The following is a 279,228-nucleotide window of genomic DNA, read 5'->3' on the forward strand; positions in this document are numbered from 1 at the left end:
AAATCAGATGATCAATTAACTGTGTGTTTGATGGTAAGCTGTATTATATGTGAAAGTTGAATTCAGGGTTATCTTATAGTATCCTTAGCTCAATACTATGTTGGCTATCAGAATGAAGATATCTCTGATGAGAACCAATCCCTGAGCATCATAATGAAACACCTTAGAGAGGCAGGAAAGCTTAAATCTACACCCATGTGTCTAAAACCAGACAGTCCAGCAGTGAGTTTGACCCTTTAATCTGATGATATAAAGGGAAAATAACTGTGAACTATTATTTTTTCATTTGCCTCATAAAATTTATTCAGTTGTGCTTCTTTTTTCAGCCTTCAAAGAATTCTAGCTTTGAGGAGAAACATAGTTCTGACGCAGCAGTTAATCCTTCAACACTTGATTTTTCCAGCCTACCAGCAAAAGTGAAATGGGTTCTTGGTGGCCCTGTAGGAAATATGTGGAATCCTTTTGTGGGTGAATCTGTGGTCCCAGAATCTGTGAAGCAAGAATGGTTTGAGACATTTGTAGACTCTATACAGTTACAGGGTAATCAACTCTTACAATCTGCTGCAAATTCTGAAATTCTTTATTTAACACTTGAAAATAAAGGGTTTTCTAAAATGTGTAGAAAATATATATTTCATATGTTAAAACTTTATTCCAACTTTCTTGTATGTTTTAATAATGAATGTTGTTATTTTCTTAGTAGTACTGGCTATAACCGAATTTCCTGATTCATCTGTCTGGTTTACTGGTATTGCAGCTACTGATAATGGAGGCGCCTGAATTTAAGGCTGCCCTTTTTGGAGGTTCAGGTGAGGCCGGATTCCAAGTTAACATTAGTTGTGAAGCAGCCTGTAAAATTGTTGATAAAGTCTTCAACCTGGCAAAGTTACAAATTGGAGGTGTAGGTGCAACCTTTTGATGCTTTCCATATCAATGTTTAGACATGGAATTATATATGAAACTTGATGAAGGCGTTTCATGTTGCACCATTTTGATTTGTGAACCTGGTTTAAGACTATCGAAAGGTTTCAACTCTGCAGGATAATTTAATGCGAACCTCACGTGCTATAATTTGTTCTCTCCAAAGTTACATGTCAATAATATCAGGCCTTTCATGAGCTGAGCTCAAAGTAGCAAATCCTATCTGGAGCTTGAGATAGAGCCTGCAACTCAAGACTCGTTCAGTTTCTCAATCTTCAGCCCGACATCTATCCTTTTGAGCCAACTTTGAGCTTAACAATACTTGATTCAATTCGACTTGTCCATTAGGGCTCGAGAAACTTAGATATCCTCTCTTATAAATTTCATAAAAAAGATAGCTCCACGAAATGCCAGGTTCCCCTATAATTAAAAGATAAGTAACACCGGAGAACATGACCTTTCAAAACCCTCTCTTCTAAGTTTCAGAAAGCAGGTCCTTCGAAAGCAACCATATCGTTTCCTTCCTTCAACATCTTCTGAGAACTTCATTTCCAGTCATAGCTTAACCAAATCTGCAATGGCTAAAATTCTTTTTTGTGATACTTACTATCACATATGAAAGAAAAAATATGATTGAAAAAAATATGCTAAAACTATTTATGCTCAGTTCTCCATAAAATCTTATTTGATATGAAAGAAAAAAAAGAGAGAGAGAGAGAAAATTATCATCTTTCAGGTTAAATAGGGAGAAATGACCATTATTAAGCAAAATTGCAGTGATTGACATCTCAGGCAATTGAGGTTACTGAAAAATGATAGTTCTCCTCCACTTCTTGTCGCAACCATTACCTTGTAAATCTAAGTGCATTACACCAACTGTCAAAATGATGTACCTAAATGTACAGAAACTGACTCCATATTTGTAATTTTCACTGAGAAATCTTGTTTCAGAAGCCTGGTGGCAATTTTCTAGACAAATAGAGAGAGAGCTCATCTCTCAAATGTACACCTTTTATGTCAAGGGTTCCACAAATTTGTTGGTGATAACCTGAATCATGGTCATGAGGCAAAAGCATTTCCTCCCCCAGCTCATCTTCCAAATCTAAAACAATATTATGCAGCAAGCAGCAAACAAGAATAATCCTTGGTAACTTATGTTTGTCAGGTCTCCACATCACTCCTTGTATGATCTTCCATGTATCTTTTAATCTTGCCAGTGCCCTTTGTGCCACCATTTGCGTCACAGAATGCCGCCTATTGAACTCGGCTTTGAACTGAGGGAGCTCTTTTCCTTCATAAGGAGTAATAAGATAGGGCAGTAAAGGAAAACCTGAATCCCCGATTATATATTCTCCCATTTCTGATCCTTCACAGAGCTCTAATCTTTTCCCATTCAACCTCTCCCCTTTATCACATAGTTTGTAGAAATTTGAACTCCGAAAGACCAACCAGTCTTCCATTTTCCCAGGCCATCCAGTGACTATGTCTCGGAACCTCATTTCAGGGTCCACAATTGCCTGCAAGATCATGCTGTGATTCTTCTCCTGATCAAGCCACACATTACTTGTGGGGTCTGAGGAAGGCAAACACATCATTACATGTGTGGTATCAACCACACCACAGCAATTAGGGAGGCCTTGTCTCTTCTGAAACTTGGATTTTATTTTCGCAATTTCTGTTTCAGATGAAGGCCACTGCAGGTGCTGAATCCCCCTTTCTTCCAAAGCCTCAACAAAGCGCCATGTCACTTGAGAGACTGTTGAGTGGTGCAGCCCACATGAATCACCAATTGTCATTAGTGAATCACCAGAGCTCAGCCTTCTTAAAGCAATAGCTACTTGATCATGTAATGACAAATTCTTGCCACTTGTGAATGAAAAACCCCCCGTCTTAACCATCATACTTTCCTCCACAAGTGAGCAGATATAATTGAAGGTTCTTCTAGAGATCTTGAAAACAGATTGGAATCTGTCTAAACCCCTTGATGGGGATTGAGAACCTGCACAGTGGAGAAGTTAAAAGACAAGAAATTTAGATCATATCACACAAGTAGTTGTATAAACATCGGGTAAATCATTGATTTTAATAAATGAAGACTGATGTAGAACTTATTTTAGGGGTATATGACAAGGTTACAGTCTCAGGAAATCATTCTCAATTGATCCAAATTTTAGTGTGTTAAGATTCTTGAAGCATACATCAACGTAAATTTAGAATGGCCAAACTAATGGAGAATTAGAAAGCCATTATAAGTTTATCCTACATGCTTCAATTGAAATAAGTAATAAATAAAGAACTCTTGAAGTCAGACATAGCATTTATATTGTATTCTCATTAGCAAACTAACATGATCTAGTCCTTGGAGCTTTGATGAATCATCAAATTGATATTTGATACCATATAGCCAGTAAATTCATCACATACAACAACAGTAAAGCATTTGATGATAGGTCTATACAAAACTATATTAATTATCTGAGTTACATTTACTTGAAAATTTATGTTCCCTGATGTATCTCATAATTTTATAGATCAAATTATATCATGTAAGTAAAGAAACTAAAATAAACCAATGACAGGAATTATGACATCAACAACTCCATCCAACTAAAAGCACGACCATTTTCAACTGAAAATCAAACATGTAAGAAAAAACAGTTAACAGGAACCTACGGACAGGCACAAACCTACTTGAGGTATAATCCCTGCAATGCATCGTCATTAGTCCTATTGGAGATTTCAAAAATATCAGCAACCTAATTGTTTCAACAGAGTAGATTACCAGAACAAATTTTGATTTGCTCTAGCACCAAAAACCCTGCTGGCCCACACCATAAAATTTTAATGTGTCAAATGTAAGTGTCTGGTATTCATTCAAGAAGGTTGGTTTCTTTCCAATGTGTCAACTGTGTGTGTAAATTTGCCACAATCATCCACCAGGAAAACACTTCATACAATAAAGGGTCATTGACAAATCATTGAACATTCCAAGGTTGTAAAACAAAATGTCTATCATCAATAAGTGCAGAAGATATTGTACTATCAATCATCTTTTAAGCAATGGTATAAATTCTAGGAATTCCAAATCCTCAAAACCAAGATAATAATAGGGCAGGAGGGAACTTGAGTATTAAACAAACACACTGGCAATTAGAAGCAGCAATTTACAAGTGTTAATCACACAAATTTCACACACATCATATATGCATAACTGCTTTTTCAGGCCCAATGAGCTATAAGCATGCATACTTCATTCTATCATTTAATTCAGTGAAGATAAGGTATAGAGAGCCCAACTTGAAAGACATTGCCAATTACTACTTATCCAGTTTAATGATTTCTTTTTATTGAGTGTTTTCAGATATGGGCCTACATTGATACAATTTAACAAAAAAAGATAACAATTCTTCTATGGATTAAACCACAAATGATGGCCTGATTGGGCACATGCAACCTTAACATTGAAAAATCTTTCAAACATTTATATCACAAATAAAACTAACTAAATGAATTATATAAGAAACCATTCAGAAACCTAAAAACTGAATCCTCTCTGAATCACCAGCCAAATTGGTTTCTATGGCATCCTAAATTCATAACTGAAGAAGAAAGAGGAGTTGTCATCTTTCATACCCTCTTTTTGCATTATCCAGAAACTTCCCTCACTGAGTTAGATGTTCCATATAAATGACCTTACACAAAATAGAGATCTGTCATGCTTTTGAAGCTCATATATAATCCATCCTTTTTTGTTGTATGACTATATCTCAACAGATGTGATTGTGGAGCTCCATATCAAGACTAGATTACATAAAGAAAAACATTACAGGATTTTAATGGCACAGAAATCTCACAAATGGGGAGTCAAATCATGTATTTTATTGACTGGTTATACCAGTCAATTTCTTTCCAGACTAAAATCGTGGAAATCTCCCAGACTAAAAACTTTACTTTATGATCACTCTCCCCAATCTTTTAATTCTACACAGCCCACTTTTAAGGTGACAACGTACTCAACAAATTAATTACAAATACAATTATCTAATTTTTTTAACCATTATTAAGAACACAATGAAGAGCTGTACAAGCAAGAGAAGGAAGAACAAAGTATTCAATCTTATAGTGATATCTCTCAACCAAATGTAAAATTTCCTCTAAGAGAGAGGGCATAAATTTTGTACTTTATGTATCAAGGGTTAATTAAAATTTGGTGGCTAAGAAATGCCAAATTTAGGTGACAGAACTTGCTTATGTTTCAAGTTTTCACACATTTTCAACTCCATTCAGCATAAATATAGCCTTCAATACAATTAGTTTCAACTATCATCTCTCAGAAGCAGGAATTCTACAAATTTTTCTAATAATCAGTCAGAAGTAAGATCACTTTTTTTTTAATTTTGGAGATAATTCATCTGATAATCCAACATTAGATATACTAAGTTAATCATGAGATTTTGCTTAACCAGTTTCCTTTCTGGAGAAAAAAAACTTTGCCCTTACTTTATAAATTAACAACCATATTTCCCTGAGTTAGAGGTTGGCCAAAAGTAACCATCGTTACTAATCAGAATCTTGGTTTCAAATATGACTTACCCAACCTTAGAACTACACTTGTTTAAGACCAAAAGATTATAAATAAAATTACATGAATAATATAAAAAGTGGAAAGAATTCATTTTGATTTGTCCCCATGAGTTACCTATTTTAAATATAAATCATAATATAATTTTAATAGTAACATGAAAAATCATTCCTAGGATTGCATTTTCTGCAAACACAGAATATATACAAAAGAAGGGATTGTTGAATGAAGAAGATACCATTTTTCTGTTAAATTTCAACAACTTGACCATCATTAGCAATATATATAAGATAAAAAGGAAACGTTTGATTAGATAAAAAACGAAGAATGGTTGGTTAGCAGAAGCACTGAAATGGCAGATTAGGGATCCTGTGTAGATATTCCCAAATGCATTTTTGTTTCTCGACAGATAATTTTGAACAAGATATAAAGCATAAACCCAATCATCCAATAAGCCAAAACTAAATTAAAACTATTAACGAAAATGTCCTGCAAATAAAATCAAGACATGTCCTTGTTACCATGAATGGTCAACAGGAGCAACAACACCATATCAGAAAGATGAAGAGCAAAAACACAACTAATATACGCAACATGAAAGCAAGACAGTAAAAGCATTAAAAATTAGAAGGAAAAGAATACCATTAATCCTCTCGGAATACTCTTGCCACCAATCAACAGAAGCTTCCTTCTCTGAAGACCCAGAAGCAGAAGCAGAAGCATTCCCTTCTGTTTTTTTGTCAAGTTTTCTTTTTTTCTTTAATCCTCCTCTTAAAGGAGCCATGAGCTGAATAAAACAAAACCCAATTAACTCAAAGCTGAAAAACAAGAATCCACTACCTCCAAACAACAAGAAGTCATAAGCAGTCGATGAGAATTAACATGAAAACCAATACCCATTAATCACAACACAAACATATAGCTATTACGAGGCAATGATGAAAAGAATAGTGGGTTGTGGCATGCAAGAAAGTCTTTTTTTTTTAATTTATTAACTCATTTATTATATAAACAAATAAATAAAAGAAGATTAACGAATAATACTCACAAGCGTCTCTGTAGTTAATGTGTGTGAGAGTTATATGTATAGATGAGATTCTCAAAGCATGCAAGAAAAGAAAAGATGAAAAAAGTGAAGGTAACCGATGAGAAATCAAAGCAACACTTGTGGGCTGGTCTTTGTTTAAGACACAATGTGGCAAGAAAGAAAGACAGGTGAGAGAGACATGGACTCATCACACCTCAGCTCTTTTTTATTTTCGTTTTCGGCTGAGAAAATCGCTTTCTTTCTTATCATTTTTTTTCTTCTTTTTACCATAACAAGAGATCTGTACAAGTAGCTTAAAAGTTCATTATGAGTTTCCTGGAATTTGAGGAAAACAATGGTCGGCCTGGTCGTGCCCACAGATGCATACATTAATGGCCAATTCGTCACCATTGGCTCACTCTCTGATTCCTTATATGATAAAGGTTACTCCACTAATTTTATTAATAATTGAAATATAAAAATATGAATCATCAATAATCAAATTATATATATTTAATTTAAGTATATAAATATAAATATATGTATATATTTTATTGTATAATTAAATAATTTTAAATAAAAATAAAATAATATTTAATTATATAATAATATATATAAATATATATATTTATGTATTTAAAATATATATACATAATATTACTCAAGTTACAAATTGAAAAACAAAATAAAACTTTGTTGTATTTATTAGAATATAGAAGAGTTGGCAAGCATGAGGGTACGAAAAAAATCAATGTTGATATTCCACTATATAATTAATAAATAAAATAAAGTAGGAAAATCCAAGGAGTTGTAATTCATTCATGTAACGTTTGCCGATCTTGCAAGCAAAATATTGGTACAACAAAATATGGCATTTAAATTCAGAAAGTACCATTTGTGTGCACAGTCTTTTTCCTGATTTGACCCATTTGGGCCAAATGGGCTGTCGTTTGGGTTTTATTAGAGTCCGCCTTCACAATATGGGCCAGTTACACCATTCGGGTGCAACCTAACTAACCATGCCCTGATGAGGATAATTTTAGGAATTTAATTGGAATAAATGGGTGATTGAAAATGAAGCTTTTGACCCTTTTTGGTAGGCCAAAACACATTTTCCCACCAGTGGACGAATTAAATTTTAAAAATTTAAATATTCATTCATTTATTGAAATTTATTATTATTATTATTATTATTATTATTTTTTTAACTTAATTTAAAAAAAAAAATTTTTCATCATCATTTACAGTCAAAAATTGCCCACTTAAAAATAAAAAAAAATTATATCTACAATTTTAAAATTGCCTTCTCTATTTTTTGTAATAATTCTTTTTGGAGATTCACTTTAATATATTCGTTAACTTTATAATCCGTACTTTTTTTCGGTTTTCGATGGCTTTTGGATAAGAAAATCACCTAAAACATGAATAAAATAATCAAATTTATCACACAAATTAATGCAATTTTGTCGATTTTATAAATGATTACGTTCGCTTCCTGCCTGTTTTAACTGTATTAAATTCTTAATTATAGATTTTCCTGTAAAGGAAGACTAGCAATTATCTGATTTTGCAATAGCCCATAATTATTGGGCTTATATTAACTACAAACTTTAGTAATGAGGCTGCAAGCCCGATATCACTAATGCTGTGCCGTTTAATCATTACACCAGGTTTTGTTGCAGTCCTTTTAAACCTTTAAATCATACTATTATTTCCCATCCAAGTTATGTGAAGATCTAATAAAAAATTAATAAATTTTCTATTAAATAAATTACATTATATAAAAATATATTTTATTTTTAATTTACATTATATAAAAATCTATAATTGATTGTGTGTTGGGGATGGTGGTATTTCCTCAACAAATTGATTTTGTGTCAGAGGTGGATGGCTGGTTTGTGGCTTGGGTTAGTAGTAGTAATTGATGATGACAAGCAAACTGTGTTGAAATAAATAAAAAAACAATATATATATATATATATATATATATATATATATATATATATATATATATATATAATATAATTAAAATTAAAATTTCAAATTAAATAGGTAAAATTATTTGAATGTCCTTTTAGAATATAAACTATCTAAAAAAAATTAGAAAATTTATTTTTCTTGAAAATGAAGAGTTCTTGCTATTATAAAACAATCACTTCACATTCAACACCTAGTTTTTGATAACTGATATATATTGTATTTATAATATGGTTGGATTTGAAGTGAATCAAGTTTAAATATAGTGAAATTTATTTTCAACTCATTTTTGAGAGGGCTTGATTCAAGCTCATTGAGTTTGAAGAATAACTTATTAGTGTTTGGTTCAGATTCGTGTAAACAAACTGAACTTGATTTAGTTTTGCCGAGCTTATTCACCCGAATTTGGTTTTTTTGTAATTTGTGCAACATCGTTTAAATTTGGTTTTCTAAAATATATGTGAGCTCATATTCATATATATCAAATATGGATTTAGACTTATAATCGATTTTTAAATATATATTTTAAAACGGGTTTAGATTCAAATTTGTATATATCATACTTGAATTCAAATTTATTTAGCAAAACTCATATTGACTTTGAACCTTGCTTTAAATCGACTGCCAAATTACAGCACCTTCATTCTTCGGGAGGAGCTTATTTTGTCGGTCAGTCTTCAATTGTTTTTATATTTCACAGTTCCGTATATTATAATAGAGTGGATTCTCCAGGATTCAAATTTAAATTCGTATGAATATTAAATCCAGGCTGATCGTACCCTTTTTCTTATCTATTTAATAGATTTTAATTTTATTGTATTATTCATCTTCACGTGGCAGATCCAATTCATGTTGAGTGTCTTATTGTTGGTACTCAAGACTGGCTCCATATCAATAATACAAGAAAAATCGCTGTAATTGTTTAAGATCAAACATATTAACACAAACCACCATTGAATTTGAACTAGAACAAATATGTAAGCAGTTTCTCGTACTATTTACCCGAAACCCTACTCATTGCAATACACAGAAGAAATTCCATTAAATATTTTTGCTAAATACCAAAGTCAGAATCTAAATTACACCTACAGTAAGCATACATCAATTGCTTTCAAAGTTTCAACATATCTCGGAGATTGAGAGAGCCTCGACCTCTTCAATCTCTATAACCTATTGAGTCAAAATAGCTAATTTCCTTGTCGATGAACTAGAGTAGATGGTAATACCAAGGACAAAATTCCATTTCCCGTGATTCAAAAGTCTTCATTCAGTCAAAAGGTTAAGGGGTTGGCATCACAACACCAAAACTATATCAAATTCAACCCCCACTAACACCAAAACCATATCAAATTCAACCCCCACTAACACCGAACCACAAACTATGCTGACTCCAAGCTAAAATAGACAAAATCCATAACTTCACAAACACAGCTTTATAGGATTTCTCCAAATCTTTACTTTTCTTCCTTCTCATTGTGCGAGCCCACCGTGCCGTTTCTTGCAACTTACGAGCTTATATTTCGCCTATGTTTCTCGAAATCCTTTTTTTTTTTTTTTTCATTTACACTTCACGTAACTTGGTTAATTAACATGGGTTAATTATTAGACTTGGAGTCTTTTGTTCCCATGCTGAGTTGTTGAGTATCACTACAGCTTGCTCCATTACCTTCAATGGTAATTTCTCTTTTCGTTAGCAGTCCCTTTGGCTTTCTCGGTATGCATTTTGCACGTACTCCCTCAATCTCTTTCTCTGCCAATTGCAACTGCGAGCTTCTGCTGATTAATGCATTTAACATCTCAAATTAGTCAAATTATCAAAGCCATTGAAAATGTAACAACCACCCAATCAATGATACAAGAGAAGTCAACCCAAGCAATAAAAGTTTTTTTTTTTAAATTTAACTCATCAGGTAACATAAAGCTTAACAAATTCAGGCTAGCCAGCATTTGCTGTTAATATACTGGCATGGTCCCCCACTTGGTGCAGAATTCTAGTACAACTCTCATTCTTTAGATTTACAGAATTAAATTCTAGACGGCATTTCTCTGTACCACCACACGGCATGCAGCTAAGACGACTCGAGAACGTTTTAGATATGCATCATTTAAAATTGGACGGCTAGCAATTAATATGATACGATACGATCTGATTAGGACCAATTTACCACCATTTCCCTCCCTGTGAAATTTTAGTAAATGAAGACCCATAAATGAGGCCAAATGGGCTAGTAAAGAATCATAAAATTCTCTGACTCAGAATCCTTGGAAAGGTAGTGCTACTGTACAAACAAGGAACATATTCTATGACATCACTTTCATTCAAAAAGTGAAACTTCAATCCAACTTTTTTCTCCAAAACTTTTCAATCCCAACTATTGTTTGGTTGTATATCGTTTTGGGATTTTGATGATCTACCTAACATTTCTAATCTTAAATTAGCCGAGTTATCACAAGTGTAGTGGGTAAACTGTACCTTCATCAATAAAATCAAATCACCAAATGGGCCCTAAACAACATATCATCACTTGCCATTGCCAAAATGTAACTCTAAAAATAATTAAAAGTGTCACTCACCGATCGGCATTATAAGAATTAGATCTTTTCAAGGCTGGAGGGATGTCCTCTTTCTTGTTAGTCTCGATCAAGCTCCCACTGAAGTACTCCTTATCTTCCAATCGTACCCTCGGAAAATTACAAATTTCCTTCTCTGTCCCCGTCTCCTTCCTATCTCCTGTTCCACGTGGGAGCCTTCCCTTGTAATGTCCAATCACCGAGAACCCATCATCTTTCACATGGCTGGGTCCACAGTCCTTAAAAGAGATCGCTCCGCAGGATATCAACTGCATCAGAACCGTTGATGCCTTCATTCTTCCACTTGGATAACTCTCCCCCGTACGATTCAAGTTGTCGTCATTGCCGTTAGTGGAACACAATATCAGCCGCCCGTCAGCTTTCATCAAAGATTCTAAGGTTTCGGGGCTTGAGTCCGATGGCGGAGGTGAAATTTCTCCCCTGCCGAGCTCCGTGCTTTGGTTCTCATACGATTCTTGACTTTTGTCCTCAACTTCGACTTTGACTGGCCGTCTACGCCTTCTTTTATCATCCGTCTGAGTCGACGCGTCAGCAGCCAGTCTCCGGAACGATTCGGAGTTCGGTTCAGTCTTATAAACTTTATACTCATTTAAATCAATAGAACTCCAGGATTGGTTTCTCCTACGAGTAATGGCTGGAAAATCTGATGACTCTTCGGCTAACTTCGGCGCTCGAAACGACGACGAGGAAGCCGTTTCGGCAGGGTTGGAGTTGATTGAAGAACGATCGAGAAGCTCTGATCCTTTGAGAATGTATTCCTGACCGTGAGCTGGGTAAATAAAATCGTCCTCTGATAAGTCGTGCCAAACGAAGCCATTTTTGTAGCTCCTGAATCAGACGGTGGAATGTGAGTTTGCCAAATGTTAGAAGTAATCAGATCAGACGTGAAAGAAATAACGAGTAAGCAACTAAGCATTTACCGTTTGGAGGACCAGGAGTACAAGCTGGCCATGCCTTTGCCTCGGAGGACGTTCAAGCGGTTGATTACATCTGAGAAGAATAGAAAAAGATTCCGTGAAACTCACATAATGTTGTGTTTGGTTTCCGAGAAGAGGTTAAAGAAAGTAAAAGTAATTCAGATTTTTGCAGTGAAATTATATCCTTTCCTTGATTTTATTGCAGCTAGCATCCATAAATATAAGTAATATATCACGAGACTTTAAAGTTCACTTTTCTTTTACTTTCCTTGATTTTCTCAGCGACCAAGCAGAGGATAAAAGCTTAGCAAAATGCTAAAGCAGCTAGCGGAAAGAAAAGTTATTAAATTTGAATTTGAAACTTTTCATTGTTTACTTTAATCGCAAAACAGCAAAAGCTCTTTTCAGCAGAGTTTAAGCTTAATCAATCAGTTGGCATTTTTGTGAATAAACAAAAAAAAAAAAAAAAACGATGTACGTAAATCAAGATTCTTATTTCTCGTCATATCTTGAGCTTTCTCAGCAACCAAACAGAAACACGAAGACTAATAAAAGGAAGAAATGGAAAAGTAGCAATAAGTAATTAGTTACCTCTGAGATAGAGACCTTCCGGAGAAGAGAGAGGAACGTCCATGAAATGAGGTTGCTCAAGCTGGCCATTTCTAGACAGATAGTAAATAACAGCGACTTTTCTCTCGCTACTGCTACCACCGGATTTGTTCTTGTTAGGTTCAATCCAGACTTTGGTTCTCTCAGGACTGGTCTGCTGATCTCTCCCTTTCCATTTTCTTGAAACATGAAACTCTGTCGTTTTTGATCCTCTTGAGCTAACCTCCATTCCAGAAGTCGCCATTGGGCGTGGCAGCGAAAACTAACACACGCACACACACACACACACACACACACACACACAGAGATAGGAGAAAGAGAGGAAGAAGGAAGAAAGGAGTTTGAATATATAAGAAACCAATGTGAAGGGAAGTATGCGGAGGGAACGGAGAGAATGGATTCAAAATAGGGAAGCACAGACAACAACTACCCAACAAAAAGAGACTTGCTTTCACTTTAGTCTCCCAGTACTTGCCAGTCCTATGAATATAATTTTAAATTTATTATTTTATACCACAATATTTACTTCTGTCTCAATTTTTTTTTTTCCTTTAATTACTTTATTCAATGACACGTCTCTTCCTATATTAAGCCACCACCCATTAGCAGTAGTAATATATGAATTAAGTCACGTCTCTCGGTAAGTAAAATTGTATATTTATATGAGATACTGAAAACTGAAAATGACTTACCATCCTAAATCTAATCTCTTTTGCCGTTCCTTCACTTCTCTCGATCAAATTCAAATAATTTCCAATAAATTTTCAAAATGCAGAAATTGAGTTGACTTGTCATTTTTTTCTCTCACTCTCCACGCCTAACTTTGACTATGTTGCCATGATAGAAATAGAATTGCTTTTTTATTTACTTGAAAATAGAGAGTGGGACCATCAACCACGTGGCACCTACTCAAATGTTTTTCCAAGTTGACCACATTAATAATCTATCAGAAGGCGAAATGATATATACCTATGAAAGATTGGACAACCTATGTTGATTAGAAAATCGTTGGATCAAATTTGATCAAAGCCATGTCAACGGTGGAGATCAAATGGGGACATTTTAGTACGGGCAAACGTGATCTGGACGTAGATGAAACAAAATCTTTTAGGTGGGCATCTGATCAGATGGTCGTCCTTTTCCCTGATAGATGAAATCAAGTGCAGACTGTCCTGTAGAATTCCAACAGGTAACAGAGAAATTTGAGTAAATATATTATTCAGTACACGAAATTGGTCGGTAGTCTAAGTTATCGGCTTAATATTCCAAGGCATGTTAGATTTTCATGGAGGAATGCTCAAAATTCCATGTGCAAGTGTAAATGCATTGACTAACAAGGCCACGAGATGGGGCAGTTAGCCCAACCCAAGGAACGTTACATGTTTTGTGGGTGATGAGTTGAGACAAATATTGATGCTTTTTTGATTTCGAGTTAAAATAAGGAAAGGGTGAAAATATTAGCCCTGAAATCCTGGAAAATAATTCAAAAGAGAGAGATTTGATTGGTATAATTTAAAAGTTCAAATAGAATTTGAAATAGAGATATGGAGGAGCTGGGAGACGGGAATTGTTCAATTATAATATAAACCTGCAGGTTGACTCAGTCACAAGGGTGAAACGCACAGTCGTAGCATCTTTCACACCTTGCTCTTGTTCACACTGTAGTAATAGTTTATTTCTTTGTTGTGGACCAGTGTTGGGTCTCCAGCTAATTATTTGTTTTTTTGGCAAGAAGAAACTTTATTTAAATTGATTCACTGTCCGTTTTTACTGTTTAAATCAAGAGTTTCATATTAAAATATGGCCAAATGACTATTTCCCACCCAAGGTTTGATGTTTTCTCAAGTTTCCACCTTTTAACTATGGAAACACCAAACACCCACTCATGACCGGTTAGATTTAATAAAACCCTAACGGTGGTAAATTTAATCTCATTTTCCCCCTAAAAGTTTAAAAACTAACATTTTTTCTCTAAGCTAAGTTTGAAAAAATCGCATTCCCCCCCCTAGGGTTTATTTCCAAACCCTTTCACTTTCTCCGGCGCCATCACCGGTCGTCTTCCCCTCCCGACGGTTTCTCTTCCACCTCCGGCCCCCCTCAACTCTTGCACTATGCATCCGACGACTAGAGAAGACGAGATCAATCAACGCATCCGACGACTGGGAGAAAATTTCTTTGTCTGGGAGAAGACGATCGATCGACGTATCCGACGACTGGGAGAAGACGATCGATCGACGCATACGAAGAACTCTTGCACTACGCACTACGTATCCGACGACTGGGAAGACAAAGAACTTCGTCTTCCACGGCTTCTCTGACTCCGATCGGGAGTCCAAATGGGAGGAAAGAGATCGTCGGAAGGAGAGGATGCTTCGGGAGGGAGAGGCCGTCGGCAATGGAGCTGGAGATGTCGCCGGAGATTTCAAAACGAAACCCTAGGGTGAAACTGCGATTTTTTAAAACGTAGGCTGAGAGAAAATTGTAGTTTTTAAAGTTTAGGGGGACAAAATAGATTTTATTTTAGTTTATTTTTAATATTATAGAGAAAGTGACGATTTTACCCTTATCACTGTTAGGATTTTATTAAATCTAACCGATCATGGGTGGGTGTTTGGTGTTTCTATAGTTAAAAGGTGAAAACTTGAGAAAACATCAAACCTTGGGTGGAAAATAGTCGTTTGGCCTTAAAATATTATTGAAAGGATTCAAATTTAGAATTCTCTTTTTTACGAGATATTAAATTTTTTACCTTAAAATAAGCTCACGTATATATTTAAATCAAATTTTTCATAGTTTAAACATTGTTACCCTCTCGTTTATTACCTTTGGTTACTGTTTCCCTTTGACCCAATTGGGTGTCCTTGAGAGTTCAACTTACAAGAAGGGTACGAGAAATTTTGGGTAGGTGCAAGAAGTGACAGACGAATGGGCTTTAAAGTTGTGCGTTAAATGAAAGCCACATAAATGTACCATCGTCCAATTCTTGGTGTCAGGCCCAAACCTATCCCAAAAACGGAAAGCATGAAAACTTCATATTTAGCTTACACAGCAACTTGTCAAATCCTCAAACCTAGGTCTTACCAGCGGATCAAATATTTTTTTCCTTTTCGAGTCCTAATAATAACATTATTAGTATGACAATTATTCTTTTTATAATTGAAAATTTGGTTTAGATTGATCGAACAAATAAATTTTAAATATAATAATTAAATTTATAATTAATAAAATTTAATATTTTATTAATTTTATTAGTCATATATGATGATCTAAATAAAATAATCTAATAATATTATATTTTTCTAGTGTTACGAACATGTACCCTCTGATTAATCAGTCTGATTATGCACTCGGGGCCCTCCATATGTTCAGTTCAATTTTTTATCGTCAAATTGCTTATGCCATAAAGTAACTAAGAGCAAACTGGAGGAAGATTATAGGATGATAAAGTTGGGGTGTCGTTCACTACACTATAAATTAAGTTGGATTTGCACTTGCTGAGGTCTTTGCTTACGCTACTCTTGTCTACCTCTCTTTCCCTATTCATATTTTTTAATTCACATTCAAGCCTTATTAATTAAAATATTTTCCATCAATTTTTTATTAATTTTATTTATGGATGTATAGAAGTGAATTGCAATTCTTCCCTTTAAATTTGCATCATACTAGTGGAATTATATATTATATCATGTATCAAAAATTTAATTTTTTATATTATATATTAAGTATGGTAAGATATGGATTTTAAATAATAAAATAATAAAAAATCTAATTAATAAGTTAATATTTTGAAAATTTAAAATTTTTTATATACACATCTATTATATCATTTTTTTAAATATATCTATATGTATTTATAATATGCATTATATTGTATGATACATTTATTATATTATATTAATTTGATATATCTTATAATATGTATTGTGTATCATAAGATATTAATAACTATAATATACTTATAAACATTTATTTTAATTTAAAAAAAAAAAACCCTATCATATCAAAATTACAAATCACAAAGAAGTAAAGAACCCCAGAATTTTTTCTGTTCTCACATGAGTGTCTTTCCTCATCATTCCAAGAAAGCCTCAGTGAAAATGAAGTTTTTATTTATTGGAATATAAAGGTGTCGCTTGAATAATCAACATAAGCTTAAAAGAAGGTGCGGTTCAATGGACAATGGAATGGTTCCACGTCGTCCACTGTAGCAAAGGATGTCATCTCCTCTCTCAATTCATTGTCTCTCATCCTCATCTTAATCTTGTAATTAGTGGAGCTGCAAATAGTGAGTGATATATGAAGATGATGACGGCGATGGTGGCACTGGGGCCTTACCCATTAAGATAGCAGTCAACAGCGATGCTAAGGAGATAGATTTCAGTTTTCATATTGCATATATGCGTAAGGCTTATCTCAATCTCAAATGTGTTGTTGGCCATTAATGGCAGAAAATGGTAATCCCACTTGCACAAACTGATGAAGACTTCAATTTATGAGACACAACAGTCAACTGATTCCAGCCGTTGCTTATGGAAAAAAAACTAGCACAGCACACTTTTTTCCTTCTTTAAATAATCAAATGCAAATTGCAGTGGAAAAGTGATCCAACCTGAGCCCTGTACTTTGTCAATCATTCTAAATTGATGATCACTATAGGCTGCTTGTGTTTGACTGATCTGCAGTATCTCCTACCAGAAAAGAAAGAGAGATGGAAGAAAGGATATCTCCTTAGATCCTAATTAAACATCCCAACCCAGATGAAAAGTTAATTAAATTAAACCACTAGTAATGTCATATTTTGATTTTGATAAGGCAATGTAATTATGACCATAAACCTTAGCAAAATCAATCATAATCAAAGAAGACTAATTTTCTCCCACCATCCCACAGATTGGGATTTTGTTCTTCCATTGAGGGTGAGACAGGCCTCGAGCTCCCCTCCCCACCACAAGCTTTTAGTGCAAACTTCAACATCAAAAGACCACAAATCTTTCTTTTAATGTTTGCCATAGAATACAAAAGCAAATGAGATCATACGACCTATAAACATAAATAATGTTATCACATCACCAAATCTATCTTATCATATCACCCCACTTATTTATCTTTCTCTAGAACAACTGATAAAATCTTATTAATGAATCATCTATTGACTCGTGGCACCATTTTTTGCCAAGCAGCATTAGTGAAAATCAATGACCACCAACACACAGTAGCATCAGAGAATGGATAGTTGAGAAGAAGAAGACTAATTTTGAACATGCAGGCCATATAAGCAAGAAAAGAAAATACACCCTCTTTCATCTTCTACTGCTACAGAAGTCTAAACTTAATTTTCAATTCATGGGACCACGAGTTTCACATATTCAATCAAATGAATGAACAGAAAGAGAGTGAGAGAGAGAGAGGTGTGGGGATAATTAAAACTAAGTGGGGGTGGCCATAAAAAATGGTGGTCTCCACGTCATACTGGTTCATCTTTTTGGCTACTCTTTTTATCTTCACTCACTCCACTAGCTACCAGGGCCCTTAAAGCGAGGACTCTGGAGCCTCCATTCCATTTCTAGTGTTATAATTTTTTAATTGGTTCTATTTTAGCTGAAGCCACTATTAACAATCTCCAAGAGTCCAAATTGTTTAATCAAATGACGATAAATTGAGAGTAGTCCAAATTTTGTAGCAGAGGAAAAAACAGAGAAAAGAGCAGGTGAGAGTTATTCTGAGTGAATATGAACTCCATGGATGTGCAAGTTTAACACTAAAATAAGCAAAGAAAATACTATTCCAATCCAAAAACTTCTGTAGCACTAACTACACTGACAAGTTTGTAATCCAAAGTGATAATCTTTCATGCATGAATAAATAAATCTCAATTTGCATCAATTGTTCTGGTCTTCTGAAGTAGGGAAGCTAACCCTCTTATCATTTAGCAATAACTTACTTGGATATATAATATCTCATTCCACCTTGGAGAAACAGTTAGTTACATATATATGACACCTAAACATTTTTTATATATTCCCCTGCTTTTAGCGATTTGTCTTATTGTCCTTTTTCCTTTTCCTTTTACCACTTTGTATTCATCTATGGCCTCTTCCAAAGTCAAGGACACTTGGACACTGTTACCATTTCATCAATGGAAAGGAAATAGGGAGATCTGGCAACTTCCATCAAACTTGCTATTCCCATTTACCCAATCAACTACTTTGTTGATCTTTCAGTGTTACTTTTATGTTCTACTTTTTCTCCAAATATAGGTGAACAAATCTTTTCTTTCATGTTAGTTTTACTGATTTGTCTTTGATATGGATCAATTTAATAGTAACAAAACAACCGCCATTAACATGATAAAAAGTTAACCCATTTGATAAAGGAAGCAATGAATTCATTTTGTGAAAGCTACGTCAACATATCAAATCTTTGTTTATTTGTGGTGATAAGCAAAGATAACTTAATCAACAGAGAGATTATTTTGATTATAATGGGTTGGGTGACATCGGGATGCAAAACAAAGTGGCCGTCACAGCAAGGGCATGCGCACACAAGTACACATGTACGGTGAAGATCCAAAATGATGATATTATTATTATAATTGCAAAAGGTTTTACCTCTTCTTTGCTTTAGATTCCCAGTAGTATAAATGAGAGCTGTGTATCAGTACATTTTCCTTGTATAAGAAAAGTGTAATAGGAAAGAGTTTCTTTACCTGGAAAAACAAGGACAGAGGAAATCAAAATGGTGCAAGAGGAAATCAGAAAGGGCCCATGGACAGAACAGGAAGACATTCTCCTGATGAACTTTGTGGGCTTATTTGGAGACCGACGATGGGATTTTATAGCAAAAGTTTCAGGTTTGAAGGTGGTGGGCGACACATAATAGGTATGGTTTTGTGAAGATGGGCAATTTTTGGAAGGAGCAACCCTTTAACCTCTGATTTTGTTGTAGGTCTCAACAGAACTGGAAAAAGTTGCAGGTTACGGTGGGTTAACTACCTCCACCCTGGTCTCAAACGTGGCAAAATGACTCCCCAAGAGGAGCGCCTTGTGCTTGAACTTCATGCCAAATGGGGAAATAGGTTTGAGAATACAACACATATATATTATTATTCTTCATCATTTCAGCTTTTCTTTGTTTATGGTTTCAGAATTTCTTTAGTTTTTCTTCACTTTACTATATATGATAATGTCCGCGTGCAGATGGTCAAGAATTGCCCGTAAGTTACCAGGGCGAACTGATAATGAAATCAAGAACTACTGGAGGACCCATATGCGGAAGAGGGCTCAAGAGAGGAAGCGGGCTGTGTGTTCGCCGCCTTCATCATCATCTTCAATTTCTTCCCCTTCTTCAACTGTTACCACGGTAAATTCTATTTCTATGCAGCCTAATACTGGAAAAGCAAGTTTTTATGACACTGGAGGGCATGATGGTGATCAAGTGATGGGTATGGCCGCAGTTCATGAAGAAAAAGAAACTGTTGGATACTCCTTGGATGACATATGGAAAGATATTGAGCTTTCAGAAGAAAACAACTCTTTGATGATCAAACCAGTTTTTGAAGAGAGTACTTGTAACTTTTCTTGTGCTTCAACTTTGGCCTCTCCATCGTGGGATTATTATCCTTGGGAAGACTTGCTATGGAGGATGGATAATTTTGAAGAAGAGAGTAAAATGATTAATAATCTCCGTAATGATCTATTCATTGCATCCTCTAAAGAATATGGAAAAGCATGTTTAACTGGCTAAACAAAATTCAATTTATTTGTATTTGTTCATATATGTAATAACCATCTCCATCCCCATCCCCATCCCCATCCCCATGACCCTCTTAGTGTATCTGCTTTTGTTTTGTGTGTCTTTTGCATTTCAGAGAAGAAGAGAGCACCTTATAGAATCTCCTTTGATGTTTGGAGATTTGGTATCTTCATGAATGTAATGTAAAATATCCTTTATTTACTATCCAAGCTGCTTCTGTACAGAGAATTATAATTTTTCTCTTCTCTTCTCTTTTCTTTTGCAATATATACATATAAATACACACACACACACACACACACACACACACACACACACACACACACACATACATACACTTAGCTAGATATATTTTGCTTTGTGATGCAGACGAGAATATAATCAAACCACCATTAATTTTCTGTCTGAGCTTTATTCCTCCATAAATAGCACTTGCAGAGATAATATTGGAAAGTGAACGTTAGAATCTTCCAGCAGGGAAAGAACAAAAGATTGTAGTGATGAGTGAATATAAGAATCTAAAGGAAAAAAGAAAGGATTCTTTCATTAATCTCCAGTCTAAGGCACCCTTCAGTTTTGGACCCTTGTTTTCAACTGTTCATTTCTGCAAACAGTACAATTCTTAAAGCAGCCACAAAATTTTTAAAGTAAAATAGACAGTAGTGATTGTCAGCAAGTAAGAATTGACTTCTATGATAGCAAGTTATAGGCTACTCTGCAAATTAATGATCTGTGAGAAGTGGGCATATTAGGCTATAATTGGCCAAATGTTGCTGAAAATAGATACCTGCATTAGTGGTTACCCACTCAAATCCATTACTTTAATTTGATTAATCCAACAATGGGTATTTGTTGATTATTTTATGTGATCAACAAACTGAAAGCAACACCAAAAAACAGTTAAAAATGATGCAGAAAAAACCAAATACAATAATAAAAAAAGCAAGAAAGAAAAAATGAATGGACATTATCATTTCAACTATAAATGATATTGACATGCAATTCTCTCTAAGCGGTTCAGTCATATTGCTGCTGGGTCCGACCCACTTATCTAAACCCGGCTCCCTTAAAACCATCAAATCCTGGAATCAATTTTCTAATTTGGCTTCATCTTTTTCTATAAACAATTCTTGGTTTGAAAGAATCCTATGTTAATGTGTTTAGTAATCGGGATTTATTCGCTTCTTTTTTTTTTTTTCTACTTTAACATGATATATTCTGAAAGAGGCATAATTGTGAATAAGTCAACCACAAGAGGCAAAATGCTTGCCAATGTTGCCATGACAGAAAATTTTGATAAATGTATCGTCAATAATAATTGAAAGGCCAAAAGACATATTCCCACCCAAGGTTTCTTGTAAAAGTCTAAACTGATACCCGTTAAATAATAAAAACTCAAATTTTTACTCATAGATAATTAAAATTAATAAAATAAGTTAATTTCATCGGTTAAATTATTATTTAACTATTAATATATTAACAATAATAAAACAAGTAACAATTTCTTTAGAATTAAACTTTAAAAAAAACTTATTTTCCCCTTGCTAAGTTTCCATTTTTTAGCAAGTTTTGTCTGGGCTTCTCTCACTCAGGTGACTTTCTCTCCCTTTCTTTCTTCTCTAAAGACCAAGATGAATTACTTCATCTTTGACAAAGATGATTCATTTTCGTCAAATACAAATATTTCAAAAAAGGAAAAAAGGGAAAGAACGTCATTAGAGGAAAAAAGAATCAGAGAAAACTCGTCTAAAAATAAAAATTTAACAAAAAAAATGGGATTTTTCAAAGTTTAATTATAATAAAATATTATTAGTTTTCTAAATTTAAATAAGAAATAGATATTGTTTTATTATTTTAATATATTATTTATTAAATAATAATTTTACTTCTAAAACTAACTTTTTTTTGATTAATTTTAATCATTCATAGTTGAAATTTTAAATTTGTAATATTTACTGGGTACTAATAGCTTGCAACAAACCTTGGGTGGGAATAAGATTTGTGGCTAATATTATTAATAATAATAATAAAGTCTTTTCTCTTTTCAACTTATTATGATTTCTGCCCCTCTTGATTCTGACTGACGTGATGATGGGCTATTTTTGTTAAATTTATCATAATGTCTGTTTATACCAATAAAGCTTCTACGTTTTTTTCATCATTTTATTTTGTCCATTTTCTTATAATTAACATTAATGTAATTAATTAACTCTTGTTAAACAAAATTTGTCTTTTAATGACCAAAATAAAAATAGTAATTCATTTAAATAATCCTATAAATGCTATATGTGATGAAAAAAAATTGAATCACAGTATCTTAATAGAAAATAAACTATCCTTAGATCATCCAGCATTTTGCACTTCCCAATTAAATGGGAAACGACCATCCAATTACCATACATCTCAGTCCACCACTTTTCTTTTTTCTTTTTCCCTCAGTTCTGGGATTTTATTAATTTTGCTAACTCTAGCTTACATCTCTCATAATTGTCTTGATCCAACTTGGTGGATAAAGCGCACTGATTTTGTCAAAACTGTAGCCACAGCGAGTCAACTCTAGCTTATGTCCACTCGGCTTATCCAAGGACAGGTCGTTGTTACTAGATTCTCTTGTAGTGGTTAAGTCTAATGGCATAGTATGGCTTCTTATTCTATGATTGGAACCCAACATGAGCTTCAACTTTTAGGGTTAAGACTATTTAACATGATGTTTGAACAAAGGGTAATACTATGCATATCTATTTTGAATATATAAATAAGTACACACTTATATGTATCATCACATGATTGAATATTATTTTATCTTTAATTTAAAATTACTCAATCGTATTATAACACTTATCAAGTGTATATCTATTTGTATACTTAAATTTGATGTATAGAATTTTATTGTTAAACAAATCACTTTCTCCTTAAATGGGCAAATTTAATACATAAAATTAAACTAACAATAAAAATATACATATAAAATAAAATATTATTATATAATTATATATATATTTTAATTTAAAATTATTTAATTATATTATAATATGTCATTATTTATGTATGAGATATTACTCATAAACTAATACCCGTATAGCTTGCAGCTCAATTTTCCTGAACTAGTTGTTGTGTTTCATTTAGGGCCGGCAATTCCTGGGCCAGCTTCAAATAACATTCCCAGGCCTCTGTACCAGGGCGGCCCATCTTTGAAATTAAAATATAATTTAATTATTATTAAAGTATTAAAATATTTATTATATGTATAGGTCTTGTTTTATATAATTTAATTATATTTATTATGCCATCGTTAGTCTTAATCACGGGGCAGGATAACAAAAATTTCTTATACATTTAATATTAAAAGTTCCGCCTATTAATGTGGTCCCTTTAAACACAGGATATTGAATATTAATGTGGTAGCTACCGACGCCAATTATTTAACCAAAGTAAACCATGATGTCACCTAAAACCTTGCAAAAGTTAAGGAAGAGCAAAAACAAGACTAGTTCACAGGATTAACTCAACAATTAACAAACCCGACATACAAACAAACAGAAAACCACCCACAAATCGAAACCAAATAGGTCCACCGCAACTTTCAACCTGTTTGCATCACTCTGAATTTAGAGGAACAGACTTTCGTATCTTAATAGTCTGTGGTTGGGAGAGGTTCATGTGTGTTTGGGGAAATGAAGAGGATGGAGTAAACAATAGCAGCAATGGCAGAACCGATGAATGGGCCGAGCCAGTACACCCAGTGGTTGTCCCATGTCCAGCTAACAACTGCCGGGCCGAAGGAGACAGCAGGGTTCATTGATGCGCCATCAAAAGCACCACCGGCCAAGATGTTTGCGCCAACAATGAAACCAATTGCTAGGGGTGCAATGATTCCAATGTTTCCCTTCTTTGGGTCGACGGCTGTGGCGTAAACGGTGTACACCAAACCGAAGGTCATCACGATCTCAAAAACGAGTGCGTTCCATACACCAACACCGGATGAAAGAGAGAAAGCAGATGTTGTCTGCAGGATATGTCAAGTTTTAAACATTTTTAGTTCCTGCGTACAATATAAACTTTTCAGTTTTTTAAAAAAAAAATACTCATTGTTAAATGAAATACTAACTAGTCCACCAGTTGCGAACTTGAGAAGCAAGCAAGCAACGACGGAACCGAGCAACTGGGCAATCCAGTACACAAAACTCCTCACAAGGGTAATGTGGCCACCAACGAAGGCACCGAATGTAACAGCAGGGTTCACATGTCCTCCGGAAATGTTAGCACCAACTGAAACTGCAACGAACAGTCCAAAGCCATGAGCAAGTGCTGCTGCTACTAGACCGGCAGGTGTTGTTGAGGCATCGTCAGTGAGCTTGTCTGTCAAAATATTTCTCATTTAATTACTTCACAAATCAATTGTACATATAACATAACTAAAATCTTAAATAAACAAAGTGAAAGTAAAGTAGGCGGCTTACTGAAAGCCATGCCGGAACCTTCACCGGCAAAGACGAAAATGAGCATTGAGATGAACTCAGCGAGACCCGCCTTGAGTGCATCGGGTTGGCCAAATTCGGCAGGGGTTCCAATTGCGAGTCCAGGCATTTTTGGCAAGGAAAAATTTGGTTAAAGCTCTTAAAAAGCCAAATTGTGATTGCTGTGTTTTTGGCTTTGATCTCAGTCTAGTAGTAATTATATATAGGGGATTCTAACCGGTTACTATCCGGTAACAGAGCGTACAAATTTTTTTCAACGAGAAAAGAACAAGGGCCGTAGCAGTCACGGGCGTCTGTCTTTGTCTAAAGGAAAAATAATAGGCGGGCCTCCCTTTCGTTCCCATCGTGCCACGTTTATGGCTGATGTGACTATGACCGGCCAATTGAGAGTGGAAAAGCTTTGATCACCGACCAATGAACATGTGCCTGGGTCCTACAATGATTGCTGACCGACCATGTGATTATTTATACAGTGGTGACGTGGACCATCAGTGGTTTAGTTATGCTGGTTCATTATGATGCACTAATGGAGTTATTAAATTAGATCTAATTGGAATTAGCGGGTATCACAAATTGGATGAAGATGTAGCAAAATTAGCCGTCTGATACAAAGGATGGGCCCATGAAGTGGATAAACAGTCACTGCATTGGACGGCCTGATGCTCCACGTCATGTTAGAGCAAGCTATTAAAGACTCTTGATTAAAGTGTAGATCGTAAGAAAATTATATACCCAAAGAGTTAATGTTAAAGTATAATAAGAAGAGGGGATTACATTATAATAAACAAGATCTCATTATAAATTATGTCTTAAAAGCGCAAGCACTAACACTTTCAATCTGAAACGCAATCGTGTCACAGAATGTGATAATTTTTTTTAACCTATTTCATCATCATCAGCATTGAAAATTCAAAGATAAGTAAATATTATTAGTCAAAATTGTCTTAAGTTAATAAATATAGATGTGTATACGTATGCATGCATATATACAAAAAGAAAATAATTAAATTTTTTTTTTTTTCAATTGTACCGTCTTAATCCCAGAATAATTGATTTTATTATGTTTGGGATAATATATATATATATATATATAGGTTAAAGATGTTCTCATCTCTAACCTTAAATAAATATTTGGTCGAATTAAGTTATGAGTGATTAATCTTACTTTATTATTTTATTAATTTTTATTGTTTTATAATTAATTTTATATTTTTAAAATATTTTATTTATGTCAAATCTATATTTATATGAAAGATTGATTTAATTCAACTTATAATTTCTGAAAAAACTTATCGAAACTAAATGAAGTGTCTTTTGGATAGAATAAGTGTGATGAGCCAAAATTCAATTTTTCTAAAATTTTGGGAGGTTGTTCGTGCCAAATGTTCATGTTTTTCTATTGAAAAGTGTTGGATTCGAAGTAAGTTTATTCTAGTTTAAAATGAACTTTGTTTGAACGAGCTTAAGTCAAGTTTATCCTAAACGAGCCTAAGTACGAATGTGAGCTTGGATTTTAAATGAAAAACGAGTACAAGCCCGAATTTGAACATGACCTAAGCAAGCCGTTCTCTCAAATGAAAAAAAAAAAAACTTAAAATAAACAACACCGTTTGTTCCTTACTACATTTTCTTCCACTTATATGAGCTTGAAATATGAGCCTGAAGCCGAGCTGTCAAGGCTAAAATGCGAGCCGATCAAAGTGAACCCGAGCTAAGTGCAAACCAATCTCGAACACTAAAATTATGAAACGAGTTGAATACGAACACTTGTTCAGTGAGTCCAAGCCCAAACTTAAGCTCCCTAAAAATGAGTCGGGCCTTGTTCAAGCTCGGTTTGATTCGGCTCTTATCTAGTCGTACGAACAAACCCCCCAAAATTTTTCAAAAAAAAATTATATTCCAGCCCACTACGCCTACTCTTCCCGGAGGACCCTTTATTAAGACACATAAGCTTGTTGCCTACTCTTCCCAGAGGACCCTATATTAAGACACATGAGCTTGTTTCAAATATGATCATAACTACTTTGTGGCCTATTCAATCTAAATTAAGTATTTTCTATTTCTAATTTCACCTTAAAAAGTGTAATTAAATTATAAGCAAATTTTAACCAACCAAACCAGACTGAGGTCAATGTAATAAACATATATGGATGACATAAGGCAATTTTTAATTGGTGTAGCTGCATTTTATAGGACAAAACTGACAATAACATGTTCTCACTAATTATATAATTTTAGTCTAATTAAGCAACGACATTAAATGGATTAGATCAGGAAAAAAAAGAAAAGAAAGAAATCTCAAATGAGCTGTCAAGGGTGATTGAAAATTAAGTAGGTAATGTGGGGAGATGGTGGGCTTGGCATTTCTGATTGAAAACATAAGCACAAGTGACTATCGAACCGACCTTGATGTAATTTTAATATTATTAATAATACAAATCTATGGTTTTTAATAATCTTAATCATCATCCCTTTTTATCTTGTCCTGGAATATGCTTAAGCAAGTGTCTTTTTTTTTTTTCTATCAAAACAATGTTTGCCATCTCTCCTCAGAGCCATGCTTAATCTTATCTAGTTTCCAATAATTCATGTGAACATTCAATGGCCGTCGACCAAGTTTATTCTGATTTGTTGTTTATATTTTGGAAGAAGAATCTGGGTAGATATAGGCCATTAATTCCAACTTAGTCATTCAAAACTGGCAATATTTACTTTATAATAATTTAATTATAAGTTTGTCAGACAGATAACAACTAGTATTAAGGTATTAATAATAGTAAGAATTTGGGAAAGATGAAGCTTTCGTTGTGCTGTGTGAAATTCCTCTGCTTGGTCAATCTTATGTAGAAAAATCGGTGGTGTCATTCCGTGCTAGTAATTGATGGTGATCCAAAATAGTGGTATCCTTTCATACATGCAATAGAGAGAGCGGAAATGTCTTTAAAGTGATTTACCCTATTGTTAAAAAGTTTACGTTCATAGTTAAATTTTGGTTAAGTGTTTGTAAATATTATTAAATAGCCTATTATATGTTTATATAATCATTTATTTATAAAATAAAAAAGCTAATTAAGTAAGTTATAATCAAAATATGTCTAGATTTTAGTATATTATATCTAATAAACTAAAATAGAAGTTATCTGTCATTATATTAAAATAGGATAAAATGGTGTCATAATTATTATAGAAATAAAAATAAAAATAAATATATCGATGGATCATAAAACTATCAAGATTTATTATTACTGATGTTTGTAGTATCACTTTCGTAAATTTAATTAAAAAGAGTTCTCATCTAATTCTTATAATATAAAAATTTAAAAACTTCTTATCTTTTTTATATGAATGAACAACAAATATATGATCGAGATTTTTTCTTATTGTAATATGTTCGTGAGAGTAATATTTTTTTATGCGCACCTCGTATGCATGTTGTGATAGTGCAAATTGCCATGATTCTTTATTAGGCATGATTGGTATATCCTGTTGGATCAACGCAAGCAAGCCTTGGCGGTCTAACTTTTATTGCAACTGCTGGGAAGGTTCTGCCTGGAATCAGTGCGTTGGAGGATGGTTTCTTTCCTCCCTACTTTCTTACTAATTGAAACTTTCTCCTCCCCCTTGTTATTCTCGTTTAACATTTGCCTATAAAAGTGCCTCTGAACCCATTCTTCAACTTTTTCCCTAAAACTTTCAAGCCTTTAAATTCTTGACATCCTCAACAAATTCTATGAAACCCTAAGACTTTCATAAACCCTTTTCTTCGGAATCCTCCATTCCTCCAAGAATTAGCGTTGACTTCCCAAAAGTTTCAGCCTTCAATTGAACTGACACCCTTATGGATTGCTTTCAAGCAAACATACAACCTGAATATTTTCTTTGTCTTCAACCTTGAGCAACATAAGTCTTCCCGATCTTTTATGTTAGCACTGGTTCATAGGTTTGTCATTCCCTTATTTTTTGGATGAAGGAACTTTATCTGCAATTTCAATTGATCAGTGTGCAGGTGATGTGATTAGCCCTTACGCACAAATAATGTAGCTAGTTGTCTCTTTAACGCCACTTCTGTGATTTTGTTTAACGAAGAGTTTGACTACACATCACTTAACAAATTTGGCAGCTTTTGGACCTCAAATAAGTGCATTGAATTTTGACGTATTTTACTTTTTTATGGCTCACCAGGTCCTTAGAATCAAGAATAGTGATTCCTTCGTGTTGGTAAATTTACGCATGCCACTATGTAAATTTTGATTTTCTATAAAAACAGAAAAGCGTACCAGGATTTTGCATTCAGTTTATGTTACCGATTCGAATGCGCTCCAAGGATACGACGTGAGTCTTTTCCACAACACAATTTGCCTACTGTCATTACAATATTGCGTTTTGGGAGACATGATTCTCTGTGTATTTGTTCTGGGAAGGAGACGAAGAAGCAGACCGAGTTGAGTTCAAGTTTAACTCGATTCGAATCTAATCTTGCTTCCCGCTGTTCCCCAACTCCCCTTTGATAGTTTCTCTTGCATCTGGATAGAATTGACCTATTATAAGTAGGTCAGTATCTTTAAATTTCTCTTCTCTAATTACAATTTTTTCCTCGTGCACGCACTTAAGTTTCAAGTTTTAAAGGCCTTGTATTATAACATGAATATTTTTAATTAATGTTTTAGTCAATATTGGTTTTTTTCTTCTTTTTTTTTGCGTGCAGAAACGCGATGTTCAGATGCTTTTTTTTTTTCGACTTTTTTGTGTTGGAAATTATGGCCGTTGATTAGTCTATTTGCTAAGCCAACAACTTTTGGGAGTCTTGTTCATTCAACAAAGTTGGGTTTGTACATTATGGGCGTTTCTGGCAGGAAAGCCCAGGCCCGGGTTTATCATAGGAGTTTTGAAAAATTACAGAGCACCCACATGAAACGCCCTAAAAAGTTTCAGAAGGCCCCATAAGCTGTTTAGATATCCTTTATGACGAAAAATGACCAAAAACCCTTTAATAAATTAGTACATCCAGACAAACCCAACTTGTAAAAAAAATCTTGAAAAACTTGTATTCATGTAAATCAAACCCGGACTTTTTCCTGGTTCTGGATTGGATTTAAAAAAATAAGAAACTATTTGAGCCTAGAATTTGACATCCTTCAAGAACTACTAATAAAATGATTGGTGTTTTAATGAGATTTACCTCTCGGGCATTGAGAGAAATTAAATCTTGTTACCATATGCGGCTATGAACGGATCAGCCCTTGATTCTATGAATAATCTCTTCGTATAATTAACGTTTTATGTTATATAGTAAATTTCTATTCGTGAAATGATCAGTTAACGTTTTATGTTAAAATGATCAATTATAAAAGTAATAATTTATGCTTTGACTTACAGATAAATTTCTATTGTTTAAAAAATGTAACCTACAAGTTATATTTTTTCCATGTCATCTACCAACACGAAAAGCAATAATCTCCTACATTATCAATTTGTGATCGTTATCATATTTTTTTAATATAATAAAATAAGAAATTATTATTTAAATTTAAATGTAACTCATAAGATTATAATCTTTTCCCTAAATCTTATAAAAAAAAAAAAATTATTTCTGGCAAAGGAGAAAGAGAAGAAAAGTAAAGAAGCATATAATAGAGATTATTACTGACAAATTAAAAGAATTTTTTATTGGTCTGTCATGTTAAAAGTCATTTAAAAATTTTGAATAAATAGATTATTAATTATAAATTAAACACAAATTTATTTAATTATTAATCATGATTAAAATGTTATGGATTAATTATATATAAAGTAAATCACATCCAACACTGTGATTTAGAGTCCCTTTAAAGAGTACATATGGATCCATTATGGATGCTATATCATGATAGGAGGTTGTTAGCCAATGGTAGTCATTTTTATGTCCTTGAGATATGTCACCAATCCATTAACACCAATGATTTGTTTGAAAGGCATAAGTTAGATTTCTGCATAAAAGAGAAAATCCTCCCTCATTTGTTTTTCCCTTTCCGGTGAGTCTCATTTACAAAGCATGCAAGCGAAAATATCTTTTTCCATTGATTTTGATTTTCAATTTCATTTGATTTTACAGGCTACTTTTATGTAGAGACACCATAACTCTTTCACATATAAGTCAAACTTGAAAAGCAGGAGACAACACGAAGCTTCATTATTTGTTTATATTCTTTGCCGCACTTAAACACCTACTTAACGCCAAACCATTATTGCAGATTAGCCTTAACTGCTTTTTTGTTCTATGCTTTTCCAACAAAAAGAAACTCATTATGAAACTCCATCAAACTTTAGACTAACTTTAATTCTACATTTGCCAAGAGCTTGAAATTTTATTGCTGCTCGGTCAAACCGAATACCAACCATTAATATGCTAAGTCAAATCTGTATTGAAAATGGAAGCTCGATGGACTGTTTGATATTATGGGAATATCAAGTAGAGAATCCAAAGAGGATCTAATTTAACTTTGCAATGATGGTATTTCGTTTTACTTTTCATTTTTACTTGAACAATTGCATTTAGTAGGTGAATGTGAATGCATGGCCCTTGCTGAAATCAATTTCGACTATCCCTTTCAGTTGAGTATTGGGTGTATTGTTATTGTCAAGAGATTCTAGTTGCCAATTGCTAGCCAAATTATGAAGGAGTTTACACGTATGCTTCTTTTCAACAGCTGAGTCGTTTCTTTCTGCTTTAATTTTCATATTTAGAACAAAATTATCTTGGCAAGATACAGAAGAAAAAAGGGTTCGATAGCTATGGGTGGTAGATATTTTAAGAAGTATCTTGGGACCATTACGACTAAACAGCGGTTGCTGCTAGAAAATGAAACGATCAAACGTATGGACTGTCGATGTTGCAGCATGTCTGTACAACTACTAAAAGCCACTGAGGCTGGTTTTTTTTTTTTTTTTTGTTCCAATGAATCTTGAACCCAAAACCTGTAAGCCATGGCATGGGGTCACAGGTCGAATAATAAGTTTGACAGTTCTACTTCATGTTCTGTTTAGTAGCTGGACACTACGTGAATGGCTGCATCACTTTCAACTCATCACAGAGCTCGTATTACACACAATCTAAAAGCCAGCTGAACAAATCAATATGAAGAAGAATTCTGTCAAACATTGTATATAAATACGAATAGATTCATAGAACATGGATAAAAGTATTGCCAAAATCAAATGAACCATAACGTGACTGGAGCATAAAATCCAATCCAAGTGCCAAATTCTGTCTTATCAGCTTCAACTCTTTGTCACAACAGTTCGCTACATAACAATGCCGTCTGTAGACTTCTTTCCTTTACTGTGTTAACTCTCGTTGCTCCTCAATGAAGTTATTGTCAGCATTGTGAGGCACGTGCAACCTACCATAGCTAACAGGATAGATAGCAGTTCTCAGCATAAGAAATCGCATGTGCCACGCCGCACGGTCCTCCTACCAGGTGTCGCTCACCTAGAGGCCATGCAAGGCACGTGTGTGACTTTGATCACTTGGTTTTTTCCATACATGGATTACCCACACATGACTTCCACCTAATCGCCATGTGCATCTCCACATCACGACGATACCATTGGACTACTACAGTAGTTAGAAGCCCCACCGTCGAGATGAAGACATTTTAAAAAATTTATTTTTAATTACGATTTTTTTTTTTTTAAAGTGCTTAGAGTAAGATAGATTCTGAACCTGGGGGATGACACGTGGCACCGTCTAATTATGAGAGGAGATGCGATTTTTATTTAATTAAAAATGAATAAAATTTCACGATTTTACATTATTAGGTCGACAGGTAAAGTCGTTACCGTTAGGAAGCAAAGGAGGTAAAAGTGGTAGTGGTCTCCCCTTTCCTGAACTATTTCTTCCTTCTTAATTCATTTTAATTACTTGAATGCCCCTATTTGTTTGCTCATAGAGTTACAGTTATAGAGGCTATTGCTTGAATTCTTTTTATTATCCCAAAACAAACCCTGAATTATGAGAAAAATATATTCAACATTTCAACTAATTAATTAAAAATGTCCAGAGGTATTATTGGGATAACTCGGGATAAATGTTATCACAAGGGTGGGTTAGACTTATATTTTAACTTATTCCAATGACTATGTCCCCCCTGAACTTTGATTAAACAACATTTTTAACATTTTAAGTTTAGAAAATCCATTTTCCCGTAATTTGTTAAATTTATTAGTAAAATCTATGAATTTTTATGAATTTGGTTAAAAAAAAAAAGGAAAGGACAAAAATGTTCTCTTTGCTAAAGCCGTATGAATGTTTACTCCATAAAAAATATAAAAGTTTTGTCCACCTTTAACCAATAATTTTTATCCACGCTTGATCCACCCCTAAAAAGTCATGATCTCAATGTCCCTACTTATTGCTAACTTAATTTGGATTTATTAGATGTGTCACTTCTTGTATGGATCTACCACCATCCACTTTGTCACTTTACCACATGCATTTTTGCACCTCCTCTTCCAATACTCTAACTACACCGTCATTTGTCACTCTAATTACACCTCCATGAGCCATTACTCTTGGATCTCTACCACCGCTAACCACTCTAACAGCTACTTCAATTGTCACCTCATCACCTCCACCATACTCCTCTACTCCCACACCTTAATCCTCTACTCAATTTTGGCTGGCAAATATACTATTTAACAGTCAAAACTTAATTTTGGCTTTAATGAATGAGCAAGAAAGTTAAAATTTCAAACTTAAAGGATGAGAAATAGTATTTTAACCAAAGTTTGGGTGTAAATTGTCATTCTGCCTTCTAAAAATTAATTACATTCTTCACATGTAATAAAATTATTACTTCTGAGTTAGGTTCAATCTTTGTATATAAAATAGATGTTCATCCAAAGTTACTTTGATTAAGTTTTGGTTATCCCAAGTAAAAGTTAGACAAGGGTAACAAGATAATACAACGAACATTAAAAAAATAAAAAAAAGCATTAGTCTAATAACACAAAAAATTAAATAATAATAATAATACATCCGTAGATACATTGTATTAAGAGCCCTGCCTAATTAACTTATTTTAATCATACACTTTGTCCTAAAGCAGGCCCTTATAAAATTTAGCGGCTTTGTCTGTTTTCTAGTTAAGTGTGGAACCCAATAATTAAAATATCAAGTCACCGTAATATAATATATATAAAAAATATATTATACAAATCTAATTTGTATAATATAGAACAAAGCTGTTCCCATACTTGAAGTCGTAGTACAATCGGTGCATGCTACTTCAATGATGACAGTTGGATTAAGATAATGACATAATCCAGGATCATAATTAATTGATCTAACGATCAGCATTGAAAGTAGTATAATTATGTTCATGAAACAAGATTTATGTAAGATTAGTTTGATGGATTAAAATATAAGATGGGATTAAGAAATTGTGAAAGAGTGCCGAAACCGCTTGTTGGAAAGATAAGGGGTTGGTGGGGCATGGCATAATTCCCCATCCATGTTCATTGTCTCTGTCAGAACGAGGTTTCTGGATTTATAATATAAATTGCTTTGCAGCTGGAGACGTACATGAAGAGATGAAAGGTATATGAGGGTATGCGCTCAAATATATTATGATAATATTTTAAAATTAAAATTTTAATTTATTTAATATAATAATTATAAGGTTATTTAATATATTAAAATAAAATTTTAATATGACCTGATTAAAATAAAATTTCTCATCTATATATAATTTATGTACATGTACTGTGTAAGTGAGAGATGAGGTATAGGATACTGTTGAAAGCTATTGAGCATATGAATATTTGTTGTGAGACAAAGGGCTTGACTATTGAGCCATGTGAAAATGAAAAATAACTAATTTGTTTTTTGGCTTTTTTTGAATGAAAATGAAATTTAGACGAATATTTGGAATCCTGTATTTGGAATAGAATACTTTCAAATTTAAATTTTCTTAATGTTTCAAATAAATTTTTATTTTAAAACTATATAATAAAAATAAACGATAAAACTTGGCAATCACTGGAATATATTTTGGGTAACATCTTAGTAGAAGTTTTATTTTGGAAGGAAAGGAAAGGAAAGGAAAATATACGAGAATTAGGATGAAAAATGATATTTCACCTTGATTTGAGCAGAGTCAATTGGCATTATCCAATGCTTAATTCTCTCACCCACCATAAATTCGGTGATAGTTTAGAAATCTTAACAAGTAATTTATCGGTTTAGCAAATATTATTCAAGTAATTTATCTTTAATTTAAAATAATTTAATTATATATAATATATTATTATTGATATTTAAATTAATATTAATTATAAATATATATAATTTTATTGTAAAAGTTATGACTCTTTTGTATATATAATAGTTATAGTTGAATTCAAATTGAATTTATTTAAATTTAAGCTCAAACTCAGTTTGAATGAATTTGACTCAAATAAGTTCAAGCTTGAGTCTGAAAGTTTAATATTTTTGAACTTAAATTTTAAAGATGTTCTGCTCATGAAGCTTGTAGGCTTTAAAAATTCAATATGAATCGGTTAAAATGATATTTTTTGATCAATACAAATTGAAATAATGTCATTTTAATATTGATCCAAGTTCAAAGCTAGATTGAAATTTATTTTTTTTCAAACGAGTTGAGTTTGAATACATTTGAAGGGAGTTTGACTTTATTAAAATAAGCTCAGATGAATTTGAATTTAACGTAATTCGAATCTAATCATAATAATAGTAGCCGTGAAATACAAATATGGTATATACATAATGGCTAAACAGGCTATACGGCCATGAATATTTATTATAAAGTATATAAAAAAGAATAAGAATATGTAACATGATAAGTCAACTATTATATAGTTGAGTTCGGTTTCATCGGGCAGTTCATTGTAAGGCAATCTAGGACATCCCTAGGAAGATAATATAAGAAAATGGGTCCATCTTTCATATAAAAGAATAATCCCAGACCTAAAATTTATCATCTTTAGAGTTTCTTTGTCTCTTCTTTCATCTTTAGTTTATGAAATGTTCTTTCTTCTTGAGGAGACAACTCACATGGACTTGGGAACACGTTTGTGAGGTGAGGCTGAAATATAAAAGTCCATATATATACATAATCAATGCAACTTAATTATAGGGTTTTTACATAGGTAATAAAATAAAAAATAAATTTACCATTTGTAAAATATTTGATTGTGTCAGGTTTTTAAGTTTCCGAATTGATGTTAAATTTTGGAGAATAAAACTATTAAATTTTTATAAAAATACCCTAAATTAAATAAAAATTTGTTTCTTGATATCTTTTTTACTATTTAACCAAACTGATGGTAAAAAGTGAAAAAATAAAATTTTCAAACTTGAAAAATAAAAAAATATTACCGTTTCATCGGGTTCGAATGGGAATTGTCATTTGACCATTATAATAATGTGGGAAATGTTTAAATGGAAATGTTGTGTTTGGGGGCAGTGGAGGGAATATTCTCTTGGAACCAAGGGTATTTATGGATAGATAATTGGCTTATGTAAAGCCAAAACCGCGTAAAGCTGTGATTATGGAAAACAGCAGTTTTAGGAGGGAATGGAATATATAAGGAAAATCTAACTGGATTTAATGATTGACCATCCAGAAAACAAATATATATTATTTGAAAATTAATTTGAAATAGAGACAGGAGTCCTGAAATAAAGGGTGACGATTTAATATTACAACAGAGAGATAAGTAAAAAATATGGAATCTTTAAGCTCTTGTAATTGGAAGGTTTTTTGGTTTTAATTTTCTTTCCATGATAAAGGCTCTTTTTCTATACAATACAAGAGCCTCTCTCTCTCTCTCTCTCTCTCTCTCTCTCTCTCCTTCTCTTTGTCTTATTTGTTTCTCATTGCTCTATAAAATCACTCTTAAGTCATCTTTCTCTGCCCTCCCCCCACTACTTTTGGTTTTCTTCTCTTTCCTTCTCCTTCCCTGTTTTTCTCTGTTTCTTAACCATGGATGAGTTAGGTTCTTTATGGAGTTATCAAGCGGTGGGTTGTTTCTTCATTCCTCTTTTTTGTCTCACTCGTAGCCCTTTCAATTCATTTCTTCTTCTGGGCTTGGTTTTGTTTTGTTTTTCACTAAAATTGTGCAGTTTTTTTCTGCTTATTAAATGTTTCCAGTTTATTCTTGTTATATATGACCTTTGGCTGTCATGCGAAGCTGAGATGATCCATTGTTCCCCGGTTCAATGTATTCATTCTTTTTCATAATTTGAAACTGTGTTCTCTTCAAATGAGCAAATTTTTTCCGGAGAAATGAAGCAAAATTTTGTCTGTTTTGCATACTTCCCAAGCACAGTATTCTATGATAGAGATGGCAATTGACTCCAAAGTTTTTTTTTTGAAAATTACGCAGTATAATAGCATGAAATGTATATTTTTTTCTTTCGTTCTTTTCTACAATCCAAGTCGTTCATTTTTCTTTGTATGGCTTTTGGCATGAAGCTGTAACATCTAAAGGCAATGTTTTCTCTTGTGATTAATATATTAATAAGAAAATATTTACAGGACATTTACTGTAATTCTGTCTGGTATGAAAGCGCATTTGTTTTGAACAGAACATGTAATATTTGAATCTGGGATTCATAACATTTGGGTATGTCCTTACTAGTGTATAATGCTGTGTTCATGTGAATTCCATCTTCTTTCATTATTGCTATAATTATATGTAATTTGAAAACAATTCTTTGACTTGTAGATGTTGGTAAGTAACTGGGCCTAAGTTTTGATTACATAATTTCTCCCAACTTTTGAAAAAAATTCTCCGTTTATTTAGAATCTATCTTCCTACCATTTATGATCTATGATTTTTAAGAACCCGGGTTTGTATGTTTTTGTTTTCATGGAGTTTAATCTGTTTTGGTAATGTATTCTTTCTTTTAATTTGCACTTTATGAAACTAACCAGCCTGATTTGTGTTGACAGAAATTAGATGAACTGAATCACAAGCTTCTGTACACCACAACTGAACTGGAGACTGTGAAAATGGAAGCGAGGAAGTACAAAGAGGAGGTCAAGCATTTGCTCAATCTTCTTAAGGTTGCATATCAGGAAAGAGATGAAGCTAAAGATCAAATGCAAAAACTACTGAATAAATTCATGTCTTCAAGCCCAACTGAATTTCACCCCAATATACTTAGCCATCTCCCACATGAAAGTCCTCTTGTAGTTGTGCCAACAAAAGCAAATTCAAGCATTACTGAATCTAATAGTCACTCTGATACATATAATCCACAGTCACATGGGTCATCTCCTGTTAATTCCATTTTTGACACTGTTTCCTCCCCTGATTTCTCCAACATTAACATGGCTGATTCAAGAAACCTGAATTTTGTTAACCAGCCTTTTGTTGATGACTACAATGGCCCTATCCCAACAGGAGTAGTCTCTTCAGTAGTGACCAAAATTGATCCGGCTAGTGTGCTTCTTGACAGTCTGGTTAAGGGAAAAACTCTGCCTCAGAAAGGGAAACTATTGCAATCTGTGATGGAAGCAGGCCCCCTTCTGCAGACCCTGCTGGTTGCTGGCCCATTGCCGAGATGGAGAAATCCTCCTCCTTTGCAACCTTTCAAAATCCCACCTTTTTCCATAAGAGCTTCTGAAACTATGAGTATTAATCAGAAACCAGGTGCTAAATTAGGCTGTGTTGCTGAAAGGTCGCTGAATTCATCATCATCCTACCTTCAAATGCCTTGCGCCTCTCCTCAAATGTGTTCTACATCCATTTTAAACTTTTCAACATGTCCTGCTGCTGCTGCTGTCCAGAGTAATGAGGTACTCTTAACTGCAGGTGCTATCATAAACAACCAAATCCCACCTAGCAAGCGGCAAAGGTTTCAATATTGAGACTGAAGATTTTGTTTCAGTCTTGTAAAAATTAGTTGTTGATGGTGTAAATGTGATATATTTCTGGGTTTGAAATAACATAGAGTTTTAACTTAATTTTTTCATGGTTTCTTGGACATTTAGATGTTACACCAGTCACCAGTGGTGTTTGTATTATAAAAGTGATGGAATTTTTTCTTACTTGGTGCAAAAGATACCGCATCTTTACAACAATGGATTTGAATAAGTACTATGAAAATTGAATAATCACCAACAGTACTGAGACTGACTGCAATCAAGCTTTCATTATTTAAACACTTTCAAACCGCCTGTTCGTTGATGTACCATATTATTTGGCATTTTGCTCTAAAGCATCCTAGATCAGGGGCCTACTGAGAAAGTAGCTCAACTGATTTCCTAACAAGCCAAACCTAGTGAAAACATCAACTTCTGCAAGGCAATCGGGGGCTTTTAACCATATCTAACTGAAGATTTTGATCATAGGCTCAGGAAAACAATAGGAAAATGAAGTTTGTTTAATTAGGCCTAGCTGGACCTGGGGTGGAGCTAAGATATAAGCTGTTACTTTCATTCCAAGACTAGTTAGGTGATATTGCACAAGAATAGCTGATTTCCCAGCTTCATTAATCTATCCCAGATTCTAATAAGTTTTGATTTGGTTCCAAGATTATGATTTAGATGTTTTATTTGTTTGTATGCTAGTTTTTTATTGTGGGAACAAAACGTACAAGTTTGCAACTCTGCAGCGAGCAGCCCAACAATTGAATTATTTTCTCAAGGAATAGTGCAGTTTTATTTGTGTTACAGTATTTGGTCTGATGAACAAACAGGTTTATTGATTGAGATATGCCCACATGACTCTAAACAAAAATTCAACTTCGCTGGGCGTTATTTTGACAGCTCCAATATCACATCTCATGGGAGAATTCGCATGGAATGCAAACAAAATCTTTTAGTCAGCTCATTAGAATTTTATGGCGAACTCAGGAAAATTGTGGATTTTACTGCTAAAATATTGAATTGGTATTACACAGGATAGAGGCAGTGTCAAAATTGCAGAGACAACAATTGACACTTGCATAACAACTACTTTGGTATTATCTCCATTGTTCAGCTGATTAACTAAGGTTTCTTTAATTTTATCACCAAATTAAATTAAATTAAATATTTCTTTGACATCTCAATATTTCTGACATTCCTAGAAGCTGTTAGCAGAAATGAGAATTTGGGATAATATATGCAAAAAATCAAACTCCATGGAAATGCTTTCTGAAAACTTGAGCCTAATATGCCTTCAAGCCCATCGAATGGTGATTTCCCTGGTTGCTCTTACTTGTTCCATCTTCCTCTTGTTTAGTTATTACAATATCTTAAAGAAACTTCTCTGCTGCTGTGCATTTAATAGGGGAAACCCGGATCAAAGACAGATACTAAACGAGGCCAGCTTTGATGATCTTTCTCTGCAATTTCAGAGTCATGGGCTGAAATCATCCGTCATACACTCTTCTCATCACCCAGTTTAAGAAGAACAATAAAGAAGATTTATTGCAAGCTAGCAACTCTGAATGTGGAGTTTGTTTGGGTGAATTTGAAGAAGGGGAATGGCTAAAACATCTGCCAAAGTGTAGTCATGCATTTCATATTTCTTGCATTGACACTTGGTTTCAATCTCACCCAAATTGCCCGCTCTGCAGTTCACAAGTATTTCATCTCAATATCCCACTAGAACGTTCAGTTTCCATGTATACATTACTAGAGAGTTTAAGGAGAGAAGATTTTTTTCGTTAAAGAGCAAGACATTATCAAATTCTGCGGACTGCAGTGCTACACAACCTGATGACTTAGATATGAATCAAAAAGTAACAGCTGATTTCTTTTCATCAAATTCTAATGCACTTGGAAAATTCTTCCCCCTGAAAATTATATGCAATTTTGCCAGAGTGTTTCGAATTCGAAGATATAAGGAAAAATAAATTTAAAAAAATGGCCACAAGTTGGTAAGCCCCGTTCAGTTGGTTGACGAATAACCATGTGAATAACTGTGTTATCGGCCAAGTACCCATGAAAGAAATTCAACGGCTCCACACGTGTCTCAGCCGCTCATTTTCGTGAGAGAACTTCTTTCATAGATTCCTCGTTTTCGAGACTGCATCTCTGCAGGAAAAGGCCGGGGACTTTCCTGGGCTTATTAAATAACCTCGAATCAAAGCCCACTCACATCCACTTGTGCAGCCGTTATTTACCCTCTGTTCACCTTATTTATATGTTTAGATTTCCTTACAATCTAACGATGTGGGACTACGGTCAACCTGACAACCTTGGCTTTAAAATTAATCATAAAGGCGGTGGGTGGTCAGGGAAATAAAAAAGTAACCGTCGGATTAACGTTTGAAAAGAAATAATCAATAAGCTTAAACATAACTCATAAGACATATCTTCTCATTCTGTTTGCTATTATTATATCATACAGATTAAATTAAAAAAACACACCTAGAGATGAGAATTTGACTGTTATTTATTATAATGTGTAGACTTTCGACCGACAACACTACATGCAGTCGACAGAGAGCTTTCAAAATCCTCTCTATTTTATATCTGAAATGATATAAAGCTCACCAACCACGACGAAACTCTTTGGATATACCAACTTCTCCAATTTGACAATGTGCTTAAATTATAATTAACATGGTTAAGTTCTAAAAACCACAAAATTATATACTCAGCAGAGCAATGTTAAACCCCCATAAACAGGTTAGCAATCAAGTGATTTCATCAACATGTTTGAATAAAGTTCAGGCTGTTCATCACAATCAACAAATTCCAAAAATAAGTAAATTAAAATTGGAACTCATGTCCCAAAATCTGTTAAAAACGCTATCTGAAAAGATATAAATTCACAATAATTTGTACCATCAGGCCTGCATCACAATAATTGAATTCACAAGGATTGGTCATGAAATATAGAAAAAAATATAAGCAACTATATCCCACTAGAATTTAATATAAAAAGTATATGGCAATGTAATAAAATTCATGACAAAACACCATATGACAAACATCTGATTTAGCTGTTTATTTGCTCTGTATTATATCCGGGTCAAGCTTGGACAAGAATAAGCACATGATCAAAGTGCTAAATAAATCGAGGCTCAAACTTGGCTCGATTTGTAAATTTGAAGCTCAAAAGCAAATTGATTTTGGGCTCGATCCAAGTGAGATAGAACCTGACTCGCTTATGAAAACGAACTCAATCCTTGGCTCAAGCTTAATTCTACTTGAGCTCTAATTTGAGTTGTTTGATTTGAGCTGCAATGCGAGCTCCAATACCTGGGATTGAATCCAGCCCTAATACCTATGTAAAAGCCCAACCACCAAAAAATTGTATATAAATAAAAAAACTATCAAGATTTCTTTTCATTCTCTGATAAAAATGATCTCCAAACATCAATAATATATAAGATAACCATGTCCAAAAAAGTGAGCTCAAAATTGTGCAGGATAACAAGGAAAGAGGTTACCAAAAAAACTCAATGCAAAAAAAAAAAAAAAAAAATGAAGAATCATGAAAATAAGACTTCACAGACAAGTATAACACATGGTCACTTTTCTAGCAAGAAGGCTACTCCCAACTACTCAATCTGGCAACTTAGAGTTAGTTTATCACCACAGAAAACTCCTCAGAATGTCTAACCACCAAAAATCTTCATGACTTAGAGTGAACAAGGATTGGACCAAGCGGGACTGACGGACAATTGGTCAGGCACATCTATGTCAAACATCTTGGTAAGAGCAATCTGACAGTGACTGAAACATGTCAGCTTTATTCTTGAGACATGAACAACCTAAGTAATACTAGAAGAAAATTTTTATTCAAGTTCCCTATCTGCTTAGACTACATGCTTATTACTTGACATATATCAATCCTGCCTCTAGGATACCTTCCAAAGCAAAAAAGAATATTATAGTCATTCATAAATAATTAATAAACAGAAACATAACCAGTGGTTGGATGGTAACATGCTTTTTATAGTGAATAACCTACAGTGGTCAGGAAGTAAAAAGGGTTTACAGGAGGAATACAATGATGAAACAAATGTAAGTGGCTCACCTGATCAAGGTATTCACTTTCTTTGCCTGAATATCATACATCTTTTTGACTGCATCCTTTATCTGCTTTTTGTCAGCACGAATGTCAACAATGAAAAGCAAAGTATTGTCATCTTCAATCTTCTTCATGGCAGACTCAGTAGTGAGGGGATACTTGAGAATTTGATAATGATCAAGCTTATTCCTTGGTGGAGCACTGATGCGACGGTACTTGGGGTTCCTGTCCTTCTTCAATGTCTTCGGCGGTGAAATGTAACAGATGTTCAGATCTTCTTGGCCTTCTTCTTAAAGGTTGGTCCAGACTTCACAGCCTTCGCAGCCTTCAAGGCCTGTGCCTTTGGATCAGCCTTTTTGTATCACCTACACAGGATGCAGACCAATCTAATGTTTAATATATGCACACCTCAATTTTATCCTCATTTTAAACTGACAGAATTTGAAGAAATACCCAATGCTTTAATTCTTGACGAAATAAACTATCTTGAAATCATTGATAACAATATAATGACTAGTCATGTAACAAGTCAAGCTAATACTTCAGCACTTCTCATTACAACATAACAGCAGAAAAAAGTTTTAACCACTCTCCAAAGATTGGAAGAACTAAGTACTTCTAATACATTATTTATTGCTATGGTCAACTGATTATTCTTCTAAGAACCATCAATATGTAATAAGAGAGTTACTAGCAGTAGGATATGTTCTAACTTGCTTTAATTAATTAACATTTTCCCATCCTGATTATTCCTTCCCACACCATGCCCTTCAAATGTGAATCCCTGGTCTGCCCCTAAGCAAACAATTTTAGGAATAAACCTACCTCAAAACTTAATACATCTACAACTGACGCATTTGCCACACAACAAGTTTGACTAAAGCCTAGACTACACAATGAACATTAGACCAGTGAGCTACCATATGAGCATTGTTTCACTATGACCAGTGAGCTACCAGTGAGATACATGGATTAAAATACATTACATATTCCAAAAACTAAGTTGTTAATCTACGATTATAATACTTTATTTTTTCATAGGCTACATCGGATTTTGCTTCTTTGTACATTGATATCAAATTTGGCTTCTCTAATTATAGCTAGTTTACATTATGATCCACTGGAATGCCACCTTCATCCTCTATCTCCGAGAAAACAACTTTACCATTCTGCCTCCCATTGAAAAATGTTGCGATAATCATTCACACATGTTCAGAGTAATTTCATTTTTTTCAGCAACGAACTATAGAAGGTAAGAAAAGAATCAGAAACAGAATGCACAGACAAATACAAAATATTACAAAGATTAAAAATGTGTGCAAAGTTGATCAGAGCTTAAAAGCAGTAAGATAACACGAATGGAGAACAGTATACCCTTAGGAGGAGCCATTGGTCGCTGAAGAAGAAGCTGCCTCGCCTAAACCCTAAAACAAACACGTGAACAATAGAGCATTCAGTGAATACTCTCCCACAGTGGATGCTGTTAATTAGATAAGCAGAGAAATAGACTCAGAGAGACACCCGTGGATGAGAAGTAGAAGTAGAACAGCCGGCCTAATTGGGGCTGGGGAAATGGAGAGCCAACATGGTGTATAAAGAGAGAGGCTACTAAATTTTAAGGTCAATTTATAAGTGGAGGTATGTGTTTGGTCCACATTGGGCCAAACTCTTCGTCTAGATAGGACCAAATTGGTGGGTTGTTCCTAAATATCCATTTATAAAACGAATTATTTTTACTATTTTATGTTTACACTGTCAAATTTTTATTGTTATTATTAACAGTATTAATTTTAAGGTAAAAAAAAAGTTATTTCTACTTATAAAAATTGTGAAGTGCTTTTAGACTAAAACATGGGGAGTAAAAATAAAAGTTACTTTTTTAAAAAAAAAAATCTTGGTCAGTAATAAATATCCCACTAAAATTCTTAAATATTACTAAATTGTCCTTTACTCATCTATTTCAATCAGAGCCGAATGTTCTACGTCTACTAGTTGTGTCTTAGTACTGAAAAGTTGTTTGGAGAGTAGTGGATGTAGTTTATGCACAAGTTTTGATGACAGTACTTCAATAATTGAATTAGATGAGTAAAGGGCAATTTAGTAATATTTAGTAATCTTAACGGGTTATTTATCCATTTTTACAAAATTGAGTAATTTTATATATATAATTTTTATGTATAATTTTATATATAAATAATAATATATTATTATATAATTAATTATAAATTAAAAATAAAATAATATTAAATTATATGATCAGATACCATTGTTTATATATATAATATTATTGTTTTGAGTTAAATTTCCAATCTTATAACATCACCTATTACAATAAGCTGAAAATAAAAGCACATTTCCTCACGGGTGTTGGTTATTTCAAAATTAAAATATAACTAAAAAAAATCACAAGGCCGAGGTTTTTTTATTACTCTGTTACCTATTTTGCTTTTTATTATACCATGTGTTCCAACCACAGAATGAATTGTTTGTGCAATTACTTACAAGTTACAACAAATACAATCAAGTTGAAATAATCATCAAAATCAATAGAATGAACTTTAAAAGACCATAAATTATTCCTTCTTTAGTTCATCCTCTGGTGAATCTTTGTTGTTTATGGTTGATATGAAGAACCCGGACAGTGGTCCACTTATATCGGAGCCATAAATATGACCCATCTTGGTACGTTTTGTTTCCAGGTACCTTTGATTTTCCTCTGTAATGGGCGTCAAGACAGGAACTCTGCTGATCACTGCCAGGCCGTAGCCCTTTAAACCGATGAACTTGGCTGGATTGTTTGTCATTAGCCTCATTGTTCGAACCCCTAAATCTCTTAGGATCTGCCACCATCGAAATTCATTATGTTTATGAATCAAAGAGATTTTTCCCCAAAAAAAGATAAAGAGATTGAATTGTCTTGCTGACCTGGGCACCAATGCCATATTCCCGAGCATCAACGGCTAAACCAAGTTCTATATTCGCTTGAACGGTGTCGTGGCCTTGATCCTGCAAATTATAGGCTCGAAGTTTGTGGCCTAGGCCGATTCCACGTCCTTCGTGACCTCGAAGGTAAACAACAACTCCTTTACCAGCTTGTTCTATTAACTGCATTGCCAAATCCAACTGATTGCCACAGTCACACCTAGCTGACCCAAATATATCTCCAGTTAGACATTCTGAATGAACTCTTACAAGAACATCTTGCCCGTTTCCAATGTCTCCCTAATAATTGCCATGTAAAAATTGCAAGTCAAAGACAAATCTGAGTTAATCAACGTTCTTGTATAAGGAGCAGATTTGAATTACCTTCACAATAGCTACATGTTCAGTTCCATCTAGTTTCGAGCGGTAGCAGTAAGCTTGAAATAAACCCCATTTAGTTGGCAAACGTGAAATGGCTGTTCTTTCTACCAGTTTTTCTCTCTTTCGCTGGTATCTACAGGCATGATATACATCATCGATCAGATTCATCCCCTTTCCCTAATTAATATGTTTTAGGCAGCATAGAGTCGTTTCTTTTCTACAACTTACCTGATCAAATCAGTTATTGAGACAACTGGAATGCTGTGCTCCAATGCCAACTTCCTTAAACTAACCAATGAGGAAATGGAACCATCATTTGGATCAACAATGGTGGAAAGAACAGAAACCGGCCGCAGACCAGCCAACAGAAGCAGATCAACAGAAGCTTCAGTGTGACCAGCCCTTCTTAAAATCCCACCATTACGATATTTCAGTGGAAACACATGTCCTGGCCTTCTAAAGTCTTCTGGCTTAGACTCTGGTGATGAAAGAGCAACAACAGTTGTTGCCCTATCCGAAGCCGAAACACCAGTAGATGTCCCAGATTTTGCATCCTGAAATAGCACATATAGTTATTACATATAATCTGAACAGTTTATTCAGAAATTCCTGCAACAACATAAGTTTATAAAGCGGGTGTAAGTTTTAGTTTTACCACTGTGATTGTGAAAGTTGGCGCAGAAGAGTCCTCTCCTTTAGTTTCTTGTGACATCAAAGGAAGTTTCAGTCTCTCAAGATCCTCTTCTTTCATGCCTACAGAAACAATTCCTGAGCCATGCTTAATCATAAATGCCACATCCTGAGGAATTACTAGAGATGCTGCCTTGATGAGGTTTCCTTCAACATCTCTGTTTTCATCATCAATCACAATCACAAACTACAAAATTTTCCACTGATACATGCTTAGTCTTCCTCTACAGGTTTGGCAGTTCAGTCAGTGCTAAAATATAAGTATAATTGGTACCAACCTTTCCTTGGCGTAGTGTGTTGAGTGCTTGCTCAATGGAGGAGAAGCCGTCAGTTGGGCAATCAGGATCACCCTCTGCATCGCTAACGAAAAAATCAATAGTTTCAGGTGTAATTTCAGCATCTAGAGTCCCAAATGGAGCTGAACCAGACTCATCAAATGCACCTAACAAAGAACCATTTTCATTTTCATTCAAAAAACTATCATCAGACAGATTTCCAGCTCCAAATCCTGATAATCCAACAGACCAGCAGGTGGAACTTAACCACCTCTGTCTGTATAGCCCAAATTCTACACTCTGAGAAGGGGTGGCAAATCCATGAATCCTGAAACAGAACCATCAATTCAATATTAACCGACAAGAAACATGGACAAAATTAATCAAAGAAACAAATACCTGATGTGATGAAACAAGGGCCGCGGTAGCAGAATGCTGTCCATGGAAACTGAGAAAAACTGCAAAGATTAGTTTCTTTGACCATTCAATTTGTTGTTATGTCACTTACGTGCCATATAAAGCTTAAAGCCCCACCTCTAGTTCTGGATTTGGGGGTCGTTATCCAAAAAATTTAAATGTATGAATATTTTCAGCCACATCCCTATTAATCACCATTACACATGGCCCGAACAAGTACTGTGAACTATTGTTCGAACTAAATTCTGAAAAAATTTTCGCAAGATTCTGAAAGAAGCTCAATCCCTAATGCTTGCATTTGTTAAGACGATTTCAGAAAAGTTTCTTGTAAAAGTGTAGGCAAAAGTTTTTGAAAGCTTATTTTCGAAAAGCTCTATCGTGCCAAAAGCCGTTTTATCCGTTTCAAAAATTTAATTATAAAGTAATAATTTTATTTAACGTGATATTTATTTAAAAATTATAATATCATTTAAAACGTTCTAAATCTAATGTCCATTTTTACCAAGATTATTACTTTCCATTATGAATATGCTTTGACGCTATAAAACACAAACCAAATCATTCCAACTCATCATACGAGATTTTGACTGTTGACCAAAGCCAATGCATCAGCGTCATCAAACCCAGCGCTAGTCAACACAACTTTTGTAAACCTAAACTTTAACGGTCCAGATCCGTGATGTGATTCTCCCGCGTATCACTTGATCACTAAACTGATCAATCCACCACATGCGGCTGGCTGATGTGGCTGAACTTTATAAACTCTACGGACAAAAAGAGAACGAGAAAAAGTCACCGGCATAAATCGCACTCAGTCGATCACCACGAAGCCCTGTAACGCGTAACATTACAGGGTTGTTGCCCCTCTGCACCGCCGCCACGTGTCCTCCTTCAGCAGCCTTCCTTTTCCTGCCACAATCACCGGTGCACTTCGGGTCTTCCTCTAATCCTTCGTCAACTTTGCCGTTTTGTTTCATTTCATGTCCTTTTGTTACTTTTTTTTGGTTTGTTTATTTTTGTTTTGTGATGTGAAGTAGTTGATGGGCCATGGCCGAACCATTGGCACCGGAAACTGGATTGAGAGGGAAGAAGATTTGGAGAATGATCTTTGCTGTTTCTGGAATAATGACTACGCTTGTCATCTATGGCCTATTACAGGCATGTTGGTTTGTCAAAATCTTTCTCGGTTGATATGATTTTAGTTAATGTTATGACTTGTGCTGTATTGCACAATTGAGAGTTAAATTTGATGTATCTTTTTCTGTTCCATTCATGTAGATTTTGCATGGATAAAATATTGAAATTTAGCAAAATGTGTGAGTTTTTAACAACTCATAATGTTTATTACGGTATTATTAAGAGTTCTTAGGTGGAAATGTAAATTGATTGTATTAATTACTTGAAAACCAATAAGCATTCATAATGCTGGATTGAATAATAAGGGTTTTCAGAAATGTTGCTTATTTCAGCATTTTACATTTGGGGAAAATGATTTTTATCCAAGGGATTTATTAAAATGGGCTTCTAATTTGCAGGAGAAGATTATGAGAGTTCCATATGGGGTAAACAAGGAGTATTTTAGGTACTCACTATTTCTTGTTTTCTGCAACCGCCTTACAACATCGGCTGTCTCTGCTGGGTTTTTGTTGGTAAATTATTGTTTGTTAATAGATCTTTCAGCAATTTTATATTTTGAGATAAGCCTTATGGAGTGCATGTAGGAATCATTAGATTGGAGTGGAAGTTATGCTTTTGCATTTTAGCTGGATATAAACTGAGACGTGCATCATGGAAAGGTGTGGGATGGTTTACATTTGAATTTTTTTTTCTTGATAATATTGACTTGTTTTTGTTTCTCTTCTAGGCAAGTCAAAAGGCGTTGAATCCTGTTGCTCCAGTTTATAAGTATTGCCTCGTATCTGTCTCAAACATTCTAACCACAACATGTCAGTATGAGGTAAGCCATGTCTTATTCAGCGTTCATTTCAACACCTATTCTAATCAGCATATATTTTTTAATATAAAATTATGACTTATTAAATAAATTCTATGAACTTTTGTTGACCATATAAACTTGCTCCAGGCCCTCAAGTATGTGAGCTTCCCAGTTCAGACGCTTGCAAAGTGCGCTAAGATGATACCTGTTATGGTAAGTTCAATTATGTGCACGTAGGCTGGATTGTAAGTATGGGAAATTTTTGTGTGTTTCACCTGTTTCTAGCAGCCTTATGTTTCTTATTTTTAGTTTCTCCTTGGCATATTTTTGTCTATGGGCTTATTCTATTATTCCAGTTTTATAATTTGTTTGAGTTTAGCAGTGTAGATAACCTGTATTGCAGGGGAATAGCTGGTCATAAAATAGTTTTTCCCTTAAAGAAGCATTTTGATAGAGGCTGTTTGGTATCACTCTTGTGGCCTTTAGAAGGAAGCTGATTCTCATATTCCAGTTTTATTATTTGTTTGAGTTTTGGCAGTGTAGATAACCTGTATTGTTGGGAAATAGCTGGTCATAAAATTTCCCTCAAAGAAGTACTTTGACAGAGGTTGTTTTGTATCACTCTTGTGGCCTTTAGAATGAAGTTGATTCCAGGTGTTCCCTATACATAATGTTTAACTTATAATTGAAAATTTATTGTAAGAAATGCGATTTCTTCTCAATTTAAAGATGATTTTTTTACAGCCATCCCTTTTAAGAATAAGCAATGTTTAACTTTTTGTTCTCTGTTTGACACGCTTCTGATTACCAATCTTTAACTGGTAAACTTTCTAGATTTATTCCTCTTTCACACTTTTACAGATTTGGGGCACCATCATCATGCAAAAGAGATACAAGGGATCTGACTATTTGTTTGCTTTGCTAGTGACACTGGGTTGTTCAATATTTATATTATTTCCGGTAATTCATTGCCCTCTCTAATTCTCAGTCTGACCACCTTCATGTTTAAAAAAAGTTAGGCGTCTTCTCTATATTATTAATTTATTAGACAAATGTTTATTATTCTTTTCCACGACTATGCTTACTTCAAGAGTGCTCAAAGTCACTCACCTTGTATGAATTGAACTTTCGTTTATTTTTGGATCTGTTTTTTGTGTGCATCTGTTTCTTCATTGGGTTAAATAAAGCTCAGGTTACATAAGCAATCAGGTGAATGATGATTTTTGCAGCCTGCATTTAAATCTTTATTTCTTTTAACCAACATTTCAGACATTGACAATTGAGAGTAGTCAAATGGGTACACCTTTGTCACTTACCTTCAATTTGCATGGTTGCATGAGCAGTTGTTATGTATGTGAGCAAGCAGTTTTGACCAATATGTTTTGTTGGATGACTGGAGAAAAACTTGAAAGATGTTCTTTTCCCAATGAATGATGTTTTGGAATGCCTGTCTATTACAAAAAAGGCTTTTTAATCTACCTTTTTGAGTATATGCTGTCATACTTGATGCATAAATCTGTTGATGGGTTTACTTGTTGTAATGTGCTATGGTTGGAGTTGTAATAAATTATTGGGTAAGCTCAATCAATTTAAGTTCCCTTCTTCCATTCAAACTGTAGGCTGGTACAGACATTAGTCCTTACAACAGAGGGAGGGAAAACACTGCATGGGGTGTTTCCTTGATGGTTGGCTATCTTGGGTATCAACTTGGAATTCATTTCTCTCATCATTAAAATTTTAAACTTCTTGTTAATCAGTTCAAATTGCTAATAATGTACCTCCTGATGTTCATTTGGTGTGTCTTGATAGGTTTGATGGCTTTACTAGCACATTTCAAGATAAGCTTTTCAAAGGCTATGATATGGAAATACACAATCAAATATTCTACACAACACTGTGTTCTTGTGTTCTCAGCTTAACAGGTGAGTTCCCTGCGTATCCTAAATCTAGTAAAACCATTGTGGATAAAAATTTTGCATTTGGTGTTCTTGGGACTTAGCTGGTTCTTGGTTAATTGCTTCTGATACTGTTGGTTTTGGGAGGATATGTTGGTATTCAGTTTTATGAAATGTTTTGTTGCTTTATCTTATGTTGCAATTGTTATTATGGGATGTATATTATTCCAATGCGATGTATTTAGAATTGTTTTAATGAGATTTCATTTTTGGAGCATTATATCTACACTTTTTTAAACTAGATATGTACCTGGATTTTCCAATAGGATTTACAGAAATTTAAAGAATGTAACTCCATATCTATGTATGCATTTTTGTCTTTTTGGATGAGAATATCATTCCAATCCTTTTTTGTGTTATGAAAGTTATGATATAGTATGGCTTATGTTAACATTCCCATATTCTTTTTTTTTTCCCCCTCTAAAGTCAATCGCAGGGGGCAAATATAAACCATGATGTTATATTTTAAATTTCAAGTTTTATAACATTTTGGACAGTTTAGAAAAATGGATGGAATATCGCCCAACTTGAAGATTTTTAAAACTTGACCTTGCTGTGCTGCCTTTGCAGTGAGTGAAATTGTTTTTTGAAATCATTGCCTGAATGTTTGACTCATGCCTAAAATTTTGGCACTGATTGAACTTTCCTATGTAATCTGTACTTTTATGAATTGATTTTCCATGACAGAAACTAAGATGTATGATTTCTTTAAACTGCTTTAAGGCTGACACATTTTGCCAAGGAAGCAGACCATCTCATGTGTATTTGTGTCAGCTTACTACCCTACTTAGGAAGCCTTGACATAGCAAAATTTTCTTCATTTTCTGTTTTTAAATTATTGTAAGCTCAAAGTAAGCAAAAATGGTTGTCCCCCTTCCCAAATTAGCCTCTACTTTAAAGTTTTAAACTATCAGATGTCATAATAATAATTCTGTTGCCTTCATAAACCTAAAAATTCAAGTCTGTAACATCTAGAAAACCCTCAGGCTATATTTAGTGAACCCCTATGTTTGAAGGCAATAGAATTATTACTGTGACATCTGCTAGTCTAAAACTTTTCAAGTAAATTGGACCTAGTTAAACATCTTTTTATATTAGAATTTAGTTGCAGGATTTCAAAGTATACTATTACTATTTTCTGTATTATCTTTTATACAAGAGCATCATTTGTTATGTTAGTGTTTTGTATTAGAATTTAGCTGCTGATTGTGTTTAACTTCTTTCTGGTTTAGGTCTACTACTAGAAGGACATCTACTTCTAGCAATAGATTTTGTTTATCGCCATAATGATTGTTTCTTGGACATTGTGTTACTTTCTACTGTAAGATTTTCTTCTTGGTCTAACAGTTATATTTTCACATCTATTACTAAATTTTGAGTGGTGGAGAAAGTCATGCGATAATACTGAATAAATAAGGTTATTTATTGCAGGTAGCTACCACCAGTCAGTTCTTCATTTCTTACACAATTCGAACATTTGGTGCCCTCACATTTGCCACCATAATGACCACAAGACAGGTAAAATAGATGTTTTCCACAACTAAATCTAATGTCCTACTATATGCCCCATAAAGTATGCTTTCTAATTATTGTCATTTTGTCTTCTGTTTGTTGTTCAAGCTGTTGAGCATCATGCTGTCATGTGTGTGGTTTGCCCATCCACTTAGCTGGGAACAGTGGATTGGAGCAGTAAGCCTTCAATCTCAATTCTTGTTGAAACTTTCATTTAAAACTAAATAATCCTAATGTATGTCTTTGATCAGGTTATTGTTTTTGGTTCTCTATATGCGAAAAGCTTCTTGAGAAATGTACCAAAGCCTCCACCTCCTGAATTTCCTATGGAAAACATACGAAATGGTGCATCTAATCCTGTGAAGGGGAACCCTTGATAAATTTCCTCCCTTGATAAAATTACTCAATAATAATCTTCTAGCTTAACAATGTTTTGCAGAAGTTGCAATCAGTAGTTGCAACCTCTAATTGTCAGGTGAAGGAGGAAGTTGAAGTTATTGGTGTAAAGCAGCATTTTGTAGATTGTGAACTTGGGATGAACAACATGGCAGCAAATACAGGTAACAGAATTGAAGAGATATTTGATGAACCCCCAATTTTTCTGTAGGGACAATAACTATAGATAGACTACAGAAAGAAAAGAAGTTTTTTTTCCGGTTTTGATTTCGTGTTTTGTTGCTTGCATACAAATGATGTAGAAGATGTATTATCAGCTACACATTGTTTTTTCCTCTGACAAAAAACGAGATCAAAATGAAAGCAAAATGATTTAAAGCTTTTTTTGAGTCAACTCAAAAGTGTCTGTAAAACATCTATTCATGTTATGTTATTTGAGTAATGATGCGCAAAAATGAAGGTTTGCTTTTGAGTGGCAATATGTGCAACAGAGGTTGGATGATGGATAGAAGTTAGAATTTTATTGGAGGGAAAATATCGATAGAGGTTTTATTATCTTGAGTAAATTATATTTTTACCCTAGGTTTGGTCCAAAAACACTCTCACTCTTCGATGATATAAATCACACTTTTCTACACAAAATGGATACTATATCACTTTTCAAAATTGTTATATCAGTCTAAATTAGCAATAATTTAAACAAAAAAAATGTAAATATCAAATTTACATTAAATATTTTTTCTTTTATTATTCTTTTACTCTCACTGTCTTCTTTTTTAGAGTCAAAATTAATAAACAGTGAAATTATTTTTTTCATCTTACACAATTTTTTTTAAAGAAATTTGATTTTGAATAAAAAAATATAATTATTTGTATAGGTAGAATATATAATCCCGAACTGATAACCTCTCATCGGTAGATAAAGTTAATTAGGTATTATTATCACGAATATGTTACTAAATTATTAATATTATGACAAATGATAACATAAAATATAATCATCATAAAAATAACTGTCACAATATCACAAATAAATAATTTAATTTAATTAAGAGTGATGTTTTTATGAACCATGAACCCATCAATCCCCATGTTAAATTTGTAATAAATAAGTTAAATTTGCTTATTTGAAGCTAAAATTAAATTTTAAAAAATACCAGGACTAATGAACAAAATTTATTATTCTTATATACACCCTGAAAGACATGTAAACAAGCATATTACTAAAGTTTATTTAAAAAAAAAAAAAATTGTCCGTTTATCATTTCAGTGAAATATGAAACAATTTTTGAAAAAGATGGATTATCATTTTACACTTCTTCTTATTATTATTATTTATTCTTAAAAAATAGTCAAAAACTCTTTTATCAAGGAAAATATAATTATGGGGGATTTATCTGAAACAAAAAAATCTTAGCCAGTTAATGGTTACAGTCTACATGATCAAAGAAAAACAATTTAAATGTCAGTATACTCAACACCATTAGGTGGCTGTAGTTTAGTGGTTAGAATTCTACGTTGTGGCCGTAGAGACCTGGGCTCGAATCCCAGCAGCCACAGTTATTTTTTAGTCATAATTGAACTGATTGATTCAATAAAGGAATTCCTGACAAAACACTAATTATCAATTAACAAATAAAAATAATACATCTCAATCCATCAAATGTGATGATTCTTATTCTAAGCAAGTCTTTTCGAATTTGGTTGCTATGATTAACTTCATTCCACTAGCCAATTGATTCTTAGCAAGTCAATTGATTTTGATTCGTAAAAGAATAAATCATGAACTTGCAAGAAAATGAGAGAAACCAAACCCACCAAGGCTCTTTTATTGGAATTGGGAATAGATATCGAATTTCTACGATTATGTTATGTACATTCATAATGTTTATCTATTTAGATTTTGATGTTTTCAAATCAAAATATTAAAATAATCTAGAAACTCCATCTGTATGGAGATCCATAATTACTCCTATTTTTTGGTATATAATTTAAATCAGTTACGATTATGGATAATACACATATTTTGCTAAGTATCTTTTGCTGTGTTGCAGTACTTATCGGTTACAGTACAGTCTCTCTGAGTTGCATATAAACCCCGTTCGTCTCTGTTTTTCACCGATCAAGGCATAACAATATCTTTGTGGGTTTTTTAATCTGATTTTGATATTGTTGGGTTAGTAATTTTTAGAGAAAAATGGATCTTGATTTGACACCCAAGTTGCCCAAGAAAATTTATGGAGGAGATGGAGGATCGTACTATGCATGGAGCCCATCAGAGTTGCCAATGCTGCGTGAAGGGAACATTGGTGCTTCTAAACTTGGTCTTGAAAAGAATGGCCTTGCTCTTCCTTCTTACTCTGATTCCAACAAGGTCGCTTATGTTCTTCAAGGTAAATGAATTTTTCATCAGATCAGATATTTTTTATTATTCCTTAATATGTGAGTGAACTGAGATCATTAAAATAAGGCTTGTTTAAATTTGGATTGGATGGTTTTGTTGATTGTATTTGTCTATGTGGATTTCTGTATAAAATTTGATCCCTAACGAGTTGTGAGAGTTTTGCCTTTTTGGTCAGGCTCTAGTTAAAATATTCCTGGTGAGTCAAACCTTTTGTCAATGTTTTTTGAAAACAAATTAATTTCTCATTCATTTAACTTGTAAATAGATCTGTTGCAAGTCGATCGTCTATGTACAGGATGGTAAAAGTTTTATTCTGGATAAATCTAGTATCCTTTTTGTGGCTTTCGGGTGGCTCAATATATCTGGATTTTCTCAAATCTCCAGGGTTTTTTTAGTATTCCAATATAAATTCAATTACTAGATATTTTATTTGGAGATAATTTTGATTATGGTGATGCCATTGCTTTGATTGGTATTTCAATCGTAGTGAACCAGTGTGAATAATTAAACGTGCATATGATATTGTTGTGATTTACCTTTGCTTTAGGCAATGGAGTCGCTGGAATTATCCTTCCTGAAAAGGAAGAGAAGTGTATTGCAATCAAGAAGGGTGATGCTATTGCTCTTCCTTTTGGAGTTGTAACGTGGTGGTATAACAAGGAGGACACTGAATTGGTAGTTCTCTTCTTGGGTGATACCTCGAAGGCCCACAAAGCCGGTGAATTCACTGAATTCTTTCTTGCTGGTCCCAAGGGCATGTACACTGGTTTCACTACTGAATTTGTGAGCCGAGCATGGGACTTGGATGAAAATACTGTTAAATCCCTTGTTGGAAAGCAGTCAGGTCATGGAATTGTCAAGCTTGGGGCAGGTGTTAAGATGCCTGAGCCAAAGAAGGAACATCGCGAAGGTATGGCTCTGAATTGTGAGGAAGCTCCTCTAGATGTTGACGTTAAGAATGGTGGACGGGTTGTCTTGTTGAATACTAAGAACCTTCCTTTAGTCGGGGAGATTGGTCTTGGTGCTGATCTGGTTAGGTTGGATGGAAAAGCCATGTGCTCTCCGGGTTTTTCTTGTGATTCTGCTTTGCAGGTGACTTATGTTGTTAGGGGCAGTGGCCGAGTCCAAGTTGTTGGTGCTGATGGCAAAAGGGTGTTGGAAACAACCATCAAGGCTGGTAATCTGTTCATTGTTCCAAGGTTCTTTGTTGTTTCAAAGATCGCTGACCCTGATGGCATGGCGTGGTTCTCAATCATCACCACTCCTAAGTAGGTTTTGTTCTTTCATAATCACCATGAATGTGTGTTTGTATTGTAATGTTGTTGATTGATTTTGTCCATTGCAGTCCTATATTCACAAATTTGGCCGGAAAGACATCAATATTGAAGGCTGTATCACCTGCAGTGTTAGAGGCATCTTTCAATGTAGGACCAGATTTGGAGAAAGCTCTTCGCTCCAAGAGGATGTCTGATGCAGTCTTCTTTCCTCCACCGAACTAAGCAACTTGGCTCCTTGGTTTTCAGATTAGTGTGCTCCTAATAAATCAATAAAAGATTATATGAGTTGTAGACTTAGAGGAGATTACTAGATGTGGTTTCTGTTTGAATATAAGACTCCTTCATCCCTCTCTATTGTTCTATGTTTCCTCTTCAAAATGAAATTGCTCTGTTTGGGGGGCAATTATGGTTATGTTTTTCCTTCCATTAGATCATTCTCATCCATAGTATGTGTTTTCATATGATAAATAATTGACATGCCTTTCCGTCCTACATAAAAATGAAGTGCTTAAATGTGTGACATGAAGAGCAAAAAGATTTATTTAATGAATGCAAAAGGGGATGTATCAGAAGCAATGTAAAATCGATAAAATTTTGCACAAAGTCTCTTAACAAAATTAAGCACAAATCTTCTAACACAATTTTGCACAAAAAGATACATAGATTATGTTTGTATTTTAAAATTGGGAAATAAAGAGCATCGAAAAATGCGTCTACTTTGGAGCCAGGAGATGTAGGCCTAATTTATTCCACGAGGGCTCAAACTTCAAATTCACAAAACCCAGGGCGAGGGTGACTGTGAATATGGCACCGCTGAAATCACTGGAAACAGAGTATCCAATAATAGACGCCAATTTCCAAAACTTTTGCGCTTCTCATGCCATTTTCTCAGGTCATCTTCTCCACAATTTCATTCATTTTATTCAATACCTTAGTTCACGGCTGCGCGGTAATTCAAGCTAATAAATATAATTCTATTCGGAATCTGGCATTCTGTTTTTATACAGATATGTATAATGTCAGTTATAACGCGTTTAGTTGGAATTGGATTTTTAACCTGAATCCGGTGCTGCCTTTGCTCAATTAAGTTTTGTCTTTAGTTGATTCCGTATGAAGAACTTGTAATTAATCTTTTTCCCTTTTTTTTTTTTTTTTCGGTTTACTTTTAGGGTTTTAAAATGAAAATGAAAGTTAATAAACGTGCCTGATGGTTCCCGTGCTTTCTATTTTATTGAAGCTACGCTATAATTCTGGCTACTGTGACAATCTATTTTAAAATTTTGAAAGAGGAGGTCAATATAGATTTTTGATGGTTTTCCTGCTTTCTGTTTAATTTAGATGTAATGTTATCAACATTGTGTTTGTTGTGCTGTTTAGTTGCTGGCAGTGGAAATTATTTCTGTTGAATCATTTTTCTTTTTCAAACGCTATTTAAACCAACTTTCATGGGGATTGAATGCAGTGGAAGATTTCGTCCTACATGACCTCTATCAGTTGGCTGCATTTGCTGAGCAGCAGCCTACTTCAGAGAGATTGAAGGAGGTTGGCTTTTAGATGAAACCATTCATTATAAACTGAGCATACTTGTTTGATGGTCTTAATATATTCTGGAACAACATATGTTCTTTTAACATGTTGTAAGTTTTAGGGAATTACTCAAGTCTTCAATATAATAGATAATCTGCATCAACCATGGTTGAATGGTATGGAGTTGTTGGAAGATTATCTGCAGAATAAACATGTTTTGTCAAGTGGGTTTGAAGGGTATGATGTACTAAAAACTGTTTTGTTACAGTTAATACGATGCTGTAAAGCCATTGATTTTATGATATATGCTTTCTTATTGGAATTAGGGTTGATTTGCTTCTTCAAGGTGGACTGCGTGAGGGACAATTAACAGAGCTAGTTGGCCCATCATCATCTGGCAAAACACAAGTAAGAGTGCGTTTCAGTTGTGAGGCTTTGAGACTTGTGAGTTACTGCCTCAAAGTTGCTTAAAGTTAGACCTTGGTGGGATCATCTGTCTCCAGAACCCTGCTTTGCTAGGACCAAAACTGTGTAGTGGGGCTTTCTTAATTGATGTTTGTAATTAAAAATGATTGTGTGTCATGTTTGCAAAAAGTTGTTTTGGTTTTGTTGTTTTTATCTCATTACAGAGTGCATAAGCCTAAGATATGATATCCAAATCCTGATGGAATCATAGAACATTTCATATTATGATAAAGCTTTAGATTCTATCATCGGAACATTCTTTTTTTAATCCTCGCTATTGTTTAGAATTGATTTTGAAATTTTACTGCTCTTCAGTTTTGTCTTCAAACTGCAGCAAATGTTGCAGTCAAGAATATGGGCTATGTAGTATACTTAGATACTGGCAACTCATTTTCAGCTCAACGCATTGCACACTTTGTGGGTCAGATCACTGACTCTGCTTTTATCCAGGTTATATGTTTTACCTTTTATTACTGTTCAATTGTTGGTAAGTTCATAATACTCCTCAAATTTTTTTATTTACTGTTCTTATAGGCTAAACAAAAGATTATTCAAAAAGCAATGAGTAGCATTGTACGTCCCACAGTGTTTGACATCTTCTCTATGTTTGATGTGCTATGTCAGCTTGAGTTTGATTTGAGATCTCAGGTTTCTATTATAATTAAGCACTCTGGTCTAGTATGTTTTTGATATAATTCATTATAACTATGTATGCAATTAAATCTTAAATCTAGATGGGCAGAGGAGAGTATCGGGTGCGATTGCTTATTGTTGATTCAATCTCATCACTGATTACCCCAGTCCTTGGAGGCAGTGGTTCACAGGGTATAGATCCTTGCATGTACATCGATGTTTCTTGATATCTTGTATAATGGTTAAGTTAAATTCTTCATCTAAATTGAAGGTTAAAAAAATCAGTTCTTTTGGAAAGAAGATGCTTAATAATTTGAATATAGCAATGTGCAAGTTTTTCAAATTGTACTTACCCCCCAAAAAAAAAAAATTTACAAATTGATGTTTCAGGTTTCTTTATAATTTATTATCGGTTCATTAAGTAATATCAGATTTTGTTATTTAACCTAAGTTGGGATGGTTGAATGATAAGACCCTTGGTTTCAAATCATGATGGATCTATAATTTTTGCTTTTAGAGGGGCCCAGTCCTATAATCCTTAGGACTCTTAAATCAGATGTTAGAAGATTTTTTGTTATTAAATTATGATAGCTTTTAATAACTTAAAAAAATTTGTTACAGAAAGTGAAATTATGCAATTGAATACCAATTTAATTTTAAATTTGGTTGCATGGATGCTAATTGTGCCCATCTTAAATTATTTGGAAAATTATGCAATATTCAAAGTCATCAAGTAAATTATTCTATCTAGGATTTGGTTAGAACAATTGAGTGGATATCCAGGTCTTTGCATTGCGATGATTCTCTGGTTGGTAGGACTTCTCAGTTAACGGACAATTTTAATGGGAGAATGACAACTTAGCCTTTATATAGATTAATTTCTCTCTCTCTCTCTCTCTCTCTCTCTCTCTCTCTCTTTTTTTACTTCATTTTTTGGAGGCATTTTGATTTTTCTCTTCTGCGATTCCTTCTCATTCCTCTCCATCTCTTCTTCTTTGTCATCTTATGTATTTTAAATTACCAAGGATATTGATTCCTTCATATGAATGGATATATCATCTGCAACTAATATGCATAAAAAATTATGGGTACAGGACGGGCTTTGATGATATCTGCTGGATTTCTGCTAAAGAAGTTAGCCCATGAGCATAATCTTGCAGTATTGGTAAGATTTGCACTTGAAATAACCCAATTGTTTTCATGATTCTTTAAATGTTTTGTATCCAGTTTTGCAAATTATTTGGGTGTACAGGCATGAATAAAAGTTGTCTTTGAAGTTTTAGTCGCACAAGTTGCAAACTCTTTTCAGTAAATTCACCAAGCCAGTCAAGTCCCTTTAAAATTTTCAGAAAATAATCTCAGTCTGTAATGCAATGCTGTTTTTCTAAATTTAAACTCGATCTGTATAAAGTAAATTGTTAAGAAACATTATGGAAGAGAAGCTGCATTTCCACTTTTTTATTAAGTACTTAATTTTACATTTTAAAAAAACTATATGTTGAATGTAATTGTTTATACCGTTCACCAACAATGATTTAGCATCATGTCAATTTTTGTTGAAGGTGACCAATCACACAGTCGGAGGTGATGGAGGTGTTCCTAAACCAGCGCTTGGAGAGAGTTGGAAGAGTGTCCCACATGTCAGGCTATGTCTCTCTCGGAACTGTGGAAGCAACATTTGCAATATGTCCATTCTAAAACACCCATCTATGGTATGATTAATTATCCTTTTATTTATTTATTTATTTTTGAGTGAATTATATTTTCCCACCTAAGGTTTGGCCTCAAAACATTTTTGCCTACCTAAGGTATGTGTCTAGCTATTCACGGGTTTATATGTATATATCTCTCATTGCTATTTCACTTTATCATTCTGCTCTTTATTTATCTAATAAATTTTTTTTTTTTTCTGAACTTTTAGGCGCTGTTTTTTAGTGTATGATAATTTTGGATTTCTCTTTCAGGCTTCTGGCAAGGCAGCAGACTTTATGATTGAGTTATGACTGATTACATGGTTTACAACCTGGTCATAAAGGTATAATAGCGGTAACAATAGACATCAGTGTTGTAAAAATGAGCTCTTTTGGTTTTTATAAAATCAGATTTAGTTGACACTTAGCAATTATCTTTGTTCAAGTTTTCCTTCAACAATTCAACTGTGAAATTAAACTTAATTGTAGATCATCACCAAACTATTATTTGATTTTAGTTTGTAACTGGCACTAAATTCAGTGGTTAGTTTGGGTTTTTAGACACTTGGTAAAAGTGTTTATCATAATGAATTCAATATTGGTGTTGAAGTCGGTATCTATACTCTGACAGCCATTTGTTGCCCGGAATTTAAATTTGCATGTTAATTTAACAATAATGGTTGTAGAAGAAAGGGCTGATTTTTTTTTTCTTTTTCAAATATGATTTCACTCCAAACCATTTGTACTCATTCAAGTCATAGAAAATAAGATCATTTTTTTCACCTCATTATGAGGGTTTCTTAAAGGCCACTGGTACATCAAGCATAACTAACAGAGTGGAGTACTGATGTCAGTTACAGCTAGTTTTGCCTTGTGTAATACAGTTTTCTTCAGATCAATATGATTTGAAGCTCAAGATCGCCTCCTTCTTGTAGTTGTATCAATATCATACAAACTACAGGAGGATTTTGTGACAAAAAACTGACTCCCATTTGAAGCAAATCGTAATGTCTAGAGTTGAACAGGAGAAATTTGGAGTTTTAAAGCTATAAAGAGATGGAGCTCAAGATGCCAATCAAAGAGAAACTGGGGAACTAAAAAATATATATATTCTGCATTTGAGTTCCAGCCAATACCTGTAACCAAACATTAGTTAATTGTTTCTGTATTAGAAGTAAAAAAACCGGAGAAATCCTGCTCTTGAAGTTGCTACGATTGAGAAAGTTTGCCAAGGCCTTGCAATAGCCATGATCCATTCAAGATTGAAAGCTCTCAACAACCAAGCGCAAGCTCTCCTTGTCCGCCGATGCAACAAGCACACTCATTCTCAACAAACCTACACCCCTGTTCGAAACAAACCCAAAACCAAAACAAAACGAAGAATTCAACAGCCACGAAAACCCATTCCATTTGTATCCGATTTGAAACAAATACATGATCCAGAGGAGGCATTGTCCTTCTTCCACGAGTACCAACAAATGGGCTATAAACATGATTACCCTTCATATGCTTCTCTTATTTACAAACTAGCGCGTGCTCGCCATTATGAAGCCGTTGAGACAATTCTTGGTTACATTCAAAATTACAGTATTCGATGCAAAGAAATCCTTTTCATTGCTTTGATTCAACATTATGGAAAGGCCCGTTTGGTTGATAAGGCCGTTCAACTTTTTCACAAAATAACTTCTTTTGATTGTGTACGTACATTACAGTCTTGGAATACATTACTTTATGTACTTATTGATAATGATAGGTTTCATGATGCCAAGGACATGTTTGACAGTTTTGATAAAATGGGTCTTCGTCCAAATTCGATTTCGTTCAATATAATGATCAACGGATGGTTACAGAAGGGTGACTGGGAAGAAGCTTGTAGAGTGTTTGATGAAATGCTTGAGAGAAAAGTTCAACCGAGTGTTGTGACTTATAATAGTCTTATTGGCTTTTTGTGTAGAAAGGGTGACGTGGAGAAAGCCAAGGGTGTGTTTAAGGACATGGTTAACAAAGGGAAATACCCTAATGCGGTTACATATGCATTGTTGATGGAAGGTTTGTGTTCTATAGATGAGTTTAAAGAAGCTAAAAAGTTGATGTTTGATATGGCATATAGAGGGTGTAAACCAAAACTTATAAATTTTGGTGTGTTGATGACTGATCTTGGTAAGAGAGGGAAGATTGATGAGGCGAAATCTTTACTTGCTGAGATGAACAAAAGGCGTTTTAAGCCAGACGTTGTGATATACAATATATTGATAAATTACCTTTGTAAGGAGGGCAGAGCAGCTGAGGGTTATAAAGTTTTTATTGAGATGCAAGTTGGAGGTTGTGAGCCAAATGCTGCTACGTATAGGATGATGGCCGATGGATTCTGTAAGATTGGGGATTTTGAGGGTGGTTTGAAGGTTTTAAATTCAATGTTAATTAGTCGGCATTGTCCTCGGTTGGAAACATTTTGTTGTTTGATTGAGGGACTGTTGAAGAGTGGAAAGATCGATGATGCTTGCTTTATTTTGGAGGAAATGGAGAAGAGAAAGTTGAGACTTGATTTAAATGTATGGGAAGGTCTAGTTAGGGATGCTTGTGTTGGTGATGAAGGTGCTGGTGGGCTTGTGGGTGAACTTATATATGCCCATTAAGGATCATATAGGAGAAAAAATGATACTGGTATTTTTGCGGCCTTTTGGAGGCTATACTACTTGTGTATTTTAAGTTATGATCTTGATTGTGTTGCAATTGTAGGACTTCTTTGTCTGGCAGCAGATCAGAGACATGGGGTTTTATTTAGCAGTATCAAAAACAGAGAGTTTCTCTGGCCCAACAAGAACAGGAGAATATTGAGGTGATTGATTTTATTACTATTTGTATCTAATATATGCAAAGCAGTTGTCTTATTAATTAAAATCTCAAGTTCTAGCCAACTCACTAGGGAAACGCATCCACCTACTCCATTTCATCAACTCCATCTCACCACTCCCACTCCAATTCTAGGCTTTCTACTTGTATTGCACTATATATTTATATGCAAACCAACCGTCTAAATTCATCATCACCACAGCATAGAATATCTCGAATTCATTGGATTTTTCACAGCATCTCGTAGTCTCATGGAAAACCGCTACTCCATCTCTGTTTTGTTTAAGCCTTTAATCTGCCTGCTGCTCTTTGCTCTCACAATCAGCTGTGCTGCCTCAGCTCGAATCCTTGATGAGGAGGAAATTCCTGTTCCCACCACTGCACCGGGTTTGCCAGCCAGTTCAGGTGGCACACCTGCTACCAACAATGCAGCCACTGGTGCTGTAGTGTCCAATTCAGACCCCCACCATCCACTTGTTTTCTTCATGCATGACATACTTGGTGGATCAAACCCCTCGGCTACAGCTGTGACAGGTGTGGTTGCCAACCCTGCAGTGAGTGGTCAAGTCCCCTTTGCTAAGCCTAATGGTGCAAACATCCCGGTAAGCAATGGGATTCCTCTCGACAACAACAACAATGGCATTGTTAACAATAACAATGTTCCCTTCCTTACTGGCCTCAGCGGAAACACTGCTAGTGTGGTGGTCCAAAACAATGGCAATAACAACAACTTTATCAATGGAGGATTTGGAGTTCCAGTCCTGAATGGAGGTCAGCTCTCTGCAGGAAGTACCCTTCAAAAGCTCATGTTTGGAACATTGACAGTGATCGATGATGAACTAACTGAAGGATATGAGCTTGGATCGGGCTTAGTTGGGAAAGCACAAGGGTTTTACGTTGCAAGTTCTGTAGATGGGAGCAGCCAGACCATGGCTTTCACAGCCATGTTTGAAAGCAGTGGCTATGCCGACAGCCTCAGCTTCTTGGGAGTCCATAGAACTGCTGTCTCAGAATCTCAGCTTGCAATTATGGGTGGAACTGGAAAGTATGTGAATGCCAAGGGATATGCAACTGTTAAGACGTTTCCAGCAAGCAACCAGCATAATACAGATGGAGTTGAGACTCTCCTAGAGATTTCTGTGTATCTTGCATATTAGTTACCAGTGTGTTATGAATTGAAAGTTACTGTTCCTTGTGTGCCAGAAAAGTCTCTGTATAAGAGATTTCAATTTCAGATATTTTTGTTTGTGAAATTGTTATAATTTTAATACAGAAGTTTCTCATTATAAGATTTTTGCTTTTTTCAATTGAAATCCGTATTTATTACACGGGTAAACCAACCCATTATAAGAATTTTACACAACTTCATACTTGACTGCTCCAAAGTCTTTATCCTTTCACATCTGATTTTCCAATTTCACACGTTAGCATGTACGACTACGGTGCGATACAATATGTAGTTCCCGTCAATCTTCTCCCTTGCTCGCTTTGGAACTTGGACTTTGAGGCTGCGTGTTCTAACTGCAATATTTTTCTAATCAATTTAATCTGAAGGGTTCTTTATTTTCATCACAGAATATGGGGATTTATTACCATCTGGGTCTAACGATAGGGACATATTTTAATCTTAAAAAAAATTAAAAAAACAAGGGATGTAAGTATGACTTTTCAACTAAATTTGGTTATTTAGTTTCAAATAATTATACTCTTAATAAGAATTTAAACCATTTTCTTTTATGTTTGAAATGTAGCTTATATAAACAATGTTGTGTGTCTATATTTTTAATATACTATATATAGGTATATTGATTATGTATCATAATTTAATTAGGAGTTATTTTATTTTTAATTTAAAATAATCAAATAAGATAATAACACATTATCTTTATATTTAAATTATATACTAAAAATATATATACATAATTTTATTGAATCCATATCAATGAGGATTGATGAGACAACTTTGGTGTTTTTGTATATGGTCATACACAGTGAATTATTCCAAGCAATTATTGTTTGATGTCTCTAAAAGGAGGTAAACCAAACAAATTGTAATTTGTATGCCTATCATAACATAGCATATATAATTTTGAATATTGGCTCCTCGATCCTCTCAACATGTTGCCTATCGTTTTCTCCTTTTATCCATCTTGTTTGGTTGCATTACGCAGAGTCTTACCACGATTCAATTGCAGTGTCACATTTTGTGGTGGACTGCTGGTCACTTTCTTCACCTCGTTTTTTTGGTTAACAACATTTTTAGACATTTATGTCTGTCAGAAGTAAAAGGGAATTATATAAAACGAGATCATGTATCCGAATTTTGATAAGAGCAGAATTCAAAGGATATTCATTTATCACAAGTTTGAAGCAAACCAAGAAAATGTAACAAAAGTGAGGGATGGATAACTTCATATGAATGAATGTCCATTGCCTTTTTGTGGTTCTTCTATTTTTAAGGACAATGGTGGCTCAAGTTGGTTAGAGTTTTGAAGATGAAGATTCAAAAAGCAGAAACATGAGAAGCATGGAAGGACATGGGCGTAGCCCCACAATTTGTAAAATTTGAAATAGACTTGCGACCAAAGCGAAAGTGTCCCTCGGTGTCATCATTTGGTTTATTGTGGGGAAGGAATGCCATCAAGACCTGGAAACTTCAATTTCCTTTTAATAAACATGCCTGCCTAACGCAAAGTTTTTGCTTGTGATTTTATCGACTTAGGTTAAATAAGTATATATTTATTACCTAAATAAACCCCCACAAATTGAAAATTGGCAGTATAAATCCAGACATTTCCTAAACAAGAAAGAGAAAAGCGTTGAGTGTCCACCATTGACAAAGCATGTCTTCTCTTTCCACTGTCTATCACCATCACAACTTCTTCTCAAAAGATAGTTTGAGTGATAAATGATTGAAATTTTAAATATGAGAGTAAGAGTTTAAATCACCTTAGAAGACATTTCCAGATTAAATATCTAATGTAATGGTTATGTAGCGAATCACTGAATCCAAAATTTTACTTGTTTAGTATAATTGGTTTGATCTCAAATAAAGTTTTCTTGTCTGGAAAAAAGAACTTTGTGGGTTTTATATAGTTCTTTTGATTGTTAAACAACAAATTAATATTGAGATTCCAATCCCTTACATAAAACATTTTACACATTTACATTACATATCGGACGTTATTAATATTAATAAGTTGTTTAAGCATCGATCTAACACAACCTGTAAATACACAGACAGAAAGACACACACCCTTCTATGTAGTTTTATTTATTGTAACTCATGTTGACCACAGGAGAGTTTGAAGATGGTGATGATGATGTTCTTGTTGAAGTTGGCCAAAGCTGCGCGCTCTTCACCTTTGAAACACTTGCAAGCACGCCTAAAGGAGTCACGTTTCCGATGATTGTCACCTTTTTTGTCGGCAAATCTATGCTGAATGATGTCACTCCTGCACACAGTTTGTAGCAACAGTATAAAAAAATGTTCAAGCGTAGTAACTGATAATTAAAGACTTTGATCAGTATATGGTAATTGAGTTTTCACCTTCCATTTTTGAGATATGTTTTCTCACTTTTCCTTCACAGCCCTTGCAATGAATTGACACCCTCAAAACCACAACCTGCCGTTTGAAACATCCATAATCTACCGTGAACATACAGCTGATGAAAAGATAAAAGATTAAAGCAACAAAGTTGAGCGGAAGAAAGAGAGATGAAAGTATCAAACCTGGTCCGGGGACTTGGTAGTTGAAGAGGACTTAATTGAAGCAGGAGACTCATTTGAGCTTACATGCGTGGACTTTGCAGATTGATCAGCAGGAACCAATGCTGAGACAGGATCAGACTCCGATAGCCAGTCAATAAAGGGTTTATCACTAAGAAGATATCGAGACGAACCATGATTGATGTTCAGATCTTTTATGTCGGCTGCACTTTTTCGACGTAAATCACTTTGCTTAGCCGAATTACTCTTTCTGCTCTTGTCGTGATAAGGCCGAGGAATTATGGGCAATTGTGATGAACAAGGAGCATAAGGTAGTTTAGAGCTATGGGTAGGGCGGATGGAACGGTGGCTCACCATGCTAGAGCAGACGGCTGTGGAAGCAGGCGTTGAACAGAAGATATCCATTCCTTTCATGGTTGGAGAAAATAAGTGTTTGCTTTAATTGAAGAAATAAATGAGAGCAATAGAAACAATGAGGCCAAGTTATCTCGTTTTAAAGGCGTTGGAAGAGAAAAAAGCACAAAAGAAAGAAAGGACCCACCAGAAAGTTGAAAATGCTAATCTGGATTGTGGACCTTCAAATCAAAGTTGTGTCTCACTTTTATTAATCAAATTTGATGTTATCATTATTATTAACTCATAATACCTACACCTAATTTACTGAAAATCATTTCCCAATCATCATAATTTGAACTAATGTTCCATTAATTGTTTGTTATCACTTCACCTATTTCTTCAATCAATCATTAGATACGGCAATTTGGCGTCTAAATCTGGTGTTTGGCCCATTCTTTGTTGACAGTGAGAAAATTATCCAATAAAAATAAAGATAAAAAAATAATATAGATAAAGATAAATATATTTTTTGATCTATATTTTATTGGAAAATTAATTAAAATAAGTAAAATTTTAAGTGTTTATATGTTTTTAGGTCACCCTATAAAAGTTTTACCAAAATAAGCAAACCGTATTTTTTTTACCCTTTTTACCCTTATATTGAAAAACCAAGTAAAAATATTTTTTCTGAGAATATGCGTCGGTTTATAGTGGTTACGATGGTGACTAGAGATTTTACAGTGAAACCATAAATATGTCGAATTATGTATATGGATATTTTTGAATGTTTCGAACGCTTAAAAATGATGTAGTTTCGATGTTAATTGATGTCTGAAAGTGTAGCCGTTGAGAGACAAAAGCGTGCAAATTTACAGTGTCACGCAAACTGCGCAAATGTATAGTGCCGCGTAAACACTGTTCATATTGCCCAAATACTGTTCACACCGCGCAAAAGTAGATATCATAGTCTGTGAACAGGATTTTTGCGCAATTTTGCAAGCGGTTTGCGCAGTTGAACAGTGTTTGCGCAAATGTGAACAGTGTTTGTGCGATTTGCGTAGTTTACGCAACACTGTACATTTGCGCAGTTTGTGCGACACTGTAAATTTGCACGATTTTGTCTCTCAACGGCTACACTTCCAGACATGCATTAACATCGAAACTACATCATTTTAAGCGTTTGAAACATTCAAAAATATCTATATACATAATTCGACATATTTAGGGTTTCACTATAAAATCCCTAACCACCATCGTAACCACAATAAATCGGCGCACATTCTCAGAAAAAATATTTTTATTTGGTTTTTCAACATAAAGGTAAAAAGGGTAAAAAAATATAATTTGTTTATTTTGGTAAAACTTTTCTAGAGTGATCTAAAAACGTATAAACGCTTAAAATTTTACTTATTTTAATTAATTACCCTTTTTTATTTAACTCATTTTCTCTTTAATTTATTTAATTTATATATTTTTTAAATTTTTACATATTAAATTACTATTAAAAATTTTAAATGTTTACAAATATACCTTAAAATTTAATAAAAGTAAAGAAGAGAATAACGGAAGTAAAGTTTAATTTAGTATTATTTATGCTTTGTTAGACGTAAAAGTATCATCATTACATGGAGAATGCTAAGGTAAGGATAATTTAAAATTAAAATTAATTAATAATTATTTCCGTTTCAAATGGATGTAATGATTAAACGCAGAAACTGGTTGCGTTGTGCTCCATCAAAATGGGCCCACTGATTAATGCCACTAATTGATCAATCATGTGGTGATTAGATTTGAGATATTCTGGCGGGACAGGAAGGACAGTGTCTTACTGATTCATTAACTGAAATTAAAATTAAATAATAATCACGCGTTTAAAGAAGTGGGCCTCTGATTAATCCTTTACTTTCTCCTTTTTCTTTTGTTTTGGTACAAAAGAATTTAGTTGTCTACCTTTCATTCAATGCTTTTAATTACTAATTCTCTGAAATTAAGTTCAGTAATGTCAAAGATTATTCATTGATGGAAAGGTATGCCCAAATACACTTGCAATGCATGTGCTTTGCAATTACTTTCCTTCTGCCTGCCCACTCTGAGTCTCTGCGCCTTGCCCAGTCTATAATGAATATACAGTGTCTGCTTTTATTTCTCCTAATTAGAATTAAATTTAAATTGAACGAAATCCAAACAAATTAAAACTCACCTTCAGATAATTTTCAAGTGAACTTGGCTTGTTTTTTACTTGGGTTTGCCAAATATAAAGAAACATCAGTTTGTGCTCAACTCGTTTCATAATTTAAGAATTCGTGTTCAGTTTAGGTTTATGTGAACAAACCGAACTCAACTCAAGTTCACATAATATATTTAGCTCGACTATTCTTAATGATATCATTCCTTTTAATTTTTTTTAATAATAAGAGTTGGGTTGGATTTGTAAGTCGAGCATGACCTCTGTTTGGGTTTAAATTTGGATTCATTTTTTCTGCTAGTTAGTTCGTATTTAGGTTTGTGTTTGTTTACCTCATGTTTGTATTTGAACTCGTTCAAACTCAAACAAACTCGTTTCGAATTTAACCCTCTTCAAAATTAATGCTTCGATTTTAAATATTATTTGCAAAGAGAATTTCTTAATTATAACACCTTTTTGAAACTAAAACTAACTTATAATTGCATTGATAGGTGGAGCTCACAATCCATTAACAGCCCACTAAACCTTTAGGTTAACGCAACGACTCTAGACTAGGACTTGGGCCAACTTTATGAGGTTCGTGTTTAACCCAAATGACCCATAGTTTAGAAATAGCCCCATATTTTATTGCACAAAAAATTTCTATTCGGCGTTTCAGGGGAGGCCCGTGATAAAAAAGGGCCATTAAACTATTGGATCACCAAAAGTAGACGGAGTGGGCATCTTTATTCTCCACTCGTGAACCAAACTTGTGTGCCCCGAAGTAGGGTTTTACTGCAAACCGATATTGAAACAGCATAAAGGAGCTAGGCTTTACGTCCCTCTCAAACATGTAATCTGGAGTCAAGGAGCCAGCAGACATGGGTAAGAGCAATTAATCGAATTAATCTCAAAATCACTCCGCATTTCAAGCTGTAACTCATTTGTTTCTTGTTTAATTGTAAATGTAATAGCAAGAATCAAGGTTCATGAGCTAAGGAACCAAACGAAGGGTCAGTTATCAAGTCAAACGCGCTAATCCACTGCGCTAGGCCGTAGTGTGACGCCGACTAAAATATAATTCATCAAAGTATTCCTGCAGCGATTCTCGGGAAATTATGCCCATCCCCTTGAGAGGTATTAAAATGAGTACCCATAATTTCTGATATTGTAATTGTAAATGCCCGCCTGAATTATCATTTATCCCTTGAAAAAGCATAAAAACCCCCGAAAGATGTAAATAAAATTTAAAGAGGTACAAAATTCTTTCCAAAAATCGTGAGTACATTTAATAGTTGACGATCATTAAAGTTGATATGTTAGCCTCCAGGAAAGTACGCCAGTAAACAAGAAAGCTTGTAAGACCGGGTTGGGTTCACATTATATTTGAAAAAACACGTGAACATCTCTTTCACTTTTTGTTTTTTTTTTTTTATGTTGGGGTCCTCAAGATGACAGATTTCATCCTGGTAGAGCCTATTCCTATTCAATTCAAACTCTATTCACATTTTGAAGATTCAGAGAAAGTTCCATAAAATTAGAAGCAACAAGTAAATTTTATCAAAACAAACGATCATACTTTCGAAAGGGAAATTTAATTCTGACCAAAAAAGGTAAAGTGCAGCATTAGTCATGGGTAACGAGTGCTCAAAAAATGAAACCTCTAGCTTGAGTTTTATCGCCTATGCCTTTAGGCACACCAAACTCTGCATTCTTTTCACACAAAGATGTCTTATTTTGCATGGGAAGCCAGCCTTAGCTCGTGAAAGGGTGGGGAATGAGTGGGTGGGAACCTTGATTTACAGGAAAGTTTAATAATATATTATATGTACAGTTTTGAATATATATAAAATCATATAATTAGATATTTTATTTTTTAATTAAAATCATTCAATTATATAATGATATATTATTTATATACTTAAATGTTTATTCAAAATTGTATACACATCGAGTCTCAATATTAAATCCCACATAGAGTAAATCCTGCATGCATTGCTGGTGGAATTGATATATATGGTGACTGCATACCCAAAAATGATTCATATTTCTAGGAAAAAATAAACAATTGGGTAAAGTTAGGGCAAAGGACTATTTTCCACCAAAAATTTGCCCTAATATTAAAATCACACACATGATAATTCAAACACTTAAATACTTATTTATGGACTAACTTTTGTTAAAATTTTGTATTATAAATAAGGGTAATAAACTTAAAAATTTACATATATGCCTCTAAAACTCTAGCCGTCATTGAATCTAGCTACCACTTCTATAGCTGATCAAGTCACGATGTGAAGGCGGCTAGGAATGATAAGGACAGGTGACTAAGAGGTGTGACACAAATTGGAGAGAAATAGCAATGGTAACACCATCAATTTTTTATTTAAATATTCAAAAGTTTTGTTGATGAAAAACACAGGTATCGTTATAAGAATAAACCAAAAATAGAGATATCAACGTTGAGAATAGGTTTGGAATTCAAATTAGCACTGAATATAGTTGTTGGAAGCGAGGCTGAAGGTGAAAGAAAAAGAGAAAAAAGAAAGTTATAATGTAAATTTGATATTTATAGAGAGTTTTTTCTTTTTTAATGTGTTCATTTGGGATTTTATAGTAATTTTGAGTGAAAACATATTATGTCATAATTGATAAAAAAATGTTTTTACTCAAAAATAAAAATATGTTCACCAATTAGAATTAATAAAAGTATATATATTTATTTAAATTAAAATAAAATATTATTTAATATTGTATAACTAATTGTATATTAGAAAATATAACATTGGTTAACTGAAATTCATGTAACGGGGTTTTTTAATTCGGCTAACAGCCAATTACACAAGATGTCTTAGATGAAGTGTAATTTTCTGTGTTGTTTTAAACAACGCGTGGACGAATAGATGTAGTCAAATCCAATTCAAATCAGTGAATCACTTTCCTTACTTGGGGATGGGGAGCTTCTTGGACTCTCTCTCGTCTCTCTCTCTCTCCGTCTCTATATATGTCCAGTTACTCTTCTCGATGAGACCCAGAAAACGAAAATCTCTCTCTTTTACCACCAACCATTTCTTCAAAAACAGCCATGTCACCTCAACGTCTCACTTTCATAGAATCTCTTATGGACGAGAACATCCAAACGGCTGAATCACTGATTTCTAAATGGGATTCAGAAACCACTGCCTATGCTTGCAGCACCAGCTTGCTCTTCTCTGGAAACCGCCAACAAGCCAAAGAATACCTAAAAGCCATCAAACACTTACGGTCCGCCATGCAATATTTCGTCGCCTACAATCCATCTTCACACAAACTCGTTCGTTCGCAAACTCTCATGCAAACCGCCATGAAAAGACTCGAGAAAGAGTTTTACCGATTGTTAAAGACTAATAAAGAATACTTAGACTCCGAATCTGTTTCCACTCACTCGTACTCATCAAGACCTTCAAGAGGCAGTCTTTCAGATATGGAGGATGATTTGGAGGATGAGTTCAAATTCTCTGACGACAAGGTTTCTGAAGTTGAACGTTCATCTATTGCTGCCTTGGCTGACTTGAAATTAATAGCCGATTGCATGATAGCCTCCGGTTATGGCAAAGAGTGCGTCAAGATTTACAAGAAAATCAGAAAATCTATTGTTGATGAAGCGCTTTATCATTTAGGAGTTGAGAAACTAAGCTTTTCTGCGGTTAAGAAAATGGATTGGGATCTTCTGGAGATTAAAATGAAGAAGTGGTTACACGCCGTTAAAACCGCTGTTAAAACATTGTTCTACGGCGAGAGGATTCTAAGTGATCTTGTGTTTTCGGCTTCCGACTCTATCAGAGAGTCGTGTTTTACCGAAATTTGTAAAGATGGAGCTTTGACTCTGTTTGCATTCCCAGAAAATATAGCAAACTGCAAGAAAACTCCTGAGAAAATTTTTCGTACCTTGGACCTCTACAAAGCAATTGCCGACCTCTGGGCTGAGACTGAGTCTATTTTCAGTTTTGAATCAACTTCAGTCGTCAGATCACAGGCCGTGAATTCTCTGAACAAACTAGGCGAGGCTGTCCATTCGATGCTGGTGGACTTCGAAGCGGAGATTCAGAAGGATAACTCAAAATCCGGGGTTCCCGGAGGTGGAATACACCCCCTTACTCGCTATGTAATGAACTACATTGCTTTCCTCGCCGATTATTCCGGTTCACTTTCCGATATAATCGCAGACTGGCCGTTAACGGTCTGTACCCCGTTACCAGAAGCTTACTTTGGAAGCCCCGACTCCGAGGACAACATTTCCTCGCCAATAGCTGTACGGCTCGCTTGGCTTATCCTCGTTCTGTTTTGCAAACTAGACGGCAAAGCCGAGTTGTACAAGGACGGGTCACTCTCGTACTTGTTCTTAGCCAACAATCTCCAATACGTCGTCGTAAAAGCCCGGACATCGAACCTTCACTTTATCCTCGGCGAGGAATGGGTGGTGAAGCAGGAGGCAAAGGTGACACAATACGCTGCCAAGTATGAGCGCTTGGCATGGAGCAAGGTGTTTGCTTCATTGCCTGATAATCCAACTGCTCAAATTCCGCCCGAAAAAGTTCGAAACTCGTTTCGGCAATTCAACTCGTCTCTTGAAGACGCCTGTAACAAACAGAGCTCGTGGATCGTACCGGACGAGAAATTAAGAGACGAGATTAAAACTTCGTTATGGAGGAGGATCGTGCCGGTGTACCGTGCTTTTTATGACAAGTATGAAGTTAGTGCCAGTAGAGAGCCAGGTATGGGAAATGAGTGTTTTGCCAGATTTGCCCCTGATGATTTGGCAAATTACTTGTCGAATTTGTTCGTGACGAAGATTGAAATAGCAGAAACACAAGCGTAGAAAGGCAAAAATGTAAACTGAAGCCTCTTCCTTCCCACACCAATAAAAATTGCCTCAAGGTGTAAACAAAACAAAATTTCCCACAAGCTTAGTAAGCCACACAATATGGGGCATTAATTTGGTGTCAAATTACATTACAAAATGTACCTGAAAATTCGGACACTTACAATTTGGACTATAAATTTATCTTAGGCTAATAAAGTTTAGTCATTTTCATTGACAACTTTTATCAAACACATATTACGATTTCACTTTGATATACAATAAACAAATAATGTTAACAAAATGAAAATATCATGGCGTAGAAACTTATAAACAATAACATGTTTTGTGTTATGAATCTCGATATATTTATTTCTTTTAAAGAGGCTAACTTTTTTTACAAAATATTTTATAGACAAAATAAACCCAAAGAGCTACAACATAAGTTCACCGAAACAAATCGATAACAAATAAAAATTATGAGAGCAAAAGTATACCACGGATATACATTGACTAAGTACAAAAGAATACATCTACTAAATACTCCAGTGACTATCTAAGGTTTTACATAGATGGGACTCATGAGACAAGTGCAAGAGATGCCAAAAATATATAAAATCTATGCCACCTATATCCACCAACAAAATCCTTCTAACGGCACAATGCTCATCTGTCTCCCGCCCCAATTCAATTTCATCACAAATGGGATCACCGAGAGAGAGACAAGGAGAAGAATTAATGTTCCAGCAAGTTGTGAAGAAATTGACAATCCTCATGTCCATGGAATCGTCCCAACTGAGAAGACAAAATATCTTGATCAGGTACTTCTTCAAAATCATCCGTCCGAGAGGCATTTGCTCGGACATCTTGGCTGTAGAGGCTCTCGTAATTCCAGGTTCTCTTTTCCTCCTTACGGGAGTTTTAGCAAAAAAATACCCCTGGAAGGAGATTCTTTCGCCCAAGCTGAAATACCACCACACTCTACTCTTGTCAGCCCTTGAACAAAGACGGAAATCTCCACCAGGAATACTCCTCAGAAGCATAACAGTAGAAACACAAGCCATAAACATATGAAGGCTGCGACTTGAAGATGCAATTCGGTAACCCCCAAGCTAAAGCAGTTTCTTCATTCTCCTTGGACAACTTGACATTTTTGAGACAAGCAGCCCTCTCACAAACAATTTCTTTAGTTGTGGCCACAATTCTTTCCTTAGTAGTACTCCCTTTACCAAAGCAAACATTATTCCTTTCTTTCCAAATCATATAAACCGTTGCTCCAAAGATGAGCTTACACATGGTATTTTCCAAATTATCCCCTCGCCATCTTCTAGAGCAGTCTTCAACATAAGATTTCCAAGGCTGTGGGCAGTAGGTTTGGTGCAAATTTGTGTAAGAACAAGTGATCCATGCTTTCCGATGCTTGGTTGCATAGACTACACCTATCATGTGAGGATAAGACAAATTTGACCATCCTATCTTTAGTCATCAGCCTTCTAATGAGGCTACTTGATCTGCAAATTATAATAGAAAGCATTTTTTTTTTTTGGGAGCTTAAGAGTATATGATTTAAATAATATTATATTATTAAAATTAAAAGATTATTTTGAAAATATATTAAGAGTACTAGGTATAAAATTTAGTAGGTATAAATAATTATTATATTTAATTAGATGTAGTAAAAAATATTATTTATTATTTTATTTAAATAATTTTGGTTATAATTATTCTAAATTTTTTTTATATTATTTATTATATTAATTGAAAATAAGATATTTTTGTTCTAAAAAATTAATAAATAAAAATATAATAAAAAATTATTATATTATTTTATTATCGATAAATTAAACAAGCTAATATTTGCTTACAAAATACCTAAGGACTGCTAATTAACATTTTAAACTTTAGCCAAGTTTGAATTGTTAGATAGGCTGGGCTTTATCCTGCTCAACCCAATAAAATTGGATTGGGTACCATTCAACCCCATCATATTGATTTCCAGAGGGCACAAAAGATATCAGCCCTGTTTCTGATAACTCCATTTTTAACGTTAAAGAAACAAGCCATCTCTTCACATAAGGATTTGTGGTAAATCATTTGTGTGGAACGTGAGCATCAAGGTAGGCTTTAATTTCTTAAATAGTGGAAACGTCATTGATGTTTTAATGGCAATTATTGGCCTTGATCAAGTAGGACATCACCATCAAAAACATTAATAAACAGCTGTTTTCTCTTTTTACATCACGGGATTTTCTCCATTAAAGTTCTCAGTAGTTAAGGTAAACTAATCCATCAATTGAAACAGAGACACCTACAGGTACAGATGGAAGATATCACATGTATGCACATGAATAACCCATTATGTAATTTTCAATATCTACATGTATTATGTATTAATTCTTGCCCACAAAGCATACTATACTTTTTTATTTAATGATAGGTTGTAATGTTAATTTATCTCAAATCTTACATTAAAATTGGAATGCAAATCTTAAGAAATACAGAAATAATATTTCTTAACTAAGAATGAGTGTTTCAAATTAGAAAAAAAAGGCATGACTAAAATCAAAATGGGTATTTTTTATATGAAACGGGCATTTCATACATGTGACTAAGGATTAAAACCTTGGAATTGGTGTTTCAATTTTAGAATATGTTATTTCAAATCAAATCAAGTTAAAATTTTATAACACAATTTAGAAGAATGTGTTAGTTTTTAAGGGTTTTTTTTTTCATATAGAATAAGAATTCTATGAATTCTCCACAAATGTAGAACGGGCATACTTTTCACAGAACAAGCTTTTCATAAAATCTTTATAATTTTTTTAATATTCAAGAAAACATATTAACTATCATGATTTAAGCATTTTGTCGTATTTTATTACATAATCAATTATATTTCAAAGATTAAATTGTTGTTTTGATAGTTTAATTAAATTTAAAATCATTTTAAAACGTTAAAAGGCTTTGTCCATTATAAGCCAAGGTTACGTCCATGTTTAAGTTAAAGGTTGTGTTCATTCATTAGTACATAGTTGTGATTATTCATAAACCAATGTATATATGTATCTATTCTTAACCAATGCAATCGTCCTTATGTCTAATCACAAATCAAAATTAGTCTTTTTATTTCCTATATAAGTTATGGTCAAGTGAAGAATCGTCTGTTTATCAAGTTTCAATATATGTTACACACTTGACATATTCAATCACTTTAGAGTTTTGTTGTATCTTGTAAATGAATTTGCATTATCTCAAAGCTGTTAATGGGAAGCATATTTTGTTAGATTTATTTCATAGAACAGAATAAAATAAATCATTTAATTATAATTTCAAGATTTGAGCATAGATTATAAAATACTAAATTAAATTTTAGGGTTTTAGAAATACATAGATCTTTATGCAATTAAAAACTGAAAAAACCTATTGAAATCACCTAAAATTATCTGTCGAGATCACCTCTCAATGTGACTCGGTCTTCTACTCTAGAAACCTCTCAAAATAACAGCTTTGAATGAGTAAACTATATTACATTAGGTTTTGGAGCAGAGACCTAACCTATTTATATTAGGTTAATTAGCCCCCCATCAAGGTCTAATAAACCTTAAGGCTCACATTTGTGTTATCTATCCAAATTATAACTTTTACATGTATTGGGTTTATACTTATTGATCACTTAAGTCCATCTCTAAACTGACATTGGACTATTTAATTACCTAATTTTATTAAACAAAACTATAATTAATATTAGCCCACATCAGGAAAATTTTAACATATTTCACTTTAAAAAATTGTTTACACTTTTCAAAGCCTATTCACTTTCTTCTTGTTTCTCCGGCCATGCATTATATTTCCCAACACTATATATAAATACACACACAAAAAAACGCATACACTACATAAATTCTCTTTCGGACGAGTTTCATTATTCATCACCGCCAAGGTAATTGCCCACTCACCAAACTCAAAGGATATATACATTTTTGTAAAGTCACTTGTTCTTATTCTTAGCTTTATATATAAATTTAATGTTAAGATTAACTTGTTTTTTGAGATAATAAGAAATACAAAAAGACACTTGAGAACTACTTGTTGATGTGTTTTTTGTCATCAATTAAAAGATTGAAATTTAGAATCTTACGTAAGATAGATATTGATTTAAGTTAATCATAGAAGAGTCGTAATATAATCTATCAAACTTAAAAGCAAATTATAATTTTCAATCCATGACAATTCAAAACAAATAAAAGACAAGAAAATATATATAAATTTAAAGAAGAAGGTAAACACATGCTCATAATTTATTGTAATTCAGAGTTTTTCATTTTAAACTTTTTACATCCACTTTTTCAAGCAAATTTACTTAAAATTGCACTCAATATAATCATCATACAGAATTTCACCAACAAAAAGATTGAATAAGAAATTTACTATTTGAAGGTTTGAATGAGAATGAGATTACATTGATTATCAATTCAATTTGTAACTTTCTTCCAACTCATAATCCTTGTTTATATAGACTTCTTAGGTTGGAATATACGTTGGACACAAGATTATAGTCATCGTCATTTGAAAGGGATATTTTTCTCATTGGTATGCATTGTTGAAACAGTAGGATGAACAACTTTTGATTTATCCTGCTCGATTAGTGAAAATAGTTTATGAACAATTGTGTATGAACATTAATGAGCATTCATGACTTGTTAACTTTTATCCTGTATTTACTCATTTTTAAATAAACGAGACATTAATGAATAATTTTCCTTATTTGTTAACTACTTAATATAAAGGTATGAACAATCATGTCTAAATCATGAATAGTTGTTTCTCATGTTACTTCAAATTGTCCAATTTTCTCATGTCTTTAATAGTCAAGGCTCACGGGTTACACATGCCTATGAAAATTTTGCTATATGTCTATTAATAGGTGTGTGTGAATGATGAATAACCATTCATATGCATGTTTCCTACATTTTCCTAATTTTTGTCCATTTTGATCATGACATAAGCCATGTCATTGGACAAATTAATACATTTTGCTTGTATTGTTAATATCAAAATACTTTGGAGGACAACAATTTTGTTATCCATTATATTAATTACAAGCAACAATAAACATATAAGACATGAAAAAGTTTTTTAATATAGTTCGTCCAATTGTTTAAAAACTTACATTCACAATTATATTATTTATTTTTGAAAAAATATTTAAATAAAATTTATGTAATGATTATAAAAGAGTTCTTGAAAAAGAATGTGATTATTTAAATATCTTTAGGGATTTTATGTCTTTTTAAAATGATTTCTCGTTGACCTAACTCATCTCTCTCTCCTGTCTATATATAATCTTTTATATTTATGGGATAAAAAAAAAAAATTGTTACAATGCTATCTATTACTTTCAAATTTAAATTTAAAATTAATTTCATATTCCCTTTCATTATAAATAGGATAATTAATTTATTTTAATTTATAAAAAAAAATGTTATTTTCCTATGTAGATATATGATAAAGATGGATTTACCTGAAGAAATTGATAGTTGGACTCCTTAATATTCCATTACAAACATTTGACTTCGAACCATTCAGATACATATGTACATTAACACAGATGTCTCAGCACTGATCTATAGTCAAAACCCAGTAGTTGCACAATTAATCCAAGCCGCCATATTAGATCCTTGAACTCAAACTAAATTATAACAACCATCTGAACACATGCATGCTACACACACTACAACTATGGACCCATGTAGAAAGTTTTAAACTTTCAAGAAACAAATTTGAACCAACTGGGAACACCATTTGAATTAAAAACAGATTGGTTGTTGTAATTAAGTGAAGATGCTGAGAGATGGTTGCTCTCAGAACTTATTTATTATACAGCTTCTTGTCATAGTTGCTATGCGGTGGCAGGGATTGTGATGTGACATCGTTTTGTTGGGACCGAAAGGTGGATTGATGACACCTAGATTTAAGATGAAATTCTCAGTAATCTTCATGGCTTATGGGATGAGGGGCATTATTCTGCATGTTGTTCTCATTGAATCGCCATTAAAAGTTGAATATATGTATACCTGCCAAGTGTAAGTAATTTCCATCTTTGTCTCCTATCCACGAATTAATTTCTTTCTGGTGACAACTTACAGAGGATTTGCTGAGAAAGCAACAGCGACGTTGTTAGTGGATTGCGATGAGTTGATTAGTTTATATTTGCTCAACTTAATTATGAAAATGAAAAGGGAAACTTACGTTATAAGTTGATAAAATCTTATAAAAAGTCAAATCGAAATTCTATTCTATCCATCTTGTCATTATCTTTTCAACTAAGTTATCTATAAATCTCATTGGTCTTCACCATTTAATGAAAAACTAGTAAGAAAGCATGAGAAGCGTAGGCTTCACTTCTCCTTGTTCCATTATCTTGTTTTAAAGTCATGAAAATGACTAGCGTAGACTTAAAATTAGTACAAGCATATGTCAATAGTTGAGAAGTGTTGGAAATCTAACATGTCAATGGTTCAAATGATAGGAAATTGCATACTCGGATTTGATTTTGTATTTGTGATGGATCCGAATCATTCCAACTACAAGATTTTCACAACATGATTTGCTCTTATATATTTTATATCTAGATTATGGAGGAAACCTTTTGGTGTACTTGTAATCTAGTTCTCTATTTTTTTTTCTTCTTGGATAGAGGGGAGAAAAAACGCTCGTGAAAGAAAAGAATGATTTTTATGTCACTTTTTTATTTTGATAGTTTTAGGACATTTTCATATATGTCCAAATGCTTTTTAACAACCTCTCTAATTGTCCAACAATAGTTAATTTGAAATAGGTCAAATTAATTTGTCATGGTTGAATCTAAATCCAATAAGAAAGTTAATAACAATGAACCCTCACCTACATGGTGAAATTTTATGAAACAAAAGCTAGCTAGACTATTAAGTAAGTGTTTGAACATTCACTCTCTCCTCACCTTTTCAAAAACGACAGTCGTCTCCCTTAGCTTAGTACAGTCGATCAGCGGTAATCAAACTGGGATGTATAATTTAAGTTATTCGTGAACCTGCATCAAATAATAGAGCTGCACACTCATGCGCAAGGAAAGACATTTGCGTTTGCACATCGAATAATTTTACATTTTACTGACTGTCGTACCAATGGATGGGACACCGTGGGGTAGGTGGTTTTTAAACCCCTTCAGTAATTATCTTACATAGTTCTGACTTTCAAGCACAATGGGCCATATATTTTAGTTAACATTTTCTACCGAAGTACTGGTCAAACACTAGTTGTTGACCTTGGTAGATTTTTCAGCGGTCAATCGGGGTGACCTTGTACAAATTTTGCACAGCTTTTAGTTAGACAAATTTTACTTATCTTCATTCGAGGGCCATACTTGACTTAAAGGCGAAGAAATCAAAATTCTAGAAGGCATTTTCTTTTTTAAAAAGGGAAGAATAAAATATGACTGGTAATAATATTACTAGGGAGACAGGCAGAACAAAAATGTATTAGAAAAAAATTAGAAACGGGGGTTCCTGAAAGTGGCCGAGTTATTGTGCACTTTCAAGTGACGATCAGAAAAGTCTCCCTCTCAAGTAAATCAGAACCCAACCAAATTCTTATAATGAAAGTAAATCACTTTCTTAATTTAACAAACAAGTTGTTGATTCCCACATAATTAGAATACTGATTGAAAAGCATTGCATTATTAGTTCTCAATCTCTTCTTCTAATAAACTTGGAAAGTTTCAGGGCACAGCGTAAGTCATTTAATCGCCGCTGTATATGAAAGCGCAGTTTCTACTTAAAATAATTTATAGAAGCTCTACACACACATGCAGATGTATATATTCTATCTAACTCCTCCGCTTTCTTTAATGTGATGACTCATTGGGTAAGCTACTAACTGTGCAGTATAATGGCGTTCAATTTAAGTAGCACAGAATTCTTAAAGTAGAAGTCGTGAAGAGGAAGAATTGATGACCAAGAAAAAAGATTAACAAACCCTCAAATAATGAAAATTTTAATTCAGGAATTAATAATTTGATAAAGTGATCGATGTTGACCGGGGAAGTTGCATTGCTTTCCATAAATTTCTCTCAAGGGAAACTAGAAAGTTTGATTATTAATAAAGATATATACAGTCATACAAATCAGTGGGTGGAAGTTGAGCGATTGAAAGGGGTCTTAAGCACATTCACATGTCCAACTCCAACCCTCATTCCTCTTCTTATAAGGCCCTCATTTGATGATTTCCCATCTAACAGAAGTTTTTTCAATTTAGTACAAAACCAGTCTTTCTTTCACTCTTTCGCTCTCTTCATATCTATCTCCTTTCTCTCGATGGTTCTTTTTTATTTCTATATTCTTCCTATTTTGTATCTTATGTTCAAGTTATGGAAGTGGGTTGATGGAAAAAATGACAAAGAATGTTACATAATTGATTATCAGTGCTATAAGCCAACTGATGACAGGATGGTTGACACTGAATTTAGCGGAGAAGTGATAAAGAGGAACAAGCAACTCGGTCTCAATGAGTACAAGTTCCTCTTAAAAGCCATTGTAAGTTCAGGAATTGGCGAACAAACTTACGCCCCAAGAATCATGTTCTCCGGCCGAGAATTTAATCCTACCTTGCAAGATGGGCTCTCGGAGATGGACGAATTTTTCCATGACAGCATTGAAAAACTTTTGGTCAGGTCAGGCATTTCTCCTCAAGAAATTGATGTTCTTGTTGTTAACATTTCCATGCTAGCAGCAGTTCCTTCTTTATCCTCCAAAATAATAAATCTCTACAAGCTGAGGGAGGATGTTAAGGTTTTTAATCTTACTGGTATGGGATGTAGTGCAAGTTTAATAGCAGTTGATATTGTGCGTAACATTTTCAAAACTCACAAAAATTTTTATGCACTAGTCGTCGCCTCGGAATCCTTGGGTCCAAATTGGTATTCGGGCAATAACAAGTCAATGATTCTTGCAAATATTTTGTTCAGAAGTGGGGGTTGTGCTATGCTTTTGTCTAACAAAAGGGCCTTGAAGCATCGTGCCTTGTTCAAGCTCAGTTGTCTAGTGAGGACCCATCATGGTTCGAGAGATGAATCTTATGAATGCTGCATACAAAGGGAAGACGAAGATGGAAAAATAGGGTTTCATCTAGGCAAGAACCTCCCAAAGGCTGCTACTCGTTGCTTTGTTGACAATCTTAGGGTAATTTCCCCCAAGATCTTGCCACTGAGAGAACTACTTCGATTTGCTATTGTTTCATTTGTTCGAAAAATAAGAAACAAATCTCCAAAAGGAGATCAACCCAAAAAATCATTGATAAATTTCAGGACGGGTGTTGATCATTTTTGCATTCACACTGGTGGTAAAGCAGTGATCGACGGGATTGGATTCAGCCTTGATCTAAGTGAGTTTGACCTAGAGCCAGCAAGAATGACTCTTCACAGATTTGGGAACACATCTGCAAGTAGTCTCTGGTACGTTTTGGCTTACATGGAAGCCAAAAAGAGGCTGAAGAAAGGCGACAGGGTTTTGATGATAAGTTTTGGTGCCGGCTTTAAATGCAACAGCTGTTTGTGGGAGGTGCTGAGAGATTTGGAAGGAAATTCTGGTAATGTTTGGAGAGACTGCATTGATAGCTATCCACCACACTCTCTGGTTAACCCTTACATGGAGAAATATGGCTGGATTCGGAATGAAGATATTAGCACTTTTAAGATTCCTGATGAGGAGTAAGCAGATTTACACACCCAAAAACTCTCTTCCATGCTTATACTTTTCAATTCACAAAACATCTCTTTCTTGCATTTCATTGTTTTATCTGTACACTATAAACTTCCTTATTGTTGTTAAATCCCCCGGCGGATTATTTTCTTTTTCTTGTTCAATTTCATTACAGGTATTGGCATTTAATGCATGTACGTTACAGCTTTGTTTAATTACTTCTAAGTGTACTTCTAATAAATTTAGATATATATAAGTTTATTTGTTTAGAAATTTCATTTTCATGGTGGCAGGTTTTCATATACTTGATAAGAAAAAAAAAAACCACTGCTTTATTTTATTTCATTGAAACATATACAAGAATATATTTATAATTTTTAAGCAATTAAGCAAGTTTTTTTCTATTTTCAGCAAATGAAAAAATATATTAATAAAGAACAACAAGCCTATAAAAAGATTCGAAAACACCTTAAACTCATCCCGTTAAAAAGACAGGAAAACTGGAACATCAACTCCTCTGGAAAATTTATCAAATTTTCTACAAACACGAATAAATGGATTTTTACAGCAGCCAGCTAATTTACATGCCACCAGATCTAATTAATTTATGATAGCAATAAATAAGTTGTCTCTCCGTAGCAGAATGACACCTTTTGACAATAAATACCAGAATGTCAATTAACATCATTGATCATTTGGGTGGACGGTTCTGATACAGTGATGCTGTTGGCTCCAAATTACTGGAGAAAATCGACCTGGACGAGGCCACATGCATTATATGTTTGAGTGAGCTACCCTTCTGTAAAGCCAATAAATATTATTAGCTCATCTGTTTTCACATGTCTATTAAGAAAATGTTACTGAAGGGGAAAAGGTTATTGATAAAGCACTGACCTTCCCAAATTTCCAAAACTAACCCGTGTTAATTGTTAGTCTTCTATACACTATATGTATCTTACAATATAATATGATATCAAAAAAAAAATGCATAAGATACAGAGGATATATCATAAAATATGATATAATATATTTTACTGATATGAATTGATATACTTTTTTTAAGAAAATAGTGATATAATTAAAATGTACATGAAAAATTTTAAATTTTTACATATGTTTATAATATATTCTAAAATAATTATATATTAATTATAATTTTTTATTATTTTATTTTTAAAAATTATATCATACAATATAATATAATATTTGATAAAATAATATAAAAAATTAATTTTTTATATTATAATACAATACTATATATAACATAATATACTATTAGAATGGCATATTTGTATGCGGCACCATAATTGTCCTTTAAATCGTAGACAAATTATTAATTGTCCATACAGCATAATCATTAATTTGCAAAGCCCAGGTTTCTGTATATTGAGAAACAATAAAACTATGTGTATCTATTTTGAGTAAACAAATATGTATATATTTATATATGTCATCATATAATTGGATGATTTTGAATTAAGAATAAAATAATAACCAATCATATGATAACACATATGAATGTGTATATATTTGTGTATCTAAAATAGATACACATAGTATTGTTCATTGGGAAAAATCTTCTGGACACCATAAGATCCTCGAACAAATATTACGTGGCGTAAATCATCTGATTTTATACTTAAGGCTCTTTTTTCTTATATTTTTAGTTATTTTTTCTTATCAAAGAAATAGAAGTATTACTGTTTCGAAAGCGTGACATCAAATATTAAACTTGTATTTAATTAATAGTTGACTGTGAACATAATATCACTTCACCTAACAATATGGACCATTAGAGAAAGAGATTGACGCAGTGCTGCAAATGGACAAATATGAACTAATGGTGCAATCAATTCTTCATTAAACAGACATAATTTCCATATTAAGCAAAATGAAACATTCCTTAATTACGCAATTAATCTGCAATTTTCTTTCTGAATGAAAATCTTCATTAAATATGTTGAATGCTTTTGGATATTGTGTTGGCAGAGCAGTAAATACTTGACTGAGAATATTATTATATTTTTTAATGTAATTCTGCATAATATTATATATATTTTTTAATGTAATTCTTCATTGTCATCACAGCATGTCTCTTTATCTGCACCGGCATGGCAATCAGAACTACCACATAATATTTCTTTTCTCATGCATGACTTAATTAATGAGTCATCCATACCATCCTAATCTATACATTAAAACTTTAGGGTCCGCATCTAGGGCTGGATTCGAGCCAAGTCAAGCTCGGCTCGCAGCCAACTCGAGCTCGGCTTGGTTCATATATGAGTGGCTTGAGTTCAGCTTAAGCTCGACTTGAGCTCAGCTCGGCTCAGTTAGTTTCAGGCTCGAGTTCGGCTCAACTCGGTTCGGCTAGTTTTTTCTTATCAAAATGACATCGTTTTTAATATATATTAATCAAAACGATACCGTTTTATATAAAAAATTAAAAAAAAAATCTACCGAGCCAACTCGAGCCAGTTCGAGCTCATTTTAGGCTCGAACTGAGCCGAGCCAAACTCGATTCGAATCTAACCCTATCTGCATCAAAGTAATAGTCTTTTGTTGTTGAAATTTTTCTAAATGATAAATTTTAATCGATAAAATTATATTATATAGATTTTTCCGTTTCATAGAAGAGATATAATTAATATATTGTAAGTTATTAACCTTTCCCATCAAAGGTTAAAGCCTACACAAATACTATTCAATCAAATCATATTAAATATATTAGGTTTACCTTTATTGTTCATTTAAAGTCTTCTATAATTAAATTATTGGACCCTCCCTTATGTTCATCTGTCATAATACAGTATATGTAAATGTGATTTCCAGGAACTGTTAGTTCATCCCCAAGAAATTTTGAGAAAATGTGTGAAAGAAATTTTGCAAAACTTTGGACCATCCTTGGCGCCCTCCCATTGTCCCGGGTTGCGATTTAAGGCACTGTTTAAATAGAAAATGGACTAATCATCTCCTTTGTCGTTTTGATATAAAATGTGATACTGATGTGCACTCTGCACAGTACAAGAAAAAGTTTTAGAGATTTGGACTTTCGGCCGAGCTTCCTCAACCAACCAAAGCTGCATTAATTGGGATGCATGTGCTCCGCTGGTACCACAACAAAATCAATAAATTTGGCGCAGGTACACATGTATCACATCAAACTCAGATGGATATTTATTTTTCTTCTTGCGTGTTATATGTGAAAAATGTTTGATGGTGCCAGCTATCGCCGCGTTTGGTACGGGGCTTCTTAATAGCCATTTATAGATAATAAAATTATATTTCTTTTATATAAATAAATATATTTATTATATATTATTATATAATTAAATAATTTTAAATTAAAAATAAAATAATATTTAATTATATAATAATATATTAAATATATATTTACTTATATATTTAAAAACATCTTTACATAATAATATGATATAATTTAATATGATTAATTAATGAAGAAATTAAGTTAAATAACCTTATTTATTGGGCTTTAAATGACTTTAGCCACACTCAAGTTCATACAGCTAAACACTTCAGGTAACTATAAAAGCGTCTTCATCCTTAACCATTCACCGCAAATAGTTTTTTTTTTTTTTTTGCATATTTATGATGTATTTACCTTAGTGATTTTTATATATTTAATTTAATTTTTATTATAGTATAATTCAACAAAATATTACATGTTATCTTGGTTCCCACTAGGCCTTAATGTCTAGTAAAATATCAATTCAAAGGTGTAAGAGTCGAGGACAACAAAAGAGTTGAGTCATTTGTGAGCTATTTGTAACTTGATTAATGTCAAGTGGAGGTTGAATTCAAGTGGTTTGAATTTATATTTGAGTCGAGCTTATATTCGTTATTGTTTGTTTCAATAAACTTACAAGCTTGTGACTTAAAAATAATATTAATAAATTTTTAAAAATTTAAAATCTTATATTTACACTCTTAAAATCTTATTTTTAACTTTAAATATATAAGTATTTAATATATTTGTAAATTATATAATTAATGGTAATTTTTCGAATTAAATTGGAGTTAATAGCTCTTATATCAAGCTTAAACTTGCAACTCTTAAGTTCATCGAGTTTGAGCTTTATATAAATCTAGTTGAGTTGAGCTTAATCTTAATAATTCTAAGCTTGACTCAATTGTTGCCTTATTAGCACCTAGTTTAATATTAAAAAAAAAAACTATAAAATATTAATTAATCTCCATTAGGTGGTAGCACTTGGTCTGTCATTTAACTCCTTTACTTTGACAATTGAAAATATCATTTATGCGTAGGCTAATTTTGCTTAGTTAAATTTTAATTTATTTTTTTATAATTGGGAAAATCGTATCCAATTAATTTGACAAGTAAGCTTTGAAAGAGAGTGATTGAATCTAATCTATTTATTTGGGATTTCATGTCTTATTCATTCAAATTAACCTTTGAAGTCTCAGTTAAATTTCATTTTAACTCTTAAAATGATAAGATTTTGACAATTTTCATATCAAATGTTGAATTTTCTATTTAAAAAAAAACAACTTAACCCTTCCTAATTACTTTTCTGCCAATAATGAATCGATTTTTACTGAAGAACACAACATTCATCAGTAAAAATTTAGAAACTCATAACCAAAGCGGAAAATGTAAACCCAAAACCATAAACATGACAACAATCACAAGAACTTTCCAACATTTTATGCTAACTTTAGAACAAGATTTAATTTGAGAAGTGATGATTTTTCTATCATAACTTTTTGGCCTTCCTCAATTCTCAGTTTGAATATGGGCAAACTGTTGATTAACATTTAGAGTGTTAATTAACTTCTCTGAATTAACGTGATTGGATTTGATATAGGAAATTCACCCTGTTCTGTAAAGTAAAGTCGCATACGAATTTATGAGTTTGGCCCTATCACGATGTCACCCAGCTACTGCTGTTCATCATTCGTTCGTCGGTTGGAAAGATTAATGGAGTACAAAGGCTAATTGATTCCACACATCTATACGGATCACTGACAAGATTATTTGTAAATGTATATGCTCATCAGTAGCAAGTTTAAGATATGTGAGGGCTTCTTTTTGTCAAATTATAAACAGGGTTAGAGAGGTAAAATTATTCTTAATTAATTAATTAATTTATTAGATTGTAAAAAGCTTGATAATTGAACAAAAAAAAGGAAGAAATCGTGTTCGTGTTTGTTGATGGATTGGACCAGTGAAGCCGTCCAGTAATTGAAGGCAGCTAAGCTAGTGAATTGTCTCTTCTTTGTGTACAGTAGTTCACTTTCACATAAAATTAATATAAGGTCAGAGTTGGAGATGAACAATCAGAAAGTTGTTGGAACTAAATTTTACTAGTAAATTGATGATGAGATCATTAATGGACCTCAGAGTGTCCTGATAATGTATAAGAAAGAAACACATGACTGCGGTCCTTGTGAGTTCCAATGAAAATATCCAATAGCTTCATCCTATTGTTAACTCATGACTCAGCTTAGAACTTTTCTTCACTCGTAATTTTCATTGCGACTGACCAACGAGGTCAATTTTGCCAGCCCAGCAACATTTACAAGTTTGCCAATTGCGTAACGAAAATGCTGATCTTCGTACTTTACCATTCTAATTAGATCCCACTGATTTTTAGTTAATTGGGCACTAACAGGTAAAGAATTTATTCATTACTTGTTTTTGTTTCAATGATGTTAAGAATTAGAAATTTCTGTGTAAGAATTGAGGGTCGATTTTTTTTCACTTTTAACTGCGTACTTTAATCGAACATGTGGTGTGCATAGCGGTTTTGTGCTGGACTGCTATGGAGAAGACTGCTGAATCCCCATACAAGCTTCTTGTGTCGTGCGCATATGGTCTCTCACCATCACAGGTTCTCTTTTAATTAATAATTTTCATATCACTGTAATTGCTTGTATAACGTGTAATCACATATTGGACAAACACAACATATGTGCATTGATCCGAGCATTTTTAAGTTTGTTTGATTCATTTGTTTTTGTGGGTGAAGTTGTCTGTGATTTTTGATGAATCGTATGATAGGATTCCCCACCCAGATCTTGACCTGGAGAAGTCCATTTCTGAGGTAAAGCTTTACCCTCATTTCTTTTGTTTGATTTGTGTTCTCTATTAAATTACTCCGTTGAGTTGTATAGCAATTTTAGATTAGCACATTTGGATTTTGATGATATAGTAGTGATTTTATATATAATTATTTGTTATTTCTTGAGAAACAACATTTTGAATAGATATGGGTGCAATAAATCGACTTGAATTGTTTCAATAATCTTGTTGAAAATTTGATACCGCATGCTGTGTTAACAACTAGACTTTTTCCTTGTAATACTTGAACGCATCCTAGTTTAATGACTGAACAATTTGATTGCATTTATGTTTAGATTTGGGATTCGAGGGTTCAGCAGAATGGATCACTGTTCAATGGAAAAAAGTTCAGGGTATGTTAAACTACATGAATGTGTCCCTTTTTCAGTTTCTCTTGTATATGCATTTGTCGATTAGTTGCCATGAAGTAATGTAATTGTATGATACATTGATGAATAGGTGACTAAGATACATCATTCCGTATCAAAATTATCTACTTGTATAAATCAATGAAGGAATTAGGGAATTCTTGCATTGACAGTTGCACATATTCTTGAGATTGGAATCTCTTGGGATCTCAGTATATGTAACTGTTGGGTTCAAATTTATGCATTTTAATTTAATAGTTTTTCTAGTGAAGTAATCTCACTAATAATTTATTTACCTAACATTTTAACAGTACGGCGGGCATGTAATGCATGGTGAAGGTGGATCCAACCAACAATCTCATGTCTGCCTCCACCTTGGGTTGACCGACTATAGGTCTCTCTCTATACAAACACCTGTTTAATTTTTTGATAAAAATGATTAATTGCTAATTGTTCTAATTCTATGGTACACATTATCACTATGAGTGGTATGTTTAAGTGTGAGTTGAGTTTTAACTTATAATACATAGATTTATCTCAAAATGGATGCCTTAGGTGGACATATAGGTGATCTTGAGTGGCTGGAGAGGTCTTATTCTTGAATTTCAGCATTAAGTATGAGTTGGTATAGCAATGTTGTTGGGGATCACTCCTCTGATTCATGGAAATGAGTTTGGAGTGGCACAAATGCACAATATTCTGCTGTTGTAGGTTTTCATAAACATAAGGGGCCTGCACACAAATGCATTTTTATACAGATAATTTATAGGAATGAAGATATGCTGGCCAAAGATGTAACATCACTGTCATCCAAAAATATCATTGTGATCCCATTTCTGCTATAATCGCATTGGGGTAGGAAAAATATGTTTAATGACTTTCTACTGCTTCTGCCGCTAACCGTATTTTGCTACCATTATCCTTACTCAAATGAAAGATTTGTGGTTTGCTCCCGATAGATCTGGGGATCCTCAAGGCCATCTACTTGGAAAAAAAAAATGAATTTCCTATGTCCCATTATTGTATAGTTCACCGGGGGCTTAGTTGCATTGTGGAATTCACTAAGTATTGGATTTATAGGTTTTATCCAAAGATGAAAATTGTTCGTTTTCTTAGTTTCATTGTCATATTACCTGAACTACAGAGTTCAGATGTGAGACTGGCCAAACTTAAAATACTTCTAGGGGTAGCCATGTATTTACGTTGTCTGTGTCCTACCCTACAGATAATCATTTCCTGGGAAAATGATGAAATAACATCTCTTATTGTTAAAAAAGATTTCTTTTTCCAACTTTAAAATGTTTATGTTTAGGAAGTTGTGGGGAACAAGAATTTTTGGTTGTATACATGGTATTTATTAATCATTTCGAAAGTATGATGCCTACTAATTGATTTTTGTTCATTGTAAACTCTTAATGCCATCTGACTGTTTTTTTTGGATGGTTGATGAGAGTAGCACACCTGATTGCTGTATCTTCTTAGTTCAAATTTTGGTTTTGTCATTAAGAATTTAGTGCCTTCTGCTTATTTGACTTTTAGTTTTGCTCATAGATGAAATATCTGCCCTTTGCTTTTAGTTAATTTCTTGCCATAAAGCATGATTTCTGTAGTAATATATTATGTTGTATCTCACTGACGCTTACTCCTAAATTAACAATTCTACTTGTTACCCAGGACTTTTGTCGGTACAAATTTAAATCCTTTGTGGGACAAGTTCCTTGTTCCATCTGAAGGTACAATTGCATTAATGTTGAACAATCAATACTTGTTTCTCATGCCTCCCTTGATGATACTATTAAATTAGTATTGCATGCAAAGACAAATATTTACAGCCCCTGTTCACCTTGCACTTTCTCATCTATGCAGAATTCTAATCCACCTATTAGATGCTTGATGGAACTAGAAAATATAAAGCATAAATCCATTAGTTGATCTTTTAAGTGCTTAGATAAGATAATTTTGTAAGAATTGATTTCCTTAAGTAGAAATGATGGTATGTTTCCCTGGGTGCTAACTACCTTCTTTGTTTTTCAAAATCATAATAGTGGATGATTTTTGACTGCTTAAAAAATTTATTTTGATAACTTATTAGGAATTCTGTAACATTTTTTTCATCTATTGAAGAAATTCATATCTCTACAGCATTAATAGATTTGTCTCTCTGTAGTTGATGCTATACAGTGTCAGCACACTGCAAGTCCACTGGGTAATGGTGCAGTAGTAGAGACATCTGACAAGAAAATACTTGTGTTGCAAAGAAGTTATAATGTTGGGGAATTTCCTGGACACTTTGTTTTCCCAGGAGGACATCCAGAGGTATTAAATCTGGAACTAAGAATATATTTCCTCCTGTTTTTGGTATCCATGGAATATATTTCCTTCCTAACCCTGCAACACTAGTTTATGTTGGTACCTGTCTCTTGGATGCAATTTTCCAAGGTACATTGTCTTATATCGTTCATTCACAGTAAAGATCACATTTAATGATTGACAGCCCCAAGATGTCGGAATAGAATCTCATCAGTGCGGAAACGACTCAAAAGATTCAGAGCTTATTAACAAGAAAGTTTCTCAAGAGATGTTTGACAGTATTATTCGGGAAGTAGTTGAAGAAATTGGAGTACCAGCAGTATCTCTTGTGAGTACTTTCTTAATTGGATATTGAGTCATTATCCTCACTTCATAGTTGTATATCTGCAGGTTTCTAAGTCTCTTTCACATTCTCCCAGTGCGATCCACTTTTCATTGGTGTTTCCCGCAGGCTGTTGAATGTTAGACCAGCTGCTTTTTTTTTCATAAAATGCAGTCTTGAGTCAAAAGAAATTCAACAATTGTACTCTAATGCCCAAGATGGTTTTGAGTCTACCCAATTGTATACGGTTTCAATGGTGAGTTCACTTTTTTTTTTTTGGCATTTCAATCCTAATTGCAATATGTGTTTAATTTTGTGAGAAAAATTGCTTATTTTACTTTTAGCCATTAATCAAGGAAACAATAATTGTGGCAAGTGTGTGTGGGAGAAGGTATCTATAATGTAGATAATATAGAAGGAATCACTATTCATTAGAGGGGCTTAATCAACAAGAAACTTCTCATAAGAACTTTTGATATGTTGGACATGGTTGAAAGTGAAGTATTCATAATGGAGAATGTAAAATCTAACTACTTTAGAAAGTAGTTTGTTTATAAGATATAAATATCAATCAAATTATTTCTCATTTTAAGTGGATTTGATTTTCCTAATTTTGTTTTTCTAATTAAGTAAAGTATAAGTTTGTGTATTTTTCTTATTTTATTTTATATTAGCTGCTATATAGGATGTTTTATGTTGTCACCATGATTATTGATTTCTAAAATATATGGTTCTCCCTCGCTTTACCTTTTTCTCCCTCTTTCTCTATACTACCTATCCTACATCAATTGGTATAGTTGATACTGTAAGACAAGGTGTATTGTTGAGAGGGCTGCCTAGTGTTCCTATCTCGCCACAAGATACGCTCCATTAGCCCATTCTTGTTCAGTTTTTTTCCAATAATCAACAAATTGGACGAGGTATATGTTAGGAACCTAGCTCTTATTCTACAAAAACACAAAATTAAAACATAAAAAATATAATAAACTAAAATTATTTCATTAATCAAAGTATTACAAAGATAAACCGAACATTTCGAGGAGTTCGGGGCCTCCTATTTTCTGGCTATTCGAGGTGTCGGAGACCTCTCTAAATCAGCCAAGGATGGCTGTACTTAAACAAAACTCTAATATTTTTTCTTCTCTCCTTCTTTTAAAACTCAAAACATATATTTATAATAGAAATTGACCATTAAATTAAAGACAAATGTCCTAATCCTAACATTTTCCTCCCCTTCAAAACCATTTTGTCCTCAAGATGAATATTTATATAATAATTTTTTTTAATTAATTTTTTTCTTATTTTTTTAATTTTTTTGTTTTTTAATTTTTTTTATTATTATTTTTTTTAATCTCCCTACCCCCTCTCTCTATTGTTGCTTCTTCACCCTTTTTTTTTTTTTTTTCCAACGGCCCACATCTTTTCTTTTTCTCTCCCTAAGAAACCCACCTACTGCCTTCCCTTCTATTTTCCCAGCAAACCACAGCTCTCCTCCTTTTCCCAACAAACCAACCACAACTCTCCCCCTTTTCCCAACAAACCAACCGCCACTGCCCTCTACCTTTTTATTTTTTTATTTTTTTCTCTCTTTCCTTTCTCTTTTCTTCTCCTCGTCTTTTTCTCCCTTCTGTCTTCTGTTTTTTTTTTGCTTTCGTCAACATTTCATTTTCTTCTCCTTCTTCTTCTTCTTTTGTTTTCGTTTTCCTCTTCTTTTCTTTTTGCACTTTCGGACTCATTTCTTCCTGTGATGATTCTTCTTCAAGTCAGCTTCCCAACAAACCAACCACAACTCTCCCCCTTTTCCCAACAAACCAACCGCCACTGCCCTCTACCTTTTTATTTTTTTATTTTTTTCTCTCTCCTTTCTCTTTTCTTCTCGTCTTTTTCTACCTTCTGTCTTCTGTTTTTTTTTTTGCTTTTGCCAGCGTTTCATTTTCTTCTCCTTCTTCTTCTTCTTCTGTTTTTGTTTTCCTTTTCTTCTCTTTTTGCACTTTCGGACTCATTTCTTCCTGTGATGATTCTTCTTCAAGTCAGCTTCCTCTGCGAACATTTTTTTGTGACTCTTCACTTTTTCGACCATCGTCTGTCTTCCCCACTAGATCGAATGCTCTGATACCATTTTGTTAGGAACTCAGTTCTTCTTCTACTAAAACATAAAATTAAAACACAAAAAACATAATAAACTAAAACTATTTCATTAATCAAAATATTACAAAGACAAACTGAACATTTCGAGGAGTTCGGAGGCTACCATTTTCCGGTTGTTCGAGGTGCCGGAGACCTCTCTAAATCAGCCAAGGATGGCTGGTCAAATTAAGCCGTAGGCTCCACTTCTAGTCGTGCCCTTCTGTCAATTCCTTTAAGTTTCAGCTTTGCGACCATACTCCCCCTGGAACCCAAAGACTTTGATTTCTTATAAAATGCTCTGATACCATTTTGTTAGGAACTCAGCTCTTATTTTACTAAAACACAAAAAACATAATAAATTAAAACTATTTCATTAATCAAAATATTACAAAGATAAACCGAACATTTCGAGGAGTTCGGGGTCTCTCATTTTTCGGCCGTTCGAGGCGTCGGAGACCTCCCTAAACCAGCCAAGGATGGTTGTCCTCAAACAAAACACTAATATTTTTTCTTCTCTCTCTCTTTTAAAACTCAAAACATATATTTATAATAAAAATTGACCATTGGATTGAGGTCAAGGATGGCTGTCCTCAAACAAAACCCTAATATTTTTTCTTCTCTCTCTCTTTTAAAACCCAAAACATATATTTATAATAAAAATTGACCATTGGATTGAGGACAAGTGTCCCAATCCTAACAGTATATCACAAGGTTCTTAAACATTCATGAAGAATCTGAAGAGCTCTACAAGGTTTTGAAAGGAAAAAGAAGACATTAAAAGGGTCCAAAAATATTCTGGAAGCTTGTGGAAGATGTTGGAAGGGTGTGGAAGGTTCGAGAACCTCACTGTCTTTACAAGAATATATTAAGTTATTTCAAGATATTTCAAAACCAACAAATTTGGGCCACAATTTGTATTTGGTGGCCAAGTATTCATTCGTGGTTATAAGTTAAGGAAGTGATATTAGTTTATAAATAAGAGTGAGATCTTTTGCACATGACATCACATAAGAAAGAAACTCTAGAGGTAAGTGTAAAGCTCTTGTTATCTTCCTTCTTTATAGTAATATGAATTTTCTTCAATCAATCTCCTTTTGTTGTTCTCATTTGGGGTTTGAGAACACAAAAGACCTACTTAGATGTTTCAAAAGTAAAGATAAACATGTAAAGTTGTACGATTATAAGAAGTTCAAATTAGGTTGAGTTGAGTTAGTATCAAAGCCGAGTTGGTCTTAGAACCAAGGTTTCATGAAAAAGCCAAAAAGGATGTCAGAGTAGACGAATGTAACTAAAGAGATAAGGGGTTGGGAGACAACCCCTAACCTTGGGAAGAAGTCTTATAGATAGGAGCAATCCTGCAGTATGATGAGCATTTTTTAAGGCAAAGATAATCAAGTTTAAGTTAATTGTGGCCGACATGAAGGACTGGTTAAACTATCTCAAGCAAGGGATGAAGACTTTCGAGGGCAATGTCAATAGCCTCGAAGGAGAACATAAGATTTTTTTAAGAGACTTAAATGACTTAAATGAATAGGTTAATACCCTTATCTCCACTGTAGACTCACATCATCAAGAGAGTTTAGAATTCTAGTCAAAGGTGTTGGACACCATATCTTTCTTCCAAGCTAAAATGGACACATTTATCTAGAACGGAAGAAACATAGGTAGATTTGGATATGTACAAAAGAATGACATTACAAGAGACCATTTTCTTAATAGGAGTGCTTCTTTCCATGAAAGTAGAAGTCCCAGGACCTAAGGAGGAATCGAGACCAACTCCATGGCTTGATTTGAACTTCTCGCAATTGTATGACCTTAGATACTTATCTTCATCCTTGAAGCACCTAATTAAATATTTTGTGTTCTCAAAATCTAAATGAGAAAAAATGAATAAGAAGAGTGAATGAAGAGAAATTATATTACTACAAAGAAGGAAAAGACAAGAGCTTTACACTTGCATTGAGAGCTTGTGTTTCTTGTATGATCTATTTGATTTTCAATCTTGCATTATAAGGCACATTCTTGGGATAAAACTAGCATTTTAACTCCATTTTCAAGTCTTCCCACATGATTTTTGACGCCAACATATCATAGCTTGATTAGAGAAATATCCAATTGTGGTGAATACTTTGTTCATGTCATCCCACAATTCTATCGTGTCAAACTACTCTCGTGGAATCAAACACTTTTATTAAGACAACTATCTCTTGCGGTGTCATTCCCTTTTACATATCTAAATTTTTCTACGTTTCTTCCAGTCTAGTCATAAATGTTTACATTTTGGTTTGGAGAACAGATACAACGTTTAACACTTTTGATTGAAATTTTAAACTTCTTTAATGATTCAAGTCTATGGTAGAGGTAAGGTACTAGCCTTTTTACTAAAGTTGTTGAAGTTTCTTGCAAGATTGTTGTGTACCCTTCCAAAGCTTTTGACGTTGCCCTCGAAGGTCTACATGCCTAATTTGATATGATTCAACTGGTTCTTCATGTCGGTCATGACTAACTCTAACTTGACCACCTTTACCTCCAAAGTGCTTACCATACCACAAGACTTATCTTGGTTCTTGGCACCATGACTTCTTTCCAGTGTTGGGGGTTGTCTCATGACCCCTCATCTCTACAGTCGTATTTGTCCTCTCCGATATCCTCCTTCTCTTGTTTGTGGAACCTTGGAACACTACAAAACCTTGACTTTGATACCAACTTGGCTTGACTTGATTTCAATTGCTTGCAACCGTGCAACTTTAAATGCTTATCTTCACCTTTAAAGCACCTAAATAACTTTTTTTATTCTCAAACCCAAATGAGAAGAGTGATTTAAGAAAATCTGTATTACTACCAAAAAAAATGGAGCTTTACACTTGCCCTTTCAACATGCTTATCATGCGATGCTATGTACAAGCAATCCTATTGATAGTTGTAGAATAATGTCACTTCCTTAACTTGTGGCTACAAATGAATGTTTAGCCATCAAGTACAAAATGTTGTCTAAATTTGTTAACCTGAAAATATTTCAGTACATCTTAAAGAATATTCTCTCTCTAGAAAATATTTACCCTATTTACATGTTTCTAGAGAGTTAAATAGGGTAAATACTTTCTACCCTATTTGTTGACCTGGAAATACTTAACTTCAAAGTATTCGAGGCTGGTGTGAAACTTTGTAGAACAATAAGCTTCTAGAATCTTTCACAACCTTCTAATCTTCCACAAGCTTCTTCAATATTTCAAGTCTTTCTAGTATCTTCTTCACTTTTTAATCTTCTAGAGCTCTCCAGATTCATTGTAAATGTTTTAGAAATTTTTGAAACACCCTGTACAGTCTATTAATTACTTGAAACTACTTGGCAAGAATGGTGAATGGGGTGTACTTGAGGCAAGAGAGGACACAGGGCAAACAAAGCAAAATATATATTTAGTAATGAATTGCAGAATAATCCTGAAGTTAAAAAATGTCCAAAATATCATTAGTTAATATATACTTGCAGATTTACCTCTAAACTGAAGAAAGTTTCCAGTGGATCCCATTTTTTGTTTATATAATTCTGTTTGGTTTGTTTACAGTATCTTTGATTCACTACTTGGAACTATATACTTAATTGCGGATCTAATTTCCTAAGTGCCCCCCCTCTGTGTCATTGCTGGCCATACAGCATGAATAATTATTTGTTTATTTTTTAATATAAGTTAATATATAAATAATTAGTTTTTTATCTTCCAGGTAGAACTAGAAAACATGGCATCTAAAATGCCTGGCTGCCATCAAGGTGGTTTTGCTCTCTACAGGCTCATGGTGGATGGTTTGAAGAATACATGATAGATATTCGTGACATCAGTTCAACACAAGAATCAGCCCACCAGCCTTCTTACAACTACCTTGCCTTTAATTTAAAATTTTGTTTTGTGTTTGATACAAATTAGAAATAATTACATTTGCTAGATTCTCCCTCTTACTGCACAGAGCAGAGATATGATTATGGAAGATTATTGTAAACCTTTACATTCCTGTGACACTGCTAATATATAATATGAACATATTTGAAATGATTTTGAGATTGTTAGTTAGTCATTGGGTTGGAATAGTAGGTTGATGCTAATGCAAAAAATGGAAGAGTGGTTGACCACATATATAGTCAATCAGTTTGGTATGACTATATCTGCAAAGTAGTCAACAGCCCCGGATATGATATTGCATTCACCATCAAACCAGATATGGATAATCATGTGCAGTGTCATTTATGCAGAGACAAGTGAATTGACAAAGGGAGATGGGGTTTGTTTATTTAGAGTGGACTGCATGTCAAATTTAATGGTATGAACTATAGCTATATTGTTGCATCCTTTCTGAGCTTTCTTATTTTCTAACCCAAATTTATTGCATTCTGTCATTTGCAGTGATTATGGTACAGTTGAACCATAATTTTATACTAGTCTGAAAATCTAGTTGTTCGATATCGTAAGTTAAGATTTTACAAATATAACAAAGATTTAAATTTAAAATATTTTTTTAAAAAAATTACTACTTTACAAACTATGTTACCGTTCTTATAATAACATGATTATTAGCAGTAGTCATGCATTCCAAATTCAAACCATTTAATTTTACAATCACATAAACAAATTCAAACATTCTATTCACACATAAAAAATCAGCTGAACCATTTTGAAAGAAATGCATCTAAATAAACCCATAATTAATATATGAAAATTGAATTTAATGAAATATTATATATTCAATTATGAGCGAAAATTGAGGAAATCTCGTGAGTGCTGGTCCTTTGTTTTGTATGGGTTAATTGGATAAAACTCATATGCACTTATGAGTTGATGTCGGGGATCACTTCATTGAGAAGGGCAAATGAATTAATATTAAATCAAGGTCAGTGTCAGCAACACCAAGTAGAATGCAACGTGGGCCTTCTCTTTTCCCTCCAAACGCGTACTCGGGTTCTACACGCGTGGACTCCCACCACCACTCTGCCTCCTTTTTCTTATCACTTTTAAGCCGAATGTACGCCCATTGTTAGATTATTACTACGGCTGGAAGCTGAGCTAACCTCTATTAGGATAAATTTTATTTTTGACTTGTTTTTAAAAGGTTTTATTTGGGTTTATCAAATTTGAAAAATAATTTATTTGTGTTTAGTATGTATAAAATTTGGGTTTATATAAATGAATTGAATTTGACTCAGGTTCATTAAATTTGTTTGTTCAAATTTAGTCTCCTTGTAATTTCTATGGTGTCATTTAAAATATTTTTTTGATATATTTTAATTTAAATTCATGTTTATAATTGATTTTCAAATAATTTTTCACTTTAAATATAAACTCATAATTAATTTTAAATATATTTTAATTTAAATTGGAATTAGAGTTTGTACATATCATGTCATACTTAGATTAGATGGGTTTGAACAAAACCCATAACAAACGCAAGCAAATCTCTCTTAGAATCCATCCCTAATTATTACTATTATTTACATTGAATCTGTCACTTTCTCAGTCCACATCATTGGCTTATACTATAACCCTTTTCACACTGTGATGGAGATAATTTACTTTATTAAATATGAAAGTGAATACTTGTGGGAAATTGATGGAACCCATTAACGGAAAGTGGTTGCATTTGTACGTATTAAGTCAATGGGTTTTGAAGATTGGGTGATGCATAATTACAGTGATGTGTTCACCTGAGAGAAATCTGAGTTCCTGAGTTCCACTATTTATGGAGGGCTCCGGCGCCTTTTCCCATTATCTATTTTCTTTTTTTATTTCAACATTATCTACCATGGTGCTTCCTTTCCAGAGTGCTATGTCCACTCACCTGTGTCACACCCACAACATTAACAAAAATTTAAGATATGTTATTTTTAATGATTTTTAAAAAAATTTAAGGTGTTCTTGTTGCTGATTTATCTTTAAATATGTACTTAGAACACAACTGATTTTCTAATTATAAAAGAGGAATGGAATTTATACAAAAATGGCAAATAAAAGATGCAGTGAACTGTCGGGTCAAGCTTACGCAATACGCGCGTGGTTCTGTTATTTCAGTTGGTTTCATGAGCCATTATACCTCTGCTTCTGCTTATCTGTTGCCATTTAATTTTCATTTAGGAGTTGTAAGGTTGTCATCATCAGAGTCTTGACCAAAGTCTCTTCTTTTATAGGTTTAAGCTTGGCTTTTTGTATAAAGTTCCTAGCTTTGGTCTTAGATTCTTAGAAGTTTGTTGTTGCGTGTATGTCTTTTTGAACTTCTAGTTTTAATTATATTCTTACGCTACATGTTTCTTTCTTTCTTTCTTCTTCTTCAACACTCAAAAAATGGACCACAATAAACTCTTCTAGATTTTGTTTCAGAGTCCATTAAGGCTGTTTTTGTTTTGAGAACCTTCTTCTGCTGGTTCCTCCATTATATGGATTCATTTCTATTCCGGGGAGGAGAATAAAAGTTGCTGCTTTCAAACCCAGGTAATATATATTTATTGCCATGTTTGATGTTTATCTTATGCATTTTGTTTTGCTTTATTCGTTCTGCTTATCAATGAGAATAAGTAAATAAAAAAAAAAAAAAGAGTTTTTCCAATGATCGCAATGGAGAAAATACATTAAATTCGTTTACCATGCTTTTGTGTTGTTTGTTCTAGTGTTTTTTATTATCATTTTCATTAATCATGAGTTATTTCATTGTTTTGGGTTGTTTATTTTCATGTTCTTGATGAGCAACTACAGTTGCTTTCATTGATAATAATGGAGAAAAAAGTGGATTAATCATGGAAATTGATGGTTGGGAATGTTAGAAAGAGATTTAAAATTGACCAGGTTTAGTTCTATTTGTGAACAGGTTTACAGTTTGGAATGCAACAGACTAGAGAACAAGACATGGGAGGCAGGAGATAGCAAATTTTTGTCCTCAGCGAGATAAACAACAGTTTACATGTCATTTTTCGGAGTTGATTTTGGTAAAATGATGATATAATTGGGTTGCATAAACGATTTTGAAGTGGGTATATATTTATTGATTTGAAATAGCCGAGGGGAAAAGCCTTTTTAGAAGCTACAACAATGGAGGCACCACAAGTTAGGAAAAAGATGACTAAACAATTAACAGGAAAACGTGATGATACAAATTTGCATTCTGCAGCAAGAGCAGGAAATCTAGCTGCAATCAAAGAAATTTTAACTAATACTGGGGAGGTTGAATTGAAGGAATTGTTGGCAAAAGAAAACAGCTCTGGTGAAACAGTTCTCTATGTCGCTGCAGATTATGGTGATCTTGATGTGGTTCGCGAGTTAATCAAGTATTTCGATCTTGCTGATGCTGGAATCAGAGCTAGAAATGGATTTGACGCATTCCACATTGCTGCCAAACAAGGAGATTTGGGTATTTTCTCAATACAAATATTCTTTTCTTTGTCATTGTGGTAATTGTTTTTTCTGTGATTAATATGAGTTTGTGCTTGACTTGTTGTAGAGATATTGAAGGTCCTTCTGGAGGCTCACCCTGAATTGGCCATGACTGTTGATTTATCAAACACAACAGCTTTACACACGGCCGCAATTCAAGGGCATATAGAGGTTGTGAACTTTTTGTTGGATGTAGGAAGTAGCCTTGCAACAATAGCTAGAAGTAATGGAAAAACCGCCCTGCATTCAGCAGCAAGGAAAGGACATTTGGATGTTTTGAAGGCACTTTTAGCGGCAGATCCTGGGATTGCAACACGGACTGATAAAAAGGGGCAAACTGCACTTCACATGGCAGTGAAAGGACAGAATATTGAGGTGGTGGAGGAGTTGATTAAGGCAGAGCCTTCATCTGTAAACATGGTCGATACTAAAGGCAATTCGCCATTGCATATAGCAACTCGAAAGGGTAGAGCTCAGGTAAATTACCCTTTTTATTCCTTGTTATCATTCAACAGCATATAAAATTTAATGCTTCTTTTATGGACCATCACCATTTCACTCAGAATATCTGCATTGATTGAGTTGAAAGCTTCATAAAAATTACTGTTGAATTATACTTTCAGCTATCATGCAGGGGAGTATTAAGACAATAGCAAAAATGCACGTTTATAGTTTCTTCGAATCAGGGCCAAATGATGTGGGTAGCAATATTCTAATCCTGATGTCAGTCTGCGAATTTTCAAATTCCTTGTATACTTTTGTATGAATCAGTTGTGGAGAACACCCTCTATCTGGAATAGTTGCTTATCAAGTTTCCTGAAGGAAGTGATTAACATTAAACCCATTTTTCATTTTTTCTTAACAATATCCATTTTATGTCAACCAAGGCAGTGATTCTGTCATGATGAGAAATGTGAAGATTTCAGATTATGGTAGTCGATTTGGCAAATGTTTAGTGTAGAAGAACCATCCCTTCAATTATTGCTCAATTGTATGTTTAATAGCAAACAGAAATCACCATATAAATTCTGATTACACAAACATATATTTATCTAATTTTCTTGTGGATTATATTAAAAGATTGATGGCCAATGTATAAATCAGCATCTAAAATGTTGTTGTTAGCTTTGCAGATACAGCAACTTTCAGGGATGCACTTCTACATATTGCTGACTTCAGCTCTCAATTTATTAATTCTTCTGGGAAATAATGATTCATTGCTTTATTATTATTATTATTTTTTGTCAAAACTGAAGAAAACTATAGTACTTTTACCATAGAAAATGTCAAATGAGAGGCAAAACTAACAATATATATCTTGTTTGTGCAGATTGTGAAGTTGATGCTGACAAAAAGTGAAACTGATACAAAAGTAGTTAACAGGAGCAACGAAACTGCACTAGACACTGCTGAGAAAACTGCCCGAACAGACATTGCACTCATCTTGAGGGAGCATGGAGTTGAAAGTGTCAGAAACATGAAAACGCAGCCCAAAAATCCGGCTCGTGAGTTGAAACAAACTGTGAGTGACATAAAGCATGAAGTCCACTACCAGCTAGAGCACACACGCCAGACAAGAAAACGAGTGCAAGGCATTGCAAAACATGTCAGAAAAATGCATATTGAAGGTCTAAATAATGCAATCAACTCGACAACAGTTGTTGCAGTTCTTATTGCCACAGTTGCGTTTGCAGCCATTTTCCAAATCCCAGGACAGTACATTGATGAGAGTGACAAACTATCTCCTGGGACCTCACTTGGGGAAGCAAATGTTGCACCACAACCAGCATTTTTAATCTTCCTCATTTTTGACTCCGTTGCCCTCTTCATATCATTGGCAGTTGTGGTGATACAAACCTCAGTTGTAGTGATAGAGAGCAAAGCAAAGAAGAAGTTGATGGCAATTATGAACAAAGTGATGTGGTTGGCTTGTGTGCTTGTCTCAGTGGCATACTTAGCAATGTCATTTATCGTGGTGGGAGAGCAAAATAAATGGCTGGCAATTGGAGTAACGATAGTAGGAGCTGTTATAATGGCTGCTACATTAGGTACTATGTGTTATTGGGTAATTAGGCATAGGATTGAAGCCTCAAACATGAGGAGTATTCGAAAATCCTCCTTGAACAGCAGATCAAGGTCCTGCTCAATGTCAGTCATGTCAGATACTGAGATTCTAAACAATGATTATAAGAAAATGTATGCAATTTAAAATTTTTCCTCCACCATGTTCCTTTTTTACACATAACTGAAACTTAACGCTCTGAATAGATAGTTTGTAATAATAGAGGGGTTTTATGCATAAGAAAACATAAATTGAGTTATTCGACTGTTATTAGACATGGAAATGCTTACAGAAGTACACGAAATGACCAATTACTTTTCCTTGAACGAAAACCAGTAATAAAATGCTCTTTCAACTTTACCTAGAAGGGCCTAGCTTTCTTGAACAAGGCAAATATTGATGAAGCATGTGGCCGCCTTTCTGTGGTCTTCAAATGTATTACATTACTAAATCAAATTAACTGTGTATAAAGTGAGGACTAATGAATTGATGGTAGGGGGCTGGGGTTATACCGCTCAAGGCTCATCCAGCCATTCAAAAATAGAAGGCTCGTCATTTCTGCTTGCTCGTTCAGTAAACATGACGATACATGATGAAATCATTCTTGATAACAGAAACAAGTCGTTGTATTGCATCACCGCAGCAAACTAAATTTTAACAACAGTCACATGCATTCTTATCACTTCACCAAAAAAATCGCTAATAAATTTAGCAGGTCATGAAAAATAGCCCGCTCTAAACTAAAAATGCGGCAAATGTCAGCGACTCGGCTTTCAGTTAAGTAAATTTATACTGCTTTCCAGAACCGAACAGAATAATATTGAGAAAGAGATATTTACAGGAGTGATGTATTCTTCGCCAGAGACAGTGTGGAGAAGGTCGAAATCAATGATGTGAACTCGACGACGTTTTGCTCCCATAATCGGATGCTTGATTTCGCTTGTTTAGTTAACTCGATTTGTCTCTGCAGCTTCAGTGAGTACCATTATTATGGTTTTAAAATCAAATCCAACCGACCAACCAGACTGAACGAATTGATATAAAACTAGGTAACTCAATTAACATAAAAATTTAATTCTTTTCAAAAAATTCTTTACAAGAAAAACTTAAACACAAAATCTTATTTATCATTATATATATAAAATCAAACTAAACATATTTTAATGTGATCCATATCAAAATATATAATTAATAATAAATTATATAAAAAATTTTAAAATATTATTTTTAAATAATTAACCAGTTGAACTAAACCACCTACTATTATTAGCAACTTGTTTTTCACTCTTTTTCCCTGTAACGCAACCCACGAGGTTCAAATACAAGTCGTATTTGAAGTCTTAAGATGTCATAACTAGTAACTAGTGAGTTGGTTCCAGTTTCTAATTTTCTGACCCTAGATTTATAGGGGAAATTCCTTGATACACTCCCAGAATAGCTGCAACGAAAATTTGGAAATTAAAATATAATGTCATCTCAGAATCCAAAAGCCTTACAGATATGCTCTTCTGGCAGATGCTAAGTCATGGCCTTGTATATACTGATGAAAATAGCTAAAAAGCGACCACGTACTGCAACATGATCGACGCAACAATTGCTAACTCTCGCTAAATTAAAATGAACATTAATGATGCAAACTGACTGACGTTCTAATCAATGTCTTCCATGATAGAAACTTTACATTGTAAAATCAAAAGAAGTGAAAAAAATGTTAATGCTGCGGTAAAGTTGGTCTCTTATCCACCATTTCGTAATACAAAACAAAATTATCCTGCAGATAAATAAAACGACTGTCAGTATGGTAAAATTGGTCAATTACTGGCAAACAATCAGAACACAACATAAATGAATGAAGATAGAGGCCACTCAAACCTTGCGGATTGTTTCAAAAGTGCTTGGATCAAAACAGTGATAAGACCCCCGCTCATATGTGCTGGTCTTAACTAGTGGCTCCACATTAGGGACTCTGATGAACCAATACCGATGATCCTTGTGATACAACCAACCCCTATTATAACTGCCATAAGTGGTCAAAGTTATCTCAACTACCCAATTTTTCAGAATAAGTTACAAATTGAAAAATATTGAAGATCCCAAATGGATTGTGGAAACCAGAATTGAATATTTAACAGTTAAGGGTATATCAACATCAGAACCAAAAAAAATATAAGAGAGAGAGCATACAGTTCATTTGCAGCATATAATTGGGCCTCATCTTTTGGCATGCTGCAAAAGTGTGAAACCATGGTTGGTAAGTTGCAAATATATACATATAGAAAAAAGTTGAAGCATGTGACATTGATGCAACAAAAATGAAACAAAAGATGATGCACCTGTAAAATATATAGAACAATGTTTCCACTGAAAACTTTGTGAAGTAACCTTTCTGTAGACAACAGACAATAGCAGAATAAGCAAGAGAAAATCTGTAAGTACTATGAACCACCATAGAATAAAAGTGAAGAGCAGCTCACATGTAGCACAGGTGGTTGTTTAGCATAATAACATTGTGGCACAGTGAACTCTGGATCGCCCTTGGCTGGTTCATCAGACCATGGTGAACCAAAAGTCTTATGAAGATTTTCTGCTGAATTCAAGTTCAACCCAAGTGTTGTCAGGTCAATTCCAAGTGCAAGCGAAGTCAGATCAGGATCACTCATCTTTATCACACTTAACAAGCCAAGTAAGCCAAACGGATCAGGAGTAGAATGTGCAGATTGCATGGATTTTATATCCTGATTCCTAAATGACTGATTGACAGACATCTGTTGCAGGCGAAATTGAGATTGGTTCTGATGTTGATACTGCTGAATAAGCTGGTCATACGAGCCAATACCAGAAACTGGATTGGCAGAATTCAAAGGTCTTAGTCCTATGCTGGGTGGTCCACTGGTCTGAACAGAAGATGAAACGGGTTGATCATCAGAATAAGAAAACAAAATAAAAAAATTATGCAAAGAATGTCTACAAAGGATTAGTATATTATGAGTGAAACTAATCCCTCATAATAAATCTCTCAGTTCTTTCCAGTATGCCGAAAGCCACATTTCAAATATTTCTACCACTTCCACATTTTAATCAAACACATAAATTAATAGTTTCTGATAAAAAGGTAAAAGTAACCCAAATTAGGAAGTTCAAATAAACTTAGGAAACAGTATTTTTATTCTTTAAAAATAGATCCATAATTCAGTTTAACCCTTCTTAGAAGGCATTTAAGCTTTGAAGTTCTATTTGAGAAAGATGAAAGAAATTAAATAACAATGTCCTCTTTGGGCCCCTATCAGCCACAGTACAAAATACATTGAGAAGTTAACAGCAAATGACAAGACAAAACACAATAAACAAATCTGAGTAACAAACTGCCACACCTGTGAGTGGTAGTTTGAATTTGAAGATGGGAACATATCAGAACCATGTAAATGGAGAAGATCCTGGTTGTTAACCGATGAAAAGGAGACACCACTACTACTAACAGATGGAGCATGTTGCTGTTGCTGCTGTGGACGATGAGAAGAGTAGGTACCACCTAAATTAAATCCAGCAGATCGGCCCATCTGCAAAATGCATAATTCCAATACAAATGGAAATTCGCAACAACAAAACATACATATGAAAACAAAAATGAATAAAAGGAAAGAGTTAGATAATCTTTGAAGAGTAGAACTTACAGAGAAGTGCTGAGATTGCATCATTGACATGGTGTTTTCATGAAGTTGTTCTTTCTGATGTAAATCCATAGAATAGTCAGCATTACCTCCTGTATAAAACCGAACAAAATAGTCAACAACTTCCAGATCTAGGGCACCTGATCAACATTTTTTGTTTACCGCAGCCAACCAACTTTCATTAAAAAGTGTCTTTTCTAAACTTTATTGCTTTTTACATATTGAGCATGAGAAAATTTTTTCTCTCTCAAATAATTAGTTAGTAAATGCCTAAAAGTCAACCTATGTAAAAGAACAACTGTCATTGGTGTACCGATGCACAATGTTAGATCTCTTTTGCCTTTCAGTATCATTAATTATGGGACACAAAAATAGATTTATGAAAGTCTTAGAAATGGAAGCACAGCATCCCCAAATACTCAGCATCAGTGAACCATTGGGTTTGAAGAACTGAAACTCTCCTCATGAGAGATCCCAAGTTCCCGTATAAAAATGGTAGATAAACCTTAATTTGAAACACCATAATGTAAAATGCACATATCATGAGCCAGGCCAAAAAAATTATCCACACACCTTTAAATCCAGGTAAAGCAGGAAAATCTTCATTTTGGATGCTGAACTCTTGGTTTTGCTGAACAATGGGACTAACTCCAATACCTTGTTTCCTTAGTGAACCTGAAATATTCAGTTTAAATTATATTTCCAGCTGCAAGAAAAAGAACAAGGTATCCAAAAGCCAAATTCCACAAACTCTCTATAATTACCCAATTGACCTTGAGGGCCTCCTGCTGAACTAGGACGACTTGTCAACAGCGGGAAATCAGTATTTATATCAAACGGAGAATTGTCATTAGAGTTAACATCATTCAACATTCCCATAGAACTTAGGTTGTTCACTTGAATGTGACTTTGGGAAAGCGGACCACCAGTAGCAGAATAGGAATTTCCTAACATAGAAATAACCTGTGGAGATGCTGAATATAAAATATGTCAGGTTACACCATCAAACAAAGCTAGATTAAGCAGCATTGAATCAGTTATCATCAATCAAAAATTTAGAAGAGAAACCTAAGGAATAAATGAATAAAAAGGTATTCACACCCAAGTGCCAGGAATCCTCCATGAACATTCATGTGGAAATAAGTCCATAAAGAATGTGAAAAGTATCTGAGTGTGTAGTAATAGACAAGACATTATCATAAGAGAATAGGTAGACTTTAAAGCTAATATCCAGCCTTGATCCAGCAGTTTCAAATAGATTCAGGAGAACCGGTAACAACAAATCTTCACATAAGATGAAGAAGAGTCAGCAATAAACAAAAATCTTTTTATCCCTAGTCCCAAAAAATATTCTGTCATTTCAAGGTAAGATACCTTGTGGAAGCACACCACTCATCAACCTATTTTGTCCTTGCACACTCAGATTTCCAGATCCACTATTTGCAGATAGATTTAAGCGAGATGCAAGACCAGGTACAGCTAATCCTCCACCAGAGCTTATGTTCCTTCCAATGTTACCCCCTGCAACCATGTTTCCCATTGAACTTGTTAAGCGAGGACCTGTATTACCCAAAATTGGGGATACTCCCAATCCTGGAACAGCATTTCGGTTAGCAATTGCTGCAGAGGTTGGAAGAATCCCAGGAATAGAACCACCAACTCCATTTGTGTTACTATTAAATCCAGGGTTCCCAACAACACTTATACCCCCTCTGTTTGTGACTCCTGAATGTCCATGAGAGCTTCCATGAGATAACTGCAAATTAATTGAAAAGTAAGGGCATGACACATAGAGAAGGAGAACATACACAGAAAATTCCATTCATGGGCACATTACAAGTACCTGGGATAGAGCAACAGGCAGATTATTTGACGCAAATCTTCCACTAGAAAGGCTTCCAGTAGGTTGTTGAACCCCACCAGATGGAACATTATTCATTGTTGAGTTTCTTGAAGTAAGTGTGCCTGGCATATTGGGAACATTAAAGCTCCCATGAATATTATGAAGTCCCTGAATAGTTCCTGCAAACAAAAAAGATGCCATTATATAAAAATTATAATTTAACAAAAATTAGCAGAGCTGCAGTAAAAAGCACCCACCAGTGTGATGGAAAACAGGGGAAGCCGCACCAGACTGTGCCGAGAAAGATGTGGCAAATGATCGCCCAGCACCGTCTGGAATATTTGAAGCCGATCCATTGAGAGAAGACTGCAGCCAAAAGTGTCTCAATGTTTTTACAAAAGAAAACCGATAAAACATGGCCAATCCATAAAAAAATGCATATGACCAGAAAATCAGATAATACAAGTTAAACTTCAAAATAAAAAGCATAACAAAGGATAGCCCAAAGCTCATAGCAATAATGATACATCCAACACAAGCAAGCAACAATAATTTTCATATTCATAGCAGTGGATATTTGATAACTCATCCATACATACAATTAAGCAAACAATGCTACCACAAGCAAGCAACAGGGTCACAAGTACTAAATTTGTTATATCCAAAGGTGGCAACTAAATTTGATGCCAAATTTCTCAAAGGATAACCAAATTCAAAATAGTGTAAACTCCAATAACTACATTAAAATTGAAATCACTCCTCTCTTGCTAATGCCCACTAATCACATAAACATGAAATATCAGTAATTCATAAGAATAAATTCAGAAAAAGAAAATAAAATACTAAAAAAATTGTGCACATATTGCTTCTTATAGACTAGAGAAGAGCATCAATAATTATTGAATCAATAAATTTGTCTCTAAGCAGATTCCAATTCTATAAGTGTAACCACTTCACAACAAACAAAATGCACAAATCCCATTAAGCAAAATAACAACATGAAAGCTCCACAACTCTATGGATAGTCTTTGCCCTAGAGTTTGCAAGTTAAGTGACAATACATTAAGTAACCCCGACATTGCACAAGTGTCAAAAGATCATGCAAAAAAACATTCCTTGCTGGGAAGAAGCCCTCCTGTTTCTTGATTTCAAGAGATAGATTGCTGATTCCAAAAGCTTTTCTCAGTGAATATTCAATTTATAGCCTGAAAGGACAACACTATGGTAAGAAAGTTAAAAGGCAACCAAAATTGAGAGAGGAATATAGAGACTAGAATGAACGGAGCCCAAATGTCACAAGCAACAAACACAGAGCCAAACATCAAGAAAGAGTCCCAACACGAAGTTGCAGGTCATTCACTCCTTTAGCTAAAATCAACTTTGTATAACACCTATTTTGAAATGGCAGAATCTTGGCAGTATTCAAGGCCTTATGTCAGGGTTTATATCTTTGCAAAATTAATATAATGTTTGATGAAAAGATAAGAGAGCCTTACAAAAACACTAGTTAAAGGAGTCCTATTAGGCTTCAATTATTTATTCCAACACATCAAATTTCGTTAAGAGAAAGCGGGACAATTTTCAATATAGAATATGGTTTGTCAAAAACGCTAGCAGAGTCAATATAGAAAAAAGGACCCACAAATGTACACAAAATAATAACAGACAAATTAATGAAAAAGAGTCCGTACTAGATCCATTTTCTAGAGAACTGCAAGCTATAAACATTAACATTAACGTAATGTTGAAATCAACTAAATAGAAAATGAATGCGAATGTAGTATCCACGATAAGCTAAAAAGCACATCCAAATTCTAAAAACCAAGAAAATAATCTGTCACTGTTTTACTTAGAATATGAAAGCACCAGAAGCAACTAAAATCTGGAGCTTAAACATCTCATTATCAGCACACAAAAATAAAAGCAAAAACAATCTCTAGTTTCGCTTGCTTCCGTAAAGCTTTCAACAATAATTACGTAATCCAAATATAAATATTTAAATCAACCTTCCATAAATTTTTCCGCAGCTTCTGAGCAACCAAGCAAAGCCTTCAGTGCTTAGATAAACTGACACTAACAAATTAAAGTCTCAACTCAAAAAAAAAAAAAAAACTAATTAAATTATCGTGATTGGTGAAGAACCAACGTATATGCATATTTTGAAAAAGGAAAAGGTTATACAGCGGGAGGATCGTAAAAAGTTAAGTGAACTCGGATCAAACTAGTCATCGATTGGGAAAGAAAGAGAGAGTGACAGTACCTGAGAGGCAGATCAAGAACCTTTTGGGTTAGTTTACTGAGTCAAATAGCGAGTTTTGTTATTGGTTTTGTTTTGATTTTTGTGTGCCCTAAATCGAAAGAAAGGGAGAAAAGAAGGACGCAGCAAGTCACAGAGCAAATAAAGGTTTTTCTGGTGATGATAAGTACTATAAATGTGTGGGTAATGTTTATGTGTGGCAACGTGTGATTTGCGTGTCGTTGTGCGGCGTTTTCTGGCCAATGGATGACATGACTTTCATGTGACCCACAGCGATTATTTTTCAAGAAGTTTAAATAAGAAAAAACTATATAAAATATATATATATGAGAAATTGAAATTTTTAACCACTTTTTTTATCATGTATACAAATATATTACTCATCTTAAAACTTAAACAAAAATACTATAATAGTATTTTATTTCTCTAAAATACTCTTATTAATATAATTTATATAAAAAGAGATAATACTATTTTTCCCTTTTCCTCAATTTTTTAGTGAAAGAGAGATAAAATTGCTAAATTTATTTAGAAAATTAACATTTATTATAAAAACTTCACAGTAAAATCATCCACATTCAGTATGTTATGTATTTTCTTTATGAATAATTAAAAATTAAATAATGTATGATAGATTTATATTCATAACTTTATGTAAAATCTAATTTTATTGTGATTTCATGTTATTAGATTATTTAATACTGTTATTTCATATTTTGTTTATTATTTAAAATTGTTATAATATTGTATTAATGGTTATAAAATACAAAATTTTAAATCTGAGAAATTTTAAGACAAAGAACGAGTTGACGTTGCCAACCCTTGGTGTTAACGACAACCCTTAGCAGCAACACCAATCCCCTTTTTAGATTTTTTTTTTTTTAAGTTCCCTTTCATACAGTGGGCCCATATAAGTTAAAATATTGCAAATGACTGATTTTAAATCTAAATTTTTTTTGCAAATGGCTTATTTTAAATCTTTCTTCAATGCAGTGGGTTCACATAAGTTAAAATATTGCAAATAACTTTATTTTAGTGCATGGAAGAAAACTGGAAAAACAATAAATCCAATAGGGGGTTGGCGATGCTAACCCGTTCTTCATTTAAAAATTTTTTATATTTAATTTTTTGTATTTTATACTTATTAATATAATATTAAATAATATTATAATAATTTTAAATAATAAAAACAACATGAAATAACAATATTAAACAATCTAACAATATAAAATTAAAACAAAATTAAATTTAACATGAACTCATGAACATAAATCTATTATATATTATTTGATTTTTAATTGTTCATAAAGAAAACATATAACATACAAGTTTTGTTGTTTAATCACATGTCTTCTTTGTTAAAGATTTTTTTTCTATACTGTAGAGATTTTTTTCTCACTAGAAAACTGAGAAAAAAAAAAGATGATATTCTCTCTTTCTATATGAGTTACATTAATTATGATATTTTAGAAAAATGTAATATTATTACAGTATTTTTGTTTAAGTTTTTAAAATGAGTGGTATATATGTACACACGGTAAAAAAAATGATAAAATTTTAAATTTTCCTATATATATATTACATATATTATTAAATAATATAATAACTTTAAATTAAAAATAAAATAATATTTAATTATATAATAATATTATATATTTATTTAAAAATAAATATATATAATATTATTACAAATAAATAATAAAATAATGATTATATTTTATAATCTAACTATAAAATATAAAATATATGTATATTCATAAGTACTTTAATTATAAATCATAAATAAAAGAATTAAATTATTATATTATAAATTAATATAATTTGTTTGTAATATTCAATAGATAGATTGTAACAAGTATCTCGGGCAACACGATAAATGCATAACGTAAGAAAGAACATAGCAGCCAATGCTCCACATTTTGCGCATCCTAAAGTGTTCAAAATTTGATTATCCAGATGGGTTTGTCAAATTTTTAAACTAAGTTAAATTTTCAGTTTAAAAAAATTATAAATAAAAATCAAATTAATTTAAAGGTTAATTGATTTATTGAAAATATTAATTAATTGAATTACATTTTTTATTAATTGATTTTAAACCGAATTTCAAATAATTATATGATTTCTTTTTCAATTTTTTTTAAAAATATATTCAATATTAGATTAATTTCTTCTTCAACTTTTTTAAAGCCGATTTGATGTGATTAATCGGTTTTGAAAATTAAAAAACTAGTAACTAAATAGAAAAACTAGTTTTTTATATTCTTGAACCAATATTTAAACTAATTTTTCAAATAAATTATTTTTCAATTTGATTTTTTATTCAAAAATCAATTCGATCAATTATTGAATAATTTTAAATACTCTTGATTATAATTATCAGTATTCTATAATATACAATATATATCTAATTATACGATCTAATACAAATAAAAAATAGTATGTATCATAAGATATATTATATTTAATACGATATAGTGAACAATTGTACAATATGATACATATTATTGATACGAATCAATACACCTTTTAGAAAAAATGATGATGTAATAGAAATATATATGAGAAATTTTAAATTTTTTTAAGTGTTTGTAATATTTTTTAAAATGATAATGTATTTATTTTTATTATTTATTTTAAAAAAATTGTATAATGTAATATAATATAATATTTGATATATAATATATAAAATTAAAATTTTAATATATAATATAAGACATAATTTGGAAAAGAGAACGATAGGCCTTCCTTGCTCCCAAGAGCTCTGATGCATGCAACTTTTACAATCATACCATATGATTTCGGGCCCTTTAACGGGGCCTCCCTAATCAACTTGGCCCGAAGCACCACAATATATAACCCAACCATATAACCCAGGCTTTTAGAATTATCCAAAAATAAAATTATGTATATTTAAAATTAGTATTAAATAAGGTATTAGTGAGATATTTTATCATGTAATTAAATGATTTTGAACTAAAAATAAAATAATACTCAATTATATAATAACACATTATGATTGGTATCCGATTTGATAATATTTTTAAATATATATAATATCGTCTATTACCAAAGGAGGATAACTGAATTTTTTAAAAGTTATCTCATCTTTCTTAGGATAATACTTATTTGATCTCAACTATCGTATGCTAACAATATAGAGTTGAATATCTGTTTTTTCTATATTTGTGTTATATAGGTCTTTTTTTATTTTCTTTCTCCTCGGCTCCTCCCATCTCCTTCGAGCGATTCAAATTTCCTATTGCATTATATAATAAATAAGATAATGATCATGACACATTATGGTAGAAAGTTATTATTTTTTTACCATAAACGCGATATGCACGCTTGCAATTAATTACTTTATACAAGAGACATCTATTTACATGTTTAGTCATCGGTTGCTATTACTTTAATTAATCACATATTTAAATGTCATTTTGTCGATTTAGTCAAGAAGAAGTTTTGTTGTAGAGCAACAGTTAATTTCCATTTTAATCATTCATGATATTTTACAATATAGAGATATTTGATATTTGATGAATTTAAGGTTATATCTGAATTAAGTTGAATTTGAGTTTGTCAAGGTCTCCCTAAAGTTATTAAGTTCAGTTCGTTTGATGCAAACAAACTTGAATTCAGCTACAGTGTTGAGCCAAGTCAAGCATTGAGTTTGGTTTGATATTATAATCGAGTAAAAATTAATTAAAATAATGTTTTATTAATATATATTAATCAAAATGATATTATTTTAATAGAATTAATTAGAGTTTTATGTACTTTTAAGTCTAGCAAGTCAAACGCTTTTCAAATTCGAATTAAAAAATATTAACTCTTATGTTTGACCTTAAACTTGTTTCAAAATTGTTTAAATAAAATATTTTCAAACTCAAACAAACTCCTCAAGAATCTAACCCTGGAATTGTGATTTCCCCTCATAACTGGTTCAGCGTTTTTGGTTGGTAGCGTTCGCTCTTAGTCCTCGACACGGCTATAATATTGTATTGTAGTGACGGTTTTGTTAAATGAAATTAGAGTAAGTTTCCAATTGCCAACTTGGGAAATGGCTTAATTTTGATTTAATCACATCACTCAGACACCAGCTGGCCCAACTTCCACTCAACACGTTTCTCTTCCATTTTCGTCATCGTTACTTTCTTTTTTTCTCCATTGAAAGAGATAGATTTTTGCCTATTATTTAAAAGCCAAAGCGATACAAACACGATTGCCCGGAAAGTTTATCGAAGTTGGTTTATGGTGTCACCATTAGTCTTGCTTTTGCTGCCACTTGTGAAGATTGGTTATAATCAATTCCCAATTACGTATTACTTTCTTGGATCTTTCTTCATGTTCATGTGAAAGTGTCAAAATTGCACAGCTTGCGTTAATATGGTATATTATAATATAATTAGATTATTAAAAATTAAAAATAAAATTATATTTAATTATATAATAATATATCATTATTTATAAATAAAATTATATATATAATATTACTAATTTTCAATATTTAAATGAATTCCTGCAAACCCATTTGATCTTATTGGGGCAGCAATGTTACCCATCCAAAGTTTCATGAATTTACCGTTTTCACCCTTGAGCTTTTAAAATGACATTTTAGCACCTGTCATCTAATTTTCTCAGTATTACAAATTACAAAAGGGCATTATGATCAATAAGTGATACACCTTCTCCCCTTCCTCTTCAACAAGTTGGGCTGGATATGATCTGAGTTAGTTTGGTCTCAAAAGTTGGCTTGACATGATTTAACTTAGCTTAGATTTGTTTGATTAAAATTTAAACAAAAAGATTTGGTTCGTTTTTTAAATTGAATCAAACTCAAACTAAAAGATGTTCAATTTAATTTGACTTGAATTAGTAGTTGAAATTTGTAGCTCAATTCAATTTGAATTTATAATTCAAGTTGGCGGTTCCAATTTGTGGCTTAGTTTGATTCGAATAAAAAACTGTAAATATTATTTGAGTAAAATGACATTATTTTGTCAATGAACTATGAACTCGAATCACAAATCCAAATAATCAATTCAAACCATTAATTTAAGTCGAACCGAACTACAAATTTGAATCATTAATTTGAGTTATAAAATTGAGTCAAATTTGAATCGAACCGAATTAAACAATTTTTCATTCAAGCTAAACTTGAACCAATGAGTGTTCGAACTCGGTTCAATCTATATCCACCCGTATCAACAATACATTTCACCTTTATCACCACCACCATCTCCACTTGTAGTCGATCCAAGTGCATTATCACCATAAACATCCAATCTACCATCAAGTTCATGGCCTCTACCACAGCCAATATCTAATTCATCAAGAAGTTCTTTTCCACCACTAGCAACATCTACTCCAACAAAATCCCCTCCACCATCACCACCAATGACTAATCCACCAAGAAGTCATTTTCCCCCTACCACATTCACCTCTAGAAATGACTTGAAAACCTTTCAGTAGTGTTAATGTAATCCACAAAAGGCTTCTCAACAATCAAAAAGGTTGGATTTGGTCAATACCATTGCTAGTAGGTTAGAAAATACTAAATTCATTCTTTCAACCTCATTAGAGGTTGAATTTGACCTTACAGATTGGTGATTTGTTGGAGTTGCCACAACAACAACCAACTTTTTATCCTTTTACATTCATCTCATTGGCTTCCTCTCTTTTTCACCACCACTGTTAAGGTCATTGCCCTTAAGGGATTATCTCCACTTCCTTTTTCACATTCTTCATTGCTAGTAGGCTAGAAAATACTAAATTCATTCTCTCAACCTCATTAGAGGTTGAATTTGACCTTACATATTGGTGATTTGTTGTAGCTACCACAACAACAACCAACTTTTTATCCCTTTATATTCATCTCATTTGCTTCCTCTCTTTTTCACCACCACTGTTCAGGTCATTGCCCTTAAGGGATTATCCCCAGTTTCTTTTTCACATTCTTCATTAATTTTGAAGTGCCTTTTTTGGCTCAATAATGGATAACATCATACAAAAATTTTCATTCAACCAAATGGTTGGATGTAGATTTATAACATTTATTTTTGACTTATATAAATAATAAAATTATATGTATCTAATTTAAATATATAAATAAATATATATTTAATGTATATTATTATGTAGTTTGACAATTTTAAATTAAATATTAAATAATATCTAATTACACAAAAATATATATCTCTGTGTATTTATTTATATATTTAAAATAGGTATATATAATATTACTTGATACAAAATGTTGTTTGAAAACAAATTTTTTGGAGTGACAATGGTGGATTTTGCGGTGAAGAAGACAAAAACGTTGGTTTTTTTGTGTGTAGGCAAGGGGGTTTGCTGAATTGATTTTTGATCACTCCATTGTAGGCGACAAGAGTGTTGGGTTTTGTTAACTTTATGGGGGTGGCGAAGGTGGGTTTTGTGCCAGAGAAGACGAAAACTAAAGTTTTGCGATGTATAACTGACACTTAACTTCACATTAAATTCATATTTGGTTTTTTAATTAAATAATTTTAAATTAAAAATAAAATAATATTTAATTATATAATAATAAACATAAATATATATTTATTTTAAATATACATAATTTTACTCTTAATATTTCAGGATGGGAGGCGTTGAAATTCAATGAATTCCTTCAATTAAAGGCCCTTGTGTTAAGCCTTGATTTATGCCCCGTTAAATGTGGAACAACAACAAAATTCTCATTCACACGGAGACAGACACCCAAAAAGATTTACTTGTAAAATCAAATAAATATGACTGATATGGTCAAAAGCAGTTTTTGTTTTTAGTATTTTATGATGCTTTAGGCATTGAAATTTGACATCCCTAACGTTTTTTTGCACTTACATGAGACCACTTTTATACGTAAATTAATTATCACGTTTTATTTCACAAAAAACCCTTATTTCAAAATCATTCTTCCCCCACCAATAATTTTCTTTCTGCCTTTCTTTGACTCCATGCAATTAAATTCTCCATTAAAACACCTAAACAAATAAAGCAACATTTTCATTTAGGCCAAAAGACTTATTCCCACCCAAGGTAATTTTATTCTCTAACTTTCAAAAACTTAGATATATACCTATGAACTAATTTTTGTTAAAATTTTTAATTAGAATTAAGAGTAAAACCGTTATTTAATAATAATATTTAAAAAAATAAAAATTTATATTATTTTACCCTCTTAATTTAAAAAACTAACAATTTCTCCTCTAAATTAATTTTAAAAAGTGACATTTTTTCCCTACATAGGGTTTTAAATTTCATCGGTGATTTTTCGATAAACGACAATTGATATCTCTCATTCCCGATGATGTCTCTCTTTTGACCAATGATGTTTAGATTAGATAAAATCTAGAAAAAAAAGCTTCATATGGACAATAACTTTTTTTCTGGATTTCGTTAAATCTAGACATTATCAGATGGAGGGAGAGACATCATAGGAAAGGAGAGATATCGACTGTCATTTGTCAAAAAAATCATCAACAAAATTTAAAACCTTAGATAAAGAGTAAAATATTACTCTTTAAAACTTAATTTTAAAAAATTATTATAAAATTTTTAAATATATAGAGAAAAATATAATATTTTTTTAATAAATAATAATTTTACTCTCAACTTAAGTGAAAATTTTTAACAATAATTAATTTATAAATAAAGTATTTAAATTTAAAAAATTAAATATAAAACTTTGAAATTTCATTCCAGCTCGGTATTTTGGCCTTTCATTCATTCACTTGTCTTTTTACTTTCATTCCAACACATGTTCATCAAAAATTTGGTTTTCCAACACAAGTTCGGCCTTTTAGCTGGTTTTCTTATTTTCAAGCTTGTACCACTTGCTTTGGACTCTGTTCTTTGTTCATCTCCTTGATTATTTTTAGCATTAGTATAAAATAAAAATCTTGGTATCTGTCCATATCTGGGGTTGTCACGAAGGTCAAACCAGCTTGCACTTGGCTAGATTTGTTTCCCATATTTCCTGTTATTTAATTTATGTTCTCAGATACTCGAAAAGGATTCTCAGAGTTTGCTGTTTACTTATGAATTGGCAAATCTTAGCCCACTTTCTCTCTGTTGAAGCTTAATGGTTTTCAAGGTGACTTCTTTTCTCTTCTTTATTCGTATCTCTTACATGGATCTTGATTCCAGTTGTGTTTCAAATTGCTAGCAATAAGTTCTTCTGTTTATTTTTTTTTTATTGAATCCTAGGTTTCATTTCACTGAAGCTCAAAGAGGACCAAGCTGGGTTTTGCTTAATCAATTTCAAGACTTTGTTACGATGGGTTGGAGAGGGTTTCATTTGTTATTCTGGGTTGTGTCAATCTTGTCTTTAGCATGCTTTTGTTCTTGTCAATCTCAAGGAGACAATTACCTTATAGATTGTGGATCACTCACCAATACTACAGTGGATGGTCGTGTCTTTATGGCTGATAAATTGGCTTCAAACTTACTTTCTTCACCACAAGATGTTGCTGTCAATACTTCAAGACCTGTAACCTCCTCCAATGATTCGTCGCTGTATCAAACGGCTAGAATTTTTACTGGATCCTCGAAATACACCTTTCCTATTAGCCAAACCGGTAGGCACTGGATTCGGCTTTACTTCAACCCATTTGATTCGGGGAATTTCAATCTGAGCAGAGCAAATTTTTCAGTTTCCACCCAAAAGTATGGCCTCCTTAGCAATTTCATTGTGAATTCTAAAGTTGTTAAAGAGTTTTCTGTGAATGTAACCGCAGATAACCTTGTCATCACTTTCATTCCTTCAAACAATTCATTTGCATTCCTAAATGCCATTGAAGTTGTTTCAGTTCCTGACTCGCTCATTACAGATGATGCCAGCCTCATTAACCCACAAGAGAAATTCCATGGTCTGATGTGGCAGGCATTGGAGACGGTGTATAGAGTAAACATGGGTGGACCTACTGTAACCCCTATGAATGATACCCTTGGGCGAACTTGGGTTCCCGATCAAAGTTTCCTAGAGCAACCGAATTTGGCCATAAATATATCAAAGATTTCTGCTGTCAAGTATGTTCCCGGCGGGGCTACTCGGCAAATTGCTCCAGATTCTGTCTATGGTACTGCCACCAGGATGAACTCCGATGGTAACCCAGACAGCAATTTCAATGTGACCTGGGACTTTGATGTGGACCCAGGATTTCAGTACCTTGTTCGGTTTCACTTTTGTGATATTGTGAGTAGTGGTCTTAACGAGCTGTACTTCAATGTTTTTGTTGATTCCTGGATGGCTGTTAAGGATCTTGATCTGAGTACTTATTTAACTAATACTTTGGCCGCTGCTTACTATATGGATTATGTTACAATGAAAACTGTTAGCAGTAAGCTTCGTATAAGTATTGGTCCTTCTAATCTGCATAACGGTTACCCCAACGCGATTCTAAATGGGCTGGAGATCATGAAGATGAACAATTCACTCAGCAGCCTCAGTGGGCTGACCCCTGACATCACCAGTTCAAGTTCAAAGAAAAATGTTGGCATGATAGTGGGAGTGATTGTTGGGGTGTTTATTTTGGTGGTGTTGGTTGGAGTTCTCTTTATGTGGTGCCGGAAAAAAAGAGGAATGGGATACCAGGGACACTCAAAGACATGGATTCCTTTATCTATTAGCGGAGGACATTCTCACACCATGGGAAGTAAATACTCTAATGGAACAACTGCTAGTGTTAATTCTAACTTGGGGTATCGATTTCCTTTTGTGGCAGTTCAAGAAGCCACTAACAACTTTGATGAAAGTTGGGTTATTGGGATTGGTGGTTTCGGAAAGGTATACAAGGGAGTCCTAAATGATGGTACAAAAGTGGCTGTTAAGAGAGGAAATCCCCGGTCCCAACAGGGACTTGCAGAGTTCCAAACTGAGATTGAGATGCTTTCTCAGTTCCGGCACCGCCATCTGGTTTCACTGATTGGTTACTGTGATGAAAAGAATGAGATGATCTTGATTTATGAATATATGGAAAATGGGACCCTCAAGAGTCATCTCTATGGTTCAGGTCTTCCCAGCTTGAGTTGGAAGCAGAGACTTGAAATATGCATTGGAGCTGCTAGAGGACTTCATTACCTTCACACTGGCTACGCAAAAGCAGTTATTCATCGTGATGTAAAGTCTGCAAATATCTTGCTTGATGAGAACCTCATGGCAAAAGTTGCTGATTTTGGTCTTTCCAAGACAGGACCTGAAATTGATCAAACCCATGTGAGTACTGCAGTGAAAGGAAGTTTTGGGTACCTCGATCCAGAATATTTCAGAAGGCAACAACTGACAGAGAAGTCTGATGTTTATTCATTTGGGGTGGTCTTGCTTGAAGTCCTTTGTGCAAGACCTGTTATAGATCCAACCCTTCCAAGGGAAATGGTGAATTTAGCTGAATGGGCTATGAAATGGCAGAAGAAGGGGCAGCTGGAGCAAATCATAGATTCCACTCTTGCAGGAAAAATTAGACCAGATTCCCTTAGGAAGTTTGGAGAAACTGCTGAGAAATGCTTGGCTGACGTTGGTGTTGACAGACCCTCGATGGGAGATGTCTTGTGGAATCTGGAATATGCTCTTCAACTGCAGGAGGCAGTCATTCAAGGTGATCCTGAAGAAAACAGTACTAATTTGATCGGCGAGCTCTCTCCTCAAATTAACAATTTCAGCCAGGTTGATGCTAGTGTTTCTGCTGCTCATTCTGATGTGTCAATTGCAGATGATCTCTCAGGAATTTCAATGAGTAGGGTGTTTTCACAGCTTGTTAAGTCTGAGGGCAGGTGATCTGTTGGTGATTGTATTCTCCATGGATTTAGCTCCTCTCACAGTTACACATCTTTGCTTTGCCCTCTGATCAACCTATATTTTTCACATCATAATAGATTCTTGTATTTTCTTTATTTTGTTTCATAGAGTGGGACTTTAGATTGGCTTCAATACCTTTGTTTTTTTGTTTCAACGATGGGAGCATATGATAATGTGGCTTGTTGATTGGTCACTGGACCAATGAAAGGAGGTTATGGCCCTTGCTTTTTATCATTCTTAAGATAGGTGTATAAATCAAACAGGAAAGATTGGGAAGTTGTGCGAGTTCTCATTTACAGCATGTTCAGTGGTTCTATCGAGCTTTTACAAATTGTATAAGGATTTTGTGTCTTAGATTATGTCAGTTAGCTTGTTTAAATTTCTATTAATTTATGCTTCATATCGACTATGAATAAAGTGCACTTTTTCTCCTAATGCAGTTGTTTGTGTGCTTGCCTAGCTTCTCAAATTTGCTTTTTTTTTGGTATGTCACAGTCTACAGAGCAAAAAGATTGAAATGGCACTAGTAAATTGATTCAAGAACATGTGCTTGGTAACTCCTTCACAGTTTCATGAAGTATAAGTGATCATCATGTGGTATTTCTTATTTCAATTCTAGCAAACAGAGTGCAGTGCCACTTGGTCAAAAGGTTCAATTCGGGTTATTTTGTTGGTCGGTTAGAAGTTTTCCCTCTTCTCGGGAGAATTCTTGCTTTTTGTCTTGCAAATATGAATTTGTTTCAAAGTTGAGGTGTAGTTAGCTTTTTCTTCATTTTACTTTGTCATTGTTTTTTGTGGTTTGAATTCTGTGTTGAAGCAGATTTGACAATGTTTGCAGGAGTGAATCAATTAGCAATTCTGCTAAATTTCTCTGTTCTAATGGGGTTCTTTGTGTTTGGATTGCACCTAGAGATAGTCAGTTGGAACACTCTTAAGATTCAACTATGAATATGATTTTCAGGCCTCCGCATAATAAGCATGAGTAAAGAAGATATTGTATCGAAGTCACACCCATCACAACAGGTATGAAGAATCCTGAAATTTCCTTATGATTTATGATTTCTGCAAACTTCAAACAGGCAGGCATCTATTTGAAGCCAGGGGCTGCTGCTTTCTGATAGTAGAAACATTTTAAAAGAAGATCAAAAAACCTATGACTGATCAGCAACATCAAGCTTCGCCACGAAGAATAACAATCAACGAAATGTAGACAACAAACCTGCACATGATACCTCTTTAGCTCGCTTAACCACCACGCATTTCCTTTTAACAACGGATTTATTTTAGTATTTTCTCCCCTTTCTTGATCTCCTGACCAACCTTCTGTTATTCTTCACCCTCTCTTTGACTCCTCCAAAGCACTTTTGGGTGATCTTTTCAGGCACACTTAGTTCTTCCTCCCTTGTAAACGTGTAGCTACTTCGATACATTTGCCTGCAAGACATACTGTCCACAACTCTAGCATGCGCTTGGCCTCCCTGGCAAGCTTAATTAGAGCTCACCGACCTCACAAAAGCCGCATCAGTCTCCGGCCATTGGTTGAGGTTGACATAGGTTGGCTGGAGAGGGGCCATGGTGTCGTTTCAATTATTGGGGCGATGTCAATGGAAGAAACCGTATGAAATGAATTGCGTTGAAACAATAAGAAATAACAACTTTTCTGTTGGTCCATGCATGAATTAAATTAGAGTAATATTTAGTTTCAACTGATTGTTAAGGTGCTACGAATCCTTCAATGCAGCTCCTTCACGTTTCAGGAAGGCCAAAGGACTATTTCCCACCTAAAGTAGGCGGTTTTCTCGAGTTTCTCTCCATTAACTTTGAAAATCTCATTTATCCACTTTTGGGTTATTAAAATTAACAGAACCTTAACCCCTAAAAATTTTATCTCAATTTCTCTCTAAAATTTTAAAAACTAATAATTTTTCTCCAACCCAAGTTTTAAAAAATAGCATTTTTCCCCTTAGGGTTTTCAATTTTTCAGAGTTAGTTTTTCGACGTTGTTTCTTCTTCTCCTGTGACCTCAAGACGACGCCTTTTTCTCTTCGACGTAGCCTCCTTCCGACGGTTGTCCTGGGCACCATTGTCGACGAAGACAACTAGTCTTCGTTGAGACAAAGACGAAGACGGTCTTTGTCTCTGGATGAAGACGCATCTTCGTCGACGACGATGCCTAAGACAATCGTTGGAAGGAGGCTACGCCGGAGAGGAAGAAGAGTCACCTGGAGGTCGCTAGAGAGGAAGAAACAATGCCAAAAAACTAACTCTGAAAAATTGAAAACTCTAGGGGAAAAAATGCTATTTTTTAAAACTTAGATTGGGAAAAATTGTTAGTTTTTAGGGTTTATGGGGAAAAATGAAATTAAATTTAAGTTTATTTTTAATAATATAGATAAAATGATAATTTTATCTTTGAAACTGTTAATTTTAACCGGTTATAAATGGGTAAATAAGATTTTTAAAGTTAACAGAGAAAAACTTGAGACAACCACATACCTTGGTGGGAAATAGTCGTTTGGCCTTTCAGGAAATCCACCCAAAACGTGGCTTTTTCTACTTCACAGGCAAGACGTCCCTTTTGTTTATCAATTGGGCCGCCTTTAGCAAATTGCACAGCCCACCAACCCAGCGCTTCTCCAGTTTGGTGCAGCCTTGTAACCGGCACGTGTCTTCCAAACCTAATCTCTTAATTCGATTAAATAATAAATTGGAATCCGATTATTTCCACATTGTGGATTGAATTTTGTTACACAACAGCGTTTCTCCTTGCAAGGTAGACGATGACCGTCCCCTGATGTGACGTGAAAATGAAATCGAAATTAAAAAAATTCCTGGGCTCTCTCCAATCAGTTGTGACTTCTCATTTCCTTCCAATGATCCAAAAGAATCGTCAAAATAAAACCAAACCACTGATAGTGACAACCACAATTTAGCTTTAGGTTGAGTCATGCGTCAAAACTCCCACGCCACTAACGGTAGAAAAATCATATATTTATGAATGGAGTTATTTAATACGTTTTCCTTTGGATTGCTTTAGGGGTATAAGCAAAAAGTTACATTTACTTTCTTTTGTATTAAAATTCTTAATTTATGTTCTTGTTAAAACAACCCAGATGACCGGGATGGAGATGGAGTTAATCAACAAAATGACCAAATTTTTATGGAAATTTTTTTTCTTTTTACCGACTCGGTCATCGGCCATGTGAATAGAAGGAGCTTAAAGAGGAAATTGTGCAAGTACAATCACCTGTTCCAAATGATTCCATTTCAAAAAGCTTTTATAGTTCCAAAAACTGGGTATTGGTGTTGGCCATTAATTATATTTCTTAATTCAAAGGCAGGGAAAAGAAAAGAAAAGGAATTTAGGAGAAAAAAAATTATTAATCAATTAATAATATCATCAAACAAGGTTTCATAATTAGACAACTACTGCTGCACCTACAGACGTCATTTAATAAAGCAGTCCACTGGGTAGATGCCACGAACGAATGTTTGGTAATTATAAGTGCATTACTTGACGTGGCTTTATGCAATTGGGTAATCCCATGTGGTTTCTGGATTCTTCTATGACCATTATCACACATATAACAAACTCTTTGCTTAAAGCTTTTGAATCGCTCGCCCTTTTTTATTCGCTAGATCCCGATTTGCTTCTTTTCACATAGAAGTACAAGAGCACACAGCCCGTTCCCCTATTTCTCTGGTAAGATCTTAAGACTCAACACTTCAATTTTCATTTAATTGCTTTTTTTTTTTTTGTAGTAATTAGTTTATTGGAACCTTTATTAACTGTTGTTTTTTAGTTTGGTAGCGGAGAACGTTTGGCCTAGGGAAAGATATGGGAGTTTTCTGATCTAGTATAGTCATTCAAGTTCATGACAGAAATTGTAATAAGGAATAGCTGTTACTTGTAATTTTTATCAAGGGTTATTGTTCTGTCACTGTTTTCATGTTAATGCTTGTAAGTTTGTGTGATCAGATCGTGATTTTTGTTTGGTGTTAATAATTTCAGGTTAAAGTGTAGAAAGTGTTTGGTTGTGGTTAAATTTATTACAGAACTGGATTTCTGGCGCTGCTATTGGTAGTCGATGGGGAAAGGGAGCCAAGATTATGGTGAAAGGGAAAATACTGATAAAAATTTGTCAATTAAAGATGATTTTCCAGCTTGGAGTAGGGATGTTAAAGAATGTGAAGAACATTATGGAGTGAGTCACAAATTTGGGCTGACAATTGACCAAGTTGAGAAGCAGCGACTGAAATTTGGGTATAATGAATTAGAGAAACATGAGGGTACATCGATTTTTCAGTTGATTTTAGAACAATTTAATGATACTTTAGTTAGGATTTTATTAGTTGCTGCTATTGTATCATTTGTGTTAGCTTGGTATGATGGAGATGAAGGAGGTGAGATGGTTATTACAGCATTTGTAGAGCCTTTGGTAATCTTTTTGATATTGATTGTGAATGCAATTGTGGGTATTTGGCAAGAGAGTAATGCTGAGAAAGCATTAGACGCATTGAAAGAAATTCAATCAGAGCATGCAACTGTGATTCGTGAAGGGAAGCGAATTTCAAATTTGCCTGCTAAAGAACTTGTTCCTGGGGATATTGTGGAGTTAAGGGTTGGTGATAAGGTCCCAGCAGATATGCGGGTTTTAAGTTTGAAAAGCTCTACTTTCAGGGTTGAGCAGGGATCATTGACTGGAGAGAGTGAAGCTGTTAGCAAGACTGTTAAGGTTGTGCCAGAGAATTCTGATATTCAAGGGAAGAAGTGTATGGTTTTCGCTGGAACAACTGTGGTGAATGGGATTTGTATTTGCTTGGTTACACAGACGGGTATGAGCACGGAAATAGGGCAGGTGCATTCACAAATTCATGAAGCTGCACAGAGTGAGGAAGATACCCCATTGAAGAAGAAGTTGAATGAGTTTGGAGAGAATCTGACAATGATAATTGGATTTATCTGTGCCTTGGTTTGGCTTATGAATTTGAACTATTTTCTTAATTGGGAGTATGTTGATGGTTGGCCTAGAAATTTTAAGTTCTCACTTGAAAAGTGCACATATTATTTTGAGATTGCTGTGGCACTGGCAGTAGCTGCCATTCCAGAAGGTCTTCCAGCGGTTATCACAACGTGTTTGGCACTGGGCACTCGAAAGATGGCCCAAAAGAATGCCCTTGTCAGGAAGTTGCCTAGTGTTGAGACTCTTGGTTGTACTACTGTGATCTGTTCTGATAAAACAGGCACCTTAACTACCAATCAGATGTCTGTGACAGAGCTTGTTGCTATGGGTTCTAAGGCTGGCACTCTCCGATCTTTTGAGGTGGAAGGTACTACCTACAATCCTTTTGATGGAAAAATAAGCAACTGGCCTGTAGGACGAATGGATGCTAATCTTCAAATGATTGCAAAGATTGCTGCCATTTGCAATGATAGTGGCATTGAGCAATGTGGCAGTCATTACGTTGCTAGTGGAATGCCCACTGAGGCAGCTTTAAAGGTGAAATTTACAAATTTTCTGGTAGCGCATTCTTTTGTTATTTTAGTTGGCACGTAAGCTGTTGAATATACCCCAAACTTACATGAAGCAGGGGTGTAACCAGAATGCAATTTAATATTCTAACACTGTTTACTCTGCCTAAACTTAAAGGTACTGGTTGAGAAAATGGGATTCCCTGGGGGATTTAATGATGGTTCATCTTCAAGTCCCAAGGATGTGCTTCGTATGTTATCTCATTTCAGTACTATTCTTTTTATGGTGTTTTTATATGCTTTAAAATTGTTTTTATTTTGCTTTCCTTGCCCCTTTAGGTTGTTGTCAACTGTGGAATAAGCTAGAGCAGCGGATTGCAACTCTCGAGTTTGATCATGATCGGAAATCCATGGGGGTCATTGTGAATTCCAGCTCAGGGAAAAAGTCATTGCTAGTGAAGGTTCCTTCGGTCTTCTTGCTTCTTATCAGTTCAGCTATGCAGGCTCACTGTTAGCTGCCTTCTCATGCAATATGAATTCAATCCTCTTTTCCTAGTTAAATTTTCATATGAGAATATGTGTACAATCAAATCTGATTGTCAAATTATTCAAACTTTCACTGCACTTGGTCCATGTTTTATCTTTTAAAAAACATGATTGCTATGGCCCCTTGTTTTGACCTTTGTATTTATGTCCATATTTCATTTGAAGAAAGATAATAGTAAATTTTCTTTTTGAAGTCAATTGCAAAGGGATGTAGCCTGTAGATATCTAGATAAATCTGCAAGTGTTGGTAACCATTTGGCGATTCTGACCCCATTGTGCACTTGATTGTTTCTTGTCTATAATTTCCCAAAAAAATTGGTCCTCTTTTACTAAATCATTATTCTCACAGTTTTTTTATGTTATATAATTTGGTGTTATGCTGATTTTATAGTTTTCTAATTATTGATCATTTACCTTTTACTATTGTAAGACTCCCTTGTTGGCATTAATAATCCTAGTGGTTGTTTTACCCTTTTTCCTTATTCATTTCTCTATAATGATTACTGCTCAAATCTTGCAGGGTGCTGTTGAAAATTTATTGGAGAGGAGCTCATTCATTCAATTACTTGATGGTTCTGTTGTTGAATTGGATGAATATTCAAAGGATCATATTTTACTAAGTCTTCGTGAAATGTCAACAAGTGCATTACGCTGTCTGGGTTTTGCATACAAAGATGACCTCTCTGAGTTTGCAACGTATAATGGTGAAGATCACCCAGCTCATCAGATTTTACTTGATCCTGCCAATTATTATTCAATTGAAAGTAGACTCATTTTTGTTGGCTTGGTTGGGCTAAAGGTAAGTTTTTCTCTATTTATTCCCCCTTTATTTTCCTTTTGTTAACTTTTTTTCACTTCTTCTATCCTTTTGTAGAAATGGTTGAATAATATCATTACTTAATTTCAATTATGAAGGATCCTCCTCGGCCAGAGGTTCGTCAAGCAATTAAGGACTGTAGAACTGCTGGAATTCGTGTTATGGTTATTACTGGGGACAACAAAAACACAGCTGAAGCAATTTGTCGTGACATTGGTGTATTTGGACCTTGCGAAGATATTAGTTCAAGAAGTCTAATTGGAAAAGATTTTATGACTCTTCCCAATCAGAAAAATCATCTACAGCAAAGTGGAGGGCTCCTGTTCTCCAGGGCGGAACCAAGGCATAAACAAGAAATAGTAAGATTACTTAAAGAGGATGGTGAAGTTGTTGCAATGACCGGAGATGGAGTGAATGATGCACCTGCATTGAAGTTGGCTGATATAGGTGTAGCAATGGGCATTACTGGGACAGAGGTAATTTACTTCATTTCTACTGGTTTTTATAAAAAGTTAAAAAATAACTCATGGATATTCCTGGTGGATTTCAGTGTTAAATGAACGCATGTGTGTGTAAGTTTTGTTCTGTCATGTTGTTTTTCTTCCGTACCCTCAAACATTATTAGTCATGTCGTTAAAGTTGATGTCCTTGCTGAGCAGCTTTTTTTAATGCATATTTGAATGCTTTTGTTGAGATTAGTGTGAACATTCAATCTGAAACAAATGCATGCATCATTGTATCTAACAACAAATTTATTCTTCCTTTCCAGCATATCTGTATTTCATGGTAGTTAGCTTGATCGCTACCTAAGCCTGCTTGTTTTATTTTCACTTCATTTTCTTGTAAATCACTAATCTAATCCTTCTTTCGATTGTACTATTTTAGTAACATTACCATGCTTTTTCAGGTTGCCAAGGAAGCCTCTGATATGGTGTTAGCAGATGATAATTTTAGCACTATAGTTGCTGCTGTTGGTGAAGGCAGATCTATCTACAACAACATGAAGGCCTTTATCAGGTCAGCTTTACTCCATTTAGTGATGTTCTCTGTTAGTGGATAATGATATTTGATGGGAACTGTTTAACAAGGTCCATGTTCTACTTTTTATGTCATGTGTTGAGCATGCATTCTCCTGTATGCAAATGCAAGCAACCAACTGATGGCTTTGTAGTTAAATGCTATTATGTGTAAAACAAAAGGGTCTAAGACTAATCTTCAATCTTAATGTTGGAACATAAGCTGTAATGAATCATCTGTCTTGTTTTAAATTTTTGTATATGTTGAAAATTCTGGGATTTTGTCTGTATGAGCAACTTGTGTCTCACAAATCACTTCTATCTCTCGCCAACTGCATCTTTAGAGCTGATAGAATTTTTTCAATTTTATTTTCTTCTCCGTTGTCAAGTTTGAATTGCATATTCGCTCATTTAAACCAGTGATAACTTCTTCTTTATACCTGCATCCTCCCAAACTCTACTGCAGGTACATGATATCATCAAATATTGGTGAGGTTGCGTCTATATTTTTGACAGCTGCTTTGGGCATTCCAGAAGGCATGATCCCTGTCCAGCTTCTTTGGGTAAATCTTGTTACTGATGGCCCTCCTGCAACAGCCTTAGGATTTAACCCTCCAGATAAGGATATTATGAAGAAACCCCCCAGAAGAAGTGATGACTCGTTGATCACTCCTTGGATTTTATTCCGATATCTGGTATATTAACAAACTTCTACCTCCTAACAGAAACACAGCATTAGTTTACATACATTGATTATTATCATAGCTAACTGCAATCTAATCTTGGTGCAGGTGATCGGTCTCTATGTTGGGTTAGCAACCGTTGGGGTATTCATTATATGGTATACACATGACTCGTTCGTGGGCATTGACCTGAGTGGAGATGGCCATAGTCTTGTGACATACTCCCAGCTGGCTAACTGGGGTCAGTGCCATTCTTGGCAGAATTTTTCAGTGTCACCCTTCACAGCTGGCAGTCGAACTTTCACATTTGATGGAAATCCGTGTGAGTATTTCCATTCTGGGAAAATCAAAGCCAGCACTCTCTCCCTTTCTGTGTTGGTTGCAATAGAGATGTTCAATTCCCTCAATGCTCTGTCTGAGGACTCGAGCTTGTTGACAATGCCTCCATGGGTCAACCCGTGGCTCCTTTTGGCTATGTCTACTTCATTTGGCCTACACTTTTTGATCCTTTATGTGCCATTCCTTGCTCAAGTATTTGGCATTGTTCCTCTCAGTCTGAATGAATGGCTCTTGGTCGTGGCTGTTACATTCCCAGTGATTCTAATCGATGAGGTTCTCAAGTTCATTGGAAGGTGTACTACCGGGCTAAGATATTCCCACGCTAGTAACTTATCAAAGCACAAGGAGGAATGAGTGTCCAATAAAGGATCATAGTCTGAGTCTCAGAGATTGAAAATGCACTACCTTGGACCCAGAGGGTTTGAATAGATTAATTGAGTGGAATTTGCAAAAGCACAAGTTATATTATAATTTCTCTTAATTCAAAGTTTCCAACTCTGCAAATCCTTATCAAATCTGTTCATTTTGCATGCGATTCTGTAGTCTTGAGTTGCTTACATAATAGTTGCAGTAGATTGCTGAACCATATTTACTGATTTTCCCCGGTAATTAAACAAAATTGTTGCTTAAAAATTAAAGCCCCATCCATCCAAACAATCTAAAAATTTTAACTGAAATACATCATTGATTCATGATTGCCACACCAATTCCACAGGAAGTGTATAAAAACCATTTAACTTGCAAATCAGAGAATGAACTACAGAAATATAACCCTAACCCTAACCCTAAACCTAAAAACACAGTCATAAACTTCTTGACAGCAAGACTTGTCTCTCTACATAAAACGATTAGAACAACTTAACCCCCGAATCCATAGAGAGTCCTGCCCTGCCTCTTCAGCGCATACACCACATCCATGGCAGTTACCGTTTTCCTCCTGGCGTGCTCTGTGTATGTAACGGCATCACGGATCACATTTTCCAAGAATATCTTCAGAACGCCACGTGTCTCCTCATAGATCAGCCCACTGATGCGCTTCACTCCACCCCTACGAGCCAAACGCCGAATTGCAGGCTTCGTAATACCTTGAATATTATCTCGGAGAACCTTACGGTGTCGCTTCGCTCCTCCCTTGCCCAAACCCTTGCCTCCTTTTCCACGGCCCGACATTTTCTGTAAACCCACAAATCACAAGTAAGGTAAAAATATTCATGTCTGAAAAAACTAATTAGAATAAGAGAGGAAAAATTTTACCTGACTATGAGAGTTGTTAAGGAGACAAGAAGATTTAAAGAGCGTTGTGACTGACTTGCTTCGTGGGCGAAAGAATATAGTGAGGAATATTTATAGAAACGTGCGATGTCGGGCTTATGGGTTTCGATCCGCGGTGGTGTTGTAAGAGCGGTTGTGAACCGTGGATAAGTTTAAAATGAAGGGATTAGATTTTCGGTCAGGAATTACGCGGATCGGTGACGTGAGCTTTGTGAATTTTGCCTTTTTTTTTTTTAAAAAAAGAGGGAGGTGCGAATGCGGAGGCGGGACTAATTGGCGGCTGTTGATTTGATGATTTAAAGTGTGTGGAGGTGAACCTAAAGAAATCCCTTAAAATTTTTATTTGATAGAAGAATTTGTAATATTTCATATCCTAAATAACAATATTATAAAACATAAGTGATGTAAAATGACAAAATGAATGACAAATAATAAAGGAAAATTTAAATTTTTATCCTCATTTGAGCTCACGTATACATTTATACTATACTTTTTATACTCTAAACATTTTTATCATTTTATAGGATAGGATGTCTAAATTGCCCTTATCTTCAACTTTGAGAAATCAAAACTAAGTTTTTAGTATTACTTACTTTTAATGCACTATAGAGAGATAAAATATATAAATATTTAGTATCAATATTTGAAACAAAATTTATATTTATATGTACTTGGTTTTGAATATACAAAGAATACATCAATATATATATATATATATATATATATATATATATATATATATATATATATATATATATATATATCTGAAGAATCAAAACAAAAATGAATTGCAGAATCTTGTAGGGAAAAATTTACAGAAGCATGAGGGAATAATTTTTATTGCAAGTATGAGAGAATAATTTTTATTGCAGAAGCATGAAAGAATAATTTTGTGGGAAATAAATTGACTTACAAGAAATTATTAGTGCAATAATTTTAAAAATGAAAAAATTGTCAAAAAACTAATTTTGGCTGGAAAGATTTGGAAGGGGGGGTTGGCGGTAAAAATAAGGGGTTGGGGAAAATTTAAGGGGTCCAACCCTTGACATTAACGCCAACCCTTTATTTATATTGTAAGGGTTGGCGTCTTTTTATTTTTTCAATTGAAGGGTTGGCGTCCGCCAACCCTTGCCAACCCTTTTTAATTTTTTTTTCCAGTTAAATAAAAAAAAAACTGAAGTTTTTTTTCATCTGAAGCAAAATTATACAATTGAAGTTTTTTTTTTCAGTTAAACGTGAATATACCATACTTATTTCATTTTCAATTATTTATAAAGAAAACTTAACATAGGCGGTTAGGTCAACACTCATCTAAACGTGGATGATTTTGTTATAAAGTTTTTACAACAAATGTTAATTCTCTTAATAAATTTAACATTTTTCGTTTCTTCCTCCCTTATATCTAAGTTGAATATTTTATAATGAATTTTTTATGAGTTTTATTGTTCAATCACATGTCTTCTTTCATTAATATTTTATTTTATCTTTTTCATGCTGCAGGGATTCCTTCCTCAGTTGAGAGAGAAAGTAGCAAAAAAAGAGAGAATCTCTATATGAAAGATTAAAAGTGGTATTTTGGAAAAATAGATTACTGTTGTGGTATATTTGTTTAAGCTTTAGAATGAATGGTATATATGTATACACGGTAAAAAAAAAGGCTAAAAATTTTAATTTTCCAATAATAAATAAATAAAAGTAAAACAAAATTGTTTAATAATCCTCTTAATATTTATTTTTTTCCTTTCATGTTTTACAGGTAAATGTATCTTTTTACAACAAAAAAATTTCATGACTAGACTGATCCACTCATATATATTAATGGAGAAAATGGCCCTTGGATTTCTCTTACAAATTGTTTAAATATGCAAAGCATGTACGTAGGATAAGGGGCTTTGTTAAGAGATGTGAGTGAGGTGGGCATGTAAAGTTGTCCAAGAAAATTTTAGTGCTTGAAGTCAGGATCTCATTGCTATAAAAAAGAATTGGCTTATATTAATTTGTGAAAAATAAAATTGAAACCAAACATTATATAAACCCTAAATTCACACACATCAAAATTCATAAACCAGTTTCTAATAAATATATATATATATATATATATATATATATATATATATATATAGAGAGAGAGAGAGAGAGAGAGAGAGAGAGAGAGAGAGAGTATAAAAAATCAATTGACTATAGAAATATCTAGAGCACAAATCAGACTTCCATCTATACACTGAAATGCTATTGAAATATAATATTGGTATTTATATCTTAAAAATATAATAATTACAAGTAAAATTATAACAAAATTTAAATTACTTCAATAATCTTCGAATTAATCAGATTAGGTTTATGTTTGTAATTTAGGAGGTTACTAAATAAATTTTGTGCTGACTGATTTGATATTTGACCAAGTTTTGAACAATTTTTTGAGTACGAGAAAATATTTAAGGGAACAAACACCGTCTCCAATTCCGTTGCTGAAAGAAACCCTACAAAACCCTCCATCAACGACAGAAGCAGTGGCTCTGTCTCTCTAACCATGGGTTTCTTCGACCTTAACATTCCCTACCTCGAATCTCCGTCCTCCAATAACACCGCTTACAAGGCCGCACGTGTCAAAATCGTTATCAAGGCAATGGAGCTCGGTTACTCTGGAATCGCCTACAACCGTACGATCAAGGGCGTCATGTCAGACAACGACCGGTGTTCTATTTCTCTCCTCTCTCTCTCGTCTCTCCTCAAAGTCGCTCCCTCTCTCTCCTCCTCTGTCAACTTCCACCGTGACCTTCTCGGTGTCCCTCGTGCCTCCCCATTCCGTCAGTACACGCGCCTCACCGTTTGCGCCGATTCGTTCGCTCAGTCTCAGGTGCTGAACTCTGGAAATCCCGTTCTGAAAACCTACGATATCGTCACTGTGCGGCCCTTAAATCAAAACGCGTTTGATCACGCCTGTGAGAAGGCTGAGGTATACCAATTTTTCATTATATTTCCAATTTTATTTTGCTTATCTATGTTGATATTTTTATAATTTTTTTTTTTAAACGGAGCAGGTGGATATAATTTCGATTAATTTTGCGGAAAAAGTACCGTTCAGATTGAAGCAGCCAATGGTCAAAGCTGCTATCGAGGTTTATGCTTTACTAGATTATGATTTTCATATCAAGATCGATTTCTTTTTGTTTTTGTTTTGTGTGTGTGCGTGTGGAGTTGAATAGTTTTTGCCGTTTTGATACACAGCGTGGAGTTTACTTCGAACTCACCTACTCTGATCTTATTCTTGATCTTCAATTAAGGAGACAAACGATATCCAATGCTAAGGTGAGAACTTTTTTATATAATCACATTGAATTTCTAATTGAAAGCGTCATAATTGGAGTATTATCCAAAAGTAGATATTGAAAAAGGTTGGCAATCAATAGGTGTAAATCAGTTGTGCAAAGTTCTATTAAAAAATAGGATTTTATAGTGTTGTGTATAAATTTATTCTGAGCTATATAAGCTGTTGACAGTTACTGGTGGATTGGACTCGAGGAAAGAATCTCATCTTCTCTAGTGGTGCCCCTTCAGTTAATGAACTTAGAGGACCATATGATGTGGCAAATTTATCATCTTTGCTTGGGCTTTCTGTTGAACGAGCTAAAACAGCAGTTTCCAAAAATTGTAGGTATGGCAACTGGGAAAATTCTTGACATCACAAGACATATTGTTAACTTTTCTTATGCTGGAAAATTTGTTATCTAATATCTTGTAGGACTCTTTTAACTAATGCATTGAGGAAAAAACACTTCTTCAAGGAGACTATTCGAGTTGAAGCAATATCATCTGGTGAGCGGACTGAGTCCGAGACTTTGCCTGGGGACTGGCTTAAATGGGATCCTATCTCTAGTGGTGAAGGTGATTTGCAGCTAGATGAAATGGCAAAGTCTTTCACTGCTTCCAGTAAAGAATCAAAAACTGTGAAAGCCGTTGATTTTAATTCAGTTATGAGTAGCATGCCATCACAGGGTTTTCAAGTAAAGGATTTGATCTTAGGAACTCAAGCTGTGTCCCAGTCACGGGATATAAATAGTGGTAAAGAAGTTTTATCTGCTACTGAGACAGTTGAGACGTCAGTTGCAGCTGATGGAGTGTGTGAATTAAAGACAGGGCTTAATCTTCTTCCTGAAGCTGACCAGACTCTATTAGATAATGCTCCAGCAAACAACCAGTCTTTTGGCCATGAAAAAATGAAGAAGTTAGGTTTACCTAGTGATTTCACAGAAATGGTAATCAGTTCTGAGGATATTGGAACTCAAACAACCACCAGTAGGGAAGAATTGAATAATCCAGATTTGTCATATGAAATATTTGGAGCAGAGAATACAGAAAGGTATGATCGACATTCACAATATTTCATCCCTAGTCATGAAGTGGATGCTGTCTTATCAAAAGAAATTGCGAAATGTCAGACCTTGCCTAGATGTGTTGAGCTAGATGCTATGTCTAATGTAGATGTTAATTTAGATGGTGTACCTCCATGTGATGCATCTGAATTTCCTGCTTGGCAAAATGAAGAATCTAAAAGTTTAGGACATCCTGATGCACAATTAAGTTCTCAAAAAGGTTCAAGTGGTGAAATTGGAATGGAGATAGATATAAAAGCTCTAGAAGGTGCATCTTCTGCATTAAATGATGAGTCTTTGCTAGAAAATCTCACTGAAAGAGAAAATTTCGGGGATCCTGCAGATGATCAAGTTGCCTCTGATCCAAGTCTGCTTCAGGAGTCTTCTATTGAGTTAAAAGTTAAAGATGGCACTTCAGCTTTGAGTCATGCCACCCTGGAGGAACTGACAATGGAAGAACAACAGGGTGCAGTTAAACTTAGGGAAACTGGAGACCATGGACTTCCTGTTGATCAATTCCGGGTTGTGGAGTCTTCCAATGCGGTCACAATTAAAGAGGACTCTGCAGTTGAAAATCATATGGCCCAGGATGAGTTCACAATGGAAGATCAAAGTCATGAAGAACAAATCAGGGAACCTGGAGTTGGAATTGTTGCTGATCAAACTTGTTTCATGGATTCTTGTAATGGCATAAGAGTTAAAGATGATTATTCTGTTGCCAATTACAAGGCCACAGAGGATGTGAAGATGGAAGAGAATAATCATGGAGAAGCTGATAGTGAAATTAATTGTCCAATGTTGCTTCAAGGTGTATCAGGTACTTGTTAATTAGTGATTGGTAATTTTTATATCAGCACGTCAACTTCATTGCTTTTGGATCTATATCCATTATGTCATAATAAGTTCCTCTGATCTAAAAGCTTGAAGTTTTCCTCCTCCTATCATAATCATTCCTTCTCCCCAGCTCGCCAACATATGAACAATTTAATTTTTTCTGTAGCTCTTGTCCAACTTTTAGTTTGTCGAATTTCAACAAGCTTGGAAGTTTTTAATTTGATTTACCTCAAACTTCTGTTTGATCAATGCAGGGAAAATCAGAGCAAAGCCAAGGCTGTGTCATCGAGCTCTGGTATTTCCTTTGAAGCGATTGTTGAGTCCTATGCCTTTCAAGAAGAAAGCTCACAAATTTAAGCACAGAATCAAGATGTAACCTATAATACATTTCGCTATTATCATTGTTATTGATCGGCAAATGTGAAATAGTCTAGAGTAGTTGCAATAAGTTTTTCTGAGGTAGTAAGTGCATACCTTTGATATTGAAGGGTGTTGAAATTTTGTCAAAAACTTCAAAATCCAACATGTTTGTGTTTACATTAGTGTTACCATGATAAAGAGGGATATGTAATCATATGATAGTTTCTCAGCATTCGAGTTTTTAATCTTGGGAAATGTTACAATTAATTCCATTCATGTTTTCCCAGATTAATAGGTTCTGGGGTTCGCCTGCTAATAAACCAAAGGTTTGGATGCTTCAGGTAACTTTTTTATTTTTTACAGTACCCATTTTAATTGCTGCTAGAGTGTAAACAGGGATGGTTCATCGAGGTGTTCAATGTGAACATTGGCCCATTGTTAAGATGTGTATTAAATTACAGAATTATTTGTAATTTATCAATTTTCAATGACAGAATAAAACAAATGACCCTACAACATTCTGGTTTGCATGTGCTATTGCTGTTTCTTATTTGTTCATAATTTGTGTTGTTTAATCAAAGTTATGTCATTGTGATAGCGACAAAGGTGCCTCCTGAAGCTATTTTATCTTATGAATCGCCCCACCATCATTCAGATAGATAGGTTGTCCAAACTACTAGGGGTAGCTTATAGGATTTGGTTCATTGTCTTGCAAAACTTCCTCCTTTGGGTTCTTGTGCAAAAGCATCAGAATTTGGTTCTAAATTATGTTTACGAAATGGGCTATAGGTAGCACACATCTAAAATTTTAAAAAGGTTAATTAGGATATCTGGGGATTGACATTTTCTTGCGGAAAAAAGAGAGAAAATGCTGATGTCGGATACGGAATCTTATAGCCTAGCATTTACAATTATATAGGAGGAGAGGTGTCTAAGCGAAGGGCGCCAAAGTGGGAGACCCACCGCCGGCCGACAAAAGATAAGCCTCGCTGCACTGCAAACGTTAACTAAAGAATAAAGGCCAAAGGACTATTTCTCACCCAAGGCATGTTGCAATGTCAAGTGTCCCTCTTTTATCTATGATAATACCAAATACCCATTCATCAGCAGTTAAAATTAACGGAACCTTAACCCTTTGAAATTTTATCTCATTTTACCCCCTAAACTTAAAAAACTAAAAATTTCCCCTAGTTTAAGTTTTAAAAAATAGCAGTTTTATCTTAGGATTTCGTTTTGAAATCTCTGGCGTCATCTCCGGCTCCATTGTCGGTGGCCTCTCCCTCTCGAAACATCATTTTCTTCCGACGGTCTCTTTCCTCCCATTAGACTCCAGATCGACGTTGGAAGAGTGATAGAAGACGAAGTTTTTCGTCCTCCCAGACGAAGACGAAGCTGTTGTCTTCATTTGAGAAGACAAAGATCAAACGTCCAACGCCGATCAGACATCCAAATGGGAGGAAAGAGACTGTCAGAGGGAGATGATGTTTTGGGAGGGAGAGGCCACCGGTAATGGAGCTGGAGATGACGTCAGAGATTTCAAAACGAAACCCTAAGGTGAAACTGTCAGTTTTTAAAATTTAGGTCGGGGTAAACTTTTAGTTTTTAAAGTTTAGGGGGGCAAAAAAAGATTTTATTTTAGTTTATTTTTAATACTATAGAGAAAATAACAATTTTACCGTTACTGCCATTAATTTTAACTGCTGATGGGTGGACATTTGATGTTATCATAGATAAAGAAGGGGACACTTAACATTGTAACATACCTTGGGTGGGAAATAGTCTTTTGGCCAAGAATAAAGTTTAAAGATTTATCAGTTTCATCATCATTGTTAACAGGAGCTCCTAAATTAACAACACTGGTGGGGCTTCATAAAGCCACTTAAACAAACACTCAAGTTAAAAAAGAACTTCTGAAAGATACCATGCGAACATTGATCTAAGATATAAACAATATATTACAATTCACAAAAGCTAGATAATCATTCTGTTGTTCAAAGAAATTACTTGTTCAATAGGGAACCTCAATTTTTCTGTAAGTTTTTAAATTATTTCTTGAGACTTTTGCGTAAGATCTCAGACTGATAGTTCAGTACAAGAAAATCTTGTGAGTATCTTTTAAGTAAGAGTTGTAACGTACGTTGTCATGCCAGCCTTAGATATCGACAGAAACTTTGGCTATGGAAAAGCTAAAATCTTCTGTAATAACGTAAAACATTCGTATGGCCACCTGAATTTGTCTATGGCACGGTGGATGCTGTGGGTAATGGAAAGAAAATGATAATTTCCTTCTGCTATTTTTTTTTTCTTCTTTGATGTTTGTTCAACGTGAGATATTTACCAACTTACACAAACTCGTGCCTTGATTCAATGTGTCTTTTGATCTATATATGAAGCACAGTATACAAATTCAAGACAATAAATAAGCAGTTTAAATGATAAAATAATGAGATTTCAAAAATAAAAAAAAGAGTTCAAATTTTCTTCGACAATGATTCAAAGTTTATTTGTTTGAAATAGTTTCAATATTGAAATGATGGCCTGTTTTAAATAAAATTTTTATATAGTTACTTATCATGTTGGAACCCTGCTCCGATGAATCAACTAACTATTTCTCATTTCAACGCTGGCTCCACTTTGCACAAACTCTACTTTAAAGGCTATAAAATGGTTGTCTCTTTCTGCCTGTTTAATAACCCATTGAACTGCTTGGCTTCGTATCATAATGTTTTCAAAACAGCACCTCCACGATTTTCTCTTTATTTATTCCAAGGATGCCACTAATCCAAAAAAAAATTCACAGGCGTTCTTTCCTTCCCTAAACAGAAGCAAGCAAGAACTTGGCATTGACAAACTCAATTATGGAAACTAATCCCAAATAAAAGTAGTTTTTATAGTGCCAGAGCCTGGGAAATAACAAAAGAAGGGACAGCCAAGGAGTACTGGACAACTCAATATAAGTACATGAAACTTTATGGAAAAGTGGCTTGAATTACCAAATAGTTGAGGGACACATATGACGGACTCCGGGAAGAACAGAAAGTGAAAGAATAGTAGATGGGAAAATGTGGAGGACTTGTCCCAATCCCAAGGAGGTTGAGTGAAAAAAAAAAAATTATATACCGAGGAGTTCAAGTTCAGATCTTTTTAAATTTATCTGATTTAATAATTTGGTGTGATTAGTTTAATCAAAAAAATAATTCAATTTAGAGGCGATTTCTCGTTTAAAAAAAAAAAAAAAGAAAGGAGAAAGTGAGGACCTTTCTATGCCATAACTGTGAAATAGGCCCTTCTTTACTCCACCTTACGGCATTTTATTCTTCAAGTGCTGTAGGGCCTTGACATTATTTTCTAGGAATCTCTGCAATATCACTGTAACCATTCTGCCTTTTCTTACTTTTTGTTTAATTAACCAGTAATCGTGAGCCCACTTTAATAGAACTTTTGTGTCTCTAAATACTATATAAACATTCATACGTAAACTGAATTTTCAGGTTTTTGCTGTGCAACATGCACATTTTTTTGTCAACTGTTTGTTTATTTCATCCTTATGCTGTTTAGAAAGGGTGATTGTATTTGAAAATGGCAAGTAAAAATTAATATGAAGCCCAGTCATTAAAATGGCTAGCCATTGTAAGCTAGAGCAACAGTTATACAATATTGCATCACAGATATATAGAAACAAGCACGCTAGCTAGCTAAAACTGCTACACTGTGGCACTAAAATAGTTCAGCATACACACCATTTTTTTTATGCTAATTAAAATAGATTTGCGGATGAAACTGAATCAAAATAATTGATCCAATTTTCTTCTTCTTCATAATCTTGCTCCCCCCTGATGTGGCTCCACTGAGCTTGAGGATCCTTCTCAATTTCTTCGTTTCTTGCAAACCGACCTCTTATACGTGGCCTGCTGTCTGCCAGTGTTTTCCTACATGCGTACTGCATATTCAAAGCCACAATATATGCTGTAATATTATGCAATATGCATGCTTAGCATTGTGAAATAACCAATTTTCTTCTTCTAAATGATAAACCGCAATAATTAACCATAACAATTTGAATAGATTATGAACTTAGCATTGTCCATGCTCCACTAGATAGAGAAATCAAAGACATATAAGGCTAGCTAGCTAGCTACCAATAGGCGAATGTGAAAAGACAACATAGTAGACCCTAGTGGCTATCATTTCAACTACATTGAATGATACCGCACAGCCAGTAATAAGAGTTTGAAAACGTATGGCTTTGGCTTTCATTCTTACTTGTCTCATTTTATTAGTGGGGTAATGGTTATAGCTTCCAATAGCAACATCAAAATTTGATTTGACATATATGAAAGCACAGAGAGACGTTGCTTTTTTCTAGTTTGGGAGAGAAGATGGAAATTGGAAAGAATTGACACTACTGTTTCTGTACCAAAACACTTCTAGCTACTTGGTCACGAATGGTTAATTTTATCAATCCTATATGTTACTGTAATCAAGTATAATTAAGCCCGCAATTAGCATAGTAATAAACAAAATTAAAACCTTGATTTTCTTTTTGAAGTTCCTCCGAGTTCTCTTGGTTCTATATCTCTCAATTCTCTCCTTTTTCTCCTCCGGACTATATCGACAGGCTCTGTTCATCCCTTCAATGATGGCGCAACTCTCACTTACCAATGGACTCACTGACCTATGACCTTGTTGCCCCGTATGAATCCTCTAAAAGAAAAACGTGAGAACAAATTACTATATATGATGAATGTGAGCATATAGTTTAAGTTATTTTCAGTATTAATAAAGCTTACATGCAAATCACCGGTGCTGAAAACCCTTCTAACTGGACTGATGTCCGTTTCCACAGAGTGATCATTTAGTAACATTAAAAGAGAATGAACACAGTTGTTATTCTTCTGAAGCGAGTGGCTGCTAATACTCCTCTGCATCTGACTCGTCGTCCCGTAGCTGGGAGAGCTATAGCTACTATAGCCGCTGGAGTTGCTGCTGCTGTGGCTGTGACCCATCACCGAGTCGAGCTCATGAGTAGAACCAGTCACATGGTCGAGTAAATGAGGTGGTGGCAACGATACTGGAGGAAAATGCGACGGGTCGTCGAGTGACATGGAGGAGGAGTTTGTGCCATAGACATCGGAGGCGCGTGGAAAAGTGTACATGGCGAATGGGGAATTGGGTATTTTTTGTTTGAGAGCGAAAATATAAGGGACTCTGAGAGGTCATGTGAAGAGTACTGTGTATTTATGAGCACAGAAGGAGAAGAACCGGGTGACAAAGTGGAAGATGATGTCATCTACTGAGAAAAAGGTCGTTGACTTCAAATCACAAATCTTCACATTGCTCTTTCCACCTTTTTTGTTTTTTTCTTTCTTCCTTCAAATTAGTTTTTACGATTTATCCGTTGAACATTCAACATCAAGAGTGAGAGCCCGCCTAGAACAATGACAACAACAATCATAACTCATAAAAGATTTTCCCGGTAAACTTCAACCCCAGTTTAAAGCCAAAGTTTAAAGAAAAATTACAGGAGTCTAACCAAATAACTATCAAAACCAACAACAAAATCCAACACAAAATATGAAAATCAAAATACATATCAAATAACTCCAAGATCTTCACTCAAACAAGACTACAAATATCAGTAATTATAGCTATGTGAGAGTTATACTATTAATAGAATATCCAATTATTCTACTCATACTAGAAGAAATAGACTAAATATAGTTGAGAAGATTAACCGTGGAAGGATGTGTCTAAAGTCATCTTTGCAATGAAGGTGAATGATAATCCATTGGAATAGAGAGAACCACAAGAGAACCAACTATACCATAATTTTGTGTGATTTATAAGATCTTGTATTAGCCTTACTAATAAACTGTGTTATAAAGATGATTTATGCATAGATCTTGGGATTGAAATGGCCTTATATTTCACTTCAATTGCATGGGCAAACACTCTACGTCTGCTGGCTGAGAATAATATCATAAATGGCAATCTCTTGCACAGTTTTTGTTTCTGTATTGTTATCATCGTGATTTAATGATCATTATTATTAATATTATTCTAGATTTGTCAGTTCTCCCCAATGTTGGAATTCACTTGGAGATGTATAACAATTTTCCAAGAATGTAATGTAAGACCTTCTTGCTACTTCCATTAATGTCTAAGGCCTTCATATAAACATTTCAAAGTGTTCAATGACTCATGAGTCATGTAGTGATCAAAAGTTGATAATCCAACCACCAAAAACACAATTTTTTCGTATACATTCTGTTGTCCATTAAGAATGCAAAGGACACATACGTGTAGCATACTATCAAAACTACTTTAAACCAAACAAGTTTATTCTCCTCTTTCTCTATCTGTTAATACTTCAATTAAGTTTGTTTTTATAAAGTGGGTTTTCAAGCTAAAAAGATATAACACATATAGAATTTTTTTTCTTTTTTCTTTAAAGAAATATGATAAATTAATGAATTAAAATTTAATCTTAACTTGAGGATTTTATGTACATGAACAAATGATTATGAGCAATACTATGTGTACCCACTTTGGATACACAAATGTATACACACTTATATGTGTCATCATATGATTAGTTATTGTTTTATTCTTAATTCAAAATCATCCAATCACATGATGACACATATAAATATGTACACATTTGTGTATCCAAAGTGGGTACACATAATTTTATTGAATGATTATTAGTAATAAAATATTAATGATAAAAGAAAAAGATTTAATTACATTGATATTGACATAAAAATATTTTAAAACAATTTAACTGAGAAAGGATAATTTAAATAATAAAAAAAAATTTCATATTTAAAAAAAATAAATTTAAAATTTCTCTAACGATTTAAAAAAATTATACTCTTAACTTATTTGATTTAATAATTATAAAATTTATCACTAAAATAAAAAATAGTCCAAGTTGGGCCAATTCCTCTTTAAAAAAAAAAAAATATATATATATATATATATATATATATATATATATATATATATATATATATATATATATATATATATATATATATATATATAGTGTTCTTGGAAAAGTTTACTCCATGATAAAGCTTCATTAATTAATCATCAAAGTTGGCTTTGGTAGCATGCAGAGCCTGTTGATTTTTATACATAATCCCATTGCCAGACAAAAAAAAGTTAAGATACCTAGCAAAATCTCAGCTTTGGAGACAAGGCTGCCCAGAGAAACCATTTTTAATTCGATGATTTTGTGAACCAGTGGACAGATAAATTAAAGTTCACTTGCAAGACTAGGCACTTTTCAACGTGGTCCTATTTCATCTAAAATTAATTTTCTCATAGTTTTATGGTACAATATTGCTCCCAAAAGAATATCCAAAATCGATCCTACCCAATTCGCAATTTGACAACAGAAAAAAGATAAGTCCCCACCACTTGTATATACTCACTAGTCACTTCCTATCAGGAATTCACAAAACCATAATAAACTTTAAGAATACCAATATGCGAAATAAATCATTGTTAAGGCGCTTTTTCTCTTTTGGTTTCCTTGTGAAGAATAACTTGTTAAAATAAAATTACAATCATACAAAGAATAACAATTCTATAAGAATTTGGTTTGTACGGATTTCCTAATATAATTTGTATGTCTCCATTAGATTCCTCAGCAAAAATATGTGAGAGCATCACAAAATATATTGACGTATAAGTGAGTCTTAAAAAACATTTTTTGAGATATCACTAATTTAAAGTTTAATTTGATAAACTACTCTTATAGGATATCATATAATGTGTTATACTTTTGTATTTTTGTGGTTACAATATATTCTTCTCTTATACGTGGAGGACGTAGGTTTTTGTCTAACCACTGTATATATAATGTCTTTTGTATAATTGGTAGTTTATTTCACACTCAAAATCTTGAAAATGGTCATATTTCCATGAATTTTCTAATAATCACTAATCACATAAAAAATACGATATTTAATATAATTTGACATAACTTGCTTATATTCACCGACGAGAGAATATATATATATATATATTATAATAACAAAATTATATAAGTATAACACAATTTTTCATATTCCATAGGAGCACCCTAAAACTAATGATGACCCAAAAAATGGCCAAATGACTATTTCTCACCCAAGTTTAAGTGCTATCGCAAAGACACACCTGTGATGTTTGAAAAACTTAAAATCTCACTCATCCGTTAAAAATCTCAATTAAGGTTAAGGGTAAAATCGTTTTTTAACCAAAAAAAACTAAAGTTTTATTACTTTGGCTCCCCCTCAGCTTGAAAATCTCACAATTCTTCTCCACCTGAAGTTTGAAAAATCAAAATTTTTTCCCTAAGGTTTGCAAATCATGGCTAGAGTCACCGGAGATGGCTATCTCAGGTGGTGTTGGCTCTCCTTTCCAGCTCAACTCTTCCTGCTGATCATTTCCTAGCCCAACTCTTCCTGCTGATCATTTCCCAGCCATCGGCATAGGCTATTTTCTTTGACGAAGACAAAATCGTCTTCGTCGGAGCGTCTTCATCGGAGCGTCTTTGTCTGGGACAAAGATGATTTCGTCTACGTTAGAGATCTCAGACGGAGACGACGTGGCCTTCTGAGACCACCGACAATCATCTTCATCTTCGTCCCAGACGAAGACACTTCAACAAAGATGATTTCATTTTTGTCGAAGGAAATAGCCTACGCCGGTGGCTGAAAAGTGATCAGTAGGGAGAGTTGAGCCCAGATGGAGAGTCAATGCCATCGGAGACAGTTATCTCCGATGACTCCGACCATGATTTGCAAACCCTAGAGGGGAATTTTAATTTTTCAAACTTTAGGTGGGGGCTGAATTAGGAGATTTTCAAGCTGAGGGGGGAAAATGTAACAAAACTTTAAATTTTTAAAATTTTTTATTAAATAACTATTTTGCTCTTAACTATAACTGTGATTTTTAACGGATGGGTAGAAATTTAAGTTTTTCAAACCTCATTGGCATGACTTTGGAATAACACTTAAACTTGAGGGTGAAATAGTCCTTTGGCCCCTAAAAAATATTTTTCAAGACTCTCTTATATATCAATAAACTTTGTGACACCGTCGCATATTTCTCTTCCCCATGAATTACTTGATTCTCAAAATTTTATATGATTAGATTAATGAAGATTTACAATTCCTATTAGAAAAAATTTTCTTAAAACTTATAGAATATTTGTTTTTTTAATAATTATATTTATATTATAACAAGTTTTCCTTAAAAAAAAAAAAAAAAAAACTCAAAACTTCACCATGAAACCAACAAAGCGAACAAAAATCCTCAAAAGTTCCACAGTGAGACAAAGTTGAAATCATTATTCAACTCAATCCCATGTGATGAGCATAATACTCTCAATCAGTTCTAATACATATATAGGTTAGGATGATTATTTTATCATGATCGACAACCATAATTATAGTCATAATCATGATTAGTATGACAAATTATAGATAATTCCCTTCTACTTAGGAAAGATTAAGATGTATATTTGACCCCATCTTAACATAATCCTATATGAATAGAATAAGACGCATGCCATTCATCCCACTACTTTCCTCTTTTGGATTCTCTCAACGTAATTATATCATGTTTCGATTTGTCTTCTTAGTGACCCAATAAACAAAACAAATGCCTTGCTCAAATTAATTTTTAAAACCTTTATTGTCCTTTATTGTTGGGAGCCTAATTAGCAACCAATTTTCATCAAGAGTTAAAGTCAAGAAGTTTATAGATTAATACATGTAATGCATATTTCATCCTATTGACTCTTTTAATAGTTTTTCTTTCTTTTGCCGGTTTACAGGGCTTAATTCGGTGAAGGTTTATGCACCATGCATATCATCCAATGAACTCTACGATGGACATCACAAATAAAGGTAATTGCCTGGCCTTTGAAATTTGCAGAAGTTCTGATTTGAACCAATTAACTTGAAACCCTAAAGATCCACATGGTGTGTGTGTGTGTGTGTGTGTTCGCTTATTAATTGAGTCAAGTTTTATCAATTCCTATTATGATGAAAGGTTTGAAATATGGCTGAAACTTGATAGCATTTATGAATCAACAAGAGACGAGGGACCTTGTACAACAGCATCTTTCTCAGTAGGCCCTTTAGAATCATCTATGCATATCACATCAAAAAGAGGTATCTCTGCCTCTCTCTTTCTCTCATTAATGGACAAGCATATGGAAAATTGAATTGATTGAGATGAAGACTTTTTTATACACAGTGCCACTGCTTCTCCATGAAACTAACAAGAGGGGCCTCTCCAAGCTTCGGTGTTTTGTCAGTGAATAACTAAGTAGAAGTCGAAGTAAGCCAATGAAGAGCCAAATTGTAACATGTAGTTCTGTAATTTGACAACAAGCTAGCAATGTCCTCACTTGGTCACTCATTTCTGCTCCATAAAAGTTGCCTTTCCTTGTACCCACGTAATGTTAATAGTGTTCATTTTTCAACTTGATGTACCTTGTCTCAGACCGCGTTTCATTTTCTTTTGCTTGTTAATTATTTACTTTATAACAAAATACACACACGTGTCATGCATACAAGTCACTTTAATTTACACATAAAGAAATTATTTATATTTTTTAGTTTACCGAAATTATTCAAAAAATTCAAATGAATATTTCTTATTTCATTTGGGTTAATTATGATAAGAGTTCTTTGACATCTTTAATAATATAAAATAAAATAAGTGTCGTTATATGCATGGTAATCAAGTTATTGGATTAAAATTTTGGGTTAAATATTTTATCTTGATCTTAGAGTTAATCGGTTGATTCTTTCTGGTAACTTTATAACTTTTGGCATCTTTTTCCCTATTTTTTAATGCAACTTTTCCCATGAGTATGCTTACTTTTCTCTCTTTCTTTTATATCTAAATTCTAAATGAAAGAAAATGAAGCATCATGATGAATATATACCATGTTACATGCTACATGCCTACAATATCCTACACTGAACAACGAAGGCCCCTTTCCTGGAAGAACATGAAAAATAGAAGGTGGGGTTTCTTTCTTCCTGTGAAAAATGATTTTATATACAGGCTTGTCGCCTTGTCAAATGGGGTCGAGTAGAAGAAACAGTTTTCCCCACTAGAATAATTGAGTGATTCAGTGACCAAGTGGTTAATGTGTTATCAACCTCACAATTGTCATATTGGATGTGAATTATTGGCAATAACTGAATTGTATACCTCCAAGTAGACCTGGCCACGGTTCATGAACCGTCGGTTTCGGTTTGGAATCGTCGATTCACGGTTTGAAAATATAAGGACCCTGAACCGAAACCGTAACAGGACGGTTCGTCCACGGTTCGGAATCACCGGTTCTGGTTCATGACCTCGGTTCGAAACCGATATTGAACCGTCAATTCTAATACATGATCTTGATTTAATTTTTAAATTATTAATTAAAATAATTGAAATTAAAAAAAAGGCTTTGACTTAATTTTTCAATTAAGCTTCCTACGTATCTTCTTGGGATTTAGAAGAATCAAAACCTACATAGTTCTCTTACCTTTGCATATCTAATAGCTGACAGTACCCTCTTACCTTATCATTCACTTTCACTATCTTGAGTATTATTTCCCATCGTCATCGAACTATCCGTAGTTAAATCAAGCGATTCTTCATTGAAGTCCACTTTCATTTCTTGTTGGCATAATTCGGCTCTTGTCCAATCGTCTACGCATACTTGGGTTTCAATAGATTCGGGAGCCAAACTTGATCATCTTTCATCCAATTTATTATCCCCTTGACTAAAAGCTTATTCTACTGCGACAGTTGATACTGGTGCTGTTAGAACTTGTTTAGCAATAGCTGCTAATATTGAAAAAATTGATACGTGTCGACTCCACCATTCTAAAACTGGAAAATCTTTACCTATATTGTTGTCACCAAACTCAAAAATAGTAGTTAAATAAATATCAAGCTTCGAGATGGAGCCTAATGTTCCTCTTGATCTTTTTCCCCTTTGCATCATAATACGATCACCATAACTCATATTTTGGGTTGATGATGGGGCAATAGGTGGTAGAGAGGAAGAAGAACCACCATAAATTAATGCATATTCAGTACAAATTTCTTTAATTAAATTCATAATATTAGTTATAGTTAATGGAATATTAACTTCATCTAATTGCAAACGTTCATAATATAATGTTAAATAATCTGTGACACCATCTAATTTAAATCTAGGATAAAAAAAATATGCAACAAGAAAAAATTCTGGAATTATTTTATAGTAATTTACCATTTTGTTTTCATTAAAGAAATAACTTTTTGTAAAATAATATATTGTTCGGCTTTTTGTAAAGCCGCAATAATATTAACAGTTTCATTTAAAAACAAATGAGAAGTGGGATAATAAACCTCATTTAAAGTATATGTTGCATTATTAAAATTTCTTAATACATTTAAATTTTTTTTACAAATATCCCAATGTTGGGGATATAATATAACTTGTGGCACATTTTGTGAAATAAATGAGCATAATAAATCCCTATAATCAAATGACTCGTTGAGTAATTCATATGTTGAATTCCAACGAGTCGGCACGTCTTTAGGAAATTTTTTTGGTCTTTTATTATGTTGTTTACAAAATTTATCCCATTCTTTCATAGTTTGGGGATGTGTCCATAAATATGAAATTGCTATTTTTATTGGACTAATAAAATTATTAAGACAATGTAAACTATCTTGTATACATAAATTTAATACATGACATGCACATCTAATATGAAAAAATCTACCACCTAAATTAGGTTTACAAATATCAATTAAATCATTTATTGAGGCAGTATTTGAACGTGCATTATCAAATGAAATTGAAAAAAATTTATAACGTAATTTATATTCTTCTAATATTCCTTTAATTATTCTATAAATATTATTAGTCGTATGTCATTCATCAAACACTCTAAATGATAAAATTCTTTTTTGTAATAGAAAATTGTCATCTATGCAATAACAAGTTATACCCATATAAGAGTGAACTTGTCAATGGTCACTCTAAATATCACTACATAGAGATACACGTCCACTAAAATTTGTAAAAAATTGAATTAACTTTTTTTTTTTGTTTTTTATATAAACTAAATAATGTTATTTTTAATGTATTTTTTGGAATAGTTTTATGTGCAGGATTTAATGCAGTTTTACAATAATTATTAAAACCTAAATTTTCACCAAAAGTAAATGCTAAATGATCTATTGCTACCATTTTTGCAAATTCTTCTTTACTTTTATTATCACTATACATAAATAAAGATTTGTGTGTAGAACCATACCCGGTTATTTGTGTTTGGGCTCGACTTTGCCCAATTTTTTTCGGATGCTTTAACTCCAAGTGTCTTTTAAATGTCCCGTATCCACCTCCTTGTTTGAATTTGTACATTTGCCTACAATAATTGCAAGCAACATCAAAATTACCATCTTCCTTTTGTATTTTCTTGAAATGAATTTTGAAAATATCAGATGTAGGAATTTTTTGAGATTATTGTTCCATCTCCATCTGTTGTTGATGTTGTTGTTGTTGCTCCACCTCTTCATATTGGTTTTCACTTTCTTGTGAATGAAAATCATCTATAAGTTGATTTTCATTCACATTTGATATATGTGAATATTGCCCAAATCCCCTATTACCGGAAGAATTTCCACTACTTGCCATTTTTTGATAATAAATAAAATTAATTATATAAATAAATTATATGATTAATTATAAAAGATAATAATAAATAATAAATAAAATTAATTATAGAAATAAATTCTATAATTAATTATGAATTGTATAAAAAAATTGAAATTGAAATTAATAAAAAATTGAGAAAGAATTTAATTAAATTTAAGAAAATTTGATTAAATTGAAAGATTGAGAGAGTATTAAGAGTTTAAAGAATGAGAATGAGAGTTTGAAGGATTGAGTGAGAGAGTAGAGAGATTGAGATTTGAGAGAATAAAATTTGAAGATATGGGAAAAAAAAATTTTGAAAAAAATTAAAAATAGAGGGGGTAAATTGAGAGTCTAAAAATTGCAGGGGACCAATGGTCCCCTACAATTTTTCCTTCAAAGCCAACGGTTCCCTGCGCAGGGAACCGTTGGCTTTTTAAAAAAAATTCAAAAAAAATTCAAATTTTTTTCGGTTTAGTATAGTAAACCGCCGGTTCATAAACTGGTGTGAATCGGCGGTTTCACGGTTCCAATTTATGTGAACCGGAACCGAACCGTAGAACCATGGTTTCGGTTCCGGTTCAGTCCGGTTTCGAGTCTTCTGGTTCTGGTTCTGGTTTTATCCGGACCGGTTTCGGCCCGGTTCACGAGTCAAACCGGCCCGTGGCTAGGTCTACCTCCAAGATTATTACGATTATATCAAAGTGACTTTCCATTTGTGGTCAAATGGGTTACTCTTTGATGCTTTGATATTCCCCTTAATTTAGATAGTCAAGGAGAAGCATTTTCTTCTCCACCATTAATTAATAATAAGACACCAATAAAATTATATATACTCACCTTAAATACATAAATAAGTATACATTTATGTGTATTTAATCACATGATAATATATATAAAAATAGACATATTTGTATACTTCAAATAAATACACATAATATTACTCATAAAACACTTTAATTTCTAGCTCCTAATCTACCATCATGAATTTGGAAATCCTTTACACATGCATGCAACTTTGATCGTCGTGAGTTTCTTTTTTTGATTAATGATTATATATATTCCTGCCTGCGTGCTTATAATTGACGCTACATATATGTGCAAATTTCTATTGTGAGAGCTGCTGAATTAATCGTAAGCACGAATAGTGCTAGAATATCTAAAATGGAGACCAATAGAGGGCCGTTCAAACATAAAAACCATAGCAGAAATTATATCATTGTATAGCACCTCGAATCCGGAGCATATTCAAGTTAGAATTTTAATTATTTCCCTAGCATTACTCTTAATAATTTTTTTATTCCACAACATAAGAATTTCCACACTTTCTTCTGATGAACAGTTTAATTCTTACAATCATTCATATTCGCAGAAATTATGAATCATGAAATTTAGATATTAAGATCTTCAACCAGTCCACTTGTCTCAATTCGAATTTTATTTCATTCCTCTTAACCACTTGTCAGCTCACAAGTTAAAACAAACATATAATATAAGTTTTTTATAGAAAATACTTTTCAAAATATTTTAAATTTAATTTTTCCTTTAAAAAAAGGGTATATTCAACACTGCTTTATGAAAATAGAAATCAATCCAACGTTTGAAAAATTATGAAACATAATATATGGTCATTTCTCAACGAATAAAAATAGCCTTCAAGTTTTTATCTAAACTTGCCGTGGAGTGGAGTTGATAAAAAGAGTCTGATTGAGGAAGAATTTAAGAGTGGCAATCTCCTTTAAAGATAAGGAGTATTAATTAGCAAGCATTACAGTCACTGTCATGGCTGTATTTTCATGTAGAACTAGCTATAGCATTAGAAAAAGAAGCAACTGATGATGATTATCAAAGTGTCCCTAATTGTAAAAATTCATACATTCAGTTGCTCAGCCTTACTTCCGTATCATATGATGATCATTTTATTATTAGTTGGTTAGGTTTCTAATCATGCTTACATATATGCTTAAAGATTTCACAGAATAATTAACCCTAGCACTTGCACATCTAGTTGCAGGGGCCGGCCACGGATAAGACTTGCAGCTTCGGTTTGCTGCACCTCCATGATCTGACAGATATCGAGGCATTTGCGTTAATTTTAGAAATCAATCTTTTTTATGATTGGCAAGCAAACTTCTGCCAATCAACTATTAACCACCATTGAGTAGCTCAATCTCTTGGACTGCACTATACGAATAATGTATATCAATTCAACGTCGACACCATATCCCTACTGTACAACACCAAAGTCAGAAGTGGCAAATTAGGATCTCTAAGGTCTTCTAATGTCTTTTGTCAAGGCGTAAAGGGTGGTGAGTGTGAGAGGGCTTGGACAGATATGGTGATGGGATGTTGGATGTTGAAGAGTTTGTGTGTAATTGTTGGTTTCGTGAGTGTGTTGTGCTTGACTGATCTTCAAGAAGATGGTATCGGAAACACTGTATGGGCAGGTCAAAAAGTTAGCCCTTGACACTTTTCTCTGGATATGCTTTTATAAACCATACAATTCTACTGTAACTAAAGATGATCAATTTGAAATTTCTTAGGAGTCTATTAGGAAATAATAGGGTCTTCTTTTGTTACAAGTAAAATAGCAATAGAAAGAAGAATACACTGAAGTATTCTTGGTGTATTTAGTAACACAAATCCAAAAGACCTGCCCTCTCTGTTTTACCCATCCAATGAATGCGGAGAGAAGGCCCAATATTCCAATCTCAGCGTGTAAATAAGGGCTTTCTAAGTTGAAACTTCAGGCTTTTGCCCAATGGACATGTTAAGATGAGTTTGCAGACTTTCTCTAACACTTCATGTGGTGTAAAAAATACGTACAAAAGGGGCAAAACTTAATTAAAAAATATGGAGTTTGCTGTTCTCCATTACAATGCGTTACCTCTTGGGCGCGGGCTTTGAGGAGTGAAGATGGGCTTGTGTCTGCATTTGAGAGCTGCAGGATGGTATTCATGATGAAGTGCACAGTACAATTTCTTAGTTTGTTTAACTTTGGAGGCTGGTATCCCGGTGGCCTGCAGATCTTGTTTTAGGCTATTGCTTTACTGTTTTGGGAGTTGGAGACTGGATAAGATTGTGCTAAATTGGACATCTACACTTGTGACTTAGGATTATGGCTTGTTTTGGTACTGTTAAGATTTTGGATATGTCCGGACTCCAGAGTTGTTTCCTTGTATGCTAGTGCTTTGCCTTCCTCCTTTCCTGGGGTTGAGCTTACGTTGTATTGCCTTTAGGCTTTTGTTTTGCAATGTATATACTTATTTAACAATGATAATAATCAAAGACATATTTATATTCTAGAAGTTAACAGCATACATTAAGCCACACCACTTCTGTTTAATACATATCCAGTGATTTGTATATAATAGCATAACAAGTTCAATATATATAATAATAATACTAATGGGGAATTGCCAAAAGTGCTTGTGATTGCTTCTCATAGGGGAAACCATTTGCTTTAGAGTCATCTGCAGACCAAACAAAAATACCATGAAGTTCATTCTGACTCCTCAGTTTACTGCAGGCTGTAAAGAACCCATCATTTGGTGATAGACCCCCACTTCCGTCACTAATAAAGCTTACCAGGACCTTACCACCATCATAATTTGAGGTCTGAGTCTTGAAGTAATTCATGAACTGAGATACTGTGGTTCCTGCATCATAGGCATAGAATTGGAAGTTCACATAATCTATAAGGTCACCATAGTTTTTCCACAATGTCATGTAATGGCTCTGAACCTGGTCGTCGTCGAATGGAGCTATGGAAGCAAATGAGATTACCCCATTATTCTTGAGAGTTTTTATAAGGCGCCCAATGCATTCAGAAAAAGTGTCAGCATCAGCATCAAAGTGTTCATAGTCAATGTCAATTCCGTCCAAGTTGTATTGTTGTATGATGCTTGTGAGTGAAGAAACAGCATTGGAAACCCAGGAGTCAACTGAGGAAGGGTTAAAGTAGGCATGGCCATTACCAACACTATCCCCTCCAAGGCTCACCGCAACTTTGACATTTGAATGCTGACTTTTGATGGACGAAACCTGTGAAGGGCTAAGATTATCTGAGTCCCAGAAAACGTTGAACTTTCCATCGGTGGGTGAGGGAGAGCTTGAGGTGTCATAGTCTATGGCAAAAGACAGAATGAAGTGGAATTCAACGTTTGAGTTAATAGGAACATCACTGAATCTGACATTTTTAAATTCAGCTCCTATATATTCTCTAAAGAGGTTTGAATTCTTAGGGGCTGATGGGGTTGCTGAATTGCAGGGAAAAATAACCTGAAGAATGACAAGGGCAATGAAAATTTTGATAAGCTCCATCACAATTAAAGAATTGAGATTTGTGGTGTAGCTTCGGTTGATTAGATTGCGTTATTTGATGCTATTATATAGTATACCAAATTTGAAGAAACGGATACTTAAAATTAAAAAAAAAAGATAAATATGGTTGTGTGCCGTCCCGGTTATTCTAAACATAGCAATCTTTTTCTCCTTGAGCGAAAAAAAATCTGTCTTGGATTTGATGATTCCCCGTAAAAGATAAGAGCTAATGAAAAAAAATATATATATATATATATATTAACATTAATAAAATTATGTATATTTTAGATATATAAAATAGATGTATAAATAATATATTATTATGTGATTTAATGATTTTAAATTAAAAATAAAATAACACTCAATCGTATAATTATACATAATTTATATGCTCATTATATATATTTAAAATGTATACAAATAACATTAACATTTCAATTCATTCTCTAATACTGTTATTTATTTGCTTTCATCATTTTTATCAACTTGATTGAACGGATTGTTTCTTCCTGCAAAAGACGGCAATCCTGGGCCAATTTGCGGAAATGGCAAGTCACCAAATTTGTCAAGCTGTCAGTTATGGTTAATTGATTACAATATAGTTGCATTGCCTGTCCCTCCAAACGACATAATAATGCCAGAAGAGTGATATTGATAAATAAACAATATATATATATTAAAGTTCTCATTATGGGTAACTCAAAAGCTTTCTGGGTTAAGTTAAAAAAAAAAACTTATTTTTTACTCCTACCGTTAAAATGCACAAAAAATTATCACCTTGAAGCTTCTGTTTCATAGAGAGGAGAAGAGGGTGACGGTTAATATTGCTATGAGAAAATTTTCAGATTTTTTAGGTATCAAAGTGATTAAGAGAAACTTCGGGAATGAATTGGAGATATAAAGGCAACGATATTACTAGGAAGCCTGTTGCTTATTGATACAAAAAAAGTCTTCACAGGCTTGATGCACAAATAAATGATATAATAAGTTAAAAATTTAATCTTAAAATGTTATTAAAAAAATTAAATCAATATTCTTTTATAGATAAAATCTATTATTTTGTCACTTAAACTATTCTTTAAAGGTTATAATAGTTTCTTTATCATTTACCTAAAATTGAAAGTTGACATAATCTATAGAGTGACCATAATGTAAGATTTAATATACATAAACTAAATAAAATAGTAATTTCACTTTCTAATACTATTGTTTTATTGATGGAGTTTAATTTTTGGGGAGAAAGTATTATTATGATTGAACTTGGGTGAGAAAATATTTTTACGCCAAGATTGAAAAAGTGGTCAAAGGCCAAACCCTGGGTGGGTACATGTTATTAACTCAACCCTCTTTGATGCTGCAGATGCTATTCGGGCTGAAACTTGGGCTGGATTTTGCTCATCTCCGTTAACTTTCCTCATTTGGGCTGTTGAAATTTCGTCCTGGGTCTCCACAACCTTATTTAAACACTCCTGGACTTTATTCTGATCCAACTCCAGGTCCAAGTCCACTCAGAAACCCGTATCACACCGGTAATCAAACCTCGTAGAGCATATTGTGCAGGGCGATTTACATACGGCAGAGGACAGAGACAATGAACAAGGACATCATCTTTCGGCTGCTTGCCCAACTGGTCTAGCATTGATGCTCTATGGTGGCCCATTAGGTATTAATTGGCTGATTCTTATATGTGATCTTTGACCAGAATATGCTCCTTTCGAAGAAGAAATATCTGCCAGATCTACACTAGTTAGCCTTCACATGTTTACATCAATTTTTTTGTAGCTTCATTTTAAACCCACTAATTAAGCTTAAAAAAACGTTAATATTAGCCCTCGTTCATATGCTTAAAATTAGAAGGCTAAATATTTCCTCGTCCATGACAAGTAATGGCTCTTAACATAACCATCTTCAAAATGAGCAACTAAACCGAAAGAAATAAACCCACTTCTCTTTAAATTTCTTATGAGTTGTTCAATATATTCCCTGAAGGAGTTGTCAATGACAGAACTCTTACTTCAAAGTCAGTAGGTGAAATTTGAATTGTCATTTTCAATAAAATTATTTATAAATAATATATAATTAAATATTTTAAATTAAAAATAAAATAATATTTAATCATTTAAAAATATATTATTTATATATCTAATTATATACCTTAAAATATATATATATATATATATATATATATATATATATATATATATATATATATATATATATATATATACATATAATATTGGATACCAATGTATTCCCACATGAGCTTCTAATTGGAAGCTGCAATGAAATAGTCAAAACTAATGATTTAAATCATGGAAGATCCGCAAGTAATAATTATTATTTGGTTTGAATAAGCCATTGTTGTTAAATGTAATTATCACCTTTGATACATGCTTAAGGGTAGACTGCCAATGTATAAAATTCTTTCCTGTGAGAATTTTACTTGACATTACTTGTGCATAAAAATGGAATGGGGATTGTGGCCAAAAGAGTGTTACCAAATTCCAATATACTAATTAACAGCCGCCGATTGCTATCCAATTCAGCTTCCTTTGGCTATCTAATCTTCAGAACATGAACAGAAATTCCTGAACTGACCTACCGTTCAACAAGCAAAGAAGTGAATGATTCTCTTTGCTGCTCCCTGACAAACAGCTACCTGTTTAGCCATGTACAATCTTTCTTGAGCTTCAAATTCAAAATTTACTAACAAAGCGGCGAAAACTTAATGTTGTTTAATGGTCCAAAATTAAGATTTTAATGGACGCCCAATGAATTATTTTCACCCAAGGTTTAGTCCGTTTTCAAATGCTCACTCGCAAAATTTTAAAAACTCAAATGTTGATTTATTATTCAATTTTTATTAAATTTTTTAGTTAATTATAAGAATAAAATCGTTATTTTATCATTATATTAAAATAAATAACATTATATTTCAATTTTATTTCTTAGTTTAAAAAACTAACAATTTTTTTTTATCCAAAAATTTAAAAAATTACATTTTTTCTTTACTAGAGTTTATTTTCTTACCCTTCCTTTTTCGACAGCCAAACTCTGGTTGAGACTGATCTTCATCCCATTATTCTCCCTCTTCCACCAACAATGATGCCTGATGAAGCCTGACGACAACAAAACATGAATTCGAAGACAACAAACAAGAAGCCAAAGACAAAGAAGTCGAGGCTGAATTACACGAAAAAACCATGGATAACACAAATTGACTTTGGACAAAGACGAATTGCATGATGAAAGCTTTGTCTGACTTCATCGAGGGTCAATGTTGATGAGAGAGAGAGAAGGATGGGATGAAGACTGGTCTCGACTAGAGTTTGATTACTAAAAAAGGAAGGAGAATAAAGTAAATCTTAGCAAAGGAAAAAATGTAACTTTTTAAATTTTTTGGTGAGAGAAAATTATTAACTTTTTAAACTAAGAAGAGAAATTGAGATATAATTTTATTTATTTTAATATTAATAGTAAAATGATAATTTTACTCTTATAATTAACTAAAAATTTTAATATAAATTAAATGATAGATAAAAATTTGAGTTTTTAAAATCTTGTTGATGAAATGGATTAAACTTTAGATAGAAATTAGTCTTTTGGCCTTTAATAAAAAGAAGGTTTCGCAGGTGGAGACTTAAACTCAGACTTTCTTTTTAAAAATTCTAATTGTCTATTAATTTTATAAACCTCTTGAGTCTTTTCATACAGTTTTATCATTCACTACTTATTTAAGAGAAAGTGATATTCCGGAAGAGTGATGTGATGCCATTGAACCAAGTAACATGGGCTACCATCATAACCCTGCTGTGTTGTTCAAAAAGCTTTGGTTCTGAGATGGTTTTTTATTCTTATTTTTTTTAAAAATAAATTAAAACATGGGACCAGTCTCTTTTTCCTTCCAAGCAATCACAAAATGTGCTTCTCGCAGGATAAGTTTCCCCAAAGCACAACTGTACCTACTTTCTTTTACATTTTTATTGTTTTCATTGTGTTTATTCTGTTCTCTTTACTTGTTCAACGATAAGGCTCTGCTTCTACCCACATGACATGAATCCTGGTTTCACTTCCAATCAGTCGAAAAATTCACAACTGGGAATGCTGTTTCACTGAGACTGATAAGTGAAAAGATTTAGTGTTGCTGAGTACTGAAGAAGTGAAGTATACGCAGCATATATATAGAGTATGTCCCAAGTAAATACTGAAATAGAAAACATCTACCTTTTCTGAAGTCTCTAAATTTCTGAGATTTTATCAGCTCTTCTGAGAAACAAAGAACTGAGAAGGAAAAAGAAAAAGATAGATAGGTGTGAGTATTGAGATGTGGTTGGCTCAAGATCCATCCACGTGGGATGTGCAGGCACATGTTAAAGAAAAGATGGATTGGTATGATGAAAAAGGTTAGTTAGTATTAAGCATTACACTAATGTTGAAGAAAAGGAAATGACAAGAATCATTAAGAAATAGTCAATAGGAGATTTATAAAGTAATACTGTAACAGCCTTAAGATTTCTTACCAAAATTTGAATATCCAAGGACATAGCCTAAGAAAATCATGTTTCTGTTTGCAGAAACAGATCCTAACTCTGATACTCTAACTTAAATCTGAAGATTTTCATATTTAGAAATGGGGTCATATTGGTAAGGAAAAAGATGTGGTAACATAGTCAATATTTTAGGTGATTTCGTGGGTTAGAGAAATGAAAGGTTTTTGAAATTCAAAGGCACATAAGTATATGGCTACTACCATGTGCTTTCTCTCATTATCTCTTTATCACGTGGGGCAACTCTGCTACCACATGCTAACCCCACATTGCCTTTTCAGTCTCTCATTTTCCCCCTTTTCTACCCGACACACCCGCTCTTAATTCATGTCTTAGTTTTAATTTTGTTCCAAAAACATCAACATTTTGATATGAAATCAGAATTTAAATAAATGGGTATGAGCCTTAATTGAAATTGTTGAGTCTCAAAGCTGCCAATTTTGGTTGAAGAAGGTGTTTGCTTTTTGCCCCAAAATGGATTTTGACAAAAACATATATTTGTGCATTCTTGTAATGTAATTAAGACAATGATGTATTAGCTGAAAAATTTACTAAAAGAAATAGGAAACTTCAAACATTGGTCTATATAAAGATATTAATTTATTATAAGATTTTTTTTAATACTATGTATTCTTTATAATATTCGTTTTAACTTGTAATTAAGCATTAAACCCTGCATTTAAAATGTTAATAAATTTTGGTTTTAAATTTGTTTAGTTAGAAACAAATCATATAAGAAAAACAAAACAAATCCTGCATTTGTCACCCATCGATCCAATGTCCTCCTCTGCCGCTGCAATTGAACTAGTTTCCGAAATTCAAATTCTTCCTTCAACTGAAAAATATTTATTTTCCACATTTTATAATTCAAATATATCAAATGGGGCCCACTTCTTTCTTCATTAACTGACAGAAAAGCCATTCTTTATTCTCCACTGGATCCTAATCACACGAACTTTATTAAAACCTTATTAAGCATCATTAATCACAAAAAACGCGAGGTTAATCTTGTAATTACAACTATTTTGAATTAATTTCAAAAGAGAGAGAGACAGAGTACCTTGTTTTAATTAATTGCCTCTGAGGGAGCTCCTCCCCTCTTGTCCCCTTATATTATAACGGTCGAATATTAGTCGTAACGCCGTCATTGCCGTCTTCCACTCGTTCGAAAGCTAACCACGCCGTTAACGTCATTAAGACTTTCAAATCCGTTTCAATATTTTTATATTATTTTACATATAAATAGAAACAAATAAATTAATCGCCATTGATCCACTCTCATAAGCTTACTCTTTCTCTCTCTTTCTCTATAGGCCTCTGAAAAATTGTCGCCATTGATTTAAAAAATCTCTTCACCTTATCCAAAGGCCGGCATTTCTTGGTTTATTGCTGTAAGTTCTATCGAAAGCTTCTGATTTTACGATGAATCGGTCCATTGAGTTTTGATCCACAAGTTTTTATATTATTTTAACCAAATTCATGTTTTCATACTGTACTTTTCTTAAATTTTTGTTTTTGAGTTGACTCAGCGAGTATGTACTTGGAGTAAATATATTTTGAGATTCACTGAAAAATGTAGTTTGCAGATGAAAATATTTTTGATGATTTTTCTTGTTGTTGAGCTAGTATATGGTGTGAATTAGCGCTTTTAGATAAGGTTCTTTGTTTTGGTTAGAGTTGAGTTGACTCAGTGAGATTCATCTGATCATGAGATACAAATGTGTAGGAAAAGTTATGGATTCTACACAGACACAGCAGAGAAGAGGAGGTTTGGTGTCATTATCACCATCACAGACCCCGCGTTCAAGTGATAAATCTGCGCGAGATCTCCGATCTAACGATTCCACTTCGAGTAAAAATGATAAAGATAAAGGTGTAAATGTGCAGGTCATTGTGCGTTGCAGGTAAGTTAATTTCAAAACTATTTGCAGGTAAGGTGGTTAAACCTACATCTGAGTGGTAATTTATTTATTTATTGAATTTTGTAGGCCTTTGAATGAGGATGAAATGAGGGTACACACACCCGTGGTAATTTCTTGTCACGAGAATAGACGAGAAGTTTCTGCTGTCCAGATTATTGCGAACAAGCAGATTGATAGAGCTTTTCTGTTTGACAAGGTCTGATTTTGTTTATTTTGCTTCTTCATTTCATTTTGATCGGTGGTTGTTTGTTCTGTTGTGATTATGATCGTTATGTATTTTGTTTAGGTCTTTGGCCCAACGTCCCAGCAAAAGGACTTGTATGATGTGGCTGTATCACCTATTGTATATGAAGTTCTTGAGGGGTATAACTGCACTATCTTTGCCTACGGTCAGACTGGAACTGGGAAAACATACACAATGGAAGGAGGGGCAAGGAAGAAGGTCTGAAAATGTCTATTACTATAAACATAATATTTTGAGTTTTCATTGTATGCATTTGTGACTGGACTTATTTGATTTTTGCAGAATGGGGAATTTCCAAGTGATGCAGGAGTTATCCCAAGAGCTGTTAAACAAATCTTTGACATACTAGAGGCTCAGAGTGCCGAGTATAGCATGAAAGTTACATTTCTAGAGCTGTATAATGAAGAGATATCTGATCTTTTGGCCTTGGAGGAAACTTCAAAATTTATGGATGATAAATCTAAAAAACCTATAGCTCTTATGGAAGATGGAAAAGGTGGCGTTTTTGTTAGAGGCTTGGAAGAAGAGATTGTGACTACTGCTAATGAAATTTACAAAATCTTAGAAAAAGGTTCGGCAAAAAGGCGTACTGCAGAGACCCTTCTCAACAAACAAAGTAGTCGTTCTCATTCGATATTTTCAATTACAATTCACATAAAGGAGTGTACTCCAGAGGGTGAAGAGATGATCAAGTGTGGAAAGCTTAATCTTGTTGACCTAGCTGGTTCTGAAAATATTTCGCGTTCTGGTGCAAGAGAGGTATGCCATAGTTTCATCAATGTTAACTCTATACTACCACTAATGTGGTAAGGGAGGGGGCTCAAGAATACTGAGATCATCAGTGATTTTTGCAAAAATCTTACTATTTTAAGACTGTGCTTCTGGTTTTCCTTTTCACTTTCAATGTTCTGACAGAAGAATTCACCTCTTTCAGGGCAGGGCAAGGGAAGCAGGGGAGATAAATAAAAGCTTGCTCACACTTGGTCGTGTTATAAATGCTCTTGTTGAGCACTCTGGCCATGTCCCTTACAGGTATGGATTATATAGTTTGCATATCCTAATGGCACTTAGCTGTGTTTGCAAATTCTGTGAGTTCAGTGCAAGCTATTTGCTCCAAATTTCAGGGATAGTAAACTAACAAGATTATTGAGAGATTCATTGGGAGGTAAAACAAAGACATGCATCATTGCTACAATATCACCTTCCATCCATTCCTTGGAGGAAACTCTCAGCACTCTAGATTATGCACACCGTGCCAAAAACATCAAGAACAAACCAGAGGTCTGTGTTCCTTTCATCATAATACATACACTGGTTTTAGCAACTTGGTTTTATGTTCTGAAAGATGAATTATGTTTCGTGCAACCCGCTTATGATTTTAATTTGTTTTCACATCAGATTAATCAGAAGATGATGAAATCTGCAATGATCAAGGATCTGTACTCTGAAATTGACCGGCTGAAACAAGGTAGTTGGCTGCTTCTTGCAGCTTTACCAAACAAATAAAGATAAATTATGCTAAAATTATAGGGTTCTAAAATTAATTTGTGTGATATGTTAATGTTTTCTTGTATGCTCTGTCAGAGGTCTATGCTGCTAGAGAGAAAAACGGTATCTACATACCAAGAGATCGTTATCTTCAGGAAGAAGCTGAGAAGAAGGTTCAGTTTCTTTATGATAAATGAGTGCTGCATTTATTGCCTGAGTTCTAATGTTCTAATGTTGTGCCGGGGATTTTGTTATTGAATTCTTTTGTATCTGGCCTTCCATGCAGGCAATGGCCGAAAAAATAGAGCGCATGGAACTTGTATCAGAATCTAAGGACAAGGTAAATTTCTTTTACTATTATATATTCTTGCAGTCCTTTTCAATTTTCCATCTTTGACTCAGCTCATTATTTCATCATTTGTGAGCAGCAAGTAATGGAGCTCCAGGAACTCTACAATTCTCAGCAACTTTTGACTGCAGAGCTAAGTGAGAAGCTTGGTATAACTGAGGTATTTACACATTGGGTGGTCAACTTACTGACCTTTCACTATTTTATTTGTCTATGTCACATAACTTTTCTACTCGAATAAGATGAAATGACTAACATCTTTTTTTCCATAACTTCAGAAAAAACTCGAGGAAACCGAACATACATTGTCTGATCTTGAAGAAAAGCACAGGCAGGCCAATGCAACAATTAAAGAAAAAGAATTTCTGATATCCAATCTTCTCAAGTCTGGTGAGCAAATTGTCATATTGTGCAGGACATTTTCACATTGCAGTAGCTGTCTCTTCCTATACTTGCATTGTTAAAAAGGAGTTAGAAGAAAATATTTTGGGCTATAAGTTTAAGACCACCATCATATTCAATATTTTTGGAGTTGGATCTTGTGGAGACATTCAATTGTTCACCTGTGAAGTTTATAAGATGCTTTTGATAGATCTAATGACTTTTTATCAAGGAATTGCACAATCACATATGTCTATTATTTGATAGTGTAGTTTGAAACTTTTGCTGCTAAGTTTTCCACTTTTATTAATATCGTTGCCACTCATTGCCACTCATTCATTTTTAATTTTTCAGAAAAAGCACTTGTTGAGCGTGCATTTGAGCTTCGTGCAGAACTGGAAAATGCTGCGTCAGATGTGTCCAATTTATTTTCCAAAATTGGTCTGTATCTTTGGAATTATAGTGCTGATCTAAGTATCATCTAATAAGCTAAACTAGACTGATCTTGATCTTGATTGCTTTTCAGAGCGGAAGGATAAAATCGAAGAAGGGAATAGAGTACTTATTCAAAAATTCCAATCCCAATTAACCCAGCAGCTTGAAATCTTGCACAAGACAGTTGCTGCATCTGTGACTCAACAAGAGCAGCAACTCAGAGATATGGAGGAAGACATGCAGTCATTTGTATCTACCAAGGCTGAGGTAAGATCTGAAATATAGCTCTATTTACATTTTCAGACATTATATACAGTCTAAACAAGATTATCTTATGATGTGTTCAAGGCTACTGGAGAACTTCGAGGAAGGTTAGGAAAATTAAAGGCTATGTGTGGTTCTGGAATCAAAGCCTTGGATGGTATAGCTGGGGAACTTGATGAGAATTCTCAGTTGACTTTTGGTGATATAAATTCTGAAGTTTCTAAACATTCACATGCGCTTGAAGATGTTAGTGACACATAAACTAATAGTTTTAATTGAAACCTCCCCTCTTTCTTTTGTGGTCGCATCTAACCTTAACTTTCATGATCAGCTCTTCAAGGGAATTGCTTCAGAAGCTGATGCGTTACTGAATGATCTTCAAAGTGGTCTTCACAATCAAGAGGAGAAGCTAACTGCATTTGCACAACAACAGCGTGAGGTCTGTAGTTCTTTCTTTTACGTTTAAACTAACTATTCCTTAAGAGGTGTTTGAACAATTATATCTTTTTATCTGAATGTATTTGCAATTGACAATACAGGCTCATTCCAGAGCTGTGGAAAATGCAAGATCAGTTTCTACAATAACAGTCAACTTTTTTAAGACCCTAGACATGCATGCCTCCAATCTAACTCAAATTGTGGAGGAAACACAAACAGTCAATGATCAGAAGCTGTCTGAATTTGAAAAGAAGTTTGAGGTGGTTATGATGCTAGATTTGAAATGTGTGGATCTTCATCGGAGCCTTCTATTATTGAAATTAAAATGCTATCATATATATGCTTGTAGGAATGTGCTGCCAATGAAGAAAGGCAATTGTTGGAAAAGGTTGCAGAGCTGCTTGCCAGTTCAAATGCTAGGAAGAAACAGCTGGTAACTGTGCTAAACAGCTGTTCGGCTATATTCATGTTCTTGATCTGCTTTCCTTGGATTGTATGTCTAATCATAAAACTTTTTGTATATGCTCTCAGGTCAAAATGACAGTGCATGATCTCCAGAGACATGCATCTAGCAGAACCAACCATCTACAGAAAGAAATGTCAACCATGCAAGATTCCACATGTTCCATTAAAGCAGAGTGGAAACTGCATATGGAAAAAACAGAAATGCACTATCTTGAGGATACTTCTGCCGTAGAAAGTGGAAAGACAGACCTGGAAGGGGTTCTTCAAAACTGGTATGGGTTGGTGAAATGATAATTATGTGCAATATTTAGAGCGGATCTACTGCTTTAATTTTTTCTTTTTTCGGTTTTTGTTTAATGAACTTTAAACAACCTTTGCAGTTTGAGGAAGGTTTCAATGGGTGCACAACAGTGGCAAAAAGCTCAAGAATCCTTGCTCAGTCTGGAAAAGAGTAATGTTGCTTCTGTAGATTCCATTGTTAGGTATGCGACTCTCTGCAATATTACCAAAGTTTTCAACTCACATTCTTGTTTACTATAAAAAAAAGGTTTTCAGTTCATAATGTCTAAGATATTTATTATAAATATGTATATATGTTTATCTTTTGTCATTTTTCTTTTCACACCAGAGGAGGGATGGAAGCCAATCAGAATTTACGTGGTCGCTTCTCTTCTGCTGTGTCAACTGCTCTTGAAGATGTGGATCTTGCAAACAACAATCTGCTTACATCCATTGACCGTCAGTATCTATTTGCTTATAGTTGGATTTCAAGTTAGTGTAGGCAGATGATATCATGATCTTCTTTTTTTTAAATTAACCCTTCAAATTCTTGCAGATTCATTGCAACTTGACCAAGATGCAAGTGCAAATCTCAATTCCATGATTGTTCCTTGTTGTGGGGATTTGAGAGAATTAAAGGGCGGTCACTACCACAAGATTGTAGAAATTACAGAAAATGCCGGAAAATGTCTTTTGGCTGAATACATGGTAAGACTGTGCATTGAGCTCAAGACATAGTGCTTGTGTGCCTTAGTTTACTCTGACCTTTAACAAATTTTTCATTCTCAGGTGGACGAATCATCTTGTTCAACACCGAAAAAGAGGTCAATCAATCTTCCAAGCATTGCATCAATTGAGGAACTGAGAACTCCCGCATTTGAGGAACTGTTGAAGTCATTCTGGGATGCAAAATCTGCAAAGCAAGCGAATGGGGATATAAAACACATAGTAGGGGCGGCATATGAAGCAGCCCAGTCGTTAAGGGACCCAAGAGTTCCTCTCACTGCTATTAACTAAAGTGAATGAGGAACACAGGAAGACGATTGAGTACAGTGGTAAGAGTGTGTACAGAATATATATGGGTATTGGGTGGAGTGGCCAATCTTATTCATTAATTGTTTGCTTTAGGAAATATATAATAGATGTCCCACTGTCCTTTATGGGGTTAAATTTTTTTTTTATGGTTATCTGAAACACTCTCCTAATAACAATGGCCATTGATAAGAATTATTTAAAGTGCTTTGTATTTGTTTTAAATGTCCGTAACATTCCCATTGGGACATTAGGATGCATTGATAAATTCTGAATTCTAAATTTGAAGAAGAAAATTCAATCGGATATGAGAGTTGTTAGGTTTTGGGAAACAGAAGGGCCTTTGTTGAACATTCTTAATTTGATTACCAAACTGAAATGTTCATGCCTCCCCTGTGATTGTTGCCAACCATACCCAGAATATTAAGGTGTTGCAATGGAGATAAACTGAGAAGGAGAATTTGTTTTCACTATACCGTTTTATACTTCTGGAGTACCAAAAACTACCCTCAGAATCATAAATTTAAAACCCTTAGGGAGAATTGGGTTCAAACAACCAGACTTATCAGTTTTATTACCTCTTAATATTATTGATATTATCATAAAATATATTTAAAAATAATTATAATTTTTAAATAAAATAATAATTTAATATTTTTTTATATTATTCAACTAACTAAAATTATTATTTATACTTATCAATTTTTATTAAATAGAATAATTAAATTATAATTTTACATCAATAAATCTATTTTTATAATAATTTTTTATTTTTAATGACAATAAAATATTACTCAAACTAAATACATAATTTATGATAATATCCTATTTCAGGTTTCAAAGACTTGTGTTTCTTACATTTTGATACAACGAAAAAATTAGAGGGACATCACAAACATAAGAGTAGAGCATTGATCCAGTTGGACAAGTAAGTTTTGGCACAAACAGTTTCTATGTTGATCAGCGTTAATGGGTCAAAGAGTTTAAAATTTTACATGGCCCATTTAGTGAGATGTAAAGCTGGAATTGGGCAATTTTGGAGGAAGGCTACAGTCACATGCGCCCGTTGAGTGGCTGATTTTCCAACATCAAGGCCCGCTCAACATTTCTACAAGCACATTTTAACTAAGGTGGTTTAAAACATTAACTATCTACCCAGCCCAAGTCGGGTACCTCAGCTACATCTGGGATGAATGGCTACATATATCTAAAACTTGCAAATTACATAATTAATAGCCCCTTCATTGTTGCACAAATAAAAACAACAAAAGAAGCGCCAAAGCCCCCAGGCAGGTTGGATAGACAACCTGCATTACTTAGAATGATACAAATTAACATCAGAAACCTCGCATGTCAAGCTTGTAAAGGCAGCAAAAACCCATAATACAGTGAGGAACAACATACCTTCAACTTCCATCCCTCTACGCAGATGCACATACAATACACAGATAGAAAATTAGGAGTCCACCACAGCCACTGCCACCACCTATGGGGCTTTCAAGAGAAAAGCATAATGTAAACATCATCCTCCCTAAGTTGCAAGCAATGATCTTAACTTACCTTTGAAGTAGGGAATTCTCAATCAGCACAATATTCTAATGCCATACACAACAGCAGTAACTCTTACAATTTATAATTTTATCACTCTGGACTTGATAGACACAAAAATGAATGCCTTGAATTATCTCAACCTGTAGCATACTAGCATAATCAAGCAAGATAGCTTGAAGGATGCAAAAAGCATGAGGTTAAAGCGAGAAAAAAAAAAATGTTGGCAGATTGTCTAGTCCACCGCTTTCAGAGCAATAGTTATTGAAACAAAGTATAACTAGTATATCTGTCTATTCCCCAAAAAAAATCAAAGGATAAAAATTAGCGACCACCATTAACATATTATACAGTTTTTAACTACTTACAAGTACTAACAAGTCAAACACAATATGTACACAACTACTCCCTTGCACCTACATGTTTCGACAATAAAAGCATAAATGGGTTTGCATCTATCTCATATTAAAGGAGGGCATATGCACCATATTTAATGCATGAATTTACAACTGTTGCTTGCTCAATGGACAGAATGAACTATTTTTATCAAATTATCAGAATATATAACAAAAAGAAAATTATTTATGGGATGCAGAATTATATAATCCACCTGCACTGAACATATTCTTGGCCTCAACAAATTGACTAGCTAATCTAAATTAGCACTGGAACCCATATACATGTAATCTTCAATCTATAAAACACAACATCAACTGGAATGTTGCCTTCAAATATAGGTGAACATTTAAACCTGCAAGTAATCAGGTTTTGCTTAGTTAGAAAACCCCCAAGCAGTATGGAAACAATAATAAAAATTAAGCCCATATTTTTCTCTCACAACTAAATAAATAAAAAAAAAACAACTACGGCACGACAAAATCCTTCTAATCACATGAAAGCCTACAAGTTTTAAATTCTAACACAAATTTAGTTTCATCACTTAAAACACTTAACCCATGAACAACGTGCACCAAGCAGGAAAAGAATTGATGCCAATTCTCAAACTGGCCTATATTTTCCCTAAAATGTTCTTGAGCAACTAAATGCTCCTCTAGAAAGGGCCATTATCTTGGGTCATTGATAACTTATATATCCTTTTAAATGTATATCTTTCTTCTCTAGAAAGGGTCATTATCTAGGGTAATGATACAAGCCTCATCAGGAGCTTCATCTAGGGAATATTAATAGTACATTACACCATGAACCTACATATGTTTCTAATAATTTGTAATGGAAGACCTCCCTCAACATCTGGTGGTTGTTACCATAGTATACTTAACAAGTAGCTCACATAGTTTAACTTATTAGAGCCAAAAAATGCCCAAGGTAGAATGAGTTCACTTGAACCTCCAGATTATGCATTTCTGTCATACCATGTACGGCAAATTGACAACCAAATAATATTATGATAATGAAAATTAATAAAAAGACTGTACAGACCATCTAAAACTCATTTACATTATAATATATATTCAAGCAACAAAAAACAAGGCATGATGACAACGAAAACTACCTGAAAATTTCATCACAATAAGCTTGCGCTTAAGAGTCCAACTTGTCTTTCTCTTCCAAATGTTTCATCGTCAAAATCTTCATTTTTTGAATTTTCTTGGCATAGTAACTTGTTCTCTTGCACAGGATTTAAGTCAAGAGCCTCCCAAACCATGGGATGACCATGGTGTGTGTTACCTTGCTCAGACCCATGATTGTTATTGACATTGTCCTCTGCATTTGGTCTACCATCACCTGTCTCTGGTTTCTTATCATCATCAATAGTTGGTGGCTCAACATTGAGATTGGAGCCCAACTCATATCCAGCCTGATCACCAGTCCCATGAAAAGCCACAGTTACTGCTGCTTGTTCAGATTGCTCAGTAGGATCTTTTTTCTGCCTCTTCCATTTCTTTGTAGATGAAGTTCCGTCATCCTCAAAATCTTCTTCTTCTCTATATCTATGTAAATAAACCCACAATTTCCGCTCAGCATCAAATTGCACACAAGGATCACGTTCGTAATGCAAACGGTCCAATGCTCCACTAACAATTTGGTTAACTTGCGCATCAGAAACATCTTCAACAACATATTGAGAGTCTCTTATTAAAGTACAAACATCTGCCCTGGTGCCAATACTACCAGGTAATCTGGCAGCTGCATCTCTCACAAGACACAGGATTGTAACATGTGGTGGTCGATCACGTTTTAACATAAAATGGTCTCGGGCTTTTGAAGTTGGCTTACCACCACCCCTTCTCAATGGTGCAACAATGGATTTTTTGCCATCAGCAGCTGTATAAGAGAAAGCCCTATCAGGAATGGAATATCTAAGGACTTCTTCCCGACGAAAATAAGCTCTCACTTCTTCAGTACTTGGGCTAATAGTGTTAAGGCTCTTCTGAGCTCTTAGGTCTCTGAACCGATCTTTCTCATCCTGGTTGAATTGCATCAACGATGCAGGAGGAGCAGGAAGACTTCCTATCTGTTTAAGGGTTTCCTGACCACTTTTCAGCCAATTTGCAAATGAATCAACCAACTTGACAAGCATCTTGTGATGAATTCCCCAAGCTTCAGGAGAAGTCACCTCCTCAATCATCTCATGATCAGTTGAGTTATGAGACACTGGCCCAACCCAGGACCAACTTTTCGTACATTTTTCATACGTCACAAGCATCTTCCACCCTTTTGCCCCCAGAGGTGCTGTTTTTGACGAAAATATCTTGAGAACTCCTCTGACCAAATCCTGAAGTGGCTCCTGTGTCTCAAGAATACAAGGATCCCCAGGGTTTGATCTCACACGGTTAACAATCTCCTGAACAGGAAGAGATGGCAACTTCCCTTGCCCAGACTGATCTGAGTTACTGACCTCACCATTCTCGTTAGAAGCAACACCATTAACTTCAGCTTCATGCTTTTCACTCTGCTCCTCTATAGGTTTGCCAACTTCTAATGAATCTTCTGTAAGTGGAGTAACCATTGCCATACGAACTGCTGAAAGAAGATGTATAATGGAGAATGAGAAGCCAGTATGAACTGTAGGTGTAATCAAAGTAAAAGGCCTTTTTTGTGGTTTAGTTTCCAGCTCAAGACCAGCAGTTCCTACTTCTGCAACAGGTAGTTCAGAAGTTTCCAAATATGGAGTACCAGCATCAGCCTCCAGTTTCCTTTTTCCCTTCTTCTTCAAGAAAGTGGAATCATCAATTTGTTGCTGATCTCTCCCATCCACATCCATCACATCCCCTTTCGCTTTTCTCTTCTTCATCACCAAATTGCACTCTACTAATGAAGCCTCAGATTTTTCCCTACCTTTCTTCCCCACTCTGCCCAGTTTGCCACCATTAACCAATAATTGTGTTTCAAGTGAATCATCATCCTCATCAACAATATATTCAACGGCAAGTTCTGCTTTCTGCTTTCTCTCAGCAAGAAAGGCCTTCAGTGAGGACAGGTGCATCCTTTCTCCATGTTCCTCCCATAATTGGCCATTCTTGCCAAATTTGCGGATAGGTTTCCTGTCATCATTATCTTTAAATTTTCCCAAGCCTGACAGAGAGCTATCTTCCAAAACTCTAGCAGTAGAATTATGGAAGGGACTGTTATCACTCATCTTGCCCTTTCTTTTTGCTTTCAAAGAGTAGTTCTTCATACCCGGTATTTGTGCATGCTCGCTAAAGCCATCCATCATGTTGGATGAATTTGTGATTCCGTCAAGCGCCCATGTATTCTCTAGTTTATCTTTCTTTATAAATTTGGACTTCCGAGCATCCAGACCTGACTTCAGTGAAGAAAATTGAGAGCCTTCAGCAACACCACCAGGGTAGGCTAACTTTCTCCTCATTATAGGATTGATGTCGTCATCGTCATCGTCATCATCATCATCATTATCATCATCAAATTGCTCAGATGAGTCTGATTCTGTTTCTTCATTTTTTACATGCTTTCTCTTACCTCTCACTGCTGTCATATCCCACCCTCCGTTCTTTACGAAATTCCCTCTCCTCTTCTCCTGTGACGGCTTCACTCTGAACTCAGAATGTAGGAATCTATCACTCATCGGTGAGGAAGCTTTGTATGATCTAAACTTGATATCAGGAGACACTTTCCCTATCTTCCATTTTTTGCTTCTACTATGCCAATCATCAGATTTAAAAGGCAAATCATAGGAGAATGTCTCTCCTTGAGTTCTGTTATACCATGGTTCTTCATGATCCAACAATTCTGCTCGACTTCCTTTCAGTGGTAGCTGTGGTCGGTTTTTTAGAGACTTAATTAAGTCTCCAACTGTTTGCTGGGAATTTGCAGGATACTTAGCCCTCTTTGAAAACTTTCTCACAGTAGAAGGGTTTGATGTATATGCATTTGCCTCAGACAACTGACTTATATTCTTGTTTTTACGATAGGCCTGTAAATCATGCCTTGCTGAGATAGACAAACCCATGAAGCCATCACTGCCTGATTCCTCACCTCTCAAAAAGTCGGGCTTCTTTCCCATTTTCAAAACGCCAGATTTTTCTGTCATGCTACCCCGTGCAAAATTTTGATCCCTTTGAATACCCCCTCCAAACAATGGATCTTCAACATCATTATCATTGTTAACAAACTGATCCCTTCTCCGTAGAGAAACCCTTGACTCATACCCTGCTCCTTTATTCATTCGAGAAGTTACTCCTGAACCATATGGCCCAGAACTCATATCCATAAAGCGGCCCCCAGAATGCAATTTTGACCCAGCCTTCTTCAAGGTAACTTTTGCATTCTGCTTCCCGTATTTTACTGGTTCCAAACTCATCAGCTGTCCTTGAGGAAAATCCAAATCTGAACCCACCGCATATGGAGAACGATGCCGCATTTTTTGAAAAGATTTTCTATCCTCAAGCATTTTGCTCCTGAACCCATCCCCTGATTCCTCTTGTCCTGATGAATCACTCTCAAAATCCTCCATCTTCTCATACATCAAGCTCTTTTGACTCTTCACAATATTCAAAACCCTAAGCTTTTCCTCAATACTATACCCCCTACAGTTACTCCATGCATCCCTCATTTGACAAATATTGCTAACCATAGTATTTTGATGCTTCCTCAAATGATGATAATGTTGCCGCTTCTGAAAGAAATTCCATCCCTCCCGATAAAGTGCTACTCTTGGCTCACACAAGCCCCCTTTCAACATATTAAACAACTTCTTAATCGGACTCCCAAAGTGGATATTCTCACCCTCAAAAAGGGCCTTCAACGTCCTTGTAAAAGTATCTTGATCCATATCAGGTAAATACTTGGCTAACCCAAACTTCTCCTCATCAGTTAACAATTCATTCCACACATCAACAGACAATATGTCTTCTAAACCCGAAAGATCATACAATTCAAAAGGAACAGTACAAGTTAAGTTCCCAATTTGGCAGAACTCTGCCCCGGTTTCACCTAATTCAAGCAAGTCAAAGTCATCCGAACCAGCACCGGAATCTGCATCATCATACTCATCATCATCATCAGATGATTCATTAACGGCTGAGCTTCGTCTTTGAAGCTCGTCCTCATCACTTGACATAGTCCCCCTACTATTCGGAGAAAACTCCGAATCAAAACGAGAAACCTTGAAATTGTTCTTCTCTATCGCCATTAATCACAAATCACAATAACAATTCCTAATATAAAATTCGTTAATCACCGAATTTCAAAAATTTTCACCGTGACTCAATCAAACAAATAAAAAAAAAAACCTGTCAAATGCGAAAAAGAACAACAATTTCAGATATTGCCCAAAAAGTACCTCATTCGCAATAAATTGAGACTGAATTAGAAATTGAAGGGTTAAGCAGCAAATTCGAAACGTGATCTACGGTGCGAGAAGTGGCGAATATTTTCGGAGACAGTTGTTATCATAATTTTGGATTTATATGTCAATAAGAGAAACCCTAAGAAAGCCGCGGTTTAATAATATAAGGAGATAGCTAGAAGAAAGAGTGAGAGGTGATGATGTTGACGATGATGATGAAGAAGACGATAGCGACGTGGATAGGTGTGGACCGTCTGATTAGGAGAGAAGGAGATTGTGGTAAAAAGACCGAAAAGGGCTCAGAGAGAAGGCGTCAGTGCAGAGGTAGAGAAAAGAAGAGTGAAAAGGAAGGGTTTGGTGTTTGAGAAAGAAGGTGAGTGACTCGTTGAGTCAGTTACCGAGTTGGAAGTGACCGCTGTTGAGTCCATCTTGCCTGGGTTTTGTGATTTAGAAAGTTTCCGGCCGTTGGATCTCAACCCTCCTCTAACCGATTGAGCGCCATCAGACCACTCATGAGGCCTACGACGTCGTATCAAATGTGAAGGGTACGGGACGACGAGTTATATTATAACATCCTATGTTAGTCTGTCCGAACATTTTGAAATTCGGCTTTTGTTACTTGGAATAATTCTCTGTTTGAATTTTTATGTTAAAAAAGAATAAACCACTTAAATCATTATTTATATTTAATATTTAACAACTTTGCTTCCAGATTTTAACTCTTCAAATACATTGTCACATCCTTGTAATTATTTTTTATATAAATTATAAATATTTTTTAATATATTATTTATTTATCTAAATTATATATAAAAAATGTGAATACATAATATTATTCTAATTATAAAAGTAGATAACATTATTCAATGGAGATGATAAAAATAGCTTCATTAGTCTGGTTTATATGTAATTAATATAAAATATATGTTTAATAATAAATTATATATTAAAGTATTATTAGTGAATATAAAGAGTTTTATATAGTATAATCCACATTAAGAGACTGTAATTAATATTTATGTAAGGACTATGTAAGTTTGGTCCTTTTTTAATTGCTCTTTAGCAATCAAGCCAAAATCACACACTCAAGACAACATCGGAATCATCTATATTTTAATTAAATTAATTTATGGCGATGGGATGTTCAAACTTCTTGGGATAAAGTTGGGGAAAATATAAGATCAATAATTAAATGATGGGTAAATATGAATTAGGGACTTATATTGATTTTGATGCATGTTAAAATATAGCTCATGTATTGCATCTTTATATGAGTCAATATTAATATACTTAAGTTTAGGGTTCTTGAATCACATAAATTAGTATGTTAAGAGGATAAATTAGGGTCCTTCATTACAGGTTATGTTAAATATAAAATGTATAATGTGATACAAGTAAGGAAATATGTCAAATTAATGGTATATGCCTATTATAATCTTTACGAGTTTTTGCTTAATAATGATTAGAGTAATCTTATACGTTCAACTTTTGTACACAAAACAACCCGTTATCATGTAATTAGATAATTAAAAATTAAAGATAAAATAACATATAATTACATAATGATACATCATTATTTATATATAAAATTATACACAAAAATTATCTATATAATTTTATTATAATGATTAATGTTTGATTGATTTAAGAATTACTTTAGTTTTATTTTACGAATTATGTTTTATTATTAAATCATAAATTGTTTAATGACATTATAAACCGAATAAGAGAACATACACATATTTTTTTTAATATGGTTCATGTGTAATTAACATAAATTCTAAATTTAATAATAAATCATGAACTAAAATATTATTAGTCTCTAAATATAAAAGGGTTTACGTAATATTAAACTTAAATAGAGTGTAACTGATATTCATCTAATGAATACATAAGGCTAGCCAATCTACTTCTTGTGCGAATTTAACTTACCATTATTTTTGATATGCAATTAATGTGTACAAGAGTAAGGGAGAGAAATCAATTATATTTCAATAGCTCTTTAACAATCGAGCCCAAATCCTGTATTCAAGACATTAATGAAATCATATATGTTTTAAATCAATTAACTTGTAACAATTGGATGTCCAAATTTCTCAAGATAAACATGTGTGGTAGGTATAATTTTATTGATAATAAAGAGTAATATTATGTATACATATTTTTAATATATAGTATGTGTTATTTTATTTTTAATTTAAACTTATTCAATCATATAATGTTATATTATATGTGTATCCAAAAGTACATAAAAAATATGTACTCATAGTTTTATTATATAAGAATTTGGCTACACAGTGGGTGTTATTTTATTTTAATTTAAAATTATTCAATTATATAATATTATATTATTTTTATATTCAAATTATATATCAAAAATATGTATATATAATTTTATTGTATAAGAAAATTTAAGATCCATACAATTGAATAATAATGTATAAATAAAAATTAGACTCCCATTGATTTTGATGCAAATTATGATATAAAGAATGTATTTCATCTTTATATAAATCAATATTAATGTAGGTGAGTTTATGGTTCTTGAAAAAATTTGCTGCTTGTCGTAATTTCATGTAAAATTTAACTTAAATTAGTTTTAAAATATTTTTCCCTTTTGTATTATAGTATAAAGTGTATACGTAACAGATTGAAACCTTACTAAATATAAATATAAAGCATATCATATTTACAATTGAAAAGTACAATTGAATTGAGCTTAAACTCGATTTAATTTATAAAAATAGAGCTTAAGTTTAAGCTTAGGCTTATCAAGTTCTTTATAACTAAATTTAAGTTCAGTTTGAATTTAAGTTTTAATTAATTTATTATTAAAATGATAATATTATTTTAATACATATTAATCAAAATAATATTATTTTGTATTAAAATTTTTAATTTATGAGTTTAATAAATAACTCAAATTTGAATTCAAATTTATTTAGAATGGGCTAATTTCAAACTTATTTTAATTGAATTTAAATTTAAATTTAAATAAATTTAATTTAAATCTAATCAGATTAGAAAGTGCATACTAATATACACGTCGGAATAAAAAGAGTCTATTTATAGCATAAAAAATGCGTGGCTTTTTTTGTCTGGTTTTACGTGAAAACAAAATTATGGGTCAAAATGGTGAGAAAAGAGATCTTTTATGCTGAGTTGACAATCTATTATTGGGTGTATGGGGAACAGTTTTGACGGTTGACGTTCAGTTTGTACGTACAAATTATGGGTCAATCAATGATAGACCAATTTCAGTTATTTTTGTCTTGTTTTACGTGAAAACTAAATTGGGAGACAACACTAGTACACTAGCGTTATCCCTAGGAAACTGTAGTAACAGTGCTAATTAAAGAAGGTAACATATTTTTGGTTTAATTAAAAATATTTTTACTATATTTAAACAAGCTCAACAATCTATACGTTCACTTCTTCTTCCTCCTAAATCTTCAATATTGACCATTCTCTTTTCCCTTTTAATTCTCTCCTTCTTTCCCATAACAAAAACAATAAATTTCTCTTGATCGTCAACATTTTTTTTCTTTCCTGAGAAGAAGCAGAAGATCAAGAGATAGACTAGCTTATTATCGTGGTCTCTGGGATGGGAACCACAACAAACGGAAAAGAGTCGGGCTCATGGATACTTGAGAGCGTGGAGGTTGATCGTATGGATGATGTGCCCATCAACGATGACGCGGGTCCGGGTCCGGGTTCAGGTCCGACTAGAGCCATGTCTTCAAAATCAAAACCTCCCGCTGCGACATCCATTAAGAAGAAGGGTGGGTTCCTTTCTGCTGCTGGTGGTGGTGGTGGTAACAATCAGCCTGCTCAGATTGACAGGACGGCTTCCGCAGCAGCCAGAGGACTTCAGAGTTTACGTTTCCTTGATAGAACTGTTACAGGCAAGGAGAATGATGCATGGAGATCCATTGAAAAGCGTTTTAATCAATTTGCAGTCAATGGGAAGCTTCCTAAAGAAAAATTTGGCATATGCGTTGGTAATAATTTATATATAATATTTGTATAACGTTTTCTTTTTTAATTTTTCAGTTGCCTTTCGTTTTGAGATTGATCAAACAGGAATGTTTAACAGGAATGGGAGAATCAAAGGAATTTTCTATGGAACTATTCGATGCCTTAGCACGACGTAGGCAAATTGACGCTGAAAATGGAATAACCAAGGAACAAGTGAGATTATTTTGGGAAGACATGACCAAGAAAGATCTTGATCTTCGACTTCAAATATTCTTTGACATGTAAACATCTTCTGCAGATCAATTTTTATATTACATTTCAGCATAAAATATAAGATTTTATAAGGCTAATTTTTCAGGTGTGATAAGAACGGCGATGGGATGCTATCAGAGCAGGAGGTACAGGAGGTGAGGACACAATATATATTCGTAACGGTGAATTGTTCTTGATTTATTTCTTCTATTTCATTAGAAATTAAAACTCCTTACAATTTTTTATGGATAAAGGTCATAGTCTTGAGTGCCTCTGCAAATAAGCTCTCAAATCTCAAAGATAATGCTGCAACGTACGCAGCTTTAATCATGGAAAAGCTTGATCCTGATCATAAGGGATACATAGAGGTATAATAAGTTTACAACTATTTTTTAGTATATGTATGTACATATTCTCCTTTAACTTATTTTAGTTTCTCAATTTGTTTTACATTTGATTGAAAAGATGTGGCAACTAGAAATTCTACTAAGAGGAATGGTCTCGGAAGAGGGCGACGAGCTCGGAAGCGGGACTCAGAACCTTACAAAAGCCATGATTCCCCAACAATATAGAACCACTCATGGCAGAATCATTCATAATGCAACTGAATTTTTCTATGAAAATTTAAAAAGAATATGGATCTTCGCTTTATTTATAGCTGCAAATATAGCACTCTTCATGTGGAAATTCATCGAATATCAATCGGCACCCACATTCCAAATCACAGGCTATTGCGTCTGTTTTGCCAAGGGTTGTGGGGAGACTATCAAATTCAATATGGCTCTTGTTCTTTTTACAGTGTGTAGAAGAACTCTCACCTGGCTTAGATCAACATTTCTTCATAAAATAATCCCTTTTGACGACAATTTAAACTTTCACAAGATGATTGCAGCGGGAATAGCAATTGGAAGTGTTATACATACATTATTTCATCTCTTGTGTAATTACCCGAGAATTAGTTCTTTTCCAAGACATAAGTTCATGATTATTGCCGGTCCTGCTGTACATTTTCAGCAGCCAAGTTATGTGGATTTGTTGTTCTCTACTGTAGGCCTGACAGGCATATTCTCCTTACTTATTATGGCCTTTTCATTCACACTTGCAACCCACTATTTCCGAAAGAATGTCGTCAAATTACCCGGGATTTTCCACCACTTAGCAGGATTCAATTCCTTCTGGTATGCACATCATTTGTTGGCTTTGGCCTATGTGCTGGTATTCATGCATGGATGGTTTCTCATTTTTGACAAGCCCTGGTACCAGAAAACGGTACATACAGTTTTCACTTACACATTTAGGATTTAGCTTTCTAATTATAACTAATTGCTGGCTTAAGTTCTTTCTTTTTCTTTGTAGACATGGATGTATCTTATTGTACCAGTCATATTTTATGCTAGAGAAAGAATCCTTTCCTCTTATTCAGATAACAGTCATCGGGTGGACATCATTAAGGTTTCCTTCTTTCCAATCAATTTTTCCGTTTAATTTTTCCATTCAATCTCCAAGTACTGGTGAATGATGAATGGAATTTTATGATATACAATTGCAGGCAGTTATTTACACAGGAAACGTTTTAGCCTTGTACATGACTAAACCTTCAAGCTTCAAATACCAAAGTGGAATGTACCTTTTTGTCAAGTGTCCTGATATATCACCTTTTGAATGGTAAATACATTTTTCAGATGATAATCTGAAAAATGATTATATTTTTATATTCAAATGAACCCGCTAGCTGTTTTTATACAGGCATCCCTTTTCTATCACTTCTGCACCCGGAGATTACTACTTGAGTGTCCACATACGGACCTTGGGCGACTGGACTACTGAACTTAAAGAGAGATTCGAACGGGTCATCATCTTATTCGCCTGCTGTCATCCCTGGAAAATAATACATTTTTTATAACAGTACATATATGTTATATGCAGGTCTGCGACCCTCCAAAAGCGCAACCAACAAGCAAGGGCCTGATGAGAATGGAAACTAGAACGGCGGCAAAAAATTCAGAATCCGATAATGTAGATTTTGAACAGATACAAGCCAGGCGAGAAAAAACTAAACCAGTTAATTTTAATATTATTTGCTTTACGGGTCTTAATTGCTTCATTATTAACTGCTAATTATATTGTCTTTGTTGCATGCATCCTTGCAGCTTTCCGAGAATCCTTATCAAGGGACCATACGGAGCCCCAGCTCAGGATTACAAGAAATATGACATCCTCTTACTCATTGGATTGGGAATTGGAGCAACTCCATTTATCAGTATTATAAAGGATCTCCTGAATCACATCAAGTCAAATGACGACCCTGTAAGCCAACATTCAAACAAGATCACAGAACTTTAATTAATCATTGATGATATCAGTTGAATTAACCAAGGAATTTGACTGATGATACAGGTATTCACAGAGAATGGTTATAGGAATGGTCCCGAGAGAGCTTACTTCTATTGGGTGACAAGAGAACAAGGTTCCTTTGAATGGTTTAAAGGAGTCATGGATGACATTGCAGATCATGATGTTAATGTAAGTTTTTGATATCACAAAGCTTATATATATAACATCAATCACTTACTTACCTTTATTGAACAATGATACAGAATGTAATAGATATGCACAATTACTTGACGAGTGTGTATGAAGAAGGAGATGCAAGGTCTGCGCTTATTGGCATGGTGCAGAAACTGCAACATGCCAAGAATGGAGTTGACATTGTTTCCCAGAGCCGGGTATTAATTAACCCACTAAACATGAATCAAGGCATAATTTTTTATTTTATTTGTATTTTTATAACATTGATTAATAATTAATGACAGATAAAAACGCATTTCTCAAGGCCTAATTGGAGAAAGGTTTTCAACCAATTGGCAAGTGATCATGACTCTGCTCGAATTGGTAACAATAATTTTTATTTGGTTTGGTTATTTTTTACAGGTAGGAATTGAGTTTGATTAAAAAAAAAAAAATTGTATTAATTCTGGGTTGTTGCAGGTGTTTTCTATTGTGGAAGTGCTACCCTTACAAAAACCCTGAAGGATCTTTGCGCTGAATTTACTCTGGAGACTCCAACCCGATTTGAATTTCACAAGGAGAATTTCTAAATCTTGCCGCATCCGAATCAAAATCTCTTGCAGATAGAAACTTTTTTGTGCCTAAATTACGGCTATTTTGTAGAAAAGTAATACTACATAAATAAACAAATTATACAAACTGAATTGACAGTATCTGATTAAATAATCATATCACCCAATCACGATCAATCACTTCAATTTATACAGATAAATTTAAATAATTTATTTATATATATAATTTTATTTTATTTTTATGTAGATTTGTTCATGCATGTACCAGATTGATCTCAAATTCTCATGTTTACATTATATGTCTTTATAAGCCAGTCATCTACATGCTGTTATTGTGATTGAAAATTACAATTATTATTTTTTATCTTAGTCTTCCTTTTTTATTTTAATCAACATCAATCTAACCACCCAAAAGAATAGCAATCGATTAAAGTATTTATTGTTCAGCTAAATATATAAAGTATTTAATTTCAGTATTTAGAAAAACAGTATTCTAATTCTTAATATATACTTAGCTAAAAGTTGCTTATAAGTATATAAAATAACAAAGTGGAATTTGATTTGTTTCCCTATGTGGAATTACTTGCATTCCAAAACTTCCAAATATAAAGAAATAATATTATTTATATAAACTTTTCTTAATAATTTATATAAATTGAAGTGACAATATATGATTACGTAAATTTTGAGCGAAAGAAAATATAAGTTAAAGCTTTAGTTTGCATGAACAAAATAAAATGCTAATATCACCAACCTTTGTTGGTGAAAATTATGCGTACCTACTTTAAACACATAAATGTATACACATTTATATACGTCATCATATGATTGAGTATTGTTTTCATTTTAATTCAAAATCATTTAATCACATAATGACACGTATAAATGTGTATATATTTGTGTATCAAAAATAAGTACACATAGTTTTATTAATATTTTAATCATTTTTATTGTTAAATTTTAAATATTGTAATAGTGATATACCACAAAGAGTGAAACTTTAAAGAATTTGATACAATAACTATTAGTTCAATCACTTGTATTTTGAATTATCCATGCCTTCATCTTGGGCCTGATTTCTTTGATGCCATAAAAGCAATAGCTCCTTGTTGTTCCAAAAACCCAAAAAAGATCCGATGCCCAAATAGGCAAGTACAATAACAAATTTGAACCCAAACTTGAACACACTAGGCCCAGTTTGACAAGTCTGATTAACAGACCTAATTCTTAATAAAATCTACTTAATTTGATTTGAATTAGACTTCATAATTCTTAGTAAACTCATTGTCAATTACTGGTTGAAATATATTATAAGCAAATACTCACCGTTCATTCAACTAATTTCCAATTTTCCTAAGATAGATGGGATACTAAATTTACCTCTTAATTTGAGGTCGATCCAAAGAGAAATGAGAATCAATAACTGTAAGGGACTGATCATGATGATATGTTTTTCTATCTCAATTTATTATTATTAATGGTTGTTTTATGAATTTCGAGATTATTTTTGGATTTTTTTGATATTGTATCTAAAAAATTATTCTAATCACTAAATCTTATATGATTTTAAAAACACAAGTATAATAAATCTTTCAACATATTATACGAGAAATGAAAGCTCATTGTCTTTGTTTGAGAGACGAAGACGACACATCTTCTTTTCAAACGAAGATGATTTCATCTTTGTCTCGATCGAAGATAACTAAAGAGGGAAGGAAGGGATAAGGTGGGAGGGAGGACAATCAATGGTCGGAGACAACAAATCGATGTCGAAAAGAAGAGGAACAATCCCGAGGGGGGTATTTGTCAATTTTTAAACTTTGGGTTGGAGAAAATTATAAGATTTATAAACTTTGATAAGAAAATATGATAAAACTTTAATTTTTAAATTTTTGTAACAAATAACGATTTATCCTTAATCTTAATTGAAATTTTTAATAAAAATTTGATTATAAATAATTACTTGAGTTTTAAAAAATTAGAAAACGAGAATTTAGGATTGCACTATAGGAATAACTCTTTTGGCTTTTAATATATATATATATATATATATATATATATATATATATATATATATATATATATGCACACACGCTTACATGGAAGGTATAGCATTAATTTTTGGGCCAGCTCTTCACCTCAGTTGCGTAACTAATGAATTTAACTGTGATCACGAACGAGGAGATCCGGACTTGAATGGCGCAACCACCGAATAAGGGGGGGCCAATGAAATAAAACACAGATTTTTCGGAATAATTTGCGTGTCAGTTGAAAAATATATATTACAAGCCAACTGCTTTTTATGACGTCTCCCATTTGCATCCATTAATGTTTAACGAATTTCTGTACATCTTCCTTCTGCCAAACGAAAGACTGAAAATCAAAGGTGGGGGAACTTCAATTTTTTGTTTAAGGTCTAACCCTTAATCTTACATTGAACCACCATTGTACCAGATAGTTTAAATTTAAAATGCATTAAAGGAATTTCGAATTCATTTTCTGTTTATTGTAACCCATATTTGTCAACTGTCCTTAAAGGCAAGTCAATTTAATTTTGTACTAAAACAAACAGGAGCTTTTGCTTTTGGGGAAGCCTTTTCAGAGAGCTTGAATGGACATAACTTTTCTGCGTTCCATCACAAATATTTTCAGATTATAGGCAGCTATTTATGTAAATACTTATGCTGCCTCAGCTAGGATCTGGTTTGTGTCTTGAAAGAGAGTGCAGTTTAACTACCTTCACTTTCTAGTGTGATTTTCCATAGTGGAGACTGGAGACCACTCTATTTGATACCTTGGAAGTGACCTGCTCATTCATCCCAAAAAATAATTTTCTACATGAGAAAATATATTTAAATCCTTTTGTTTGTATTCTTCAAGCTTATGAGAGAAACCCTTTAGCCAGTAAAACAAACTTTTGAGTCTGATTAATCTAATCCAGAATTATTTAATTAGATAAATCAAAATTTTGATGTAATTTAAATTTATATTTTTTTATATGTGAAATTTTTTTTTTATAATTATATATTATTATTTTAAATAATAATATACAATTATATATATATATACATATAGAGAGAGAGAGAGAGAAGTCTTTCCTTGAGCTGTGAAAAGAAGGGGTTAATTCTGTCCGCTGTCTTGTCTCAATCAAGATCAAGCTTTAACAGGAGGAAGAAAAAGAAAAAAATAGTAAAATCTTTATGTAGAATTTGAACTAGTATTCAACATTTAAGTAATCACAGAGTTAATTACAGTGCCAATTAATTAATTTTGCTGATTTTCTGTGGTTGTCTTTTTTTTTTTTTTCCAAGTGATCGACTTCAGTTTTAAAAGCTCTCTTCAATGGCAGGTATGTGTACCTATGTATAAAATTTAAATACAAGTATCACTGGGTATAGATTCATGATTAAAAATATAATAGACAAAGAAATAATTTACATGACATATAGAAACACCCTGACTTGTCCGAGGGTTTTATATGGATATCCTTGATGTTTGGTAGGATAAAAAAAAAGAGATCTATAGGTTTTGGAATGTCTCGTAAATAAATATATTTTTTTAAAAATCTTTGGGGGGTCTGTATAAAATCTTATAATTTGACGATGATCGATCTAAACAGTGACTTTGTTGCCCATATTTGCACGATTGCGTCCCGATAAGGAGTTAAGATAATTCCTAAAACTGAACGGGTGAGATGACGGAGCGTATAATTTGCAGAATTGTAGGTGGCTCCATTCCCCACTAACAGGTATAGCCTTACACAGCACATGGAAGCTTGATCCGTCTGTGGTCAAATCACAGTGAGCCTCGCCAATCGCAAACGTATATTGCGTCTGCATGTATTGACCGAGAGTCCCCTCTCTGCTACTATTCACACTCCACATTGACCTCTTTAGAATCTAAATCTAACCACTAATTTTCTATCATCCCAATACAAATTGTTTGGCCCCTCCTACAATGAAATGAAAAAACAGAAGTTAAAAAAAGAAATAAAAGAAATGCATATGGGTTCGAGAATGAGATGGCAGGGACACACTGAAGAGTCGAATCAGAACCCTGACGGGTATTTAGCAAAATATAGAGCATCAGTGCATGAATGACGAAAGCATTCATAAATTAGTAGTTTACGTAAGCTTTTGATTTGACAGTTTTTGTCATTTTTTCTGGAAAAAAATTTCTTTCCTCTTTGCTATCGGAATCATTCGGTACTATTTCGGAATGTGACAAGTCTTTTTTTGAGCAGGCTAAGGAGACCCCTTTCTGTTTATTTTCTGAAAGTAGGTTTGTGGTTAAAATTAATTTTCTCCAAGCGTGATGGCCTTTCCTTCCTCTCTCATTAATGAATATTTTAATTTCTCCACCAATTACCAGCTCTCCATTATCATAACTCCCAACTTATGTATGTCAACTGTTCAAGTGTAACTCGACCACCATACTTAAATACACACAATAATAGATATATTCAATTATTTAACAATACAATTTTCTCTTCTCTTCTTTTAACAAAGTTTTGTAAAACATAGAAGAAACTGAATGAATGAGGGTCATTTGTGATCTCTCTTACTGCATGCATCAATTTTAGCCATTTATTTTATCACAGAAAAAGAAAGAGTGGGACAAAATTTGTGTATGGGTTTGAAACGAAAGGTGGAGATTAAAATGGGAATGTTGACAGAAGGAAGGATACGGCCATAGCCGTGCAAAACAGAGGCAAAAAAGACAGCATTGATCTGCATGCATTTATGAAATTTGTAAGTCTGTTTGTCCACTGCTTACGTTTTGTACAGTAAATATAACATGTATGGAGAGAGAGAGAATACAAAGCGCTGACCTACTCGCTTTATGATCAGTAGGCTGTGAATGTGGATGTCAGGTGTGTGTTATGAGTCAAGAACTTTCAATACTGCCAAAATCCCAATCGGTAATTAACAGTATTACAATCCCAAATAATAAGAAACATTTATAAACACTTCTACTTCACCATATCTCATGGCTGGATCCCCTTCTGATGTTTATAATATATGCCAACTGTATATATTTCTTCAATAACTTCTTTTGGGTTTCCAATATTGCCAAAGTACATACAATATTTATATTTTAATACAAGAGATGGGATCACTTTTCCTACCATATCCGTACTTACTAACATTTAATTCCCTAGACATCTATACTTCTTCTCATCCTTGAGCGTGTAAAATAAATAAATATCCCGCACATCTAATTATTATTTTGAGATTAAATTATTTATCCATGATGTTACGCAAAAGTTTCAATTAAAGTCCACTATCTATAATCCTTTGTACAAATTAATACCATGGGCGGGAATATCTTATGATGTATTATATATTTTTTATTATATAATATAATATAAATAAAAAATTATATATTTTTTAAAATATATTAAATTATTATAATATAAAAATATATTATATAATATGTTATATTTTATTAATATAGATTGATTTATATTTTTAAAATAAAAATATAATAAAAGTAAATATAAAAATTTTTTAATTTTAAAAATATTTATAATATTTTTTAAAATAATGATGTATCTAATAAAATTATTTATTATTTTAATTTTTAAAAAATAAATCTTATATTTAATTTGATACCAGATAAAACTATATTAGAGTTGAATCGAGCTCAAGCTTGTTTGAGCCTAAGTTCGATTCAATTTAGATGTCATTGAGTTCGATCTCGTTTCAAGTACTCTTAAATTTGGTCGTTTCAAGCTCGATTTTGATTTAAGTTTGAACTTTTAATTAACTCATTATTACAATATCGTCATTTTAATGTATATTAATCAAAATAACGTTATTTTATGTTAAAATTTTTATTTAATGAGTTTAACGAGCTAAACATTCTAAAGCTCAAATTCGAATTTGAGCTTAAAAATATTAAAATAATAAACTTGAGCTCACTTGAAGTTAATTTGTTTTAAACTTATTTAAGATAAATTTAAATTAAAACTAAAATAAATTTAGTTTAAATTCAACCCTAATAATAGATATGAAAAATTCACCTTTTAATTCTTTATTTGTTATACTATTCAAGTAACATGCACAATGGATTGGCCTCGATAGGAGAAAAGAAGTATTGTCTTTAGAATTTTACCTGTAGTTGTCTGCTTTGGACCATGAAATTAAAAAAAAAATTACATGGAGGTATGTCACGTTCATTCTGTTGAAAAACTAAATAATAATGTGAAGATAATGACATAATCATTTAAGCTAGATCATTCACTCTTCCGCTCTCATTGCAGATTCTTTCTCTTTCTTTATATTTCTCTCTTGTCTCTCTCTGTCTGTGCATATACTGAATCCTACACTTGAATGCCCCTATCAGGGAAACATCAGCATGACAACTAGCCCTTTGTACTTTTTTCTTCTATATTGACCCTTCTCTTTATCTCTCTCTCTCTCTCTCTATCCTTTTTGTCTCTCTTTTCTACTATATATTTCTTTACACCTCTTCGCTGATTTTGCATATTCGCCTCTAAAACTTTTCCGTTCATCCTATTTGTATCTATCTTCCTCCTTTTAAACCCGGCTTTCATATTTTATCAGAAGATAGTAAAGCCGATCGCAGAAGAGTTATTGTACTATTTTGTAATGTCTCCAGCAACTTCCTCTCGGTGGTGTCCAACGCCGGAACAGCTGATGATTTTAGAGGAATTGTATAGAAGTGGGATTCGAACTCCAAATGCTTCTCAAATTCAACAGATCACTGCCCACCTCTCCTTTTACGGCAAGATTGAAGGCAAGAATGTGTTCTATTGGTTTCAGAATCATAAAGCAAGGGAGAGACAGAAGCTTAGAAGGAAGCTTGGTAAGCAACTCCAACAGCAACACCAACTGTATCATCATCATCACCTGCCACTCCATAATCAACCAAATCAACACCTTCTTCACAACTTTGACTCTCCTGCTTCTTCACCTCTTCAACCATTTTCCTGCTTCGGGCCAGTCAGATTCCTTCCCCAGGTAAAGTTCGCATCTCAATTGCGAATATAGTTTTCTTCGTTTACCAAATCACAACTGGTCTATCATTCTTTTCATTTGGCTCTTATAATAAATTGTATGCTTTAATTCTTTTTGTTTCCACATCCATGATATATACCATGGATTTAAAAGTTTTTTATTTGAATCTCATACGAATTATAATTTTAGGTTTTCTTGTAAACAGGTTGGTTTTCTCTGCATTATTTGTTTAATTATTTAAAGCTGAATTGGTAGGAACAAAGATTTTCATTAATGTTTGGTTCTTAACTATTCAAAAATATTACGTATGAAGCAGGGAGGAAAGTCTGAAAATGCACCCCAACAGATGATGAACCACACGTGGAAGATGAATATAGGAGAAAGTAGACTTGAGATGGGGAAGTCGTTGATGGGAATGTACGGTCGTGATTGGATAATGATGATGGATACGGCTGCGGCTCCGCCACCTTCCCCATCATGCTGCTCTAGAGCACCTCTCAAAACCCTTGAGCTCTTCCCAATTACAGCCACCAATCTTAAAGAAGAGTGTAACTCAAACTCCTCATCAAACAGGCATCTCTCGTGCAACACCGCCATTAATAACTAAACCTAAATGCTGGCTCATATAGCTCTCTTTCTCTCTTTAGGTTAGGCTTTTAAATCTGTCGTCTGTGACTTTTTTCCTTTGCTCGTCTTGGTTACTGTTATGTTTAGCTGGACTGGAGACTCAGAAAGATCTAATTTGTCTACTGAGTAAACACATTGGTCTCCTATTCGCTACAGCTCTTAATTTGTTTTCTTTATTTAACATATATAAACTCTCAACTATTATGCTTAAAAGCTCTCCTTTATTTCTCTTTTATCGACACTGATTTTCATTTATATATTTTATGAAATAAAAGCTGCCATATCGCCATTAGTACTCGACCTGTAACATTAGGGATATGTAGTCACGCAGAAGGCAGCTTTTCATTGAACCTTGCAGACAAGTCAATGCATCAAATGAAAATTAACAATATTATAAAGACAATTCAATTCCTAACATCTGAAGCTGCTGCTGCAAAATAACTCCATTAATGGGAGATTATAGGGTTGACTTATCAGGCATGTATTGGGAAATGACGCTTAACCTTTTTTTTCAAAATAGTTTACTTAGTCCTCTTTGAACAAATTCAATAAACTCAATAACCTATATTTATTGAACTACACATTCATATGAATTACATTAAATCAAATCAATTTCAATATTTGTCCATGTTCCCAAAATTTTTTCAACCATAAGAAGAACATTGATCCCAAAAAGATTATACAATTAGTTGATAACTACAAAGATAAATAATTGTAATCTATCATTTCCTGACAAAAAGGCAAAATAATTCTTTAGGGCCGTCAAACATTATGGCTTGTCTCTGGGAATTTGACATTGTGATAATGTTTAAAGCCTTCAATAATTTTGAAGATTACGAAATCAAAGACACACGACAGGGACCTCTACCCGTGTGAGCAAAAATTAAATAGCCCCCTCTGCTAGTATTTATAGTTCACCACTACGTCACGCTCATACTGCTAAATTTAATTATTAAATCCAACTCTACCTATACATTTTCATTTATTTGCTCATCCAACTTCTTGTAACAACCGCGTACAAAGACAATTACGTGGATACTCCATTATTTGGTACATAAAATTTGTCTTCGGGTTGTCGACAGACGTTTAAGTTTTTTCATAAATGTTGACCTTATTATATATAGTACGAAAATTAATCAATTTTTTTATGTATGAAACCTAAGGAATTATTGATAGGCCAGAAAATTTATTTTTACCCAAGATTTAACTCATTTTAAAAAATATACTTACAAAGTTTTAAGAATTTAAATACTCATTTATAAGTTGTTAAACTTAACAAAAATCGTTAGTTATAAAGTGTTAAGTCTTTCTTTTATCATTAAATCCTAAAATCTTCAAAGTTTATATTATTTTTTTCTATTGGTTTGAAAAACTAACAATTTTTCCACATGATTTAGTTTTAAAATTTTAATTTTTCTCCCTAAGGTTTTCTGTTCTTTCTCCAGTGACCAAAATCCTTTATTGACGTTGACCGACCTTTCCACCATCTTCTTCTCCTGTTGTCGACCTTTCTATTGGTAACAATTTATTCAAACGAAGACGAACTGTCTTCATCAATAAAGAGACAATAACGATTGTCTCATTGGTTGAATAAAGATGATTTATCTTTGTCCGACTGACAAATTGGTATCAGACGAATCTTCTGATATTGATCTTCGTTTCTTTTGATGTGATCGACAATTCAGAGTCAATGATTCAAAGCCAATCTTCGTCTCTAGAATAGCTAAAATGAAGATGAAATAGGAGATGATTCGGCCAATGATTCAAAGCCTAGAGCCACCAATGATGAAAGAGTCGACGATTCAATGGAGAAGATAAGTTGGCGGCCAGATTCCATTAAACTACTAGAGATGAAACCTTATAAATGACCGGTGAAACAACATTACAAAAAGTTTGAGGGGCAACTGCAAAAGAAAAAATATGAAACCTTAGAGTTAAGGAAAAAAATGAATTTTTTAAAACTTAATCCTATAAGAAAATTTTTAGTTTTTCAAATTAATAGGAGAAAATGATATAAATTTTAAGAGTTTTAGGGTTTAGTAATAAAATAATAATTTTATCTATTATAACTAATGATTTTAATTAAATTTAATCGTTTCTAGAGAAGTGTTTGAGTTTTTAAAACTCTACACGTATATTTATAGGAATAGACTAAAACTTGGGTGGGAATAAATCTTTTGGCCTTATTGATTATATATGTTACTCATAATTCGACACTATTATGTATATGGTTGTAAATAATGTTGATTTATACGACGAGACAGGGGATCCTGAGCTGTTAAAGAGAAAAAGAAGTTAAAAGAGTGTTGATTTACATGCCTCTAATTGAGAATTAAAAGCACACGGGCTCATCACTTACGTCATTTCTTTCTTTCTGGAGTTACCATGAAATGAATACTCCAATAATTACAGCTTACGTCTATAGCAAGAATCATATTCATTCCTCACCAATATTTGTGTGCTTTGGCCCTACTTTTAACGTCATCTTCAATAAAAGAAGCTATCTGCTGCACATTTTTCTTGCCGAATCGTCACCATTTCTTCACATGGCGTTTTCCTGTAAACCATAATACATACGTTAAGTGAAATGAGTTATTTATCTATCAAGATTTTCATAGCAAAATCACTTGGACGGGACAATTTCGTTACCTCATGGAATTGATGTAATGTGATTGACTTAATTAAAATTAATAATATGTTATCATATAAGTCATAAGTTCTCCTTCCGACTTCTGTTACAGCTCAAAGATGTGAAGTGCGGTACAAACTCAAGCAAAAATGGCGTATGAACATGTTAATATCTGAGTGTATGTAATTGCTAGTTTTGAGTGTGTTGTAGATGGTTAGGGGTGCACTGCAACCACAGGACATGTACAATGGAGTTAGGAAGATGACACTGAAAAAAATTAGACCATTATGTACAAATTGTTCGAGAATTAAAGTCATTTTTTTTATATATCTAGAACAAGATAAAATCAATAACTATAAACCATAATATAAACACACGTAAAATTGCTCTGAAAACAAAAGATAATACTGGGAAGGAATATGACATAGAGTGGCCTCGTGAGTTGGGACAACTACCACGTTATGTATGAAAATAAGTCGCAGATAAAAACTACCACTTACAGGAATAGTTTTAATCGAACAGATTTATCACATCAATATAATTATTTTTTGGTAACATTTAAAGCAAGTTTTTTTTTCCTTTAACAAGGACGTACAGTTTTCATTGCAAGTCTTACTGGAAGTACACATACATACATACATACATACATACATATATATAAAATAAAATTTTCATTGTATTAGAATACTAATCTTTTTTTAGTAGTATCATTACCATGTACCCTAGATTTAAGAAAACCCAATAATAAAGTAAATTGTGAAACAGTTGATTGATGGGTGATGAACTATCATTGTTGCACTGTCAAATAAAATTTGGGTGAGTAAACTTTTCCTAATAAGGAAGTCTATTACCTTAATTACTTCCCCCGAATCAAGATAAATTAGGGACATAGGTAAGTATGATATATGAATATACAAATAAGAGATGATGGAAGAAGGTTAGACCACTTAAAAACCCTTTTTAATTTTTTGCATATCTTATCCTATCAAGCTTTCAAAACAAACCTCAATCTGCATTGAGGTTCACAAATATTGATTTAATCTAATCGTTTTTATATTTCTGATTAACCTTTGTTATATTAATTTTTTATCCGCGCTTCTCGTTTTTACTAAAAAAATTGTAGTAGGTATAGTATTAAAAACTGGAACAAACCTGCTGGTTTGACCGGTTTGATCATCACCTAGTAATAAAAAGTTTCAATTATTTTGAAAACCGTTTTAGAAGGTAGACTAGATTAAATCAGACTGCCCCTCTGGATTGACATCCAGTTTGGTTTTGAAAATCCGAATGTGAAATTCTTCATGATTGATAGACCTTATGTGACTGGTCAAGTTTCAGAAAATTCAACTGTTGCTGGTATTTTAGAGAGCCAAATGCCAGGCAAGTTTCATTCCAGCAACGCCATTATTGAACTCCAACTCCTTAAACCAATCTTACCCTCTCTGAATGACACTTCCTTTGCCACAAAATTTCAAATAAACTTCGTAGCTTGGCTATTGCACATTTCCCTGCCAGTGTACCACAAGGGACAATTATTTTTCATGGTGGGCCTCGGGACAAGTCCCTGCAACAGTAACCAAACCTGCGAAGGCCCCATTGAACCATGTTTCAGGCTTCAGTCAATAACGTTGTCTTTTGTAATGCCAACCAAAGCCCTACTCGAATCTCAATTTTTTTGGGCAATCAAATGGTGTTTGCGCCCCGGATTTTCCTATTTATCCATTAATTCAATTTAATTGCACCGACACACCGAAATGGGATTTCACGTTTTTTTTTTTTTAAGAATGCATGACATGTCATTTGGCAAATCCAAATGCAGATAATATGTCGGCCAAGTGGGATAACATTAAAGAAGCTTATGACACGTCAGTTTTATAAATCAAAAGAAAACGATATGTCATACAAAATAGATATTTTATATATTAACAAAATTACATATATACAAATAATTACATATTATTATATAATTAAATATTATTTTATTTTTAATTATCTAATCACATGATGATATGTTATTATTTGTGTATAAAATTATATATATAACATTACTTTTTATATACATCATTTCAATTAATTGATGTCACTAAAAGTAAAATATCGTTTAAAAGGTCATCCATGACCTTTAGTCAAGTTTTCATCTGGATCAATTCTTCCGAATTTGAAAATTACTCAAATCAGTCTACAAAATATTTTAAATATCAAAATTTGTAGTTTTTCGTATAATATTCATTTAAATGAAAATTTCAAGCTAAAAGACATGAATCACAAACCAATTCAACATCAAAATGAAAACAGAGGCCATATAATGCTTTGACACAAAATACTGGATGTAAATTAAGTCTCTATACATACCTATATAAAGAAACGAAATTGAACATAAAAAATTAAAACTACAATTTGCAAAACTTAAAGCCAATCTCCCATCACTTGGGGACCCTTTTCAATTTTCATGACGCTTAAAACAGCCTAAAATTACAAATGAAAACTGAAGGGTTAGTGAAGGAGTTACGAACCACTTCAGCTTCATGACAGCTTCTCTGTTAACTGCTTATAGCAATTATATGGAGTAAAAAAAGAAACCATCAGGATGTATATTAAGTTACATGTAGAGGTCCTCTAGTTGAATGTATTTTTCAATCACATATAACATTTTATTGTGTAATATGGATTGCTTGGAAGACTTTACTTTAAAAAGTCGAGTGGGTGTTTTTGTAGCAAATCATCACTAGCAATGACGGGAGATTAATTTTAAAATTTTGCCAATTTTTTATTTTGATTCTATTATGTATTATATTGATTTCAGTAAAATTATGTTTATTTATTTTGAATACATAAATAAGTATATATTTGATATATGTCATCTTGAGATTAGATAATTTTAAATTAAAAATAAAATAATATACACATATAAATAAGTATTGCTCTTTCGAGTTTTGATTCTTTATGTATAAAAAAAGATATTATCGTGTTAAAAGTGTTGGATAAATTTGTAATTGTTAAAATGTTCTACAATGTTCATCAATCCTCTCCTTTTCTTCATAGTTTCTGGACACATCTGATCTTGACAGGAAACTTCCAGTTTGCTTTATCACCAAGAATGACGATTGAGAATGATATATGGCCAGTACTTTCATGCTTTTGTCTGTGTCGAAAAGTCCAGACAAACTGAAGAGAGATTATAATAAAGATATTTCATTCTTTAAGTTGATCTTCTCCTTTGAACAATACCATGATACAATCGGTTTTGATGTGAAAGTTTGCTTTTGATTTATCTGCACTTTTCAGCAATGATGGAGAAGTGGGGTCTTGAGTTTTAGTTACAAATTAATCATTGATCTAATCTTGATATAATGGTGGTAATAAACTGGTAAGTATGGAAGTAGGTATAAATGGTATCGCCATAACTAGGTTTATAAATTAGCAGATAATCCATGTTTGACTTGAAAAGAAAGGAGGTCAGAGAAATTGGTTGCCTTTGACACCACTCTAAAGCTGTTCTAACAACTAGTCAATCTCAATGTAGCTATTAATATGAGCTGTTCTTGATTTCTTTTTACTTCAATCTACATAACCACGTAAAAGTTAAAAATCTCTGTACTCTGTATATATGTGCCACCTTATAAGCTCTTATAAATACAGACTCAAGGAGTAGTTCTGTATATCCATCAGAATCTGAACTTTTCCATAGAAAAAAGAAAAGAGAGAAATGGGTCCTTTTTGTCTAGTACTTTCCTTCTCTTTAATCACATTGTTTCTGCTTGCTCACCCGGCACTTGGAATCACAAGGCACTACAAGTTTGATGTACGTGTAATGTTGTATTATGCACCTCATTGTATGTGTAATTTCTAAAGTTGTTCATGTCTAAACAGTTTGCCAAAATATTTGTAGATCAACTTGCAAAATGTGACGCGTCTGTGCCACACCAAGAGTATTGTATCTGTAAATGGGCAGTTTCCAGGGCCTCGCATTGTTGCAAGAGAGGGTGACCAGCTTCTTATCAAAGTCGTTAACCATGTCCAAAACAATATTTCCATCCATTGGTAATGTATATAAGACACATGTAAGATGAAAAATCATTTTAGCTCTCACAGAAAATTGCAAGTTATGGTTTGTTTGAAACAGGCATGGCATCCGGCAGCTTCGAAGCGGATGGGCTGATGGACCAGCATATATAACACAATGCCCTATTCAAACAGGGCACAGCTATGTGTATAACTTTACCATTGTTGGGCAGAGAGGTACTCTGTGGTGGCATGCTCATATATCATGGCTAAGATCAACTCTCCATGGTCCCATCATCATCCTTCCCAAGCGCGGCGTTCCTTATCCCTTTGCTAAACCTTACAAGGAAGTCCCCGTCATCTTTGGTAACTAAAACTATTAACAAGACACATTTGTAATTTATCTCCTTCAAAAGTAGTCTGAATTTTCTGACAATATTAATGATGCTTGAATTTGAAATTGCAGGAGAATGGTTCAATGCAGATACTGAGGCTATTATTAGCCAAGCTCTTCAAACAGGTGGAGGCCCAAATGTATCTGATGCCTATACCATGAATGGACTTCCAGGACCTTTATATAACTGCTCCACTAAAGGTACCAAAATCTAGAAGACATTTTATATATTCTACAGTTATTCTATAAACAGCTTCTGATAGAATATATTGCATTAATATGTACTGGCAGATACATTCAAGCTGAAGGTGAAACCTGGAAAAATTTACCTTCTCCGTTTAATCAATGCTGCACTCAACGACGAGCTCTTCTTTAGCATAGCAAACCACACGATTACAGTTGTGGATGTGGATGCTGTTTATGTGAAACCTTTTGAGACTGAAATTATACTGATTGCTCCTGGACAAACAACAAATGTTCTTCTGAAAACCAAATCCCATTACCCAAGTGCAACATTTTTCATGACTGCTAGACCTTATGTAACTGGCCAAGGCACTTTCGACAATTCAACTGTTGCTGGTATTTTAGAATATGAAAACCCACATAAATTTCATTCTTCCAACTCCAAAAAGCTTCAACTCTTTAAACCAGTTCTGCCTCCTCTCAATGACACATCTTTTGCCACAAATTTCACTAATAAACTTCATAGTTTGGCAAGTCCACAATTCCCTGCCAATGTGCCCCAACAGGTTGACAAGCAATTCCTCTTCACTGTGGGCTTGGGAGCAAGTCCCTGCCACAGCAACCAAACTTGCCAAGGCCCTAATGGAACCATGTTTCAGGCTTCTATCAATAATGTGTCCTTTGTAATGCCAACCACAGCTCTACTCCAATCTCATTTTTCCGGCCAATCAAACGGTGTTTACACTCCTGATTTTCCTACTTATCCGTTGATTCCATTCAATTACACGGGTAGCCCACCGAATAATACTATGGTAAGCAATGGAACAAAGTTAGTGGTGCTTCCTTTTAATACTAGTGTGGAGCTAATTATGCAGGACACAAGCATACTAGGTGCTGAAAGCCACCCTCTTCACTTGCATGGTTTCAATTTCTTCGTTGTTGGTCAAGGTTTCGGAAACTTCGACCCGAATAAGGACCCTGCAAACTTCAATCTTGTTGACCCTATTGAAAGGAACACAGTAGGCGTGCCTTCGGGCGGATGGGTGGCAATCCGGTTTCTTGCAGACAATCCTGGTGGGTCAAAATGATGCATAATAACAAGCATTACTGCATATACATACATTCACACATGAAGAAACTTACCAAAATCTTTTTGTGTTATGCATTTTTCTCTACAGGGGTGTGGTTCATGCACTGCCACCTGGAAGTTCACACCAGCTGGGGTTTGAAGATGGCCTGGATTGTCTTAGATGGAAAGCTTCCCAATCAGAAGCTACTTCCTCCACCAGCTGATCTTCCCAAGTGTTAACAACAATCTTACTCAATTCTGCAGAACAACCAACTAATGGCCTCGGCTGATTTAAGTCCAATGATCGATTGATGTTGAGTTTAATAGGGAAGAGAAAGAGTTGACATTTTTTTAATAATCATTGCAATGTTAATTATAATTTCAAGCAATATTTACTCATCAGTGGATGAATTATTTTATGGTTTAGCCGGGAATTTCTTTTCTCTGGTCATTTTGACATTAGTGTGACAATAAAGTATTCCTCTAAGGATGATATTCTGGGGTCACTGTCACTTTGATATGTTTTACAATAAATATATTAATCCTAGACTCTGCTATATTATATTCCTGATTAATAAAAATAAAAGTGAAAATTCTCTAATTGAATGAAAACCAAAAAAAAAAATTCTTATTTCCAAAAATTTATGTAGTAATATGATGTAATTAATTATTTGGAAATACCTAGAAAGATATTTAGAAAAAGTGTTATAGTATACATGTGGATGGACATGAAATGACTTCTTTCATCGATATTCTAAATTAAATATCTTCATTTTTTGGAGAATTGATATTTCATCTTTTTAACTACCCAATTTGGTTTTCAGAAAATTTAATCATTATGCTGGTTTTCCATAAGGAGTTGACACATCTGATCTTTGATACAAATTTAAACCGATCTCAGTTTAATTGTATATGTATATCCGAATGAAGAGAGAGGTGCAGCTAGTGAAGAAAAAAGACAACAGTGATAGACAATTCCCATGTTTCATTGATTTTCTTCTTGAAGTTGGATTTTGCTTTCGAAGTCAAGTCTTATTGATTTGCACTTTTCACCTATATCAGGGAACGGGCGACTACCAAATACCAGTATTGTTGTGATCAAAATCATTGATCTCTTACGCATGGCCGTTTTATCAGAAGTGACAGAGATAATAAAGGTTTGACTTAAAAGAAAGGTGGTCGGACGAATTCATTGATTGCCTTTGACACCACTCTGAAGTTGGTAATCGCTGAGCTATTTTTGTGTTCTTTAAATTATAAAATTTAATCAGAGAATGGATCACAGAACCTTCCTCAATTCTTTCTGTAGGAGAGAGAGAACTGTGTTTTTCTACTTCAATCGTCAGCAGTTTCTGTAGTCCTGTTTTCTTTTTTCACCTCGTCTTGTCGAACCTGCACTTAGTGTCTGTCTTGTATGTGTGTTGTGATCAAGAGGACGCTATAAACTAACTTTTGTGGCTGCTGTTTTCTTATCTCTTAACATGTCTGTGCCATACCAAGAACCAAACGGTCAGTTTCCAGGGCCTTGCAGTTTTGCAGGGGAGACGACTATCTTAATGGCTGACTTTAGGGGTCAAGGTTTAGTAAAAGAACAATTAAAAAAGATTAATCAAATTTTTAAAAATTATATTGGTATTTTAAATATATTAAACTAAAATTTTCTAAAAATTATTGGGTAAGTTGAGTAGTTGACCCCGGATCCACTAATATGAAAGTGATTAATCTTGTCAAGAACAATGTCTCCATCCATTGGCATATATCCATGGACACTTAGCATATTTTTTTTAATTATGTTATGTTATGTTGATGAGATTTCTCGTCACAAATTAATGTATATAATTTAGAGTCTTGCCCTATAATAACAATGATTAGAATCTAAGATGATTTAAATAAATTCGTTATGAATATAAGACATAATAGTTTGATAAAGATAAGAAAAAATGAGATAATAAATTTTTTACGTGGTTCGATCCAATACTTAAAATATTTACATTCACGATGTTCTTACTAGTTTAAATAAAGTATAAAAATAATACATAATATTATTTGTGGAATTATTTTTTTTAAGAGAAAATACATTTGAAATTTCTTTAACTTATAATCATAATTCAAATCTGAATTTACTATCATGATCTCATACATTTTGAGTAATGTATCTTATGACATCACTTTCCTTGTGGAAAGCACCTGGACATGCACTGTTTGCATCATGAGATAGTTAAAAGATCCATGAGTGGATCGAACGGTCATGCCACATTTCTTTCTATTATAAAAGAAGGAACTTGGATTTCATGTTTTCCATGAGGTTTTCCTCTCTTTTTTTAATGCTTCAGAAGTTTTTTCTTGGCTATTTTCCTTCAACTCTGATGGAGGAGGGAAGAAGTAGCACGAGCGACTGAGTCCGCCAAGACCTTTGCCTTAATAATACGAGCTCATTCATGTGCCTTGTATAATTGGACTTCAATGTGATCCTATAATATGTACCTATAATCTCTCCCATCTTTCTTGAAGGATATTCCTTTAACTACGAACGACTACTGCGTTTTCTGTAATAATATTTTATTAAGACCCTGTTTCTTTCAATATATATATATATTTATATATACACCACATCTAATCTTGATAAGAACTTGAAATTTGCTTGATCACCAAGAATCTTAATTGAGAGTGATACATGGCAAGTGGTCTTGTGTTTTATCTCAGTTGACAAATCCAAATGAACTGAAGGGAAACTAATGAAGCCAAGCTTGAAAAAATATATATTTAATTGGAAGTTGCTTGTGATTGCTTTGCATATTTCACCAGTGACAGAGAAGTGGCGACTACCAGTGTTGGTGATCAGAATCAGTAATCTTTAATAAACATGGAAGTCGGCAAAATTATAATCAATTATTCACCATATGATCTGCATAGGCATATAAATGAGGAGATAATCAAGGTTTGACTAGAAAGAAAGGTGGTTAGAAATATTAATTGATTACCTTTGACACCACTCTAAAGTTGTTCTAACAACTAGCCATTGAGCTCTTCTTTTTCACTGTGCTTGAAACTACAGAAATCTGCTGCAATATTTTTTTATCACCTTCAGCTACGCCGTTAACCTTCCTCAACTCTTTATATAAATGCTAACGTATAAGCTTTGATGAATATATACATACATACTCAAGAAGTAGTTCTATTTCTATGCGTCCATTAGACACAGTGGAGAAAAAAATGGGTTCTTCACTGCTTCAATCACCAGCCCTCATAGGATTCCTCTTCTCTTTTTTCACTTTGTCTCTGTTTGCTGAGCCTGCACTTGGCATCACTAGGCACTACAAATTTGATGTATGAAATACTGCAATATGATACATTCTACAATAAATGGGCAGTTTTAATAACTTTTAACGTATATTAATTTGTAGGTCCAATTGCAAAATGTGACACGTCTATGCCATACCAAAAGCATTGTAGCAGTAAATGGGCAATTTCCAGGGCCTCGCATTGTAGCAAGGGAGGGTGATCAGCTCCTAATCAAAGTCGTTAACCATGTCCAGAACAATATCTCCATCCATTGGTAATATATACATATATATTTAATAAGGAAAATCATTTTAGCCCTTATAGGATTAAAAGTTATGGTTTGTTTGAAACAGGCATGGCATTCGGCAGCTTCAAAGCGGATGGGCTGATGGACCAGCATATATAACTCAATGCCCCATTCAAACAGGGCAGAGCTATGTGTATAACTTCACCATTGTTGGGCAGAGAGGTACACTGTGGTGGCATGCTCATATATCATGGCTAAGATCAACTCTCTATGGCCCCATCATCATTCTTCCCAAGCGCGGCGTTCCTTACCCCTTTGCTAAACCTTACAGGGAGGTCCCCATCATCTTTGGTAATTAAAACTATTAACAAGACACATTTGTAATTTATCTTCTTCCAAAGTAGTATGAATTTGCTGCAATATTAATGATGCGTAAATTTGAAATTGCAGGAGAATGGTTCAATGCAGATACTGAGGCTATCATTAGCCAAGCCCTTCAAACAGGTGGAGGCCCTAATGTGTCAGATGCCTATACCATCAATGGACTTCCAGGGCCTTTATATAACTGCTCAGCTAAAGGTAGCCAATTCCACAACATATATACTATGAATAAGAGCATTTTAGTTGATTTTGATAAATTTGTGTTGGCAGATACGTTCAAACTTAAGGCGAAGCCTGGAAAAACCTATCTTCTGCGTTTAATCAATGCTGCACTAAATGACGAGCTCTTCTTCAGCATTGCTAATCATACTGTCACAGTTGTTGAGGTTGATGCCGTTTATGTTAAACCTTTTCAAACTGAAACATTACTCATTGCCCCTGGTCAGACGACAAATATTCTTCTCGAAACAAAATCCCAGGACCCAGGTGCCGCATTTTTTATGACTGCTAGACCTTATGTGACTGGTCGGGGCACTTTCGACAATACAACAGCTGCTGGTATTTTAGAGTATGAAAAGCCAATGAACTTCCATTCAAGCAACTCCATCAAAAAACTTCCACTTATTAAACCAATTTTACCTCCTCTTAACGACACTTCATTTGCTACAAATTTCGCCAATAAACTTCACAGCTTAGCAAATGCACAATTCCCTGCTAATGTGCCCAAAAATGTCAATAAGCGATTCTTTTTCATAGTCGGCCTAGGAACAAGTCCTTGCAGCAGTAACCAAACCTGCCAAGGCCCCAATGGAACCATGTTTGCAGCTTCGGTTAATAATGTCTCTTTTACAATGCCAAACACAGCTCTACTCCAATCTCACTTTTTTGGCCAATCAAATGGAATTTACACCCCCAACTTTCCTATCTATCCATCGATTCAATTTAATTACACCGGCATCCCACCAAACAATACCATGGTGAGCAATGGAACAAAGTTAGTGGTACTTCCTTATAACACAAGCGTGGAGCTCATTCTGCAGGATACCAGTATACTAGGTGCTGAAAGCCACCCTCTTCATTTGCATGGCTTCAATTTCTTTGTTGTGGGACAAGGTTTTGGAAATTTCGATCCAAACAATGACCCTGCAAACTTCAATCTTTTTGATCCTATTGAACGGAACACCGTTGGCGTGCCATCAGGTGGGTGGGTGGCCATTCGTTTCCTAGCGGACAATCCAGGTAGGTGAAAGACAAAAGATCACTATAATTTGCATTAGTTAAATGAACATCCATCTTATCGCTGATTTAGACATGGTTTCAATTATAACAGTCTAATTTAAGCTCAACCGTGTGTGAACAGGGGTTTGGTTTATGCATTGCCACCTTGAAGTCCACACCAGCTGGGGTCTTAAAATGGCTTGGATTGTATTAGATGGAAAGCTTCCTAAACAGAAACTCCTTCCTCCACCTGCAGATCTTCCCAAGTGTTAACTTTATTTTACTCACTTTTTGGCTTGCTCTGAACAGAAACTGCCTGAATGATTTTCTTTTTCTTTTCAATTCAGTAAAACTCCTCAGCGGAATTTATGTTTGTCGATCTATGTGGAGTCAAGGAAATGAAAGGAAGGACAATTTTTCTAACATGTAGAATTCAATAATATTATCCCTCTCTGATTTATTTTGCAGAAAATTTTAAATAATCTTGCGTATCATCTAGCTAATTTTTTTAGTGTAGACTCTTACTGGAAGACTGACATGAGATGAACATTGCAAAGAGGGTGATGACTTGCATAAAATTTGTAGTAAAGTGCATATACACTAAAAAGTACCATGAAAGTTGAATTCCAAATAATCTGGTCCACAAACAACTGCCAAGGCGATAATGCTGTGCATGCCAGGAGACGTATGCATGAACTTGAAAAAGACATGTGCATAATAAAAAATACCATGAAAGTTGTGCAAGCTCCTTGTCCGTCTTCTTCTAAATATTATCTTAGCCATATGTTCATCAACACAAGCAGGCCAGCAAACCAAACTCTTTAGGGAATATATAGGAGCTGAGGGAAAGGACATTACATTTTCTGATGTACCAGTTCAATTTCATTTTATTATCTCCTTTGATATAGACTAAACCTCAGCTTCTCATCCATCTCCCACCAGTGGTGACTAAAGAGTATACTGGGACACAAAACCTTACCCCTGCTCGTGTTTCTTCCCTCAAAGCTCAGCATCCAAATATCAAGGTGGCTACGAGTCTTGTATTAAGCTGAAAAGTCGAGGTGAACTTCATGGTATATTTATTTGGTAAGCAGATGACTCCGGGAAGGATGGTTTCCGCTGTGCGAAACAGTCACATAACTTTTTGGCCTCCACTGAATGCTCTGTCTCTATGATGAGATGCATGTAGCCAGTTCTTAGCTATAGATTAAATAAAACCAGATGCATTTACAGCTGATTAGAATAGTAAAGACTTTTTATCAAAAACTTATTATTGTAAAAAGAATGGACAGTAACAACATCAGAAATTCCCAATTATTTTTGTCTATCAAAGAGCTTCATCAACTGATATTGAACATGTCTGTTCAATATTATCTTACATGAAAATTTTGTAACATTACTATTCAAAGGAATCTGAAGTCTAATATTCTGGAGCAGAAGACAATTTTCCTTGAAGACAGAAAAGCACATTTCATTCAAACAAAGCTTGATATTAGTTCCTGCTTGTTACAACCTACAGCAATTTGGTAAAGCAGATTGAACACAAATGTCATCGATCATTAGTTATACCATTCATATACATGTCATCCAGAAAAGAGGCAAACATTTGACATAAATTTCAGACGATTGTTATGCTTAATTCACTAGTTATTTATTATATTAACTTCAGACTAGACACAGAATTTTCAAATTCAAGGAAGAGGCCAGCATCAAAGAGTCCGTAGGTCTCCAAAATTTTCTCATATAACACTAATGTTAGTAGACCATTCAAGGAATGGTGGGCATGTATTACACGAGTAAACAGTTATCTGAGCAATCAAAGATTAAATAAAGTGATTATTTTGAATTTCATGAGCAACTAACTTAAATTTACAGACAACCAAACAAATAGAATTTGCAACTATTACTATACAGATAATTGGTCAAATGCAATACCAAGATGTGTACACATGTTAACCAAACCATGGTGTCCGCTAATTATTGGTGAATGATTAAACAACTATCATTAGCCAGGCTTCTTTTCCTTATGGAAAAATTTATTATACTGAAGTTACCAACTTCAACCGACCAATGAACTGTTGGACTGCCACAGGCATCCAACACTAAGCGATAGCGCAACACTGAGTTTCAAGAGACAGCAAAATAAACATTTAAGAAATTTTCCCACCAGTGTCAACCATTTTGACCAATCCATTGAAACACAGATTCAATTGAAGACATTTTTCTTCAACAATTGAAAGCCCCTTACTTCCATTGCAATGCATTCTGAAAATTCTTTGTATTAGTAAATAGAACACTCCTACTTAGTTTCAAATTGCACATATCAACAACAGAACAAATAGTATAATTAAATTAGCATCGGATTCAATATCAATAGATGACACTGCAATTAAAAATTCATGATAGAAACTACCCAAGAATCATATCTTCCTTTTCATTATGCAAAACTGCAATCTCACAAAATTACCCATTTAAATGCCACACGTACATTTTGCTCCAAAGAGATTACCAAATTTAACTGTGCTCTTCAGTTTTTCTTTTCTTTTTCTTCTTAATCGGTGATTCTCCTGAATATATTTCCTTTCTCTCCTCAATCTCTCCGCTCTTTCTCTTCTTTTTCGCTGTCTTCTCCTTGACCACAACAATTCCACTCCCGTTAACAAACTCACCTCTTTCCTTCTTCTTATCGTTCTTTTTCTTGCTCTCTACTCCGTTGCTTAGCCCGTGACTCGATTCTCTCAACTCGGGAAGACCGGTTTGTTGATTAGAGAGGACACTTCGGGTCGGCTTTTCCTCTTCGGCAAGAATCTCCGAGTTGGAAGTTTTGCTTTTGCGATTGGATTTGAGTTCCTTGTGAAGCTGAGACAACTCGTTAAAAGCAACAGAAGCACGTCGAAGGTAGGCGCAGAGCGCCGGTGAGGCGTTGGTGTCAGCATTGGCGAATTTGGAGAGAATGGAGGAGGCTTTGGAGAGGGGTATCGAGCTTGTAGAGAGAACCTTTCCTGTGATTGTCTTCATCGCCAACACTTACGGTTACAGTTACTTTAGTTCGGAGTCTTTTACTGGAATCTAGGGTTTTTAGGGAGAAGATAGAAACAAGGGTCAGTTTGAAGGGACACGTCTCTTCACACCAAGTTTATAAAGTCATCCATCTTACTTTTACCGGCGGTTGACAACACCGACCCTGTTAGACTTAGCCATTAAAATACATTTATTTATGTTTAAATAAAGCAAAATTATTTAAATGAACTATTTTAAGAAAGTTTATACAATTTTACACAAACACATCATGGTTATATAAGTCCAATCAAATATCTCAAATAACCTTTGAACACTTGTTAACCCTTAGCACTCTTCATCATCTCTGTTTCAATCAATCGAGAAAGTGCCATTCAATGAAATTATTTAAGGGTCTATACATTTTGAAGAAAAGTGAAGTCCAAGCTTTTAAATGCACATTTCTTGCCTAGAACATTATGTTCTTCAAGACAAATTGTAAGTCGGTCTATAAACAAGAAAATTGTTTTTAATATAGTTAACTATTTTGTAAAGTTTAACAAGTTTGACAAATTATGGAATGCTTGTTTCAAAGAATTCAAACGTCCCTTTCATATACAAAAAGATAAATAATATTCGTCACAATTCATAACAGTTGAAAAATATTTTGAAAAACTTAATACTTTTTCCTTATGAATGTCCACTCCCAAAATAAGACTGTCTGTTTCTTAAAGTATACAACAAAATTAAAATAGTTTTTTGAAGTGAAACTATCATATTTTTAATTTCAAAATAAATATTTTCTCCATGATTCAAAATTATCTCTAAAAACACACCTTGGGAGCACATTAAAAAGGTTAAAGTTCATAAGAGAATTTATGCTATCCAAAGTATAGTAATTCTAAGTGAAAGTTCATATACTTACAATCTAATCTTTTTCTCTTTTTGTACCTAAATCACATGTTTAGAGAACTTGTGCAAATACTTTGTCAAATCAATATAATTAGATACACATCTAATTTGTAATCAAACCAACACGACGGAATCCCATATAAACTATTATATGAAGGTAGAATCTTAAATTAACTACTTTAAGAGTAGAATTTTAAACAATTATGATACAATCTCATGAGAAATTAGTATATTGAGTTGATATAAATATAATGAAACATTCGAAACATTTCCTTGAAGAAATAGACATAAGATGCTTGGAGTCAAAGTCTAAAATACTGTAAATCTTGAACATTCCCTTTCCTTTTTTATTTTTTTTAGTTACATTTATTTTATATATATATATATATATATATATATATATATATATATATATATATATGTCACTAATAGTAATGTTTATAAAGTAATGTTATGTGTATAACTTTTGTACACAAATAACAACTTATTATGTGATTGAATAGTTAAAAATTAAAAATAAATATAATGATATTTTATTATTTATGTATAAAATTATGCACAAAGTATCCTTGTTGCTTGCAAGAGTATGTAACAAATTAATGGACTTATAGCATTAACAAATTTACCAATAAACCATAGTGTGATGACATAGCCCCATAACCATGTAAATAGGGGCTTTATAGTCGTCCAAACAAATATTGATTGGCAGGATATTGCTTATAATTTCAATTTCAGGGACATACCCATATTAAATGTTATAGGAAGCTATTTCATTGCCATATATTTAATTAAAGAATAATGTTATATATATAATTTTTATATATAAATAATAACGTATTATCATATAATTAAATAATTAAAAAATAAATATAAAATAATACTTAATCATAATATGATATATTATTATTTATATATAAATTATGTATAAAAATTATATTTATAATTTTATTATTGATTAAAATGTTACACTATCCAATCAAATCAAACAACGATGCTCTAATAATTTTGTTAGAAAGGAACATAGATTTCATTTATTTGGATTACTATAAAAAAAATTATATTATATTTTATTATTAATGATGATGTAAAATAAAATAAATAATTTAATTATTATTTTCACTTAAATATTAAAGAATTGTTAAAATAAATTTTATTTTATTATGCTACATAAAACATATTAAAAAGTTGCACTATTGTCATATCAAGTTAGAGAAAGGAATTAAATAGAAAGGTTAACAAGAACTAAGAAGAAATCGCTGCTCACTTTGGAAGTTAGATGCAATTAATTTTTTATTTGGTAAACATTATATTTAATAATTTTAGGGCAAACGGTAACTTGGTTGCTGTACCATAGCGGCCAAGCGGCCACCTTTATCTCATTTGTGATCTCGAGTTCGAATCCCACGATCTAAACTTTTGTTTTTTCATTTGAGAATTCTCTCCCTCCCCAAAACCTCAAGACTTTTGCCTTCAACCTCTTTCAAAACCCTCAACTCATTCACCACACACCGCTGTAAGCGGCGCCCTGTATCTTTGTGCTTTTGATTTTGGCAATTTTATTATCTCCAACGAGTTATACATGCATTTAACTATTTTTATACACAATATTTGATCATTTGCGGCACCAACTGATCAAAATGCTGCAACCGCAGCAGAGTTCGCCGAACCTAGTGTTTACCAAGCAGCCCTACATTGAAGATGTTGGACCACGCAAAATGTCAGTTAACAATCAAATTAATTGTTTTTGTTTGATCAATATTAGTCAATTAATTTCGTTTTGATGTCGTTTTTATTCACAGAAAGAGCATTCAGTTTTCAATGATGTCGGAGTCGGAGATCATGAAAGCTGCTGAAGTACAAGTGTACTTAGGCCAATACTACAACTCCAATAGAGTGCCTATTCAAGGCGGCTTATTGGATCCTCGCATGGTATATTTATATTTCTTAAAGTAAAGGCATTTAGAATTTGATTAGGTTACTGCATATAATTACTGTTGTTGGCTGATTACCCGGAAATGTACATTTGTTTCAATTATTGATCGGGTGATTATATTTTATTGGAAATTTTTTTTTTTTTTTGATGTTGATATCTAGACAACTATGTTACTGACATTACCATGATTGCTTTTTATATATTGTTTGATTTTGATGCAAGAATGTTTTGTTTCAAGCATATTAGAACTTATTCATGCTTGGAGACAACAAAAGAACCAGTTTATTTCCTGTTATGCAGAATAAGTATGTATAAGAGTCATCCACAAATATTGTCTAAAGAAAATTATATGAACTATTCTAAATCATGACAGACTATATGTTCTTGTTCTGTCTACATTTTGCTGGTCCTTAGAGGAGAAAGAACATGTAATTGTTTTGTTACTCTTTATGTTGAACTTTTTTTTTTTCTCAGCTTCACTATTGTGAAATTTGTGTTTTAGAAAGGTGGTAAGGTTATTTCAATGCTTGATGGATTATTTGCAACGTATTTTATTGCTCCTTTTGCTGCTTTCTTGTTGTTTTTAAGGAAAATTTAATATGTTCTTAGAAAGGTTCATTTTTTGTGGGATGTAGGGACCTGCAAATAAAAGTTGTTCATGTGCGACATGCCATGGAGGTTTTGGTGATTGTCCAGGGCACTTTGGATACCTGAATCTTGCTCACCCTGTGTATAATGTTGGATATTTGAGCACAATCTTGGACATATTAAAGTGTATTTGTAAGGTAGTAGAATGAATAAATTCATGTTATTATCTTCCTTTCTCTATTTGTTGTAGTTTCAGTAGACATATCAATGTATCAGCATTAAGCTTATAATCATGCTAAAGATGAAACTTGTGCTCCACAATGTAATAAATGGGGCATTTATTCCATGCATTTGAAAGTGAAAAGCTTTATTTAATCCTTGTTATGCTGGTTACACTAGTTCTTGCTGCCTGTGGTTTATTTGTAGTCTTGTTCTCGCATACTTCTGGAGGAGAAATTATGTAAAGAATATTTGAAAAAGATGAGGAGTCCAAAGATGGAGGCTCTGCGGAAGAGTGATTTAATGAAGAGTATGGTAAAAAAGTGTAGTACCATGGCAAGTAAAGCTGTGAGATGCCCAAGATGTGGATATGTAAATGGTTTGGCTTTTACCTTTCTTGTCACTACATATTTTTACTGATATGATCTTTCATTATTCACTTATTTTTTGGTATGCCAATTAATAAATATGTTGTAGTTATACTAATATATGTTCATTGAATTATCAACTGACACAGAAACTAAGCTGTAGGGTGCTTGATAAATTTTTCAAGATTCAGAATACATTTTCCTGCCCTGTCATTGTCTTGATAGGGAAATTGCTTATTGTAAGACTGTACCTCTAGACCATCCATAAAAGTCTCTTATCTAGTTTTTCCTTTGAATTGGCATATTCATATTGATGTCTTTTGCAAGTGCTGTGTGGCTTTATGAGATATTACAAGATCTTTATTGAATATTTATTATCAATATAGTGAATTTTACATTATGGATATGCTTACAATTTTGGAAGAGAACAAAAAGGAATTGCAAAAAGATGTCTACCGCATAGAGGTCAAAATAGGATGAACAATCATGGTCTACCTTCAATATGCACGTCAATGATAAACAATCCTACATATAAGTAACGTTAAAATCTCTGTGTATGGTCTAGATAAGTTTTTGGACATATGTGGCAGAGTGATGATATTGCCTTTGTTTTGGTAGTCTTGCAGTTAATTAGCTGGGATTGGTGCTACAATGGATACATTTGTAGGATTATTTTCAATACTACTAGATTGGATGCTTTTTCCTGGGAGTTTTCCCTGTCCATTTTGATGATTGTTTTCTTTCTTGACTATCATTAATGTAGATATTTTAAGTCCAATTCTTAGAATTTGGGATCTTAATGAAGACTATATGAATACTTATCTAAAGATGTCCGTTCCAAAAGGAAACAAAAAGAATTGGGACAGAGGAAGTGGGTATATCAAGAACTTATACAAGCACGTCCTTTCTCCCATTAATTAGAAGGGAGGAAGAAGTGGTTCTTAGATGCAAATCTTTTTCACAATATTTAATATATGTTAGAGAAAGAAAATAGAAACCTTCACAAAATTTAGAGATATGGTATTGCAATCTTGTAATGCATGCTTCATCTGTTGTTCCTTTCAGGCATGGTGAAGAAGGCTGTGGGTGTGCTGGGAATTATTCATGATCTGTCAAAAGTGAATGAGAATGAGAAAGAATGCAGATCTGCAATTTCTCACACAAAAGAGTCCAAGGCATCCATTAATGCAGCTACTTATAATCTAAATCCTGTCAAAGTGCTTTATCTTTTTAAAAGAATGACAGATGAGGTACATGTTAATATTTTAATTAAATCTTGTTTATTTTTGAAGTATTTGTCTTATCCAGATTAAAAAGGAATAATGAGTTGTGAATGTTCTTGATGTTTTGGGAATTATGCATAAACCTGGTATGGAACTTTACTAATGAAAAATTTTTGTCCCATTCTACTTCAGGATTGTGAATTGCTTTATCTTTCTGATAGACCTGAAAAACTTATTGTAACCAACATTGCTGTCCCACCAATAGCTATTCGCCCGTCTGTTATTATGGATGGTTCGCAGAGGTTTGTATGGCATCTCTGAAATTGCATTATGTTAAAGTTCTGTTTGTTCAGTGGACTTCAATTTGTTCTTTGGCATTCTGGTCTACTGCTGATGCTATAATTATAAATGACATTTACTGATCTGCTTCTTCTTTATTGCAGTAATGAAAATGACATTACAGAGAGGTTGAAACGTATTATTCAAGCAAATGCAAGTCTTCGACAGGATTTAGTCAAACCAAGTTCTGCCTTTGAATGCTTGGTACGGTGGAAAATAAATTGATTTTTACTTTTTCCAACATTGTTCTTGATATTAACTATTAAAATTAAATAAATTTTGCATGTGTTGTTGATATGATGCAGTATTTATATGTCATTGCTTAAAGTTATCTATTTCTAGAAGTTTATTGTTACTCCAGCTTGGTAAAAAAATTATTTTGGCGCAGTTCATCTAACAAATGAGCTAAGTTCAAGCTCAAAAATTCAAATTTCTGATAGTCCAGACTCCAGAGCAATTTTGGCTTTTTTATTAATGATATAGTTCAAATATAAGAAATGTGTTATGAATCACACTATACCATTGTTTAAAAGAAGCTGAATATTGAATATTATTATGTAGGCTTGGATTTTAGTTCAAATTTTCTCGATAACCTTTTGTTTGTACCAACTTGAGTCAAGCTCAAACTTCTCTTAATTAGTTGTAGACAGAATTTAGTTCTTGTTTCTGAATTTGGCTCCTAACAATAATAGCTCTCGGTACTTTATCATTTGCTTGTGCTTTCCATCCTTAATGATTCTCCATCTGCCCTCCAAATCTACACTGTCATTGCCACGATAGTACTGAATTAAAATTTGATCTCCATTTTGTTTGCCCGACAAGGAAACGAGGTTTCTTCCTTGCCAGCCAAGCTTGAGTTTGGATGGGCCATTAGAGGAGTTTTAGTGATAAAGAAGGTAAATTTCTTGTTGTACTAGTTCTGTTGTTCACATTGCAATTTTAAGATCCAAAGCATTAGTTGAGAGTGGTCAGAACATGATATTTATTTCCCTCCATTGACATGACAAGTTACGTACTTCTTGGGCTCAATTCTCATTAGCAACATTCATACAAGATTTGTTTATTCCATTTTTACTTTCAAATATAATATATGATATGTACTTCTTGAACGTTGTTTGTATTTAGATTGACTTTTTCATGGTGACAAGCTCTCTGGCCACTAACTAATAGCCACATTTCTTATTGAATTCTTGTTTATGTTTCATTCATGTTTTTATTTTCCTTTCCCAGTCTAATGTTAGCATAGTTACGCCCTTGTTTTTGTTTCTAATCATTTTCTTGATTATGTTTTTCCTTAATGAATTAAAAGTGGTATAATAAAGATGTTGCTTTGGGCCTATATTATTCCCACAATTGGCTTATGTAAAATTGTTGGTTAGCTTGCTTGGGATAATCTTCAAGTTGAGGTTGGCCAGTATATAAACAGTGATGTTCGTGTTCCTCCGTTTACCATGCAATTATCCAAGCCATTAAGTGGTTTTGTTCAGCGTCTCAAAGGGAAGCAGGGACGCTTTCGTGGGAATCTATCTGGCAAGCGTGTTGAGTATACTGGCAGGACTGTCATATCACCTGACCCTAATCTAAAAATTACTGAGGTCAAGCATTTTATGATAACACAAGCAACTTTTGAGCTGCTCTTAATTCTTATATGCCTTCAACTTGTCTTTCATCTGATGAATGTATTGGGTTTAGGTAGGAATTCCCATCCGAATGGCACGGATTTTAACTTATCCTGAACGTGTTTCACATTACAATTTAGAGAAATTGAGGCAATGCGTCCGTAATGGCCCTGATAAATACCCTGGGGCAAGGATGGTCAGATATCCTGATGGCACAGCAAGGCAAGGTTCACAACCGATTATTAAATTCTTGTGAAAAATTCTTGTGTTAATTATTGGGTCTTATGGCTGTATTTGTGCAGGGTCCTGTATGGTAAATTTAGATTTCGCATAGCTGATGAATTGAAATACGGCTGTATAGTTGATCGACATTTGGAAGATGGGGATGTTGTTCTTTTCAACAGACAACCTAGCTTGCATCGGATGTCTATCATGTGTCATAGGGTGATCAAAATTGATTTTAGATCCTTTGAACTGGTTTCATGTAAGATTTTTTTTTTTTCATATATATCTAATTGATTTTTATTTTTCGTTTTATGCATGCAGGCAAGAATAATGCCTTGGAGAACATTGAGATTCAATGAATCTGTTTGCAACCCATATAATGCTGATTTTGATGGTGATGAAATGAATATGCACGTGCCACAAACAGAAGAGGCTCGAACAGAGGCTCTTATGTTGATGGGGGTAATTTTCTTAGGCCTTATGCTGACGTCGAGGGGTCTTTAGGCATCAAACTGAAGGCTATCATAATAATGTTGAAAATAATCTACATATATGCTAGAAATTTCTCTAAACTTAACCACTAGCTGAATGGTCTATGTTTATGTTCATAAACTTCTGAAGCACCCTGTTCTGCTCAGAGTTTGACTGTAGATTCAAGAATTTGAACTGAAACAAACACACTTGGATTTTTAATCGCTATTTTTTACAATCTTTAGTAGCCCATTAATACTGGATATCCACAAGATCTTTGGATCAGTAAGAATACTTGAATTAAATTGAAGCAGCAATATTCTAACACTGAAAACTTGAAATGAGGCTAAATGGCCACTACAATATGAGATCTTAATCAAGCCTTGCATGTAAATCAATTTGGCCACCAGTCTTAATTAATTCTTGAGCTCATTGTGGTGTGGCCCACCAATCTCATTTAGTAATTGTTCATTTGATCAATTGTCTTGTTAAATTATGTTTTCTTGGTTAAATAAATAAGCCATGGCCTTACTGTCATTATGTAAAATTATTTTAACTCATGAAATATTGAAAATGGTTTTATGAGATTTTCTGTGTGCTTCCCAGGTGCAAAACAATTTATGCACACCAAAAAATGGGGAGATTTTGGTTGCTTCTACTCAAGACTTTTTGACTTCTTCTTTTCTCATTACAAGGAAGGACACATTCTATGACCGCGCAACTTTTTCGCTTATGTGTTGTTATCTAGGAGATGGCATGGACCTCGTTGATTTACCAACACCTGCAATTCTTAAGGTGAGATGTGTAATCTCGATAGTGTTCTAGCATTTTCTTTGATTCCAATATAATCTGTTTGCTGTCCCATGGAATATTTGTAAATGATTTAGTTTGAAATAAGGTTGTGAAGCTTGACATGGGGTGTACCTCTATATAGTATTGCTTATACTTTGAAAATTGCATTGAAATCATGTACACTTTGTGGTAATAGGGAAAAAGAACAAATTAGTTGATATCTTTTTGCACCTGCTGCCTGTCTACTTTTGTAACTTTGGTTATATCCATTATGCAGCCAATTGAGCTCTGGACTGGGAAACAAGTATTTAGTGTTCTCTTGCGTCCACATGCTACTATGAGGGTCTATCTTAATCTTGCAGTCAAGGAGAAAACCTACTCCAACAAGTTAATTCGAACTGAAGGGGATGACGAAATTCGAATAGATTCAATGTGCCCTAATGATGGGTTTGTTTATTTTCGGAATAGTGAGCTCATTTCTGGGCAAGTGGGTAAGGCAACTTTAGGTGAGTTTATCATATCTCCGGGTCCTTACTATTGTAGCTGAATCTAGTTTCTTGTAGCTTATTAAAAGGGTTTGATTATGTTATTCTTTTAGAGTTTCTTGCTTTTTCCAAACCAGATAACATGTTCTTACACTAGGAAAATGACTCCAGGAAATGGCAATAAAGATGGACTTTACTCTGTTCTTCTTAGAGATTATGGTGCACATGCTGCTGCAGTTTGCATGAATCGACTGGCTAAATTGAGGTAACATTATTCCAATAAATTTTCATTGGAAATATCCGTTCATCTTTTTATTTGGTGGGCATTGAATGACAGTGAACTTTTTTATTTGCACTTTGCTTTATTCCTTTAAATTGCATGTACATGTCCATGCATTTTCTTATTTGCTGGTCATATAATCTTTTGTGCAAGTGCCATATAGTCTTCTGACTGGATCTTTTGATTTGGTATCTTGGTTTGACTTAAATAATTACAGTTTTACTGTTTATTGGTTACTGGACAGAAATACTTTCTACATCCTCCTATGGATTAATTTCTGCAATGTGTAGTTTGAGGTCTATATTTGCATTTTACCCACCACAACTTCTTGTATTCACCTAGCAAATAATACATTTGAAATTATTGAACATATCTTGGAACAATGCTGTCAAAAGTTCTTTATATGTTTGTATTGCTGTATAATGATTTCTGTCAGTTAATATAGTTTATTATTTCGCAGAGTGAGTTTATGGGATTTATGGATTATAAAAGAAAAATGAAAAGAAGGGAGTAGACTCTAGGTGAAAGGAAAGCATTTTTATAAATTAACCCCCTTTCATAATAGCCGTCTACTTTCCTTTTGATTTTAGTGTGATCTGTAAAGTTGTTATGATAATTCTAAAAATTAATACAGTTGAATGTTGGATATAATACATTGTTGTCATTGATGGTGGTTGGCTAGGACTTTTGTAACCAGGCAAGATGTTAGATACAGCATAGAGGTGACTGCAAATTGTCTCCGTGAACATTGTGATGTTAAATTATTTGTCTGGTTGACTTTATCTGCACTTTTTGTGCTGAGATGATTCATCATTTTCTTGGATGCTTTTGATGATTTGATGTAAAATTTGTACCATAATCTGAAATTAGAAATGTTGTCTCCATATTTGCTTGGTATGCAGTGCTCGATGGATTGGAAATCATGGCTTCTCAATTGGGATTGATGATGTCCAACCGAAAGAAGAATTGATTGATAAAAAAAAGAGATTACTATCAGAAAATTATGATGTTTGTAATGTAAAAATAAAAGAGTTCAACGAAGGAAAGCTACAACTTAAACCTGGTTGTGATGCCGCTCAAACACTAGAAGCTGTGATAACAGATTTATTAAATAGGATTAGAGAAGATGCTGGGAAGGTAAGAATATGATATTTATTTTTCTTATAGTATTTTCTACCCAAATGAGTGGATGGTCTCTGCTATGTGTGATGCATCATTGCATGACTTGAAGACCTAGCCTAACCTGAATGTTTGTTGCTGAAAGTAGGTGTTACTGAAGGATATAGTTCTTGTTTGAGTCAAAATTAATTGCTTCAAAGTATTATTTTTTTCTCCCTGTTGGGCCTTGAACATTGTACGAGAATCACTCAAATTTTCCTTATCAGGCATGCATGGGAGGACTGCCTTGGAGAAACAGTCCATTGATCATGTCACAATGTGGTTCCAAAGGATCTCCTATTAATATTAGCCAAATGGTTGCATTAGTCGGTCAACAATCAGTTGGGGGTCGTCGAGCTCCTAATGGATTCATAGATCGAAGCCTTCCTCATTTCCCTAGAAAATCAAAAGCCCCTGCTGTAAGTTCAAGTATTGCAGATTTTCTTTATTTTCATTGTGTTGCTAGAACTTACGCCTATGCAGGTATTATGCATCTACTGTACAATATTTGTTGGAGATCACCTGTCATACCATACTAGACTGGATAATAGCTATTTTTGGAAATATTTATTAGAATAAAATAAAATCTGATTTGCATATAGAGCATATAAAATTTTTAGGAAATGTCTTAAGTTTTACAATATCTTATGATCATCTGCTTGGCGAAGCAATGGACAGATTTTATAAATTCCAACTTAGTTTTTGGTTGATAGAAATTCTTTTTCATGCATTGACTTTCTTACCATTTGATGTATGTATTCTTAGTAGTAAAGCCATTGGTATGACAAGCAGCACAATTGCATGGTCTCAAGGATCAATTCTTGGGTTTAGGGTGTGGGATTACTTGCCTATGGCCAATCTAGGTCAGTAGAACGCTAAAAATAAACAACAAGTTCTTCCTTGGCTATAATGATAAGCACATATCTTTTCTTCCTTGGCTATAATGAAGCACATATCTTAGTTTCTCTTCGAGTGATGTTGATACTTTTCTATTTTACAAGTGTTGCATGCTTGGACATAGGCAAAATCATTGTCTTAAAGTGGCTTTACATGAGTAATATAAATTTAAACATGCACTTGATATCTATAATTATGTGGTAGTGTGTGCAACCAACTTTTTGGTGCACTATTGCCTCCACTACTGCATTCCCATTTCTTTGTTACTTATAATGGACTTATTCAAATTTTATTGATTCAACCAAACTACTGTATACACCTGTGATAGATAATAGGAGTTCTGTATCAATATGGATGTTTGCATTTTGAAGGAATAGTTTATTAAAATCTGAAAAAGAGAAAGCCCATTTTATTTTATTTTCTTTCTTTTTTTTTCTTGGTAAGAATCAAAGAGAGATACGTGGTTCGAGAAAAAGGGATTTACTGCATGGAAGTCCCTCATTTATTATTAAAAAAATAGAGTGCTTGTCCAACTTCATCCTGTGAAATTAAATGTTACTAAAAAAGCACAATGTTCTCAGCATTAAAGGGAAATGTTGTATTTCTTTATGCAGGCTAAAGGCTTTGTTGCTAATTCATTCTATAGTGGGTTGACAGCTACTGAGTTTTTCTTCCATACAATGGGTGGGCGAGAAGGTCTTGTAGATACGGCGGTACTGATACTCTCCCTTTAGTTCTGTTTAGCTGTTTATTTTAACTAAGGATTATCATTATATTCTCTTTATTGCTCTCTGTAATGTTAGTTTTGGTTCCTTTTTCATGGCTTATCTTGTAAAATTATTTCTTCCGATCAACATATTACACATTAATGCTGCAATAGTTTGGCTGGTCTATAAAAGTTGACATTGATGCATGAGCAACATATAAGCAAATACGGTCTATGGTAGTGTGTTGGGCCTCAAATTACACAAGTATACAAAAGGAGAAATAAAGGAGGCAAGAGCAGAATTTTAGGAAGTAATGAATTAGTCACCATAATCCGGGGCAAAACAGAAGACAAGGAGAAAGGATTCAACAACCACAACAAGTAAGGCAAGGGCTCCAATCTTGGTAGAATAATAAGGCTCCTGTCAGGGTAAAATAGACATGCGAGAATTAGGGGAATCAGAGGGAAAGGAAAGTGTTAGAGGGGAAGAACTATAAGAAGAGAAGATGAGAGGAATGAGGAACAACAAGTTATTCAGGAAATCATTCAAGGGGGCCTTTGGCCAAGGGAAGGACTGGCACCCTTGTTTGCCAGAACATTTTCTTTCTTTTTCATCTTCTATTTCATTATTTTGTTATAAGATAGTGTGTTGGTGTGTTAAGGTTAGTCGAGAGTAATAAACAATGTTTTCTTGTCTGATTGTTGTTATTTGACTGTGTGAAATTGATTTGTTAGAGGAGTTCTATAACATAGTGATATCTAATTCATTAAATAGTTGGTGACTGCCAGTTGTATTCCTATTCTGTGAAAGTAAATTAAATTTGAAATCACTATATGTAAGTGAAATTTTGTTTGTTTCTCTGGGAGTTCTGGGTGAAATTATTCACCTACTCCCATTTAAAATAAGAAAAAATTTGGTCAAAATTTATTTTTGAGCAAATACATTTTTTTTCCTTTTGTAGGAGGAAAAGAATCACACACATGAATTATTGATCCTAACTGATTGTTCTACAGCTTGTGCTGGTAGATATTTGTGAACTTCTAAGCACTGCCTCTCCTATGGTACTGATAAGGTTAAAATATATATGTACTTTTTTCGATGTTATGACTTAACGAGATTTCATGCTAATTTACGTTCAAAACAGTTGAACTTAGAGCCTCATCATTGTCATTGCACAAGATGTGTTCGTTCTACCTGATTATACTCAATGGAGTTTGGATGTTCAATTTTTACCTTTGGGAAGAAAGGAAACATTATATTTGGACTCAAGACATGCTGTTAATAAAACACTCTCAACTAGTGCAGGTGAAAACTGCTGATACTGGGTATATGTCTCGTCGATTGATTAAAGCATTGGAGGACTTATCCATTCATTATGATAACTCTGTACGGAATGCAAGTGGATGTATAGTTCAATTTCTTTATGGGGATGACGGTATGGATCCTGCAAATATGGAAGGAAAAAGTGGGGATCCCTTGAATTTTGGTAGATTGTTGATGAAAGTAGAGGTTAAAAACATTACTCTTTATTATTTTGTGAATTTTACATAATTGGGAAGAATGTGAACATATTAGCCTTTGTTTTATCCTTTTACAGGCTACCTGTCCTGTGGGTGAAAATAAGTACCTATCTCCCGAAGAAATCTCTGAGATGGTAAGAAAGCGGCTTGCAGAATGTGGAGTGAACTCTGACAAGGATTGCTCTGAAGCCTTTATAGATTCTCTGAGAAAATTCTTTCAAGGTCACCGTGATAAATTAGAGAAAAAGATGAAATTTATCGAAGATCTTTCTGGGGATACAAATTCTGAGGTTTTAGAAAAAGTTGTCCATAAAACATCTGGTATCACCGCAAGGCAGCTTGAGGTAGTTTTCTATCTATTTTTTGGTTTATTTATTATATTTATTTGTGTTCTGTTTGAGGGCTGAAGGAGTGTCAAAATTAAGTCTTATTATATAAGTCTTAATGGATTTGAAATGCCACAACCTCAATACCACTGTTACCATGCCATTGCCATCATCACCATGTCGTCATCACTCATCATGTACTTGTAGACCATTGAAATACAACCAAAATCTCATATATCCATCCCTACCACTTCCAAGCTCTCACTACAACTATCAGCAATGTACATTGCATTTTGTCATTACTGTACTACAACCACTGCCACCTAATTGCTGCCTATGGTAGTCACCACTGTCAGTGATATCAAAAAAGTCTATAAAGTAAGTTGTATAATAATTCTTTCCTGATCTAACAATTAAATGCATAGTGTATGACATTGTTTGTCATAATAGTTTTCTTTTGTTCTTTATTTTTTATTTAAGCTGTAAGATATTTCTAGTTTCATTTTTATTTATTGACTTTTTTAGGTTTTCATGGAAACCTGCTTCTCTCGTTATCGTTTGAAAAAAATTGAAGCTGGAACTGCAATTGGAGCAATTGGAGCTCAAAGTATTGGTGAGCCAGGAACACAGATGACATTGAAAACCTTTCACTTTGCTGGAGTCGCTAGCATGAGTATCCTCATTAATGTATTTTCTTTGTTTTGAATGAGCACAGATGTTTATCAACTAAACTCTATGGCCTTCAGCCATTTGTTTTATAAATAAATAAATAAATATATATATATCCCTTAACTCTCTGACTTAGATATTACACAAGGAGTTCCTCGTATCAAAGAAATAATAAATGGAGCTAAAAGGATTAGCACTCCTATTATTACAGCAGAACTTGAGTGTGATTATAATGAGAATTCTGCACGAGTGGTGAAAAGCCGGATTGAGAAAACTGTTTTAGGGCAGGTATATAATTTAGTTCATGTAAAAAATCTGTTATCTTGTTTTCCGGAACTTTGTTTCTTACAGCTTCTCAATATTTTCTTCAATTTTCTTTGTTTTTTAAATTGGATAAGGTCTTCCTGATCCTTACATACTGGTGGTTTTATTCAATAAAAGATCTCTTATTACAGTTTAGGAATCCGAAATTGTTGGTGCTTATCTCCCATCAATAGCTGTTCGGTTGTTAGTGGTCCTTGCGAAATTTGGTTTCTACATAGTGCCAGTCGCTTTCCTCAGATTTTTTGTCTTAGTGCTTCAGGTTCCCTTGCTCTTGATTTTTGGACCTTAGCAGCGATAGATTTCTTTTGATAGTTTATTTGTTTCCATTTTTGAAATTCTAATTCAACTCATGGATTTATCTTCCCACCATTCTCTCACTGTGTTGGATTTTTATAACTTTTTCAACCATCTCATGCTCTTGCAGGTAGCTAAGAGTATCAAGATTGTAATGACTTCAAGGTTAGCATCAATAATCATCACGCTTGATATGCAAACAATTCAAGATGCACATCTATGTATAACTGCTGATGTCGTGAAAGAATCAATTTTACAAACTCCAAGAATCAAACTGAAGGAACAGGTGAAATTTTGCAATGGTGTTTTCTAATAATCTGATACGTATACATATTCCTAACACTTCATTTCATGATCATGTTATCTGCAGCATATCAAGGTTTTGGATTTTAGAAAATTGGAAATTTTTCCTCCGGCTGAGAAAAGTAAAATTCATTTCGAACTCCATTCTCTGAAAAAGGTGCTTCCAATGATTATGATAAAGGTGACTTTTGGGAAATCCTGGTAATTTTATAATGCTGTTATCTATCTTGTAGTTGCAATTGTTGAGAGAAATGCTACTTTTCTATTTCTGACAGGGCATAAAAGCCGTTGAACGTGTTGTTATTGCTGAGAAAGAAAAGGAGAAAAAGAAATTCAAAGAGAATGAAGACGAGAAGAAAAAGTTCCGGTTGTTGGTAGAAGGGTTAGTTTTGTTTAAACTTTTAATTGGCTCCTACTCTTTCTACTCCATTTAAGCAATATTTAGACTAACTGCATCTGAGTTAACTGATATGTCGCACTTTTAGTTTCTTTTCTTGTGGATATTCTTGTTTTATGTTTATGTTATTATAATTCTGAATTCCCTATTGTGGATATAAAACAATATTTTTCTGGAAAAACTCTGATTGCAAGATAGAGAAGGTAAAAATTGCTATCAAGACAATATACTATTTTTTTGCATTGTGAAGCTGGTAAAAAATGGTTACCGGCTAGTTAACAGGTAAGGTTTCTGTTAGTTATAAAGTGGTTATTAGGATCTAACTCCACTCACATTAGGGTTGAAGGGGCTTGAAGAGGGTATAAAACACGAGTGGCCAAAACCCACAATCACTTCATGGTTCTATACAGCTAAGTGAATATTTATGTAACTTGTTTTTCATTTTTTACAAATGAGAAAACTCCTGTAAATATGTGTAACAATGTTGTTACTGAATGTGGTAGTCCAATCTTTTAATTGGTAGTGTGAGTATCAGACCTTACGCTTTTGTGATAATAGTTTTACCAATCATTTTGTTGAACATAAAGTATGGATTTCCTTTTTCTGTATGGAAATGTAATGCTTGTACTTACAGGAGTAATTTTGATCCCTTGTTCCCACTGAAAGAGATTTAACTAACCAGCAAGGCTACTCTTTTGAGAATGGAAACCTTGTCTTTTTAAGATTAATATGCTGCAAGAATGTATCTTTATTTCTGTCCCTGTTACCCAGCTTAGCAATAAATTTTCAGACTATTAAATTGTACAATTCTTGATGAAAAACTCAGCAAGAGATTTATCAGAGTAAAACTGTGAGATTGCCCCCATGAGTGGCAATAAGATTTCCTTAATGTATTATCTTGGGAGCTTTTTAAATGCATAAAAGCCAGTATTAGGCTCTCAGTTTTGACCAAGAAATTAGAGATGTGGTTGAATGCAATGTAGCCCTCATTTGGACCCTAGGGTAAAACCAAATATTTTTCAAGTCCCTTTTTAAGCATGAACTCCATAGACCACCACTTACACATTGCATACCACAACTAATGTGTCATCAACTATATTCTGCTTGGAAACTTACAAGAGCAACATTAATATGTTTATTTGGATTTTTTTTTTTCTTTTTTAAAATTTGGCTAGCGAAATTTGTAATGCATTTCTGTTACAGACTAGATTTTGTGATTATTTTTTTTGTCTTGTCTTATCCCATATTTTAGCACTGGCCTCCAAGCAGTCATGGGCACTGAAGGAATTGATGGACGAAAAACAAAGAGTAATCACATTATTGAAGTACAACAGATTCTTGGAATTGAAGCTGCAAGAACATGCATAATAGATGAGATAAATGTAACGATGAAGCATCATGGGATGAGCATAGACATACGGCATATGATGCTTTTAGCAGATCTGATGACATTTAGGGTGAGTTATTCAGATTCTTTTCTGTGACATTGTGTTGCATTTATAACCTTAAACTGAAGCCAGCTTGTTAAGAGTATTTTTTCAAGCTTGCAATTGTGGGATGTGATATATACTCACATGTAATTGATTATTGTAACAGGGAGAAGTTCTTGGAATCACAAGATTTGGAATTCAAAAAATGGACAAAAGTGTATTGATGTTGGCTTCATTTGAAAAGACAGCAGATCACCTTTTCAATGCTTCTGTAAATGGGAGGGATGATAGGATTGAGGGAGTAAGTGAATGCATCATTATGGGAATCCCTATGCAGATAGGAACTGGGATACTCAAAGTTAGACAAAGGTAAGAACACAATATATTTTACTACAGAAAACACATGTTTGCGTGTTGTCATCGTAATATAAAGATCGTAAGTATTTAAAAAAATTCACACTTATTTTAAGACGCCCTTCCTTATCTCTGTAACTTTATCAGAACAAGCTGGATGGAGTTTTTCATGGATTTTTGGAATATATGGAAGTTCAATCCATTTATTTGCGTTGTAGAACATTGTCTAAAGGCCTTCTAAAAAATTATTTATAATAAGCTTTGTATTCTTGACTAAACTAAACTGTTTCATACTTATGGCTCCGCAAGACTTTTTTTTTTTTTTTTCAATTCTTTATAAATCTCTTGCAATGTTGAGAATTATGTAAAATTGTTATCGGAGAAATTCTGTTTATACCAAGTTTTATAAGCCTTTGTGCAGGTCCAATTATTTTCAGTATGTTAGACCACTAATTTGCTGTGTATACATTTGGTATATCATAATAATGATGTTTTCTATGAGCAGAGATATTGTGCCTCCATTGCTGAGATACAAGGCAGCAGATCCAATTTTATCTTGACTTAAAGGATTCCAGATTGTGAAGCAAGATTTACATGCCAGATTTACCCCCTCTGGAATGGCTTTCACAACTTTGACAGAGAAAGCGATCTGCTTCAGGTGTTAAAATGAATCCGCAAACCAGCAGCCAACATAAAAGGAGCTCCTCATCAATCTAGGAGTGCGGGTTCTCTTGCGTAAAATTTGCTGGATATCAGATGTCCTTCCTAAACAGAACTATTGATGTAGTATGTAATAATATTAGTCCAAAATTTAATTTTCTGAAGTATATCTTGTCCTAGGCAAACTTTTGTGGGTTACGCTCTTTCAACCTTGTTGGGGGGAAATTGTTATAGTTGAAAAGGTTAAAATTCTGATTGTCCAACAGCCCATGCAATGATTTACACAGTTGTAAATATTCTCTCTATAATTCGCATAAATTTTTTAGGTTCAGCCAATTTCAATTCCTTTTTATACCATTTGAACCTAATGGCTGATGATAACCACCCAACTATAGGTCCTTATGACGGGTTTCCAAATTAGATTAAACAATGGTACTTCCTGAAATAAAGAACCATAATTTGCCGATCAACAAATACAAATTCAATTCGGCAATCTTGTGCACTCTACAAGTTCAAATAGTATAAAAAGGAATTGAAATTTGCTATGACACTGACACCCCCTATATGTTATCTTTCTAGACTGCCATCACCTCTAGATGTTTACACACACCATACATGCTCAAGCATTACTTTTTGTGAAGTTTCTGATACAAAAACAAGGATATGATAAACCAAAGATAACTTACAAAATTTGTTATCTCCGATGCTCTCTCTCATCCTTACATGTTACAAGGCCTCTGCATATAAGATTTGAACTTCACACGAAAATAGAAAACCCAAGTCCAAATAGATCTAGAGAGAAATTTAAGGGTAAAAAGAATGTCACTTCATATGTACAAATATGCTTTCAACTTTCTGAAGATTGTTTGACATACTGTTCATTTTGGATAATCGCAAACAGTTATTTGCAAATGGGAGCTATCCCGCTCTGCTGAATATTGCCTAATAAAAGCTCTTCTCCACCATATCTCAAATGCTTTCTGAATATTGGGACAGTCAGCCCCTTTATTAAGAAATCGGTCAAACCAATTTAGCAAAATAGACTGCTGTTGCAGCAATGGCAGGGTAAGAATCGTTTGGCTCAGACCATCCTCGACCAACTTCCTATCTACAGATTTAGAAGCCCTTTTCATCCATCCAAAATCTTCATATAGTGCTTCCAGCCATGTGGAAAGCAACGAAAACCGGGTGTCTTTTGGCACCAAGATAAGTCCTCTGCCAATCGCAATACATAGTTGGGCAGTGATTCTGCTAATTTCATGTCGATACATGGTAGGAATCTTTGAATGTAGTATGGCAAGCTCCTTTTGATCCGCCCATACTTTAACAAACTCATCACATATTTTCTTGTCAATTAGGATATCAACAATCCACTGCAAATTATCAGCTTCTCGAGCTATTTCTGCCATTAAAGCCCCTCGATCCTTTCTGCTGTCATCCATACCTGTAGCTTCTGATAAGCACAGGATCAGAGAACTAAGACATCTGTGGCAGAGACTATAAAGGGTGTCTTTAGAGACATCAAGCCTATTGTCATAATCAGAAGCATCTTCTTTAAGTAACCTAGAAATCACAGTTTTCATCTCTCGACGGGCCTTATCATCTTTGGCTTGTAGAACACTACTCAGCAGTTTCAAGAAAATGTCATCAGCTCGGGAAGAGGTTGATGGTTCAAATGTTACTCGCTGCAGGACTTCAGCTGCTTCGTCTTGAAGCTCAAGTTCACTGAGAACAGAGATGACTTTCTCTTCATCCTCCTCAGACCAAGGAACAGCTTCCAAATGCTCCAAACATGACACAATTCCTGCATCAAACATGACGGCAGCAGAGACCTACAATGGAACATTATTATTAGAAAAGTTTCACAATAATGCAAATTGAGCTTTCATGTTTTCACCAGTTATTTTCTGCATGCCAACAAGGGTTGGAGTAAACAAGATTAACATTGATTGGTTTCTCAAAAACATAGGAGCTCAATCCGACATATAAAAGTAAAATTCGAATTCCAAGCAGATAATTGTCACAAAAAATGAAAAATCAAAGTTTCAGATATGCAACAGCAAAATAAAAAACATTTCTGCCAGTAGCTAATTTTGATCCTATGAGGCTATTCCCAGAAACACAAAGCTAAACCCAGTTTGCAGAAAGTAGCAGCAGAAATTTCCAGTGCTAAACATAACTATACCTATATGCATATCCTCATAACTAACATATCAAATCATATACAACCACCAAAGTACCAGAAAGTATAACAAAAAGAACAACAGTGCACTTCTAATGAAACTCAACCGAATTAAGAAGATCAACATAAAACATCCAAAACAGAAAAAAAAAAATTGACACTCTTATTTATTTTGTGTTCTTCAACTTTCACTGACTATGACAACTGGTAAAAAGTAAATCAAACAGTACACTCAATTCATAAGCCAATCCTAAAATCAATCTCCTCCTAAACACCCATTTCATTACACACACAAATTAAGAATTAAGGAGAGAGGAAGAGAGAAAAAGAACAAGCATGCAGTAATAATAAGAACATATGCATTTACCTTAAGCAAAGTCAAGACCCTGTCAAGATCCTCACCAAGCAATCTCTTCTTCAAGTCCTCACAATACATCAACACCACAGTTTCCACATACACCTCCACGTCATCACACTCACTTATCTCCACCGTATGCAAAATCTCTCTGTTTTCTTTATCTTTTCTCGCCAATTTTTCAGCAAAAAACCTGCTCTTCTCAGCCAAAATCCTCTTGTGCACGTCTATGCACACTCTAAACCCATCTTTACCAACCACTGTGAGCCTCACATCACCTGGTCCCAGCTCAACATGACTCAAACCGCTACCAGAACCTTTAGGGTTTTTAAAGTCTGATAAGAGTTTAAAGATTCTTGATTGGGATTTGATGGGTTTGTTGGTCTCCTGTATCTGTTCCTGGGACATCATTTCGAACAGAGTTGCGTGGTGGGCTGGTTGAGCATGACAGTGTCGAGTTGACTCGGTGAATTGCGGATGGGATTGTTGTGTTGATGATGGTGGCGGCGAAGAGGAAGGAGAATAGAGTCTTGATACTGTTGAGGTGGTTCTTGATGGTGAAAATGAGAGCGTTTGGTCTGAAATAAAACCTTGTTTGATCATAGCCGAGACCTCTCTTGTCGACATTGAATCTTTCAGATTAAAGTAAATTAGCGAGAAAATGAAAAAGCTTTCCGGGAAAGTAGAAAATTTTAATACAGATCTTGAAATTTAACAAGAACTGATATTTTCTAGGAAAGTTGATACATTTAACAGACAGCTATAGAAAAAAAAAATAAAAAAATAAACCTTTGTGGGATATTCTTGGAGAGATTTTCCAGGAAAGTGAAAAAACAAGTCTGTGGAAGAGGGAATCCAACTAGTCAAGTGTCAGAGAGACTGACAGAGTATGTGTCTAAGCATGGATCTACATGTAATTTAAATGTAAAGCAGTCAAATGAAGTGGTCACTATGATTCCTTACTGTGAGAAAAGAAAATTTTACAGTAGCCTATAAAAAAAAAAAAACTGCTCCTATTTTCTTTTTCAAAGAACTTAGACAGTGATAATTGCTTGCACGTGCTCCCCTCTTTCTTCTTCACTCACAGGTTTCACATTATACTTGTATTTATAACTCAATCAAATTTCATATTTTTATCAGATATAATTTAAAATAAAGATGGGATTATAATGTTGAAGCTGTTATTACAGAATCAAAACCATGATTGCCTAACAACTTAGTTTTTTTTATTTTTGTTGTTTAAGTGTTTTCTTTTAAATATTAAGCAAGTCTTTTTCAAATGAATTTAATTACCGAAAGACAGGCTTTCATCTGCTTTAAGATTGGGATTGATTCCATTAAACGACCTTTTCCTCTTTCCCTAGCTTAAATGTGGGACTCAAAGGCAGCTAATTTCCAGCAAAGCTAGCTTGGTTCTGGTATAATTATATCAATAAAACCATGTGTATTGAGGTTAATATGTGTTTTGATTACTGAATTGGGTTTCTTTGATTTCACAAGTTTCTAGTTTTGCATAGTTAGTGTCACAATTGTTACAGGTGGAACACAATAGAATTCTATCAGCACCATGTTAGCTAGGAATTTGATGGAGCATTGAGTTTATACGTTGTTAATAAGTTTGCTGGCTATGCTCCTAAAGCCATCTCTTGCTCTAGTGCACCTTTTGATTGGTTCAAGTTCTTGTTTGTTTCCTACTTTTGTCGGTGTCATCGCTTTATCTTTTATTTTATGGGGCAGCTAACCTGTGTCCTTTACCTCAGGCAACTGTTTTCGCTTTTATAGTATAACGCTTTGAAATTCCTCTGTGGCATCTGGAATTTTACGAGGTTTTGGTCATTTGGAGGAAACTTGGAAGGTATTCATTTTATTCAAATTTTTTTTGAGAAATGATGGGCTACGGTGCATGGTTAAAAAGTGAAAAAAGGAAAAGAAAAAGTTGGGAATGAAGGGAATGGGCATCTGCAAGATGTTTTATTGAAAAACTTTTAGGTGGAACAGAAATATGTTACGTCATTTGAACATTTTTTTTTATAAAATCTCTCTCTGTGTTTATTATTTTATGGCAATTTGTAAGTGGATGAATTTGATTGAACTAGTACAGGTGATGCAAAATGTAGTGGTTTGGTTTCAGGCGCAGTACTTGAAAGGTGCAGAGGCAGTAAGGACAAAAAGCATCACGAAGTTTAGGCCCCGGTGGGTGAGCATGTTGCTGGCAAAGGAGTTGAGGTAGAAGATACCTGCGGCCACAACTTTATTGAGTTCTTTGATTATTTAGGCCCCATTTAGTTAATTCTCACCGAAAACTGGTACCATTCTTAGCTTACCAAATTGATAGATTTACTTCAGGGAAAAAGATACACAATTGCTGGACTGGTATTGTTTGGGTTTCCATCTAGAACCTTTATTATAGGTTTTTTTTGTTTTAATGAAATTTTATTTAAATCAGATTATCTCTTTATGGTAGAACTAATTATATCAAATAAATAAAATTTTAAGTCTAATGTCTGACTCCATAATTTTTGCACCAGATAAGTTAAGAGTTAATATTTATATATCATTGACTTTAATAAAATTATGTGTATTCACTTTGAATATATATTTAATATATGTTATTATATGATTTTATATTAAAGATAAAATAACATTCAATTATATAATGATACATATAAATGTGTATCTACTTATGTACCTAAAATAGATACACATAATATTGTTCTTTCAAACTTATACTTTAATGTTTGGACATCTCTCATTTAAACTACCAGTCTAGGGGTAACCTTTACTATCCCTGTCACATGAAAACAAATGTTTGCCAAATTGTAGAAACGTAGGTAAGAATATTAATTTGGCAAAGGAATAGAAATAATTGTCACTATCAATAAGAAACTATTGAAAAAAAGGAAAAGCAAATAAAGTAAGTTGTCATTTGATCAAAAGGCTGAGGCTAACATCAATGATTGTCGGGTAATTTGTAAGATTCCCATCTTGTATTGAATGACTAAAGTTCGATTGTACAAACCAAGGAACAATTGATAGGAGGGGAAATGATAGAATTTAAAACCAAGTTTTTCTTCTATCAATGTAAGGTGATCGATGCCCAAAACAATAAAGAGAGGTGACTGAATAATCGAGTGACCACAATGGAACAATCATTCCAGCAACAGAACGCTTGTTTTAGGTTCAATTCATGGTTGTCCTATTTGGCGTTGCTTGTTTAGAATGGAACGGTCTCGTTTTGCTTGCTTGTTCATCATTCTGCCCAAATTGATGTACCTAGAACAACCTCTGGAACAACTCCTAGAGACTACTAGAAAGTCTGTTCCTAACTTGGAATGTCTCTTCCACAATTCCTACATCATCCTCCCCTACTAGAAAAAAGACTCATCCTCAAATTTGAATCAGCCCCATAATCACCATTCATGTCGGTTAGCACAATCTTATAAGCATTGTCATTGATGTAAGCTAACACTTTGAGCGAACCATCAGCTTTGGATGCCAACTTCCAAAATCTTCCTGTTGGAATACGCTCTTTGTGAAAGTGTATCCATATAAGATCCCCTGGCCTGAAAATGACTTGCTTGTGATGTTTGCAAGAAATCCTAGCTCAATTGAGGGCTGACTAAATTGTGCTCACACATTATGATCATAACGAATTCTTATCATTTATACTATAGATAATATTGCTCTGAGAGATAAACAGGCAAAATCAATAAAAATGCTATTGCTGGCAAGTTGGGGAGCTCTTATAGCCGCCCTCTGTATTCTACCAGATGTCTCAACTTTTCCACCAGACCTCTCAGAAAACGTTCACTTGAAGATCTTGAAGTTCAGGATCCACAACTTTATCTTCTTTCTCGACATCAGTTGCAAAGATTGGAGCATCAAGTTCAGGCGGGTTCTGAAAGTGAGTTTAAATAATTTTAAGTTTCAAATTGATTGCCTTACTGAAGCTAATTCAAAAAGCAAATTTCTGATATCTATTTCTACTTGTACGTTTAGGAGGAGTTGGTGATGTTACCATACAGCGAACTAGTGCCCAGTTCACACCCTTGAAAAAAGGGTGCTTCTTAATTTCATTTGCTCCTTCACGTGAAGCTAATCTGTTTTTGGGATCTCTGTGCAACAGCCTGTACATCAGCTACTTTGGATGGAGACTTACCTGCATCAAGACAAAACGTGAACCAGTCTATACCAGGCAGCTGTTATTATAATTTTGGCCACTAAACGTTTTCTTCAGTGCCACTAAACAGTTAACAAATAGCACAAGTGCAAATGATAATCACATACTACTAAAAATTGCTAATGAAGACAAGTCTTGAGCAGGGTCATATATATAAAGCATAGTGGAAACCAACAAGGAGTTCCTGACAAAGGCGGCAAGCCGAGAATTTTAATGGAAAACATGTGTTTTTAAGTGGCTTACACAGCTAGTTTATGCTCACATTTCTCTGAATGCAGTTTTAATGAACATTGTTTTACTTCTGCTTCATGACACCAACAACATGAAAGTATTGCATGCCAGTTTTCATAAGGTGTATTAGATGACTGAAAGAAACATTTGACGATAAAATATCTTACCGGTGTACTTACTGGAAATTTAAGATCCTTGTGAAGAATATTTGCAAATGTTTTTTGTCTTGTCTTTCCTCTAAATGCTGTGTATCCATATAACATCTCAAACAGAAGAATTCCTGAAAAATAAACAAGTATTAATTAATTGTAGCCAGGTCCGTAACAGAATATCAAGTAGAAAGGCATGGTTCCCAAGAACAGAGGTGCACTAACATTATTGCAGCTTTTGAAAAGAGGTGCACCCATACGCTTGAGCCCATATCAAACTTCTGAAGTTCTTGGATTGAATGAAGCAATGGAAAATATGGCCAAACACTGGCACGATGTACAAGATGAAGTGCAGCAAAAGTTACAGCAAGCGAATGCTAAGTACAAGAAAGTAGATGATTTACATAGTAGAAAACTAGTATACACAATCGGAGATAAGGTAATGTTGCTCATGCGAAAGGAAAGTTTTTCAACTGGAACATACAATAAGTTGCAACCTAAGAAATATTTGTCAGACACGATAAATATTTCTAAAATATTTAATATTGTGGATATCTATCTTTTTCATTTAATAGAGTAATCATTGTATCAAAACGTTCAAAGTAACTCAAGGTCGAGTTCCTCTCAAGTGGGAGGGAATGACATAGAAGTTAAAGTCAATTAGGCTTGCTATTCCTATTAAATTACAGATTCCAATTTAGGCAATAGGTTTCATATTTCAATTTGATCAAGGATTCCAATTTTTTCTCCAGTCCTACTATCATTAGAAGAATTATTTTTCCTATTAGGGAATCTAATTCTATGGTTAGACTTGTACCCTATAAAAAGGCTCATCGTGATTCATTATTATTCATTCCATCTGTGCTTCTTCTCAGAAAAGTAACAGTTTTTTGAGGTTTCGCAGTTGGGCTTCCTTCAATAGTTAGGCCAATTAACGACTTTAAGCGGGGAAGTTAGTGCAGCAGACTGATACGCACGTTTACTTTGGCCGTTATATGGGGTTTTTTTTTTTTTAAATAATTTTTACCATTTGACATCTCTGTTTCCTATGTTTAATCCAGTGATTTATGGAATAAGAATAGAAGAATTTTTCCTGGAAATAGACGATGGACGTATTTGAGAAATAATCTGCTATATTTGAAATTTTGCTGAGATGAAATTCAATGGAGGCTTTTTAGAAATGCTGCCTCTGCACGAGCTTGTAATCAATGCTTCGTTTTCACAATTAGCCTAACTGCCTAACAAATAGAAATAATTATTACTTTAATTAAGCATTCAGAGAAATAATTTACAGGTTTCTGCAACAACATTCTACCCTACACGGCTATAATATTTTTCTGCAGAACGAAAATTTGAGAGTGAAGTTTCTAAAATGGAGAAATTGTAAGACTTTGCAGTTCCGAAAGAGACTTCGTAAGTCACAATAACGCAAATTGTAGCCTATATGGACTTCAAGATGCATTGGCTGTATTTTCAAGGTAAGTTTCCCACTAAAACACTCATATTGAAGGATATTATGCTAGGGAAATTTGAGAAAACATGAATATTATACGACTAATATAAAGCTTTGAAATGATCTAGAGAAGAGAACCAATTCTGTGAATAGTAAAGCTAAACTATCATTTATGGGAAAATGTTTCAGCAGAGAGGCACCTCTGGAATAACGAATACAGTGAATAGTGCTAAACTACCATTTATGGCAAAATGGTTCTGCAGAGAGGCATCTCTAGAATAAGAACCTCAGATAGCTCACATGTACAACAGAGATGGAAGAGAGAATGACAAATCTCCTGTATGCGAGTAACACCTCTTATCTTCTGATAGAACAAAATTTGCGACAAGGCCATACTGCCTCTATAAAAACAGTAAAGAAAGGTATAGAGCATTTTATTCCTGATTTTGGCTTTCTTCTGGCCTAGTTGCTGCTGGGAGACTCATTGCCATCTTTTTTTGGATCAGCATTTTCCCTGATTTCTTGACCAAGACAAGGCGGGTTCCTTCGGCCACTTCTGGCTGGAGGGTTTTGGGGATCATATAGCTGGGATGCGAGATAATTCAGAGCCATTACAACATCAGCTATGTCAGGCCGCATGTTAGGCTGCTCCTGAACGCACATAGCAGCAATGGCAAGAGCTTGGTACAAACCTCTCACAGGATACTGACCTTCAAGCAATGGATCAACCATTTTGGAAAAGTTCTTCCGGTCTTTGAACATGGGTCGAGCCTGCACATAAAACAGATTATTAAAAATATGAATTACTAGACAAACCACACAGGCTACTTATATTTATAAATTCTACATGGCTAGATGTCAATGCCTTCCTCAGTTGTTAACAATTAGAATCATAGAGAAAAGTAACTCAAGAGTAAGCTGGTTCCAACAAGATTAAGAAATCCACTTCTATAACAATTACAATTCAAAAAAGTATTGTGATCAAACATAAAATGATGGGGTAAAATAAACCAGTGAAGACAATGCAATATACTGCAGACAGAAAGTACATCAGAGAGTGTTGCCTACTATGGCAGGAGATTTGACAGGCTGCAAGCGGCTGTAGGAACATGGTAGAAGAGCAAATCACATCTTCTAAACACTGGAACAAAACCAGAGGTGGTCAACTGCAAATGGAAGCTAACTTCCTCATCAAAGATTTGAAAAGGAAAAACCCTAATAGAAGCGAACTTGGAATATATAGGCAAAAGTTCACTTGTCAATACCATATATCCCATATTAAATTAGTTTTTCTACAAGGAAAATTTATTATGTATTGGATTTGCACATATTCATTTAATAAGAAGAAAGAACTTAAACTGACACTTGTACACGCCTTATTACGCCTTGATCCTTGTTGTGTTTGCATCAACAGATAGTGAACTCTACAAAATTATGATAAAAGTTCTAAATATCTTGCCTGTGTTGCAAACCATATGGCCAATGTTTATTGATAAGCTTAAATAAGAGAAAATTATTTTGAAAATAAGCAATGCACACAGAAAACAGTTCAAAATATTTTCTGTAATTACTAATTCATAACACATGAAATTTATCAAGGACAACTAGAACCTCAGAATTAATTCAAACAGATATGCAGATATAAACTAGAAACAGTGAAACTATAATCATCTTACCCATGCAACCAGATTTAGCTCCTTTCTATCTTTTGTTTGATCAATTGCTCTCCGACCAGTGATGAGCTCCAAAAGGACAACGCCAAAGCTGTAAATATCCGATTTAAATGTCAGCTGACCAGTCATTGCATAATCTGGTGCACAATACCCATACGTGCCCATAACCCTAGTGGATACATGTGTCTTATCCCCACTAGGACCCACTTTAGCTAAGCCAAAATCGGATAACTTGGGGTGATACCCCTCACCAAGCAATATGTTAGAACATTTCAGATCACGGTATATAACTGGGGGCTTCATTTTGTTGTGCAAATATTCCAAGCCCCTTGCTGCACCAGCTGCTATTTTCATCCTTGTATTCCAATCAAGTGGTTTTCTATCGGATCCAATATCTGTTAAAAAAAAGAAATTGATGAACAAATGTGATTAAAGAAGCGCATAATATAATTGATAAAACTAGCACCAAAAAAAAAAAATGACACTGTGCTATGAGCTATTGTTGGAACAGTAACTAAATATTGGTTGAAGAAATTACATACCCAATAAATGTTTTTCCAAAGAGCCTAAGGGCATGTACTCATAAACTAATAGTCTCTGATCACCTTCAGCACAAAAGCCAATCAATTTTACAAGATTTGGGTGGTCTGCTAAGCTTAATGTCAATACCTCAACAACAAATTCCCTTATCCCTTGCCCTCCACTTCGATCAAGTTGCTTGATAGCGACAACCTAAAACAAAATAACAACACCTAAACAAAAAATCCAACATTTAAAAGTACAATACTTTTCTACACCTGTTGCAGTTCTATTGAGTGTTGTAGTTTTCCTAAGTTAGACTACAAACAACACATATAGTTCATTTTCCAATAATGTCAAGAATCAAGCGAATTTAACCAACCTGGTTGATTTTATCCAAGTGCCCCTTGTAAACTTTGCCAAAACCTCCTTCACCCAAAAAACAATCTGACCTAAAATTACTAGTTGCAGCCGAAAGTTCATCAAATGTAAATGTTTCTGCCCTCTTGCCACAGTTTGTATCATCTTTCAAATTTAAGTTCTTTACATCTATAGACAATTGGTCATCCCTTGAAATCTCCTCTTTCTTTACAGGATCGTTTGAAGCAACTCTTGATGTATCTATAATACATACACAGAAAAAACACAACGAACTACATGAGAGACAACAAAGAAAAAGACACCGAGAAAAGTTATCTGTTGAGTTCAAGCCAAAAAAAAAAAAAATCATTGATAGCAGATAAAGAACAAACAAGGACAAGGTCAAAACGCTTAGCACAGATTTTGGATCATGTATTGGATTTTCCCCATCTCATGCAAACTAGCAAAAACAACCAAAAGAAAAAGTAGATTAAAATGTATACATTTGATAACAAAATTAAACAATTTTTTCCTGATCAATGCTTAGGATGTAATAAAGTTCATATTAATGAAACTATCTTATCATAATTTTTTAAAGGGAAAAAAATACCATTTCATGATCATAAAAAAAAAAAAAAAAGCTCAGCGCCAGAAGATTGGAAATAAAAACTAATTTCAAAAATCAATATTTCCTTGACCAAATCAAATTCAATATCAAACACAATGCTCATAAAACAACCCCACACGAAGTTTATTTGAAAGAGAAAGAGAAAGAACCAAAACCATCATGATCAAAGAAACACAATGCGTTTCATTTATTTCAAAACCAAAACTTTTTTATAAAAAAAAAAGGAATGAAGCGGCTTCATACCTGAAGTGGTTTGCCTTTGATCACCTTGTTTAGAATTCTTCTTGTTATCGTTGACAGTGATATTATCATCCTTGATTGATTTCCCACCGCAACGAAAACAACCCATAATACAACAAAAGTTCTCTCTTATTTTTCTTCTCTTCACGGCAGAAACTGAAAATTTGCAACCTTTTTTGCAGCTAAATGCGAAAAGGAAACACAACCCACTTCAGAAACCAGGCCAACAAGCCAAAAAAGCAAGTAAAATCAGGAAAATAAAAACGGGGGGAGAGAGAGAGAGAGAGAGACAAAGATTGCTGGCTGAACATATACACTATTTTGGGCAATTTTCTCTCCCTTAAATTTTTGTGGGTAATATTCTTACGATTCGCTTTAAGAAACTGGTTCAGGTTTTATGGAAATGTTTCCACGTAATCTAACAGTTATAAGGTATTTACGCAGCTACAAAGTGGAAGCTTCAACCAATTACAACCTGCCAACAGAGATTTAAGGGTAGTTTACTCCGATTAAGTTTTGCCTTCGTGTGATAATCACAACTGTTCTAAATACGTGGCGAGTAATCATTGGTTAACAGTGCTTGGTGGGGTAGTTGGTGCTGCAAAATTTCTTTGTCCTTTTTCTAGAAGCTATTGCAATTTATTTCTTCTCTTTGTCGTGTATTACCCGCCGGTGACGTATGCAGCTAACAGACAGCATTTACCACCGTCGATTTTCTGCGAGAAGGTCAACGCGGTGAAAGTTATATTTCCAGCGGGACCCATATCGATGCTTACGTTTGAAGTGGGACCCAATAACTGACCCTACGCGTTTTCACATTTAAGTTCTCGAACGGTGATCCACGCGCGCAACTCCTCCACCTTAATGAGATAATAAAGGTGATCCAATATAATGATGACACTTGTTAGTTCTCGGGTGATTAAAAAAGCAGCTGATCGCCGCTCTGAAGTAAATTAAGGCGTTGAATTTTGACCGCCTAATTTATGATTTTTATCAGTATCGTTTGGGTTCTTTTTATTATTGTATTTTTAGGTTCAGAAACACAAAAAAGTTTGAAAGAAAACAGCCATCGCCCACCGTGGGGCTCGAACCCACGACCACAAGGTTAAGAGCCTTGCGCTCTACCGACTGAGCTAGACGGGCTCGCTGGGATTCAAAGCTTTTTATATTGTAATAAAATAAAACAGCATTATTCTCTCAATGGCAAAATGAAAAATCAATGCTTTTTTTTTAAGACCACTGTTAGTTAAGATTCAAAACTTTTTCTTCTAATGGAAGATTTTATTCATATTAATTAGATATAGATAAATTTAATATATAATAACTAAATTTATAATTATTATATTAAATAAATCAAGATTTTATAAATATGACAAAGATTTAAACTCAATTTTAAAAGAAAAAAATTTATAATTTTACCAATTTTGTTACCTATTTAATCAAATCAATAATTTTTTTAATTAAAAGTACAATTAAATCATCGAGATTCTCATTTCATCATTCAACCTAATAAAGTAAATAATTTTCTAATGAATTATTAAACATTATTTGGGTACATTTATAATTTCCTTTTATTGACATGCCCTGCATTGCCTTTTCACCTAAACATAAAAAAGCCAACTAAATTTTTACTTTTCATGCCAATTATTGCAAATGAATCAACATGTCTATCATTAGCTTCGAGTTTGCTTCAAATGCCCATCATTCACTTCCCAACAAGCAAAGAAAAATTCAAGCTTAATTTATACCTTAGTATTTCCTTCACTAATCATACATACATACATACATACATACATATATACATACATACATACACACACACACACACACACACACACATATATATATATATATATATATATATATATGAAAAATCAATAATTTAAAATGCTTCCCATAAAATGGATTAACTCTATTAAAAATTATAAGTAACTTTTTAATATGTGGGTTTGGTATGCTTTTTATTTACAATTTCACAAGGATTTATATCTTGAATTAAATGAGATTTTATTTTTAATATAAAGTTGTTTGTTTGTGATAGTGAATGAGACACTTTGCAAATATATTAGCAGAGATGAGTGATGGGCGGCATTTTTTTTTTTTTTAAGTTTTCAAGAGATTAAAATTAAAAGATAACGATGATGATCAGCTCAGAGACGTGTTATATCTTGATAAGACCAAATGAAAGTATGCACGTGTCCTCTGATTTGGATCATTTTTCGATCTTAATCAAGATTAAGTTAATTTAAACTGCGCAATTAATGACTTTTCTGTCCAAGATGGATGGTGACTCATGGGCTTGACAATACCGTCCCTCAAGTTTGGCCGAAATAATTTAGTCCTCGGGAAGTTTTTAGTAACATTACGGCTCAGGACAGAATATTCTCTGCCTAATAGTGAATTGTATTTTCCTAAGCAAGTTTGGACCTAAAATACTTTATTTTTTAAAATTAAAAAAAATATGAAAAAGAAAAATAAACTTTCACTGTCAATTATGGTGGCATCAAGCTCAGGAGGAGAAGGGAGCAACGGAAGAGCGAATTCCAACGTGGTCGCTTGTTCACCAATTTAAACAAGCTTCTTCTTCTCAAAATTGTTATTATCCTAAAAATATATATATGTCTAATAAATCCATGTTAATATTAACTTAGTATATTGAGGAAGCCCACTCAAGGTTCCATATTGATGGACACATAATTATTCGGTAACAATAAAATTATATATACATGTTTTATATACATAAATAGATATATATTTTATGTATATATCATTAAGTAATTAAATAATTTTAAATTAAAAATAAAATAATATTAAATTATATAATAATTTGTATATCAAAAATTAGATACGTATAATATTATTCATTGGATAAATGGTTGTGCTGCGTGTTTATTACTAATTTGAGTCAAGTGCATGTTTTGTTTCTCCTCCACAAATCACAAAAAGTCCAGAATCAATTAAACAAAACTCACTAGAGAAAATGCCCAAATGGCAAAAACAAGAAAAAGGAGTTGGACAGTGGCTTCCAACTACTGGTGAAAGGACCTTGCAATAAACCCTAATGCCCTTTAGCTCATTATGAACTGTCTTCTTCATCTGTTTTAATTGGGTTGGCTGATGGCTCATACGCGGCACAGTAGTTGACTCACCACAACCACAACAAATCTTCAAAAAGGTAATCTTAAATTTGTAACTACTAACAGCAAATTTTCCTGTTTGAGAGTTGACTTTCTTTAAATGCACATTGTTCTCAGTTGAAACAGGAGGCCAAAGTGGGATTTTTTTTCTATGAACTCTTCCTTAGCTGCATTGTTCATTGGGATCGAACAAGTCAAACTTTAGATATAAGAGTTGATTTTATAATCATTATATCAGATAAATAAAAAATTTAATTTTCAAATATAGTCAAGATTCTAACTTATTTCATCCTATAATAAACCCCTTTCATCCTCTTCAAGCAACTCTTTTCAAGCGGCGAATGGGCATTTTCACTAGACTGGGTTGTAGAAATTGAGTGAGAGTAGGTGAAGAAGTTGCTTCAGAATCATAAGACAAGACAAGACAGAAAGTAGTGTGATGTTATGATTTCTTTTGATTTTAACATAAAAAATAAAAGAAAACTGCTGGGGATGGAACTCATCAGAATTATCAAGGGTTGAAATAGGGGCCACATGGGTTGTCTTATTCATATGTGTAAAACAGCAAGGCTTGCTCCATTGCAACATGATTTGAATGAAATATCAAAACAAGTACTCGCAGAAATCAAAAGCTGCCTTGCCCCTTTTACTTGCTTTCACTAGAGATACTTACTGTCTTTCATATATTTTCACTACCATGTAACAACATAAGGAAAGCTACAATTCATAATTTCATATACAACAGAGTCAATTAGAGAAGACATTTAGTTTCCCTATGATGATTCTTTTTGTACATTTTAGTGCCACCGAATTCCATTCAAAAGTTTATGATGTAGGCCGTGAATTCATATCATATATGTTCAGATTTTTTTGAGTTAACGTTTTGTTTATTTAAAAATTGTCATTTTTGTGATGTCTTTAATAAAGTTGACAATACTGTTAACCATAATCTGACTTTTCCTTCCTTTTTTTTTTCTCTAGTATTATTTCCTTAAAAACATTCTAGTGGCAAGGGTCCACCTATGCATTCTTTTGAAGAAAAAAATGAAGCCCTTGTCGAGAAAGTTCATTAGATAGTGAGGCCCATGAAAAGAAAAACCATGCTTCAGAAGAACTCGAAATAGCCTATATTTCGGCACACTGAAATGAATAATCGGGTATTCAATGGGTTGTTATCCCACACTGATATTGACACCATCAACAACACAATTAAATGATGTCTAGCGAAAAACAGAAAGCTGCAAATTCTTTGGCAGAAAATAGAAAAAATAATTTCTTCCACAGCAAGGAACACATTTATTGCATAGAGATTGTACAATTCAAGGGGTGATCTCTTCTCCCTTCTCCTACAAGTTGTTGATCTTGAAAGGTTTATAAAAATAACTTAAAATATAAAATATCTTCACAAAGGTTTCAAATTGAATTTCTTAAACTGTACCTAAAATCTTATCTAGCAAATACTGTGACAAAAACTTTCCCTACATGAATAGTTAATGTTATCTAATGTACACAAATTGACATGCACTATCAGGGATATGGGGTAGATTTAGAGGCCCGCATCAATGCTTGTGTCATATAAGGTTACCTCTGGAATTTCTTTTGAGGTAAGGATGTTGCTCGAACAATCTTTTACCTCCTTCGCATCAAACCTAAAACAATAAAACAATAAGGACCTAGCTGATATGAACTATTATTAACCATGTGCAACTTGGTAGTCGGTATCATACAGTGTTTGTTGAACAAATTGTCCCCTGACATGAGGCCGTTGTTCTGCTATGATATCGGACCTGAAAAACAGCACAGAAGGAAAAACTGGTTCCGTAATACTATTAAGTTACAAAAGAACCACCAGAAAATGAAAAGGCAGTATTAAGTAACAACTGAAAATATTTAAATCCTAAAGTCTAAGCAAGATTTGAAGGATGCATTTTTTAACATTGTATCAGTCGATGTATAATTTATGACAACCAGCCAATTCATTTGGGTACACAGGATCAAAATAAAACAACCTTGAACAAAAATTATGTGAAAATAAAATCTATATCTAATGGAAAGACAGAGTACTAACCTTCATAACTGCAATTCCGTAGCAAAGCACTGACAACATGGCGAGTTGAATCATCATTTTCCACTAGAAGAACCTTCAACGACCTAATAGGCAAGAACCTCTCCCAACAAATCACAGAACGTTGAGGAGCATGTTGTTGTGATATCTGGAACCCATTAGGGACCTTAATTGTCCCTACAGGTCTATTATTTGTGTCTGTAGCTACACCATCGACTCTCAGCTCATCTTCTTTGCATGATCCCAGGCCATGGCCTTCACCAGCCACTCCATTCCTGACTTCTTTTTGCTCACAACACATGGCTGATTAGGTCACCAGCCCTTTTATCCTAACACCATAAATTAGCAGAAGACAATGCACCTATGAGATACGCTCTTTCATCTATTATAATACTTTACATTCCTTAAATTAAGCTCTACAAACACAAATAATCAGCACAATCTCACTCCAAAAAATGTCTAGTAAGAAGACACCACAAGAGAAATTGCAAAACTCATCTTAAGTCTACAAAAAATGACAATATCATCTTAAATCCACTCACATTTTATATATAGACACCAAATTATATACATATTTCTAATTGATGCATAACACCATGCATGAGCAAGAAATCCAAAAAGGATGAGCTAGAAAATACTGTTCACTCCAAATTGCACTATTCTACAAATTCTTCAAATTAGACCCAAAATACAATTCCAATGCAGCAAAGCTTCATATACAAGTATTTATAACACATTAAATTATCATATCATCAAATGTTATAGAAATATTGATCAAGGCAAGGCAATCAAAAATGGAAGAAAACGGCAGTGGCAATTTTGTAATTTTCTATGTAACTCTTTATCAAAACAAGGAAAACAATATACATACTAAAATAGCACCAAATTGGAACATAAGCATAACCAAGGCATAAAAGATAAATCCACCAATCTTAGACATTCACCACCACTCCTTAAATACAAGAGAATAGATAAAGGAATTGAAAAGAATAAAAGTTTCAAGTTTTTGCACTAAAAATGACAAAGTTTCCAAAAGTCCTTTACATTGGAATGTCTAGTCTTTATATAGAATGGGCTTGGAGGCAATGCTAGCATAATTTCAACAAAAAAAAATCATTTAGATGAACTAAAAAAAATTTCTCAAATTAATCTAAGTCATTCACTCCTTAATCGAGTCATTCCTTATTAATTTGCATGGAGACAAAAGTGATTGTCTTTTCCCTTAAATCTATGGACTATATCCCCTAACTTTGGCAACTAATTCCCACTTGGCTCAAGAGTAACTAAATTTAGAGGCTTTATTTCAACTTCTGTGGGCCAAGGAAGTGGCTTATTCACTTGAGTCTTGAACTTATTCAAGAAGGCTATTTCCAAAAGAGAGATTGGGCTTGTTTAAGGCTTGAACTCCAACTTTCATGGATCCTTGGCTCATTAGGAGGCTTGTGGCTTGCTTGTAACCCAAATTTGGAGAGGGAACTGGATATGCATCACTAATGCTACAGGATTATCAACTTATGATAACAGTGAAAGAAATTCAGATACAAACCAAAAGCAAAAAACTTTCATGTACAAATTCTCAAGTAAAAAAGAAAAAAAAAAATCTACAAACATAGTCTGCAAGTGAAATCACATCATACATACAATTATTTACTCGAGCACAGCTTAAATTCTGATACATTACTCCCCTATACGGAGGAGCAAAACAGGGGAAATTAAGAAACAACCTATAATAAGCCCATCAACTAGCAAACAACAATCTAATATGTTGTATTATAATACAGAGAAGAATCTCAAAAAGTTAAATGTTAATAGAGAACTGTTTTTCCTAATCAGAAAACAGATGAAACAAAAATAAGAAATTCAAAAAATAATAATAAACTCAACTCAACTAAACCAACATCCATCTCCTCAAAATTGTTCCTTTTTCTTGACCTTCCTCAGCTTCCAAGTAGTGCATTAAATTTAAAACGACAGTAAATCAAAAAAAAAAAACTATTATAATAATAATAATAAATGAACATTATTTTTTCATCATAAAGAAAGAAATATGAAACGAAACCTACAGAGAATACTAGCAAGTCTTCATCAGCTTCACATGGTGAATATTGTTAACTTTAAATCAAAGATTTTTTTTTTTTTTTTACTTTTTTTTTTTTAAATGGTGCTAATTGCAGAAAAAGCTTGACTGTCAGAAAAATGGTGGAGCAAAGCTACAAAAGTTTTTAGAGAGCGAAGGTATTATTGTGCTGACGTGTAATAAATGGAGGTGTGGAGCGCTTAAGGAGGCCACGTAAGATACGAGGCCCGCAGGTCCGAAAATGTGGAAGATTGCTTAACCGTTGATGAAAAGGTGACATGGACAAAATCAAAAGCTAGGAATTGAGGGTTCAAGATCGAATATTAAAACGATCTTAAAAAGGACACGTGGCTCGTCTCACACGTAGGTAAAAGTCTTCGCTCGCTAGTTTTGGGGACGTAAGTGTAAACTAGGGGTGTGTATGTAAGTTTATTAGACGACTTGGAAGTTTAGAAAGAAATGAAATTCAAGTCTTAGACTTAACTGATGCAATATGTATAAGTAAAAACTGAGGATAGATCGAGCTACTTAACCAGTCATTTGGTTGGTTCAGCAACCGTGATGGGCACAACATGTACACTTTAGTTATAGAATTCAAGATGCTGTGTCAAAAGAATGAAACCCAAGTTAATAACAAGGATCTCTTATTCAACAATGTAGCTATATCGTTACTGTCTTTGAATGTAAAATAAACTATAGGTTAAACTTCATAATTCTTCAAGGAAATGATGTTATAAAACCGAATTGACTTGTACATGATTCAACGCCCTTTGGCTTTAATCATAAATAATAGTATAAAGTCTGAAACAACGAGGCAAAAAAATATTGGTCGAATATGGGCACATAAACTTTACTTGGTGAACTCCCTTCTCAATATGTAGTCCACAGCCTCTTCCACAGTATCAACAACCTGCAAAATATGGCATAAAGCATTTGACTTATGCAACCTCAAACATGAATGCAGTTAAAAAGGAACTCAACACCAAATTATTGAAACTACACTTTCCACCCACTCAGGTATATATCAGGTTTCTCCTAGTCATTGAGAAGCCAGGGTAACAGTAAAGGTAGAGTGCATTGCAGTTGCAGGCATCTTTGTTACCCAATTATAGCCCAGGAATTTGACAATGATAGGAAAACGTATATGAAAAGGAGAAAGCAAAACAAAAAGAAAAGACGGGCTGTCACTGTGTGCTTATTGCCTTGCTTTGATGTTGTTTATATTGAGACATATAACAAAGAATGTACATTTGTACTGACACTCATAGGGAACTCATCAACTGCTCACCAGATCTGCCGGAAACATGGCATGGTTTTTCTTTCCCTTGAAAACACCTGTCCTCGTCAAAATTGAAAACCAGGGTCGTCCAGCCTGAAATGTAAAACAAAATATGGTAATCAAGTCAAATATCTGAAACGAAATAAGTTGTTCATATCACTAACACAAAAATATGAATCTATATTTATAATCCAAGTGAGACAAACCTGGTGTGCACCTTTGATGTCCACTGAAGGATTATCTCCTACCATATATAGTGTTTTGAAATGATGACTTCCAGGATTTGCTTGGTTCACATCATGAGCATTAGGATGAAGGGATGACACTAGCTGCTTCAGCACAGTTTCAGCATTCTGGAATACTAAAGCATTTGGCTTGCCAAAAGAAGTATATTCCAGAGCATTAGGGTGGATTCTGCATATTTTGCTAGTAGCGTTATTCATGTCATCATATGATATTGAAAATTTAGATATTCTATGCCAGGTCAACAAAGGTATGATATATGGATTACAAATTTCAACATTTTATGTCCATTCATCCCATCTCAGCAAAAAAATGTTCCAGTTAAAATGCAAAAGGTTCCCTAAAACTAATTTGAGCAAATTGCATTCATTGAGTTATTGCCCATCCTTAGGGGGCCCCCAAGAGAACAGTAGCAATTCACTGAATAAATTGAAATAAGAGCATAGCATCAAAGAGTGGTGTTGTCTTACCTGTTGAAGATGGATTCTAAAGCAATTCTGAAAGCACCCATACCCAGACGTTCAGTAGGAAAATTAGCCTATCTTTAGTGGAAGCTTGTCAGTACATAACTAGTTTTACAACTGATTTTGCAGCAAGAACACAAGTAACAAATATCAACCTCTAGAGTCAACATCATAACTAACCTGGTATTCAAGATCATCATTTGCAAAGTATAAATCAGGTTGGTATCCAGTTTCCCTTCCAGGAAGGCCTCCACTTCTTAAAATGTCGCAAAGAACCTAACAGAGACATTTATCACCATTAATTCAGAGCCAAAGCATCAAATTTCAACATTAGATAATTCAACCAAAAAAAGAAGCCAGTATATAGAAGATTTAAAAAATAAATAAATTGGAAAAAGAGCAAGCTTAAAAACCACTAGAAATTAACAAGATTAAAGGCCTCTCAAACCTCCAATATATAGTCCTGGACATCATAGAACTAAGCACTAAAACAAGCTAAACAACCATAACTACAATCCAGTTCAGCAACTATTATATCCTTCTCAGAAGCAGTAAGATCTACAGGCAGGAAAGATTTAGAGGTTGGATAGTTCAGGCCTCTTGACACCACCTGTATCATTCTAAAGAAACTTCTCTCATTACTCATGGTCCATTGGAATAGAGCATTGTCACACTTTTTGGCATTGATATAGCAGCATTAGCACCAAAGGAAAGGCCCATATGATAAATTTTTAACAGTCTTCTAGGGTATACCAAGCCACAGCTTTGCATCTCATACCAGCTATAGATTGAATCTTAATAAAAAGTTCTCTTAGTTAATGCAAATAAGATAAGAAAGACATTAGGCAACCTGAATGTCCCTGCTCCAGTCAACAGAATCGCTAACAATAAATGCTGCCTGAACTCTCTGAGAGTAGATTTTTGTATTCTCTTTAATTGTTGTATTTTCATTAGCATGATCAATTGTCCATTTCTTATATTGTACCAGTGGATCAATGTTGTCAAAGTAGGATGCATACTCATCTATTGAAAGAACGTTTCTGCAGATAAAATCAATACACACATAAGTAGGAGCAAAATCTCAGGCTATAATATTCTTGAAGGCTTTTGGCGAATATTAGCAAAGGGAGTGGATAATCCAAGAAATCAGACTAGTCACAAAAGCTTACTTAAATCCATATTCAGTCATCACAGCAGAAGGTTCACCTTTACCAATAGCAACAATCAAGCCATTCTCATATCTGTGGTACAAAAATATGTTATCAACATAGAGATAGAAATACTGAGATCCAAAAATATATATTCCAACATAGAGATGAACATGATTCTAATTATATTTACCATTTATTTTAACTTGTTTACTAACTTCAACTCTAGCAAGCATATGCACATGTTTTCACTGGCTTGTAAAATTATTTATCAGGAATTTAACTATTCAATTATTTTATCTTTCAATTGTCATCATCCACTGGAAATGTTAAAATTGGAATAACTAGACCAACTAAATGTGGACAAAATCAATATATTAGGGTTTTCATATTTCGGATACTCAGAAGTCCCTTGACCTTTCCATCGCACTGAGTTTTAAACCGATAAGACTTGCAGCATGGGTAGACCTTACAACCATGATAACCGATTACTAGTGGGACATAATTATTACCAAGTCAAATGCTCCCAGGGAATGAATGTCTGACCTCTAGAAAAAATGTTCTTAACCACTCAACCAAACCCTTAGGTTTGATATTTTACATATACCATTGAATGAGCTTAGAGATACAACTTAAGTTTATTTCATAAAACAGTTTATAGGATGAATAAAATCAACGGCCATATGATCTTTGCTTCAAAAGAGATCTAGGTGCCTGATGGAAGAATCTGCTATACCAGCCTCTACTTTGAAAACAAATTGATTCCTTTCTGGATGCTACTATATTCTCTATCTAGTCATACAAACAATGCTGCAACACATAACATATATTTAAATCTAATAAATATTTCAGGGTTCCTCAATGTCATCCTAAATGTAAAGTCCTTGAAACTTGTTTATTAGCCATAAATCATACTCGGTATAAATGCATACCTATTGACCAACTGTTTAAAAGGTGAATGGCCTTGTACAACCTGCATTGGAATCACAATTTACAGAGCTGATCAATGCAAATGAGCTATGAACTATTATGGAAAAGAGCAAGCAGAATATATTAAAAAGTAGCAGAACCTGTGAAGGCAGAACATTCACACCCAGAAGTTTACTCAACTCAGACGCTCTTTTAGATTCACGAAAACCACCTCCTGTTTAGATCCAGAATCATTGCTAATGTACTTATTAAAATCCATTATATAGTACTTCAACAACCAAAATGTAAATCAACGCCAAAAATTATGCACAATCAACAGAATTTTAATCATCAGCAGAATCCCAAGACAGAAGAATCGAAAAAGAAACTAAACGACTTACCATTAGTCAAGAAAATATATGGGATCTTCAAATCGCCTGCCCAGAATATGAAAACAAAAAGCGGGAAGAAGAAAGAAGGTTCAGCCTTATAATTTGTTTTATTTCCAGAAAATTTAAATGCCTGTCCGGGTCAGTCAGTACCAGATTCTTGGTAGAGTCTTTTGAGAGCTGAGGGAGAGCCACCGATAGGTGAACTGCCCAACAGAACGACACCATCGATATCGAATGCAATACCAAATGAAGGCCTGTTTATAATAATTGAGCGAGAAATCAATGAAGTTTGAGAAAAAAAATTAAAAAGAAGCTCAGAAGGCGTACCGTTGGGATTGCGAGAAGAGTAGTGAGAGTGGACGAGTGGAGTTAAATAGTGATGGTATATTATTTCTGTTTCGGCTCCCTAGAGCTTTTTTCAAGATTGAGAATCTCATTTTCGTTTGGCTCTCAATCGAACTTGATAGGCTGAGAGCAGTTTGAAAGAGGAAGAGAATGGTTATAGAAGCTGTCTCCACTCTTCTTGGACTTGGACTGCATTTTTCTCATTGTTGCACTCTTTTTATTCAAAGTAACGAGAGTTCCTTTTAGCTCTTGGCGTGTGCCTGCCGTCTTCTATACTAATATTATTATAAATAATAAGTAAAAAACCTATTATTATTTTTGTAATGGACATCCAAATCAGATGATTATTTTTAAAATCGAATTAATTATATTAAATAAGATAAATCCTAAATTTCGATTTATAATCCAAAAAGATTTAAACTTATTTTTATATATATAAAATTTTTTCTTTTATCACTCAAACAATCTTTTGAAAATAAAAAAACTTAACTTTGCTGTTACCGTTAAAGGATCAAACTATTTAATCACACTTAATTTCCTATTTAATGAACATTTTGAAACGTTATTGATTTAATTAATAGAAAAAAATTAAAAATTTAATATTTTTAATAGAATATAACACAATTTGATAAATTCATGAACCAAGAATTATCCATATCAGACAAAAATTATCCTAATCATTTCTGAATTATAAAATAAAAATATACGTTATTAACTTTTAACAGCTTTAAAGCTTAGACCTGATTTTGTTAACTAAGTGTCGTAATCTCTGGTTGGTATAATATTACAGATGAATTAGATTTTATTTTGAAAGTGTGATGAGAAAAAAGTCTTCAGAATTTCATTTTGATTCGCCACCATGAATTTTCATCCAATACGTGAGATCCACTTAAACCTCAATTTAATGGCCTCATGCCTAGTAATCTACATAAACCGCAACTCAAAATGAAGAATTGATGAAATTAGAGAGACGAGCAGACTGATATTCATGAATGCATGCCTCAAATACCTGGGGGAAGATCAGAAATTATACTGCCTAAATTATTGACGAATAGAAATCCCAGAAATACTTCATGGAGGCTCTTCCAGACACAGCCTTGTATGGCATCCAACCCATCCCAAAATTTCCATATCAAAGATACGGTATTACAAATATTAAAAAACAGAAATAGCACAACGTTGCCCTTTGTTTTCTATATCTAGTATTATTCTCTCTTCACCTCTAATAAAATTGAACATACAATATACAAACAAAGCCGAAAACATAGGCTAGGAGAATATAGCCTTGTTTTATGTATACCGACCCTAGATGGGAACCAGATTCCTAAAAGGATCTAATCCAGTTATTTATATAATTCCACACTGCAATTCCACCCTATCAATACAAGGGAGAACCCATCTCCCAATATGTTCAGGTTATACTGACTTTCTACACATGACATATATTATACATATGAAAGGATTACAAACCATAATCAACCCTTTAAATCACTCTAATGTAACAAACAACAGAAACAAATGACAGGTGTCAGATCACTCAAGCATCATATCAGGGTTAAACTTCATGCACTCCCTAAATATGAGTTCCTTTATATCTTCTTCATTCAAGTTTGTCTGCTCAAAATCAAAGATGAAAGGATACGGGCAAGTGGGCTCCTCATTGATCTCATGAAGACTAGATAGATATGGATGATTCAATGCTTCCTCAACTTTACATGCATCATAAGAAGAGACATTCATATCAATAAGAGAAATAAGAGGAACCTAATGGCGTTATTGCAGATATATAATGCTAAGAAACATACCAGTTATCCGTTTGGCAGGATCAAAAACAAGCATTTTCCCAGCAAGATCAATTGCCAATGGAGACACGCTTGGAAACTTCTGAGAAAAGGGTTGCTTGGGTACATGTGGAAGCTGCTTGACATACTTTCGAGCATTATCACTTCTTAGGAATCCGAGATCTGAATCATCTGGTGAACCTAGCAGCTGTTTAGGAAGAATCAAGAAATTTGTTGTCATTAACATCAGAAATAATACCTTACCGACTTAGATATGCAACTAGTCCAGCAGTCACTTGTTGAAACACCTATACTACATCTCTACGACAATTATGCTACTCATAGTCTTAAAAGTTAGTAACTAGATAACAAGAAAGGATGGATACCTCAGTTATAAGTGTCAACTGCTGAACATAGTCTTTACCAGGAAAGAGAGGCTCCCTCCTTATAATCTCCATGAGAATGCAACCAACAGACCAAATATCAATAGCTGCAGTATACTCAGAACAGTTCAGCAGCAATTCAGGGGCTCGATACCATCGGGTGACTACGTACTCTGTCATGAAATCTGTCTCTGAAGTGGTTCTTGCAAGCCCAAAGTCACAAATTTTGAGATCGCAATTTGCATCAAGAAGCAGGTTGCTCGGCTTTAAATCCCGATGCAATACATTTGCAGAGTGTATGTACTTCAGTCCCCGCAACAGTTGGTACAGAAAATACTGCCAAGGGCATTAAACAAGCTATTTTTAGTTGTTGCCATTTGTTGCTAGACTCAAGCTAATTTGTTAAACATATATCTGATTTCAAGCATCTTAAAGCTCATAAAAAGCTGTTCCATTTAATTTTGAGTTGGACAATGAATTAAATAGACATTATTTTGGCAATGGAATACTCACAAAATGGCATTTCACAATAATGAAATAGACAAAATTTTCTCTCAATTATAAAGGATAAGAAAGGGTGAACTATCATGTTCTTTTTAGGGCTAAATGTGGCTTCTATTTCTAACATAAAAGTATTAATCCACCTAGTATAGCTGGCTGAGCAATTCAACCAGTGAAAATTTTGTTTCCAACTCCACGTAAGCAGTGTTGAAACACTATGATGCACACTTTTCATATATCACTGTTCAGAAAAACTTAACCTCCCCAGCCAAAGAAAATAGTATCAGCATTGGCATCCGTTAATTTACTTTCAGAGGAAAATAGTTAAATCTGTTTTTATGTCTAAATGATTGCTTTACAGCAGGAACAATATCTTGTTATACATTTTTTTTTTTAATAATAAAATGAAGACGCTAACTTTAAACTCAACCAGATTCTATATATGGTGCAAAACATCTTACTGACATGTCAAAAGAGAAAGCCTCATATGTACATGGTTTTGACAGCGAACAGTGTATTTCAGAAGAACAAATGCTTGATAAAATATTGTAGTAAAATAGGAAAAACATAACTCATGGAACAGTCACAAGAACAAGTAAAAAGTACAAAGTATTCTCAATGAAAAGAGCAACAGGGTTCAAGAAGTAGGTTGGGTCATCCTAAGGTTTGCTTATATATTCCATGAAAATGAAAAAGATGAAAGCATCAAGTGTTTTTAATCATCTCTACAGCAAACCTTACTTCTTCTCAGCCTGAATAGATCATTCACAAAAAATAATTATTTGGCATGTTATTGAAAGATAAAACTTTGTTTCCTTTAAATGGTGTTAGAATCTTGTGAATCAAACATCCATTCAGTCTGTAAAATCATTAAAAGCTTTTTCATTTGAAATGGAACTACTCAGAAAAACCGGCTGAGTACGTTAATTCACAAAAACATAGCAAGCAAGCTTATAATTTCCTGTCTGAAGCAATCTTACAAACCCATCATCTGGATTAATCTTTCTCTCTATGCAGAAAATATGCGAGATGCAAAGAGTTCATTTAATTAGATAAACCACTAGTTTCTGAGTAGGAAACAAGTCCAACTAATGTACCTGACAGTGATCATCTGTTAAAGACTGGCCAGAGCGAATTATCTGATGTAGATCAGTATCCATCAGTTCATAAACAATGTAAACATCATTGAACTTTCCCTTATCCATTGGCGGAATTATGTCCTTAATCTTGATAATCTGTAAAATACAATGGCCTTAATATCTCCAGTACATAGCACAAGAAAAACAAATAATCTGTTTTGCAAATAGTACACAATCAATTCACAAAAATATCATCAACACTATAAACACATCAAAAAAGTCAAAGTTTAGTTAAGTATATACATTGTCATGATCCATGTGGCAGAGGAGTTTGATCTCGCGGAGAGTTCTCTTAGCATCAATTCTGTTATCAAATGCATTCGTAATTTTTTTTATGGCAACCGATTCTTTTGTCTCAGAATTTGTTGCCCTACTGCATCACAGAATATGGTTTAACACATCAATTATGTTAGCACCTCAAAATTAAATTCAATTTTGAACAAAATTTAGTAGATGATTTAATAGAAAGAACCGACAGAACATCGTCACTAAAAACGCAATCTTAAATTAACAAAAAAAATCCTCAGCTTAGAAAAGCCAAATATATCCGTCCAATGTTCAAATAGTCAAATACACTAAAATATAAAATTTGAAGCTCTTCAAAATAAATCTATTTTTACAAGCTCCAGCAGCTTAAAAACTAAAACAGATTGTTTAACTGGAAAAGTTAAAAACAGAAACAGAAAATCGAAAAGGCAAAAAAAATATACCAAACGATGCCATATGCGCCGCGACCGACGGGATGAATTGGAGGAACGTACTTAGAAGAGACTTGGAAAAGGTTTCCTAGAATATTGTACTGTACGTATCTGCCTCCACACATTGAGATTCCTTTAACCGTAAAATCATTCTCCATTTCGTCGAGTAGAGAATAATAAAGGAAAGCTCAAAATGAAAGGTGGAATGTTTTAGGTCAAGTCTTTGCTTTTTAACAGAGATGAAAAAAGTAGAGAGGGGAAGAGAAGGGGCCGTTTGGGTTTATTTTTGGGTTTTGAAATTTGAACGAAGAAATGAAATCAACGGCGTTTTTACTTTTATTCAACTTAATGAAGTGGCCGGTGGGTGGGTAATTACGTGTCCGAGTAAGGTCACGCGGCTTCTCTAAGGAATTTCTTATTTGGACTGGTTTTATCCTAAAATAATAATTAATAAAATGGCTGAGTTACCATTCCCACCCTAGGTTTGATAAAACTGTTCCACCTTTTTAAGCTTAAAAAATCTATTTTATCACCCCTATGTCAAAGTCAATTATTAATTTTTAAAATTTAAATTTTTTTATAATTTTTAATTGAAATGTAACATAAATTAGGAGTACAAAATATATTTAATCAAGTATATTTAGTTTAATGTTTTTTTGTTTATTAAACAATTTTATAAAGTTTATAACCGATTTTGTTAACAAATTTAATATTCTGAGTGGAGAATAAATTTTTAAAACTTGTAAGGTGAGAATTGTCATTTCATTTGAAAAATAGTCATTTGGCTTAATAGTATTAAGATATCACATAGTGACATAGATATAGGAAATAAAAATGACTAAAAGATTTACTCATTATAATAAAAAAGATTTGTTTGAGATTCTTCTCTTCGTTGTTTCTTAAAAGTTTTTTGCTTATTTTTATTATATTTTCTTTTTGTTGATGATTTATTTTTTTACTTTCGAAAGGGCTTTGATAGAGGCTTTTGAACCATCATTCTTCGATGCAACCACGCGCTTTTAATTTGTAGGCTTCTTTCAAACATTTGAAGAAATGAACCAAAGATGTGGACTTCTCATCCTATAGTTCCTTCCAAAATTCTGTGTGGTGGACTCCTCTGAGATTAATGCTAAGAATTAGTCTTTGAAATCGTAAGCCATTTTAGAGTTTGTTTTTGAAACACTCCAAGTAGGACTTGACTTTCTGATACTGCACATTCCTCATATGACTTATTAGTATAAAGAATTGTCTGGTCATTTGGAATTATTGTAGGAGTTATACAAATAATTACTTCTATGAAGTGATATAGCCAACGGGTAGCTCTTAAACCATTTTTTTGGCTTCTCCAACAAGTGTAACTGTTGGACAACGATATCAAGCTAACTTAGAAACTTGATAAAGCTCCATAAGATTGTTGAAGGCATCTAAGTGATTTTGTGGATCACTAATTTCATTAAATGTAACAATTAATAGTGTCTCAAATTCATTTGATAATGGTGCATATGTCACCATGAGGAAGAATAGAGATTCTCCCACTCAAATTTTTAGCTCATCCTCTTAAACAGTCAATTTATCAAGAATTTATCTAAACCTTTATAATGATTATTCACTAAATTATTCTCGATCATCTTATCTATAAAACATATTTTTATTGTTATTAAGGCAACATAATTCAGATGATGGATCAAAGTGATGATAACTTCGGTAAATCTTTAATTGCATCCTTTAGTTACATCTATTCATCAAGTGCAATCAGGTGTGCTCCAATCACTAGAGTAAGTTGATTTCCAACAACAAAATTGAGTGGTCTTGGTCTTGAAAGAGTGGCATTATGATTGGAATTGGTTTCTCAATCACTTAAACACTTATAGTCTTCTTCCAAGGACAATTGAAAAAAGAAAAAAAAGTTTAGTATAAAACTAATATGAAAAGATTGTTTTTGTTGTGAAAGAAGAACTTTACTATGCCTTTTATTTAACACCAAATTATTGATATTGAAAATTGCACCCAATAAGAAATACATTGGACTAGAAGAGTGATTTTGTGCAAGACAAAAGTGATTAAAAACATTAGTAAAAATGTCATTTTTACAGTAATTTAACTTATTACTCAAATGGTACATTCACTTTTATGTTAATGAGTGTTTGAGTTTATAAAACTATCGTGTCTTGGCCTTTGTAATTTATGGGGCAAGAAACCGAGGTTATATGAGTAATTACATTAGTTAAGAGCATGATGGTTAAAATAATAGTGTGAGAAGAGAAGTATCTTGAGTTTTAGAAGATTACTTTAATGTTAAAATGGATATAAATCATAATGGTTAAAATAATAATACCTTTGTTAAGAGCATTACAAAGCTTTACCAGCCGCCACCTTGACTAAGTCTTTTGCCACGTGTGAAAATATAAAAAAAAAAACATGTAGTAATTTAATAGTTCACAATGAACTAATAATTGTGCAGTTAAACAAACGTATCCAGGACCAAGGTAAAAATAAACTCAATACAAACTAAAAATCAAACAAATCTTTCATTTTCATCTCAGTTTGCAAGTGTTTTGTAACTTAAGAATTATAAAATCAACTAATTCCACAGCTATCTCCGCCAAGTCTTCCCTCATTAAATTAAAGAAAATAAAAACACTTATTACTATAAGATCCTTTAATACTCCAATTTTACAAAAGCCCATCCTCAAGCCTTTTCTTTCTCTTTCATTAATGACAAATTAAGAATAAACCGAAAATTATACCCATAAGAACCAAAACAAATTCAACTTGATCAGCTAATCCTAAATTATAAGTGTGATGCCACTATTAAGAATTAAAGCAAGAGTTGGTGAACTCAAATTCAAACTCGATTTACATGATGTTTCTCCTCTTACTTCTCATTCCTAAACGAATCATTTAATATGTTAAGATGAATTCAACTTCTTTTAAAAGGATATTGATCTTCATTTTCTCCAAAAAAAAATAAAAAATAAAAAATAAAATTTAAATTTGTTGGATTTAATCAGTGTTTAATTAATTATAATTATAATATAATTATTTACTAATTTGAAACGCACGCTACTTATTTTAACAAAATGACATGAAAAAACATATATTAATTTGAAATAAATGAATTAATCATAAATTGTTTATAATATATCAAATATTATATTAATAAAGCTTTATATACATATATTTAAATATATAAATTTATGTCATTATATAACTAAACAAATTAAAATTAAATATAAAATAACATTAAATTATATAATAATATATCATTTACATATATTTATATATTTTATATACTTAAAAAATTTACAGGCATAACATTTCTCGTATTATAATATATTAAATTATATAATAGGCTTCAAACTTATTATAAGCGGAACTGCGGAAAAGTCAAAAAGAACTTAGCAATGGACAACAGTGGTCGCCAAATTCGATGGTCTGCCAAACTAAAATCGTTTCAAGAATCATCATGCATATTCCTTTAGTTATATACGCTTTTTGCACTTTTCTTTTTGACAAATGGAAAAGAAAAAGAAGATCAATAGAGAAAATATAAAAGAAGATCAGTTTGTTCATCACCTCAGATTTGTAAATTACATCAGTTTGTAAATCTCCGGCAATCTATGAACAACAGAAAATCAAACAATTTCACGATCATCTCCAACAAATGTCACTACCACATATAAAAAAATTCAAAATTTTCTATAAACAATACGATTTTCACAACAATTTTACATCGAAATTAGGGTTCAATAATAATTTACAGGTCTAAACATGGGTTCCAATTCCACAAAATCCCATCCTCAACCCCCTTCCTTCTCTTTAATTCAATCGACAAATCCAAAAATGAAGAAAAATGTATTAAATTATACATACAAAAGTACCAAAACAAAATCAACCAGATCAACCATGATTAGACCTTAAAAGCATGATCACTGATCATTTCAAGACTCAGACGGAGCATCCGAGTTGTAGCCACTAATAGGAATTGCAGCTGGAGTGGATGAGCTCGAGTTGAGCTCACCGGCACCTCTTCTTTCACCTTTAATTCCTAACAGATCCTTCAATATGCCGATGAGAATTCGACCTCTTTTCGGCGGAAACCGGCCCTGGGGCTTCCTTTGAAAGGCTCCGTGTTCCATCTTCTTCAAGTAGTTCGTATGCTCTGAGATGAAAACAGAGAGCCAAAAAATTGAAATTTAAGATAAAGAGGAAAATACAAACAATAGGGAGAGGCGAGACTGAAGTGAGGCGTAAACTAGAAGCTTGCTTATTTATTGAGAGGAAGTAACTTGGTGAGCAAGCATATCGGCAGAGGCAAGTGATGAATCAAGTGAGATTTACTTGATACTGCTTAGTGTGGCCTCGGGTCTACTAAATCGAAGATTAGGGACACCTGGCTTGACGGGACTCCCAAACCAGGCCGCTGGTTGGCCCATTCACCTATCTTTTCTTCAACCAGTGGTGTCAAAAAAAAAAGGATCAAACCAAATATTCAGATTAAATTTAGTTTGGATCGGGTTAAACAGCCGTTTAATTTGGATTAAAAAAATAAAATGATTTATCATTTGGTTAAGAAAGCCAAACCAAATCACGAAATCCTTTTTTTTTTTTTTTTAAATAAAACAACATGGTTTTATTAAAAATATAAAACTATACCATTTTGATGAAGAACAAAACCATGATAATTTGTTAGATAACATGTTTGGATAAATAAAGACCTTTTTGTTTCAAAATAATTAAAAATTATTCTATTATTATCTTATTTAATTTATTAATTAATAAAAAATTTTAATAATATTTTATTATTGATGATATTACTATAATGGATATATAAGTAATTTGATTATCACTTCAATCTTATTATAAAATTATCAATATAAATTTTGATTTTGTTACAATTATATACTTATTAATTTTTAGGATAAAAAAACTCTTATTTTAAATTAATATAACAAAAAACATTAAAATTATTTTTTAATAATTATACCCAATTTTTTATATATTTAAATAAAATAAAATTTTAGTATTATTTTATTATATATAATCAATTCTAATAATTATTTATATTTATCATTTTTATCTAATATAATAATAAATTATACTTACAAATCTTTTAATTAATTTATTTTTATAATAATTTTTATTTTTTGTAATAAAAATTATCTAAACCAAACAAACTTTAAGATTTATTTTATTCTTTTTTTAAATTTCTTTCAGTTGTTACTTTCAATATCCCTTTTTACCTATCTTTCCTTCAGTTTCTAATTTAAATTTAATTTTTTTAATTTGTATTATTGCTTACAGCTTTGACCTGTTTTAACCTCTTTCTTCAATTAATATGTTTTTATTTTGGCTTTCGGTATTGTTTTGTTTTTAGTTTTTTCCTTTTTAATAAAATTGTTAATTTAGTTATTTCTTATTGGGATTTTGTGTGAGTTTGTTAAAGAATGGGTAAGTTTCGTTTTTAGGAAATTATGATATTGAAGAAGTTTGGTTTAGGAGCTTGGGTGAAATTGTTTTGATTAGAAGGTGGAGTGAAGTACTTTTGAATGGAAGGGTATAAAAAAAAAAAAAAAAACCATTGATACGATACCTTTTGTTTGTTTATTGGGAAGTCATAAAAAAAAAATTAAAAATTTTAAATATGTGAATTTATTTTATCATTACTGAAAAAAAAATAATTGTTTTCTGATTATATTGTTAGATGATTGTAAATCGTGGGATTGTCTTAACCTTTGATTGTGACCCACATGTACAAGTTAGAGCAATTTAGGAAAGTTAGTTCGAATAGTATTATATATATAATTTTATATACAAATAATATATATTATCATGTTATTAAATAATTAAAAATTAAAAATAAAATAATACTCAATCAATACATTATTATTTATATATAAAAGCATATGCTCAGATTATACCCAGTCTTATGAGAGTTAGTTTTAATTACAAGTTATTCAATCTCGTGGTGTTGAAAAAAATGCCGACTTCCACATGTTATGACTTTTTAAGTTCTTAAATCTCCCTCTGATTATTACTTGCAAATTAAACTCGTAATATTATTTGTTTACTTATTGGTAATGACGGTAGGTTATACCATTCGACTTTTGCGATATTGTCTTTGCGTTAAAGTTTAGTTTTAAAAAAATAAAAAAGTTTGGTTTGGATTTAATTTGAATTTATTAAGTTAAAGTTAAAGATAATTTGAATTTGATTCAAATGAAAATAATTTAATTTAAATTCGGTTAGAGTTTAATTTAAATTTATTTTTTGAATTTATAATTAAACTCATGATTTATTGATCAAATAATATTATTTTATTTAATAATAGATAAAATAAAATTATTTTAATAATTAATTAGTATGATTTAAATTGAGTTATTAATCAAATTTAAATTAAATCGAATTATTCACTTAACTTGAGAGTTAGATTGAATCAAAATTTTGTTTGTTTGAATTTGATTTAATTTAAAAAAGAATTAATTTTTTTAATTTAATCTTAATTTAAATTTAAACTGAATTGAATATAAGTTAAACTAGATTTTAAACCTAAATCAATTTGATTTGAATCGAAACCCAAATGATAATTTGAACGTCCTGCATTAAGTATTCGGCCCCCATTGGGCCATGCAGCTCATGGTCGGCAGGTACTTGAAGCTAATTGGGTCTAAAGCTTACGGGCACCCGTTGACTGAATATCCTGGATCCATATTTTTATTACCCGTTTAAAACGATTATTTTAAACCCGGATTCATACTCGCATGCCCTTGTCATATTGGAATACATCATCACTGAATAATAAAAGCATTTACAAAATTAAAGTACTTAAACCAAATCTCAGGGTCTATATTGTCATTATTCCAAATAGAAAAACATAGAATTATGCTTTCCAATCATCATCATTTGTTCTTTAATATTTAACGTCGTTCTAGAGACTCATCAATTAGGTGTAATCCTGGTATTTGACAAATTAGTCAATTAAAAAAACATTATCATTAAAATAAAATATACTAAACTTAATTGCCTGAATATGATATTCCCCAGTAACAAATTATACCTATTTGTCACATCAATCACCAATTGACAAGGAACAGCTTGACAAAAAAAAAAAAAGAACTGCCTTTTCATTCTTCTTTTGTTGGAATAAATAACATTACCATAGTTGTTAGCAACTCGTTTTAAATAAAATAGACATGAAAGTTTTTATCTAGGCCATTTTAAATAAATTTTGAATGGTTTTATTTTTTTAAATAAATTTTATTTTATTTTTAATAATATTTCTTTCTATTAATTATGTTAGATTTAATATAATTTTTTGATAATTTTTTTTTGGAGTATATTATATGTTTAATAAGTTATGATCCAAAGATTCAAAAATAAATTAATTTTTGATGTAATATAGATCAAAACAAAAAGACGAACATAAATGCAAATAATGGATGTCAATCCAAAAGCGCGAAGAGTATGAGTGCACAAAGAATACATGTGTAGTGCAAATATATATATGTATATAATATGAGTGCGCATTGGTGTACGCACTTCCCCACACTCCTATATTTATATATATAAAATATAATATATCGCACACTCGTATACACTTACACATACTTGCTCGCGTTTGCACTCATGCTATGCACTTATATTCATCTTTTCATTTCGATTTGTATTACATCAAAAATTGATTTGTTTCTGAAGAAGATTTTGAATCTTTATATTATAACTTATTAAATATAGAGTATGTTTTAGAAGGAAATATTGTCATAAAAAAACTATATCGAATTTGACGTAATTAACAGATAAATGTATTATTGAAAATTAAATTAAATTTATTTAAAAAAGTAAGATCTCTCAAACTTTGTCTAAAAAAGTTTGGATAAAAACTTTTATATCTATTTTAATTAATATCTTATAAATCCACCATTTTTAGATATACAAAACAAATAAAAGTCTATAAACACAGTTTAAATGTGTTTTTATTGTGTTTTAAAAGAAATACCAAAGAAGTAGAAAAAAGTATTTTAAAAACACACTTAATAATATAAATATAGATTTAAAATTTCAGTTTTTTTTAAATTCTTTTATTTACAACTTATACATTATCACCATTGAATTTTTATATATAATATTCGATAATAAAGATGGGGGTTTGAATTTCAATTAAAATACATATTTGATAAAAGTTTATATATATTGATCAATTTTAATATGTTTTTATGTTTTATTATAAATATCTATTTATATTTTTGAGACTTCATTTATAATATTATGTTTTGGTATTTGGGTGGTTAATTTCTATTAATTTTATTTTTTAATTGCTTTTAGTCCAAAAATAATACTTTCGCTTTGGTTTTTTTTGCTTACATAATAAACCCTTTATCCTTTTTAGAGGCTTTTCACCTTTAATAACTATGCATTATACTAGAAAGAGCTCCTACTTCCAAATACCTAATCTTATTCACGAAAGATATGATAGGAAAGTGATTTAAAAATATGAAGCCCAGCTCTGTAAGCATCCAAAATATGATACCACAACCAACAATAAGCGACACCAAAACGAGTAATGTTTGAGGTGGTTTAGCGTTGAGATTCAATGATGCTATATCATAATCAAACTTTTGAAACTCTTGGATCGGGGATTTCACCTATTTGTAGTTGTCTGAATCTGGGAAAAGGAAAAGTTCACCTATATCATAATCACACACTGTTGTAAGTCAGCACAAGTCTATCTACGGCAAACTGGGACGCATTGTAGTCACTGTCAATCCAACTACATTGATAAAATTAGTAGCTGAATCTGGCCAAGAAATTGTCCCATAATGAATAAACAATTTGCCCAGAAATTAAAAAAGAGAATCATGAACTCGCATCAACCTCAACAACACAGAGAAATTAAAAGGCAAACATAAAATTCATTGCCATTTCACTAATTTTACATAGCTATTATACAAGAATATCTGAAAAATATATAAATAGCCAAGACACCTTCACATGATACAACCATAGACCTTCCTCTTAACTATCCTCTACGCACTAAAACTTGCAGAAACAACAGTCAAGGAGATCTTTCTCTAAAGAAGAACTGAGAAATTAAACAACACAGTTACTTTAAAAAAAAAAAAGTGTAAACTCCTGCTTAAATCATTAAAAGCCTGACTTATGCAGGGAACCCCAATTTCTATCACAACCCATCTTAATATATTTACATAACAGAAGCTGTGATCTGAATAAAAAACGTCAGAATTCACAGACCTTTTTTTTTTTTTTTTCCTATTGAATACCTTATCCGGTTATAATAAGTACCATGGAGCAGAGAATGTATATGGCAATGAAACGAGCTCAATTCCAGGAATTGAGTGATTACGGAGAAAATAGTTGAAATTGGTCATCACCCCATTTGAAACTACTTAGGGAAGGTCGGCGTTTCCATCGGAGTTATAGGTACTCAAAGGTGGAGTTGCAGAGTCGTTGCTGTCTCTTCTGTTTCCGCCGAATGCCTTCGAGGCGGCGGACACAACAGTCTTGTACAAGCTCTCAAAAATCTGAGCTTTAATTTTTCCTCTCCTGGGTGGAACACGTGTTTCCCCTTTGATCTTCTGGGGAGTTGGAGGAGGAGAAGGCGTTGACATCGTTGTAGAACTTTACGATCTGCAAGAAAAGAGAGTTAAAACAGAAGAAAAAACAAAATACAAATGAAAAATACTAAAGTTCTAATGATTTTATCATAAACCACAGAGCAAAAGACAAAGAAATAGCATAGTCATGGAAAATTAATCGGTTATATACATACAAGAACTCTTAATAGAGAAGCAAGGATCTCAGATGGGTGCTCTGTATTGAAGGAGAGAAGAGAAAGAACAGCAGAAAAACCAAAATTTAAAACAAATTATGCAGAGAGAAATGGAAAGGGGAGAGGGAGAGGGAAAAGAGATAACATTTTTATGAACTTTTGTAATGAGTGAGGGAAAGAGAGATGGCGTTTTGGAATTTTTATAAGATAAAAAAAAAGCACTTTATTTGACTTTAGTTGTTTTATGGGTGTCCCATAACAGTAGACAAAGTGGTGGGATTGGTGGGTATATTTTCTTGAGGGAGAAAGACAAAATATTACTTGGTGAGAAATTATTCAAGTTTTCAATTTTTAAATTTGTTACAAAAAGAATTGTAAAATATTGATGACATGGAGCCAAATAGCTTGTTTTGTGACATATAATATGAAATGACAACTATGCAAACAAAATAAAAATGGTAATTTATGGTTAAATGATATAATTGTTATTTTATTATAAAATTATTTAATCAGATATTATTATTTAGATAATAAAAATAAATTTATACAATTTATTTATTTATATAATATTATTTAATATAATATTTTTCTCGTACAAAATAAAAACATATTGGAATTAATCTACTTATAAGTTGAAAAGCGTCGTTCTAACTAATCTTTTATTACACTTATTTTCATCTTTGCTTTTTGAGTTTATATCTTGCTAATTATGGGTGTTTCATTTTGATGGCAGCTAATTCCAAGTTTTACACGTTTTTTCCATAAATATTGACACAGAATTTATAATTAAAAAGAGCCGTCAATTTGAGACTGTACCCAGCATTGACAAAATTATGAAGATAGAGTTCAAATTATAAATTAACTTCCACCCTTTAACCATTTTGGGATTAATAGGAAGATTAGCTCTTTATTGATCAAGCTAACTTGATTGATTGACTAATAACGTCGAAATCATAACTCTCATTTATTGACTTCTTTGCTCAGTGTAGGCTGAGGGAAACTACAAGGAAATTACATTAATTCACTTTTAACATCAGAAAAAATAGGGATGAATCATTTGCAAGGATCGTGGGATCACCTTTTATGCAAAGAATAAATGTGGAATTTATCTTTCTTGCGTTGGATAGACTGCGACAACAAACAAAAAGGTTTTGCATTTTGCCAGGAAACTGTATTGGACAAGAAGCAAGGCAACTTTGGTCATAATCGGTTTTCTTCGATGTTTAGTTCTAATTCTCCCAGGCATACCTGGAGCATAGTTTAGATAGTTTAGCCCTGCCGGGTCAACCATAATGCGTGTGAGAATTTTATGACTATTTTTAAGGATTTTGATTAGATCGAACTTGGAGCTAGAAGGTGAAGATATATCAGTAACCGGAGAAGGCTATGGATTATTATTAAGTTACATTTACTCAAACAATTTGACCTAGAATTGGGTATTCATTGTAATATGGTTCAGATGGAAAAACAGAACTGAAAACGATTGAATTCTATTTGAGAAAAGATAAAATTCTGATTTGAACACCTTTATGGTTACTTCGATTGGCATCTGGATTGGATTCCGATTGTCGTGGGTTCCATTCAAGCTAAAATCCCGGAAGAGGTCCCTCTTCCAACTAAGCTTGCCTGGATAAGTGGCAAGATATCTCTTGTTGATATCCTGATTACACTTTTTAGATATCCTTGCAAGGTTGCAAATTGGTTAGCTTTTTCTCCTTTACTTGTTTCTGGAATTTGATGGTTGATCAGTCCTGAGACACAACATTGAGACAGTTTTTTTATAACTAGAGAATCTTGTCCAATCCAGATAAACTTTGAAGTATAGTGATTGGATTCATAATTATCATGATATATTGTTAATCAACTTTAAGTTATTCATACTCTGACCTTTTATATATAAGAGATTATGTTATTCGAAACTTAACTTTTTACAAAGGATACATTTTTTTCACTGTTTAGACCAGCCTGGGATCAAAATTGAGATAATTGTTTAGGCTTAAACTGTCATTTGACAGATTTTACCGTCCAAGCAATCAATTACTTAATGCCTAGAATTTGCTGTTAGATTTCCTTGTGTGCGCTTTTATCACTTAAAGAGGAGATTTATTAGAGAAAGAATGGTCGTGATTACTTAATTGATTTTTGTCCTTCCATTGGTTGATATAGCAAATGGTGGACATGTTATTGTGCAACCTTTTTTTTATAGGCTTATTCTAAATTGTTCCTCGTTTCCGGATTTGAGACTGTCGGAGTGTCGGTAGAGCTTCGCAATCACTGCTAATTGTGATACTGGAGTAACAGTAAAAAAATTAAAAAATTGATGAAAATGATAAATCACCAAACTTTCTAAAGGAAGGATAAAAAAATGTAGGCCAGAGGACTATTTCTGACTCAAAATATGATCATTTCTCAAGTTTTATTTTATTAATTTTAAAATTTTCATTTATTCACCCATAAATAGTTAAATTTAACGATTTCAAAAATCAAATTATTATTTTATTTGAAATATTAAAAATAAACTTAAATTTGATATTATTTATCTTCCTAAACCCTAAAAACTAATAATGTTTCTCCAACCTAAATTTTAAAAAATTATTTTTCCCCCTAAAGTTTTCAAACTTTTAGATCCAATTTTTTTAACGATGATTAGCGATCTCCAAGCATCTACTCTTTCTCTCTGGTGCATCCTCTTTTCGATTGTGCATATTTTGACGTTGACGAAGATGAGGTGTCTTTGTCGAGACAAAGACGTCTCGTCTTCATCAACGACAACTAATGTTAAATTCAAATCGAGCCCGTTTAAGCTCAAGCTCGAGCTCAGCTTAAACAAACCTGAAAACAAGTCAGCCCTATACAAGCTCGCTCAAGCTCGAACTACTCGCCAAATTTACTAATTAAAAAATTTTAATATAAAATGACATCGTTTCGATTAATATGTATTAAAACGACATCGTTTTAATAACAAAATAGTTAAAAATTTGAGCTGGAAATGAACCGAATTGAATTTGAGTTTAGCTTCTATGAGTGCGACGAGTTTAAACTCAAGTTCTATCATATACAAATCGAGTCGAGCTCTAGTTTGGCTCAGTTTGAATCTAACCCTAACAAATATGCCACATGGTGTTGGAAGATGCACGATCAGAAGGAAGAGACACCAGAGAGAAAGAGTAAGTGCAAAAATGGATTTGAAAGTTTGGAAACCCTAGGGGGGAAAACACAGTTTTTGAAAACTTGGGTTAGGGAAAAAATGATATGAATAATAGACTCAATTAATTTTAATGATCTATGGGTAGGTAAATAAAATTTTCAAAGTTAACTGTAAAAACTAAAAAGTTGAGCATATTTTGGGTGGGACATAGTTCTTTGGCCAAAAATATATATAAACTGATTTTTCTGTCATGTCATGTCATTTCATTTAATGCGGATAAAAATTTGGCTTTCAAGCAAACGTGGGTGGAAAATGGTCTTTTGGGCGGTTGGGCTTGCTCCAATCTCTGCTTGCTGGAAAAAAGTCGGTTTCCATCGTGTATCACAACTCTCCTCTGCTGTTTTTTTTGCGGCAAATTTTCCAGCAGTCTCCTCTGCTGCCTTGTCTCCAAAGCTTCCAGGTTGCTGCTCCAAGGTTCTTTGGCATAAAAAATATTAGTTTGCATTATTTTGAGCCATGGTTTAGTGACAAAGTGTTTCATTGGCTTATATATAAAATTCTGTATAGTCTGTTGTTTTTGGACAAACTTGATGTTTCCTTACTCTTCTAGTCTTATTTTCTTTTTGCCTCTCTTGAGCTCCACCTTTGAAGAGATTTTGATAGAAGTTCAAGAGATGTGATTTCAAGTTGTAGTGGTTTTGAATTTTATCTTTGTTTTTTTTCTTGTTGTCTTGCCTGTTGATAAGACAAGCTTAGGTGGGTATATGGTTTTTCCTTTTTCATTACTAATTTTTTGCTTAACAAAAAATAATAATAATAATAATAACGTACAAGTGTTTATTTTCAAAGTTTCATTAAAACGATATAAGATGTCATTTTTTCAAGGTCGAATGGCTATTTTCCATCCAAAATTTGATGCAAGCATACTTTTTATCCATTACCTATACAAAATCCAAATATTTATTCATCTATCAAATTTAATTATTATTATCAAAAATAAAATTATTATTTAAAAATTTTATTTAAATTCATATTTTAAGATTACTCTAAAGTTTTACAATATTTATTTTTATCTCATAATTTCATATTTTTCAAATTTAAAACCTATCTTTTTTTTTTTTCCTAAGTTTCTTTAAACCCTCATCTTTTTTCCTAATCATTGCCCTACCCCCAACATTTTAAAAAATTTCAATTACACCTTAATCTTTCTTTTTCCTTCTCTCTTGCGACGATTCATCGTCACTAACAATTGGTCTCTCTCTCCCACCTTGTTTGTTGCTTTCCCTTCTCATTTCAAGTATCTTCATCTCCAACAAAAATGAAGAATCTTTGTTTGAGATGAATACTCATTATCTTTGTCCCAATTCGTTAAAAAAGACTGAAGAGGGAAGGGAGAGAATAAGTTTTTAAATATGAAAAATATAAAATTAGAAGGTAAAAAAAATATTTTAAAACTTTAGAGTAATTTAAAATATAAGTTTAAACAAAAATTTTAAATAATAATTTTATTTTTAATAATAATAATAAAATTTAATAGATAAATGAATATTTAAAATTTTGATAATTAATGAGTAAAAAATGATTCCTTCCAACTTAGGGTGGGGAGTAGTCTTTTGGCCTTTTTTCAAATGCCTTTCGGAATTGGGAGCAACGAAACAAACAGGGTTTGAAGGCTTGATTTTGAAGCTGAAGCTCCTAAATTGCAGTAGGAAACAACTAAAAAATTTGGCGGGAAAGGGAAATAAATTTAATTGAAATTTGAATGGCGAACAAGTTGATAAGCGAGATGGGACTGCCAAGATCCATCGCTAACATTTTCGCTGCTCGTAACATCACTACAGCCAAGGTTCTACCATTTCCACTCTCTTCTCTTCACTATTTCACAGCACACTTTATTTGTTTGGATTCAAAGAAAGAAACACTTATATCTAATCATTTCTTTCAATCTTCATCTTTGACAGCTGAATTGTCATCGAAATTATGATTTTTTTTTTCAATGAATATAACATTAATTTTGTGTGAATTTTCTTTTTCTTTTCAGGATGCCTTATCTTTAACTGAATTCGAGTTAATGGAATTATTAGATGTCGGATTACAAGAAGTAAGATCTGCATTAAAACACATAAGTCAGATTGTCTCTCCGCCATATCAGACTGTGAGTATACATGACCTTGATTCTTTGATATGGTTTTGTGTGGGAGTTAAATCGTCTTTTTAATTTTAATTTTAATTTTATTGTACTTTTTTATTTAGCCAAACTGTTCAAAATCTTTCAATGATTTTTATTTTAGAACAATAGTATTCAGTATGAGGGACTTCCGTTCTTTGATAATGATGTATAAAAATGTTTTGTGCAAAAGCACATTATGAACAAAATTCTTATTAAATGTTTCTCTAGAAAACACAAGGAACTTTTCAGGTGTTTTTCAGTCTATTAAAATGTTATGTAGAATCACCTATCATGGATGTGTTTGCAAGTACTTTCGGAAATTACTTTCCTTGTCTGAAAAAATACCTACGTAATTTGCAAAAAAAAAAAAAAAAAAAAAATTTAAAACACTTTCTTATCTAAACGTTGCTTTTTTGAAGCAAGCACATATCAATTTTTTTTTTTCTCAAACTCATAAAAGAGTTTCTTTAGATCTTCGAAAAGCAATGCAACCAAAAACTACAAAATTGATATAATGTTTTCAACTCCTTAAAAGTTTTTATGGCATTAAAATGTTTCCAAAGGTTATATAAATGTAAAAAATTTGTTCAACCAAAAAAGTACTTCTGTAGCCAAGTATTGCAATGTGTTTTAAGTTTTTTCTTTTTAATAAAGTATGGTGCAGCCTTAATTTTGGTTATAGTTGCATTCATAGGCACTATTGTTGATGGAGCAACATGTTCAAAAGGAGCAATCACAGGGACATCTTCCCACACAGCTGAAAGGACTAGATGCGGCCTTGTGTGGTGGAATACCGTTTGGTGTGTTGACAGAGTTGGTTGGTCCATCTGGGATTGGCAAAACACAAGTAATGAGCAACTCAATTACTTCATTTGTAGATCTTTCTTTTGTTTCTCATTTGCTATTTGTTTGCTGAGGGAATTTGATACTGGTATATATATGTAGTATTCTCACAAATTGGATTGTGTACGTGGCTATTGTTTGTATAATGGAATAATTCCAGGAAAGTGAGATTATCAATGCCTTATAAAAATCATGTTATTTACATTGCATCTTATTCATATAAGAACCAGAACTTTTACCTGAACTAAAATTTCTTTATCCAGGTTACAGCAGTATCCAACATGTGTTTTTACATTTTAGGGTTCATCTCATAAAGAGATTTGTGTATAAGAACACCTTTCATTGGGCATACATATTCATTATATAGTTACTAACACATTGCTCATCTATTTCACATCACTTCATGCCACATGTGACCTAGGTACTTCATTCATGGTGGGCTATTAACTAGAAGTTGATGCTTTCATGAGAACTTAGAGTTTTCATCAATTAAGGAAAATATGAGGTTAAACACTCTTTTTGATTGTGACCAATGATAACCATATAATCCCTTCATAAGGACATAATTGGTTCAACTCTAAGTTGATTTCAAGACAAAAGGAAGGCAAAAAGATAAAATATTTTAGATGATTAGAAAAGATGTGTTATGAGTTATGTTGGTATTTGATCTCTGTCAACATATATGTGACAGATAAAAGGAAAACTTATAAGTGCTATTAAGGGTGGATTCGAGTCAAACCGAGCTCGAACTGGGATAAGCTTGAATTTGACGCAACTTGAAATAGTTGAGTTCAAGCTTAGGCTTGAGCTCAACGAGCTCTCCTCAAACCAGCTTGATCTTGACTTAGCTTAAAGGGAGCTGAGTTCGAGTTCAGTTACGATATCTAATTGAGTTTAGTTATAGTTTGACTTGATATTGTAGCTAAACCAAAATCAATCAAAACGATATTGTTTCGATTTATATTTTTGTCAAACGACGTCAATTTGTCATATTTGAACGAGTTTTTTAAAGCTTGCGAGCCTGGCAAATGGCAAGGCAAACATCCCCCAATCCCAAGATTGAACTCAACAAAATGACACCCTTTAGACTCGAACTCGAGCTCACCTAAGTTGAGCTTGATCACATTGAGTTGGCAATTGGGTTCAAGCTAGTTCGGTTCAAATCCACCTTCAAGTGTTATGTTTAATGTGGACATACAAAAGTATCTAGATTAGTGTTAGATTGGTGTACAATAATTTTTTGTGTAAAATTCATTTCTATTTGTTTTTCATTCAATAAATGAGAAGATTGTGTTTGTGATGAAGTTGATGATTAATATGATGATGAATTACAGTTCATCATTGGTTTGAGCTTGGGTATACTGTGATTGACATCTTCTTGCCAGTATTGGTAGTATGACCAATGATCATACGATACACCAACTAACACTTCTACCTACTTTGTGAAAGATGCATTTAAGAGTACTCTCTCCTTACACCAATAATGACATTAAAGTTTTCACTATGAATCTTTGGTTGGTTCATTAAATTGCAGTTTTGCTTGAAGCTCTCCTTATTGGCTTCGCTGCCAGCACATTATGGAGGCTTAGGTGGCCATGTAATATATATCGATGTAGAGTCGAAATTTAGTTCAAGAAGGTATATATTGAGTATTCTCTCCTTACACCAACAACGAAATTGAATTGTTTCCCTATGAATCTTTGTAATGAGTTTTAATTTCCTAAGGTTGATAGAAATTGGAGCAAAAAGTTACCCAGAAATATTTCATACAAAAGGAATGGCACAGGAGGTTTGCAGGATGTTTTTACAGTTTTTTTTTTTATTTCAATTTATTCATTGCCTGACTTAAGACTAATTATTTGTTAATTTTATCTGTATATAGATGGCTGGGAGGATTCTTGTCTTGCGGCCAACATCACTCTCTGAATTCACAGAGAGGTTAGAACCAACATAACAACTTCATTAAGTTGCACTGAATTTTGTTCAGAACTTAAGTTCTGATTAAAAGAAAAAAATGCTGTGTTTTAATTGGATGAAATTATAGTATCATTTGACCAAGGAGTTGTAAAGTAATTGTAAGATTGTTTTCACCAGTGTGCAACAAATTAAAGTTTCACTCCTCCAAAATCAGGTGAAGTTGCTAGTGATTGATAGTATGGCTGCTCTTGTTTCAGGGTAAGTTTTTCTATACTTTCTTGTTCTTGTAATAGAATATATGTATAAATGTAAAGTTTTATTCCGAGATGCTGATTTGCAATTCAAAATTAAAATATGACTCTATCCTAATGTTATTCTGAATTATGGAATTCTATGTAAATGCAGACGGTATTTAGTGTGTTATTAAACTTGTATGTTGACAGAGAAATTCAATAATAATATAACCTTAGAATATATATTTGCCTATTCCCTTATAATTTGATGAGGATGGTGACCTTCTTGTACTCTGCAATCTAGCCCGTGGATTCTCCAACCTTTCTTTGTATTTCTAAGTTTCACTTATTTTTTTCTACTACTAGTGTATGTATGTATAATTACTGGTAAACTCCTGAAAGCAAACTCCAGTGCATGATATTCAGCATGCTAGCCGCCAGGAACCAAAATGCTACAGTTTTTGCCCATGTCAATTTCATCTTGAACATTGCCAAAGATTTCTAGTTTTTCATGGTACTGAGACTACAACAAATATTTCTTCTTAGCGTAGAATGACCATTATTTAAGCCTTAATTAATTATATCTGGCCCTACTTTGTATTATAATTTAAAAAATTATTCATTACATCTTGTTCAGGGAACATGAGCCAGGACCTCTAAGACAGCACCCTTTGGGTTGGCATATTTCCTTCATTAAGTGAGATTCATCTACTTTTAATTGCTAGTGATATTTAACTTTTTTGTCAAGTTGATTAGCTTTTCATTTCAAGTGATATTGTCTTGTAATTTCTCTAGGTCACTTGCTGAATTTTCACGAATTCCTATCGTGGTCACAAATCAAGTGCGATCTCAAAGCCATGATGAATCCCGCCAATATTCTTTCCAAGGTGTGATGTTATGATCATATTGTGAAAGTTTCCTACGATTTATTAAACCGATGTAGACTTTTATTTCACAGGGCAGGGCAAAGGAAAAATTGTAGAGGACCCACCTAAACATGATTCTCATCTTGTTGCTGCTTTGGGTATTCATTGGGCTCATGCTGTAACCATCCGTCTTGTGCTTGAAGCCAAATCAGGTTGGCCTAACAATTGTCCTTGCATATAAGCTATGTTGCCATGTTGCAAACCCCTTGCTCCTTGAGAAATATTGGGTTGTGCTTTGCTTGCATGTAGCAATAAGGTGTTTTGTTGACTGTGTTTGTTTCTTCTAAATGTTTTGTTGGCTGAACATAATACATTTATCTCGGAAGTTACGGGAGTTTTTGGCAAGACTTAAAATATTGAAGTGAGGGTAGGGGATGTTCCTCCAACTTTCCTTTGGCCTTGTTCACTTTTAATCAAATTTAACATCAACAGTTAAATTTCAAAAGCAAGTAAATCATGTTCATCCAGTTTTTGTTATCCAGAAAAGCATGAGCTGTGGGTATAATCTCCAAACTATGATGAAAATTTTATAGTTTAGGAATTTGTAGATCACATCCTCATTAGAATTTAAAAATTTTTCATCTCTTACAGGTCAAAGGTTTATGAAGGTGGCAAAATCTCCAATATCGCCACCTCTTGCTTTTCCTTTTAACATAACTTCATCTGGAATTTCGTTGCTCGATGATGATGGAACGGAGCTAATGGGGCCAGATATAAACTCAATCCATTGTCAGGGTAGGTCTCTCAGATTGCTTTTGGGAACCATTAGAACGTTCTAAGGGGACAATGATGACTACCTATGGCATAGTTTTAAAGGGAAAACAGTTACATTTAATAGGGTCTGTCATTTAGGGAGAATTCCTTATATGATCTCCCATGTAAGAAAACTCCTGAACTGATGACCTAACACCAGTGGACTTGCCAAGATAATGGTGGTCCAAGCATATTAATCTTTGTAGATTTTTTGCTTTTTTGCGAAATCGGGAAAGTTCTCTTAAAATCTGCCATTCAAGCTTGCTTTAAAATGTGTTTACAGTCTTTAGAATGGTCTATTTAGAAGTTTCATCTTTCTATGGTAAATATGTGCAGGGCATGATGACATTATTAATTCTGATGGAGGAGGATTGCATTGATCAATTGGGAACAAAGTTCATATATTACTCAATTTGCAAGCAAATGTGAGGCTACCCATGAAATTGGTGACTCATTTTGAACTGTTCCATATTAACCTTTATACTACGATGAAAAGTCTCTCAAGATATGCACTTACTGAATGCATCATTCATCTTGGCCTGTAATTGCATTTTTTCATGAGTGAAAGGAGTTGGGTTGATGTTTCAACTTGGTCATGCTAGGCATCATTTTACCCCTTTCTTTTGCTGGATCTTCCTTCACTCCAAGTTTGTTATCTTTTCTTTGGCAAGGAGCAGGATCTCTTTCATGTAACAAAATTGCCAGTGGGATGCTACATTTCAAATGTATAAATCAGTAGGGGAAAACATCATATCAAAAAAACAAAGTCCATAAGGAAAAGGTTGTCAACAAGAAGTTTTTTTCTGACTAGTTATCAGTGGAAACTAGAGAATACTAAGAAAAAAGGAAAGACACTGAGAACTCTTAATATTTGGAACATTGATTGGCATCTTCAAGCTTACTGTCAATTTGTAGGAGATGAAAGTTTCTTTAGAGGAAAATGAACATTGATTGAGGCAAAAGATTGATATATTTTAGTCGATAGAAAAGGTTGAACTAAAAGTTTTTTTACTCCTGATGTGCTGGTTTTTTTACTACAAAGAGTATCTTTGAAAGTTTAATTCCATGGCAACCAGATGTTAGGAAATCCTTTACGGTTTCTCTAGGTTTTGCATTTTTCTCCATGGATATGATAAAGTTTCCATGTTTGCTTGTCTAGAATATGATTCAGAGTCCTGAAGTTCTCAGATTTTGTTGGGTATCATTTTTGTTCTAATGATATTTGAGCATGCCATGCTAGTTTTGCATCCCCCTAGCCCATCATTAATTTGAAATGTAGATGAAATTTAACCGGACTTCAAATTGCTTTGGCTCATCATTTCAAGTGGCTACACTGACAAATTTTATTATGGAACTTTTAAAGACAGATCGTATTATCTTGTATCCCACCAGAATGTTGGGCCATGGTAAACCTAAGGTGGGCTTGGCTATTAGGCTCAGAAAGTAGGTTTTTAAGTTGTGCTGATTTGGGTTGAGGCAAAAGTAGCAACGGAGGTTGCGTGAAGTTATGGGCAGCAAGTAATAACCAAACTGATTAATAAAGGACAATGAAGAATAGCTCTTGGTACTTCGAAAACCATCTGCAAAACAAGATTTTTATTGAGGTTGCAGAATTTCTATATTCCATCGCAGTTTCATTAAACTATTTATGTTTATTGATGATGGTGATTCTAAAGAAAACATGTAATTGCGCATCTAACCTTTATTTTTTATTCTATTTTGGGAGGTGAGATCAAAATCAGCCAATCCTTGTTAACTTACAAAAAGAAAAAGAGGCAGTGACAACTTTTTGAAACCTCAGACAAAGGAATGAAAAGTAGACTGCATTATTGTAAACTAGGTTTATTATGTGGCAGGGGATAAAGAAAGTAGAAAAAATATGCATAAACAAATGATAGAATAGTGGAAAGTTGATAGCTAGATGTAGACAGAATTTAGGTATTATTAGTTATTCCTAACACAGAGGGCCAGAAAGTTGTAGCTAATGGTTTTGAAATAAACCAGGGCTACTATGTTTGACATAAAATGTTGGTTTTCAAATTGATATCTGAATAGCCTCTGTTAGGTGCATTTTACTTTTATCCTGCAATTATGTTCTGCTTCTAGAGATACAAATTGCTAAGTTGGATTCTTTCCAGGTTTGGTGGCAATAATTATAGCCAGAGCTTTTGAAATGATTAATGAGGTATAGAATTGCCCTTCTTGATTGGCTGCTGAGAGTGTCATTATTTGTTCTAGACATCATAGATGAATCATGCTTAACATGGTGCTCATGTCATTATTATGAAGGCCAACCAAAACCATAGAGCATGGCCACTTGTTTACTCTTTACTCAAAAGATTTGCAATGCATAAAGCCATGAAGTTTGTGACAAAATACTCAGTAGAATGCATGTGATTGCAAGCCAAATCAAAGGCTCAAGATATCTTTGCATATTTTTATTACAATGCCCTTGCTTTTACATGAACCTTCGTTTACATTTTCTAGATTGAGTATGATGCGCAACAAGAATAGCTTAGCATGCACTTCACCAAGATTCAAAACAATTTGTTCTTTGTCTATTGTTTTGTAGGAACCGAGAGGGACTTTTTAATTTATATTGCTCATAAAGAACTGTGAACTATGTTGCTTGTTCTTTGCTAAAGATGATATAAAGTAGTCCACAATCTTCTGGTGCTGATTTTTAAACAAGAGAACTCCTGGAGAAAAGGCCAGAGTTTGGACTGATTTTTAAGGTTAGGTTACTTTATTTATTAACCTTTACATATAATATGATTTTTTTAGACACATAGGATAACTTTGTATATGAATGTGCATATATAAATATGAATACATATAGACAAATACATAGCTGTTTGCATATGTTGCTTGAAATGTGAATCATCCATTGCATCAGCATCCTCACCATGTAATATTAAACAATGCCAATACAAATTATAAAATTATCAGGCCTTGTCAGATTTCTTTGAACCTCTTAAGCTATTGAGCACAGTTTCAATTACGCTATTAATTAACCTAGATTAGGTTCTGATTCAGCTGCAAATGAATTGGCAACCCCCTTATTTTAAAAGATTATTTTAGCATCTTAATCTCCTCGAAATTTCATGCTTATTTAGTATATTTAAAAATGATACTTGCCCCTTTGCATATATTTTATCATTTTAGTAACATAGGGTCCTGCGGCTAGTGCCCACTAACAATAATTTAGTATTTAATTCTTACTTTGTTGTGATTAGCGACTGGAAACCATAATTTTAATTAACTGTTTGAGAGAATTATTTTGTGTTGGCCTTGTCACATCCTAATATACAATTCATCTCTTTCAGAAAATTGAGACCGTAGAGATAAAATTTTCCTTCAAGCTGAAATAACTATCATTATTATTGGGTGCCCCGTTGCTTCCTTAAACTTAAGTGTGTGATTAGTTTTTACTTTAGGGACAAGGTCTCTATCAAGAAAAGTGATTTAATAGTGATTATGATGTTACAAGTTTGGTGTGATTTCTGAGTTGCCTCAAAATGTTTTCTTTTTACATTATTTAAACTAATTTCCTCCTTGTCACAAAAATAATGCCGTTTGTGTGCCCATTATATATAGAGGAAAAAATCTTGGGATTTGCTAATCAATTCATCAAGGTAATCTTTTATGGACCACTAAATCTTCTAGATTGCCAATGAAAAAAATATAAAAAACTACTCTTAATATTTTTTTTTATTTTTCAATGTTTCATTGTTTGTATCTCACTAGGTGAGGGACAATAAATTAGGGTTATAACATTTAAAAAAAAAAAAAAAGGTTTAAGGTTAATAAAAAATACATTCAAGGGCCTCGGATATCAACTAGTATATCCAAAAAAATTTCTATTTTATTTTAGTGTTATTAATTAAAATATATATACCTCAAATTTATTAAAATATGTATTAAAAAGTTAATAAGATAAAATTAAGA

At 33.6% G+C, this 279,228-nt stretch overlaps 38 protein-coding genes, 1 long non-coding RNA gene and 3 other non-coding genes across 68 annotated transcripts in view; 24 read left to right on the forward strand and 18 right to left on the reverse strand.

Moving 5' to 3' along the window:
• LOC123202289 (methyl-CpG-binding domain-containing protein 7-like) overlaps positions 1 to 989 on the forward strand; it is a 3,053-nt gene extending 2,064 nt beyond the window's left edge. For 6 of the 7 annotated variants that reach the window (XM_044618121.1, XM_044618132.1, XM_044618161.1 and 3 more), the window contains 4 exons: positions 1 to 33; positions 112 to 222; positions 327 to 540; positions 758 to 989. The exon at positions 1 to 33 is cut by the window's left edge and continues 99 nt beyond it. In XM_044618121.1, coding sequence (XP_044474056.1) covers positions 1 to 33; positions 112 to 222; positions 327 to 540; positions 758 to 780 — 381 coding nt within the window. In that variant the 3' untranslated portion in view covers positions 781 to 989. The remainder of the gene's footprint in view (positions 34 to 111; positions 223 to 326; positions 541 to 757) is intronic. The other variant, XM_044618144.1, reaches the window with a different exon arrangement.
• Positions 990 to 1,651: 662 nt separating this feature from the next.
• LOC123205714 (protein ALP1-like) lies at positions 1,652 to 6,806 on the reverse strand. Of its 3 annotated transcripts, none has more exons than XM_044622739.1 (3): positions 6,552 to 6,806; positions 6,146 to 6,290; positions 1,652 to 2,920 (listed from the first exon to the last, which is right to left on the reverse strand). In XM_044622739.1, exons 2-3 carry the CDS (start codon positions 6,285 to 6,287, stop codon positions 1,869 to 1,871), a joined length of 1,194 nt encoding a protein of 397 aa, XP_044478674.1. In that variant the 5' UTR covers positions 6,288 to 6,290; positions 6,552 to 6,806; the 3' UTR covers positions 1,652 to 1,868. The 3 variants fall into 3 exon arrangements, with proteins under 3 accessions (XP_044478674.1, XP_044478689.1, XP_044478681.1); XM_044622754.1 differs by having other exon boundaries at positions 6,745 to 6,784; XM_044622746.1 differs by lacking the exon at positions 6,552 to 6,806 and having other exon boundaries at positions 6,146 to 6,538.
• A 2,724-nt stretch (positions 6,807 to 9,530) lies between these two features.
• LOC123205560 (protein SOSEKI 5-like) lies at positions 9,531 to 13,085 on the reverse strand. 2 transcript variants are annotated; one of them, XM_044622553.1, is made up of 4 exons: positions 12,608 to 13,085; positions 12,020 to 12,089; positions 11,082 to 11,927; positions 9,531 to 10,283 (listed from the first exon to the last, which is right to left on the reverse strand). In XM_044622553.1, the coding sequence occupies exons 1-4, from the start codon at positions 12,867 to 12,869 to the stop codon at positions 10,103 to 10,105; spliced, it is 1,359 nt and encodes a 452-aa protein (XP_044478488.1). In that variant the 5' UTR covers positions 12,870 to 13,085; the 3' UTR covers positions 9,531 to 10,102. The 2 variants fall into 2 exon arrangements, with proteins under 2 accessions (XP_044478488.1, XP_044478493.1); XM_044622558.1 differs by having other exon boundaries at positions 9,531 to 10,280; positions 12,608 to 13,084.
• Positions 13,086 to 19,314: 6,229 nt separating this feature from the next.
• On the forward strand, positions 19,315 to 20,368 carry LOC123208637 (transcription factor MYB48-like). The gene is made up of 3 exons (XM_044626163.1): positions 19,315 to 19,504; positions 19,571 to 19,700; positions 19,822 to 20,368. Exons 1-3 carry the CDS (start codon positions 19,390 to 19,392, stop codon positions 20,366 to 20,368), a joined length of 792 nt encoding a protein of 263 aa, XP_044482098.1. The 5' UTR covers positions 19,315 to 19,389.
• Positions 20,369 to 23,692: 3,324 nt separating this feature from the next.
• Positions 23,693 to 25,020, reverse strand: LOC123206593 (probable aquaporin TIP1-2). Its single transcript, XM_044623773.1, has 3 exons — positions 24,838 to 25,020; positions 24,486 to 24,736; positions 23,693 to 24,383 (listed from the first exon to the last, which is right to left on the reverse strand). Exons 1-3 carry the CDS (start codon positions 24,962 to 24,964, stop codon positions 24,009 to 24,011), a joined length of 753 nt encoding a protein of 250 aa, XP_044479708.1. The 5' UTR covers positions 24,965 to 25,020; the 3' UTR covers positions 23,693 to 24,008.
• An 11,738-nt stretch (positions 25,021 to 36,758) lies between these two features.
• Positions 36,759 to 38,912, forward strand: LOC123206051. 3 transcript variants are annotated; one of them, XM_044623149.1, is made up of 2 exons: positions 36,759 to 36,875; positions 37,812 to 38,912. In XM_044623149.1, exons 1-2 carry the CDS (start codon positions 36,840 to 36,842, stop codon positions 38,730 to 38,732), a joined length of 957 nt encoding a protein of 318 aa, XP_044479084.1. In that variant the 5' UTR covers positions 36,759 to 36,839; the 3' UTR covers positions 38,733 to 38,912. The 3 variants fall into 3 exon arrangements, with proteins under 3 accessions (XP_044479084.1, XP_044479091.1, XP_044479098.1); XM_044623156.1 differs by lacking the exon at positions 36,759 to 36,875 and adding an exon at positions 36,891 to 37,258; XM_044623163.1 differs by lacking the exon at positions 36,759 to 36,875 and adding an exon at positions 36,891 to 37,077.
• A 2,769-nt stretch (positions 38,913 to 41,681) lies between these two features.
• LOC123209478 lies at positions 41,682 to 44,439 on the reverse strand. Its single transcript, XR_006501072.1, has 3 exons — positions 44,209 to 44,439; positions 42,841 to 43,199; positions 41,682 to 42,084 (listed from the first exon to the last, which is right to left on the reverse strand). It is a non-coding gene; the product is annotated as an uncharacterized LOC123209478 (long non-coding RNA).
• An 807-nt stretch (positions 44,440 to 45,246) lies between these two features.
• Positions 45,247 to 47,586, reverse strand: LOC123209476 (monofunctional riboflavin biosynthesis protein RIBA 3, chloroplastic-like). The gene is made up of 7 exons (XM_044627551.1): positions 47,502 to 47,586; positions 47,106 to 47,430; positions 46,793 to 47,014; positions 46,366 to 46,691; positions 46,141 to 46,270; positions 45,760 to 46,056; positions 45,247 to 45,674 (listed from the first exon to the last, which is right to left on the reverse strand). Exons 1-7 carry the CDS (start codon positions 47,543 to 47,545, stop codon positions 45,408 to 45,410), a joined length of 1,611 nt encoding a protein of 536 aa, XP_044483486.1. The 5' UTR covers positions 47,546 to 47,586; the 3' UTR covers positions 45,247 to 45,407.
• A 691-nt stretch (positions 47,587 to 48,277) lies between these two features.
• LOC123209477 (UDP-galactose/UDP-glucose transporter 5B-like) lies at positions 48,278 to 53,712 on the forward strand. Of its 2 annotated transcripts, none has more exons than XM_044627553.1 (12): positions 48,278 to 48,454; positions 48,554 to 48,677; positions 49,055 to 49,168; positions 49,384 to 49,476; positions 49,603 to 49,668; positions 50,317 to 50,415; positions 51,075 to 51,154; positions 51,265 to 51,377; positions 52,643 to 52,731; positions 52,842 to 52,928; positions 53,031 to 53,099; positions 53,174 to 53,712. In XM_044627553.1, exons 2-12 carry the CDS (start codon positions 48,567 to 48,569, stop codon positions 53,297 to 53,299), a joined length of 1,047 nt encoding a protein of 348 aa, XP_044483488.1. In that variant the 5' UTR covers positions 48,278 to 48,454; positions 48,554 to 48,566; the 3' UTR covers positions 53,300 to 53,712. The 2 variants fall into 2 exon arrangements, with proteins under 2 accessions (XP_044483488.1, XP_044483487.1); XM_044627552.1 differs by having other exon boundaries at positions 48,557 to 48,677.
• Positions 53,713 to 54,805: 1,093 nt separating this feature from the next.
• Positions 54,806 to 54,877, forward strand: TRNAH-GUG. Its single transcript has one exon. It is a non-coding gene; the product is annotated as a tRNA-His (tRNA).
• Positions 54,878 to 55,010: 133 nt separating this feature from the next.
• Positions 55,011 to 57,411, forward strand: LOC123197212 (glutelin type-D 1-like). The gene is made up of 3 exons (XM_044611400.1): positions 55,011 to 55,711; positions 56,270 to 56,990; positions 57,068 to 57,411. The coding sequence occupies exons 1-3, from the start codon at positions 55,516 to 55,518 to the stop codon at positions 57,219 to 57,221; spliced, it is 1,071 nt and encodes a 356-aa protein (XP_044467335.1). The 5' UTR covers positions 55,011 to 55,515; the 3' UTR covers positions 57,222 to 57,411.
• Positions 57,412 to 57,532: 121 nt separating this feature from the next.
• Positions 57,533 to 61,924, forward strand: LOC123197222 (DNA repair protein RAD51 homolog 4-like). 2 transcript variants are annotated; one of them, XM_044611412.1, is made up of 10 exons: positions 57,533 to 57,891; positions 58,462 to 58,541; positions 58,648 to 58,763; positions 58,853 to 58,934; positions 59,307 to 59,441; positions 59,526 to 59,639; positions 59,726 to 59,816; positions 60,719 to 60,789; positions 61,187 to 61,336; positions 61,589 to 61,924. In XM_044611412.1, exons 1-10 carry the CDS (start codon positions 57,804 to 57,806, stop codon positions 61,625 to 61,627), a joined length of 966 nt encoding a protein of 321 aa, XP_044467347.1. In that variant the 5' UTR covers positions 57,533 to 57,803; the 3' UTR covers positions 61,628 to 61,924. The 2 variants fall into 2 exon arrangements, with proteins under 2 accessions (XP_044467347.1, XP_044467355.1); XM_044611420.1 differs by lacking the exon at positions 59,526 to 59,639 and having other exon boundaries at positions 57,534 to 57,891.
• A 242-nt stretch (positions 61,925 to 62,166) lies between these two features.
• LOC123205136 (pentatricopeptide repeat-containing protein At1g07740, mitochondrial-like) lies at positions 62,167 to 63,958 on the forward strand. Its single transcript, XM_044621994.1, has one exon. The coding sequence runs from the start codon at positions 62,563 to 62,565 to the stop codon at positions 63,949 to 63,951; it is 1,389 nt and encodes a 462-aa protein (XP_044477929.1). The 5' UTR covers positions 62,167 to 62,562; the 3' UTR covers positions 63,952 to 63,958.
• Positions 63,959 to 64,083: 125 nt separating this feature from the next.
• On the forward strand, positions 64,084 to 65,459 carry LOC123205140 (dirigent protein 10-like). Its single transcript, XM_044622010.1, has 2 exons — positions 64,084 to 64,154; positions 64,494 to 65,459. Exon 2 carries the CDS (start codon positions 64,654 to 64,656, stop codon positions 65,323 to 65,325), a length of 672 nt encoding a protein of 223 aa, XP_044477945.1. The 5' UTR covers positions 64,084 to 64,154; positions 64,494 to 64,653; the 3' UTR covers positions 65,326 to 65,459.
• A 1,814-nt stretch (positions 65,460 to 67,273) lies between these two features.
• LOC123209531 (protein SODIUM POTASSIUM ROOT DEFECTIVE 3-like) lies at positions 67,274 to 68,365 on the reverse strand. Its single transcript, XM_044627609.1, has 3 exons — positions 67,902 to 68,365; positions 67,719 to 67,794; positions 67,274 to 67,623 (listed from the first exon to the last, which is right to left on the reverse strand). The coding sequence occupies exons 1-3, from the start codon at positions 68,310 to 68,312 to the stop codon at positions 67,439 to 67,441; spliced, it is 672 nt and encodes a 223-aa protein (XP_044483544.1). The 5' UTR covers positions 68,313 to 68,365; the 3' UTR covers positions 67,274 to 67,438.
• Positions 68,366 to 73,418: 5,053 nt separating this feature from the next.
• Positions 73,419 to 75,508, forward strand: LOC123209578 (exocyst complex component EXO70H1-like). The gene has a single exon (XM_044627680.1). The coding sequence runs from the start codon at positions 73,484 to 73,486 to the stop codon at positions 75,254 to 75,256; it is 1,773 nt and encodes a 590-aa protein (XP_044483615.1). The 5' UTR covers positions 73,419 to 73,483; the 3' UTR covers positions 75,257 to 75,508.
• A 7,890-nt stretch (positions 75,509 to 83,398) lies between these two features.
• Positions 83,399 to 85,245, forward strand: LOC123206957 (3-ketoacyl-CoA synthase 12-like). Its single transcript, XM_044624256.1, has one exon. The coding sequence runs from the start codon at positions 83,590 to 83,592 to the stop codon at positions 84,982 to 84,984; it is 1,395 nt and encodes a 464-aa protein (XP_044480191.1). The 5' UTR covers positions 83,399 to 83,589; the 3' UTR covers positions 84,985 to 85,245.
• A 5,112-nt stretch (positions 85,246 to 90,357) lies between these two features.
• LOC123197433 (nudix hydrolase 9) lies at positions 90,358 to 100,251 on the forward strand. Of its 2 annotated transcripts, XM_044611745.1 has the most exons (10): positions 90,358 to 90,626; positions 90,757 to 90,845; positions 90,984 to 91,058; positions 91,372 to 91,428; positions 91,755 to 91,837; positions 93,118 to 93,176; positions 93,611 to 93,759; positions 93,938 to 94,081; positions 94,173 to 94,331; positions 99,926 to 100,251. In XM_044611745.1, exons 2-10 carry the CDS (start codon positions 90,777 to 90,779, stop codon positions 100,019 to 100,021), a joined length of 891 nt encoding a protein of 296 aa, XP_044467680.1. In that variant the 5' UTR covers positions 90,358 to 90,626; positions 90,757 to 90,776; the 3' UTR covers positions 100,022 to 100,251. The 2 variants fall into 2 exon arrangements, with proteins under 2 accessions (XP_044467680.1, XP_044467690.1); XM_044611755.1 differs by lacking the exon at positions 90,358 to 90,626 and having other exon boundaries at positions 90,654 to 90,845.
• Positions 100,252 to 101,959: 1,708 nt separating this feature from the next.
• LOC123199495 (ankyrin repeat-containing protein At5g02620-like) lies at positions 101,960 to 105,833 on the forward strand. The gene is made up of 4 exons (XM_044614529.1): positions 101,960 to 102,675; positions 103,049 to 103,588; positions 103,679 to 104,088; positions 104,942 to 105,833. Exons 2-4 carry the CDS (start codon positions 103,270 to 103,272, stop codon positions 105,818 to 105,820), a joined length of 1,608 nt encoding a protein of 535 aa, XP_044470464.1. The 5' UTR covers positions 101,960 to 102,675; positions 103,049 to 103,269; the 3' UTR covers positions 105,821 to 105,833.
• Positions 105,834 to 107,108: 1,275 nt separating this feature from the next.
• On the reverse strand, positions 107,109 to 113,601 carry LOC123208929 (probable NOT transcription complex subunit VIP2). Of its 3 annotated transcripts, none has more exons than XM_044626581.1 (14): positions 113,445 to 113,601; positions 112,246 to 112,389; positions 111,442 to 111,550; positions 111,185 to 111,363; positions 110,716 to 111,097; positions 110,115 to 110,315; positions 109,915 to 110,016; positions 109,345 to 109,433; positions 109,045 to 109,230; positions 108,148 to 108,567; positions 108,007 to 108,059; positions 107,858 to 107,899; positions 107,546 to 107,690; positions 107,109 to 107,444 (listed from the first exon to the last, which is right to left on the reverse strand). In XM_044626581.1, exons 2-14 carry the CDS (start codon positions 112,261 to 112,263, stop codon positions 107,385 to 107,387), a joined length of 1,986 nt encoding a protein of 661 aa, XP_044482516.1. In that variant the 5' UTR covers positions 112,264 to 112,389; positions 113,445 to 113,601; the 3' UTR covers positions 107,109 to 107,384. The 3 variants fall into 3 exon arrangements, with proteins under 3 accessions (XP_044482516.1, XP_044482514.1, XP_044482515.1); XM_044626579.1 differs by having other exon boundaries at positions 110,106 to 110,315; XM_044626580.1 differs by lacking the exon at positions 113,445 to 113,601 and adding an exon at positions 113,191 to 113,213 and having other exon boundaries at positions 110,106 to 110,315.
• Positions 111,442 to 111,522, forward strand: LOC123209860. The gene has a single exon (XR_006501167.1). It is a non-coding gene; the product is annotated as a small nucleolar RNA snoR35 (small nucleolar RNA).
• A 7,588-nt stretch (positions 113,602 to 121,189) lies between the features above and the next one.
• Positions 121,190 to 124,695, forward strand: LOC123208885 (probable receptor-like protein kinase At5g59700). Its single transcript, XM_044626503.1, has 2 exons — positions 121,190 to 121,560; positions 121,674 to 124,695. Exon 2 carries the CDS (start codon positions 121,744 to 121,746, stop codon positions 124,237 to 124,239), a length of 2,496 nt encoding a protein of 831 aa, XP_044482438.1. The 5' UTR covers positions 121,190 to 121,560; positions 121,674 to 121,743; the 3' UTR covers positions 124,240 to 124,695.
• A 3,108-nt stretch (positions 124,696 to 127,803) lies between these two features.
• On the forward strand, positions 127,804 to 133,662 carry LOC123209257 (calcium-transporting ATPase 1, endoplasmic reticulum-type-like). Of its 2 annotated transcripts, XM_044627161.1 has the most exons (10): positions 127,832 to 127,963; positions 128,064 to 128,147; positions 128,273 to 129,761; positions 129,912 to 129,984; positions 130,073 to 130,194; positions 130,800 to 131,078; positions 131,195 to 131,572; positions 132,004 to 132,113; positions 132,579 to 132,807; positions 132,904 to 133,662. In XM_044627161.1, the coding sequence occupies exons 3-10, from the start codon at positions 128,349 to 128,351 to the stop codon at positions 133,486 to 133,488; spliced, it is 3,189 nt and encodes a 1,062-aa protein (XP_044483096.1). In that variant the 5' UTR covers positions 127,832 to 127,963; positions 128,064 to 128,147; positions 128,273 to 128,348; the 3' UTR covers positions 133,489 to 133,662. The 2 variants fall into 2 exon arrangements, with proteins under 2 accessions (XP_044483095.1, XP_044483096.1); XM_044627160.1 differs by lacking the exon at positions 128,064 to 128,147 and having other exon boundaries at positions 127,804 to 127,963.
• A 137-nt stretch (positions 133,663 to 133,799) lies between these two features.
• On the reverse strand, positions 133,800 to 134,307 carry LOC123209258 (histone H4). Its single transcript, XM_044627162.1, has one exon. It carries the CDS (start codon positions 134,302 to 134,304, stop codon positions 133,993 to 133,995), a length of 312 nt encoding a protein of 103 aa, XP_044483097.1. The 5' UTR covers positions 134,305 to 134,307; the 3' UTR covers positions 133,800 to 133,992.
• A 2,461-nt stretch (positions 134,308 to 136,768) lies between these two features.
• LOC123209259 (protein GAMETOPHYTE DEFECTIVE 1) lies at positions 136,769 to 140,218 on the forward strand. The gene is made up of 6 exons (XM_044627163.1): positions 136,769 to 137,362; positions 137,448 to 137,525; positions 137,635 to 137,715; positions 137,907 to 138,061; positions 138,149 to 139,596; positions 139,868 to 140,218. Exons 1-6 carry the CDS (start codon positions 136,937 to 136,939, stop codon positions 139,987 to 139,989), a joined length of 2,310 nt encoding a protein of 769 aa, XP_044483098.1. The 5' UTR covers positions 136,769 to 136,936; the 3' UTR covers positions 139,990 to 140,218.
• A 3,342-nt stretch (positions 140,219 to 143,560) lies between these two features.
• LOC123209484 (two-component response regulator-like APRR9) lies at positions 143,561 to 145,206 on the reverse strand. Of its 2 annotated transcripts, none has more exons than XM_044627558.1 (3): positions 144,764 to 145,202; positions 144,504 to 144,677; positions 143,561 to 143,913 (listed from the first exon to the last, which is right to left on the reverse strand). In XM_044627558.1, the coding sequence occupies exons 1-3, from the start codon at positions 145,127 to 145,129 to the stop codon at positions 143,731 to 143,733; spliced, it is 723 nt and encodes a 240-aa protein (XP_044483493.1). In that variant the 5' UTR covers positions 145,130 to 145,202; the 3' UTR covers positions 143,561 to 143,730. The 2 variants fall into 2 exon arrangements, with proteins under 2 accessions (XP_044483493.1, XP_044483494.1); XM_044627559.1 differs by having other exon boundaries at positions 143,784 to 143,902; positions 144,764 to 145,206.
• An 11,871-nt stretch (positions 145,207 to 157,077) lies between these two features.
• LOC123198847 (chitinase 2-like) lies at positions 157,078 to 157,995 on the reverse strand. Its single transcript, XM_044613641.1, has one exon. The coding sequence runs from the start codon at positions 157,993 to 157,995 to the stop codon at positions 157,078 to 157,080; it is 918 nt and encodes a 305-aa protein (XP_044469576.1).
• Positions 157,996 to 163,788: 5,793 nt separating this feature from the next.
• Positions 163,789 to 170,064, forward strand: LOC123197372 (kinesin-like protein KIN-5D). The gene is made up of 23 exons (XM_044611640.1): positions 163,789 to 163,933; positions 164,269 to 164,446; positions 164,531 to 164,660; positions 164,751 to 164,906; positions 164,991 to 165,467; positions 165,643 to 165,740; positions 165,833 to 165,989; positions 166,107 to 166,176; positions 166,293 to 166,369; positions 166,483 to 166,536; positions 166,625 to 166,705; positions 166,824 to 166,935; positions 167,281 to 167,367; positions 167,453 to 167,628; positions 167,710 to 167,871; positions 167,957 to 168,064; positions 168,165 to 168,323; positions 168,413 to 168,496; positions 168,595 to 168,800; positions 168,909 to 169,010; positions 169,157 to 169,266; positions 169,364 to 169,515; positions 169,597 to 170,064. The coding sequence occupies exons 2-23, from the start codon at positions 164,277 to 164,279 to the stop codon at positions 169,822 to 169,824; spliced, it is 3,156 nt and encodes a 1,051-aa protein (XP_044467575.1). The 5' UTR covers positions 163,789 to 163,933; positions 164,269 to 164,276; the 3' UTR covers positions 169,825 to 170,064.
• A 708-nt stretch (positions 170,065 to 170,772) lies between these two features.
• On the reverse strand, positions 170,773 to 177,695 carry LOC123208272. 7 transcript variants are annotated; one of them, XR_006500754.1, is made up of 4 exons: positions 172,901 to 177,694; positions 171,998 to 172,138; positions 171,244 to 171,333; positions 170,773 to 171,146 (listed from the first exon to the last, which is right to left on the reverse strand). XR_006500754.1 is itself a non-coding variant. In XM_044625652.1 (3 exons), the coding sequence occupies exon 2, from the start codon at positions 176,999 to 177,001 to the stop codon at positions 172,913 to 172,915; it is 4,089 nt and encodes a 1,362-aa protein (XP_044481587.1). In that variant the 5' UTR covers positions 177,002 to 177,026; positions 177,152 to 177,695; the 3' UTR covers positions 171,820 to 172,138; positions 172,901 to 172,912. The 7 variants fall into 7 exon arrangements, 2 of the variants coding, with proteins under 2 accessions (XP_044481587.1, XP_044481585.1); XR_006500751.1 differs by having other exon boundaries at positions 171,244 to 171,399; XR_006500752.1 differs by having other exon boundaries at positions 170,773 to 171,154; positions 171,244 to 171,399.
• A 3,066-nt stretch (positions 177,696 to 180,761) lies between these two features.
• Positions 180,762 to 184,541, forward strand: LOC123196416 (putative respiratory burst oxidase homolog protein H). Its single transcript, XM_044610441.1, has 14 exons — positions 180,762 to 181,158; positions 181,254 to 181,416; positions 181,494 to 181,542; positions 181,642 to 181,755; positions 181,853 to 182,656; positions 182,744 to 182,839; positions 182,937 to 183,052; positions 183,134 to 183,236; positions 183,314 to 183,429; positions 183,538 to 183,694; positions 183,797 to 183,910; positions 183,985 to 184,113; positions 184,201 to 184,279; positions 184,376 to 184,541. Exons 1-14 carry the CDS (start codon positions 180,762 to 180,764, stop codon positions 184,483 to 184,485), a joined length of 2,547 nt encoding a protein of 848 aa, XP_044466376.1. The 3' UTR covers positions 184,486 to 184,541.
• Positions 184,542 to 190,971: 6,430 nt separating this feature from the next.
• Positions 190,972 to 192,290, forward strand: LOC123209743 (WUSCHEL-related homeobox 3). Its single transcript, XM_044627879.1, has 2 exons — positions 190,972 to 191,453; positions 191,767 to 192,290. The coding sequence occupies exons 1-2, from the start codon at positions 191,082 to 191,084 to the stop codon at positions 192,055 to 192,057; spliced, it is 663 nt and encodes a 220-aa protein (XP_044483814.1). The 5' UTR covers positions 190,972 to 191,081; the 3' UTR covers positions 192,058 to 192,290.
• A 6,062-nt stretch (positions 192,291 to 198,352) lies between these two features.
• Positions 198,353 to 200,860, forward strand: LOC123206108 (laccase-17). The gene is made up of 6 exons (XM_044623238.1): positions 198,353 to 198,508; positions 198,596 to 198,747; positions 198,830 to 199,074; positions 199,175 to 199,303; positions 199,394 to 200,359; positions 200,464 to 200,860. Exons 1-6 carry the CDS (start codon positions 198,413 to 198,415, stop codon positions 200,592 to 200,594), a joined length of 1,719 nt encoding a protein of 572 aa, XP_044479173.1. The 5' UTR covers positions 198,353 to 198,412; the 3' UTR covers positions 200,595 to 200,860.
• A 2,677-nt stretch (positions 200,861 to 203,537) lies between these two features.
• On the forward strand, positions 203,538 to 206,053 carry LOC123208638 (laccase-17-like). Its single transcript, XM_044626164.1, has 6 exons — positions 203,538 to 203,681; positions 203,759 to 203,910; positions 203,990 to 204,234; positions 204,334 to 204,462; positions 204,535 to 205,503; positions 205,625 to 206,053. The coding sequence occupies exons 1-6, from the start codon at positions 203,538 to 203,540 to the stop codon at positions 205,753 to 205,755; spliced, it is 1,770 nt and encodes a 589-aa protein (XP_044482099.1). The 3' UTR covers positions 205,756 to 206,053.
• Positions 206,054 to 207,996: 1,943 nt separating this feature from the next.
• Positions 207,997 to 208,500, reverse strand: LOC123208639. Its single transcript, XM_044626165.1, has one exon. It carries the CDS (start codon positions 208,498 to 208,500, stop codon positions 207,997 to 207,999), a length of 504 nt encoding a protein of 167 aa, XP_044482100.1.
• A 2,274-nt stretch (positions 208,501 to 210,774) lies between these two features.
• Positions 210,775 to 227,275, forward strand: LOC123209642 (DNA-directed RNA polymerase III subunit 1). Its single transcript, XM_044627768.1, has 27 exons — positions 210,775 to 211,108; positions 211,191 to 211,320; positions 211,960 to 212,109; positions 212,339 to 212,510; positions 213,565 to 213,749; positions 213,915 to 214,024; positions 214,166 to 214,265; positions 215,441 to 215,656; positions 215,754 to 215,902; positions 215,983 to 216,124; positions 216,227 to 216,367; positions 216,983 to 217,171; positions 217,446 to 217,674; positions 217,825 to 217,918; positions 218,836 to 219,070; positions 219,319 to 219,510; positions 220,603 to 220,701; positions 222,001 to 222,204; positions 222,293 to 222,559; positions 223,067 to 223,214; positions 223,347 to 223,498; positions 223,959 to 224,114; positions 224,199 to 224,312; positions 224,407 to 224,513; positions 225,781 to 225,985; positions 226,125 to 226,327; positions 226,818 to 227,275. The coding sequence occupies exons 1-27, from the start codon at positions 211,029 to 211,031 to the stop codon at positions 226,870 to 226,872; spliced, it is 4,224 nt and encodes a 1,407-aa protein (XP_044483703.1). The 5' UTR covers positions 210,775 to 211,028; the 3' UTR covers positions 226,873 to 227,275.
• Positions 227,276 to 227,430: 155 nt separating this feature from the next.
• On the reverse strand, positions 227,431 to 230,415 carry LOC123209643 (BTB/POZ domain-containing protein At5g60050). Its single transcript, XM_044627769.1, has 2 exons — positions 229,522 to 230,415; positions 227,431 to 228,804 (listed from the first exon to the last, which is right to left on the reverse strand). The coding sequence occupies exons 1-2, from the start codon at positions 230,134 to 230,136 to the stop codon at positions 227,851 to 227,853; spliced, it is 1,569 nt and encodes a 522-aa protein (XP_044483704.1). The 5' UTR covers positions 230,137 to 230,415; the 3' UTR covers positions 227,431 to 227,850.
• A 5,248-nt stretch (positions 230,416 to 235,663) lies between these two features.
• Positions 235,664 to 239,311, reverse strand: LOC123209685 (probable serine/threonine-protein kinase PBL5). The gene is made up of 5 exons (XM_044627814.1): positions 238,946 to 239,311; positions 238,097 to 238,335; positions 237,738 to 237,927; positions 237,199 to 237,590; positions 235,664 to 236,293 (listed from the first exon to the last, which is right to left on the reverse strand). Exons 1-5 carry the CDS (start codon positions 239,049 to 239,051, stop codon positions 235,985 to 235,987), a joined length of 1,236 nt encoding a protein of 411 aa, XP_044483749.1. The 5' UTR covers positions 239,052 to 239,311; the 3' UTR covers positions 235,664 to 235,984.
• Positions 239,312 to 240,012: 701 nt separating this feature from the next.
• Positions 240,013 to 240,085, reverse strand: TRNAK-CUU. The gene has a single exon. It is a non-coding gene; the product is annotated as a tRNA-Lys (tRNA).
• Positions 240,086 to 243,380: 3,295 nt separating this feature from the next.
• Positions 243,381 to 244,719, reverse strand: LOC123209686 (two-component response regulator-like APRR3). Its single transcript, XM_044627815.1, has 3 exons — positions 244,148 to 244,719; positions 243,807 to 243,866; positions 243,381 to 243,728 (listed from the first exon to the last, which is right to left on the reverse strand). The coding sequence occupies exons 1-2, from the start codon at positions 244,443 to 244,445 to the stop codon at positions 243,853 to 243,855; spliced, it is 312 nt and encodes a 103-aa protein (XP_044483750.1). The 5' UTR covers positions 244,446 to 244,719; the 3' UTR covers positions 243,381 to 243,728; positions 243,807 to 243,852.
• A 2,118-nt stretch (positions 244,720 to 246,837) lies between these two features.
• Positions 246,838 to 251,234, reverse strand: LOC123209687 (uncharacterized protein YKR070W-like). Its single transcript, XM_044627817.1, has 12 exons — positions 250,984 to 251,234; positions 250,807 to 250,910; positions 250,666 to 250,701; positions 250,426 to 250,499; positions 250,288 to 250,328; positions 249,377 to 249,448; positions 249,058 to 249,247; positions 248,388 to 248,483; positions 248,214 to 248,281; positions 247,707 to 247,914; positions 247,510 to 247,593; positions 246,838 to 247,131 (listed from the first exon to the last, which is right to left on the reverse strand). The coding sequence occupies exons 1-12, from the start codon at positions 251,091 to 251,093 to the stop codon at positions 247,072 to 247,074; spliced, it is 1,143 nt and encodes a 380-aa protein (XP_044483752.1). The 5' UTR covers positions 251,094 to 251,234; the 3' UTR covers positions 246,838 to 247,071.
• Positions 251,235 to 252,170: 936 nt separating this feature from the next.
• On the reverse strand, positions 252,171 to 255,810 carry LOC123209688 (mitogen-activated protein kinase homolog NTF6-like). The gene is made up of 6 exons (XM_044627818.1): positions 255,516 to 255,810; positions 255,049 to 255,178; positions 254,764 to 254,901; positions 253,169 to 253,501; positions 252,807 to 252,990; positions 252,171 to 252,710 (listed from the first exon to the last, which is right to left on the reverse strand). Exons 1-6 carry the CDS (start codon positions 255,659 to 255,661, stop codon positions 252,535 to 252,537), a joined length of 1,107 nt encoding a protein of 368 aa, XP_044483753.1. The 5' UTR covers positions 255,662 to 255,810; the 3' UTR covers positions 252,171 to 252,534.
• Positions 255,811 to 270,031: 14,221 nt separating this feature from the next.
• LOC123205274 (DNA repair protein RAD51 homolog 2) lies at positions 270,032 to 275,876 on the forward strand. 3 transcript variants are annotated; one of them, XM_044622196.1, is made up of 12 exons: positions 270,032 to 270,284; positions 270,480 to 270,593; positions 271,303 to 271,455; positions 272,986 to 273,089; positions 273,177 to 273,240; positions 273,334 to 273,389; positions 273,546 to 273,626; positions 274,239 to 274,298; positions 274,397 to 274,488; positions 274,560 to 274,679; positions 275,119 to 275,262; positions 275,617 to 275,876. In XM_044622196.1, the coding sequence occupies exons 1-12, from the start codon at positions 270,201 to 270,203 to the stop codon at positions 275,658 to 275,660; spliced, it is 1,116 nt and encodes a 371-aa protein (XP_044478131.1). In that variant the 5' UTR covers positions 270,032 to 270,200; the 3' UTR covers positions 275,661 to 275,876. The 3 variants fall into 3 exon arrangements, with proteins under 3 accessions (XP_044478131.1, XP_044478139.1, XP_044478147.1); XM_044622204.1 differs by having other exon boundaries at positions 270,480 to 270,560; XM_044622212.1 differs by lacking the exon at positions 270,032 to 270,284 and having other exon boundaries at positions 271,291 to 271,455.
• The last annotated feature ends 3,352 nt before the right edge of the window (positions 275,877 to 279,228 follow it).

This window comes from Mangifera indica, chromosome 2 (assembly GCF_011075055.1).
Source record: "Mangifera indica cultivar Alphonso chromosome 2, CATAS_Mindica_2.1, whole genome shotgun sequence".
Taxonomy (NCBI): Eukaryota; Viridiplantae; Streptophyta; class Magnoliopsida; order Sapindales; family Anacardiaceae; genus Mangifera; species Mangifera indica.

Excerpts from the sequence above, each read along its gene's own strand:
- LOC123209687 (XM_044627817.1), bottom strand. The coding sequence starts at position 251,093 with ATGAGATTCTCAATCTTGAAAAAAGCTCTAGGGAGCCGAAACAGAAAT. Across the intron at positions 247,594-247,706 it reads ACATCAAAGGTGCACACCAG|GCTGGACGACCCTGGTTTTC; the intron begins GTTTGTCTCACT and ends TTTACATTTCAG. Across the intron at positions 247,132-247,509 it reads CCATGTTTCCGGCAGATCTG|GTTGTTGATACTGTGGAAGA; the intron begins GTGAGCAGTTGA and ends CATATTTTGCAG.
- LOC123197372 (XM_044611640.1), top strand. The coding sequence starts at position 164,277 with ATGGATTCTACACAGACACAGCAGAGAAGAGGAGGTTTGGTGTCATTA. Across the intron at positions 166,706-166,823 it reads AGAAGCTTGGTATAACTGAG|AAAAAACTCGAGGAAACCGA; the intron begins GTATTTACACAT and ends CCATAACTTCAG. Across the intron at positions 169,011-169,156 it reads TCTGTAGATTCCATTGTTAG|AGGAGGGATGGAAGCCAATC; the intron begins GTATGCGACTCT and ends TTTTCACACCAG.
- LOC123208637 (XM_044626163.1), top strand. The coding sequence starts at position 19,390 with ATGGACAGAACAGGAAGACATTCTCCTGATGAACTTTGTGGGCTTATT. Across the intron at positions 19,505-19,570 it reads TGGTGGGCGACACATAATAG|GTCTCAACAGAACTGGAAAA; the intron begins GTATGGTTTTGT and ends ATTTTGTTGTAG. Across the intron at positions 19,701-19,821 it reads CATGCCAAATGGGGAAATAG|ATGGTCAAGAATTGCCCGTA; the intron begins GTTTGAGAATAC and ends GTCCGCGTGCAG.
- LOC123206957 (XM_044624256.1), top strand. The coding sequence starts at position 83,590 with ATGGTTCTTTTTTATTTCTATATTCTTCCTATTTTGTATCTTATGTTC.
- LOC123209685 (XM_044627814.1), bottom strand. The coding sequence starts at position 239,051 with ATGGGTTGTTTTCGTTGCGGTGGGAAATCAATCAAGGATGATAATATC. Across the intron at positions 238,336-238,945 it reads TCAAAGGCAAACCACTTCAG|ATACATCAAGAGTTGCTTCA; the intron begins GTATGAAGCCGC and ends TATGTATTATAG. Across the intron at positions 237,928-238,096 it reads ACTTGGATAAAATCAACCAG|GTTGTCGCTATCAAGCAACT; the intron begins GTTGGTTAAATT and ends ATTTTGTTTTAG.
- LOC123205140 (XM_044622010.1), top strand. The coding sequence starts at position 64,654 with ATGCATGACATACTTGGTGGATCAAACCCCTCGGCTACAGCTGTGACA.
- LOC123208885 (XM_044626503.1), top strand. The coding sequence starts at position 121,744 with ATGGGTTGGAGAGGGTTTCATTTGTTATTCTGGGTTGTGTCAATCTTG.
- LOC123208638 (XM_044626164.1), top strand. The coding sequence starts at position 203,538 with ATGCGTCCATTAGACACAGTGGAGAAAAAAATGGGTTCTTCACTGCTT. Across the intron at positions 204,235-204,333 it reads GGAGGTCCCCATCATCTTTG|GAGAATGGTTCAATGCAGAT; the intron begins GTAATTAAAACT and ends TTGAAATTGCAG. Across the intron at positions 204,463-204,534 it reads ATATAACTGCTCAGCTAAAG|ATACGTTCAAACTTAAGGCG; the intron begins GTAGCCAATTCC and ends TTGTGTTGGCAG.
- LOC123209257 (XM_044627160.1), top strand. The coding sequence starts at position 128,349 with ATGGGGAAAGGGAGCCAAGATTATGGTGAAAGGGAAAATACTGATAAA. Across the intron at positions 129,762-129,911 it reads CCACTGAGGCAGCTTTAAAG|GTACTGGTTGAGAAAATGGG; the intron begins GTGAAATTTACA and ends CTAAACTTAAAG. Across the intron at positions 129,985-130,072 it reads AAGTCCCAAGGATGTGCTTC|GTTGTTGTCAACTGTGGAAT; the intron begins GTATGTTATCTC and ends TTGCCCCTTTAG.
- LOC123209686 (XM_044627815.1), bottom strand. The coding sequence starts at position 244,445 with ATGTGTTGTGAGCAAAAAGAAGTCAGGAATGGAGTGGCTGGTGAAGGC.
- LOC123209477 (XM_044627553.1), top strand. The coding sequence starts at position 48,567 with ATGGCCGAACCATTGGCACCGGAAACTGGATTGAGAGGGAAGAAGATT. Across the intron at positions 52,732-52,841 it reads ACATTGTGTTACTTTCTACT|GTAGCTACCACCAGTCAGTT; the intron begins GTAAGATTTTCT and ends TATTTATTGCAG. Across the intron at positions 52,929-53,030 it reads CCATAATGACCACAAGACAG|CTGTTGAGCATCATGCTGTC; the intron begins GTAAAATAGATG and ends TTGTTGTTCAAG.
- LOC123205560 (XM_044622553.1), bottom strand. The coding sequence starts at position 12,869 with ATGGCGACTTCTGGAATGGAGGTTAGCTCAAGAGGATCAAAAACGACA. Across the intron at positions 11,928-12,019 it reads TACTCCTGGTCCTCCAAACG|GAGCTACAAAAATGGCTTCG; the intron begins GTAAATGCTTAG and ends CGTCTGATTCAG. Across the intron at positions 10,284-11,081 it reads AATTCTTATAATGCCGATCG|CAGAAGCTCGCAGTTGCAAT; the intron begins GTGAGTGACACT and ends TGCATTAATCAG.
- LOC123197212 (XM_044611400.1), top strand. The coding sequence starts at position 55,516 with ATGGATCTTGATTTGACACCCAAGTTGCCCAAGAAAATTTATGGAGGA. Across the intron at positions 55,712-56,269 it reads GGTCGCTTATGTTCTTCAAG|GCAATGGAGTCGCTGGAATT; the intron begins GTAAATGAATTT and ends CCTTTGCTTTAG. Across the intron at positions 56,991-57,067 it reads TCAATCATCACCACTCCTAA|TCCTATATTCACAAATTTGG; the intron begins GTAGGTTTTGTT and ends TGTCCATTGCAG.
- LOC123206593 (XM_044623773.1), bottom strand. The coding sequence starts at position 24,964 with ATGCCTGGACTCGCAATTGGAACCCCTGCCGAATTTGGCCAACCCGAT. Across the intron at positions 24,737-24,837 it reads AGGTTCCGGCATGGCTTTCA|ACAAGCTCACTGACGATGCC; the intron begins GTAAGCCGCCTA and ends ATATTTTGACAG. Across the intron at positions 24,384-24,485 it reads AGTTCGCAACTGGTGGACTA|ACAACATCTGCTTTCTCTCT; the intron begins GTTAGTATTTCA and ends CATATCCTGCAG.
- LOC123209578 (XM_044627680.1), top strand. The coding sequence starts at position 73,484 with ATGTCACCTCAACGTCTCACTTTCATAGAATCTCTTATGGACGAGAAC.
- LOC123209258 (XM_044627162.1), bottom strand. The coding sequence starts at position 134,304 with ATGTCGGGCCGTGGAAAAGGAGGCAAGGGTTTGGGCAAGGGAGGAGCG.
- LOC123206051 (XM_044623149.1), top strand. The coding sequence starts at position 36,840 with ATGGATGAGTTAGGTTCTTTATGGAGTTATCAAGCG. Across the intron at positions 36,876-37,811 it reads CTTTATGGAGTTATCAAGCG|AAATTAGATGAACTGAATCA; the intron begins GTGGGTTGTTTC and ends TTGTGTTGACAG.
- LOC123199495 (XM_044614529.1), top strand. The coding sequence starts at position 103,270 with ATGGAGGCACCACAAGTTAGGAAAAAGATGACTAAACAATTAACAGGA. Across the intron at positions 103,589-103,678 it reads TGCCAAACAAGGAGATTTGG|AGATATTGAAGGTCCTTCTG; the intron begins GTATTTTCTCAA and ends GACTTGTTGTAG. Across the intron at positions 104,089-104,941 it reads CTCGAAAGGGTAGAGCTCAG|ATTGTGAAGTTGATGCTGAC; the intron begins GTAAATTACCCT and ends TTGTTTGTGCAG.
- LOC123197222 (XM_044611412.1), top strand. The coding sequence starts at position 57,804 with ATGGCACCGCTGAAATCACTGGAAACAGAGTATCCAATAATAGACGCC. Across the intron at positions 57,892-58,461 it reads TTCTCATGCCATTTTCTCAG|TGGAAGATTTCGTCCTACAT; the intron begins GTCATCTTCTCC and ends GATTGAATGCAG. Across the intron at positions 59,442-59,525 it reads CTGACTCTGCTTTTATCCAG|GCTAAACAAAAGATTATTCA; the intron begins GTTATATGTTTT and ends CTGTTCTTATAG.
- LOC123209531 (XM_044627609.1), bottom strand. The coding sequence starts at position 68,312 with ATGAAAGGAATGGATATCTTCTGTTCAACGCCTGCTTCCACAGCCGTC. Across the intron at positions 67,795-67,901 it reads CTACCAAGTCCCCGGACCAG|GTTGTGGTTTTGAGGGTGTC; the intron begins GTTTGATACTTT and ends TTCAAACGGCAG. Across the intron at positions 67,624-67,718 it reads ACATATCTCAAAAATGGAAG|GAGTGACATCATTCAGCATA; the intron begins GTGAAAACTCAA and ends AACTGTGTGCAG.
- LOC123196416 (XM_044610441.1), top strand. The coding sequence starts at position 180,762 with ATGGGAACCACAACAAACGGAAAAGAGTCGGGCTCATGGATACTTGAG. Across the intron at positions 181,543-181,641 it reads CAGAGCAGGAGGTACAGGAG|GTCATAGTCTTGAGTGCCTC; the intron begins GTGAGGACACAA and ends TTATGGATAAAG. Across the intron at positions 183,911-183,984 it reads TTGCAGATCATGATGTTAAT|AATGTAATAGATATGCACAA; the intron begins GTAAGTTTTTGA and ends ACAATGATACAG.
- LOC123209642 (XM_044627768.1), top strand. The coding sequence starts at position 211,029 with ATGCTGCAACCGCAGCAGAGTTCGCCGAACCTAGTGTTTACCAAGCAG. Across the intron at positions 213,750-213,914 it reads TTAAAAGAATGACAGATGAG|GATTGTGAATTGCTTTATCT; the intron begins GTACATGTTAAT and ends ATTCTACTTCAG. Across the intron at positions 215,903-215,982 it reads TATCCTGATGGCACAGCAAG|GGTCCTGTATGGTAAATTTA; the intron begins GCAAGGTTCACA and ends GTATTTGTGCAG.
- LOC123205274 (XM_044622196.1), top strand. The coding sequence starts at position 270,201 with ATGGCGAACAAGTTGATAAGCGAGATGGGACTGCCAAGATCCATCGCT. Across the intron at positions 274,299-274,396 it reads TGGCATATTTCCTTCATTAA|GTCACTTGCTGAATTTTCAC; the intron begins GTGAGATTCATC and ends TAATTTCTCTAG. Across the intron at positions 274,489-274,559 it reads CCGCCAATATTCTTTCCAAG|GGCAGGGCAAAGGAAAAATT; the intron begins GTGTGATGTTAT and ends TTTATTTCACAG.
- LOC123208929 (XM_044626579.1), bottom strand. Across the intron at positions 110,316-110,715 it reads GAGTGGTGTGCTTCCACAAG|CATCTCCACAGGTTATTTCT; the intron begins GTATCTTACCTT and ends TTTTATATTCAG. Across the intron at positions 109,434-109,914 it reads TGCTTTACCTGGATTTAAAG|GAGGTAATGCTGACTATTCT; the intron begins GTGTGTGGATAA and ends GGTTTTATACAG.
- LOC123209688 (XM_044627818.1), bottom strand. The coding sequence starts at position 255,661 with ATGGAGAATGATTTTACGGTTAAAGGAATCTCAATGTGTGGAGGCAGA. Across the intron at positions 252,991-253,168 it reads AGTTGACACTTATAACTGAG|CTGCTAGGTTCACCAGATGA; the intron begins GTATCCATCCTT and ends CTTCCTAAACAG. Across the intron at positions 252,711-252,806 it reads TCCTGCCAAACGGATAACTG|TTGAGGAAGCATTGAATCAT; the intron begins GTATGTTTCTTA and ends ATGCATGTAAAG.
- LOC123209476 (XM_044627551.1), bottom strand. The coding sequence starts at position 47,545 with ATGGACAGCATTCTGCTACCGCGGCCCTTGTTTCATCACATCAG. Across the intron at positions 47,015-47,105 it reads ACACACTACGCCAAGGAAAG|TTTGTGATTGTGATTGATGA; the intron begins GTTGGTACCAAT and ends AAAATTTTGTAG. Across the intron at positions 45,675-45,759 it reads AATATGGCATTGGTGCCCAG|ATCCTAAGAGATTTAGGGGT; the intron begins GTCAGCAAGACA and ends CGATGGTGGCAG.
- LOC123208639 (XM_044626165.1), bottom strand. The coding sequence starts at position 208,500 with ATGAAGACAATCACAGGAAAGGTTCTCTCTACAAGCTCGATACCCCTC.
- LOC123209743 (XM_044627879.1), top strand. The coding sequence starts at position 191,082 with ATGTCTCCAGCAACTTCCTCTCGGTGGTGTCCAACGCCGGAACAGCTG. Across the intron at positions 191,454-191,766 it reads CAGTCAGATTCCTTCCCCAG|GGAGGAAAGTCTGAAAATGC; the intron begins GTAAAGTTCGCA and ends CGTATGAAGCAG.
- LOC123209643 (XM_044627769.1), bottom strand. The coding sequence starts at position 230,136 with ATGTCGACAAGAGAGGTCTCGGCTATGATCAAACAAGGTTTTATTTCA. Across the intron at positions 228,805-229,521 it reads GGGTCTTGACTTTGCTTAAG|GTCTCTGCTGCCGTCATGTT; the intron begins GTAAATGCATAT and ends GTTCCATTGTAG.
- LOC123198847 (XM_044613641.1), bottom strand. The coding sequence starts at position 157,995 with ATGGAGCTTATCAAAATTTTCATTGCCCTTGTCATTCTTCAGGTTATT.
- LOC123209484 (XM_044627558.1), bottom strand. The coding sequence starts at position 145,129 with ATGTACACTTTTCCACGCGCCTCCGATGTCTATGGCACAAACTCCTCC. Across the intron at positions 144,678-144,763 it reads TCAGCACCGGTGATTTGCAT|AGGATTCATACGGGGCAACA; the intron begins GTAAGCTTTATT and ends TTTTTCTTTTAG. Across the intron at positions 143,914-144,503 it reads ACTTCAAAAAGAAAATCAAG|TACGCATGTAGGAAAACACT; the intron begins GTTTTAATTTTG and ends TTGAATATGCAG.
- LOC123205136 (XM_044621994.1), top strand. The coding sequence starts at position 62,563 with ATGATCCATTCAAGATTGAAAGCTCTCAACAACCAAGCGCAAGCTCTC.
- LOC123208272 (XM_044625652.1), bottom strand. The coding sequence starts at position 177,001 with ATGGCGATAGAGAAGAACAATTTCAAGGTTTCTCGTTTTGATTCGGAG.
- LOC123205714 (XM_044622739.1), bottom strand. The coding sequence starts at position 6,287 with ATGGCTCCTTTAAGAGGAGGATTAAAGAAAAAAAGAAAACTTGACAAA. Across the intron at positions 2,921-6,145 it reads GTATTCCGAGAGGATTAATG|GTTCTCAATCCCCATCAAGG; the intron begins GTATTCTTTTCC and ends TCCACTGTGCAG.
- LOC123197433 (XM_044611745.1), top strand. The coding sequence starts at position 90,777 with ATGGAGAAGACTGCTGAATCCCCATACAAGCTTCTTGTGTCGTGCGCA. Across the intron at positions 93,760-93,937 it reads TCCCAGGAGGACATCCAGAG|CCCCAAGATGTCGGAATAGA; the intron begins GTATTAAATCTG and ends AATGATTGACAG. Across the intron at positions 94,082-94,172 it reads GAGTACCAGCAGTATCTCTT|TGCGATCCACTTTTCATTGG; the intron begins GTGAGTACTTTC and ends ACATTCTCCCAG.
- LOC123206108 (XM_044623238.1), top strand. The coding sequence starts at position 198,413 with ATGGGTCCTTTTTGTCTAGTACTTTCCTTCTCTTTAATCACATTGTTT. Across the intron at positions 198,509-198,595 it reads CAAGGCACTACAAGTTTGAT|ATCAACTTGCAAAATGTGAC; the intron begins GTACGTGTAATG and ends AAATATTTGTAG. Across the intron at positions 200,360-200,463 it reads GTTTCTTGCAGACAATCCTG|GGGTGTGGTTCATGCACTGC; the intron begins GTGGGTCAAAAT and ends TTTTCTCTACAG.
- LOC123209259 (XM_044627163.1), top strand. The coding sequence starts at position 136,937 with ATGGGTTTCTTCGACCTTAACATTCCCTACCTCGAATCTCCGTCCTCC. Across the intron at positions 137,363-137,447 it reads ACGCCTGTGAGAAGGCTGAG|GTGGATATAATTTCGATTAA; the intron begins GTATACCAATTT and ends TAAACGGAGCAG. Across the intron at positions 137,716-137,906 it reads AAACGATATCCAATGCTAAG|TTACTGGTGGATTGGACTCG; the intron begins GTGAGAACTTTT and ends AGCTGTTGACAG.